Here is a 264,100-nt window from a genome sequence, read left to right on the forward strand (position 1 = left end):
AGCAGAGCGGGGATGACTCCAGCGGCAACGTCTTCCTGCTCAAGTCACATCTGGGCCGCTACATCGCCACCGACAAGGACGGCAACGTGACCGGCGACACCGAGACTCCCGGGCCCGAGTGCCGCTTCGTCATCACGGCGCACGACGATGGCCGCTGGTCCCTGCAGTCCGAACCCTTCGGACGCTACCTGGGCGGAACCGAGGACCGCATCATTTGCTTCGCTCAAACGGCGTCCGTGGCCGAGAAATGGAGCGTGCACATCGCCATGCACCCGCAGGTTAACATCTTCAGCCTGACTCGCAAACGCTACGCGCACCTGAGCTCCAAAGTGGACGAGATCGCCATCGACAGGGACGTCCCTTGGGGCGTGGACTCCACCATCACGCTGGTGTTCCGAGACCAGCGCTACCACCTGCAGACCTCCGACAACCGCTTCCTGAGGAACGACGGTGCCCTGGCGGCCGAGGCGGACAAGAACACCGGCTACACGTTGGAGTTCCGCTCCGGAAAGGTGGCGTTTAGGGACTGCGGCGGCAAGTACCTGGCGCCGTCCGGGCCATCCGGCACCATGAAGTCCGGCAAGAGCGCGCGCGTGGGCAAGGACGAGCTCTTCCAACTGGAGCAGAGCCACCCTCAGGTGGTCCTCACCGCAGCCAACGAGAGGAACGTCTCCACCCGTCAAGGTGGGTTTTTGCTGGCTTTTGCTTGAGCGTGTATGAAGAAGATGTGGTGGCATTTTAAAGAACAGTGCACGCACTTCGACCATCTTTGTCACCCAGTCCCGTGCACAATGAATGCTCTATTTAGAAAGGCTTTGTCAAACCTCAGCCCACAGGCGCCAACAGTTTGTTATCGAATTTGGTCCGGCCCGCCCTAAACCTCCTGAGTGTGTCCAAAAAGAAGCTAGTCTCCAGGAGATGTCTATCAAAATTAGGATTTTTAAATAAATGTGAACAAAATGCTCTCTCCATCCACTAGATGTCAGTGTTGAGTTTGAATAGCATGGTAAGTTGGTTCAGCTGTAAAACTGGTTTGTGAAAAAATGTGTTATAAAAGATCCCTTGGCATCCGTGATTATAATATGTACCGTAGGTTACTAATGTAGCATAATAATGAACAAAGCCGTACATTTGGAGTTTGCTTTCTTTTACTCATCCGGCCCACCATCGAACAGAAATTCTGGATCCAGCCCCAGAGACGAACTGAGTTTGACATCCCTGATTTAGAACAGTAAAAGCGAGGAATAAGGTCATTAACAAAAGTCAAATATTTTCTATCCATAAAGATGATAGGGGAGGTTTTTTTTTTTTCAATTCAACAGTGGTCGCTACGAGCGAGTTTTGCATTGAAAACCACATATTCCAGATGAGGCACACAAAGCCCCAGGGAAGGTTCCTACAGCCACGGTAGGAAGGCGTGCCATGTCTCAATATCGTGCAGCACATCTACAAGATGATCATTCTGCCAAAATAAGGTGGAATGTTTCCACTGTTTGGCACAATTTGATTTTATATGAGGTCTCAGTCAGATCAGGAAATTCTCCTGCTTCTGTAACCTTAGAACCCAGTACTTGTTTCGTGTGGAGGCGCGAACTCCTACCCAATATAAAATGAGCTGCAAGGGATGGGCTCCGCTAGGCTGTACTAGCACAAGGTGCACCACAGGAAGTGGTGTCCTTACGACCGAGGCGATTAAGGGATCCGTAAATTGAGTTACAAAAGGAGGCCATCCGTTCTGCTTTTTCAATATGATCATGTGTCATCATTTGTAAACTTTAAGGACAGAATGTTTCATTTTTACATATTTAAGCAACTAGGATGTCATTTTTCAAGATGAGCTTGTCGGTGCATTGAAGATGTCCTTGGTTTCATTAGTGATTGTTTGATCATCTGCTAGCCAAACCCAAATTGTCTCAAGCTAAATATGTTACTGAAGACCCATTCGTGTTCCTTCTTCCACACTTCTTCAATGTTAGCCTCCCCAGTTGTAGTTTCCAGCTAGACAAAAGCTCTCCCACCTCCTTCCTTCTCCATCCTCTTGCATAATTTTCCCTCACGGTGCACGCAGCACCCCCCCATCATCTGACAGTTAGACTGCTGTAAATCGAGCTTGATTATTGGAGCCAAGACATCAAGAGTTATCTTGTTGATGAGTAATGGTTTATAGTTTAATAATGTTAGAAGGGTGTACTAGTATGCCATACAGGAAAAACATCAGTGGAGGCTTAATCGCACTATGAAAGCAGTTGTCACTGAAATCTATTTTTAATCATTTATGACTGAAGCGCAGCATGTCTCCAAAGCCTAAGAGTGGTTTTTCTTTGAAATCATTATTGTCAACGCTTAATACTTATTTCTTTGCCTGAAATGCACAGAAACGTTATTCTAAAAACATTTACATCAGTGTTTTTTACCCAAAACAAGCTTAATATTATAAACCAACTATGTAAATGTTTTTTATTTAAAAACCTAGAACAATGAAATTTAACAAAATATAAAAAAAATATTTATCCAAACAGAGGTTCCATTATTTTTAAATTACTTCTGGTTAAAGGAGCTGTACGGAGTTTGGAACTTTTTACACGCGGCTTCTATCAAGCTCCTGATGTTGCCCGCACAAGTATGTGCATTTCTTAGACGCACTTCAATAAATTATTTCTTGGTAAGGGTTGGCGTTTTGACTGTACTTGCAAAAGGCTTTTTCTTACGTTTACCATTTTCATGCTACACTGATAGAAACAAACAAAAATGAAAAAAAAAACCCTGGTATGAGCATAAAGTTTTCTTCCTACCCCTCATTTCCTTCCTCTTACCTAATAATATGTTCATCCCCTAACAGCTTTACTAATATTAAGATAAAAGCAGATAAGCACGGTGGAAAAGAATATAAGGGCTCTTTTAAATTAGTTGGCCATTGTTAACACATACATAACTCAATCTTGGCCAATTTTATTGTGTTAACATCTTGACAACAAATCATTGTCACCTTCTTCTACTCTTCAAAAGGACTATGTTTAATATTTAGTGCCTCCTGGTGGTACAATTAAATCTTAATTCAATAAACATTGATTTTAATAATATGCAAAATACCTAGACTATTATACCGATTTTAATTTTTATAAATATTCATAAGTCAAGAAATTTGTATTTCTTTTAGATAGCGGGATACATACCAAGTAGTAGTCGCTATGTTTGTCTGGCATCTTGCTGCTAGGCTGTTCTCAATTAGCACCGATTTTCGTTTGCATTAGACAATACAGTGCCCTCTAGCTGTCAAATATCACACATTGTACTTTAAGAGTACATTTCCATAACTTGCGCTTAACAAAAACTTGAATTCCTGCAAAGACTACAAAACCATCACAGGTTTATTGTGATGCATTCAATTGGGTAAGAGAGCAGTTGAAAATGAAAAAAATATAAAATTATAAGAAAAAAACAACAACACATGGACATGTTTCGGTCCTTAAGAGTACAAATGTGCCATAACGCTCCCTGTGCTAGTAGTAGAAAAGCGCCACAGTGCTCCCCCTCCTAAATGGGTTAAACGTGTGGTCTGATGAGCGCACTAAGGGGATTTTGCTCCCTTGTGGTCTGGCGCTCTTACTTCCCAAATAGATCTCTTTTCTACAGCTCCAATTATTTCATAACACTCTGAGCCCTTTAGTTCCATCGGCCGGCAGTGTTTACTTGTCAATGGATCATTTATCCACTTTTTGCGTCGTCAGCACTTTGTGTGCACTCTCTCAAAATGGATGCCAGTTGATGCTGTGTCGAAAGTGCACGGCGAAAAACGGACACAGGACTGTTTGTCAGAAATGTGCCAATGGCTGATAATATTTTGCTTTTATGCTGTTGAATGGCAATCCCAGAGGCATGCCAGATGTTCACAATGGGGAATTACAGGATCATCAGGATGCGTATTATAAACCAGATCGGAATGAAACTGTCTCCAGATGTTTTTTGGACTCAGCAGTTGAAGCAGCCTGGCTTGCACTCAAGGTATCCCAGGTTACGAGGTTGCTCAAAAGTTTTGTAGTTTCTAAATATTGTTTTTTTTTTTTTTTTGTCTTACTTCTTTGGAGGGATGAATTTCAGTCTCTCTACTTTCTTTTAACTTTTATGGTCAGTCCAGAACAGAACCAGGGAACGTGTTCTAGTTTCTCAAAATATCCCTCAGTACCGGATTTAACTGTGTTGCACATTTCTCCAAGTTGCTTTCAAGGCGAGCATGTTGAAAGATGCTCGCCACTCTCAGTTAAGAAGTTCAATGACACAAAATGAGTGCGTTATTTGAAAAGGTAAACATCAAATATTATGCTGCAAAGCGTAAGTTTCTGTTCATTCATTCATTTTCCAACTTTTTGTCCTCATTTTAACTTCCATTATTTACCATGTAACTGAAAAATCTTTTAAACACCTAATAAAATACCAGCAAAATATGCGTCAAAATAAGTAAGCTAATTACGTTGGAGTTGGTAAAAAACCCTAAATATTGTTCAACTATTGACAAATCACAATCAAATATATGCCCAATTGGTCAACTTTAGATGTAATATACAATCTATATGAAATAGATTGCAATATAATTATAATAAATAAGCCAAAGTCACATATCACTTTATTTTCAGTATAGTGTGTTGGCATGCTCTGCTTTTTAGTGAAATAGTTATTCTCTTCTCCCATTTTTTTTGCTTTTAATTGGATTCACTGCGACTTTTCTGGTAGAATTCAGCCTTGCAGCTATATAATCAGGAATCTTTTGATTAGCTCCAAAGCAAAAGTATTTTTACAATTTAACTCTAAGTCTTTTTTCCCCCCGATCTACAATGGCTTATAAAAAGACATTCCTTCTACAGGAGAGAAACAAATTTCTATATGGATGGACAGATAGATAATTTATTCATCCCCGTAGGGAAATTCACATTTACAGCAGTATCCTTGTGTTAACAAAAAAGAGATATAGAATACAAGAATACCCAATATGACGTGTAGAATAAAGAGCATTTAAATCATGTTCCAAAAAATAGACACTGTAATAAAAATAGAGTAAAATATGCAAATGTGGGGTTGGGGTTAAATGTGGGCTTTTAATCCCCCGGGTGGAGGTACAGAGCCTCATGACATGAGGGAGAAATTATCTGTCTGTCCATGGAACAAGACTGTGACAGCAGTCTGTTGGTGAAGTTGCTCTTGCTCTCTGTCTGGAGATGATGCTGTGTAGTGCACATGTATTGAAACCAAGTTTACCCAATGCACTTTTTTCAGTAGCATGGTTGCAGCTAATTTATTTTTATGGCTGATGGCCCGCAGAGAAGATAACGTTCAAATACCAGCTTTAAAATGTATAGCGTTCTTAATACACTGGTGTTGCACTAATTGAGATTTATATATATATATATATATATATATATATATATATATATATATATATATATATTTATTTATTTATTTATTTATTTATTACAATCTTATACTGTATTTTAATCCCTCATGCACTGTAGTAATTTGCTGGTTAAGTACTCGCAGTATCAAGTTCAGTTACTGTGCTATTGGGTGCTAAGGGTTATAACATCATGTTTGAAAAAAGAAGTGGGATGCCGTCACAACATCTTACAAAATCCCCCAAATGTCAATCCCCGAATAAATAAAATACTTAAATACTGAGGGTTTCCATTAAAGAGGACTGCAGTTTCAAGACACTCGTACACCATATAGCAGGCATGCTGTTTTGTGTAATTCGTGCCTATTGCCATTAATATCAACCCCTCGAGATGTTTGTCGCATCCACTTGTCTCCATCTCTGCTAATATGATCTGGAATTCCCAGAGGAACTAGTTCAGCCTATTTAAGTGCAATGATTGAAGGCAGACACGGCTCGTAGAGGGCCATCAGTTCCTGTTTGCTGCTTTTGTATGATTGCTGGCTCTCCTTTGCTTCTGGTTCCACACCAACAGTAGCAGCTTTAGATGGGGAGGGCATGAGGTCAGCTTTCACTATCAACATGACATTTTGTACGTTTTAAAGTAAACCAGTTTGGAAAGTGGGAATGTGACACGAGGGCAGTAAGATCAAGGAGTAGTGTGACCTTACCAAAGGTACTTTCTTTGTATAACATTGAGGGGTTTGGGGGTAGTGCTGGTTTCCTTTAATTAGGATGAATGACGGGTTCGATGGTGGCCTGTTTCTTGGCAAGGAACACTTTTTCATGTTATCTAAAAGCTTGGTGCCTATGGCCTTCGGTCGCATGCGTTTAACCTAAAACAGGAACCTGTTTGTGTGTAATTTATCATTGATAACATTTGTGGCTTTAATTTAGCTTTGTAATGCAAGTTAATTTAAATAGACGAGATCTGGAATCATGGGCAAACCTACGCTAAGACCAATGTTCCCTCTAATTTTCCACGGGTCTGAGCGTTCACACAAAGTCGGTGAGCAGCGCTTGAAACAACAGTGAGCAACCATTATCCCAAGTGTGGCAAGATAATTAATTATCAAACATGTCCAAAACTTGACATCAAGTTACATTTTGCTGAGTTTCCGGCAATGCAAAATTATTTTTCTCTTTTGAATGAATTGACTCATGTACTATTGCAAAGGTTGTACGGCCTACAAACGTCGTTTGTTCTTACAATTCTTTCACAAGATATCCATTTCTTTTTATTTCCTTACTTATTTTGTTGCATAATATTAACATTTTTGGGGGGCTTATTGAGTCGGTTGTATGATACAGAACTGTACTTGATCACATTTTTTAGTGGAAGTACAATGTTGGCAACAAGATTCACTTGATATAATTGGAAATTATTTGAATGCAACACAAACTTTTTCTTCTTTTTTCCGTGTTTTTTTCTCCTTTTTAAAAAAAATTCCTTTAAAAAAATTCTCATTGTGTTTATTTTTTCCGAGCTGTTACTTTTTTCTTTGTTCTCTATTTACTTTTTTCATACATTTCTTTCTTTTCTTTTTTTCTGGCTTTTTTCTGAATTTTTCCTTTTTTTTCTCTTCCTTTTGTTTCTTTTTTTTTACTCAGCTTTTCACTACTTTTTCATTTTGGTATTTTTTTATTTTTTGTTCTATTCCCCCCTTCCTTTAAGTCATTTTGTGCATAATTTTACAAAATATTTGGTCATGTTGGGATTAAAGAAGCAAAAACAACCGAAAGAGCCGTTTAGGACCCGAAAGAGCCGGTTCCTTTTAGTGAGCCAAGCCGGTTCCCTGACAAACTCTACTAACTTTACTCAACTTCGTTCTCCTTCGGCTCGACTTCAAAATACAGCATTTAGGACACAACGTCAGGGGAACCCGTGTATTTTTACCTTCATGCACTGTAACTTTGACTTGAGTCACTTCTTAATTAGTAATTTTGAGCCCTCATTTTTGTGCGCTGGCTAGATTTTCTTGTGCGCTGAGAATGTGCGAGCAGTGCGCAATTGCGCACGCGCGCAGCTTAGAGGGAACACTGACTAAGACCCAACTATAAGAGCATTACTTTTGCTTAGCAATGTTGGTTGTTGTGCTCATTCTTGAACAGGGTTTTACTGTGGCTACGTTTTAAAATTGCAATTGTGTGGTACTTCTCAATTATACTGAGAATCTAGCATCACATCAGAGGCTCAGTGGTTTGCCAAATAAGCCTTGACACCCGTTGTGTGTCCTTCACATCCTCTGGCGGGCAGGAAACAAAACCCAATGCAAAAGCACACACCAAGGGCGAAAGAGAGCGAGTGATTGGTGTTATCATTTGGTCTTGTTTGCTGGCCTTTGCAGAATGCGTAACCTGATATGTTTAAGACCATTGTGTTAAAGTGTTGTGGGAGGTTCAGCAATGAATCTCTCCACGATGTCTACTTCATTTTTGGTTTGGCTTCCTGTGTAGGTGAATCTCTGCACAGCAAACGCCCTTCACACCCAGCATGAGTTTAAATCCATTTCCCACCATGACCTTAAAGGAAGGGTTAGTGTGCGTGTGTGTGTTTTCAGCAGCACGATTAGGTTTGAAGGCAAGAATCGCATCTGAATTTGAACAAAGGCCGCCCGTTTTGCACCCCAGCTGTCCGCCTCCTCACTCGGGCACGAAGAACGATGGCAGACGGGCACGCCGGCAGTTGAACTGGTGACTATCGCGTGCGTTCCTAGCAGATCTACCGTGCTGGCTTTCATTTAACTGAGGCCAGGGGTCCGCAACAACATTCGGGCAGATTAATCTGGAAGACTGGCGGGGATGTGTGGTCACATTTGTTGCCTTGTGATAGTCAAGCATCCCTTACAAACATTTATTAAAATAATCTGTATCCTTATCTGGATTTGGCACACATGCAAGTGCGTTCGCACCACCCACACATAGCCATGGACTCCCTGGGTCACAGGTTTATTTATCCAGATGTCACTGTCCTGTTATGTCTCAAAATTTTATATTTTGGTGTTTTTTTGTGACACAACCACTTCTCAAGGCTTTCTGTGTATATTTTGAGACAATTTTCTCGAACCTAAACGAATGTCTGCTTCACAGTGAGTCCTGATAAGATTACGTTTTATTTTCAAACAACGGGAAATGAAAGTTGATGAATTAGTTTTAGAAAAGTTAAGCGTTAAGTATTTTCACTGACCCAAACTACAGGATTTTTGGGGGGAATAATTTAATAGTGACAAACTTTTTTTGGGTCGTTTTGAACAAACCATTTAAACCGTTTTCAAACTAAAGCTCTTGAACGACTTATTTGTTGTGCTTTTGTATTGGAGGAATATAATAACATTTTTGGATGTGGAGAAAGTTGTGTGAAATCTTTTTTTGTAGACCATATATGTTAAAGTAAAGGCCTGCGGATGGATGTGGCCCACAGGAAGGTTTTCTACGGCCCCCATTTAAAAAAACTTTCAACATTCTATCCGTCCAGCCCTTGGCTTGCTGGCAATTTTTCTATTTGGTCCTCCGTCCATTTGACTTTGATTGTCTTCAACAGGGGTGTCAGTCTGCTATTGAACAAAAGTGAGTCTTTTTCAACACCACTGCTTTTAGATTAAGTGTATCATTGAGAGGCATGCCAGGCTTGAGTGTGGCATCAACCAGCTTAGTTGGACATGCGCATCATCGACTAACGGCCTTTGCTCACCTAGGAAATTAATTCTTTAATCTTCATAATTCACGAAGCTCGTGTTTTACAGTACTTTGAGAGTGAATAAGGCTTAATCATTATACACTTCTGACTTTGAAGGCATCTCACTCGGCTACTGTGCTGATGTTGAATGGTTAAGGTCAAAGATTTGGGAGCTGCGTAAAAAGATGCCTGGACTCAAAGTTGTCATCAATCTTCACTTTTTTTGTTCTTTAAGCATGTGGTTTCCATTAAGGTCTGTTATGCTTACCCTCTCAATCACCTATGAATGTGTGTGTATCGCCAAATATCTGCAGAAATGTAATCTGTCCGCAGAGATCTCAGGTTTTGGAGTCACTTTTAGTGAGGGCTTTACTAGTGAGGAATAAGATGACTTGCACTTTATTATTATTTCATTATTTTTTTTTCCTCTCTAAAAACAAAACATGAGCTAAAGTTATTCGCCTTTGCATGTTATGCAAGTCTTACCCAGAGGAGGCCAAGGCCTGCCTGGATTATTTTTTTAAACATTTTTCTTAATGGAGCCTCACTTTTGGTCCCAGAAGATTCAAGTTTTGTCAAAGTTTTAGCTCTCCTAATTTTTTCTCTTCTGTGTCTGTGAGACAGTAGCCCTTTGAGTTCTGCTCATCAATAAGTGGCTACACTTCCCTCCATTTGGTATGGTAAAATACTATACGTAGCCATAATACAATACAACTTTTACTTATATCTGTACATTCGAGGAAACTGTGCGGGTCAGATGTATCGACATTTCGTTCTGTATACACGTGTACTAGAATGACAATAAAGTAGATCTGAATCTGCACTAGCTGGATGACGATGACAAATAAGACACAGCTTTTGTGATCTACATTGCGGTTTTATGATAAACTCTTGCTAAGTATTTGGTGTTTTTATAGTATTTTGCTGTTGGAACTCTGGAAGGTGTTAAAATCATGTACAAGACATCTAGTGGTCTCCCTTGAGAACAACTGAGTAGATGAGTGTCAATATAAAACTGTAGTCGTTCTGCCTAACTGTTCCATTTTAGTCTCACATGATGGAAAAATGAGTTCTGAGTGCCCTAGAGGATGTCATGCATTAAAATGAAGCACATGATAACATTGGCTTGCTCAAACATATTTCTTTCGGCACACATTTACAAAACGGGAAAACACAGTCCACGTTTCTTCTCAATCAGGGCCTCTGGCTAACGTTCAACTATGACCTCACCATGCACAATGACACGCATTGTACTCCACAAACTGCGAGTTTATGTATTCCAGTACAGTTGTGTATGAGATACTGCAGACTGATTGTTTACTTATCTGTAGCTTATTGTGAGACTGATGTGATAATGAGGTCAGGAGTTGTTCTTTCATGGCGGAGTGTGTGTGGGTGCACAGTGAAATCTTTAGCTTATGCAAAATGTCTACTGCTCGTTTAAGATGTCTGATCCTAATCGGGTGATTGACATGGCATGGGCACATCTAGACCATCAATTTGCAGTTGACCCTTCCTTATGTGTGTCCCCAGGTATGGACCTGTCGGCCAATCAGGATGAGGAAGGTGACCAGGAAGTCTTCCAAGTGGAGATCTGCCGCGAGAACAGGAAGTGCGCCTTCCGCACTGCCGCTGGGAAATACTGGACCCTCACTGCTAACGGAGGTCTGCAGTGCACCGCCTCGACCAAGTATGTGTGTGTCTGACGGCACAATCACCTGTTTGAATGCATCACAGCTCATTGGGCTTGGGGGAGGGGATGCCATGACTGCTGCTATTAGTTTGTAGTTTCAGTTGGATATTTGAGATGTGCGAGTGTGCAGGGCAGTGGTCAGGCATAACTTTTGTTCAAAACTGTATTTCCCGCTGTATAAGGCGCACCCCTTAATTAGTCTATATATATATATATATATATATATATATATATATATGGGTGCACCGGACTATCTCTCATCTCATCAGCTGCACCGCTTATCCTCAGTAGGGTCGCGGGGGTGCTGGAGCCCATCCCAGCAAGCAGTGGGCAGGGGACACCCTGAACTGTTTGCCAGCCAATCGCAGGGCACACAGGGACAGACAACTCACTCGCTCATTCACACCTGTGAATGTGGGAGGAAACCGGAGTGCCTGGAGGAAACCCACGCTAGCACGGGGAGAACATACAAACTCCACACAGGTAGCTGGATTTGAACCCACACAGGAGGTTCCCAAGACCTTAGAACTGTGCCGCACACGCGCTAACCACTGCGCCGCCGTGCTGCCCTGCACCGGACTATAAGGCGCTTAAATAAAAAGTTCATAAAACCTCTTTTGCAATATTTTAATTCACATAAATTGAGGAATTTAAAAAATGTGCATCTTGTACAATAATTAAACAAGGTTAAAATATTGAACATAAGTAATCTGATTTGAACTTATTCTTATTTTACAATCAAAACGACTTGAAAATGGTTTGTTCCACTAGCAGACAATTGTTACTCATTTTAAGTATTTTCTTATTTTTCTGGGAAAAAAAAGTGAAAATCTAGTGAAACCTGATAAACAGGTTAATAATGTTGTAAAATCCCCAAATTACAGTAAACTGAATTACCTGTATTACTTTTTAAGCAACGTAGCGCAAAAATTGTACTGTGAATTTTGACAGTATTATCCCTTAAGCTTTAAAATCATGAAACATTTTCAAAAGTGGTGAGATGTTTTGATGAAAAAAATTGTGCCTTGGATCAAAAAAAAGCTACACGGTACGTTTGCTTGTCAAACTGGAATGCCTTCAGTCTTAGTTTTGGGCTGCAAAGGGCTGTTTTCAACATCATGAGCTGACTATTTTTAAATGTTAGCCCCTATAAGTATTTGGGGCGGATCTTTGTTTTGATTGCTCCCTTAGTCATGACTTGCACACTCGCAGACACTCACACACACTCACAGATAATAGTGAGTTTCCAACCCCCCTCACCAGATGTCATAGTAGCAAGGCAGACTGACCTGTAGGAGCCGGCTGGAAAATAAAGATAGTATTGTTTTTCTCTTTAATTGGTTCCAATCGGTTTCTTTCAAACAGAATCGCATGCAAGCAAAAGAACAAATTTAAAATTGCATCCACTTTTAGTGAGGACTCCTGAGAAGAAAGAAAAAAAAATGGGTCAAAACGGGATCTGCATTCAATCTTGAGTTTTTATTTATGTCCACTATGTGTTAACAAGTTCTCGTGTAGCTTAAATCCAGCTACCTGAATATGAGATTGAAAGCAATGCTTACTAAAAGACAAGTGGAATTGTGCACATCAGATTCGTTGCATTGAAGGAAGCCGCGTTTGGTACAAACTCTACAATAATGGCTAATCATTTATCAAGTAATTGGGTATTAGAGAATTGTCATTGGTGGAATAGAGACTCGTGTGTTTGGGTAGCATTTGTTTAGTGGTCATATTTTGTAATACATATGTATGCAAACATGTCTTTACCACTAAGATTGCAAAGTACTAATCAACACGAATAGTCTTCAGAAAGCAGAATCCCTTCAGTTAATTTTGAATTTCACTTGAGGACTTGAAAGGATTGCATTGAAGTGACTTCAGTGTTTCTCCATCATTGCCATGATCAGAAAAAGAAAAAATCTGATGTAAAATAACCTCCCCCAATTTGTTTGGAATGGTCTGTAAACATCATTTACAAAGGCACCATATGAACTTTATGACTTACTGTATGCGTCCGCACTGTCTATAAATGTGTCGTACTGTCTACTTGTGTGTCTTAATGTAACGTGTCCTAGCAACGTGGTTTTAAAAAAAAAAAAAAAAAAAAAATTAATTTTTTTTTTTTTTTTAATCCAGACACTCAGGGTTACTATTAACGTAATTTGAATTCTCTGTGTATGCTGCGGAATTGACAATAAAGCTGACTTTGATTGGTTGCATACAAGCAAAGTAATGTCCCCTGGGTGGCCTTTTTTGTCATTTGGCTTTTGACTGAAAATGATTTTTTTTTTTTTTTGGTCAGGCGACGACCAATCAGTGGTTAGCAACGTCACATCAATCAAACATACTGTACTTTCAATAACCAGGGAACTGGGAAATTGTCAATTAATCTTTTTAGAAAATCTATTCTGACAATGTTAAAACGGTCTTCCATTTTCTGCACCGCTTGTCCTCACTTGGGTCCCTGAAACAGCGGCTGAGTGGTTAGCACGTCCGCCCCAAAATTCAGGGGTCCCGGGTGCAATTCCATCTACTGGCCTCCCTGTGCTGGGGTTGCATGTTCTCCCTGTGCCTGTGTGGGTTTCCTCCAGGCACTCCAGTGTCCTCCCACATTCCAAAATCATGCTAGGTCGGTTGATTAGCTGGTCCAAATTGTCCCTCTGTCTGAGGGACTGTGTGATTGGTTGTCTGTGCCTGTGTTCCCTGCGATTGGCTGGCAAATAGTTCAGGGTGTCCCCTGCTCACTGCCCGAAGATACCTGGGATGGCCTAGTGCAAAAAGACTTCATCGTGTACCTTTTTGTCATTTGTCTTTAATTTCTTAATATTTATTTTCTACACGAGAGGCAGTTAAAAATGTTTTTATGATGAGCAATCATGAGTCCAGTTTGATTCTGGGAAGGAGTACTCCAACAAAAATATTTCCTTTTGTGTCCTAGGCTTTGAAGTCCACGATTGAAAGTCAGTCAGCATTCCGGAACATTTTGACTCCTGAGGTCTCTCTAACCTAAAACACTTAATTCAAAGGTCTAAACTTGAGATAATAAAAAAAACATCATAAATTGGAATCATTTTATTGCCTCTTTCTCACTTTTTTTTTTTTTTTTTTACTGACATCTTCCATATTAAATTTGGTTAGGAATTAGCTGAAGGATCGATTCTGTTGTGACATTTGGAATCCTCGCAGGCAATAAAATACCAAACTGACTCAAGTGGATGAATTAACAAAGGAGGCAGCAGCTGAGTATGTTTACACTTGCCGCTGTGCAGGTCACGTGAATGGACGTAGGACCATTTTCCCCATCCTCATCGAACGCCTCTATTTTGTGTGTCTACAGGTCAACTAATTGCTACTTTGACATTGAATGGCGTGGGAAGAAGCTGACTCTGCGGGCCGCTAACGGAAAATACGTCGCCGCCAAGAAAAATGGACAGCTAGCAGCAACCATTGACTCTGCTGGTTAGTTTTGCTTTCTTGATGATCTTGTGGGTCGATATTAAGTGCCAACCATTGTCGATAGTTTGCTGAATGCTTTAAAAAGTGCAAGCATTTAAAAAAAAAAATAGTACAGTTGTACCTCTTTACACAACCAACTCTACTTCATACGCAATAAAAATCTTGCTTTGTATAAGAAGGAAAATCCAGTTCACAAGCAGTCACAGAGGCTACTACTAGAGACCACTCGACGGCTCACCACAGGGGACTACTGCCAGCAAAAGCATGCACAATAGTACAGTACAGGAAAAATAAATACAAACTGTGCTGTTAAAATCTTTTGCGCGTATGTTCATTTAAAATTACAGTAACTTATCTCTCGATTTTATACCGGTCAACCTCGGCCCAGCGTCTCCTTATTAATGATCGCAAATCGACCTTTTTAAGCAATCGTAAACCTTACCTTTGGAGTAAAGGCCCGCATTAAACCACACCCCCTACATTGCATATTACCGTATTTTTATTGCAGTGTGTATTTTATGTAGCACTATTTAAATACTCTATACAACACGCTACAGTGGGTATTAGCACGTCACATTGGGTATTTGTATATTGTATTCCTTTTGCTTTATTATTGTATTGTTCTCAGCGAAGGGATGCTGCTGGAAATGTGAATTTCCCTGCGGGGATGAATAAAGTATCTATCTATCTATCTATCTATCCTTCTACAAACGCAACAAGGCACCTATTTACTTACAGCAAGATGGACTATGTAGAATACCACGACAAAATTGGCAATCTACGATGACGTTGTCGTCTACTGCTAGTGACCAAAACGATGCGGAATGGAGCCGAAATGGGAAAGACGAGATCGGTCTTTTTAAAAAAAATCCGAAACTCCCCCATAGAAATTGTAGTAAACGGCTTTGAGAAAAGCAAATGGGTGCAGTGGAAAATAAAGCATAAGGGCTCTTTGAACATGGTTAGGCATTGTGAACTTAATCAATGTTTAACTTTAAACTTTCTTAAGGACACCCAAATGACAGAGGCCACCTTTTAAAAAACACCCCTCTCTAAGAAATTAGAATCTCGAATACAAATGTCTGAAACCTTTCCAGGTGAGTCTGAGGAGTTCCTGATGAAGCTGATCAACCGCCCCATCATTGTGCTGCGCGGCGAGCACGGCTTCATCGGCTGCAGGAAAGTGACCGGGACGCTGGACTCGAACCGTTCCTCCTACGACTACTTCACGCTAGCGTTCCGCGACGGCGCCTACAGCCTGCAAGGTTAGCCGCCTTCGCTTTACCCTCCTTGTGAGATCCACGTGCTCTTCTCTGTCTATCGCTTTGAGGCAGGCAGATAGATTACATCGTTTGTCTTTTTTGCACTCATAATGGATTTGCTCTAAAAAAAAAAAATAGGGATTTCATTTTATTTCATTATCCCTGCTGCAGGTAGATGTTTTCTTTGTCTCTCAGCAGGACTCCGCTAAAATTCTGTAGGGAGGGTTTTGTTGCGTTCCCTGAGATAGCGTTTAAATGATAATGTTTTTGATGTTTCAAAATGAGTTTTTTTAAGTTAAGAAATACAAAAACACTAACATTTTGACTTTTCTCAAATGTAGTTTGAGTATGCCACTTGTTTGATCCCTGTAATATGTGTCATCCTGGAAGGGGGATTACCTCATGTGCGGTCCCTTCTCAAGGTTTTCATTTTCATGTTGTGAGGTTTTTGAGTTTTTCCTTGCCCTCATGTAGGTTTTAAATCAGGGGACGGGTTAATAATAGTTTGTAATTTGGAATAGATAAAGGGCCATACAAATAAACATCGCTTGAATTGACTTCTTGTACTACCTGATTCTTTGAAAATAACATAAAATATGGGAGGAAACTGAAATAAGTTTATTGAAGCTCTAATCAATCAGATTTGAATGTAAATGATAATTATGAATTTTCTTAATTTTGACAGAATTGCTCATTTTTATGGATCCCATAACGTAAGGGCCCCACTTCCTGTGGCGTGTCTTTGGCAAGTAGAGCCCATCCCTCTCCAGGCTGTTTTGGGGGTAGGAGTTTGCTCCAGCATATGAAACTGATAGTACTGGTTTCCCTGTTTACCAGTAGCAAGAGAAACCTCCTGATCTGACTCCGATAGAGAAGCTTCATCATCTGGTTACTGTTCTTTTTCCAGTTTGATCCCGCTCTTGAGAGATGAGTCAAACCTTGGTATTAACGAGCAGCGGCGTGTGACAATACTAATCCTAAATCAGTGGGGAATAACTATTTTGTTCTGAAATTTTGAGTATCTCATCAAGCAATACGAATTGAATCACTTGTAGCTTTTATAGTTTTGTTGAAACAAACGAACTCTACGGTGATGACGTTACATCCTTTGCTTTTGTGACTATCTTCTTACCAGGTTAATTATTGGAAGTATGGTAAAATAGATTCAGTTAACCACTAAGACAATCATTTTTACTAGAAAGTCACAAGGACCCAGCACAGGTGCAGCACAGCAGCTGTTTTCAAAACTGATCCACAGCCACCTAAGCTGTCCTTGGGGTCACCCTGGTGCCCGCAGACACCACTTCGGAGACCCCTGCTCTAAACGGCAGCCCTACTAGTATTAAAGAGGACCTTTTGACAAAAAGTGCATTGATGATATGTGATTGAAGTCGTAAAATTCGTACACTCTAATCCGTTTGGCGTGGTGACCATTTTGTCTCTAGCCATCATCTGAAATTACGCTCCAGCCACTCCGTGATGACAACCAAGCCTGTGATTGTCACATGGTTGGTTGGTTGGATCCCTTAACCACTCTGGTCGTATGGGCACCTATCCTGTGGTGTGCCTTGGGCAAGTACAGCATGGTGGCACCTATCCCTCTACAGGGCATCGTGTGTTTCCACCCGGACTTTCGCGCGTTAACCACTGCACTATGGAAACACGATTGTCACAGGACCAGACTAAAAACAACAACAAAAAAAACTATTGTTGCATGATTGGTCATTAGCTGAACCTGACACACTTGACATCATTCTGATTCCACTTAAAGTGCCAAAACTTTTTCCATTTAGCTGAAAATGTGATCTTGTGCTATGTGACCAAAAAGTCTTAACCTAACCCGGTTCTGCTAAATTTAGGTATCTTTTCTTAAGACTTTTTGAACTTGTTTCTATTGTAAGCTAAGAAAAAACATCCATAAAATGAGCAATATTATCTGATAAACTAGATCATGAGTGACCAAACTATGGCCTACAGGCCTCATTGTGGCCCTTCAGGCCTATCAATCCAACTCACCAAATGAAAACGGCGTATATAATGACAATACTTAAAATAGTAGATCAAGTACTATTAAACGTACAGCGGCAGTAGCTCAGGAGGTAGAGCGCTCGTCTTGGGACCAAGGGTCCCAGTTCGAATCCCGGCTCGTCCGTGTTACATATCAAAGTGTCCTTGGGTAAGACACTGAACCCGTAATACCCCCAATAAGCAGGTTAGCGCCTCACATGGCTGCAAGGCCGCTATTGGGAAATGTGGAGCACATTGTAAAGCGCTTTGAGAAGTCATTGACTTGAAAAGGGCTATATAAAATGCAGATCATTTCATTTCATTATTAATGAAATTTTTTTTTTTTTCTTGACATTTTTGTCCCCCGTCTCCCTTCGTTTTTCCTCATTTGTTGCTGAGCAATCTGATTTAAACTCCGTATCAGCAGATCAAAACAAATCCAATCATTTTTTTCCCCTCCTGACCAAGCGCATCCGCCAGTTTTTATATTTTATTTAAGACCGATCTTGTCTTGCTCAATTTGGCTCTAATCTGAATCGTTTCTGTAGCAGGCCACAACGTCATCATAGATTGCTAACATTGTCGGAGTAATCTACATAGTCCATCTTTTTCTGAGTGAATAGGTGCTTCGTTGTTTGGAAGGTTTATCGCTAAGTGAGGAGGATTTGCAATCATTAATAAGGGGAGCAGTTAAGAGATTAACAGGAATGAGATTGAGGGACTGCACGGAAGCACTTATTGTACACCTAAAATTTAAGTAACTACGTTTAAATGAACATACACACAAAAATATTTTACAGCACAATGTTTTGGCCTGTAGTAGTTTGCATGCCTAAACTGGACAAGCTGATGATGGCTTTAAGTAGTCACAAGCGGTGCGCAGTCTCTAGTGGTAGCCTCTGGGACTGCCCGTGACCTTTGTATAGTGAGCAAGATTTTTGTTCCAAATAAAACTCGTATACCGAAATTCCTGTCTTCAGAGGTGCCCTTATAAAGAGTCACCACTATAATTCAAATCCTTGTTTTCTCCATAATCAGACTCCACCGGCAAGTATTGGATGATTGGCAATGAGCAGGCGGTGGTGAGCAGCAGCGACACGCCCGTCGACTTCCTCTTTGAGTTCTGCGACTACAACAAGCTGGCCATCCGCCATGCAAGCGATGGCAAATATCTCCGCGGCGACCACGCCGGCGTCCTGAAGGCAAACGCCGACGACCTGGAGACGGCCACCATGTGGGAGTATTGAGTAATGAGCTGACGGGCGCAGGCGTCGCCACAAAACGCTCATTCAACCGTCCATCCCATCATCCCCTTCCACCCCAAACACGACCCGCTCCCTTCCTTGTATACATCTCATATGACTTTATGCTGAACTGCACAGAAAAAAAGAGGAAGGTTGTTCTCTCCCTCCCTTTCCCATCCAGCTGCTGACTGCTATATGTTGTCAAAGTTACCACGGGGCTGTGCACTTTTTCCCTCATTCCGAACCTGGCTCCCCCATCTTCACCACCCATATCATTGCTCACCCTTTCCACGCCTTAGCACCGACTGCTCTTCTTTCTACTTGTCTCTATTGTATATCGATGTTCTTCAACTATATCCCCTTAAGATATGATTTTTCAATCTGCTTCGGAGCCGTGGGCTCCATTTTACTGTCTCGAGAAGAAACAAATTGATTTGTTTGTCTGGAAAATTCTATGGAACCCTGACCAAATGGTGTTTGTCTTTCCCTGGGCTGTCTCTTAGGTGTTAGACCTTAAAAATATATACTAGCATCCTGTGTTGTCCTCTAGCTGTGTTCCTATTGGTCTGCGAGAAAACTTGATTGTTTGGGACCAAACGGGATGTAGGAAGTCAATGCCCCATTGTCCCCAGAAGGGTTTAAAGAGAATTGAAAAAAAACCTAGTTGCGATCGCCTCACCAGAAAAAAAAATATATATTTTGGGCTTGGAGTGTTGTACATGTTAAAGTCCAAGACACCGACATCATCATGGTTAAGTGACAAAGGAAAGACCACAAGTAAATATCTTAAAGCTGCTTTTTGGGTCAGAAGAGCACAACGTGAGCCTGATAGTGTGCGTGTAGATCGAGCTTTGTCAATTCAACTGGATTCGGGTATCGTTTCATCTCGCACAAAGCCCCTGCAACTGGATTGTGGTGCTACTACAATTGTATGTGTGTATGTGTGTGTGAGTGCTATTTGCACCAACTGGTAATGTTGAAAAAAGTTCCTTCCAGCCAAGCCCAGTGAAGCATCTCATCCTTTACAACGTCCTCGAGAGCCTTGCCCATGAACCAGATTTGCTGGTTCTAGCATTCTTTTGTTTTCACTTTGACCAGTGTTGAATCTGCCTTTTGAATGAGGTGTAATCGTTTTTTGTTTTGTTTTGTTTTTTTGGGGGGGAGGGGGCTTGTTAGTGATTAAGTAAGGTAAGAGAGGAAGGAAACATCATGCGACATTCTCGTGCAATGTTATACAGAGGTAAAGCAGACGGTCTCGACTTGTTACCCTGCTGTCTGTTACCCACCTCTTTATTTTATCTTGATGATTATGAAATGAATCATGATTGTAGATGGCACCTCTTGATTTTTTTCCCCCTTTGAACAAAGGGTTACTCTCCAGTAACTAATTGGAGATACTGTCTCCATCGTAACCAAGGCTAAGACAAACCTGTAGAATGGCAGATATGAGGTAATGACTGTGCCTTACGCTTACGTTTTGGACAGTAGGAAATTAAATGGTTCAAAAATAAATCTACGTCTTTGTTTTGTATGACTGGAACTTCCTTTTGTATCAAGTTTTTTTATAATTTGATATTGTGGCTTCATCTCTCGTGCCATTGGTTCATCTGAAATCCAACAGCCAATAAAACTGGGATTTGGAACAATGTGTTTGTACATTATTGTTGTTATAAAAGCAACGGTCAAACCAATATGTATACTGTTTCAATGCATGTGATGTATAACTGATTCTCATTTTATTAATAGAAATCAGATTAAAACAGGTTAGTGTTAAAATTAATATATTTTTTTAATATGCTTTAAAGTATTTGATGATCACTCCCAGTGGTAGCTTGCAACTTAAATATATTAGAAAAAAACATTTTTGTTTGAAAAAAGACACGTAGCATCGTTAAATGCTATGTTATGATGCAATGTCTTCAACCTGAAGCTTACTGAAAAAATCGGGCAAATACAGGTACACACATTTGAACTGCACTGTTATTGTTCTCTGGAGAACTCGAATTACCTTTACTGTACTTGCCATAACTTTTTCTTATGTAGCCACATACAAGTAGTTTAGTCAAAAGTAAAATAATTTTTCATTACAGCAATTTATTGTGGGAAGGCAAGGCGGATTGATTGCCTTACTGTCAATTCCAGTAGGAAAACGTGATTGCGGTATTTTAATAAAGTCAAAGTGTGTTTTTTTTACCCTCCAGGCCTTCCTACTCATTCGTAACCACGGCAGGTTTTTAAAATTCCCCACAATAATTACAGCTGCATTAGCCCTAATGTCGGATAAACAATTCATACCACAATCCTTTTAGATTCTTTGTTGAGGATTCTGACCACATGGAGCAGTGCCAAATGTTATGAAGCTATTATACACATGTGGGGAACATACTACTTTCTTGTGAATGGAAGCTTTGTGTTGAAACATGAGTCCCGCACACACAGACACGCACACACATCCACGCTAGCCACGCTGGGAATGGAATGATAGAGTCTCTAGCGCCGGTCTCTAATCCGTTTTTCTCCCATCATCCTGCAGTCCTCCTGAGGCAGGCCCTATGTGGCAAAACAAACATACACTCCACCCTCCCACCTGTCTCGCCCTTTGGTTTCTTTTATTTTTTTCATTTTTTTTAAACCATCAGTCAACACACTTTGGTCCCTTATGAGTCCTACTAGGTCAGTGGTTCTTAACCTGGGTCAGGGGTTTGGTGGAGCCTCTGGAAAAAGTGGTGGGACAAATAAGTACGTAATAACTTTAAAAAAATTCCCCTTCTTGATAACTGTGTAAGGTCAAAGATGCGTCTGTACCCATGGAACTGAAACAAACAACTGCAAAGCACTTACATAAGCTTGCAAAGTGTTTTGAAGGATACTTTCCTGCACGAGCCTCCTTTACAGCATGGGTGAGACGGCCGTTCAAGTCTTATGTTGAGCCAGAAGATGTCAATGATGAATATCTTGTTGAAATCATTGAAATTCAGCAGAACCAGGTTCAAAAGCAACAATGCTCCCAACGATTTGGAAAAGTATCCGGTTATTACCAAAAAAGCCCTGGCACTTTTTTTTTATTATTATATTTTTTTTACAGTTTATTACAAAATATCGGCAAGCAGTCCTTTTTGAGGATTCTGATCATAAAAAGAACAAACTTTTCTGTGAAAATGACATTAGAGTAGCACACTTGACAAAAGGAGGCCACACAAATTTGAAATGGTCTTTAAAGGCAAAAGCAGAGGTTACACTGATTTTCAGTTCTGTTACTTGTGAGTTCATGTATTATGGTGGTTTTGTTCTGAATGGTTCATTTTGTGCACCAGTAGAAAACTATGTTTTGAATGTATATATAACTTCACATGAAAGTAAGGTTTGGTAAAAAGAACATATAAAACTGGGTTTGGTAGCTTCAACAAGGCTCTACTTGGCCTGAAAAAATATGAGCCAGATCTCATAAAATGAGCGGTTTGCGGTTAAACTTTCATGTTGGAGCCATGGTCAGTGGGTGGCTGTCTGTCCCCCCAGCAAAGGAAAATGGCTGGGGGATGGGATAGCAGAGAGGCTGCACGCACAGTCGCCATCTCCACCCCCTGGCCGGTGAAACTCATCCCCATGTTTCCATGGCGACCAAAAGAGAGCAGCAACGAGAAGAGCTGTGTGTCCTAATGCTCATCATCCACATTGCAGACAAAAACTGGATGAGTTGGAAATGTGTGTATGCGCACAACTAGCATTAGAATACGATTTAAGGAAATGAAGCTGAAGAAGAATGAAGCCTTTGATAAGATATTGAGATGGAAGGAATAAGGGCCACACCTCAAGTCCTCTATATACTGTATGTTCCTATTAAAGAATTTGAACTCATTTCCCTCGCTCACTCTCAAATAGCAAGGGGGGTGGGTCACTGGGTCATTATTTAATCTCTTTAGGAGGGCGAAACCATCCCAGATTTGCCATTTACAAATTAAATTCCACTTTTAACAGACACACCAAAGTCCAGACCATGTAGAAGGGGGGACACATTGGACTTATGTTTTCCTTATTTGAATTCAAACTACGTCTGCAAATATGGTCCTTTACTCCCTTAACCTCAAATGAGGCTACAGTTCTATTCTTCACGTTGCCATGGTGACTAGTAGAAGAATTTTAGTGCAGCCCCTCTATCACCATCATAGAAGATGAGAGTTGACATATTTTCGTTCTGAGAAAAAAAGCAGTTGAGGGAAGCAGGACTCAGCCCAGCACACTTCAAGGATTTTTATTGGAATAAGAACACATTGGAATGAATTTAAGATGAAACGTGACAACACAATGTTAACTAAAACAGTAACAAGCAGATTTACTTTTTGTTTAAAATGCAAACATAAAACATTTACCCAGCAAAAAATGGTTGAAGATGTCAAAAAGGCCCTAAAGCTTTTATCTAAAAGATGTGTTCACCTAGTGGAAAAATGAACATGAAACAAAATGTATTTTAAAGATGTTAAACATCTTTGGAAAGAAGATTTTGCCCTTAAGCCTTATTGGAAGGGTAGAAACACTTAGAATGAACATATTACCAAGACTATTATTTCTGTTTCAGTCTCTTTTTTTCTCATCCTGGGCTCCACATTTAGAGTATTAAATAAATTGATATCAAAATTACTTTGGCAAAATAAGAAACCTAGAATTAAATACAAAACCCTATCAGCTTCCAAAGAAAAAGGGGGCTTCGATCTACCCAATATTAGAAATTATTATTGGGCAGCTGAAATTAGAGCTCTTATTCTGTGGATTACTTAAGACAAAGATACAACATGTGTGGACATGGAGCAGTGGTCTTGCCCAAATGTCCCGGTGGAATCCATACCATTCATATCAGTAGCGATGTGGAAGAAGTTAAAACTCCAGAATGAATGGTTTAAGGGAACTATTGAAACATGGTCCACAATACAAAATAAGTCAAAAATATCAAGGTCCGTGAATAAGGCTGGAAAAATAGCATAAAACACAGATTTTAAACCTGGGGTTACGAATGTTGGATTTAAAAAATGGGCCCAAAAAGGATTGATGTTGATTACCCAAGTGTTTGAAGGACAGGTATTGCAATCTTTTGCAAAACTTCTAGAAGAAATTGACCTGCCTAAAAATGATTTTTATAAATATTTGCATCTAGGACATTACCTCCAGAAACATGATGAATGGGGGAAAATATGTAAGGAGAAATGTTCCCTCTAAGATGCGCGCGTGCGCAATCAGGCACTGCCCGCACATTCTCAGCGCACAAGAAAATCTATCCAGTGCAATGTTGCCTCTAAACTGCATGTGTGCGCAATTGCGCACTACCCAGAGCTTTTCCGTGCACAAGAAAATCTAGCCAGCCCGCAAAACTCAGGGCTCGAAATTGCTAATTAAGAAGCGAATTAAGTCAAAGTTACAGTGCATGAAGGTATAAATACACGGATTACCCTGACGCTGTGTTCTAAATGCGGTATTTTGAAGTCAAGGTCAAAATAGAACGAAGTTGAGTAAAGTCAGTAGAGTTTTTCAAGAGCCGGCTTCTTCGGCGCGGCTCACTAAAAAGAACCGGCTCTTTCGGGTCCCAAACAACTTTTCAGGTTGTTTTTGCTTCTTTAATCCCTACACGACCAAATATTATGTAAAATTGTGCACAAAATGACTTAAAGGAAGGGGGGATAGAAAAGTAGAGAAAAGCTGAGAAAAAAGAAACAAAAGGAAGAGAAAAAAGAAGCACAATTCAGAAAAAAAAGCCAGAAAAGAAAGAAACAAAGGAAATAAGTAAATGGAGAACAAAGAGAAAAAAGTAAACAGTAAAAACAGGGAAAAGAAGAAAAAGTTTGTGTTGCATTCGAATAATTTCCAATTATACCAAGTCAATCTTGTTGCCAACATTGTACTTCCACTAAAAAATGTAATTAAATACTGTTCTGTATCGTGCAACCAACTAAATAAGCCCCCAAAAATGTTAGTATTATGCGACAAAAGATACCAGGAAAAAAAAGAAATGGAAACGTTGTGAAAGAATTGTTGTCAAAACATATGACGTTTGTAGGCCCTGCAACCTTTGCAATCGTACATGAGTCAATTCATTCAAAAGTGAAAAATAATTTTGCATTGCCGGAAACTCAGCAAAATGTAAGTTGATGTCAAGTTTTGGACATGTTTGATAATGATTTAGTTGCCACACTTGGGGTTGCTGTTGCTCACTGTTGTATCAAGCGTTGCTCACCGACTTTGTGTGAACCCTCAGACCCATGGAAAATTCGAGGGAACATTGGTAAGGAGCCAATTAAAGTTGAGGAATTATTGACAACCAATAAAGGGAGTTATCTCAAAATCGTATAAATCTCTGCAAATCCCAGTCATGATGGGATGGAGGTTATGGAAAAATGGGAACTAGAAGCTAATGTAGAGATAAAAGACGAAGATTGGGAGAACATTTTGAAAGGGGGACACAAAATAACCAGCAGTCCGACATGGAGGGAGTTTAGATGGAAAGTAGAATTGCGTTACTTCTATACACCCTCTATCACTTTAAAATACAAGAATACATCCAATTTGTGTTGGCGAAACTGTGGGAGGGTCGAAGATTTTACGCGTATTTTCTGGAAATACCCTGTAATATTAAATTTCTGGAGAAGTATTCAGACAGAAATAAAATTAATTATTGGTTGGGAGTTGCGGTTCGACCCAGTCACCTATGTATTAGGAATTTTGCCAGAAAAAATATTGACTGGTCAACATAAATATGTACTAAGGGTAATGCTTCTGGTAGCAAAGAAAATGACCACAGCTTCCTGGCTGAAACCGCAACCTCATGACATAAAACAATGGAGAGACAAATTAAAGCAATTGTATATTATGGAAAAAAAATCACTGAAACGAGATACATTTGAAAAAAGATGGAAACCTATTACACAATTTTTACTTGCTTTCTAAACACCTCACCTTTTAGGTTTATTTCTTTTATAATCATTTTTTTGGTGTTGTTTCTTTTGTTATTTGTGGGAACGTCAATTGTATATACTTTTTGGTCTTGTTGCTGTATGGAGGGTGACTCGACCCTCTGTTGAATTGTGTGTGAGAAATAAAAAGTTGTGAAAAAAAAAACAATGTTTAACGTGTCTTTGAACTTCTCAGATTTTTTTCAAATGAAATTTTTAAGAGTAAAAAAAAAATCTATTTTACAGCCCCTGACTTTTTTTTAATTGATTGCTATGTATGGACCACATTGGATGGGTTAAACACAACCCAAATTGGGTTTGGTGTGTTTTGGGACTAAACCAGTCTGTAATGGACTAGATGAGGTTTAGATGTCAGCTGCTGGCCTGATGCTGCTTCGCAGCTGCAAAAACACATCCACAACGGAAACAAAAAGACTCACACACTGAAACACAATGACACGTGCGCACACTCTCAGTCAAAGTCTGGGGAACAAACGGTGCCAGACGCAAGATGTCCCTGTTGACATTCAATCAAAGACTCATTCATAAATGAGTCTGAAGGCATTTCAAGGAGACTTTTACATTTGAAGGTTCAATCTGAGAAACAGGAAGTGTCACTCCGTGGAAAAGGAACTTTTCAAGCTTTAATATTCATCAAAAACGGTTGCAGGCTAATTCTCCTCATAAGGGTCATACGTGACCTATACCCTTTGTCATTATTTTGGGGATTGTAAATGTTTGAAGGACATCACCAAATATTAGCTATATTTGGTTTCTTTCTAGAATGGTGGCTGGGTGGTTAGCGCGCAGGCCCACGGTGCGGAGGTTCAGGGTTAAATTCCAGTTAGCACGGCCTCCCCGCATGGAGTTTGCAATGCCAGAAGTGACTAATCAGGAAGAACTGATGGGCTTGTAGACTCTTTGGAGAGAGGAAACTTGTTGCACATTTTTTACTTTATCAATGTCAATTTTTGGCTGGCTGGATGAGCAAAATAATTTGAACATGTATCTGTCAATTGCACTATCTAACCTGAGGTATTTTTTACCGTCTGGGGTAATTTTCCCCTCCGAAATTTTAAGTTGTTTTGGCCCACCACAACTTTTCCTTTTGGTAGCAGTAAAATTAACTCGGAACAGCTTGTCTCACTAAAAAGAGCCGACTGTTTTGTCTTTTAAAAGCCTATTCAGGTTGTTTTTATCCACATATTATAAATGATCATGTATCGTTATGCACACAATTACTTAAGGGAGAAAACTAAAGCTAAAACAAAAAAGGACAACATAAAAAAAAAGAAACAACAAAATAAAATAAAGGCAAAGAGAGAAAAAGGAAAACACAATAATAAAGGTAGAAAAAAAAGAAGAAAGTGAAACAAGAAAAGGAAGGAAAAAGAGGAAAATGAATAAAACTGAATCAAACAGCATAACGCTTGGGAAAAAGTAAACAAAAGACGAAAACAGAAAATAATAAAAATAAATGAAAAAGGAGCATAAAAACAGGCGCTTTCACAATACAACCTCCTCACAGATGCCCACCATGTCATTGGGACAGCGTATAAGTTCCTGTTAAGCCTTTCCTGCACTCAGGTTTCATGATAAGCAGAGCTTCACTGGTATAAAATCTGTGAAAACTAGGCTATCAAGTTCACTGTCTTCACGCTGATGTACACTGAAAAGGAAATGATCATGTCTATGGACAATGACATTGTCATTAACAGAGTTGAAGAGACCTGTGCTTTGCTCAGGAGGATTTTGATGTTTTAGGTAGCCGACTTAAAATACGTGTAGTGAAGCTACTTCATATGAGTTTTTAGAGTTTAGTGTAAAGCCTAAAAATCTGCCGGGAAGGCAAATGCAATTGAGATTTCAAATGACTGATTACTGATTGTACGTAGGTAAATATGTTTTTATGTATATGAGCATCCTAATATAATTTTCTTTTGAATTAAAATTGTATTTTCTGTTAACTTATCAACATATACCTGAATTTCTTTCAAAAAAAAAAATACGTCATAAGAGATTGCCGCTGTTCCTCCTCCATAGCTAAGTGGGCTCAGGGTAGGAAACTCCCGGGCTGAAAAAGGGGCCCTGGGAGTTTTGCATGTTCTTCCCGTGCTTGCATGGGTCTACTCCGGACACTCAGGTTTCCTCCCACATTCCATTGTTAAGTTAATTGGCCGGTCCAAATTGTCCCTAGGTGTGAATGAGCGCGCGAACTGTCTGTCCCTGTGTGCCCTGCGACTGGCTGGCAACCAGTTCAGGGTGTCCCCTGCCCACTGCCCGAAGATAGCTGGGATGGGCTCCAGCACCCCCGTGACCCTACTGAGGATAAGAGGTGCAGAAAATGGATGGATACGTCCCACCAAACAAAAAATTTAAAAAAGTACCACGGATGATTTGACATTGTTTTGGTGCTACTCTTGTCCCCAGTTTCCCTCTGTGGGCAGAGCTCCATAAAATATATATTTATGTTAGAGCAATAGTGTTTACTGAGCCAAAATGAAAACAACATAAAATTCACGGCTACTTTTTTCTTTGTTTGCAAAGTTTTTGGTTCATGTGCTTTTTCTATTAATTGATATATTAATAAAGTCTCATGTACTATAGATATCCATCTATCCATTATCTGCACCGCTTATCCTCAGTAGGGTCGCGGGGGTCCTGGAGCCCATCCCAACTGTCTTCGGACAGTGGGCAGGGGACACCCTGAACCGGTTGCCAGCCAGTCGCAGGGCACACAGAGACAGACAACTCACTCGCTCATTCATACCTAGGGAGAATTTGGACCGGCCAATTAACTTAACAATGGAATGTGGGAGGAAATCTGAGTGTCCGGAGGAGACCCATGCAAGCACGGAGAGAACTTAATATCAAAATATAAGCCCAGCTTTGTCATTGACTAAGTAATTACTGTGTAGTTAACATTTTGCATTTATGCCATTGCTTTTGCTTTTTTTAAATGATAAAATACGAATGTACTAGCACTAGAATTTTAGTAGTCAAAACATGTTGTAATTTATTATAAATGTAGAACTCAAGCAAAACTAAACGAAATATATTCTCATGCAATGACATAGAAAAAAAACGGGGATCATAGAACAATTAAATACACACAAACGAGCAGTGATAGGCCATGTGGGCCTGCAAAGCCTTCTCTCCTGGCCTAAAATATATCTGAATCACGTAATGTTAATATTTTCTCCATCAATACTTCTCAAATAATTCCAAATTGTCAGCTACATTTCATTGCTTCTCCCTGGTTGTGCTTCTTCCAGATGGGTGCTTTCACATTTAAGTATTTCAGCCATTAGTCTTTGCTAGGCTCAGAAATCTACCCGGAGGCATTCATAAAAAAATCCTGAAAGCGGTGTACCTAACATTCGTGAAAGAAGACAACTTGGGGTCTAGGTTAGTTAGGGTCTTAGCAAGTGTATGCACGACTGCTAGTTGACCTTAAAACATCACTGGTTTATCAAACTATGATTGATTCGAGGGCAGTAATCCAACAAAACGATGGCACTAACAGCCGTTAAACTTGAAAAGAGCGAGCTGCACAAGCAAATGTATTGTGTATACTTAGTAACAAAAGGTCGAACAACTCCGAGGCAAACGAGCCTTTCGCAAGCGGGAAAAGGATTCGTTCACCATTTTCAGCTTAGAGGTAATATTTTAAGCCCGACCTAATGTTTCAACATACTGAGCTTCTTGCTTTTTTATTTAAACCATCCAAACGTCATTGCATTTTTGTCCGTTAATACAGTCTTGTTTAACTTTTATTTGGTAATAAAAGAGAGGCTTTAGGTGTCGCACGTCTACATGGTCCTTTGTGTCCAGTGGACCCCCTAAATTTGAAACAAAATCTGCAATGACGTGGATTACCAGAACAACAATTGGAATGAGGTCAACATTCTTTTCAAATACTTTCAGCTCAGATGATGGACGAGCATTGGGGATGAGGCTGACTTACCACATTCTCTGTAAGTACAACGCAATTTTTCGGATAATTTTTATCCAAGAGAATGACCTAAGCAGCAAAAAAAGACAAAAAACTCATGGTTCGGAGAACTCTTTTTGTTCATAATTAATCTGCAGATTAATTGAGAGCCACAACTACAGAATCAGAAACTCATGCAGCAAGTAGGAAAACGCAAACCCAAATCTTTATTAGAAAATCAAATGCCTTCCAAAATGTTTTAACATATTTATAGCCAGGAATGCTCAACTGTTTTGTCATACAAATTTTGTATAAATCGGAAATTCAACTATTTCCATTGCTTTCTATATTTGAGACATAATGTGGAAAACACAAGACGGCATCCATGGTTTCGTGTGAGAAGGCCCAGCGCGTGCGTGTGTACATCTCTGAGGATGAATCAGATGACGCTTGGTTGAAAGTGGGTGACACCAAGACTAAAGACTTCGTCTGAAAATTGTGTTATAAAGGTCTGAAGAAGCGGTGGGCGGGTCCATAGTGCATGGGCATGTCGATCAGGTTCAAGTTGAGAGGGTGATGATGGTTGCCATGACGATGGTTGTGGTGGTGGTGATGGTGGTGGTGGTTGTTGTTGTTCAAAGGAATTAGGTTCGGAAGAGGGGGCACGTAAGGCGCCGGGGGGAGAGGGTTCAACATGAGCATTCGGCCTGGGGGTAGGCCGGGCGGGTAATGGGCACGAGGAGGCACGAAAAGGGGAGCCTGCACGGCGTGGGGATGCCGGGCAACATGCGGAGGTGGATTTTCGGGAGGGGGACCGACACGGGGTCGCTTGACATCTTGGACAGGTTCCGGGACAGCCTCTGGGGGCGGTCCCACCCGCTTTCCTGATTGATCTGAAGCAAAAAAGTAAGGATGGCTTGCCTCAAAAGATCTTGTTCTGCTCTGCACAAAACCGACAAACTCACCGGCAAACTTCTTATTTAGCACCACTTCTCCCTCCTTCTGGATGGCCTGGATGTGAAGCTCGTCTTCTAACTGCAGTAATAAAAACAATTGTCTTGAAATATTTTGAAAGTTTGCTACTTGTTTGTTCACTGAAGTAAAAAAAAAAAAAAATTTCTTTAAAAATTCCTGAATAATAGAAATATAAGTCTTCTAATTTGCTATCACCGATTAGAGGGGTGCTGTAAATTCCCACAGTTCATGTATAAACTGCAATGTTGTTTGTCCAAGCAGGTGACTTGAGTGTTTTCAAAAGAAAAACAAATGTCCCTACAAATTTATCAACCAGATGTTGGTGATAGTATTAACGTCCTTTCTCTGCCATCACAAAAAGCATCAGTACTAATAAGTGCAATTGGTTGCCTACAATACTGCAGCCAGGTCACCATGGGCTCCCACGGGGGCCAGATGGTCAAGTATGTGGGACTACGTAAGGCCACGGAAGAGGCCAAAGACACGTCTCCTAATATTGGTAAAAAACACAGTACAGTGATACCTCTACATACAAGATACATTTGTTGCCAGATCACGCTCGTATCAGGAACTTCTAACTTGAGTGAATTACCCCACAAGCAAAACACTGAAAATATCATTCCCTAGCCTCCTAAAATATTTTAAGTTAGGCCTAAATAGCAATAAAATCAATTTTACTGATCACCAAGAACCCAGTCAAATAGTAATCTGAAGTGTGCGTGTTTGGATGTCACTTATAGGCTTCCATGAGAGCAGAACCATCCATTATCTGCACCGCTTATCCTCAGTAGGGTCGCCGGGTGCTGGAGCCTATTCCAGCTATCTTCAGGCAGTGGGCAGGGGACAACCTCAACCGGTTGCCAGCCAGTCGCAGGGCACACAGGGACAGACAACTCGCTCGCTCATTCTCACCTAGGGACAATTTGGACCGGCCAATTAACTTAACATGCATGTTTTTGGAATGTGGGAGGAAACCGGAGTGCCCGGAGGAAACCCACGCAAGCACGAGGAGAACATGCAAACTACACACAGGAAAGTTCGATCTCATGATCTCAGAACTGTGCCGCACACGCGCTAACCACTGTGCCGCCGTATGTACACAGTTGTAATTTAGGCCTTAGCGAGTGTCTTTAGCTAGGTTTCGTGTCAAGGCACCCCTTATAATTACCAACAAAATCGATAAACATGTCTTTTTGTGTTGTCTGCTTTTATAGGGTCTCTAACACTCTCTATCAGCAAAATTCAGTACAGCAGTTTGTTCCTAAAAACTGACCATTCCAAGCAGCTGAATCCATTCCACTGCAATTAAAACCTGGATGGATGCAATTGTTTCTTATGCATACGTTTCAACAAACCATGGCCCCGAGATCCTCACTCAAGTAGAAGGTCCAGCAACAAGGGTTCTTATGCTAGTTGAACATAAATATAAATGTTAAGAAAAAAAGATGATAAAAAAAATTAATTTTAAAGCCCAATGCCAAAGGTGTGGGTAGGGTCTTGGGTACCCAGCGGCTAGGTTTAGGCTTAGAGAGCAGTGGGGGGGGTGTTATAGCATGGCGTAGGCCTACGTCGCGGGGTCGCCTCGATGTCGTTGGGCTTGCCCTCCTGCTCCGCCACCCAGTTTCTTATCCACGCCGAGCCTCCGCCCACCCGTCTATTACCCGGCATGTAAGAGGAGGGGGTGCATGTGCGGACAACCGGTCGCGATATAAAAAAAGTAAATCACAACACAAGTGCAGAACAAGTCCGTATGGCAGGAATTGCATGTGCTAACTGGGACGAGTTATTGCTGGCGGTGAACGATCAATAGTTGTTAGCGTCTGGAACTCCTCGTAACTGATTTTTTTCCTCATAGGTTTCATTTTTTTGCTCGAATTTGATATTTCTGGAGCAGCTTGTATGTGGAGAATACTTCATTCAGATTCAACCATGTGTGAGTACCGTGGGATCTGTCCAGAGCGAACACTTGCGGCAGTGGCGACAGGGAGCGCCTGGCGAGCGAGCGTGCTGGCAGAAGTGGTTGTAGCCAGTGATGGCTTCCCGGCATAGGTAGCACATGAAGCCGCCGCAGCGGCACGACATGCGATTGCAGCCCTCCGACTTGACCAGGCCCATCCCGCACTTCACGCATTTCCTCACCCGGGCGGCCGTCATGCGCTCCTCACTGAAGAGTGCAAAAGGAACACGTGAGACACTCACAGAAAGCAAAATACGATTCCGATCCGAGCAGTTTTCTTGCTGTGTTTGACTGGCTGCCTGCGTTGCTTTCTTACTGCTGGTATAACTGTCAGCGGGCAGCTTTTGATAAAACACTTGGCTATGCTGGCCAAAATACGAAGAGTTAAAGGTTTTCCTCTCATATTCTGCAGCTTTTAAAACCGTAATATTTTTTCTTGTGCCATAAAAAACTGTGGACCTGTAGCACAGATTGTAGTACAAATGACACAGGTGCTTATCGAGACCCTTGGGTATTTTACGTTTGTTTCGTGGCTTTTCATCAAAAGGTTTCTCGACAATGAATATAAATTGTTGAATGAGATTACATTTTGAGGATTATTTAGTGATTTACAGCAAAAACAAAGTCTGTTGGAGTGACACGTTGACTAAGCCAGGGGTGTCAAACAGGCGGCCCACTGGCCAGATCAGGTATAGAATCCAGCCCGCGAGACAATGCTCGAAGAAGCGCAAGAGAAAAACGAGCATCAGGTTGGTATATATCCACTTGATGTTGCCAAAGCCAGGTGCCTCTCACAAATGCTGTAGTTGTATTTCTTTCTCTGTTTCTCTCTCTCGCTTTCCTCCCTTTTTCTTTCACTTTATCTCTCTCTTTCACTCTCTCCGTCTCTCTTTTTTTCTTTCTCTCTGTGTCTTACCTTCTTTTGCGATATTTTTTTCCTTTTCTCTCTCACTCTAGTTTTCCCCTTCTCTCCATTTCTCTTTGGATTTGTTCTTTCTCCATTTCTTTGTTTTCCTTTCACTATTTCTCTTTTCATCTCTCTTCCTTTCTTTATCCCACCATTTCGCTCCCTCTCTTTCTCTTACTTCTTTCTCTCTTTTTTCTTTCTCATTAATCTAATAGTCCAGCCCCCGAGAGAATGTTCTATCATGCAGACCCCCAGTTAAAATGATTTTGACACCCCTGCCCTAAACTGTAGTTATGACTGTGCCCTATAATGTGGGGGACCGAACACTTTGAGCAGTCAGCATGGTCTTTCCTTCGCATGTGCAACAGTCGTCTCCGCATTTAACAATACGTTAAGTAACTGCTCAAATACTATTTTATCTCCCAGCCATATGAACTTGTGAAAAGAGCCATTAATGTCTCGCGAGCCAAATAATAACAAGATATTCTGGTTTGGTTTTTTTTGAGAGCCATACAATAATTTTAAAACAAAACTCAGCAAAACTGGCTATCACGCTCTCCAATTTTTTAGCATATTTTATTTCTGTGTGAAGTTAGAAATTTTGATCAAATTTAGAAAATAATTATGTCAGAGCCTGTGTCCCAAAGCAACAAATATACAACTTTAAACTTCTCCATCCCACAGTAACTTAAAATATTTGTGGTTCATTTTGACCTTCATTTTTTTCATGAATAATGATGTCAAAACCAGGTGTAAGCAGAGTTCTTTTGTAAATATGTCACAAAAAACTGCAAACATCGGGTTGAGGCATGAACTCAAAACAATATATAAATCCGAATAAAATGTTCCATTTTTCCATAGTGACAGATAATAGAAAACAACTGTCAGAGAAATCAACCAATTCATGCCAGGATTGTTGCTTGTACACACGTACATTGCGGCAACAAGGAAGAAGATAAATGTAGCAAAATAAAAAAATCCAGCATGCACATCAAAATAATCTAATGGATTTACGTGAAATAGAAATATACTTAAGAGAGGAGTTATACAACCATCCTAATCAGACTATTAGCAGTCAGAATAAAAGCATTAAAATGTATTTAAGCGTTTACTCGCCATTATAAAACCTAGAGATTATTCTGATATGAATCCACCTATTCCCTGCCTGCAAATACACTGAAACAAAAATTAACCAACTTTCAACTATTTATATTATGCTTTAATATGCAAATAGTCAGGTTGTCTGTGTGAAATTGTTGCACATAAAAAAATAAAAAAAAATCAAGTGGATGCTCTGATCTTTCTACCAGGCTACTTCCTGTCTGTCATGACAAAGAAGGAGGAAGATTTTCTCAATGGCTCAAAACAGGATGTCCATCCTAGTGAGTCCACGGGAAGCAGCCAGCCCCTTTGCTTCCTGGAGTGTTAGCCGGGAAAGATATTTACTCTTTGCTGTACATATTCGGAAATGTGTGTGAATACTTGTAACCCTTTTAGACCTAACGGTTTGGTTGATTTGGGTTCAGTCATTGCGGTTGTGCGCTAAATAATCGATATAAAGCACTTGGTATTCCAAGGCGGTCTCTCACCCAAGAACCAACCAGGCCGGACCCTGCTTAGCTTCCTGAGATCAGGCGTTCTTGGTAAAACAGGTCATGTGAATTAAATGTTTCAACTATGACTGAAAATCAAAACCCTTCGTGTGAACGCTGTTGGTGTGTTGCCACTTACAAAAGCACCCTCATACGGATCTCATCTTTCTCAAGGACTTGCTCGCACGTCTTTCCAGCATGCTGCTTCCATTGCACATGGCATTTGCGACAGCTTTCCTGCATGTCAAACAAAAACAATTGATTAATTTAGATTTAAAAAGCAGAGACTAATTTGAATCTGCAGTGCAGACCCGGCAAGGTGTGGCTGCACACAATAAGGTGGAATTGCCCTTTTACCAAGAGCCTGGTTGCCTAGAAACAGCCATCCATCCCCAAAGCTTTAGCTACATCTACAGCATTGTTGCAGACACATGCTAATGATAGCCATAATCCATTGCTACGTGTAGGCAGGCATCATCAATTTTTGACTGATCTAAAACTGAAGAGGAGGAGCAGGTGGCGCAAATGTGCTCGTTCTGCTGAGTTCAGAAGGAGGACAAAGATAAATGGAGCTTTTGCGGGAGAAGCCAATGAAGAAACAATTTGCTGTTCGGGAGACGGTTTGTGCCGAACACTTTTAGGTTGACCAAAAAAAAGACACATTTAAATGTTTACCTTTGGCAAAATGAAAAAGGCTGTGACTATTTGCAAATTCTCTACTGACAAAAAAGGGCGGAAAAAATTAGTTTCTTGAAATGAGTAGCATATCACAAAAAGGAAAAAGTCGCTCCCTACTGTTCACTAGGAAGCATGTCTGCTAAATGCTAGGCATGGCCACACATAAGCCCCTCTCAACACACACACACACTCACACACACACACACACAGTCACACACACGCGCACATGCCCTCTTCAAGCCGCAGCTTGTGCTGCTGACTTGTCATTACCTGCCATCCCCTGAGGTTCTCCAATCCTTCATTCAGAGCATGCCTCCCTACGATTATTTCTGTCACTCTTTGTCTGAACAATACCTTGTATGGTGGTGCATGCCCCATACCAGAGGTTCTTATGGGGCGGGGTCTACATTGATACAAGATGTTTTAGGCCAGGGAGGTCGCAGCGATGTATGATAGCAAGACATAATGCCATATTTAAATGCACAATGACATTGGTGCAAGAAACTGCCAAGTGGGCAGCAGTTGTCAATGTCCATTTTCCCCTGTCCTAAATTTGCCATGGAGAAATCCTAGGCAGGCCAGGAACAAGCTTGTACAGAGGATCGGAACATGTGGGATACATTAGACGAGAGCGGTAAAGAGAGAAAGAGAATGTGGGTCAAACTTGATGTGAACCACATTCGAATCGCAGGAGGAAGTGCTCTCGGCCAATTGGAAACTAGTCTAAGGGTGCGGATGGAGGGGCCTGCCAATAGTCAAGCGTAAGGAGGGCGGGCTTGTGGTTTTGTGTCAATTATATAATAAGGCCCGCCCTGGTCACAGCCTAAGCAGACCATGTGGCTGTATAAAATTAATTGCTGAAATACAGCCAACATAAGAAGTCGACTACCAGATTTAATACTCGAGGAGGATTTCACCACTAGTTTTTTCTGCACAAGTGTTCTTTTCCAGACACTGTGAACCTAAAGAGAACATTTTAAACTAAAGTGCAATGCCTGGATGCCATTTGCAGCTGTTGCACATTAAGCTCTTACTGGTTTATTACGGATTTACTTGGATTTTGGGCGTATGTCCATTATTTCTTTCGACATCATGTGCAGCTGCGCCTCTAAAATCCCCGTTGCTGTCAAAAGTAAAGGGCGCCACCTATGGATTTGAAGGTGGAATAACACAGACATTTCAGTGATACATTTGCCAACTTATTAAAGACACCTCAAACTAGAGGTAAAATTGGGCCTGATCTAATCCAGCCCGACCCGATTCAGGCTCGCATGCATTAAAGCCCAAACCAGCCTGAGCTCAACCAATTAACTTGATTTGAAAGACTGAACCTTAAGCAAACGTGTGAAGAATAATAGGGAGAGGGGTGATTTTAGCCAAATCAAACACTCCGCAGTTCATACTGATAAATGTGATATAGAGGTGACTTGAAACACACCTCTCCAGCATTCCTCACATTGTGGGTGGAAGGAAGTGATAAACAGCAGCGATCTCTCCAGAGAACCATTTGGCTCACATTAATTGTCATTCTTTGCCCCATTATTGTTGTTAGACAGCTGGGAGTCCATAGATCTGTTTATCAATTCTTGACCAAGACATTCATCTTGTCACATGCATAATAATTTTAATTATATTGTCTTGCTTTTTGGATAAAACACAATGTGAACATGTGAAAGTTCAAATCACACTTAAAATGAAGTAAACATAAGACTGACCTTGCGGCAGCGAGGATTAGGACAGCTAAAAAGGGACATGTCTTTGTCCAATAATGCTGGGAAGTTGCAAAAAGGACACCTGGGGACGGGCAAAAACGGGAAAACGTTACTACTCACATTAAAGCTAAATTCATTAAAATGAAAAGCTTAAATATTTTTGTCCAGACATATATGAAGTTTTAAGTTTGTTAATACACTTCCTTAAAACAGTCGATAGACAGTGTTAGTAATGAAGCTTTTTTAACACAGGATGTAAACAATAGCATATATTCAAGTAGTACTGTATACAATTTTTTTTCATTTTTCTAAATTTTGGGAAAAATGATCCAAAATACGAATGTTTTTTTCTTGCACAAACAAAAAAAAACCACTATCTTTTTCTAAACCACAAGAAATGGTGCAATTCATTTTCTCACGAATGAGAGGGCAATTTAAACTGTCCCATTACTCAAACCTGGTTCAATGAAAACTGTCCGTTATCCGCTTGAAATAATATCTAAAGTTATCACTCGATTAATAAAACAAAATGAAAGTAATCAATTTTCTTGAAAAGTTCATATCTTGTGTGAGGGCCTGTGGTCAAAAGAGGACAAAGAGGGTAACTGTCCAAAATAAAAGAGAAATATTTTTAAAAAGTACACTGTAATGCATCTAATTGTATAATAATTCAGATTCTTGCTCTCCACACAATAGTACAGTTGCAAACCTAGTTTAGAGCACTAGCCATTGATCATTGGCCTACCAAACAGATACATACTTAGTTTACCCTTACCTGACGAGTTCATCAGCGCACGTGGCAGCAATGGCCTCCTCTGCCTGTCTCTCGTAGTATTTGCAAAGGATGTTTTCTGGTAGGACCTTTTCCAGTTCGCAGACTGGGTACGAGCATGGGCAGCCTGCCTCCATGCAACTCAGCTGAGACTACAAGTTAAAGTCATTGAAACTACATAAGTTGCTATGCACAACACGCTCACACATCAAAATCAACAATAAGTGTACTAATATTGAAGTACTTGGAAAATAATAATCTGCAAATCAAACAAATCTTATTAATGTCACATTTTAGGATAATTTGGGACATCAATAGTACTACTTAATACAATGCCGTTTTTTGTTTTAAAATACTGCAGCCCCACTTCCTGAATGTTGAAGGTGACAAAATATCAATCACTTTAAGCACCAGTTGTCAAAGAACATAATGAGTTCAGCTAATGTGACTTTTGTAGCATCTTGCGGTACTTTGGTCCCTTATCCCGTTGCTGATCAACATCAAAGGCATACCTTTCCTGAGCCAAAGACCGCCTCTTGCGCATATTTGACGAGGCACTCTTTACAAAACAAGTGGCCGTCTGAACACTGGGTCATTTTCTCAAAGGCAAACTCTCCATAGCAGCAGCCACACTCAATCAGCTGGCCATCCTGGACAAACAATCATCAATCACTGAGGAATGCAAGTAAGGTGATTCTTATCAAACTTCAAAGTCAAAAGGATTCAAATAAAGTAAACGAATCACACATTGTGTCTTAATGAGAGATAAAAAACAAACTTACTTTTTTGTATTCGTCTTCATTGACCTGCAAGGCAAGGAGAAAGTCTTCATGCTGGAATAAAAGGGGGAAAAAAGGATGATTACAATTAAATTGTGGCCACATGGAAAAACAAATGGGTCTAAAAGTACCTCTGCCCATTCCTTGGCTTTCTGTTGAAAGAATGTAAGCTCCTTTTGTAAAGAAGGGTCCAGTAAAGGAGGCTCATTTCTGTTGTAAGTCCTGCAGTAGCGTCTGCTTTTCTCCAAGAGGTACATCTTCTTTTCAAACTTTATCTGACCTGCAGCACACAGAGGAAAAGTTGCAAAAATGAACACTGAAGCTCAATTCAAACAGCAGGTTTGGATGCTACATTTAGTTTTTTCTTTTGAGGGGAGAACGGGGGAACAACGACAGTCTGTCTTCATTATTAGACAAATAGATCTACATGCACAAAAGAAGGGAGATAAAGTGTATCAGAGACTCTGATTTTTAACCAGCCCACTAAAAAGCGGAGGATGGACATATTTATTTTAAGTAAAGCTTTTAATCTCTTATTTGTATTTACCTCACACTTACATTAATATCAACTGTCAAAAATAAACTGAACTACAGAATTTTCTGGACTATAAGGCGCACTGAACTATCAGCTGCAGCTCCAAAAATACCCTTTTTGCAAAAAAAATTAAAAATTTAAACATAAGGCGCACCTGACCATATGGCGTATGGATTTGATGGTCTGGCCATCAAAATTAATTCATAAATTGTTACCATAACTAGTACCATTTCGTTGTAATCATGCATTTCCAATTTGATTTGGGGATGCCAGTTTATTTTTTATTTAATATTATTTCTTTTTTTACAACAAACCTTAACTAATTATTTTTAACTCTGGTATTTTGTATTGCACATTTCCTTGCACCATCAGGAATGCTTATTTCATTTCTTTGTGCAATCTGACATGTTAAAATGACAATCAATGCTATTCTATTTACCATACTTCCCGGTATATTAAGGCGCACATCGATTATAAGGTGCAGCATTTAATTTTTGCCATGTGTTGTTGTTTGTTTTTTTTAGTACGCCTTATAGTTTGAAAAACACGGTAACTCAAAATGTATGCCTCAGGCTGCAAGGTAGGTTACATTAAAATCATATCAAAACATTATTAAAGTCACTGAAAATAATGGCAAAGAATCATCAATAATTGCAATATCATCATCCATTATCTGCACCGCTTATCCTCAGTAGGGTTGCGGGGGTGCTGGAGCCCATCCCAGCTGTCCTCGGGCAAAGGGCAGGGGAGACACTGAACTAGTTGCCAGACAGTCGCAGGGTACACAGGGACAGACAACTCACTCATTCACACATAGGTACAATTTGGACCGGCCAATTAACCTGACATGCATGTTTATGGAATGAGGGAGGAAACTGGTGCCCGGAGGAAACCCACGCTAGGATGGGGAGAACATGCAAATTCCACACGGGGGAGACTGCGGTAGCTGGATTTGAACCCATGACCTCAGAGCTGTGCCATGGACGTGCCAAAGCTGCCGTGCCGCCCTCAGAAGATATAATTGAAACCTCAAATGTTGCAAAGCACAGAAATTCTGATATGCATGCGGCTTTAAAAACATATGAAGAAAACTCAGGTCTTATTTGAAGAAGAAAAATCTGAATTCAGTACTTCCAAGATCCATTTAATGAACAAAATGGAAATAAATTTGATAGAAATTTGATACAGATGGAATGATTTGTCTGTCAAGTGAAATCAATGACAGAAAAAGTATTTTTCTCCCACCTTGTTCAAATTGGAAATCGATAAAAGAGCGTTCATTGGACATTCGGTTTCGTCGTCGCTTTCCTGAGAGGTTGCATGATTCTTGAAACTTCTTTAAAGCTTCATATAAGGCCTAAAAGAGCAAAATAGAGATGACAATGACTAAACAAGCATTGAAATGGGTGATGATATGAATTCAGAAAAACAGAACTTTGCTTTTATTGCAACGTGGACTTTAAAGTGTTTTTTATTCTATAATCTAGACGCCACCATTCCTTGGATGAGAATAAGGTGGTTGGTCTTTTAAACTGTGACGACACACAACATCTTGCATTGCTCCTCAAGGTGTGCACGTTTTTTTGCACACTTGCCACTGTGTCTAAAATTAAGCTTTAGGCCACAGGCAGTGATTGAAAGTAAAAATAGAAAATTGCAACACTTTACAACACAACTCTGTTAAAGGACATAAACATTATTACCTTGCGTGTGATTGCATAGTGTCCTTTCATGGAATTGAGAGCCCATCTGATGTCCTGGCAGCTGATCATCCGAAAATCTGACATGAGCAGGTCTGCAGCCTGAGTCATAGTCACAGGACCTAGCTGACTGAGCTTGGAGTAATCAAACAGATCCTCAGTTACCTGAAAACAAATGGATGAAATGCACAAGACTAGTTTTCAAGTGCAATGCGACTCATTTCCTGAGTGTTTGATACAGATTAGTGTATAGCCTATTTTACACATATTTGTACTTCCATAGAAATTAATAAAACATTTGGGAGGGGAAACATCTCATTGATTAAATTCCAGGTAATTTCACACTGGGTGGATGAGTACTGGAGTCTGACATCCTTTTAAGGTGTTCCGCAAGATTTTTGCAACATGACCCAACATTACGTTTAGTAACAAGATTGGGACTAAACAGGTCGAGAATAACACACCAGATGTTTCTTTTCCCCTCTTCTTTTAATTAAACATATACAATCACATGAAAAGTAATGCACTGTAGGTGATCAATCAAAAAAAAGAGAGGATGCTAGTTTTTATGGCAAAAACACAACAGGCAGTTTTTCAATAATGTCCCAAACGGGAGTGAAATAAAAACGAGACAGAAAAACCACTCCGTGTCACCCTCCAATGATGCACACAAGATCTTTCGGATGCATACTAAAGTATACTTTTTATAATGTGTCACCTTGTTGTTTAAGATTGGTTCTAATGCTTCCGTGTTGTTACCTCGGTGTTACTGTTGCCAGACTCCAGTAAGATGCTGGTGGGCGCTACTGTGGCTGCAGCCGCCTCAGTCTTTGGATATTCAGGGTTTTCCAGCAGCAAGTTACAGATACTTGTAAACGAAAGAAGGAAAGCGAATGTAAACACAAATGTGTGCACTATGCAACTTGTTAAATAAATACAAGAAAAACCATTAGTGCTAGTAGCATCTCTAGAAAAGATATATCAGCAGTCCCAGGATGTGTAAGATAAAATGACAAGAAAACAAAGCAGTGGTATTATATTTGTGCTTGAAAGTTTACATTTTTGCTACCAAATGGTATGTCAAGTAATGAATACACAAAAAAATGAATAAAGCCCATACGTACATAGAAGATATATATATATATATACAGTATTGCAATTAATTAGGTATTTTCAGAGGTTGAAGTTGACCAACATGCAGCTGAATTTTGACTTTTATTCAGACTTTTTAACCAGCGTTTGCATTTACAGTTGTGCTCATGAGTTTAAATCAACTCACAGTTCATTTAGTGACATTCAAATGAGTCCAAAATCGCTAATAAATGTTTCTTCCTTAATAGTAAGTTCACATTTATCAGAACAGCATTTTATTCCAAACTCGGCCTTAAAAGGTTTCTTACACATTTAGGTCTTTCACATTCTTTGTTTGGATGAGTTGTGCTACAAAGGCTTCTTGAATATTTGGGAAGAGATCCAACTTGAGTGGGAGAGACAAAAATAAAACATTAGGCAATACCTTTCATTTGAAAAGGAAAGGTTTTTTTTTTTTACTTACAACGCCATTAATAAGTGCTTTGTCGTTCCCCTGCAGCTCCCCTCTTTTTCGCGGCTCCGAAGGCCCAGGCCTTGCATCCTCTATTCTTGGAATCTCCTCAGGAACTGGCGGGAACGCAACTAGACCGGAGACTGGGTTGACCTGTTCTAGGTTTGGGCCTAGACCCACAATAGGATGCATCTCTGTTATATTGCGACCAATTGAAGCAGCTTGAGCTGGTGCAGTGGGATGGTTTAAATTCATGTTGATGTGGGGTTGTGGAAGGATGCTGGGGGCGCTACCAAGCGGCTGGGGATTGAAAACAGCCATCCCGGCTGACTGGCTCCTAAGCATAATCTGGTGGCCAGCCTCTGGAGGTCCCTGCCTCTGAGGGGCTGCAGCTGTGAGCACTGCAGGGTGTATTCGAGCAGTCACTTGCCTGGCATGGTGCACCTGGCCGGGGGCCTGGGCGCGAAGTTGGGGTTGAATCTGAATATTTCCATGCGTATGCAAGATGGGCTGAGTTGTGATCTGGGGCTCGTTCTGTTCTTGAGGCGTTTTGATGAAAAATGAATTTTGGATAATAGGTAGTGTTGGAAGGACTATGGGTTTAAAATTCTGTTGAAGAGGTTGGGGTTGTGATTTGGATGAATGGCCTGGCTGAAGCTGTTCAGATGTGCTTACTGCGGGTTGAAGCTCTGCAGTTGATGTGCCTGCCCGGGGATTGTCTTGATCGCCAGTAATTTTACTTGAGTCGTCTTGAGTTACTTTACATGCAGGAATTGAATTCGAAGAAACACTCTGAGAAGTGCTTGGCTGTGGTCTGGTCACTAAATGTTCTGTGGAACAAGCCAAACCGGGTGGGCCAGGCTGAAAGTCCCTGGCATCTAGTGTGACAACTTCAGCAGGTGAAGAGGTAGATTGGGTTTGAGTTAAAACATCAACTCTAGGCTCCGCCTTTTTAATTTGTGGCTCTGAGTTTGGCGGTGTTAATACAGATTTTTTGACTGCACATGGGTTTAGAAAAACATCAATGGAGGTAGAAGGAGCACATGGGTCTCTCCAACGCACCGCTGAATTTGATCCGGTATGGTTTTGGGAGACTGCACTCCACTTTGCCGCTGGCCGTATCAAATGTCTGCGTGCAGGAGGTAGTGGCTACATGGTTGCAAAAAGACATATTATTACAATTATAAAATCAAAAGCCAATAATAAACAAAAATATGACATTTTCACTGCACAACAGGACTTTGATAAATGCTGTAGTGACACAACATACACTTATCATAAACTCAGTTTTTTTTCCAGGGTACCAATTAAAGTAAGACAACACAGACATTTTTTTTGTCAAAAGCAAATGTGAAATGCTGCTGTACACTTCTTACTCAAAAGCTAATGAACTAGTTAACACCCAGAAAATTGAAGGTTTTCAATGAAGTAAATTATTTTTATTATACCTATGAATGAATAAATGGTAGAGAGACAGAGGGATTGAAAAAAAAACTGGCATTATTTAGGTATATAAAAAATGGTAAACTACAGTATTCTATTGAAACAGCAGCATTTCAAACTATACCATCGGTAGTAACTAAGGGTACAATTGAAAGTAACCGTTATACCACAATTAGCTTGAAATACATCTTTTTACTATAGAGGCCTCCATTCTAATACAAAATGCACAAATATTTGATAACAATACTAATGATTTCATAGAAGGCCTAGGATCGTCCTATATTTAGTACTCACAAAATAGTAAACATGTTTTGGCTTAAGACAAAGTTTCACCTGTACAGTTGACCTTTCTAAACTTCACATATTTCAGGGTTCCTGCAGCTTAAGGCAAGTTAAATTCAAAACCCTTTAAGTCTTTTTAATGCCTTTTGAAATCAAATTGAAGACAGACTCAACAAAAAACAAAATTGGAATAAAGCAAAAAACAAAGGCAAAAAAACACTACCACATGCTTTAAAGGCAATTTTTAACAAATATTTTTTTTTTTTTTTTTAATCACATTTTGGTCCAGTTGAAGATTTTTTCCTCTGAAAAACTTATCACAAAACATTAACAATGCATAAAACTGATGTTTACCGTGCAGCATGGATCCTCAGTCAAAGTGGCAGATAACTAATAATTCCAAAGAAGTTTTTTGCTACATTTATGGAGCATTTTTATTGTGATGCATGAAAAATGACTTTACAAAACATTTTCAGTTCAAACGAATATAAATTGTATGTGTACACATTTTTAAGACTTTTAAAGTATTAGATTCAAGACTTCAAGATTTTAACGCCAATTAAGGCCATTTTTAGAATAATGAATTCAATGCCTTTTTTAAGACTTTTCAAGCGTCCGCGGGGACTCTGCATTCGACCAAAGTATTTTGAAGGACATTTATTTCTGGGTTGCCTTACAAACATAAAAGTATTAGAAATTAGCCAATGAATAAGAGGCACTGTTTTTATGCAACACGTACTGTTGTTTTCTTTACCTTGACAAATAAGTGTTTGGTCATTTACCTCTAGTATGCTGACATCATCATCTTCAGCAGCATCATCTACAACTAAAACCGGGCTGCGGGATACGAGTGTCACAGTCTCGTCATCAGAATCATCAGAAATGGTTATCAGCTCCCTCTTACGGGCACTTGAACCTTGGAAAACAAAACGAAACCTCAAATAACTGACATTCAAGATGGGGAAGCGATCCAAAATTTGTAAAGAGACTTCGTTTTTTTTTTTTTTACCATTAAAAGGTAGGGGTGTCGTTAGGGTTTTCCTTAGAGGGTTAAAAGTTAAATATTTTTTCTATTAAGTGTTAAGAATGCCCAACTGAGTTCAAAGAGCCCATGAGCTTTGTTTTCCACAGCACCTATTTGCTTATATCTTACTTTTAACAGAGCTTTTCGGGGCAGAACACATTAGGTTAGACTCTAACCTAATGTGTTCTGCCGTTAACCGTTAGAGGAATAAGGGATGAGGGGAGAGCTGGAAAGTGATGTGATGTATGCTCCACAGTTTAATTTCTTTTTTGAGTGTAGCATGAAAATAGTGAAAGAAAAGTAGAGTCCAAATGCCAACCTAAGCCTCAAGAAAGATAGAAAAGGAAGAGTTAAACCGAGTGCATCCAGGTAATGCATGTACTTGCACGCACATCTTGAATGAGCGGATTGAGATTGCAACAATGACACAAGCCAGGAGATGGTGGCATAGAGTAACATAGTTCCATATCCCGTAACGCTCCATCAATGCAGTCATACAATTTATTTTTTCATTTAATTTGTTTTTTTTTAGCCAAGTTACAAAATAAATTGTAAAACTTTGGTTTTTAATTTCCACCTTCATGCCAAAGTATTGACTTTATCACACATGCGTGAAAATACCATCATAAATAAATGTTGAAAATCTTATGTTGGTGCATAGGTTGCTCTTTTAAAGTTAGTAGAATAAAGCTTCACAGACACGGATTGACTACTGAGAAACCTTAGATCACTAAAGGGAGTTAGCAAGTCACTTGTCATGCATGAGAGGTAAAAATCTGTGCTGCTGTTTTTATCGTTACTGTATTGTGAAACAAAGGACAGAATCGCTGCTGGTGGTGCAAGGCAAGGAAGCCAATCAACAAAACGAAACATTAAACACCACAAAGTCATTTAAAAGAATCAGCATATTCATCTTAAAAGCAACAATGTGAAGTTAGCTTTGTTTCCCTGAAATGTCTAAATCAAAGCCACAGAAAACATTGAAAGCATGCTTGCTCCATTCTATTTTGGAAGAGCTGTAGCCTTCTTATCTTTATCCTCGTTCACTGGTAAAGAATAAATGCAATCAATAGTTGATTTTTTTTTTTTTTTTTGGTATTTTATATTTTCTCATTTACTTTTTATTTTCAAAGATCACATCACAGAATGAACTAATCACCTGAAAAGAAAAAATGGATGACAGGTTGAAGGCTAATAAGAGACCCATCCCTAAAATAACTAGTTACCATTTGAAATGTTTTTCTTTTCTCATCCTTCTACTCCTTATTCGCTAACAACACTCACGCACATGGTATCACATTCCGATCCCACCACAAAAACAACAAACAAGCTCCTTCACACAGCTTCTGTTCATGTTTATGAAGAAGCAAGCGTGTTAGACAAAACAGGTATTAGTCCTTAGAACAGTTTGACACACGCAAGCAAGGTTTATTACGACCTGCATAGTAAATGTTAAGAATATTAATTTCACTTATTTGTTAATCAAACATATCCATACACATTTTGTAAGATTTTTTTAAAATTTACTTTTTGACCATTTAAGTCTGGTCCTCGCATCAAAATAGCACGCTTCTCCAAATGGTTGTAAATCTGTAGTTTAACAGTTGGTGGTCCATTACCTCCCAATAGGAATTGGTACCAAAACTCAACAAGGTCTTTATTATTATTCATTTACCGTTATGTTCAAGTTTCTGAGTTGAAAAATCCCCCTTTTGAGGATCAATCACAATGCTTTGGTGGGTATTTCTCGTGTGAAGCTGAATTTTTACTCCTGTAATGAATTAAAAATCAAGACGAGCACATTGCTCAAAATCATCTCCCCTATGTTGTAGAATTTTAATATCCTCTTCCATCCCTTTGTGTTGCTGTTGAATTATTTTGATGAACTGTTGATACTGCTCAATTTCCTTTGATGTTCTAAAATTCTTTCTCTTTTATCAGCGTGTTGTTCTTAAGTTCCATGAAGTCTTTCTTGTTTTCTGTCAATTCTTACCACGTATCTTCCAGCTGCTTTTTCCTTCGTTTCCTTCAACATTTTTTTATTTTGTAGCCCATCTTTTGAAATCCTACTTTTATTATTTCACCCCTTGTTTCTCTGGGGTCATCCATGTATTCTTTCTATCTTCCCATAGCTTATTTGATCAAGTTCATGTCGTCGGCTTTCCTTGTTTTGGACATATCCCGTTTTCAGTTGAAATGCTGGTTTGTCGGAAAGATGAAAGAACAAAGATAAAAGAGCAAAAAAAAAAAAAAGAAAAAATCCAAACCGATAGCACAAGGGAGTAAAGAAGGAAAGATTCTGAAGGAAGTGTAGGAAGCGTCGTTTCTTGTGAGACTCCAGAAAAAGACCGATGGCGTTTTCACTAATTTGTATGTTCCATTTGTTTTTAACCATGAACTGAAACCCAAAAATTAATTCCCACTACATTTACAGGGTAGAATGGTTTAATTAAATTTCAATGGAAATATTGTTGACTTAAATACAACTGTTATGCTGGAAGAAAGTATTGATTTTGAACCCAGTTGGTTTTGGCTTATTTACCTTGGCTTCGATGAATGTTAAAGCTTGCCAGGTGAATGACATCGTCATCGCTGCATCCCTCTGCCATGGTGGTACACAAGAGACCAGGCCACTTGGTACCTTTTACACCATCTAGAACAACACACAAACGAATTCAAGTAGACGTGAAATAATTGAAATTAGGCCAAAACCACGAATTTGTTCCAATATCATTTCGGCGTCACATAACATTCTCTGATCTCGACATGCAAAATCATCAGAACAAACAACGAGGCCTGAAACTTTGATTGAAAAGACATACTTTAACAGATCAAAGTTTTAAAAACTGGCATCGTTGTATGATAAGACTGAAAGGACTAAAGCTGTTTACGACGTCTGGCTGACACAACGCTAAGATCACTACCTCTTTTAAGCTGACATTTAGGGTATCCTTATAATAGTATTCATAAACATAGGCAGCTGCAGCAAACTAAATAGCATTAAGAACAGCAATATAGTTTTTCTGTGCACATTTACAAAGGATGAAACAATCATGCAACCAGCTAGGCTAAGGGCTTGCTAACAAGCTAGCCAGTAGGTGAACTAGTTTGTGGACTTCTCAATTAGTGACCAGATATTGTTTCAACACGCACAGATTTAATAAAAATCATGATGTTATGGATAAAGATAACAGAACATGACTTTACCGCTTTTTCCTTCTGTAAATCCAGTACAAGTCGTCTTCTTTGTGGACCGATTGAAGGCGGAAAAGCCAAACAAGCAGTCAAAACAAGAGCGTCAGTGTGCTGAGTGACGTCATACATTCAAAACCTTTCGATATTGTGAGATGGGAAACGTAGTCCTGGACGACCTTCAAGCATTTCTGAAACGCTCCCGTAAATGCGTAACGACGTACACAAACGCTCCCATGATGCTCAAAGACTCGAATTTCTTTAACGAGTGTTCTATTTTATGTGTTTCTTTTGATTGTATATATTGCTGCCAATTCCCATTTATAAACATGTGTAAAAGTGAGGATTATTTCCACGCAATTATTTATTTTTTGAAATGTCATTATAGTTATTGCTTTTCATATACAACAAATTCAGTCGTTATCATTTTGAACAGCGTGAATCATTATACATAAGTGCGCTCGTGATCGATCACAACCTTCCTTTCATAGACTGTATTGTTATAGTCAATATTTTCAAAAACTGTCAACATTTTAGCAGAAGTAAATGGGAGGAGACCAAGAGGAAGGCCGTGATTGACGTGGATGGATGGTGTTATCAGTGCACTGCAGGAAAGAGGTCTCAATATAATGCAAGCTAGAGCTCTTGTTGGTAATAGGAATGAGTGGCTAGATGTTGTGAAAGGATAGTGGGATGTTTGGACGCGGTCTACGGGAGGGGCAGGGCACCCGTATGATGCGGCAGTGGTAAACCAGTAAAAGCTGTCAGGCCCTTCTGTTGAACAGAAGAGTGTGTTGTGTCACCCTGACCCGAGTGACATGGCCGCTTTCTTGTGTCCTGTTTCATCCGGAAAGACGAAAGCATGACCAACTTGGGTGCCGAGGTGCTTAACTTGTTAGGCATTTGGGTTGGCCATGGTCGAAAACATTTTGTGTTTTTTTGCTACTTTATCCGTTTTTAAATTTTCTTTATTTTTGTATGTGTTTGTCTTGCCGTCAGTCACTCGTCTCGAGGGATATGACCAGGGTAGATAGTCAACATTTTACAACACTTAAAAAAGTAAAACAAAAAATAATCTGCCATAAACACACTACTATAAGCCTTTTGCACATCATTCAGTGATACACTTCACATGACGTTGCAATATTTTGAATAGTGGTTTTGACGATTTCACCAAAGTGAGAATGCTATAAGGTTCAGTTTTGCGTAAGATTGTGGCAGTGTTCATTTCAATAGGGCAATTATGATTTTGTTCTCCCTAGCCTGGAGTATACTCACACGCATCTAGTGGTCATTTTACAATGTGATTAAAAATAGCATTTTTGGCTTTTGCCAAGAAAATCACAATACTGTCAGGGTTGGTTAGGGTTACTTTAACTTGATTACTTTGAATTACTTTTGGATTACTCCAAAACCAAATATGCTAATAAAAGACAAAAGAAACTAAATATGAATAAAATTACTAAATTTTGTGCAGGCTTGGGGAGTAACGGAATACATGGAATGGCAAAAACGATGTTAAGCTGTTTGGATTTATTTTAATTTCGTTTCTGTGACATTTTATGTTAGTTTTGCCAGAGATCAAAGCCAGGAGAGAAAGCTTACCATGTGTTGTGAGTCATAATTTTATTCATATTTAGTTTATTTTGTCTTTTATTAGCATATTTGGTATTGGAGTAATCCAAAAGTAATTGGAAGTAATCCAGTTAAAGTAACCCTACCCGACCCTGAAAACTGTAGTCTTACATGTTATAAAACGACTGCGATTTCATTGGTAACATCTGACTTTGGTAGCTAAGATGAAAAAAAGCCTTAACAGAATAAAGTCTGTAATCACGAACAACATTGTCATGGACTCATGGTTATGTAACAAAACATAAAACGGGATATTTGGTTATGGAAGCTCTCCATGCAACTTCTGAGATGTTTAAGTACTCGGAATTTTGTGCCTGCTGAGTGACCAGAGAGAATTCATCTTGTAGCTAATTGTGACAAGTGACAAATTTGTCAGCTTTGCAAATTCAAAATAAACCTAGAAAAATCACAACATAGTCTTTTCTGTGCTTTACCCTCGGTGGGATGAAGAAAAACTCTTAGGTCACAATAATTTAAAAAAAGGTTATTGACCTGTAATCAATCCTCTTTATTCAAATAAAAAACACAAATAGATGTTCCATTTAATTTCTTTTAATATAATCTTATTTACACTGCTTAGTTCCTAAATTTCAATACTCTTGCATCCATTACACAGTGAACTCAGAAGCTAAAAAATGCAGATTGAAATGATTCTGCTGAACAGTCATCAATCTACAGTAAAGCCCAATATCTTCCACATTTCTCATGTAAGAGTAAGCTTTGTTCATGTGTTTGAAAATCATTCACACCTATAGACGACTGGTAATGGTAACGAGTGCTTGTTCATTCATGGCTGCCTTGAGCTTGATGGCGTGTGAAAAATAGATCCTAAGCAAAACATTTGGGCTGCCATAGGGACACCAATGTCAAGTTGACTCTAAAGAATGACTGGAGAGCTTGAAATTTTATGAAAAAGATAGTAAAAAAAAAAAAGGTTCCTGACACACCTTATTAGCATTTCCTCGACTCATAAAAAAAAAAAACACTCTCTCAGGGTAAAATATGGGCGTGGAAGTGTAAAGTCTTTCACCTTAATAAACATGCCAGATTCATTTATACACGCGCACACGCACACACACACACGAACATATGCATTGTTAAGCATGTTACAAAGTTTCAAGATATTAAAATCAAAACCACTTGGTGGATTACTTAATTTGGTAGTGAATTGACCCATCAACTCAATGCAAGGGGATGAAGGGATTAGTGTGAGCTCTTTACAGAGCATATAGCAGCTTGGTCAGTAATCACTTAGTAATAAATAATAAACATTAGAGTTGATCAGAGTGGTCACAGGTACAAACAAATGGAATTGACAGACATAAAGAAACCAAACAGAGGCGCAGGCTAATTTGATCGTTTTGCAGTTCCATAGCCAAGTGCTATGACACACCCACCCGCCCACACTGTCTCACATGCGCACTTTCACGACAGTGGTTAAAGGTGAACGCATAAGAACATCAATCAGGATGTCACCAATAAGTCAACTTTGTTCGTAATGCAAATGTTGCTGGATGGAGACAGGCTCGTGATTGCTGCTGACGAGTGGGCTGTGGCTGTAGACATTCCGAGCAGTTGACATCATAGTTTGTTAAAACCAAAAGATAAAAATGTTTCTTCAAAACAGTTGAAAAGATTTTAAAATACTTTCTCTCTCTCTCCCCTCCATTGGACCTCCTTGCTGTGCTTCCGCCTTTAACTGTCAACAGTTCAAGCAGCATCAGGCCAGGTCTGTGTTCTGGTTGCGCTTGGTGAACAGCCATATTTTTGACATACTCGATGTCCTGTGCATGTTGGGTACGCTAAACAAAAGGTCAATTGTTCCAATACAAGTGCAAGCACAGGTGTGGCTTATGTTGGTTTGGTCGAAGGAACTTTCACTCCACGGCAAAGCCGCAAGTCTCCTCAACGGCAGTCAGCAGTTTTTCATAGAGTTTCTCATAAGACTCGTAGGGAGGGATGTCTATCCTGTTGAAACTAGGCACAGAGAGGGGCGATGTATCAAAGCAAGCAGTAGCACTTTCGTTGATAAAATAGTAACAACAACAAAAGTCAGTTAGGCCAATTGTGCTCTTTACCATGTGTGTGCCTTGGGCAGGTTGTCTGTGTTGGCGTCTATCAAATGGATGGTAAAGAGTCTTGGTCCTGCAGAACCTGTAGAGCCTTACACACATACATTCTAGTTATCACTGCTCTATTCTGCTACACTGAAAAATATATACAATAAATTACTTACAGTATTTTATTCAGTAGTTACGCTATATTGACATTTGAAATTGAACATAATCCATCTAGATACTGTCTATTAATTGTCGAATATAATTAATGAACATGACCATGTTATTATTATTATGACCAGTGACACATACACTACAGAAATTTCAATTAAATGATCATCTCTTCAAATAAATATTCTGTGTTAAACTGGGAGATAAATGTTTAATTTCATAATGTTTTTTTTTTAAATATTTTATATTTTGTCATACATTTTAAACAATTAGATTTTTTTTTTAAATACTTATATTATTAGATCTGAATACATCATATATTATTAAGTTCACATTTCATTTGACAAGAAAAACAAAATTATCTTATATCTTATAACCTTGTTTATTTAAACTTCTTTTTCTAGTAACATTTTAAAAGTTAACAGTACGGCAAAACAAGAAATACTTAACAAAAGAAAAAAAATCCCAAATAGCAAGACTAGCGTGAATTATTATTTTACTTTTTTGTGACGTGTAAACAATATTTAGATGTTTTTTTTCTACATACAATTTTTTAAAAAAATTGATAAGAAAAAATAAAATTATGCATTTCGAATGAGAAAAATTATATACTAGTGGACAGACCATTTTAATAGAAAGAAATATTTCACTGAGGAAAAAAAAGGTTAAAATAAAGTTTAATAAGCAACTACATTATGTTGCATTGTATTGAAAATGGTTAATTCCAGGCTTCCAGGATGAGGAACGCACATTTGATCAGTTTATCGACTTATTGCCAAGCATCAATCATTATAATAAATTTGTGTTTCCCATTGGCATAAGTTGAGCTGGGATAATTTCTAGAATATAGCATTAAGGGATACAGCAAATCAACTATTACAATTGTTCAACAACGGGGCGGCACTGCAGATAAGTGGTCAACATGTCCGCGGCACAGTTCTCATGTCATGGGTTCAAATCCATTTAATTTTTGTGAAAATGACAGAAAGAGTGTGATGCGGTAATGCGTGTGCGTGCACTTTGAGCGTATCAAATGGAGCTTTTTTGTCGAAGCTATATTCAACAAAATCTGTGTCATACAAAGCTGCTGTGTTAAAGCCATATTCCGTTCAAAGAATGAAATGAAAAGCTACATTGAATGCTAGTAAAAGGAAATACATTTATCCATCACTGCTGTTCCGATGCACTATTCTTTCATTGCAATATAATTACAAAGCCAGTCACTAAGCAATACTTTGTAAATATTTTTGCTTATTGCAAATAATTTTGCCTATTCATCCTGAGTCTTTTTACTTATTTGTCTCTCTAAATTCTTTATTACATGTTGATCTAAATGATAATACAGACAATTTAATTCAGACTTAACAGAATCGAAAAGGCTTCAAAAAATCTGAATATAAAAGTACAATCTTGCAATTTTCGCTCTATCGTTAGTTGTCTGAACGATTTTTTTCTTCAAATCACCCGCTCACTTAATTACACTTTTTATGACTATGTTGCAATTATTATTAAAGAGAGGACAATATTAATAAAACGTGTTGGAGGCAACGCGTAATCCTTATTTTAAATAGGGGATTGTTATCTGGCTGCTACTGCATTATAATGACCGCAACAGCTTTTTGAGACCAAATTCAAATAATGATTCTCAAGAAAACAAAAAAACTGAAAACAAGACATTATCCTAATTTAGTATTTGTCAAATAGTGCGGGGAATGCCAGGCTCTGTCAAGGGGGTTTGCAAGCGCTTTTGACTAATGGGAACTTTTTTTAAACTTTCCCAGAATAAATTGCGATTGAACCTCCACTACACTAAGGCGCTGTGGCATTGTTATTGGCAGTGTTGTGTTTACATTTAGCCTCCACACAGCGCATTAAGATCAGAATATGAGAATCAACCCCATGAAAAAAATATTTTGTATGGATGCAGAACCAGCCGAAGAGAAATGGGGTAAAAAGAAAAACAAATGTCTTCTCTAGAAAGCTAAGATGAGGAAATTTGCCCAAACAACAGAAACTAATTGAGAAGCACAGTCCTAACTGAACCAGTGCATGACCCACCCTGCAGTGCTTTGAATCCTTGTAACGGGACCCGGGTAGACCCCGTGACAAACTGCAGAAGGCGCCCTCTCCTTTCCTCACTGAAGGCCTCCACTGCCTGCCAGAACCACCGCACCACATTGCTCTCACTGGTACAGTGCTTCAAGCGCGTATTACTTTTCCAGTCAGCCAGGTCAATTTTTCCAAGTCCGCCGATGATCAGCTGAATTATGGGCAGCAGATAAGAGGAGATGAGATTTGTCACAAAACGTAGAGGGACTGCCAGTTATTTGGTCTTTTTTTAAAGTATGTACCTCTAGTTCTTTATGGTCAAATGCTTTTAGGAGATGTTGGGGAATAAGTTCACTAAATCCCTTCTGGAGTGCCAAAAACTGGGCTTCAATTCCTCGCATAAACCTCCAGTTAACGTAAAGCCTATGGAGAGAAACAAAGAGATAGCAACATTATTTAGTGGTCAGTTACTCTATCCAATTCTTTACAGTCAGGAATGATTTCAGTCATTTTTACAGCATCATTACCTCACATATTCCTTCTTGTTCTCCTCAGTAACAGGAATGTTTCGGCCGTTAGGTTTGAGTTCATGTTGTAAAAACTTCCCAAAAGCATTATGCTCTACGCAGAAAGTGTGATCGAGGACAGACGTGATATCGTTCTCTCTGCACATAAAAAAATATGCAGATAATGAGTATCGACGGCTTTAAAATGCATGATCATTTACTTTTTCTGCTCTTTTAGCATTTTACCGCATCAAACGGTATTGATTTTGTTGCCATTGCAATGTCCTATTACAGATCCCCATTTTTAGGCAGTGTAGTTTGCAAATGTATCAAAAATACCAAATTAAAAGCTCCAAGACAACTCTTTTGTAGGTGCTCAAACTTACAATATCCAGACTAAGCTCTTGTGCAACTCCGGGTCAGTGGTCTCCAGGTCACTGAGTTGAATGGGTTTGCCTAACAACTGTTTGTAAAAGGGCAGTGTGAAGCTCCCGTTGATGTAGTGACCATGAAAAACCGCCAGCCCCATTACACGGCCAACAAAGTGGAAATATGACAGGTGATCCTGAAATATGGGCAGGTGCAGACATCTTTAAGTTGTGAGATCAATTGTGGACCGATGTCTCAGAGTACCTACCGGGTTTATGGAGGAGTCAGGGTTGATCTGTAATGTGTAGATATTGTCTGTCGAATATTGGAACAGTCCATAATAAGGGTTTAACATTTCATGGCACAGCAGGTAGAGCCACTCCCTACAAAGAACAACAAGAACATTTTATTGGTCAAACGCAATTTATGAACATACATGTAACTAGTTTATGATCTTTTGGGTGAACATTGTTTTACGATTTATCCTTTTGCACCACACAAAACGTGTCAGTTTTATTGGAGCATGAAATAAATCTAACCATCAAGTACTAATTTCCAAAACTGGTATAAAATAGAGAATCACCTGGCTACACCACCATAGTCCAATCCCTCCTCTCCTCGAAATTTAACCATAAGACGTTTCTTCAGGTCTTTTGGCCTCATCTTCATTATCTGCCGATACGACTCCTGAATAAACACACACACACACAAACTTAATTTTGATCTTCAATAAAACTTAACTAATACAATACAGATTTGTAATTAAAAATGATTTAGAAATCAGAAGTCAGTTTTCTTAAAAGGATCACAAAAATTTCAGTAAACTTCTGGTACCACTCTACAAGCGCATTGTCTGAAGTTCAGAGGGGCCCACCTCAAATATTTCTTCACGAGAGACCTCGATGCGACAGTGGCCTGCTTGGGGTTGCTGCAGGGAGAGCTCATGGCGCAGCAGTTTTAGTTTATGGACCAAATCTCTCTCGTAGCGTGCCGCCACATCACCATCGCCCCCGACACCTCCACTCATTCCTCCGACTCCGCCCTCGTCGACCCCTACGTCCATTTGGGGGGCTTGTGAGGATTCTTTGACTTGGGATTGCTGGCTGAAGGTAGGAAGATGTGTCCAGTTTAAGAAATGTATAAACAATCAACATTCCAAAGTCAAAAGATTATTTTTAAAAATAGCAAGGCTTTTATTGGGCCACATCTTAAGAGAAAAAAAAAATTAAGCATTTAGTAAATCATGTTCAAATCCGAGTTTCACTTTGAGCTACAGGATTAGCAACAGATTAGTATTAAAACATGAGGGGCAGGAATCCTGACGGTACCTGATGATAGTGTGCAGACGTGGGTCAGTGAACTGTGTGGTTCTGTTGTTGTGGTCCACAAAGTAAATGCGTCCAGACACTGTGCTACGGACCTCCCAGCCCACTGGCAAAGGACCAAGCTCCTCACAGCTTACACTGGCCAGGTCCCTAACGCAGTAACATGCAATTACATAAGTCCAGTTTGCAGAAAAAAAAACTCCACTATAGGTGAGAATTATACCTTGGTATTCGAGGGTCATGCCAGGTGCTAACACCGGTCTGTGTGTGAAGGAAGTACACTTGGCCCTGCACGGTTGTTCGCTGCTCTGTTTAAAAAAATAAAACAAAACAAGAATAAATTGGTTACAGAGCAACAGGAGGAAAAAATGACACCCATCCTAGTCAGACTGACCATATCCTTCAGGCAGATCAGGCGGCTGGTGGCCGTGAGGTCTGTTCTGAGGAGTGTGGCCATGGCCTCGGGAGTCCTGCCCTCGGATTCTCTGGGACTGAAGACGATTTTCCTGACTAGGTGAGTCGAGACGGCAGTTGCCACCCCCCGCGGCACCAGTGGGGTCGGAATAAGGCAGCGGTTCTTCACTGAAACATCCCTCTAAAACAGGCCTATGCCAAAAGTCAGACACAGAAACAGATGGGTAAACCAACCTTCCCGAAGGCGCTGGAATTTACTAAGGAAAACTAAGATTTACTGAAACCAATTTGCATTTTATAAACATTTTCAAAGTTTGATAATTCATCATGTGAACTGCAGCTGCCTGCAACCATTTCAAGGTGTATCCCACCTTCGGCCCAAAGACAGTCTTTCCATACTGCTAATAGATCCATAGATCATCATTAAATGATACATTTTGTAGCTCTCTTATGAGTATTCCTCATGAACAAATTTGGCAAATAAAAATGTTTCGGTGTATGGTATGAGTTTTTTTTTAAATGCTTAATTGTCGAATTAAATCATATATTTTTTCAGATCGAATTTAAACTTTGTAAAAAAAGAAAAAGAAAAAATGTTCAACTATTTTAATACTATCCGGATGCTGGTCTAGTAATCCTGCATGTATTTAAGCACATGGATAAATGCCAACGTTTTGTTATTCAATAAAAAAGTAAAAATGAAAAACAGCAGTAAAGTGATAACAAAATTGTAATCCACTGGATACAATTTATCCATACATTTTCTGCACAGCAGCATTCTCATATTCTAATGGTAAATGGTCTGCATTGATATAGCGCTTTTAAAGTCAATGAAGACCTCCCAAAGCGCTTTACAATGTGCTTCACACTTACCCATTCACACACACACAGGCATGCAAGGCGCTTACCTGCTTATTGGGAGCATTAAGGATTGGATATTTATTTACTCATCATTCAATAGAACAAAGCACATCAATCAATGTAGTAAACAGGGATTATCTCCAAAATCGATAGATGCCAGTGAAGTATATTTGAGAACCATAATTGGATGCTGTGTCAATAAATAATATAATTAAAACTCCACATACTATGCAGGATATTTTCATCCTGTATTGTAAACATTTGGTGGCACACTCACCCATCATTTTCCAAAAGACCACGACAATCCACCACAGGCCCTCCACTGCCTATGCGGTCTCTTGTTTGTAGGCTTACTGAAAAAAAAGAAAGAATCCCAATGTAAATGTCACACTATTCATATTTTGTGCTGGCTGTTTACAGAAGGACACCAAGAGTAGGATTTTCTCTTTGTGCAGCCTCACCTACAATCTGTCCCCGCACTGCGTCACTGTCTGAAGGGTTAAGTTTGCAAAGATCTAGCCGTTGGTCTGAAAGAAGACATAAAAAGATAATAGGCTTGGATTTGTTTCCAACCAATTTTCAAGATGCCCCATTTATAAAAAACGTTTGTGTGTACAATAAACATCACGAAAGGACAACAGAGCTTACATCCCGTGTCTTTTAGTCTGCTGATGGCATTTGAAAGAAGTCTAATGCAACCCAAGAAACCTGCCCCCTGTCGTTTATGGATTTTCTTGTGGTTCCATATACTGATGGTGATGGAGTCTGCTTTGCCAATGTAGCTGAAAAATAAATTCAAATCATGACATTGCTTGGACAGTTGCAAAGTTTTGTAAATATTATCAACAACCTTAACCTTAATAAAAACACATCAGCATTTCAAATTTAAACAGTATAAATCATGGCACAAACAGAAACAAATTATAACTGAATTAGCTCAACCCACAGGAGATTAGATGGAGATGATTATGTGGTTTTGGGAGTGAAACTAGTTAAATACAGCAAACGCATGAAGTACTTTGACAGATTTGTTGCAAAATGTTCCAAGGTCACTTACAGGTCATAATGCTGATTCCATTTTGGGTCTAATGTGCCTTTAACTGTGTCTGTTGAGTGGCATTGTCCGGATCCATCCACCACAACTTTAGCAAAAGGATCAGGTAGACCTGCAACACGACCATTAGCAACGTTCAGGATTGCATTAAATGTTTTCAACTGCAAATATACTTGGCTCACAGAGCACAACGGAGAATCAAGTTCATCTAGAACAAAATGTTTTTGGGGTTAAGATAACCGCATACAAAGATTTTACTCAATAGTAAATTAGGCAGTTTACCAAAAAAAATATGTTATATGCAGTCTCAAAGTGCAAAATAAACCCGTTTTTTTTTCCCATCACGGGAAGAAAACATTTTGTTACTTGCCGTTTACAGAAAGTTACATATTAGTTGTGTAACATTCACATTTAGAGCCTAACTGTCTAGCCTTGTCACTTCTGCCTTGCGTCACATTAATGTCAGTTTTCAATTTAAAAAGTGCAAAAAGGCAATTTCCCTTTAGATGGATAAATTCTGCTCTTATAATGGATATGCAAAATATATATATAAGTTAAGGGGGTTTACTCATATGGTGAGAAGTGTAAATATACTGGTCCTATTAGGCCATTAGTGCTGTTTAAGCATCTAATTGGTGATTTAGAAAATCCCCAACAGCTGCTGGGGAGAAAGAGAGTAGACATCTTCAAAGAGGTGGGGGCACTCTACAATGTCGGTCTATTATTCCATTTTGACGTCAGCTTAATGCCAAATGCAAAACAAAAGAGCAACTTACGAAAGAAGTCTTTCTTTGCGAGGTTCTTGGCACATAATACTGTAAAAGAGGACAGAACATATTGAATATGGAACAATCACAGTCGCACAAAAAGTACGATTTATAATGATGTTGGTTGCTTCAAAACATGGTGTTATTTAGAAAAATTATACATAAATAGAAAAACAAATATGAAATACATACCGCAGCCACCCACAGTTAGAGTGGGATGATACATGCATTTAATTTACTATACAGTATGTAATGGCACTTTATTTGACCAAATGCTGCACTAAAAACACACCCGTGCCACGGGAAAGAGAAAAATGGTGATTATGGCACAAAGCAATCGCATAATATATTTATTGACAGGCTGGTAACAATTGATTTGTCCTGCCACCCGCAATGCTCTCTTGGTTCTGACTTCCAATTAAAAATCTCCTGTCATATGGTTTAGTTTGGCCCAGACGGCCCCTAAAAAAGCCCGTCCGCCACAGTTTAGGATGTGGTGACTGTGGTGGCCGAGATATGTCTGCTGTGTCCTCGTCTGCTTCCTGTGAATAACTTGTATAGAATGGCTGCGAGATCTCTTCCCCTTTCCCTTGACTCACACATTCCACAGTGAGAAATCAGAGGAGAAACGCAAGGACGAGAGAAAAAAGATCACATTTCTTTATCTATTTTAAATCCGCTTACATACTTTTGTCACTGCTCAAAAACAAGAGAGGCAAACAACCCCTGACCCCCTTTCCTTCTGTCTGCTTCATGCCAGAAAATGACAATAAAATATTTTCACCCCTTCTCTCTTTTTGGACTTTTGTCCTGCTATTCTGTGGTGGTAAATGAATGACGGGCTCTTTTTCTGCATTTCAGGAAATTCCAATTTCTGCCAAGGTCATACCTCGTAAAGACACACACACACATGCACATAGCAGCTCAGCTGGTTCTCTACTTCCCCAACGGTGCGTTTCCTTTTTGGCATTCAAGCCTGATCTTTTAAAGAGGACCTGAGAGGCAGTGGGAGCTAGCAGGGGAAGAATCCTTTTCATCCGGCCTTGGGGGGAAAACTAGTAAAAACATTGCAAGGGTGATGCTGACAAGAGTAAGCGACTGCTCTCTCTAGGATTTGCAAAGCCATATTATGATTTTTTTTTTCGACCACACATTCTGGAGATAGGAGTTTTCCAGATAAAATTTCAATGGGATTAAACAGAAAACTCTTTTGGACAGAAATCAGTGTGCAAATTCCTGATCAAAACCCAAAGAATGGAGCCATCATTTGCAGAACATTGCTTTGACCCTCAACGTTGTGCAAAAGCTTAAGAAAAAAAAACAAACAAAAAAAAAACCTCAACTTCAAACATCAGCACACAGTAACCCAAATACAAGTAAGTGGCGTCCTCTATGTGCTTGTCCTCTTTTGAACTAGATGTATGTGTATGTTGGTGCACATGCTGCAGGCTCAGGCAGGGCCGTGAGAGGATTACTGCTGCTTAGGTTGCCGACCGAATGCTCTCCTCACTTTCCTCAGTCGCAAGCTACTCGATATAATGAAGATTCACTCACTGTAGTCTCGATTATATTTGTTGCTATTTTTCTTCAGATTCCTACTTCATTTCTATCGTCCTGTGAGTGTCCCATGTCGACAGGGCCAATTGGCGCAAAATTCAATCACATGGCAACAAAACCCAGGCAGCATCTGTTGCCTGAATGATCAATATTTGGCACAGTAGATAAACTAACCTTCTAGTTTGCTAGAAAACACAACCGTTATACTAATTTTCCCAAATTAAACTTTAAATAGTAATCTCACATATTTACAATTATTAATAACAACATCAACAATAATTTATAACAACAAGGGGTTTTTGGTTGAAATTGAAGCGGAGGTAGCACCTTCCAGACTAGGGATAAGCAAGTAACAATACCAGAAGCTCTTCAATTTTAAAAAATAACTAGGAATTAGAAATTACAGAAACAACTTTCTATTAATTCAAAGACATGGAAAAGAAAATAAAGCTTCATAGGACTTTAAAATCATTGATGGTGTTGGGAAGGGAATTTGATGCACTAGTCACTAGTGACTAGGGGTATCAACAATTGATATACATTTTTGTCACTACACAATGGCTTTGCATTTTACATAGAACCAGGTTTAGCTAAACATGTTGGGGACATACTTTAAAAAAAGTAAATGCGTTTGACATATACTGGGACAGCATTATTTATTAGGTATGTAATAAGCAAACAACTATGCTCGAACAATTACTTTGAGTTTAATAAGTGTTGCACCTCTTCCCATAATTTGATCCTAAAAATGGTACAACAGGGGCATCTTGAATACATAGTGTGTGTCCTGGATTTTGCACTGCTGTCTTTGGGGGTTAAATATGGAGAATCCCTAAGATGTTTAGTCAGAGGACGACTGATTATTTAAAGATGCCAAGTTGCTTACTATTCAAACAAGGATAAACACCAAGATGAAAGCAACATATGGACCAGCATTAAAGACAATCAAGAGGGCAAGAGTGCTTTTGATCAAATTCGAAATGTCAATTTCATTACCTTACGTTGATAAGAGTATGTAGTATTTCTCTTACTATAAGTGAAATGTATCCACAAGAAGATGTCAAACATGACCCTTGTGCGCCACCATCACCACAGCCGTACAAGCGTTGTGCTAATGTAGGCCAAAAATCCTCTCTGCCTGGCAGACTCAACAAAAACACATTTCCCAGCCCAAGAGCATTACAGAGCCATTGGCCTACTGCACATTCCTTGGACAATTAGAATTCCCCCTCATACCTGTAGGGGTGGGATAAATTCAGGAGTAATAAACTTTGTTGGCATTCAAGCAGAACTAATGAACATCTGGGTCTCTCTCTCTCTCTCTCTCTCTCTCTCTCTCTCACACACACATACACACACCAACACAAACACAAAAAAAAACATTACTCCTCTTTCTAGCATCGGGGTTCATCTGTAGGAGAATGCCAAACAACATAACAGGTTGTGGGTCTTTCTCAACCAAATTCTTTTTTTGACAATACCAACAGATTAAAACAAATCCTGCATTTATTCTAGTTCTTATATTGCATACAAATGTCATTAATCACAACCAACAAAGGCTTCCCAGAGGTTTTACACTAACATTACAATAACTTTAATCGATAATAACTTTGAAGCAGGCCAGCACGGCGGCGCAGTGGTTAGCGCTTGTGCGGCACAGTTCATGTCATGGGAACCTGTTGTGGGTTCAAATCCAGCTCCAGACTTCCTGTGCGGAGTTTGTATGTTCTCCCCGTGCTTGCGTGGGTTTCCTTTGGGCACTCCGGTTTCCTCCCACGTTCCGAAAACATGCATTTCAGGTGAATTGGCCGGTCCAAATTGTCCCTAGGTGTGAATGAGCGAATGAGTTGTCTGTCCCTGTGTGCCCTGCGATTGGCTGGCAACCAGTTCAGGGTGTCCCCTGCCCACTGCCCGGAGATGGCTGAGATGGGCTCCAGCCCCCCCGCGACCCTGATGAGGATAAGCGGTACGGCTGATGAGATGAAGCATTTCTTTTGACTCCTATAACTTGAAGGTTATGGTGCAATTATATGGATGTCAATATTTCGAAACAATCACAAATTATCATGGTTTGCATAGCAAATATGTACACAATGGCAAGACTTCATAATATTTTAACCAAAAGGGAGCAAAAAAAACTGGCACCTTAAAACGTCCACAGCATTTTTGGCATTTGAAATCAGACAGCAATATCTCACGTTGGGGCTTGTTTTTCACATTGTAGCAATACTACATTGGATAAACATTATTATTGATGCATATTAACTCTTAAACTAAGAGAAAATATAACTAAATATTTTCGAACAAAAAGCATCACATCAGTTTGTTATGATCATAGTTATCAATGAACATTTGGGGTGGCGGAATTTTCTGATTCTAATGTGAACAAATGTGAATTGATTAATGTCCAAACTTTGATTATTAATATATTACAAATAACATATGTTACATATAAAACATATGTTATGATTTAAGTGAAGCAGAACTAAGAGATGAGATTCAGTTTCCAGCCGGGCCGATTAAACAGGCAAAGAAAGTTGCGCAGGATGATGTAAACAAACAGCTTCTTATTCACACTCAAATGTGTCAAAAGACATTCACCTTCAGCAATGTTGACTTTGAAACCCAAGATAAAAACTATATTATGTTCTGGCTGTGTCACGCTAATACGGGGTGTATCAAAAAAAATGTACTCACTCTTAGAATGACGAGAAAACCTTTATTTATGAACATAAAGTGAAGTGAAATAGCATCGAATACATGAGACAAATGTAATTGAAGAATCGTGTTCGCAAATGTTCAAAGTGATGACCATTGTTGTCCAGACAACGCTGATAACGCACAAACGTCGCGAAACACATAAAAAGAATGAGTACATTTTTTTGAGGCACCCTGTATGTAAACCTCATGGGTGTGTTAAAGTGATGGCCTGAAAAAGAAAATGCCCTGAATCACAATTAAAAAATGAGGTACCCAAAGATTACCACCCTTAATCAACACAATCTTTTATGGTTAATTTTTTATAGTAACGTTCTGCAAATAAATACTAGCAGTTAACAAAAAAGATTTTGCTTGCAATTTAAGGATTAAATTATGCATTTCAAGTGGATTGGCCGGTCCAAATTGTCTCTAGGTGTGAATGAGCAAGCGTGTTGTCTGTCCCTGTGTGCCCTGCGATTGGCTGGCAACCAGTTCAGGGTGTCCCCTGCCCAATGATTGCTGGGATGGGCTCCAGCACCCCCGCGACCCTACTGAGGATAAGCGGTGCAGCTAATGAGATGAGAATGAGAGATAAGGATTAAATTAGAGTTGTTCTTATTGTCATTGAAAGCAACATAGGTACCATATATGCAACTACACATGGCACTGCAGAATAAAAATTGAATAAGTACTCAAAGGAGAAAAAAAAAGATTTAAAAAAACAATCTTAGGATAAATAGGTAATGTGTGTGTATATAATATTAATAGTAACAACAACTACACATTTGATTTTGAAGCGCCTTTCAGGGCACCCAAGGTGTGTCATGGGCAAGGACAGCCAGGCAGCCCGTTCTTCTGGGCAGGGGTTTGCTGCCTAATGTGAAACCAATAGTACTGGTTTCCATGGTTACCAGGTGCAGGAGAAGCCTCATGATGCAACTCAGATACAGCACCTTTATCATCTGGTCACAGTTGTTTTTTGGTGAAAAGAGTCATCCCGCTCTTTATATTCTATAATAGTATTCTTTTGAAAACGCTTAATTTTGTTTTGTAAAAATTGACAAATGGAAGCCTTATTTTCCTCATGCAATATTCTTGTTTTTCCCTGCCCTTATTTAGGTCTGGGATCAGGGGAGGTTGTATATACCATAATTGTGGACGGTGCAGTCCTTTGTGACTCAGTGATTTAGGTAGGGCTGTCACAATTAGGAATTTCTGGAGACGATTAATTGTCACACAAATGATCATGATTGACGAATATATTGTCAAAAATAAATACCCTCTGCATTATATGCTACTATGAGAATGTCAACTTAATATTAAATATACTGTACACTTTAATGAAGAGGAGCAATGTAATGGTCAATACAAGTCGAGAAATAATCAAGAAATCATTATTAACTTGACATTCAGTTCATTGTATTAAAGCAAATGCAACAGTACAGGATTTAAGCCAGTTAGACTAAAAACCTTTGATGAGCAACGCACATAAACTTAAATATAAACTTGTAAACTTAGAATAGTTTTGCCTGGTGGGTCGTGCACAGAGCGATGCACAACGGAGTGTTTTGACGTGTGCCTGCATTATAGGTTCAAGACTTGCTTTTTGGGGTAGAGGTTAGCCCCCCTTCGATGGGCGTAGCTAGCAAGCATTAGCGGTCACCGTTAACTACAGTGTCCAAGTCAGCTAACGCCGACTGTTAATAATTCACTACAGTTACTTCAGAATAATGTTACTCAAGTAGAAGTAAAAGTAGTCATCCAAATACTTGCTTGTGTAAAAGTAAAAAAGGACTTGATCATGAGAATCTAGGATTATCAGCCTCTTGGCTGAGAGCAAGTGTCTCGGCCCCTTGGCTTTGTAGCGTATTATGACTTGACCGATAATGGATAATTGATAATGAATATAGAAGAATAAACCTTACAAAATCCCCCCACCCAAGTACTGAGTAATTGTAGCAACGCCGTATTTATTGATTTTTAAAAAAAAATCATCAAATGATCAAAGTCCATCCAAACAACAACAAAAAGTAACTTAAAAGTAGATTGAGATAATCAACACAAATTATTGTGCTTCAATGAACAATAAAATAAAAATAGTATACATCAAATAAATGAATTAAGCACATGTAGCATCAAGTCCCCGCGACCCTACTGAGGATAAGCGGTGCAGCTAATGGATGGATGGATGGTAGCATCAAGCGGCACTTATCTTAACGGGCTCTGCAAGCAGAACAGCAATCTAGCCCATGAACTCGAACGGATGAGAGATTGCATTTTGTAGCTGGTGTTTCGCGCACTTTTTAAGGGGAACAGACTTTTGATGCGAGGCCAAGGGTGCTCTCCTCCTCTTCTGTGTTTATATAGTCGGTATTGCAAAGCAACATTTTTGATCTGTTTCATCCGTAAACGACTTTTCCCCCCGCTGAAGTTGAATATGGCAGTGTTCATTTTACCTCTGAAAAGTGATGGGTTCCGGGGACTCGCATGCTCAAAAATCTATGGGTCCCAACAGATATTTAGTCTTATCGAGGTTGAAATTGTAAATCGGCGACAAATATATAATATAAATCTGTATATTCATTCAATTTTAATCATCACAATTTATTGGTAATACAAATCATTTATCACTTCAAGATTTTTCAGTTCACAACAATATTGTACATTATACAAAATATTATTGCTGAAATAATTATATTAATCTCAGGGATGTGATTTGACCAAAGTGAAATTATCTGAAAATTAGCGGGGGGGGGGGGGGGGGGGGGGGGGGGGGGATTGCTAGCTGGGGGGGGGGGGGGGGGGGGGAAACCAGGTAGGACCAGGGCAGTGCCCTGGTGGGGGGAAAAGTGGGGCGAAGCCCCCCCCCGGAGCTCATGGTTTTTTTTAAGTACTTTCAATGCACTCAGATGACAAAGAAATAGACAAGACAACAGCATAAATTTTCAATGTATATTGAACTATCCCATATAAAATTACAGTTTAAGTCAACTCAAAATCAGTCACATTAAAAAACATTTCCCCAACGCCACTATCTTAATTGTAAAGAAGATGGTTCCAGTGGCAAGGGAGACCCTAGACGACCGGCATCTTTCTACAACTGCAGGCGGCTAACGGGATCCAGGTCTGTAGGAAACCGCCTCAAAGCGTGCCGCCACCAGCTTTTGGGATCACTCTTAGTCTGGACTCTACCCTTCGACCTGTTCGGCTTGGGTAACCCTACCAGGAGTACGAGACTCCCGCCGACATAGCTCTGGGGGTCATGGAGACGCGCAAAGTGCCCCACCACGATAAGGTGGTGATCCGTTGTTGTTGGGGTGGATCACGTCTCTTTATTACCGCTTCCGATTGTGATGTCAATAAGGGATGGAGGCCGTAAAGTTTTGGAGTTTTCGTTTGGGCACCGAAACTTCCAGCGATGGAATAATTTGTCGTTCTTGACTGGAGTTCTTTCACGTGTTTTTTGCTCTTTGCGTGACTTTCAAGAGCTTTGAAACCTCTCCCACCATAGTCGATGGTATCATGACACCAAATGCAAAGTGCTTTCCCGGCACGATCGATCTTCCGAATAAAGTCATTGAACAAATTCGTCACAGTCTTCTTTCCAACATTCGTAGATAATTCCTTCTCCAACCAGTCCCATCGAAACTTGTTTTTTACAATCTTATCAATTTCTTTAGCTCGCGGAGCATCTTTGCGTTCGATCACGGACATCTTTCTTTAAACACCCGGCAAAAACGTGTGAGAAATGAACAATGGCACACTCCTATAACAAGCGCGTTTATTGGTCAACACGAGACTTCAACCAATCGCAAGTACGTTTCATTTCAGTTACGGAAACACTCAAATGGCATGCTGTCGAGACGAAATCGTTTTTTTTTACCAATTAAAACACCGGAAATTTTAAAATTTTATTTTTGGAGATAAAAAAAGCGGAATTCCGCGAATTAGCGGAAAAATCACATCCCTGTAATCTATATTTTCATTCAGTTTTAATCATCACAGTTAATTGGTAATCCAAAGAAGTTATCACTTCAGATTTTTCAGTTCACAATATTGTACACTAAACAAAATAATATTGCTGAAATATTTATATATTCTTGCAGTTTTAATCATCATAGTTAATTGGTAATACAAAGCAGTTATCACTTGAAATTTTTCAGTTCATATATTCTTCGTGGTTTGCTGTCCCGCCATAGTTGTAATGCCTTCTCAAGGTCCAATCCATTATCATCCTCCTCATAGCATCACTAGGAATATAATTTAGTCCATTTTGGTAGAAAAGTCCTTTACTGGCTCGGAGTATTCTTTTGTTTATTTTCTTTTGTCGAATCGTTCGCTTCAAAACACGTGTTTTCCTTGCCTTCGCGGTCTTCTGAAGAATTTCTCCGCCGTTTTTTCGTGCCGGAATTATTGCCGTTGTTACCACTTTCTGTGTTACATTTCGACTTATTACAGACACTGAAGAAATTACAACTTTTTTTTTATTTGCACCTAATACCAACTGTTTTCTCAAAGGCATACTTCTCTTTCACTCGACAACCGACACAACAATGACGTCGTCTCGAAACAACGAGATCTCGTTTGCAGAGATCGGCGCGAGACCAAAACAACAATGGCGGATCTGCCTGACGAAAAGTTTGGAGAGCGGTAAATCTTTGTTTAAAAAAAAAGTAATCGGGTAATAATGACAATTTGGTGTCAAAAACGTTGCGTGCCAGGGACGCATGTTGATTTGACCCAATGCGCCCCCCAGCAAAAATGATGCGTCTAGGACGCGGGAAAACCAGAACACAGATATGGTCACGTGACGAGGCTGCTAAGTTTGATAAGTTTAACATGGTAGAGCCTGACAGAGTTCTGAGTAAAAATAAATGCGCCTTAGCGTGGAGGGTATCTATTAAGTAACGAAGTAAAGACTTCAATGTTGCCTAATGTAGCAGAGTAAAAGTACATTTTCTTGAAGGCGCTTCACCAAATTACTCAAATAAAACTAAAAGTATAGGCACTTTAGAATTCTCCTAGAAGTACAAAATTTCCCAAAACGTACTCAAGTAAATGTAATGGAGTAAATGTAATCTGTTTCTACCCACCACTGGTTGTACAGTTTATCAAACTGGCACAGTATGACATTGAACGCTGGTTGATCAACAGTATTAAAGGGCTGCATTTCAGTAGCAATGCACAGACGCTGCCTAACTTACAAACTAAATAGGTTTGTTCGTAAGTTCAATTTGAGCGTAAGTTGCTTCAGTGCTATATTTTGTATGTTTATGGTTTATATAAGTATGTTAAAGGCTTGTATAAGTAAGCTGTATTGTTTTGTACTAAAAAAAAACAAAAAATTCACAAAATAATATGCGCTATAAAGATGAATAAAGTTGAGTTAACCTTACTTTTGGAAGATGCGCTTCAAGAGGTCCTCCTCCCTGGTAAAACGTGGCCGAAAAAAAGCCGTTCCGACCATTTTCACAACCGCATCAAGCTTTTTTATTCCACAAAAGACACGGCTCGCCTCTTCTTTACACCAACCATATTAAATGCATGCACAAGATATTAAACAATAAAAACGTCAAAGTTCTTACTGAACGAAAGGTTTTTTGTACTACTAGGAGGCACTAAATATTACACACTGTCCCTTTAATCTTGCACGTGGATTCATCAAGACATGATTTTTGGATCTTGAGTGAAGAATATTGTCTTTTTTTAAATGTAATTCTCCACCCATATAAGTGTTGGTTAAACAAAACAGATATATGTAGCTTACATTTTCAGTTTCATGAATTCCTTCCCGTTACAATTTACCATTGGAAAACGATACCTTAACTTCTTACATGGCCCATAACAAATTTCCATAATTTATATGTTATCCTAGCACTAATACAGATTTTATAATGTTCTGTTTAGGTGTAGCATTCACCAGTCCTCTTGAGCGCAACCGGCAGGGGGTGATGACGCTTCATAGAAAAATGATGTACAAACTAATGCCAACAGCAGTTTATCGCAAAGGATGAAGAAATGCAATGGTAAAGCGAAGCCTCCAGAGAGGAGTGTCTGTCATTTTTAAGTGGACGTTGAGAAACATGGCAAGAATTTCAAGCATTTACAAGCATTCAACCAAAGATTCAAGCACTTTTCAATCCCTGAAAACACTTCGGAATTAAATCATTTTCAAGGATTTCGACACCCGCACGAACCCTGTACAATAAAAGCATATCTCAGATTTTAATACTGGCGTCTTAGTCCAAACATTCATTAGATATCCCTGAAAGATCATCACGTCTATTGCTAAAAATATCACTTCAAATTAACTGGCCCGGAATTGATCAGAGCGAAATTATTAGCAGAATTTTAAGAGCGCTAGTCTTTGATTCTGTACATTCCCTCTGCCGTTCAAAAATTGATTTAAGCTTTTTCAAAAAAGCAAGATTATTAGCTTTATTAGACATTTAGTGCCACAGCATCCATTGACAAGAAATGGGGCTTCTTTTCCTTCTCAGTCGACGAATGTAAATAAATCGCTGTATAATAGATTGTTGTTAGATTATTTGTTTAGTGGTGTTCCTGAAACCCCGTCTTATGCCACATATACGCATTAAGCCTTTAATTACGACAATTGTTTCTTCAGTTTAGCATCAGGTGACCAAGAAGTCTGGCTTCGGGCACAGTGAGGCATTAGCATTTAAATAGAGGCCCTTGAGAGCACCGTGGGGTCACACCAGCTACAGTGAGAATCCATTGTCCCATCTGCGTCCCTGGATCAGACATACTCCTTTATGTCCCACACAAGATCGCTTGAATGCCCCTAACCGTCTGAAATAGTTACATTTACTGGCAAAAGACTGAAATGTATGACGGTAGCATTTCGATGTCAATCAGTTATGGCGAGTAAAACAACTGCCAGATGTAATTGACACACTCAGGCGATGCACAACGGAGTGTTTTGACGTGTGCCTGCATTATAGGTTCAAGACTTGCTTTTTGGGGTAGAGGTTAGCCCCCCTTCGATGGGCGTAGCTAGCAAGCATTAGCGGTCACCGTTAACTACAGTGTCCAAGTCAGCTAACGCCGACTGTTAATAATTCACTACATATTAATGGTGTAAAAGCGCCTATGTTTCCAATCCCCCCCGCGGTGAAGAATGGGTTCTCTACTTAGGCGCATGTTCCACAGGGAAATGAATTATTTCGAAAAAGTGGGCTGTTTTCTTGCATGGCGGCTAACAAGCTAGCACTTGTGCTTCTGTCTACTGCACAAAAACCGGATGTTTGGCCAAATAGCAGACGTTCAAAGCTGCTGTCATATTACGCCTCCGCAACATAAACACGGTAGATAGATTATCCAGATTCTATTTGTAGCGTTTGGGGACTCCATTTATTATGATTCCTTTTTTACCTGTCAGTCGGATTTTGATGCTGGATCCGTTCCTCCGAGTCCCAGGATTCGACATCACTCCGTGAAAAACGACCCCACTAACTTCCCCTTCGGGTCTCCCAAGAGAGCGTTTTCGACTCTTTCGAGTGGCGAATGTCTTCAGAACGGGAACACGCGGTTGTTTTTTCGGTTCTTCATCGATGCGAAGGTTCGATTTGACGGCAAAGTCTTGCGTTTCTTCGAGATCCCACAACACCGGAGAACATTTTCGGGCAGGCTCAAGCACGTCATGACGTCACAGTCTTAACTGTATAGCCCTACGTGCTCGTAGCCGGTAGGCGTGGCCGTGAAGGTAATGTCTGCTTGATCATTTTTTTACGTAGTACATTCCGATTTCCATTTGGAAATAGCTTTTATTGTTCACGAGGAATTATAATACAAAGGTTTTTCAAAATATTTATTGAAAATGAAACCTACCTATCTATCTATCTATCTATCTATCTATCTATCTATCTATCTATCTATCTATCTATCTATCTATCTATCTATCTATCTATCTATCTATCTATCTATCTATCTATCTATCTATCTATCTATCTATCTATCTATCTATATATCTATATATATATTATATATATATAGGGCAGCACGGCGGAGCAGTGGTTTGCGCGTGTGCGGTAGAGTTCTGAGGTCACGAGATCATACCCTCCTGTGTGGAGTTTGCATGTTCTCCCTGTGCTTGCGTGAGTTTCCCCCGGGCACTCCGGTTTCCTCCCGCATTCCAAAAACATGTATGTTAGGTTAATTGGCCGGTCTAAATTGTCCCTAGGTCTGAATGAGCGAGCGAATTGTCTGTCCCTGTGTGCCCTGCGATTGGCTGGCAACCAGTTCAGGGTGTCCCCTGCCCACTGCCCGAAGACAGCCGGGATGGGCTCTAGCACCCCCGCAACCCTACTGAGGATAAGCGGTGCAGATAATGGATGGATATATATATATACATACATATGGAGCACGATTGGCGCCTTGCCTCTTGACTTCCTGTGTACCAAACCCTGCCTGAATGAAGGACATGTTAGCCGCACTAACCAGTACCTTAATTTGTGGGGGTATAATATATATATATATATATATATATATATATATATATATATATATATATATATATATTTAATGCTTAACTGGACAATTTCTATCTACTAAAACGTCTTAAACCCATTTTACAGAAAATTCAATGTTTCCTTTTTTATTCGGTCGTTGTTATGTTGAGTAATACGCATAGCCCAGGAGTGTATTAAAGAGCACATGACAATGATGGTTCATCATATGATGCGCTTCAAATGTTTATCTGGAAGCAAAGTGCTTGATGTGCGTGGCCTTGGCCACTTGGATTTGGCCGCAGCAGTATTAGCAGGCGGAACAAAGGAGCCTCTGATAAGTCTGTTTTCAGGGCACCGGATTCAGTAAATCCACATGAGTCCGGACACGAGTAATGCTTACATTCAAAAAACAAACACACGGCTGCTCTCTCCATCATTGTAGTGTTGAGTTTTTAGAAAGCAGATTCATACTGACTCATTTATTTCTGTTTGAGACAATTTTCACGGACACTTAATCTTCCTTTACAAAATTCTCATTCAGCTCTGTGTTCATCCAGTCATTTTTCCCTCATACAGACCATATGTACGAGAATATTAAAGAATGTTTGTTCAATTGTGTATGTCAGGAAGGAGAAAACTCCTGAGATTAGATGAGTGTTCTCACCTCCACTTAAAAGGATTGTGCAGGCAAGCGTAATTGTTCCCAGGAGATTTTAATGCTCACATCTCATTAAGTGTAATATGAATGAGGTGGACAGCAGCACCAGACGTAATGACGGCTGCACATTGAGAACCTGGACACCTCATGAACCAAATGTCTTTCCTGACTCCCTTTTACGAGCGTTCGGATTTGCCGAATTAGCCGTATAACTTCAAGCGCTCATTCTGGGTCAGAGACTAGGAGGATGTTTTTTTCATTCAGACAATAAAGGACACTTGAAAGTTGCTTTCTGAAACTTTTTTTTTCATTTACCTATTTTCTAATGAAAGAGTATGGTTTACCGACCTCGTGTTTCTTCTTCAGCATTTTGGATGGTGTCAAAATGCATGCAAGTCACAAAGCCGAATGGAACATTGATTGGAACCCACCTTGAATTTGTCTGTTTTTCGTTGAACTGCATCTCTACTTTTGTTGAGCTGGGTCTTTTTTATGTAAATGGACCTCAATGCTCTCACCTCCTTTGAGAACTATTCCTTGATCTTTTGTGTGATTATGAACCTGCACAAACTGTGGCGCATCATCAGTTCAAAAGTAGTTGTTTTATGGTGTGCAATAGCGGTTTTAAGTAGTTTTGAAAGAAACAGTAGATTTGACATAGGCCTACCATTACATGGACTTTCCGAGTGAAGGTTAGGAGTTGGTTTAAGGACAGCAGACTTAAAAGCCGCTGGACAGTAATATGTTGAGAACAGTTTTGGGCTGTCAGGGTCTACAAGGCCTTATCTGCTGGCCTAAAAAATATCTGAATCATGTGATGTTAGTTATATTTTGACCCAGAATACGTATGAAATAATTTTAAATTGTCATCTTATTTTCATTTTCTGTCTTCCTGTTGCGCTGTTTCCAGATGTCTGCTTTCATATTCAAGAATTTAACAATCATATTTAGGCCATTACTTGTTGCCAGGGTCAGATTACTCCCCGGAGGCTTCAAAATCTGCTCTGCAGGCTCTGAGGTTTGAAATAAGTGACTTGGTTTAGCTCATTGGATTCTGAATTGGAGAGCCAGCACCTGCTAGAAGGTGTAAAAAAACGTAAGCGGTTTCACAAATTATTATTGGCCAGGAGGCAGTAACGGAGGTATAACAGAAATGTGGAGTAAAATATCCCTGTGTCAACTGCTTCTGTCGAACGGACTTTTTCAGCCCTGAATTGAAAATAAGCCTTTGCCAAAAATATGACAGGAGAGGCTCGACTTTCATCATTAACTTCGAGAAAAAAAAAAAGATTGATTTTGTGAACAGATAAAAATGATTTTTTTTTTGTGTGAGTAAAATGTGGCTGTACTTTTTAATAATTTTGCAATATTATGTGGCTACTTTTTTAATGTATTTTATATGTCTCACAGATGTACCAATAGTAAATGTGTTATAACCATAAAATAGCAATTGAAGGTTGGATTGATTCAGCCCACTGAAGGCTTAGGTGTGAAATGCATGGGCCGCCACTGATTAAGAACATTTAAAACCCAATGTCATAAGATCTCAAAAAGGTCTTTCAGCATTGACTTTGAAAATGGGTTAAGCAGGCAAGTAGTCATTACTAATCAACTGTGTAAGATTATAAAGGGGCAGGTCACTAAAATGGGAAAAACAAAAAAATGCGACAGGACTGGAAATCCATTACGAATGGAGTGCATTACACTCTTAACAGTGCGGTTGTGATTGGACTGTTGACTGCTATGCAAAATCTGAATCTGTGTCAGTCGGGGGGAAACCCATTAATGCAGATTGGGAGATAAATATATTCATGCACATTATTTTGCAAGTAAATGGTTCCTCTGTTAAAAGTCAAAAACAAAGGACTTATTATGACCCCCACAACATGCCAGAATGTCATTATACGCTGCTTGTTGAAGAAAAGGGAGGTTGCAATTGTTGTCGGTCTATAATGATCATGTAATGAATTGTTAAAGGAGAAGCTAAAATATTTGAGGGCGTTTCGTGGCTTCGGCAGACAGAAGGCAGCTGTATGTGCAGCATACTGAGGACACAAACATCTAATGGCCTTCCTGACACATTAGCACAAATTCTCACATATATCTGCTTGTTGCATCTCATCCAAGAGAACTTCAATTGTCAGAAGATGTAAGAACCTTGCGAAAATCTGTCTCTGTCCAGTTCAGCAGAGTGTCTGGTGTCGGCAAGACGGAAACCACCAAGGACAGTATTTAAACAACATGTTTTGTTGGTTGTGACAGGAAGTGTCCACGGGTCGTCTCCATCGCTCCTTCACACCACACTGGTTCTCTCCTGCCCGTTTGGATTCCAAGTTCTATTACGGGAATAGTTTGACAAGAAGCAGGCCACACCAGTGTCGTTCAAGTAGTGTGCAATATGTTATCCGATTTTCACCATTTATAATTGACAAGTATTTGTCTAAAGAGTGCTTTTGTCAAGCACCTGTGCTGTGTTCTAGTGGTCAGACAACTCACTGTCATATTCTTTCATGACAGTATATTATAGCATATCGCTTTTTTTCATAAGTATTCTGAGGTGTACGGGTGAGGTAAAACAATTAGTAATTGATCCTTTTAAGAGACAACAATCGGGCTTAAAGGGACACTAGGTAATATTTGACCACTAGTTTTCGCTTTGTTGTGTAGTGCAAACAAAAACGAGTGCTACAAAAACAATGCAGACAAAAGTAAGGTGTTCAAGAGGTGGTAAGGTAGGTGGATTAGAGATTTTGTTGAATGGTGTAAAGTTAAAGGAGGGAGATGGTTTTAAGTATTTGGGTTCGTATGGGGAAGGAAGTCCCGGTTTAAAGAAGGATGCAAAGAAGCGGGTGGGTGAAAGGTGCATTGGCAATGGGTGTGCTGAATGGATTGTTCAAATAGAGAGAACTGCAAATAGATGCAAAGCGAGGATTGTATGAAGGTATGGCTGTACCAACAGTGATGTATGGCTCAGAGGCATAGGGATTGAGAGTCAATGAGAATAACAGGTTAAATGTCTTTGAAATTAGATGTCGGCGTAGTATGTGTTGAGTGACATGGCTGGATAGGTCAAGGGATGAGAAAGTAAGGAGAAGGAGTGGTGTGGTAAAAGAGGTTGATGAAAATGTTCTGAAATTGTTAGGATATATGTATGGAAAGAATGGATGAAGGATGTTTGACAAAAAGACTATGTAGTACAGAAGTGGTGGAAAATAGAATGAGAGGACGGCCCAAATATGGTTGGATGGATGGGGTGAAACATGCTCTGGATGTGAGGTCACTTAATTTATTGGATCCAAGTGTGTCGGCATAGGATAAATGTGAATGACGAAGAATAGTTAAGAATAACTGACGCATATTACGCGGAGGGGGTAAACCAGTGTACGTTGTCGGGCCTCTCTGCTGATGAAAGGTTGCATGGCACAGCAACTCACCCCTTGTTGTGCTGTGGGCTTGATGTTTGGTGTAAGGTTGGGAACAGCAAAGGGGAATGAAAAAATGGTATATGTGAGTGTGTTCTTCACTCTATCCGCCTCACACTTGGGGGACATGGCTACAGTATATTGATAGCTAAATAGATAAAGAACAAGGAAGTTAAGAAACTACAAAGATTTAAAGTGGGCAAACCACACAATTTGTCGTCTCATTTTTTGCTAAGCCTTTTACAAGGTTTTAGTTTTAGAAGTACATATCTAATCTCATGAACAATTTTTCACAACGCAGCTATCAATGAATAAAGACAGTTCTATTCAGTTAAATAATATCATATACGCTATCTGCTAAACTAAGTAGAAGAAAGGAAGAGCAGAGTTACAAATCTGATTCCAAGTCTTTAATGTTGAAATCAAGCTTGCAGCCTATTGCTATGTTTGTTTACCATGTGCTTTTATACTGATGGTTCCTGCTGTCTGAAACACAGGCCTTAATTAAGATTGCTACGAAAAGACAGGAGGTTAAAAAATACAAAATATTTGCAAACCAATTTTTTCGCCACTAGGTGTCTTGGAGAATTAATTTGTGGGGGTATAACAATTGCTAATTGAAAAATACATTTGAAAAATGCTGCCACTAATACATTTCTCAATGTTTTAAATAGCTGCAAATAACACTGTTGTCATTATAGATTAGATTCTAAAAATAAAAAATGTTACTCTCCTCTTCTGCTCATCGTCATGATCACATTTATCAACATAGATGATCCTCAACTCGGAGAATGCGTTTGATTGTGGTTTAGCATAGGAGTGGATTTACTGTTGTTTGTTATAATGCAGTGTAGGTTACCCTTTAATGTATACTGTATATCATTTTCAAAGCAGCGCCTGCATCCTTCAATTATCCTGTAACCGGCCCTCAAAGATACTTGTGGACATCCCATTTTCAGCACCTTTAGGAAATCAACCATAAAACTGAACTCTTTGTTAACTTTTTAGCGACCTTAATCGTCAACACCAACAGATATCAGGATACTGGTAAACAGTGTTAGGATTAACACCGTTATGTAACGTCGTCATTCTTTCAGTAACAAGGTAATCTAAAAAATGACTTTTTCCACATTTAAAACGCCGTTATTGTTACTGAAGGCACCCCTGATGCTGTTCTCCTCAGAGTTATCTTTTTGGATCATGTCACAATTCAAAATATTGATTACCATATAGTTAGATACCGAACACGAACACAAATGTAGTATTTACTAAGCGCCGAAAGAAAAGGGAATAAGGGCTGAGTTTTGACAGCGCCTGACTCGTGTTGTTCGCGAACGAAACGTCTCTATGAGCCGGCTTTTAGAAGTGAACGAAAGGAGCCGGCTCCCCACCACTCAACAGCCCTCTTTTCTCTTGTGATTGCTCATTATGCATTTTTAGGGGATTCTATGTTGTTGACTTTAAATTTGTTGAGCATAAAAAAGGTTGACATTTTTTGTATTTCATCTTTTTTGTAGATTAATAAATATTTGGGTTATATTTCCTGTGTATTTTGGGATAATGCGTTTATAAAAAATATGAAGCATTATTTTGTTCTTATTTTAGCTCTCTTTTTCCTTTGGTATAGTCTTTTTCTTTTGTTTTATTTTTCCATGTTTGTCTCTTTTTCTTTATTTTTCCTGCTTTTTAAGTAATTCCGTGCATAACGTAACATGATGGTTGATATAAGGATTAAAGCAACAGAACAACCTGAAAAGAAGGCTCTTTTTTGTGAGTCATGCCAAAAAAAGAACCCGGTTCTCTAAAAATAGCCGGAATTCCCATCTCTTCAAATAAATTCTGGTCAAAGACGTCACCGCGGTGTTTTGTTTTTGCTCAGCAAAATTGAATTTTTTTGACATACAACATATTTTTAAAGTAAATGAAATAGTTACTTACCGGTGACTTGTTACTTTTACTAAATAGCAATTCAGTTACTAACTCATTTACTCTTTGGAAAAAGTAGTAACTATAACTAATTACCGTTTTTTTGAGTAACATGCCCAACACTGCAGGTGAAATACTTCTTTGGAGCGTTGATGAATTTATTTATTTTGTAGTTAGTGGATGTTATTTGACTTTTTCCTGGCCGCAGCACAGCTTGCATTGAGCTGCTGGAGAAAATAGGACTCACTCTTTCATTCCCTCCTTCTCCCTCACTAACGGCCTCTTGTTCCTCAGCTCATTTGTTTGCTTTTCCATCTTCCCATCTCTGTTCTGTCACAAGCCCCGGGGGATTTTCTGCATCCCGGAGGAGAGAGGTGTGTTCCCAAAAGTGACTGATGTGACCTTCAAAAACAGTTCTCCATGACAACCACTTGGTCAAGTCCTCTGATTTCATCAAGCTCAAATGGGGAAAGGAATGAGCGCAGGACCACTCTGAATTGATGACCGTTGCAGGTGAGTCATGCAAGAGTTTATTCCTACACCGCACACTATTTTAGGAGCGAGACCAAGGTAATCATTTGAAGATTAAAAATATACAAATGAGGGCTCGCCATGTTTACATGTGACTAAATACTCTTCTTTAAAGAGACAGTGTGTGTTATTTGACTACTAGATGTTGCTGTATTATGTAGTGCAACTGAAAATGAGTGCTTAAAAGAACAAGGAAGAATAAAAAATCTGGAGACTCAAAGTGACCAAATCGCATCGTTTTAATTAGGTTTTTCTTTTGCAAGATTTTTGGGGTAACTGTACCAACAAAATGGCAGAAAAATTATGTCTGCTCCCTCTAGGTGAGGTTCATGTTATGCAAAATGAATGCAAAATTTTCAACCTATGTGTATGAGTAGCACTTTTACATGATAGCTCATATATTTGTGCTAGGTTTCTAAATACCGGGTAGTTGTATTTAACAAGTGAAGTTATTTTGGAACTAGGAGGTGCTAAAATAGCACTGTCTCTTTAATTACTTGATTTCAGTTTGATTTTGAAAATAGTTTTATTGCTGTATTTGATTAACAATACATACACGACCCTGGTGGGGTAAGCTGGCTCTGGATTAGGAGGGAGACGTTTAGCTGGGGAACAGGAAAAGATGGGCAGTGACTGGCAATCACCGTCGGCTGGCCAACATGAGGGCGTTGTGGTTCAGGGTCGAAACGCCCACCACCTGATGACATCTCCTGGTTGAAAGCTACAGTCACTTTTTGAGTGACTATTAAGAGGATCACTAATTTGTATGTTATAACTTGGACAGTTTCTGAGCCGTTTTTTTCATTTGATTTGTCTTTTGTTCATACCTACATGTGATTCCAGACTTTTACTTTGAAAAACCATTTTTTGGTATGAATCTAGTAATAGTGGGTTGTTATGAGTGACCTTAGGAGAAAATAAAAATGTAGGTCTTGGTGTAAGAGCCGTTGCTAGCTTGTGCTGTGTGTGTTACCCACAGATGAACCCAAACATCCCTGGTTGGTCAGAGAAAAACGAAGAATTTCCCAAGCATATGGCGGTGGAGCTCAATCATTGCCCTACTGGTTGTGGTCTTAAAAAAACACCTATCTACAGCAGTTATTAAAACAGAAGATCCTTTTTTCAAACGGGCTCCAAAATTTCCAGGTATTAATACTAAATATATTTAACAGTATATTCAGTACATTAGTGTCAACAGTTGTTACTGTGTTCACATCTCAATTACCGTTCGATAGTTCAGCCAGCAACTAACCATGGACGGCAAATTTTTGGGTGTATTGAGGCATTATTCACGTTTTAAGACACACAGATCATCACCCAGTTACAGATAAGGTTTGAAATGCTGTATATAACTTTAATTGCTGGCCCAAAAATTGTGCATGAAAGATGTCATTGAACAACATCACACATCAAAATGGACTTTATTGTGGTTTCAAATGAAATTTCACATTTTATACAAAAATTAATAGAAAAATCCTGGCATGCCCAATCTGTCTCTGGTTGTTCTTTCCTGACTGGTTTCAGTCTTCCAAAGAAAAACTGAAACAAACATTCTAAACCTGTTGAAATAATGTAATAAAGAAACAGGTTGTTTATTAGTCAAGTAGAACAATTTACAGTATGAACCTGCCATGGCAAGAAATGTTTAGATGGAATTGCTGTTTTCTAAGTTCTCCATATGAAATGGCCACAATCCATGAAATGTCTTCAGTGTATGGACACGCTACCATGGCAACGTCATGCAGGTTCACACAACACCGAGTCAAAAATAAGTGTAGCTTTGTAAAAAAGCCTGTAATACCAATTTCAGAATTTTTAAAATGAATGGAGGGTAGTGAGGATGGGCGTTTCCAACGAGCCTCCGGGTAGCAAGACTGTTGGCAGACGTGAATAGGAGTGAATGCAAGCTAATCACGCCACATGCACAAACAAAATTCTTCTTGTATAAAGCATCCAAAGTCGCACGTGAGCATACATCTTATAATATGCATTCCTACCCCGACGAGGCGAGTTTTCTCTACAGAAAATGTCAGAAAAGGGAGTACAGTAAACACCTTCAGTTAAGATCAGACAAATGAAAAAATATTTTATTAAGCCAATGCAGATTATCTAAAAGAGAAAACATGATAGGAGGGCAAAGAGGCACTTGCACAATCGTTTTTGTTTTTACACAGCTCTAAATTCTGCGGGTTTCTTCAGCAGATCACAGCTACATTTCAATATTGATCAACAGTCCAACACACGCGCTCGCGCTCTTATTCACATTGGGATTCATTTGAGCGGTTGGCACATGTACATGCAAAGCACTCAGTTTGGTTGCATGGATTAAACTGAGAGGAAAAGCAGCACAAGGAAGGAGGAAAACCAAATTTGGAGGTGAATGTGAAGAGAGAACAACAGATAAACGACAGGCTCCGGAGCACTGAGTGTATTTTAAAAAACAACAGAAAAAAACACCTTCCATCTCCGATCCTGCCCTGCCCCCCCGTGTGACTTGTCGATAGCAGCGCCAGAGGAGCCCTCTGATTGGTGGACGTGGTCGTCAAATTGGTCAGTCAGTTTCCAGGATGAGGGGCGGCTGCTCATTCTCATCTTCCAGCCGCAAGCTGTTGAGGTCTTCTTCAAGTCCCGCCCCTCCTACGGCACCCTGCTCGTCACAGTAACCTGGGATGGCCAAAAGCGAGAGGGAGTGAAAAGGTCATCTAATGGATACGTACTCGTTGAAATATACGAAGTTCCTTTTCTACCGTGAATGTGAAGCCATGTGCTGTTGTACACGCACAGACAAGGAAACAAATTTTACATAAAATTGCTGTTCCAACAGAGCAGTTTCCAATTATTTATATCTGTTTATAGCAGAGGCCGGCAAACACCGGGCCGCAGACCGGTACTGGGACGTGGATAGTTTGCTACCGGGCCGCAAAGAAACCTTTGATGTTTTACTGACACTGTTGCGTTTCAGACTGCACCTTAACTGGGGATTTGAGGTGGTACGTCTCAATTAAAATCACTGGGGTTTGCACGCACGGGCAGGCGCAGTTACCTGCCAGGCAGTGCAACAGTCACGTCAGAAGATTCCTGCCCGTCGAAAGTAAGGTAAATCAAAATAATGACATTGCGCTTAAAGCAGATGCACGCGACAAGTGTTGAGCGCTGGCGACAGAAATATCACAATCAGTGGTCCCGATGTCTCACTGTATCCAGCGACACAGCTAGTGACGTCCCAATGGAAGCAGACACTCGGCAACATGTATCTCGTTACGTTGTTCCGATCCGTGCCTCATTCAGTGGAAAAATAATGTGACCACCGAAGCAAAGCTTTGTGACGTCACACGCATGTCGGCAGATGACCATCGACCTGTCGCTCAAGTGGGGAGGGATCGAGTCAGTCAATTTGTTTTGGTAAAACTCACAGTGCTTCTTAAAAGGCTTGTGAGAAGAGCTTTTGCGCGCTTTACCTCATATTAAGAATAACGGAGCGTGCGGTGAAGTTAGATCAGATTACACATTAGATTGATTTGCAATTGATCAAAGAATATGCATTAATTGACACACTATAAACCAACTTATATAATACGCGTGCGCACGCACGCACACACACACACACACATTTATTAAGGACTGATACAAGTTCAAGTTTTTGTATCTATCAGTTTTTGTGTCTGTCTCTTAATGTGTATGTCAGTGTGTAAGTATTTGTTCATTCGTCTACCCGTTCTTAAATTCTTTAAAGCATGGGTGTCAAACAGGCGGCCCGTGGGCCAAATCAGGCCTGCTAAGGGATTGAATCCGGCCCGCGAGACAACGCTCAGAGAAGCGCAAGAGAAAAACAAGCTGCAGGTTGAAATATGTCCACTTGATGTTGCCAAAGCCAGGTGCCTCTCACAAACGCTGTACTTGTATTTCTTCCCTTCTCACTCTCTCTCTCTTTCGGTCTCCCTTTTTCTCTTTCCTTGTTAGTCTTTGTCTTTTTCTCTCTGTGTCTTTTTACCTTCTTTTGCTCTCTCTTCCTTTCCTCTTCTCTCTTTATACCCTTCTATCTTTCTCTTTTCTACCCTTTTCTCGTTCTCTTTTCTTCCCTTCTCTTTCTCTTTCTATTTATCTTTGAATTTCTTTCTCTCTCTCTCTTTCTTTACCCCTCTCTCACTATTTCTCTTATCGCTTTTGTTTCCCGCGTACTCTTTCTCTCTTACTCTTTTCTCTCTCTCGCTCTTTCTCTATGTGTCCTACGCTCTCTACTTTTATCTCCCTATCTTTCTCTATTTCTTTTTTTTCTTTCTCTCTCATCTACTAGTCCTGCCCCCGAGAAAACGTTTGTTCCATCGTGTGGCCCCCCGAGTTAAAATTAGTTTGACACCCCTGCTTTAAAGGAACTGTTCGGAATTTTTGACCAATAGATGTCACTGTATTGTGTCGTGCTAGCAAAACGAGTACAAAGATTTTAGACTCAAAAGAGATCTAACTGCAGTATTTTTTGTCCAGCTTTTTTCAAAGAAAAAAGCAGATACAAAAGTGTGTTTTTTTTTTATAATTGTGAATTTCCCTTCGTGGATGAATAAAGTATCTATCTATCTATCTAATTAATGAAAGTTTGTTCTTTACTATAAAAAATAAAAATAAAAAATAAAAAGGGCCCTGCACCCCGGCAACCCATAAAATGAATGGGATTTTGGTGTGATGGTACATAAATATGGATTTACCCGTATTAATTTTAATATTGTTTTAGCATAAGTGATATAATTTTTTTATTTTTATTATTGACATTATTGTTTCAGAGAAAGTACAAACATCTTTAATGCCGCCCTCAGTCCGGGCTGTAATAATGTTGTCTGACAATGAACTAACTTGGGTATGGAGAAGGTTGCTGACCATTGGTATATGTAACGGCTACATTGGAAAATGTGGACGTTCCTCAAAGTATAAGTCAGTTTGTGTGCAAGAATCTTTAAAATTGGAACTTCAATGTTTTGGATTACTTGGACATGTTTTCAAGGAAAATCGAAATGTTCTTAACTGATGAACACAACTTAATTCTGTATGTACCTTTTGAGACAGCTGCACTGTAAGTTTGTGCCACAAGTGGGCGATCATGGGATCCCTGCTCCAGGATTTCATTCAGCGACTCTGCACTGCCGTCTAACCTGAGATCAACAACAAATGTTCTTTTTCACAAAAGGTGCATTGAACAATTGCTTTCTAGTTATTCTTTTAATAGTATTTCAAATGGAAATTTCTCTCTGCTTCTATTTCATATCTGTCATGTTAGGGGTTTAAATTGACAAACTTCCACCAATGTTCTGCATTGATCAAAATTGTCAACACCATATAAAAACAAAACAGTAAGACAATATATTTATTATTAAAAACAAATAATTGATTAAAATATTCCACAACTATAAAACCATAACCTCAATAGTCAACATATATTTTAAGAATACACTTGAAAACAAGTTTTGTTTTTTTCTAAATCGGGATAAAATGAAGATCATGATTTCTTTTGAAATTTTTTTTGATGCATTTGCCCAACCCAGGAGCAAAGCCATAACAATTACCACAGTGCCTAAAAACACATAGCTAAGAAATGTGGCAATTTATTTAATCTTATTTTAGTTAACATCTTCTATTGTAACCAGTGAAGCTTTCTTCGACAACAATACACACGTGACAATGAAAATAAATAGTGTTATGTGCACCAAATAAACTTGAGGATTACAAAGGAAAAACACAAAAAAAACAAAGCATGTTCATTACTTCTAAGTTACCTGTGCTGTTTCATTAGTGTGCATTCCCCTCCTTCCTGTGGATCCAAGTTGTAAAGATACAAGTATCCATCGGCTGCAGCCACCAACAACCTGGGAATCTTCTGAATCCTTTACAAAAAAAGACAACAGAAAAAAAAAGAGTTGGTATATGGTGATAAGTTAACTTGTTTTTTTACATCATGTGTCGAGTAGAGGTGCCCGAGTAGCTTGAATTGGGAGATTCAATTGTTAGCCCTAACAGGTTTTGAGTAATTAAAAAAGCCACATTCAGATAATTCAAAGGATGTAATGGAACATCTTGAAAGAGGAAAACTTTGTAGATAATTAAAAAAAGAGGCAACCTTACATGGCTAAAGCGCAGATGTTCTTATGGCCGCAGAAGGGCAGCCGCACTGTGGCAAACGCCCGACCCTGTGTAAACATTTCTGTGACCTGGGAAGGCAGGTAAGTGGTTGACGCCATCAGAACCTTGCCAAGGTATCCTCCCCATGTTGTGGGCTCTTCTGCGGGCCTATGAACACACAATAAAATAAACAGTGCTAAGTTCATAGTTGGACAAACCATCTACTGCAGAGGTGGGCAAACATGCCCCCTGAGGGGAACATGGCTTGCATGATTTCGCAGTTTCTCTGCTTAACACAGTTGATTTCAATCACCAGGACCGTTAACAAGCTCCTGCATGCTTGCAATCAAACTGAAAATGTGTATTACCCAAGTCAAAGGAGAAAAACCTCTAAAAAAACAGGGTTCGTACACCTTTTCATGGCCAAATTCAAGCAATTTTTCAAGCACTTTCAATGCCAATTTTGAAATGTTTCCAGTACCTTCAAAGGAAGGAATCCAGCGCAGATCAAAATAACTCCTTTTTGTTAACATTGACTAAATACTGTTGCTAGCTTGCTACTAGCAAATACTTTTTGCTATGATCTGATATTTTTGTTTCAATGAGATGCTATCTCAGTAGCCTAGATGGTAGTGTGCCTGCTTTGAGACTGGGAGGTCGCTGGTTCGCGCCTCGACCGAGACATACCTAATTGGTATAATGGCGGCGCCCTCTGGCTGCGGCTGCATCGACTCGCTACAACGGGTCAGGTGTATCGACATTTCGTTCTGTGTACATTGTTACAAAGAATGACAATACAAAGGAAATTATTATTATTATTATTAACTGACATGAATTCTGCCATTCTACCGCAATGCACGCACTGGTTGGCTATGTCACATTTGTTTACAGACACGGAAAGGTCTCTAGAAGTGTACTGTATGTATAAAAAGCAGATAAATTAGTCAAATCTGGACTCATTTGAATGATAGTGATGGCTCTGAAGCAAAATGCATTTGATCTTCCAATCTAAGGGGCCGGTCACACAGCCGTTTGCGGCTGAATCACGCCTAAAATTTTGCGTTTTTTTTTTGCCCGTGGTTGCCCGCGATGGAAAATGCACAAAATTGGCCAACCCGCTGTTCATCGGTGGTATGCCCGCAAAACAGACGCTGGCGACTGTTCCGCTTCCTCATCGCGTCATTTCTGCGTCATTTTCTCGTGTGGACCACGGGTATAAAAGCTCCCGAGCCGGTGTTGTGCCCAAATCCGACTCCTATGCAAAATCCCCCCAACCCCTCCCACCCTCGCGTGAACGCGCATTCTGCTGCGATCGCTTTTGTTGTAAGCGTGCATTGACGTTGGTGACTTTTTCATCCGCGTTAACAAACGCATTTTGTAGAATACGATCGCACTTTATTGTTTAAATAAACACGTTATATAGACTAGGATCTCCCAATTGTTATAATTAGCTCGCTTTATAGTTTTAATAAGCGTTTTATATAGAATACGATCGCTTTTGTTGGAAGCGCAGGAGAATGCGCGTTCACGCGAGGGGGGGAGGATTTACCGTTCGATTACGTTCACAACAAAAACAAAGACGGAATGGTTTAAGTTATTACATTCCCAACAAATGCAAGACGAAGTGGTTTTGGTTATATGTTCGCCATTACATTCCCTAAAAGTGAGATAAAACGAGGTAAAAGTGGGGATGCGAATCTCGACAGGGATGCATTTCTCGGATAACACCGGGCTGTAGAAATCATAACCGCTCAAGACACAGTCCAGTGAAGATCAAGATTTCAAGCTATGGCATCATTTTTATTTTATTATCTTGAAAAGAAATGTCAAGAAATAAAAATGGATTAAGACGAGGTCACTATGCTGACGGGGATCCATGTTCACCCCCTTGACGTCTCGAGCACAACTGACGTGTGCTCGGCAAATCGCGCTGTATATCCGCGGAGAAAGGCGTTTGACTGTCACACGCGTAACACGCTAATTTCACGTAATAACACCGCGATACAGGCGCAGAACATGCTATTACCATGCTCCACCCACGATTACCCGCTGAAATTTCCCGTCCTACCCATGTGTAACCACGCCCTGGCCGCGGCCAGAGCACGTCGTTCCGCGTCATTTCCGCGTCATTACCTCGTGTTGACCACGTGTGCGGCACGCGGTTTAACACGTGCTCAAACTTTTGAGCAGCTCAAAAGTTTTGCGCGCGGCCAACCACGTGTGAATTTCTGGCCGTGGTTCAGCCTTGATAGCCTCGTGAAAGGCTGTGTACCCGCGCTCTGAAGAAATGAGCAGCGCAAAACTTTTTCGCGCTGCCACCCGCGCACGAATTTCCGACTGCGTGTTAAGCACTGCTGTATCTCGTCTGCATTGCGATCTCAAAGCGTCCAATAGCGTCAGCCTCACAGGCAGAAATTTCTGGCCGTGATTCAGCCGCAAATGTCTGTGTGACCGGCCCCTTAGAGAGTGGCGATCTTTTTCATTTTGTTTTACTTATTTTAATCAATATTTCTTTGTTTTTCAGAGGAGCTGTAATACAATTGTAAATAGTTGATTTCATTATTTTAACTGAAGAGTTCATATTTTTCATTTATATTTTATTTTTTTGCATTTTCATGGATTCTGTGTTGTTTGCCTTTATATCTTTTCAGAGTTTAAAAAGCTAAAAAGGTTTGTATTATTTATTTTAAGTAGATCTGTAAATATTTTAATTTATATTCCATGTGTTTTTATGGGATCCCATCTTTAGCTCTGAATAAATCAAAATAAAGCATAAATGATTTGACTGTAGCTACAAAAATACACCAAACACAAAATCCTTTACACAGAAAAAGAGCTTTTAAAATGTCACAAAAGTAAAGGACAACATTGTCGCCATGGAGTTTGTTTTTCAACCAAAATTATAAAAGCAAGGGATCCGTTACCAGTTAAAAAAGCTATGAGTACTTTTGTAATTCATGACCTACTTTAATTGTTGTTGCAATGAAAAGTAAATATTTTTACTTTATATTTTGTTATGTTGTGTGTTTCTCAGAGATTCTTTGTTGCTTGACTTTAAAGTTGCTTAGTGGAAACGAATTGAAAGTTTGAACCAAGTAAGCTCAAAGTTCACTGTGGATATTATATAGACAAATAATACATCTTTTTAAATGAATTACTAAAAAAATGGTGCATAATGTTTTAAATATTAGTGATACTATATCACCCAAAAAAAAAAAATATATATATATATATAAAATAATCTGAGGAGCTGTTTGGGAACTGAAAGAGCAGGCTCTTCTCAATGAGCCACTTCACGAAAAAGAGCCAGCACGTATCCTCTTGGGTGCGACCAGTCGGGGCCAGGGACGCTTTACATGACAACTTGATAATGAGGAGACATCATCGACTTCATTTTTACGTTTTTCGTCATTAAATGTTTGGTCTATCAAGTCAGACTGCTAGGAAACATGGCGATGGCAACCATTTCCAGCATTTTCAAGCACTTCACCCAGAATTTAAGCATTTCCCTGACCTTGATAACACAATACAATTAAATCTCTTCCCTATATTTCAAGCTCCTGCACAAACACTAAAAAACATGCAGGAGATGCGGCCTTCAAGGATCGGGTTATCCACCTCTGATCTTCTGTATTAATTTAAAAATCTCGGGCTGATTTCGACAGAGTCAACTAGACACTGTATGGATGGGATTCATTCAATCACATTCTTTGAAGGAAGACCGCAATGGTCCCAAAAATTTAAAGACAAACCGAAAACAACAAGGCCCCATATATTCAAAATTACAAAAAAGATCGGCCTCACTCAATGGTGCTATTTTGTGTTTTGTAAAGGTTTGTTATTATTACTATTACATGGGGCTGGCATGCAGAATACTACGCTATGAAATTTACAATGGGAGCAAAGTTAGTTTTTTTTATACTTAATTATTAAAAATGTATGCATTCTTAAATAAAACATAGTAGTAATTTAACTTAAACATCCACAAATCCATCAAAGTTAACTATTTCTAAGGTCCAATTGACCAGCCGAACAAGTTCTCCATCAAACATGCTATGGTTCTCAGTATTTTTGGATCCTGCTAATATCCAGACACGTAGTCACGTTTGAATTTTTTTTTACACCAATGTTTGGCAGCTAGGATCTATTCTTTAAACCTACTTTTTGATCCTTCTTTGATCATAATGTTAGCACAGCACAGAATCTCATGCACACCGCTATTAACAAACAGAAGATTGTCCACTCAGATAGAATATTTTATGTCGCCGCTAACTTCAATCAGGATTACCTAAAGACTATATTCCCTAAATTCACCTGATACCTGGAATGTGCAATCAGGTGAAATAAAAAAAGGAAAATGTATTCAGAAACAACATCAAAAATGTTGCCTCCCACTATTCGGAGGAAAAAGAAACCAATCACGAAAAAAACCCAAGAAAAATTCAAGCAAGGCCTGAGGGCTGCTGACAACAGCTTTCAACAAACTTGCTGGGGTGCTTGAAAATCATGGCCTAAAGGTTGCACCAACACTGTTCATTCTTACATAAAAGAAATATATGGACACTGTCACAGCAAAAAAAAATAGAACAGAGGCTGTGGGTGCCCTGTAACAGAGCCAGGAGGAAATACTAGCATACAGCATCAAAGTGTTGTATGCGGGGAGCATGGATGTGGACAGAAATCGTGTTGTAAAAATGTTCACTATATTGTTATTTATTCAAAAACCTACATCATTTCTATTCATACTTGTATATTCTTGAAGGCATATTTTTTATTACCTTGTTGCTATTTGTATTGTGCCTTATTTATTGCACGTTTGTGCGTGGAGAAGAGGAATAGCTCTAATATGTCTGTACGTTGTGCAGAGATAAAATAAACACTGGAGGTGCTTTGCTACAAGCAGAGAATGCGGGAGCAACTACTGATGTGAATGGTAAGGTTCTCACTGCTGGAGTGTTGGGGTGTTCCTATGGCCCCATTCTGAATCCTCAGCAGGTGAACTGTACACCTCTCCCGAGTGGGGCAGAAAGAGCTGAGTAAACTTTTGCCTGTGTTGTGCATAAAGCATTTTTAACAATAAAGTTAAAGTTTATGCATAACAATAAAACAATTCTACATTTTATTTACGCAACTTACAGAATGCAGATTTTGATGGTTTACAATGTCTGTTTACATCAGTTAGCTTTTATACCATTTTTGTGTATTACAAAGTACATCTAAATAATTGTTTGGGATTAAAAATAATGAATTGTTGTCCAAACAGTTTGCAGTGTGTGTGTGTGTGTGTTTGTGTGTTTACCATACAGCAAACAAAAGTTCTTTATATACTTGTTGGGATGCTCGGTTAAAAATTGCAACAGTACATACAACTGAAAAGAAAAACCCCAGATAAAGTAAGGGTTTGATTTAATGCCATATAGCCCAGGCTTAGCAAGAAGATGTTGTCACCTTGAGCGATCCCTGCAAGGTTAGGAGGGTTAAGTGAATTTTGCAATCTGAACCAAAGTGTAACCAAACCACAGCAATCTTATTTGAATACTTACACATACTTTTCCTTTTGTGTTTCTAGTTTGAAGATGTGAACCGTCTCTGTATTGCTAGAGGCTGATAGGTACAATCCTTCCATGCTAAATGCCAAGGAGCAGATGCTCACACACCTACAAGAAGGAACACACAAGCGGATAAAAAAATAGCATTTTTGTGTTATGTGAAACTTTTGAAATGGCGAGCACATCTCTAACCTCTTGACTCCTCGTCGAAACTCAAAGAGTTTTTGTCCTTCTGGGATAGAGAAGACACGGATGACTGTGCCCTGGGCCGAGGAAGTGAAAGACAAAAGCATGCAGAGGAAGATAACAGTTAAAGGCGATGCAAGGCGACGTTAATTACTCGAGCGGGCAGGAAGAGAGAGGGCGTTTTTATGCACTCCTACTTTTTCTGAAGCTGTGGCCAGTTTGGATCCGCTGGCATCAAAGGCAAGAGCAGCTAATGGGCTGTCGTGAGCTGGAATCATGTTTGCGGCTCGCTGGAAAACACATGTGTATGCAAACATGTGTAAGGGAGTATAAAGATGTTAACTGAGGTGAGGTCAGCAACGAAACGTATTTGAAATCAATGCCAAATACAATGCTTCTTCCTACATACCTTTAATCAAAGTCTTATGAAGTGTTTCTAAAACCACATTTTCACAAATACATTTTCACAAAAAAATGTTGCACTTTTCGTGATTTTCCATTTAAATGACTATCTTTGGTGGCAAATACTTTTACATGGCAGTAGATCTTGCCACACATTCCCTGGGATAGGTGGACACATGTGTGACTGCTGTTCCGTGCCAAAGGCCCTTCTGACCCCTACGAAGCATTCACACCTTTATTGCAGTAGTGCCACTCACAATGCCACTGGAGGGAAGGTGTGTGTGAATTGTCTTGACCAAAGACATACAGCGCCTGACTGAAGGGAAAGCTGGAATTCAACCAGCGCTCTTCCAGTTATTGGTCAATCTGCTCAATCAACTACATTTGTGATATGATTGTCCTGCTAAAATCCCGAACCACCACTTTAATCTCGTGTATGTTTCTGGAAAAAGCGATAAAACCATGTTGTCTAACAACTTCAGTTTCTTTTCAACCTCTAAAGCAGGGGTCGGCAACCTATGGCACAGGTGCAACAGTGGCACGCGAGGGGTTAACCAGTGGCACGGGAGGGCACGGCCAAATAATAATGTTTTTATTTTTAAAGCGCATTTACCTGAAATTTAGACATCTTCAGTTATGTTATGTAAAGGATTTACGTTAGGCTTTACGTGGGTTTTTCAGTGTGAGTTTGCCCGGCGCCTCGCAGAAAAAGAGAGAGAGAGAGAGAGAAAGAGAGAGAAAGAGAGAGAAAGAAAGAGAAAAAGAGAGAGAAAGAGAGAGAAAGAGAAAGAAAGAGAAAGAGAGAGAAAGAGAGAGGGAAAGAGAGAAAGAGAGAGAGAAAGAGAGAGAGAGAAAGAGAGAGAGAAAGAGAGAAAGAGAGAGAGAAAGAGAGAGAGAAAGAAAGAGAGCGAGAGAAAGAGAGAGAGAAGAGAGAGAAAGAGAGAAAGAAAGAGAGAAAGAGAAAGAGAGAGAGAGACCAGGCCAACGAAACACACGCACGCGAAAAATGAACGAATCATGACGGCTCCTCGAGCGAAAAGATCGCGCTCTCTCCAGCCAGCGTGGACAGATGACTGGGGCTTTGTGCAAAAAATAACCGAGCGTTTTGTGCCTTATACCCCGAGCGCGTTGTACCTCGCGCATCAAGTGTTAAACGTCATAACGAGACGAAACATGAACATCAATTCAAGGTGGAGACATTAAAACGCGCTGTGTCCAGTTACGGCAAACAAACAGACCCTAAAAACCTTTGTCTCTGCTAAAAACACCACCACTGAAGCTATCTAACGAATTGCTCAATGAATAGCAGAGCACAGATAACCATTTACTGATGGCGAATATTTTAAAGAAGCGTGTGTGTGTGTGTTTGTGTGTGTGTGTGTGTGCATGCGTGTGTGCATGCGCGCGTGCCTTCTGCATTGCTGCTGTTATTTCAAGTTTTGATATTTTCTGCAACAACATATCATTGATGAATGGTATAGTAACTGACCATATTACTAGTTTTTTGATTGTAGTTTATAGTTGATGAAGAATGGTTGATTCTGGTTAATTCTTGTGGTAAAAAGTTGAAGTCAGAATGGCTACAGGCCTTTCCACATGTTGTTCACATTCATATTTTAGTTCATTGATGAAGAAGAATAGTGGAAGATAAATGGGTCAGTTATACAAGTGTGCCGCTGGAATTTTATCTTTCCAAAAATGTATTCAGTATTTTTGCACTCTTCAGACGAGAAACTGTAATAGTCATCCATATCAGTAGGTGGCAGTAGATTTTTATATACTTTTTATGTACTAATTATCTGCTATTCAGGTAGCACAATACATTTAATAACGTAATTTGTTTAACAAAGCGGTTTAAGATTGTACTGTAAAAAATAAAAACATAAAGCACATCACAAGTATTATTTTCTTCTTTTTATATACTAATTATCTGCTTATGAGGCAATACAGTGAAATATTTGACATAACTTCATTTTCAAAACATTTTCAACGGACGGTGTGCCACGGAACTTTTTTATAAATAAAAGAGTACCTTGGTTCAAAAAAAGTTGAAAAACACTGAGTTATACGATTAAAATGTCTATCCATGTTGTATATTTGGACTGGTGTAAAATGACAGCTCTCTTCGATGTTAAAAAAATGTTGTGAGAGTCATTAATCTTGGTGTGGCACACTGATTTACAAAGAAATATAAAAGTGGCACGCCGCCCTGCTCTTAAGTAAAGACTAAAGAGACTTGTGTTCACTTACCAGGTTAACAGTGTCAAACACTTGAACTTCTCCTATCATGGCGCTGCCAGGATATGCCAGGTAACAATTGTCGTTGTTAATGGACAAGGCGCACAACCCTGGGGAAAAGTACACAAACACGCAAAATATTATTGCTAATAATCAACAAAAATGTAATGTAAGGGATCTGAAAATAGCATCATTTGAAACTCAAGTTTAAATAACCGTTACAGGAGTAGATTCAACTTCAGTAAATGCTTCGCTGCAGTGTGACAAGTTTTTTTTTTTTGTGTAAGCCAATAATCTGAAACACTTCAGGTAACTAATACTTGAAAATAATGTTTCTGGAGTTAAAAGGAAGTTGATGAAATGGTTAAGGTCCATAACAACACACATGATTCTTAATACAAAATAGAATAGAATAGAATATACCTTTATTATCATTGTTACAAAATGGGCTGAACATATTGTGACAACGAAATTAGACGTGGCACTCCAGTTTCACATTTTACAGTGAGGATAAAACAAAAACAAAAAAGATAAAGGATAATTTACACAATAATTACACAAGAAAGTGTGGGCATGTAGGGTATTTACATAAAGTTTTGGGATCGTATTAGTGCAATATGCGGTAGTGCAAAATAGGCAACATTGTGCAAAGTAAGCATAGGCATGAATACAATTTTACATCTGTATGAGGTAGTGTGTTTGCAAGAGTTTCAGTTTTTTTGTGCAGTGTGTGTTAAGGGTGGTGATGGCTCTGGGGAAGAAACTATCTCTGAGTCTGTTTGTTTTTGTTTTGTGTGACCTGTAGCGTCTGCCGGAAGGCAGCAGGTCAAAGAGGTGGTGGCCGGGGTGAGAAAAGTCCTTGACGATGTTTTCTGCTCTGTTGAGGTAGCAAGAGCAGGCAATGTCCTCCAGACTGGGTAGAGAGCAACCAACGATTCTCTGGGCTGTGTTGATGACCCTATGAAGTGTTTTCCTGTCTGCTGCCATCCACCCAGCATGCCACAACGTAATGCAGTATATGTCAGAATGCTCTCCACTGTGGCTGTGTAGAAGGACACCAGCGGCTGCTGTTTCAGATGATTTTTCCTAAGCACTCTCAGGAAATGGAGTCGCTGCTGGGCCTTCCCTACCACCGCTCTGGTGTTTGCAGACCAGGAGAGGTCATCGGAGATGTGCACACCCAGGAATTTGAAAGAGTGGACTCTCTCTACACAGTCTCTGTTTATAATGAGTGGTACTGGGTTCCTGCCTTTCCTCCTGAAGTCCATTATGAGTTATTTTGTTTTCGTGGTGTTCAGTATGAGCTGTTTTTTTGAACATTATGTTGTCAGTGACTCCACCTCATCCCTGTACGCCGCCTTGTCACCTTCAGAGATGAGACTGACCATGGTAGTATCGTCGGCGTACTTAACAATTGTGTTTGTGAGGTTGGGTCGGTGAGCATTCGGAGGTGTAGAGGGTGAAAAGCAGGGGGCTCAGTACACATCCATGGGGGGAAACCAGTGCTCAGTGTTAAGAGTGGGAGAGAGGAAGTCCATTATCCAGTGGCAGATGGAGGAAGAGAGTCCTAGGTGAGAGAGTTTCTCCACCCGGATCTCCAGGATAATGGTATTGAAGGCTGAGCAGAAGTCCAGAAAGAGCATTCTGGAAACTAGTGTTATTGGAGAATTAAACCTTTCTTTCTGTGTAGATATAATCATAAACTACAGCTACCGATTACTTTACAACTTAACATGTAGCAGACTGATTTCATGCATGCCATGATTCTGATCCCTTTAATAAACTGCTAAAAGGAAAACTTAGATCTTCTTTTTCATAAATAACCTCTTCAAACATCAAAGTAAGATTTGGTGCACTGTCATCAGTCTATTGTTAATAGTTTCTGTTCCTGCAAGGCCAGAATGTCAAGAATATATCTTCATGAAGTGCAAAGAAAGAGGTATTGTGCTATCTGGGGTCTTGTTATTAAACACAATCAATTTTTTCACATGCATTTATCTCATCTCATTCTCATTAGCTACTCCGCTTATCCTCAGTAGGGTCGCGGGGGTGCTGGAGCCCATCCCAGCAATCATCGGGCAGTGGGAAGGGGACACCCTGAACTGGTTGCCAGCCAATCACAGGGCACACAGGGACAGACAACTCGCTCGCTCATTTACACCTAGGGACAATTTGGACTGGCCAATCCACCTGAAATGCATGTCTTTGGAATGTGGGAGGAAACCGGAGTGCCCGGAGGAAACCCACGCAAGCACGGGGAGAACATACAAACGCTGCACAGGAAGTCCGGTAGCTGGATTTGAACCCACACAGGAGGTTCCCAAGACCTTAGAACTGTGCCGCACACACGCTAACCACTGCGCCGCCGTGCTTTAATATTTTTAAATATACAATAATGCTAAGTTAATGAAAATAACGTTGCTACATCACAAACCCATGGTGCTTGCATCCTTTATTTGTCCTCTCACTCACTTTTAATTGTCTTATTGGTTAATACGCAAGTTTTTGTCTCTGTCCGCTGCACTAATATATTCGCTGAGCAGAGATGGGGAGGGGCAGCGGCACAGCACAAGTAAGGGAAAGAACAGGTTAAAGAGAGGAACAAGTCTGAAAGAAAGAAAGGAAGTAAAAAATGAGTCAAAGCAGGAAAATGATCCCGATTTGGACTCATTTTAATTACATTAATGGCTCCAAAGCTGAGTACTTTGTCTATCACTAAAAGAAAATCCTGAATCAGACAGACAAAGCTTAAGTGTTCCTAAATTCCAATATTCAGGAGAAACAAATGATATTTTTTGTTTAATTTATAGCTTTGAGTGTTTTAGAAATTTTCTGTGTTGTTTTGGTCTACGTTGGTTCCATTTTGAATTGTAAATATCGTATTTTCACTGCTGTAAGGTGCAGCTAAAAGCCTTAATTTTTTTCAAAAGCTGACCATGCGCCTTATAATACAATGCGCCTTATATATGGATCAATATTGAGTCGCAAGGTCTCGCAACTAAGGCAAGCAGCTGCAGACTCGATTTTCCCCTGTAGGCGAAGAAGTGTGCGGTGTATGCTGGGATATATATACCGGCGTTTCGTTTCCTAACCAATGTGTCAATCATCATTTGAATCAGTCACTATTGGCTAAAGTTATTCGGGGGTAAAGGAGGCGAGTCCTTTTGGAATTTACAGGCTCGCATAGGCTAAAGCGGGGCAAACCAAAGCCTGCAATTGGCCAAAAAAGATTGATCTGAATCACACGTTAGGTTGCACTACGACAAGGAGAAAACATTTTTTACAAGTCTGTATTTGTAAACAGGAATTATGGGGCTAAACAGACAGCTAGCAACAAGCTATCGATGCAGATACTTCTCTGCGTTTTTCTTTTCTTTTATTTGTTGGCATTATTGGGTGTTTTGCAGTGTGTAAATGTTTTACACGGTTGGGATGTAAGGAGACCATGGTTGCATACAATCAATGTGATGGATGCAAGACGTTTTTGGTGAGCTACCCAGCTTTTGATTTTCCCAGTATCTTGTTTCAGACTGATCTTTATGTTTCTGCGATTAGTCTATGTTTAAATTCAATTCAATTCAAAGTGTTTCTTGACATATGGACGGTAAAGAACCACGTTTCCCTGCACAATGAAATTCTTACTTTGCTGTCCATACAGTTGCCAGCGAAAAAGAAAACAGAAACTAAGAAATGGTTGGCATTTCTTGAATCCCAAGAGTTTAACCTTCCCAATGATATGTGGAGTGACGCATTTGAGTGATTGGTGACATCGCACAAACACTGTGTCCGTACGTGTCTGAGACACGTATTTGCTTCTTTGTGAGCCGTCGGAATGTTAAAGGGGTTAATAAGTTTGACTGAACTACCTGACTGTTTTGTTGACGTTCCCACTGTTGCGCCTTAAAGTCCCGTGCGCCTTATGTATGGAAAATGTATGACAAAAAAACTATTTTGGAGGGTGCGCCTTATAACCCGGTGCGCCTTATAGTCGTGAAAATACATAGTTAAAAGTTATTTTGTTAAACATTTTTGTAGAACAAAAAAGTTATTATTTGTAATTTGTATTTTGCTGTTTTGAGGAATTCTGTGTTGCTCGACTTTAAGGCTGCTGGGTATAAATTTCAAAGATTAAATTGGTTGAACGTTTATTGTGGAGTAAAAAATTAAGACGAATATAATATAATAGAATAATACATTTTCATTAATTAACTTAATGCAGAATATTAATTTATTATTGTCAATATATTGGTTAAAGCAACAAAAAAAATCTGAAGAGCTGTTTGGGAGGATAAATTGGCGGCTCTCTGTAGTTAGCCCAGATCAAAGAGCCATCTGATTCTCTAAAACAAGCCTTAATTCCCAATACTAATAAGTTGCGTGTTATAATACCATACCGGTCAACTTACTAAATATTCCCCATATTTTATACGTTGTTGATAATTTCATCTTGCCCATTTCGGCTGTATTGAGGATCATCTAGGTCACTTGAAGCAGATAACTTCATCTAGATTAATATTGCCACGGTACAATAGCAAATGTTGTCTTTGATCAAGAATGTATTTTTCAAGCGTATAGTGTACACAGACTATTTTTCATTCTACAAAGCCTGTCTTGCTGTGAGTAAATAGGGCACCTATTTTTTGCATTAAACTCCTACCATGCTTTGTGGGTGATACTTTTCGGATGTGTCAATGTTTTTTTCTAAGAGGGTATTTATGATTCAATAGTAATAGTAAGTGCACACATTCATCATTAGGGGAGGGGGGGCTTTCCCACAAACCCCTCTAGACTGTCCATCTGAGTCCCACAAAATTCTATGGAAAACACTGAAGTGTACCTCAATCACAATGAACATGGGAGTCAATGTGGTCAATATGAGTGGAAAGCTATAATGTTATGACTTTAAGGCTAACCTGAAGGATTGGCTGGAGTCTCTCGGATTGTATGCAGCACTTTCATGTCTCGAATATTGTGTATGTAAAGTGACTCTTCCAGACACACAATCAGCCTCTGTAGAAAAAAAACCCATACACAATTAAAACGATCTTACAGTATAGGTTATTGCACTCTATAAGTAACGAAAGACTCTGAAACGAAGTGAACAAGACGGGGTGCTTATCTTAATACCTGTCTGTTGAGTTTCACAGCAAGGATTGTGTTGGAGTAAGAGTAGTTACAGATCTCAGTTCCCTTCTTGAAGTGACAGACTTTGAGCTTCCTGGGGGCCTTCAAGCTGACAATGGCCACCAGGCTGCTAGAGAACAGGCGCTCCACAATACACACATCCTCTGTGTCCACTAAAAGAAAAAAACACACACACACGTTAAGCTTTCATGTGTCATTTAGGCCGTTGGTTAGGGTACATGTGATTTATCTGTATGAGTATGAGGAAGCCACATGATAGGAAGTGATAGTTAATGAGATTAAGATGTACATTTCATCGAAATATAGTAACTGTACCACAGACACACACTTATATATATATATATCAACAGTCTTATATATATTTCAAAAGTCTGATTAAAAAAAACAAAGTTAACACATTGAAATAGACACATAGAGGATACTCACTACATTCATATATCTGTTCCAATTTTTCTACAGAAGACAGAGAAAAGAATTTGTATCCAGATTTTGTGCCAACTGCAAGGGACCTTTGAAATAAGAATACAGATACAAGTCATTAACACACAAAAGATTATACACAATTGGATCGTATTCTAAATAACGTCCTGAGGTCTAAGTCCTGAATTTCATAATAGTACTCAAACTTTGAAAGAAAGGTTGCCCAAATAGTTGACACAAGAAAGAACGACAATAAATCTGAGAATAAAAATTAGCTTCATTGAAGACGAGGTCCATCTGAGGTGAGTAAGCGTCTCAGAGCCTACATGTCGTTAGCTTTCAAGCTAGCGGCTAATCACCGATAATATAAGGCAAATACAGTATTAGAATTGGATAAATATCAATTGTCAAATATCGGGTTTGCTGCTGTGAATAAACACAACCAGGCCGCTTCTTGTCTCAGATTGTCAGGTCGCCATTAAAAAGAAAAGCCTCAAAAATGTAACCTAACTCTGGTTAGCCAGCAAGGCCCAGCATACCACCAAACATTCCCCGTAGCCTGTCTGTGCTCTACGCCGCCCTGCCCTCCATTGGGCCCGGCTTTGGCTTACGTGTTGTCCTGGTTAAAGTTGGCAAAGAGGAGCTGGCTTCCGCCCGCATCCCCGCTTATGCTGGCCAAGTTCATGAGCCCGACACCATCGACGAAAATATCCCCGAGGAAAGTGATGGAGCTGGCTTGATATATGAAGTGTTAGAGGCCAAGCGTCTGGTTGAGTATCAGGGAAACATTTCGATGGTCAGCCTAGCATCGATGCTAACAGGATTGTTGTTGTTTGTCATGGAGGAGAGAGGGGAGGGGTTGTCTGCTGTTGCTTCACTCATCTGCGCATGCACCAAGTCTGAAGCGTGGGGCGGCCTTAAAGGGATCCACACACTTTCTCATCTACATTATTTCATGTCCATACCATACATCCACCTGTCGACCTGTACGGTTTTTCCGTACAAAGTACGTTTATTATGCATTTTAATACGTGTACGAGGAAATCTGTACGGAAAAACCCAAAATTATCAATTATGGGTACCATCCGGTACACACTATCACGAAACGGCAAATCAATCAAGTCAAACGAGTTCGCCGTGGAAGCCTCTATCTCGGTATCGTTTTTTTCGTTGCAAACGAAGCGAGCGGTTTGATGCTACTGTGTGCATGCGTCTGCCGCCTGGTGATTTCCCATCACGCATCATTCCGTAGTAGTTGTGTAGTAAAAGGAAGTCCGTCTCTTTTTAGAGAACCGGCTTTTTCGGCTCAACTCAATAAAGAGAGCCGGCTCTCAAACAGCTCACTTGCTTTGATGCATTATATTACGAATTATTATGTTGTATAAAGAAGTTAAGAAAAAAGGAGAAAATGAAAGAAGACAGGTTTGTGATTATTCCTTTAATCAGTATATTACCAACAATAATTTAATGCAGAAAATGAATTAATAATTTGAAAAAGAAAATTCTACTTAATTATATTTGCATGTATTTTTTCTTTCTACAGTGAACGTCCAAGCTACTTAATTTTTGAACTTTTTTATAATAAACCTCATTCATGTCAAGGAACTCAGTATCTCACAACAAAATGTTAATTAACAATATACCGGTATATGATATAACAACTCCGCAACCCTAATGAGGATAAGCGGTACGGTTAATGAGATGAGATGAGATGATATAACAAAACACGTGTACAATATGACATATTATACAACATAAATAAACACATTTGAAAAAAATATGGTGTAAGATTATTTTGTATTTTGTAAGGGAAAATATGACAGTTTGTAAGGGCATGGAGCCATGGAGGTTGACAGGTATGCGTTTCCCCTGTATATTATATGTATTATTTAAAAAAAAAGGAATTGGATACGCAAGATAACATATTTTGTACAAAATGGTGGCCAAACTCTGAATGGGAAAATGCTGGTCTACTTGTGACTTTAAGAGCCTAGAAGAAATATACAGGCTTGAAAGCGTTCTCCATCCAAGCCCCGGCGCTGTAGAATGCTGTTTTCCCTGAGATAAGATTTGCAACCTTAGTGTAGGTGTTTAATCTCAAGACACACTCCTATCCTATATATTATGATTGATGCCAACTCATACTTTTCTTTACCTGTTCTTTCCAGCTGCCTATTCGGTGGTGAAATGAGGGAGAAGGACAAACCAGTACAAGTCTTTGGACCAGCACCTGTACCTGAAGCATGAATGTTCATCGACCAGCCGGCTCAGAAAGAAAGCTGCGTGGCTGTTGTCTGGAACTCTTTTTTATAACAATTTTACATCCAAGCCAAAGAGCAAACCCTTTTTACAGGTTGAATATTTTCAAACAAATAAAAGTATTGTATAAATGTTTTTTTTTTTAACTTTTTACAAATACTCATCTCATCTCATTAGCCGTACCGCTTATCCTCATTAGGGTCGCAGGGGGGCTGGAGCCCATCCCAGCCATCTCCGGGCAGTGGGCAGGGGACACCCTGAACTGGTTGCCAGCCAATCGCAGGGCACACAGGGACAGACAACTCATTCGCTCATTCACACCTAGGGACAATTTGGACCGGCCAATTCACCTGAAATGCATGTTTTTGGAACGTGGGAGGAAACCGGAGTGCCCGGAGGAAACCCACACAAGCACGGGGAGAACATACAAACTCCGCACAGGAAGTCTGGAGCTGGATTTGAACCCACGACAGGTTCCCATGACATGAACTGTGCTGTGAAGCGCTAACCACTGCGCCGCCGTGCTGCCCTTTTACAAATACTATATTGTCAAAATATTTCAATCATCTAAGTGAACTGAAAGTGAAGAGACTGTTTGGCCAATCACAATGTAGAACACAATGCACGATGCAAATAAGTGAAATAGCGACACCATAAAAAGTGAACTGTGTCATAGAGAAGGTTCTCTGTCCTCAATGTAAGTACAGGAGTAAATTTTTCAAATTCGTGATTATGACTTAGAAATGTATACCGATCCAAATCAAAAGTCAATTGGTGATGCTTTCAACTAACCTGCACAAACCATAATTCATTAAGCAAGAATGCAAACACCCTCAAAATGTACATTATTTAAAAAAAACCTGGACATTCACACATTTATACGGTTACTGTACCTTGTTTGAATACTAAGTCGAGATAAATGTGTAACCTGGTTTGTGTGAAGCATACGCGTAGTTCTTTGCATAATGTGGTTGCTGGATAATAATTAATTTTCTGTTGCAGTTTGCATATTTCAAAAAAGTACACATTTTTGCATTGAACATATTACATGTTGGGCAGCACGGTGGCGCAGTGGTTAGCGCGTGTGCGGCACAGTTCTAAGGTCTTGGGAACCTCCTGTGTGGATTCAAATCTAGCTACCGGACTTCCTGTGCGGAGTTTGTATGTTCTCCCCGTGCTTGCGTGGGCTTCCTCCGGGCACTCCGGTTTCCTCCCACATTCCAAAGACATGCATTTTAGGTGGATTGGCCGGTCCAAATTGTCTCTAGGTATGAATGAGCGAATGAGTTGTCTGTCCCTGTGTGCCCTGCGATTGGCTGGCAACCAGTTCAGGGTGTTCCCTGCCCACTGCCCGATGATTGCTGGGATGGGCTCCAGCACCCCCGCGACTCTACTGAGGATAAGCGGTGCAGCTAATGAGATGAGACGGGATATTACATGTTATCCTGAAATTTACATTTGGAGAATTGGAAAATTCTTTTGCTGACTTTTTAACTTCATTAGAAATTTGCCACTTTTTCACAGACGGATACTGTTACCAATATTCACATGTTCAATATTAGCTGGATAGTAAAACATACAGTATTTGGTCCACAATTGTTTTCTTCTTAGTTGAAGTGAAAAACTCTTTAAAGCGGAACTAAAAAAAAATTTGGGAGATGACATATGAATACCAAGTTTGCTTTCTGGGTAGTTACCAATACTGAGAAGACTCTCATACCACTGATACTTAAAGTTGCTTTGAAAAAAAATGTATTATTATTATTATTTTGATGATGATGATGAAGATGATGATGATTATTATTATTATTCATTCATTCATTCATTATCTGTACCGCTTATCCTCAGTAGGGTCACGGGGATTATTATAATTATTAAAAGTAATTTTTATTATTATAGTATATACAGTTTCCTCTCATTCCAAATTAGTCTAATATTTTTCAAGAAACACGTAGGAATCCAAAAGTAACAAAAGTACATTACTTAAACCTTCAGTTCTAAATATTTTAAACATATCACTCTCCTCAGGTGTAGTTCCAGCTGCTTTTAAGTCCGCCATCATTAAACCCACACTGAAACGACCCAACCTTGATCCAGAAAACTTATGTAATTATAGACCTGTGTCAAACCTACCGTTTCTTTCTAAAATACTTGAAAAAGTAGTGGCACAGCAGCTGAATGATTTCATGTCCGAGAACAATCTCTTTGAATCAATGCAATCAGGATTCAGGGCTAACCACTCTACTGAGACAGCTCTGATTAAGGTAACCAATGATCTCCTACGGGCAATGGACTCGGGCGCATCATCACTTTTGCTGCTGCTGGACCTTAGTGCTGCATTTGACACAGTGGACCATAATATCTTGCTAGAACGGTTGGAAAAATGGATTGGTCTCTCAGGAAACGTCCTATTATGGTTCAGATCCTACCTCTCAGATAGGACACACTGCGTTAAATATGGCAAATTGACATCTGAGCCATTTAGTGTTACTTGTGGTGTTCCGCAGGGTTCAGTGCTTGGCCCCCTTCTCTTCAGCATCTATATGCTTCCACTAGGTGATATTATTTGCAAGTATAATATCAGTTTCCATTTCTACGTAGATGACACTCAACTCTATCTCCCGATGGAGGAATCTGCCACACTAAACTGTGGAAATTTGGAGGCCTGCCTCACTGAGATAAAAGAGTGGATGTCACTCAATTTCCTGCGTCTTAACTCTGAAAAGACTGAAATGTTAGTTATTGGTCCATCTAAGTCCCGTGACTTATTCTCTAAAACCGCTGTGAACATAGACAATTGCCACATCACACAGAGCGACTCACTTAAAAATGTAGGTGTCATTTTTGACCCCGATCTGTCCTTTCAAACACATGTGAAGAAAATTACTAGAACCGCTTTCTTCCATCTCCGTAACATTGCTAAAATGCGTCCTATACTTTCTCAGTCGGATGCGGAAATCATAATTCACGCGTTTGTTACCTCCCGTCTCGACTACTGTAATGCACTACTTTCCGGTCTTCCGATGACCAGACTCAAGAGTCTCCAGCTGGTACAAAATGCTGCAGCGAGGCTTTTAACAAGGACAAAAAAGTACGATCACATCACTCCAATTTTGGCTAACCTGCATTGGCTCCCTGTTAGCCTAAGATGCGATTTTAAGGTTCTCCTATTACTATACAAAATCATAAATGGACTTTCCCCCTCATATCTTTCAGATCTGATCTCCCCCTATGTCCCGGCCCGAAGCCTTCGTTCCGAGAGCGCCGGTCTCCTGGTGATCCCAAGAGCCAAGAAGTGTTCCGCTGGTTCGAGAGCGTTCTCCATCCGGGCACCAGTGTTGTGGAATGCTCTTCCCCCTGAGATCCGATCTGCAACCTCAGTGGAAATGTTTAAATCTAAGCTTAAAACTCACTTCTACTCTATAGCATACGAATAACCCAAACTTCTTATATGTAATATGTAATAACTTGTGAAGCCCTTAGAGACTAATTGTGATTAAGGGCTATACAAATAAAAATGACTTGACTTGACTTAAAATAAGTGTCAATATTTAATCTCACATTTTAGTTACTGGTTTCACAACCAGCACTAGAGGGCAGCTCAACTCAAAAATGTTGCCCATACCTGCCTTAGATTAGGATGATACCTGGTGTCAGTACTTGTTCATCCCAAGTAACTGTCATGGTCACCGTGGCGACCGGTCTGCCCCGCCCCCTGGGCACCAGCTGAAGCAGATCAGCTAATTGCGTGGCTGCTACTTAAGGTTGGGTTGTGGGTATTGCGGGCGTTGGCTCATTACACCTTTTCTGTTCTGTTATGCCCTGTCCTGTTTAGTTTGAGTCGGAGGAAACCTGTACTTGACCATTCTGAGAGTAAGAATGTTTTTTTCTGTTTTGTCCCGGAGTTTTTGGACGACTTTTATTTTGTTAAAAAAAAGTTGTGATCGACACCGCAATTGAGTTCTCCCTTCCTGCCTCCGTTCTGGTCCGGTCACCCACTCCGTGACAGTAACGACATCACTGATATATTTGAATCTATAATATAGATCCAAATATATACTTAATTAATATATTTCAGATAAATACAAAATGGCATCCCATGTCAATAAAATGGTAATGTGAATAAGATATGACGAAAATAAGGCATTGGTTTAGGGCAGATATGTCAAACTTAGTTTGGCTCTGTGGCCAGACTCAGACTTCCTGATCTGTGGCGGAAAGTTAAAGAATGTCATCTCCCAAATTTTTTTAGCTCCGCTTTTCAGTATTATGCCTTATCGTTCAGCCTACATTAATAATCTATCCTACATATAAAAATCACGGTTGGGAAGGGATCTTTTATTAACACAACACATGATTTCACAAAGTTTTACAATTATACCAAAACACCGCGCTAAAATAACTCAACACTGCCCTCTAGTCGTTGCAAAGCATTTGGTTTGCATTTATTTAAAAAAAACTTGATACTGTGTTGAGTCTCAGTTGACAGTTTACAGGCAAAATCGATGAAGAAATATTGGTGGAATTGGGCACAATTCCATCATTCATCGTATCCTTCTCTGCCGTTTCGCGGATGTAGCTCCCTTAGCTTAGCACCATGGCCCGAGCGACAGCCCCGCTTTTGTTTGCGATCCCTACACCGTCTCCGCTGCTTTGTAAGTAGGATGGCCTCCCACGGAGATCCTGCAACCTTTTATATTTCTTACGGGATATCAAAGGTGGCATAAAAAGTGCCCAAAAAGTCAAAATTTAGACACAAACCCAAATTCACAAGTTCCTCCCGACTATAGGTATTATTGGCCACGGATATGTCCAGAAAAGAAAGCAAAAATGACAAGAGAACAGTAATAAATACAAAATTAGCTGAAGAACTGTGAGCCGCTGCGTCCATGCGCGCCGCCATTATACAAAATCATGAATGGACTTGCTCCCTCATATGTGAGCCGCTGCGTCCATGCACACCGCCATTATACAAAATCATGTATGGACTTGCTCCCTGAGATTTAATTTCCCCCTATGTTCAGATCCTTCACTCTAAAAATGCTGGTCTACTAGTGATCCCAAGAGCCAAGAAGAGGTCCGCAGGTTCGAGAGCGTTCTCCATTCGGGCCCCAGTGCTGTGGAATGCTCTTCCCCCTGAGATTTGATCTGCAACCTCAGTGGAACTGTTTAAATCTAGTCTTAAAACACACTTCTATTCTATTGCATATGAATAACTTATTTTTTATGTTGACAATTGCTGTGTATTATTTATTATTGCAACATCCATTGCAGCCTGGTCATCCTGGAATGGCGATTACCTCATGTGCGGTCCCTTCTCAAGGTTTTTTTTTTTCATATACCTCTAGCTGAGGTTTTTGAGTTTTTCCTTGCCCTCATGTAGGTTTTAGATCAGGGGATGGTGTAATAATAGTCTGTAATTTGGAATAAACTGTGGTCTGTACAGCCCTTTGAGACTCTTTGTGATCAAGGGCCATACAAATAAACATGAATTAATTTGACTTGACCTAAGGTCTTGCTTATTTTTTTTTGACATACTGTACTCATAAATGTTTGCAAGGCCAGAGTAAAACATGCAATGATGTATGTGTGTCATATCTGGTCTAGGGAATATTTATTTTCTCTCTATATATATATTTTTTTAATAAATCTCTCTCTCTCTCTATGTATGTATGTATGTATGTATGTATGTATGTATGTATGTATGTATGTATGTATGTATGTATGTATGTATGTATGTATGTATGTATGTATGTATGTATGTATGTATGTATGTATGTATGTATGTATGTATGTATGTACGTAAGTATATATATATGTACGTATATATATATATATATATATCCATCCATTATCTGCACCGCTTATCCTCAGTAGGGTCGCGGGGGTGCTGGAGCCCATCCCAGCCATCTTCGGGCAGTGGGCAGGGGACACCCTGAACTGGTTGCCAGCCAGTCGCAGGGCACACAGAGATGGACAACTCGCTCGCTCATTCACACCTAGAGACAATTTGGACCGGCCAATTAACCTGACATGCATGTTTTTGGAATGTGGGAGGAAACCGGAGTGCCCGGAGGAAACCCGCGCAAACAGGGAAAACATATAAACTCCGCACAGGAAGGTTGGTAGCTGGATGAGAACCCATGACCTCAGAACCATATATATAAACTTTGACGCTCCACGCCACCATCTCTTGGATAAAAGACCTCATTCAGCTCATTCATGATACGCGGGCAAGTACATGCATTTATCAGATGTGCTCAAATGAACTCTTCCTTTTTTATCTTGTTTCGGGTTTAAGTTGGCGTTTGGACTCCATTAGAAGCAGGCTTTTTCTTCCTTTCACTTTTTTCATACCACACTGCCAAATATAAATAAAAATAACCCGTGGGGATGAACATGGCATTACTCTCGAGCAGTCCCTCTATCCCCCATTTTTTGAACCCAATGCGTTCCACCCTGAACAGTTCTGATAAACGTAAGATAAAAGCCGGTAGGCGCAGTGGAAAATAATGCATATAGGCTCTTTGAACGTAGTCAGGCATTGTTAATACATACTTAATAGAGAAAATATGAAACTTTCAGCCTGACCTTTAATAAACACTAAGTCTAGCAAATGTTTTTTTTCATGTATGGAAGACTGTCCGGTCTACATGTGATTCCTAACAGTTTGCATCTCAAATACTCTAGGTTCGACGAATGGGGGTTCCCCAGCACTGTTGTATTTGCAGTCCAATGGCCACTGTTTCCTCTACAAATATTTACAGCCAAAATACATTACAGATTTGAGGGAGGGGAGAATTCGTGCGGGGAGGAGTGAAATGGTGTTTTGCTGCTGTAGTATCATCGGCCAGGAGAGGGGAGGAGGGATTACATGCTCAGTTCGGCGGAACATCCTGCAAACACATCCGAGCGCCTACAGAACTCCGCGCCGACCAGCAAGACCACCACCCCAGCTCGCAAAAAGGAAGGCAAACGTGCTTGTCTATTCTCACGCTGGTGAAAAGTTGCGTTCAAGTGCTGCGGGCGCAGTCTCGACCCTTGGTGTGCATTGTACTGTGGTGCTGACTGGACCGAACCTACAGGTTGTTGTTGCGTGGGTCGGCTGGACTTATGTGTTTATGTTTGAGTGCACGGCGGTGGGGCATTCGGAATGGGGAATCCGTAGACGGACACTCGCCTACGGGTGCAAAATGGACCTGAAGGGAACGACATTTGCAAGGTATGAGGAAAACAAGGGTATTTTAAGGTGTTTTTTTAAACATTACAGTTGCCATGCATTTAAACTGACCAAAACAGAAGGATTTGTGTGTTTTGCGTGGGTAGCTCATACTAAATGTCCTTGAAAAAGTCAGCATCCTAGCAAAGCATTCGGATACATAACTTTTTTCCCCTTTAGCTACTGTACCTCAGGTTAAATTGTGTATCAACCATTCCACACTTACAGTTCAATAGCCTAGTTGGTATTCCATTTATCCCACACAAAACTGTTCTATTTAGCTTTCTTTAGTCTACTGTAGGTTTAGTTCAAACAAAAGAAAGAAATAGAACGTGTTTTGGTAGGTAAACAGTTAACATACGTTAAACAAATTCTCACCACTGCAGTTTGGCTGCATGCTTAGTCAAACCATCTATTTTCAGTGAATACAATTTTAACATACAGAATGTGCGATAAAACATCAAGTTTTTTTAGTGTCGAAACAAATAATATATAGACAATTTTAAAACGTTTTCCTCTATTATTGTGTCCTTCTCATTGGAGGCTTGTGTGGATGTGTGTGTTTATATGATCGTGAGTGATTATGAGGACTGATATTATTCTTATTTTTTGTTTTGTCTTGACCAAAACAATGACAACAGTTTTGGAAAGTGAATATTTGAGGTGGTCATAAGTCCAGACATCTATTTTTGGATTAAAAAAAAAGATAATGATAACAGTAACAGAATATTAAGCATATGATCATCTTTATAAAAAAAACAGACACATTTTTGTTGGCAGATATTTCTTAATCATTTTTAGTATGCTTTATTCTTCTTTATTTGAAAATCCCTTTCACATATTTTTTTTATTATTTTCATTATACAAAACTGGCTACCAGTCTATATTTGTCAAATCTTTTTTTTTAATAAAAACCCCCCAACAATAATTATAATGAGATAAAAGCATGTTTAAATCTCCCAAATGCAGATAGGAAAATAAGTTCATACATTTCGAGTCAAACTAATGGTGTCATTATTCCTAAAAATATATTTAAAACATTTCATTGCCCAAAAACACCATCCCCTCCACCAACCTGAGAAGATTGAATGTCACAATTACGGGATTTGACTTAAAGGGGACAGGAAAATTTGAACATAAAGAAACTATAAAACAAAGTCATGCCTGATCTTTTGGGCTGCGTGGGAGACGGTAGAACTGTAATCGTGAGAATCAAAGTTTGGGTCCCTGTGGAAACGAACTTTAGTATTACTGGAAAAAGAAATCTCTCTGAGCACACACACAGGCAGAAATCAGCTTAAACGTAACCGATCCTATTAATGAATGGAATGTGCTTAAATGGACTATTTGCAGCTTATTTTTGTCAGGAGTCGAAACAACCTCGCACACCTTTTAGGCAAGAACTGTGTTTGTGTGTGAGCACACAAGGGACAGTGTGTGCTCAAGCCAAAGAGAAGAATTGTTGTGATGCTGATGACAACAATGTCTCCTCTGATCCGTCTCTCCCTGCCTTCAGTCCAACTAGACAAATACAACAGCACACACAATTCCGTCAGAAGCAATTAAAGGACATGGCAGCGCAACATTCAGGTCCATTGATAGCCTCACAACAGAGGCCACAAAAACGCATCGGAGCAGATCTCTACTAAGCTCTTCCAGAAATCAAAAGGTCATTCTTCAGTTTTTAGGCGGCTGGTTTTGATGACACAGGTGGCTACACTTGATAGTAGGTTTAGTAGATTCTTTGAAAAACAAATTTCCTGACCTTTGAATTTTTGAAGTGTTGGCCAAGAGCAGTGGTCCCCAAACTACGGTCTGCTTCTACATGTTGGCCTGCTCCCTGAACAATACCAAAAAGCATTTTGGCTGACAATGCTTTTTACCTAAAAAACTCAAAGTCTGGGTGCGCATTGTAGATTGTAACCCGATTTCCAATCGGGTCGCAGCGGTGAAAGCGCCAAACTCTTACCACTGGTCTAGCAGTGATATTAACAGCACATGAAAATACATCAGGTTTTATCTTATATCACACTATCTTTAATCGATAAAAGAGACTCATGTTAATTTTGTTGCCCATTTCACATGACAATAAATTTGTCACTTACAATGCTTGGAATAGAACAATAGCGTGATAATGAGATAAAATCTACTGCTGTTTTGCAAGTCATCCATACCAGTGTCGAGACCCAAAAGTGGGTTCACAGACCTTTGTTCTTCTACCTTGGCAAAATAATGGTAAGGCAAAAGAAAAAAATAACTGACACCTGCCATTTCACACCACATCAAAACTATGGTCACAGTTTGTTTACACATGTTGAGCATGGACACACGCAGGTACATCGAGAATATATGTGGATTTGGATTTTATTATATTGAAGACCACGACACTGAAGTAAAACACCTTGGATTTCATTCAAATGCAGCTAATTGAGCATTAAAGGGAATATTATTACTTAAAGTCATTTTGGTTTTGTTTGTCATTTTTTTTAATGTGAATCTGTTTTAAGCCAAGTCAAGTCAAGTTGTGATTATTTGTATAGCCCTTAAACACAAGAAGTCTCAAAGGGCTGCACACACCAAAGGTCACCATTACACTCAGCAATTAAACAGTAAACACAAGAGGGTTACTTGGTTGTTATTTATTTCATTTGGATTGTTATTTACTTTCTGACTGTTGTTCTGTGAAAAATCTATATGGTTTTCTGATTGATTTCTGCAAAACAATATTTCAATCGTCAAACTTTTTCAGTTACAAACGTATGCTGGCCCCTCATCAGAGAAGGGAAAAGTTATTTGGCCCTCACAGCAAAAAGTTGAGTAATAGAGGGTAATAAACGAGACGGTTTGTGGCTCATACTAAAATGGAGCTGCCCCCATATTCACTAGAATACAGAATGACATCAAACAGATGTACCGTAGGTGAGCTGGGGGCAAGATGCAGGATTGCCGGCATGTACGCATGGAAGTACTCTCTGTGTGTAATTAAATAACACAGCTGACCCACACAGACACACCTGTGGCCATTGGAAAAGCCTGATGTGCGTATGTGTGTGTCTGCTCATTTTGCTGCATTTAGTGTAGCTTTGTATGGTCTCCAGATGTTTTTTTCTTCCTTGGTTTTGTTTATCAGATTAGATATCACACACACATGTGAGCTTAGATTTTTAGAAATGTTAAAGGTGGGGTGCATTATATAAAGTGTTCTTAAAAATAGTAAAGTTGTTTAGGTAAGAACACATAAGCTTCCAGGAATGGTGGTTTGGGGATTTGCTGGAGAGTAAAATCATGCTCCCCCTCAGGTTTCTCTTTTGTTTTTATTTTTAAGTGTTGCATTCTGAATGACTAGACAGACTCCCCACTTATTAACATTTGACGGTCCAGTAGTTATTTGGAAAAGGATATCAATGAAAAACGTTTATACCTGAAGCTGTAAAGGGGTTTGTTTTTTGGTTTCAGTGTATAATAGAGTATTTACTTGTATATTGTAAAATAAAATAAATACATGTTTTTAATTAACTGATTTTGCCTTTTTGGGAGGTAACCCCTGTAAATAACTACTCACTAGGGCAGACCTGGGCACTCCGGTCCTGGAGGGCCGCACGTCCTGCCAGATTTTGAAGTTTGCTCTTCTTTAACTCAGGTGATACAAATTATAACCTCGTTAGCAAGCTAGCAAGTGCTCGTTAACAATACTGGTGATTGGAATCACCTGTATTGGATCAGAGAAACCTCAAAAATCATGCAGAACATGCGGCCCTCCAGGACCGGAGCGCCCAGGTCTGCACTAGGGGAAAAAAACTGACCTAAAATGTGATCAAACTACACAATTATTTTGATAATTGTTATATATTTTAATGGGTGTGTGTACATAGGTTGTGACATGTCCTAAACAGAGTAATTCACAATATTTATTTAGATAGTCAGAAATGTAGCGCAATCTGGTTTTGTATTTTCACATCACTGATGGTGACCTTGGGAACACAGTCTCCCAAGTAACGATGGGGATACGTTAAAATCCAGCAATGTGGTGTGGATTAGAAGGATTTGAGTCCTGCAATAATGATCCCAACACTTGCAGATTTGCACCGTCACATGGGTTATGAAATCACAAAAAAAGTCACTCATAATGACTTCAACAACAGAACATGGTCCCTTTTCTTTTGTCAGGTTCATGAATTGCAGAGCGCCAGCCAGTAAGCGATACCAGCCGACTGATTACGAACATGCTGCTAACTGTGCTACACACGCAGTAAGTCACACCAAAACACCGTCACACAAGAAAATCTAAAACTACGCATTACACAGTATGTTTGCAAATCAGTCTGTATGATCCCTTCTGTGTTCAGGAAAACTTTATTTGCACTGAGTGATGTCAATGGAGTGAAAGCCCTGAAAAAGATGTTGAGGATTGAGGCGGAACAGTGAGGATTTGGGGCTCTGCTAGGGACAGTAGGCTGTAATCCGCAATTCAGCCTGTAGCGTCCCCTAATCTGCTGTAATCCCGGACGCTTTTTGGCCCCGGAGGGGGAATGAGTGAACGGAATATGGAAGAGAGCTAGAAAAAAACAGGCCATAAATGACGTATAAGACAGCACGACAAGTATCACAAGCAAGGACATGCACGTGCACCTGGTGGAAAGTACAGAATCACTCGGTGGGGGCTGTGCAAGGCGAGGGACAGGAATGTTAACAATCTCAGCAAAGCGTTTAAAGAACAGCAAGAGGTAATAACAGCAACAACAAAAATGTTTTCAAGGTTTTTCTATTGCTGCAGGCTTTACTTATCAGTCAGTTAAAGACAGCCCATAGTTTTGAAACCTATTATGCGATTCCTTGGTACTATTTATGATGCTATTTTGAGAATCCAAATTTTTATTGCCGTCAGCATTCTGTTGATGGGCACTCGGCCATCAAGCCTTAGTTGGAAAGAAAAACAGCCTCTTGAGTCAGTTTGGGATGTTCACATTTGCTCTTTCATTATTTCATTCGTCTCTTATATTTGCTAATTTTGGAAGGGTGATGGCACTGGTTAGAAACAAAATGCAAACACACAAAAAAAAACATTACTGGAGAAATGGCCTGTCATTTAAGAGTCTTTCACACTAAACGTTGCGCATTAATACGATTCTATCTTCCCTTTGATACATTGACAATGCCTTTTCAGATACAATTATTTTTGTTTGGGATGTAAATCGGGTTTTTTCTCTTCCATGGGTTAGTTTGATTCCTGGTTAGGTTATCATGCAGATCAGTTCCTTCGAAGGTTTAATTGATCAAATTTTCTGGGCATAAATGAGCTATAGTTAATGGCTGTAGAAATTCACAAATCTAAAGACTAAAAAGGGCTAGCTATCATTCTGATACGAAAAAGACAGTCCGTAAAATGATTGTAAATGTATTACCAAGTTTAACATTAAACGTTCAGGGGTTTCCCATAAATAAATAGAGCATCGTCTTACTAATGATATACTTGTATTCTTGGGATGCGTCTAGCTTAACCTCTGCCTGACGGAATCGATTATATTTTGTAAATAAGGATAAGAGTTGGAGTTTGCTTCATGTGATCTTCTATTCAAATGATTAAGGTGATAGACCTAACAATGGAGCTCAAGGCCACTTCTGGCTACAAAATAAAACACAACTGAAGTCACATAATAATGACAAATAAATAATTGAAATTATGAATGAAAAAAAATAACAGCCATAACTAAATATAGGCTGTGACATATTTCAATATGACAACAGTTGATACCATTTTCACCAAGAAGTAGGATGCCTTGTGACCATAAAACACCCTTTTTAGGCAAACCAACCAATCACATTCTGCACCAGACTCAAAGCCACTGATTGGAGCGCAAGATTGTACACACAAAAAAAGACTTCAAATTTAAATAATTTAAAGCCTAGATGAAGTAGAAATGACTTGGCACCTGTTTAGGTCAGAGGTCGGCAACCCAAAATGTTGAAAGAGCCATATTGGACCAAAAAAAACAAAAACAAGTTTGTCTTAAGCTGTAAAAAATTAAAAAAAACTTTTAGAAGACTTATAAAGAATGTAACACATGCTGTATGAATGAACCTAGATGATGTACCCCGTATCTTGGCAACAACAAGAGTGCAACAAAATCCAACATGCATTTATAAAAGTAAAATAGCAGTCTTTTGAAAAGGTAAAGTAAATAAGATGCCATTAATAAAGTTTACATTTGATTTCCGTGGATTTATTTTTCTCTTTTTTTACCTTTGGGGTCCATGGTCGACCAGTCGGTTTGTGTAAAACAGCCACCTGCGAGGGTTGTCACGCTTCCCCTTTAGAAGGGGCGGAACTTTGGCCCTGCGAAGCTCGACTATAACACAAGTGACACGGAAGAGAGGAAAACAATTGGAGGAGAGATGTGCCATAGTTTTGCATTGCAGCCAAGTTCTCCAAACAAGCGTTCAAGCCCGAAAGCCACGACTTCACGTCACAATATATGACTTTGCTGCGTTCGAGGCGACAACCTGTTTCCCGTGTTTTTACAATGCAATAACAATTAGAGAGCGGCAGTCAAACTCGTTATTTCCCACCCGTGAACTTGTACCAGCTGATCTTTACTCTTGTCTTATAGTTACATAGTTACACGCCTAGTTTAAAGATAATATTTATTCTAAACATTTTTACAAATGTTAAAACTGTTTGTGTCATGTTTGTCCTCCTACATAAACCATTAACCATCTTTTTCAATTTGTAAACATTGTTGAAAAAGCGCCAGGAAGCCATTTCGTAGCGGTAAAGAGCCGACCGGCCAATTTAGGTCAACCCTGCTTTTCAAAAGAGTTGATTGCTGTATGTGCAAGTGGGTGTGTGGTGTAGGGAAAGAGCCCCGCGCATTCTGAAACAAATCAGGCAGTGCAAAGAAACTTTACCGTCCCAAATCAAAGGTTGCTATATTTCTCCTAAATATGCCACGACTGTCTTTACAGTTCTGGATCTTACCGAGCCTGCTGGGTGGTTCCGTGCTGTACTTCCTGTCGTGGGACCAATGGCATCGTGTCGCTGCCTGGCTCTATGGCAGCGGGCTCACTGGCCTTTTTGTCACCTCAACTCTTTTCCACGCTGCTGCATGGAAAATCGGCCATCTCAGGTGTTTTTGCGTGTGTGTCACTTCTGTAATCCTATGCCAGATGTGAATCTTTGTGCTTGCAGTCACACACAGTTTTTTATTTATATTGTTAATTATGACGTAGCCAGAGGCATCAAGACACACAGCAGATGTGTCCTGGTTATGAAGTTATTGCCAAGCACATTCACAAAAAAACATTGTCCTGGAAAATTATGAGGGATTGCTTCCAATGCAAATATTATTCCTTAACAGTTATAAGTTTTAAGAATCCTTTGTTTTCTAACGATATAAATGTGATTAATGTTGCATAACTTTACATGAACTATGCATTAAATTGCACCTGTTTATCTTGTGGTGTGGCCATTTTGACTGAATATCACATCACAGTTGTTTATGGCTCTGGTAATTGCCAAAATGGCTTTACTTCAGAAACCATTTGAGCAGGTTTTGACATCATTATCACTTGCGGCATGCGGCAAAATGGCTGCCTCTTGAGTTTAAACTGTGGTAGACGCTCAAAATAAGGCGAGAAGACATCAATAGATTTCAAACTTTCAAGGAAGACCAGGATTGGAGCTTTCAGATAAGAAAATTCTATCCCTTCCTATAGCCCTCCTCCAAACCCCTTCTTTTTATTTAATTTTCAAGGTTACGAAAACAGATCCGCCCCAACGGGTTTGGAGGTCAAAGAACAGCGACATGTTTGGCTAGTAACGACAATTTTAATCGTCAAAACAACTAACAACAAAGAGACAAAATAAGGAACTGGCATCCTATGAGATCTCCTCTGCATTTGTCCAATATTAAAAACGGAAAAAAATATCACTGCTCACTGAACTGACGAAAAATTAATCATACAATTATCGGAATCCCATGTTTAGGCAACAATGGAACATAAAAATACAGGAAGACGAAGGTATAGATACCCGGTATTGGTAATGAAACCACCCTTTTTTAGGTCTTTGCATTGGCTGCCTTTTGGCAAGCACCTGAAATTAAAGGAACAGTAAATTAGCATCAAATAAATGCTATTTTAAGTTGACACTTTATTTATTACAAACTTATAAATATATAACTCGTTCCCCCCGGGCACTCCGGTTTCCTCTCACATTCCAAAAACATGCAAGTCAGGGTAATTGGCCAATCCAAATTGTCCTTAGGTGTGAATGAGCGATTGAGTTGTCTGTCTCTGTGTGCCCTGCGACTGGCTGGCAACCGGTTCAGGGTGTCCCATGCCCGCTGCCCGTAGATAGCTGTGGCGGGCTGCAGCACCCCCGTGACCCTAGTGGGGATAAACCCGTGCAGAATATAGATGGATGGAAATATACAACTTAAAATATATTTTTTCAGAGGGGAAAATTTTATGCACTATTGGTATTAGGGTTTTGGTATTAGGATGACCTTGGGTGTTGGTCTAAAAATGTGGTATTGTATTGTAATGAATTCTTTTAATTGGAGGTTTTACTTTTCAGAACAGTAATATTGAATGTTAAAATGATTACATTTTGAAAAAGATGCCACTGTGGCAATCTAGTGTCCTGCAAAATTTATTGAGGTCTATTTTTCCTTTTTGTCAAAACAAGATTGAATGGATTATTTCCGTAAATGCTGCGAGACAAGGGGTCAACTCAGCGAATATCGCGCGTCAAGCGTATTAGTGTTCTTACATTTCCGCTTGCTTTAACCTTACGTAACCACATCACGGCTTCTCGAGGGATTTGAACTTGGACAAAGAACAAACCGTGCTTGCTTATTTTCGATACACATGCAGACATTTTTTTAATGGAATTTTTGAATAAGATTCTTCAAACTATACAGGTCATCTCAAAACAATGTATACACATTTTAGCAACTGATAACTCAATTATGTATCCGTTCTTTATAGACTGAATACATTCACCCAAGTGATGGCAACCAGACTTGACTTTTAAGAAGAAAGGAAAATAATTCTAAAATGCTACTAAAAAGCATGAAAATACAGTAGGAGTGCAAAGACAATTTAGAAGGTAGTTTTAAAAAGGACCGCCAACGCAATTTACCATCACTCGAATTGTAGATAAGTTTAAATTGATGGAACGGTTCTGGACGTCCATAAGAAGCATTCCGGAATACTATGTACATTGACTGTCAGGACCAGAACAAAGACAGGACCCACTCGCGTGCGTTTCTCTTAGTTTATTTGGAAGAAGGGAAATTATAGTACACACAATCTGTAGATCGCTGGTCGCGGGGAGCAGGTTGCTCAGACGCGGAAGTGGTATTTCCGTGGCGAGCGAAGGCAGTGTCAAGAGCGGGAAAAAACACATTTGTGGCCGGGACGGGGGAGCAAAAATTGTAGTCAAGTTCAGAAAATGGTTCGGAGCCGGGAAACAGACGGGAATCAGAACAGGAGAGAGTCAGGGTCGAAAGGCTTGCGTTGCGTGAGCTGAGGTTCGCAGACGGAAGACGGGGGGTTTAAAAAGTGACAGGCAGCCAATCAGCGTCTGAGGCAGTTGGCGCCAAAGGAGCAGACTCAGGTGCCCCGCATCAGTAATCATGACATTGACAAGCCCCACAAAAGAAGCAAGATAACTGGAAATGTTTTAACAAAGTATTTGTGGTAAGGTAGGCATTTCAAAATCGTCTGTGTTATCTTGCATGTGGGAAACAAAGGAACAGGCCAGTCAGAGGGGTGGGAGGTCCCCACCCCCAGAAGGCTGTAGCCATGAGCCAGGACGTCTGACACCTCGCAATTCAGTTTGAAAGAAGCCTTGGAGCGGACAAGGGAGTGCGCCGATCAGCTGGCTTGTGTACTAACAGACATTTTCAACACCTCGCTAGACCAAGCCAAAGTACCATCATGCTTCAAATTTGCCAACATCATCCCAGTGCCAAAGAAACCCCAGATCTTATCATTCAACGATTACCGGCCCGTTGCACTGACTCCTATCATAATGAAGTGCTTTGAGAGACTGGTTAAAGAGCACATCACCTCCAGTCTCCCCTCCTCATTCGACCCCTTTCAGTTTGCCTACAGGACAAACCGCTCCACCAGGGATGCCATCTCCTCTGCGCTTCACCTGAGCCTGACACATCTAGAGGAGAAGAACACCCATGTGCGGATGCTGTTCCTGGACTTCAGTTCAGCATTCAACACCATCATCCCACAACATCTGGTAGACAAAATGAGACTCCTGGGTTTCAACACCCCCCTGCGGAACTGGCTGCTGGACTTCCTCTGTGACAGACCCCAATCAGTGCGGATAGGTCAGAACAGTTCAGATGTCATCTACCTCAGCACGGGCTCCTCCCAAGGCTGCGTCCTAAGCCCCTTGCTGTTCACCTTGATGACACACGACTGCGTCCCTAGGTCCGCCACAAACCACATCGTGAAGTATGCTGACGACACAACTGTGGTGGGCCTCATCAGGGATGACAACGACCTAGCCTACAGAGAGGAGGTGGAGCAGTTGGTGGGCTGGTGCAGGGACAACAGCCTGGTCCTGAATGTTGACAAAACTAAAGAGATCATTGTCGACTTTAGGAAAAACCAGCCCAACCATGCCCCACTTTGCATCAACAACAAGGCTGTGGAGGTTGTCAGCAGTATCAAGTTCCTAGGGGTGCACATTACAAACAAACTCACCTGGTCCGTGAACACTGCATCACTGGTTAAGAGGGCACAGCAGCGCCTGTACTTCCTGCGGAGGATGAGGAGAGCCCACCTGCCCCCACCCTCCCTCATCACATTCTACAGGGGCACCATAGAGAGTATCCTGACCAGCTGTATCTCTGTGTGGTGTGGAGGCTGCAGCGCTACCGACTGGGGTAGTGTGAGGAGGGTAACGAGGACAGCAGAGAAAATAATCGGGACTACACTTCCCTCCATTCAGGACATTGGCCAGAAGCGCTGCCTATCCCATGCTAAGAACATTACCAGGGACCCCTCTCACCCCCATCATGGACTGTTCACTCTGCTAGCCTCTGGGAAGAGGTTCTGCAGTGTGCGGTGCAGGACCACCAGGCTCCGCAATAGTCTAGTCCCCCTGGCCATTAGACTGTTAAATGGTCAATCTAACATATAGTTAACTTAAATCTAAACGGCTGCTAATCTGACTTTTTGCACTACTGGCAGTTTTTTATAGCTTGCCACTCATTGCACATTGCTCTCTGCACTATGGTAATTACAGCGTTATTGTTACAGTGTTAATGTTACTGTGTACCTGACTTGTTAACCTGACTGCCCATTTTGCACATCTGGTTAGCTACTCTTCTTGCACTATCGGCACTATGGTAAAATACTATACGTAGCCAATTACAATACAACTTTATTTATATCTGTACATTCAAGGAAACTGTGGGGGTCAGATGCATCGACATTTCGTTCTGTATACACGTGTACTAGAATGACAATAAAGTAGATCTGAATCTGAATCTGAATCTCTAAAGCCTGCAGGCCGGGTTCCAGGCACACAAGCAGCACAGGACCAAATCCTGGCGCGTAAGCACCAAAACGTTTCTGACCGAGTTCCAGCTTAATAAACAACCAGAGAACCTTTCTGAGCCAGCGCCCAAGCCTGATCCCACCAGGGGCTAAACCGGTGGCCCGGCGACCTCAAAGAAATCCTCCAGTCACCCACAGCCAACAATGACTTCAACACCCTGCATCTCATGATCCTCTTCCAGGCCGGGTCTCCAGCCTTGAAGGTTTCTCACCGCTTGAACGCCGAGTACATCAAGACTATTCCTTCATTTTCATCAAACCATTACCGCACTCCATCTCATGGTGCTAGGTTCTGGTATTGGTGTGACGTTAAGGGGGATTTTATCAAACTACAATACGTAATAATTAAGCTAACGCTGTTTTCCCTTTTAAATGGTGCCAGTTAAGATCCCAACTTCCTTCTTGCTTTGTTTTATTTTCCTATTCTTGTTTTGTTTTGTGTCATATTCAAGTTTTTGCCTGTAGATGATTAGCAAAAGAAACCTCTATAAATCCAAGAGTGTGTGTATCTTGATTAAAGTATATGGAACTATCAAAAACAGTAAAGAGAATTCACTTAAAGTTGTTTGTTACTAAAAAAGGATTTTATCCGTTTTCCATATATAGTGATCTAAAAACGTATGCCATGTTTCAAATGGGTGTGTGAAGTTTGAAAACAATAAACTCGGCTCTCTATCATAAGTGGGCAATCGATTATTTGATATTGACCCACAAATTTTGCTACAATATATATCTCTCCCCATATAGGTGTTGGGTAAAAATGACTGTAATATGAAGCTTACATTTTCAGTTGCAGGAAGTTCTTCACATTACAATTTACCACTGGGAAACACTACTTTAACTTTTTGCATGGTTGATGATATATATCCATAATTGATACACAATCCTTGCACTAATACACATTTCACAATGCTTTTTTTAGGCGCAGCATGCACCTGTTCTCTTGGGCGCAACTCGTAGAGAGCGATGACACCTTATAGGACAATGCCGTCAAAAGCAATGTCAGTTGCAGTTAATCACAAGGGAAGTAGAAATGCATTGGCAAAGCGAAGGTACCAGAGAGTAATGTTAACGTCCTTTTTAGGAAGACTTGTTGAGAAACGCGGCAACAATTTTAAGCATTTACAAGCACTTCAGCCGAAATTCAAGCCTTTTCCAAAACACAGCATAAAAATTCTAGCATTTTCCAGTAGTTTTTTAGAATAAAATTCCCTTCTTCAAAATCAATTCCGGTTGCCTTATAACATTTCAATGGGTCAAATGTGTAACAAAATAATTGAGTTAATAATTTATAGGAATAAATAATTGAGTTATCCGCTGCTAAAATGTGTACATTTTTTTGGGGACACCGTGTACTTAACTTTTCTCATGTCTTGCAGGAAGGTGGAGCAACTCTTCCACATGTGTGACCGAATGGCCATCTACTTTTTCATTGCGGCCTCTTACTCCCCATGGTAGGTCTGTTGATGAGACAAATAACAGCTCGATGTGATGTGACGGGCGATTGAGGTCACGGCGAAGGCGCTGACGTGTGACGTTTGCGTGACGTGTGTTAAAACAGGTTGATGCTGAGGGAGTTGGGCCCGTGGGCGTGTCACATGCGCTGGCTGATCTGGGTCATGGCTTCTTTAGGCTCCATCTATGTCTTCTTCTTCCACGAGAGGTAGTCTCTCTCATTGGGGAACATAGTTTTGTACACTAAAGGCTAATTTCTTTGACGGTTTCTAATGGCAGATACAAGCTGGTGGAGTTGCTGGGATATGTCGCCATGGGTGCTGTTCCTGCTCTGGTCATTCTGTCAATGGTAAATAATGTGTTTCTGAAAAAATAGAAAGAAAATTCTCAAATTGGTGTTGTGATCTTATTGCTGCAGAAGGTTTACTTTCAATATTTGGAAAACAGAAACGGTCAGTAGTTATAGCAATTGAAAAGTCTCCTAACGTTAAACGGCAAAAATCAAGATGTCAAATTTTGATTTTCTCATGCCAATCTGATGATAAAATGGACAAAAATGGAAGCCCACAGTGCACGAGTGACTTAATTCGGTCCTTAATTATGGTCTGGATATTTTACATCCGTTAACGCATAATACAATGATCAAGATTTGTTATGATGCTTCTACTTAGTGTGCTCGGATCATAGGAAGTAGGTGTTTGGGGAGAAGGGGTAGCAAATCTAAAACATGAAGAAGGGGGACATGTCAATTTTGTATGCTAATCAGAGATTGTTTCAACAAACTCATTATTTGGTAGGAAAATAAATTAATTGGTGATTTAAAAAATAAGACTAATAAAGTGAAACTATTGTTTTTAAAACGTAAGTTTTTAGCCGTTTTTTCAAAAGCCATTTATTTTCAGTAATATGATTTCTGCATGAGGTTATCGATATTTCACACACAAAATTGAAAGATACAATATTAAGACACAGTTTGTATTTTATGACATTATCTTGTAGGTACAGTGTACATGTTACACTTGGGGTCGCCAATCCTTTTTGAACCTGAGAGCTACTTTTTTGTTCTGATTTGTGCAAATGGCTACCATTGTGAAAAGCAATTCTATAATCGCAACTTGCATATTATGTTGTTCCAATATTACTATTATATTATTATCATCAGGTTGTAATTAGAAGGAGGGTTAAAATAAGTACAGTCAACCACTAAAGCGTTGTTTTAAAGCCACTGATCATTTCAGTGAGTTCTCATGCCAGTTAGAAATCAAATTTCTTAGAAAATCACAATGACCCATCACTCGTGAGCTTTTTTCAGAGCCAGCAGGCTACTCTGGTGTGGTTTCCCGCAAGCACCATGTTGGAGACCCTTGTATTATTCAATCTTGGTCAATGAGTCCAAAATTATTTATCTGGAAAAAATAAAGGGTGGCATTTTCGCTGTTGTTTCTCAAAGTGATCCTGCAAATGTTGCAGGTTGACCACGCAGGCATGTGTGAACTTGCCCTGGGAGGGTTCTTCTACGTAGTGGGCGTGGTCTTCTTCAAGAGTGACGGTTTTGTTCCATTCGCCCACGCTATTTGGCATCTTTTTGTGGCAGCTGGAGCCGGAATTCACTACTATGCCATCTGGAGGTATCTCTACCTGCCTCAGCCCATGCTGGAGACCTCCAGGTGATGCTGAGTTCTTCTCACTGACAAAACACGAGCTAATTGGTGAATATAAAGTGGTCCTAAAGATTTATTTTCTTTATTGGGGGTCAGAAATGATCAAATGCAATGACTTCAACATTAATCACCATTTCTTTTTGAAAATCATTCTTGGAATGACCAACTGCAGTTAGCATCTATGTACTTTTGCTTCATGATTTCATGCTGCAGGTCTGTTGCAAAATATGTTAAGATGACCAATATTTGGTCGATAGACACTTAGAAATTATTTGCAGGAATTCCTAATGTGCAGAACATCTCCTGTTTAAGTTAGACGGGTAGTTTATAATGCAGAAAATAAGGCATATTTTACCCTCATGGCATGCATTTTTGGTGACATGTCAGTGTACATTATTTGAACGTGAACTTAAAGTGTGATAACAGCCATTTATGAATATATTTCAACCTTGGTTTAGTGGCACCCGACCTTTCATTACTCATGGTTTTTCATTTAGTCAACTTTTTTTTAATACATGCGATTTATTTTTGTCAAAATTAGTTTCTTTTTAAAAACCTCACCAGTCAGTGGTTTGCAGATAAAATTGGGATTTTGGGCTTTGGCGCTACCACCTGGTGAAGTGATGTGAACACTCATCAAAAATATTTTCTTCACATACAATTGACTCCATGGCACTGAAGAGAAAACTTCCAAAATCCTTGGAAAAGGCATTAAAATACATCAGGTTTATAATAAATCAAAGATTATAAATTATAATGGATGTCTACATGTCCAAATGATGTATATAGCACGCTTTGTGTATGTGGTTAGCTAAATGCAATGACATGTAAATTACACAACAATGCCATTCTGAATTTCTACATGTTTTGGGAAAATTTGAGATCCCAAGTGTTTACTTTTCAGTGCTCTCTCATTAATTGAAAATACAAAAAAAATATAATAATGTTCAAATGGTCATATGCATGCCACGAGGGTCAAAATGCCATCATTTGCTTTCGTGTACTTAAGTTTCCTTGTCACGAACTATGTGCCACAATGCAACTACTTTTGTTCTTCCTGAATAGCTGCAACACAAACTTTGAACGGAGAGTCCAACCAACAAGCTACACACTTTGAACCCAGTTACTCATTTCAGTTCAAAATGTATGAAAGCATATCAATCAATGCTTGATTGAAGTTGTGTTTCTTAAAGGAGACATTCAGGTGAAAGAACATTTTGAAACGTTTGACCATTTTAAAACTGTCAAAAGAATGCTTTTCTCCAATCACCAGTCTGAGAACTCCCATCTCACTCATTTTTAGACTGTGTCTGCAGACAAGTGCCCTGTAAATCAGGGATATCAAGCTCAGTTTGGCTCTAGGGCCGGATCCAGACTTCCTGTTCGCAGGCGGGCCAGATCAGTAAAAAAATATCAACTTACATTTTTGTTGTTTGGTTTTCAGTTTTATGCTTTATCATTTCGCCTACATTAGTTACTTACCCTACATTATGAATAAAGTATCCATATATCTATCTATTATAATCATGGATGACAGGGAATATTTTCTATAAAACACATTTATTCTCAAACAAGATTTTAATGTTTGGCATTGAATGTGTTACCTGAACCAACTCAACATGCTATATAAATGCAACTTTAGCCGCCTGAAAATGAATTGTGTATGCATTTTTTAAATAAAATCATAATTTTTGATAGAAATGACCCAAAGACTCGCTTTATTTTTGGATCTACTCGTAAATTTATGGCGGGCCAGATTAAATCCTCCAACGGGCTGGATCCGGCCAGCAGGCCATATCTTTGCGAACCTGCTGTAAATGTAACAAACCAAACACTGCACTGTGAGTTTGTTCTCTCATTCATGCTCACAATACAATTGAAATGTATAAAGTGAAGTTTGTTTTGCAAATTTTATTTTTAAAGAGGTACACGTATCTAGAAAAAAAATTACACGCACAATTTGAGACGGCAGACAGTTTTCCCTGTAAACTTGACTAAACCCGCCGTGGTAACGACTTAAAATCCCCTGCCCAATAATATAGAAATTTGGTTAGTCAACATTTAGATCAATAATATTGATGCCTATAGTTTATTGTAAAAGGGCTTAGAATTACTGAATGTCTCCTTTAAAAAATATTCAATGAGAATTATATTATTGATAACATTAAAACAACTAGAAAATGACTGTAATTTGGTGTTCTTGACATTAATTTTTGTTTTACTTTAGGTCCAAACTTTTTACTTGTCATTATCAACATTTCCACTACAGTACATCTTAAAATGAACACTTCATATTTTCCAAATGGCTAACAGGCTTTGGTGAATTCAGAGATTTTTCTTTTTTGTACACAATTCAGATCATATATTCTGTATTTTTTAAAATTTGTAATGATGCGATAAAAAAATAAAGAGATAATATATGACACAGTTTAAGTGTGTGTATTGTGATCCTGTTATCATTAAATTTTTTGATTTATTAAAATTAAATCAGTTTCTCTACCCAATTTTTCAGTAGTATGTCTCAATAGTCCATAATAGCATTTGTTTTTCCCACTTGGGAGCTAAAACGTGCCTACTCTGTGATCCTTCATCATATCATCACTTAAAAAATCATATTGAGATTAGGGAATATGGTCTGAGTAACGAAATTAATTCATTTTTAATTTAAGTTGGTAGTCAAGTCATGTTTATATGTATAGCCCTTAATCACAAGGATTCTCAAAGGGCTGTGCATACTACGGACTACAATTACAACGTCCCCTGATCTAAAAGCTACATGAGGGCCAGGAAAAACTCAGCAGGAGGAAAATGAAGAAACCTTGAGACTTCAACATACCCACGTTGAGAATTAAAACAGTTGATGCATCTGATTTTAATGGTGGGTTATTTGTTTTACTGAGTTTAACAAATTTAAATATTCTATTTTATTTAATTAACAAGAGTATACATCTTCCCCACAGGACAAAATACAGTATCTGAATCTTTTGCATCATATTTACAAAATGCACCAATCATACAAGATTTACAGTGTTGTCAGTAGTATCTAAATTATTTGCTAATATATTTGTTTATATATAGGTTAGAAAGCAGCCATCTTCCCATTTTCTATCAAATCAATCGCTCATCTCTTTACTGAAGCACATCAGTGATTGGCTGTTCCCTGAAAACTTCTGATGTCAATTCATATAACTTATTTTAAAAAGTGCATAATTCAGTAACATCAGCAATTAGTTTGAATTTAAATGTTTCATTTAGCATATTTAAGTTTTTAAATTTGAATCTCTGCTGTATACTTTTTGTAAGGAGTTGACATGTTCTGTCCTTACTCCCAAAGCCTCAGTGTAAAGTTCTTTAAAATGTCCAGAAGAATAAATGAATTGATAAAAATGTAAACTGCAGGCCATGCATTTCAGCAGAGATAAGCTTTTAAACCCAAGCCCATCAGGCCTAAAATGTCAATCATTACATTCAGGCCAGGCTTCTCGTTCGCTATTTCTTTTTAAAAAATTATCCACCCGTCATTATTCTTCTTTGTCTCTCTGTCTCTCTCGCTTTTAAGATGCCACGCGTCTTACGAAGGTTCTGTTGCTTTGGTTTATGGTCAATTTTCAACCCGGCAAAATGACGGACACCACTAAAATTTTCCCGTCAACTCTTAAAAAGAATCAGTCAATGATGAAAAATTGTCAATAATGTAACAAAAGGTAGAAAAGATGTTTATACATTCTTGTTTGAATTAAATTTTGTTAAAAAAGACAGGCTTTACAGGCAGCTTGTCTGCGCAGCGCCCCCTGCGGTTGGGGTCCTTCTCACAAATAAAATATGAAATTTCGGCTTTGATTTGGGCTCGAACCTGAAACCTGAACATCCAACTAAATAAGTGTGGAAATGTGACTTCATCAAACCGCGTCTGGTGGACCCATCCAAAAGAGCCAAGTCACTATCAATAAGGAATGGTTGCCACCGCTCAGTCAATTGTCGAGATGGACACTGATGTTTGAGGCGTTGATGTGCCGGTGTATGGTGAGGGCGAAGCGGGCGTGTGTTGCGCATGTGATGCCTGCGCCTTTGTGAGTCTGGTGAGCGCTCGCAGTTGGTTTGGCATGGCCACGTTGGTGTCCTGATGCCACTGGGGTGTGGTGACGTGTGCTGGTGGGTTGAGGACATTCTGAGCAACGCCAGGCATCTTTAGTAGAGCGCACAAATCCTCCCCAAGAGTTACTATAGAAACAAGGTCCTCGTCATCATTGCACCAGGAAACTGACCCTGCCCTGGATGCGTTTTTCAGCTTGGAAAGGAACAGCGACACCCTATAGGGGCATCACAAATATTAAAAGCGGATGTCGAAATTACGACCGAAGAAAACTGTAGAAAACTCCGGAACCGTACCTGGGTATCAGATCATGTGACCGTGACGCCAGCTTAGCGAGGGCGCTCATTAGAGAGGTGATGACGCGAGGGGCTGGGCAGCCGGCTCCACGGGGCGGGGCAGATGAAGTGATTTCAAACAGTACTGCTTCCAAAGTCTCAAAACAGGAAGTGATGTGCCTCACCGAGCAGCGAGAGTCGTATGAAACAGAAAGGTACTCCCCGAGCAAGAAAACCTGAGGACAGACGTATTTGAAAATGTGACATTAATATTTATTAATGTTAAGAAGCTAAAATTAAGAAGATTTGGTGACTTTTTAATTGAAAATTTAACTATTAATTAATCAAAAAAATATTTAGCAAATAACAAGAAGAACGTCTGCCATTGCGGGCCGTGGTTTGTTGAAACGTGTGCATGAGAAACAATTGCATCAATCAAAGTGTTGATTCCGATAAAAGATTGTATTCGGTTGCTTGGAGTGGTCGGTAGTCCGGAGCTGCAGTACCCAATTTGGCCAGCAGGAGGTAGTAGAGACCACACGAAAGTGATGTTCATTGATTTTGTTAGCATTTATTGGGGATGCCGTGACACAAAACCTAGCTAAAGACACTCATGGAGACCTAAAGTACAAGTGTTTACAAAAATCAGTTTAGCGGTTTCAGTGCCTATAAGTCACATGCTTGCACACACCCACAACCAAAACTCCGGATTTATGCAGTATTTTAGATATAGATTAAACAATTATCGGTAACTATCTGCTAATTGCGTTGCATCAAATAATAAATTAGCAGACAGGTACAGTTAATAGATTATTTGTTGCACCTCATGGTAAATTCAAATAAAAGACAACAATAAAACTTTTTGGGGGGAATGAATTAATTTCATTGGTGACAAATTTAAATATATGTGTGTTTGGTAATGATTTGCTAAAAGGATGCAAACAAATTCACATGATCCTGACTGAAACCATGAATAATTAATTGAAATAAATAAACTTCACTACAGTTAAAGGGACGTTGTGAATGATCTAGCAACGTCTAGTTGTGAAAAACAAATAACTTCCTAAAAATAAAAACAAAAACATATTTATTTTATCCATCCATTATGTTCCCTGCTTATCCTCAGTAGGTTTATGGCGGTGCTGGTACATGTCGAAGTGTCCTTGGGTAAGACACTGAACCCATAACACCCCCAATAAGCAGGTTAGCGCCTTACATGGCTTCAAGGCCTCTGTTGGGAAATGTGGAGCACATTGTAAAGCGCTTTGGGAAGCCATTGACTTGAAAAGCGCTATATAAATGCAGATCATTTCATTTCATTTGCTGGAGCCCATCCCAGCTATCTCTGGGCAGTGGGCAGGGGATACCCTGAACTGGTTGCCACCCGGTCACGGGCACATGGAGACGGACAACTCACTCGCTCATTCACACATAGGGACAATTTGGACTGGCCAATTAACCTGACATGCATGTTTTTGGAATGTGGGAGGAAATCGGAGTACGTGGAGGAAACCCACACAAGCAGAGGGAGAACATGCAAACTCCACATGGGAAGGTTTGATCCCATGACCTCAGAACTGTGCCGCACACACGCTAACCACTGCCCTGCCGTGCTGCTTACTATTGATTTTAATAATAAGCAAAATTACATTAGCAATCATATTAACATGCATTATTTAAATAATTGTAGGTTGATAAATGTGCATTTATTTTACCTAACATGAGTATCACTTAAAGGAGCTGACAATATTGTCAGTCATCTTGCTGCTACGGGTCCCCAAAAAACCCTAAACGGTCCGGCCAAAGAATGAGAAGTAAAATGGCATGTTTCGCTCATTTTGATTTTCCGGAGTTGGTGTTCTTCCTTGTCCTTTTTCGTTTTTGGTTGCACTACACCACAAAGACACTTCTAGAGGTCCAATAATATACACTGTCCTTTTAAAGCTATGCAGTGAACGTGGGGATTTAGAATTCCAAACTCTTTTTATTCATGTCATTCTTACCACATGTGTGAATATTTCTTGTTTGTTGAAAACATTAGACGTTTCTCCAGCGAACTCCAGTAGCTCGTGGGATTGGTCAATGACCAAAGAAGGGTGGAGTTTGCACAGTTTAATCAGTTGATCGCTGAAGACTCTGCAGAGACAAGTGAGTTTGAGTAAAAGTAATGATTCTCAGTGACAAACAGACGCTGATCACTGTTTTTGAGGTGTGCCCGACCTGTGAATCTCTGTGATGTATATCGGAATGTTGATGAGGAGGCTGCTTCTGTCCAGCAGCACCAAAAGCACCTGGCCTAAAAGCGTCCTGTCGGCCAACTGAATGAAGAAACATTTAGGCTAAGCTTCTTACTCCATAAGGTGACATGATACTAAAATATTATTGAGTGAGGATAACATTTTAAAAGAAGACATATAACATTACTATACCCTAGAACAGGAGTGTCCATATTACCGGCCAGAGTCCTTTTGCATCCTACCAACCACTTTTGTAGCCCACAGCAGGTAATAAAAGTAGGATTTGTTCTTAAAAATGTCCAATACATTGTAGAGCATTTTAAACTCATTGACTACCAGCACAGTAAAATTAGGTTCATTGAAGTCGATAGCTGTCAATTGGAGCCACTTATATCAATAATATTTGCTAGACTATACCCAAGTGGTCCACTTTAGTTGCCCAATAAAGGACTAAACTTCCTTTCAACTGATCCTTGGACTCATAAATTAACACAAAGTAGCAGGTTACATTTGCCACCTAGTGCGAATGACCATGCATTACTGAGGTAAGGAAATACCAGCTCAGTAGCCTAGATGGTAAGGCGCCCGCTTTGAGACTGGGAGGTCGGTGGTTCGCGCCCCGGCCGAGTCATTCCTAAGACTTAAAAAGTGGTCGGCGGCGCCCTCTGTTGGCTGCGGCTGCATCGGCTCGCTACAACGGGTCAGGTGCAATCGACATTTCGTTCTGTGTACATTGTTACACAGAATACAAGGAAATTATTATTATTATTATTATTACTTCACAAACATAGGATTGCAGTAGCTAGAACACCTTTGATGGTAGTAAGCATAATATCAAAGATGCAAATGAACGATTTACAAATTTTAAAGCAATGTCTACAGTATGTGTAAAACTGATTGTTTTGGAGAATTCTGATTTTGTTTTATTTAAAAGGTATATTATAAGGGGTTTGACGCAGCTCATCAGTAAGTATCAAGCCTCTTTCTTTGAAGTTTTCTTGGAAATAAGTACTTTCAAGAAACTTGGCTATCTTCAACTGTTGTTTACTAAACAGTGGTAAAAGATAGCAACAAATCATTTCCTAATTAAGGTTAATGCTTTCTTTTGATATGTTCTATGACAATATAGGTACAGAACTATGTTTTCTGCAGGCATTCAAAAATGGGTCAGAACAGCAAAAAAGGGCTTGCACCCATTCCCATTAGAGAGAAAAATTTGGCAATTAATGAGCAATTTTAAGGTAAAATGAATAAAACTCAGAGTGACCCGTATATCCTATATATTTTCTATGCGGTTCTTAGAGGGGAATGGTTGGAAACCTATGCCATTGAGCGTTGGACCCAAACCTGCATTCTAAGAGTACAGTGAGTCAACCTCGATATATTGTTTGATCCAATTACCTGTTCTACAAACTATTCCTGTGGTGACCAATGATTTATTAATCACATGATCTCCCACTTTACGACAGAATGTGAACAGAGGCCGTCCATTCAACTGTCTAATGGCTGTACTAAAAATAGCAAATTTTCAAAGTCTGTGATTAGAGTATATCTATCAACTTCTGATTTCACATTGTTGTCAATATGTGTGAAAATTTGGTCAATATCATCATTCAGGTTTAATCAGATGGTGGGAAATAATGAAATGATCTGCATTTAAATAGCGCTTTTCAAGTCAAGACTTCCCAAAGCGCTTTACAGAGTGCTTCACATTTCCCAATAGCGGCCGTGCAGCCATGTAAGGCGGTAACCTGCTTATTGGGAGCATTAAAGGTTCAGTGTCTTACCCAAGGACACTTCGACATGTAACACAGAGGAGCCGGGATTCGAACTGCGATCTCTTGATCCCAAGACGAGCGCTCTACCTCCTGAGCCACTGCTGCCCCCAATATTTTTATAATTTTAAAATGTGGCTTTGGCCAAGAAAAAAAAATAATGTACATAGTAATACTTACAGTCATGACTGTGTTGAAAAAAATGTGAAGCAAAATCGGAATGGTCTGGGCACACTGAACTACTCTGGGCCAATCACTAGTCTCAGATAACAGCTCTAAGAGCGTGCTTAGGCGATCAATTGTGTCACCTGTGGAAAAGAAAAACACCATCGCAAGTGTGTTAGCAAACAGACGGTGTAGCCTCAAGTGTATATCCCAAAGTCATCTCCATTCATATTATTTAGAGCAGGGGTCGGCAACCTATGACACACGTGCCAGCAGTGGCACACGAGGGTTTAACCAGTGGCACACGAGCGTACGGCAAAATAATACAAATAATCATGTTTTTTTTTTTTAAAGCGCATTTTTACCTTAAATTTAAACATTTTCAGTTGCGCACCGTGTTTGCGGTAGCACCCCTTCTTCTCTGCTTTGTGAGAGCGTGTCTGCGCCGCGCCTCGTTGAGGAGGAAAGATCCGTGTTTTAGCGCGGCCACAGAAACACCGGTGCGCAATAAATGAATGAATCATGACGGCTCCTCCAGCAAAAAAAATCTCGTTCTTTTCTGGTTAATTCTTTTGGTAAAAAGTTGAAGTCATGGATGGCTACAGGCCTTTCCACATGTTGCTCACATCCATTTTTTAGTTTATTGATGAACAAAAATAGTGGAAGATAAATTGGTCAGTTATACGATTTCAGTGTGTATCCATGTTGTATATTGGGACTGGTGTTAAATTACAGCAATGTTGGATATAGCAAAATTTTGTGCGAGTCATTGATCTTGGTATGGCACACTGATTTCCAAGAAAATTTAAAAGAGGCACTCCACACCGAAAAGGTTGCTGACCCCTGACTTAGAGTCTAAACATTGTGTGACCTGTGCCTGCCTTGCTTCTCAGCAAAAAGAGGAACAGTCCTCGGTAAGACGGATTTCGAAAGGCATCCATTGAGGCAAGGCGAGGTGAATCAGAAATGGGAAGACACATTGATCTGCAACATAAGTGGACAAATACAATGTTAAACACTACATTTATTCGAATTAATTTTTAAAATTTTATTAAAAAGTACACCTTAATTGCAAGACCAAAGTAGCAGAAAGGCAGGGGAGATCCAACAAAGTGTGCAGCAGCTCCAGTGCAGTGCCAGCTGTAACCATGGAGGGTAGCAAATCCACAAAGTCATCAATCACTGCTGGGCTATCCCACGCTAAGAACTGAAATGTGCAAAGACACAGCAAATGCTTGAAATTGAGTTAGTACAGCATGCTTTCTTCTCATTTATTTTTTTTACCTTGAGGAGGTTTGGGAAGGAGCATGTGTACTGTGGAACTCGAAGTTGGACAGTTTCAAGATTGAGTCGCAAAAAGCGCAGGAGCTCGTGTGCCAGGAACGGGTCATTGAAAAGCTCAGCAGGATACCGATCAAGGACTACGTTCCATACGCAGTCACATTCTACAGCAGCTATCTCGCCTATATTTAAAAAAAGAATGAAACGTTCTTCAGGCTTTCACGTGCATTGCACTTCATCGACATTAAAAATTTGAAATTCAGTATCTTGCCCAAAGACCCTTCAACACACATCTATTATGTTAGGAAAGCATCACCCAGAGAAGGGAAGAAAGTGGTGGTCTTTAAAAGTTAATTTTACTGAAAAACTTTTGAATGCAGATAGACATTACACAATAGGTCTTTAAAGCATAAATGGAGAATTGGTGAGTGTCGTCAATTTATAATGTCAACAACATAAGAGAACGCTTCAATGCTGGTTCTAAATGTAGTGGTCCATGGGATAAGTACACGTTGCCATTCAGTTTAGTTTGAAAAACTGAAAAAACATTTTTTTTTTAAAAAAGATTGGCGCTAGAAATTTGCATTCAAACTTTTGAAAAAAGGACAAATTGATAAATTATTGTATTTGTAGCTAATTAAGACCATAGATTGTTATTGAATATAGATGTAATTGACTGTTAATGAGCCAATGTTACAAAAGTGTGACATGTAGACAAAGAAATAACAATTTGTCAGAATTTTTGACTTCCTTCTTTTAATCACTTCACTGATGGCAATTTTTTCTTTACGACATGCCACATTGAGTTTTAATCATCAGCTAATCGACATATTGCAATATAGGTTATTTTGGTACTCTTGACTTTTGCTATGGAAATGTAAAAGGATATAAATAATCTATAAAAAATCTGAAGGTACTGAATCAATCAGGTAAACTAACAGATGAAAAACTCATTGGAATAAGTACACTTTAAAGCTCACAACTGCCTATTTGAGAATAACATTGTATTTATACGTGCCATGGTTGAGATAGAACTGTGCAACGGGCAGGAGGACTCTGGCAAATGACAAGTCTGAGCTGAGACGACCAAAAAGCGCTTTGATGCAAGGGAACACCCGGTAGACAAAGGACACGTCCTCAACACACACAGAGTCCAAGATAAGCACAGCCTCCGCCAGACACTGCGGAGTAAAAAAAAAATCATCTTACAACATAGACACTAATCTACTGTTATTTTTCTCGTCATAGTTTTAGAATAAGACTATATTCTCCCTTTGCTGCTGAAGTCCTTTTAAATTATGATAGACTTTTAAGAGCTAAGCACACTAGAAATTCAAAATTGTTATAATACAGCTGTACCTCTTTATATGAGCACCTCTTAAAACAAGAAATTTGGTATACGAGTTTTTATTTAACTAAAAAAAAAAAACTCGCTTTATGAGAGAAAATCCATTTCATGAGCAGTCCAAGAGGATACTACTGGAGACAGTTCAACGCTTGTGACAGCCAAGCATCAGCACATTAAGTTTATGAATGTAAACTGCTACAGACAAAAAAATAAAAAAATGTTTTGTAAAAATGTTTGTGTGTAGCTTCAATCTAAGATACAGTAACTTTAATTTTAAGTGTATGTCTCTTGCTCTTATACCCGTCTACCACTGCCAATTGCTTAATAATTGAAAATCCTCATTATTAAGTGATAATAAACTCCATAAACACAACGCGACACCTACTTACTTAAATCAAGACGGACTAAGTAGAATCCTGCAACAATATTAGCAACATACGATGACAATGCCATCTAATACCTGTGACAGAGATGATCTGGATTAGAATTGAATGGTCAAGACAAAATCAGTCTTTTTCTTTTCTTTACTTTTTTTATCCGGGTGTAAAAATTGTAGTACGGCATACACAATGTGAAACGTAAAAAAAGGTATCAAATACAAGGAAAACGTACAAGTTGACAGGTATCCAATCTCCGTCACTAATCCTTGCAAACGCCACAGCACTACACTACCCCCGCCCTTCCTCCAGACCAAATGTCGACCTTTGTGTGGTGTGACTGCCTCCACAGTAAGTGCACATATTAAAGTCCCATTTTATATCGTTAATATAATGTAATTTGTTATTACTGTATTTTTATGTTTAATTAACATGTTTATCATTTTTATTAAAAATGTGTTTTTGATCAGAAGGAGGTGTTTTATAGCTATTTATCATTCACTTTGATGCTTTCAGGAGGTTGGTAACGGGCTAATTTGTTTTTAATTATTTCATATAAGGAACATTTGGTCGTTACACGAGCAATTCGAGCTATGAGCACAATCCTGGAAGGAATTAAGCTTGTTCAAATAGGTACTACTGTACTCAGCTGGTTGGGAAAAGGAAAGTGTCCTTACAGCCTTCTGCAGGTCTATGTCTGCCCTCTTCTGTGCCTCTGAAAAGAAGACAAAATAAAACCGATTGCGTCCCACCGCAGGGCAAGAGGGACAACCACTATACCCTTTGGGTTTATAGTAGAGTAAGTGCTGAGGGTGAAGCACACATACTGCGATCACTCTGCTCAATCAGGCGTTGGCAGTACTGGAAGGCCTTCTCTCTAAGGCGATCCTTGGGAGGGTGCAGGCGGCTAGAGGACGACGTGACGGAAACCATGGAAACCACCGACCCGTCAATCTCCGACTTTTCATCTATAACATGGGCAAGTTGAGGTGATTAATTATGTCCGCACACTATTGCTGTGCTGCTGAACAAAGAGTCATCTCCAGACATTAAAATGTAGACGCTGCCCGACCTACAAACGAGTTGGGTTCCAGACAATCGTAAGTTTCTTCAGTGTTATATTTCTTATCTTTTTATAAGTATGTTTAAGGCTTATAAAAGTAACCTGTATTGTTTTGTACTAAAAAAAATAAACATTTAATAAAATAATATGCTCTATAAAGAGAAATAAAGTTGAGTTCAACTTAATTTTGGAAGATGCGCTTCAAGAGGTCCTACTCCATGGTAAAAAGTGGCCGAAAAAAAGCGTTCCGACCATATTTTATATTTTTATTACACTTTTGTTTCAAAAGAAATGGCTCGCCTCTTCGTTACACTTTACACCAACCATATTGAATGGATGCACGAGATCTTAAACAATAAAAACGTCAAAGTTCTTAGAGGGCTAGCTATACAGTACACGTTATTTACACGAACCAGGAAGTAGAACCCGGATTTCATCTTCGGTGTGGATGCTGGGTTTCCTCTACTAGGAAAAAGGTGCACACAATATAAATGTCCTGATATTTTTCGTCATCCCGTAAAAATTGATCGTATCTGCCGGAATCCGTTAGTTGAATGTACGCAAGTCGGGAGGCGCCTGTACATCAACAAATTAGATCATTTAAATTTTGATTGTTTGTTGACAGACAATATTATAAATGATGAACATGACTACACACGTAGTAAATTATTTAACATGTATTTATGATTGATTCCTTAAAGTTCATTTTTCATTAACCCCTTACATTCCGATAGGGGGCCATCAGACTGTTGAGAAGCAAAGTGGTGTCTGTACAACGTCACTAGTCACTAAAACATGTCATGCCGCATTGGAAAGTTGAAACTCTTGGGATTGAAGATATGAGGCCCATTTCAAAATATAATCATCACGGTCAGTTTGAAAACTATAAAGCCGGTATAGCTCACAAATAAACATGCTCTTTTAGTCAGCTGATTCTCCGCATGATCTGGTTACATTCACAGCAGTCTGGTGAATCTAGCCGTGTAAAATATTTACTCCAAAACACACGATAATGCCGAAGGATTAAAAAAAAAAATCCCGCATAAAAGCCTTCCTACATCGCTTGACGATCCTTGTTGTAGTCTGTTTATTTAGCCTCATAATTACCTTTACAAAGTAAACAGACTGGTAATATGATTTCCAATGTGGCCGTTAGCCTCTGACCTTTTGATTGGCACCACTCTTGACCAATTACAAGCTTTTTTTCACGGTCCCTAGCCTGCAATAGCCTGTAAGGGCCTGTATTGAAAAAAAAAATGGACATGACCTACTTTGGTTTTAAAAAGCTTTGGTCAGTATTGACCGAATTAGATGTTGATTGACCTATTGGTTAGCCAATAAAATTCCCAACATAAATATATGCATATTTACGATGTTTATTCAAATCAGAGCCGAAAATAAACGTGCGTAATGCAACTCAGGGTTGATTTTTAATGCGCAATTATCACACACAAGTGTGCACAATCAGTGATTAACTTCTGGATAGACAAGTCAAACAATTTAAATCTCTTCCACAATGTCTAAAAAATGGCCCAAGTAAAATGCATGGTTGCAGAGGTTTTAAAGCTGTAAACTGGTTGTGTCCAAATGGCCACTTTTGAAAACACCTGGACATACCCTTATAAAAATGTGTAAAATACAATGTTTAGTTTTTTCAGACTTATCTATATTCTCCAAATGGTTCAATAACTGCATTTAATTAACTTTCAGTACGTTTAGAACTGGGATTTTAGGCGAATTTTACAGAATTGTTAAGGGGTTAAAAGCAAAACTGAGACAGTATGAAACACAAGTATTCATAATGAGTTAATACAGAAAATAAGGGAGTTAATTTACAGAAAACAGCCCAAAGCAAAATGGTTTATGAGTATATAATCGATCTTGCTTCTTATAAGCACATGCGTAGAGTATCTGGTGGTCAAATTCAACTCTTACCATTAGAAAACGAGTGAGAAAGGGACAGACTTAGCTGTAACCTGTTAGCTGAAGATGATAAAAACACAGAACAGGTCATTTGAAATGAAATGATTAGAGGGTTTAAATCTTTATACTACTATCATCTGGTAGTTTTATTGGGATTATACGGGAGAACCTTGACTTGAAGTGTCATTAGGGGCTAATTTAAAATACATCATTGATACAGTTCACAGTTTTGTGTATATCAGAAACCAAGCAAAAAGTAACAAAAACCATTCATGTATTCAAAAGCATCTCCTTTTTTTTTATCTTAAGGTAAACTATGATCTGAGAGAAGAAAGCACATTTTCTTCTTCTCCAACCATTCTACCCAGTAGAGAATTTAGGTACTGTGGGCAATATATATCAAAACAGCCCGAAATAAAAAGTTGAATGGATTTCATACCAGTGTCTGTCATTGTGCCAACAGGCACAGAGTGGAAAGTGAGGAGCCAATGTCGTAGCAATGAAAATGAATAAACGTTCATCCACTGGTCTTCAGTAAATACTTGTCCTACACATAGCACGGTGAAGAAATCTCCTGATACTGTCCCATCCAGCTCTGCAATTGGCAGCGGCTAACGGAAAAGATAACAAAAGATATATTGGCAGAGTACAAAAGGGTGACACCAGTCATTGCTAAATTAAGTGCATACCTGACGCGACCTAGACCCGGTGAAGAATCCTCCTGAGGAAGAACCGCCTCCTTGTGTGGTGCTCGCATAGCACAGCCAATCAACTAACTTTTTACTCAGTAGGTTGACATTATCTAAAATTGACGAATGCATACAGAAAGCACGACTCACACAGCTAGAAAAAAATGAATTCCGATGCATCAAGACCATGCCTGCGCTAAAAACAAATAGTTTTCTTATTACCTCCGCTGAGGCTTTTAGGGCTGTATGTGAGGATGGTGTTGATTATTGGCAATGTGTGTGCAAGCAATTGTGTCGGCGCTTCTGAAGGCCGGTTCTCCAAACTCCGGAGGAGCTGAGTGCAGAGAGCTGAGAGATCATCTTGGGATCCAGCCTATTTGGTGCAAAGGTTATCAGAAAGTGTATCTGGGATATTTTCTATCTTGTAGCAGAAAAACACAGCATTGAAAGTAAATTTCCACTAGAATGAATAAGAATGGTTTATTTGTTAAGTAATATAATTTTACTCTTCTAGTTGATACAACTACTGGGTGATGCAGTACATAACTGAATCATTGAGTCACATCCAGGAAATTAAGACACTACACCTGAGACAACAGCAAGGCAGCTGTGTGACTGTTCAGCTGAGTGTTGCTTAGTTGGCCGTCGTTTTCCGTCCGATAGGCGAGGGGCAGTGTCTCTCCGAGCACAGCTAAACTCAGTATTTGCATCTGTTCCACAGGGGAAGATAGAAGAGCAAGGAGCCGATTTTGAAGCTCGGGAGGCAATCTTGGGATTAGAAAAAAATGTTATAATTAGATAATGCATAAACTAGGGCTGGTTTGTGAACTTGGGTGGTAGCATATCCAGCGTTTTGAGTAGAAAGAAACAAATAGAATGGGTGCTGGACTGCTGGTATCTATGTACAAGTTAATTTTTGTTTTTTGAAACATTCACTTGTGTACATATTCAAAATCGCTTCTTAAAAAGTGGTTTTCTGAGGTTCATCTGATAATGCAAGGCTCAGTAATAGTTTCATAAATGAAGGACTCGGGCTTCGATCTCTAAGTGCCATTCTGACCATGTCAAAGTATCCTTGAGCAATAAAGTTAGTCTTGAGTTGTCCTCTGCTGTGCTATCAGAAGGTTAATGAGTGGTCAAATGCCAAGCGCTCTAAGCCCTTTGGTGGAAAAGTGCTCTATAAAATGCCACTAACCATCCCATCTTGTAGTGCATTCAAATGTAAATCAGCAAAAAAATGTAACCATCTAATCAGATGAACACACAGTAGAGTTTGAAGTACTTCTATAGGTTCTAAAAACCTATATTAGTAATTTGGTAAATTTGTAAGCAGTTGGATGTTTTATTTATTGAATGAAAAGCAATTTCATCAAAACCGTGAACAGGTGAAGCGCTTGTTTGATGCTGGTTTCCTAATTCTTGCGAAGTAAAAAAAAATGCAAACAAAAATAAGTGTACAAACGAGAGTGGTTAGGAGTCGATGCACTTACGTTCTTGGGTATTTAGTGGCAGAGAGAATGAGACGTAGTCTTTCCAAGGAGTCAATCGTCTCGTGACCATGTTCTTTTGCGTGGAGCAACTTGATTAACCTACTGTAAAACTGCTGCAACTCAGACTCCTTGATTTCCCTGTGGAATTAAATCCCTTACCATTAACATAATTTGCGACATTTCGTGATTTTTAATATAGGAAATACATTAAACAAAGGATGATAGCGAACAAACACTGCGGAATTTAAAAAAAAAATCTCCCAAAATATATCAATAAAACACGTTCAGAATAATTATTGCTGAGGCTTACCTTGCTTGTTTGATTAAACTTTCGGAACCGTGAGAGTACATGTTGATTAGGAAGACGTTTGTCAGCTTCTGGTTTACGCTATCGCATGATGCGGAACATAAACAGTACAGCTCAACCCACGTCTCGACTGAAACGTTGGCCAAAGGAGTCCTTGGTTCCGGCCTCTAAAGTCTTTCTTTACCACAACAATATCTCTTTCTGCATACATTAATAGTAATTATAACGATAATAAAAATTATTTATATCATCGACATGATTGTCCTTTCCTCTTCCGTTTCTTTATCACCCTAATAGAATCAAAATGTAAAGTAAGTAACATATAAATGGGGAATTATGAATGAATGAATGAATAAATGAATGGATGCATCATGTCTTATCTTAAAGGTTCCATGCATGAACACAGACAACAAAAGTAACATACATTACAATATCAAATTCAATTTTCCAACATCGGGTGTATTTATTTTCAAATGTCTATTATGTACTTATTATTGGCTGAATCAAACATAAAATAAATAGTCCCACGTCTTATCCCATTACAATTTGTAGCGCATACATCTGTTTTCATTGCCGTTCATCATCACTAAGGTCGTGGGGGTGCTGGAGCTCATCTCAAGCATCTTCGGGTAGTCGGCAGGGGACACCCTGAACTGGTTGCCAGCCAGTTGCTGGGCACTCTGAGACAGACAACTCACACCTTGGGACAATTTTGACCGTCCAATTAACCTGACATGCATATTTTTTGGAATGTGGGAGGAAACCCTCACAGGCACAGGAAGAACATGCAAACTCTGCACGGGGAGGCTGCGGTAGCAGGAATTGAAGCCTCCGCACTGAGGGGCTGCGAGCTAGCCAATCGCCCACTGTGCCGCCCCATTTGTAGCTCAATTAGATAGTATTAACCAAGTCTGTTTAACTTTGAATTTGTAACTGTAATGCGACATATTCATTATACTTTGATTCTGATATCTTCTTTGTTAATGAATTAGTTGAATAAAGGAAGTAAACATGAAAGTTACACAAAAATCTAATAGAACAATGTTAGTTTTTTTTGTATTTAGCTACGCTCAGGGCGGCACGGCGGATGGGTGGTTAGCGCTCAGCCACAGATGGTTCAGGATTCAAGTCCAGCTACCCCAGCCTCCCTGTGCAGAGTTTGCATGTTCTCCCAGTGTCTGCGTGGGTTTCTACCGTCCTCTCTGGTTTCTTCCCACATTCCAAAAACATGTATGTCAGGTTAATTGGCCGGTTCAAATTGTCCCTAGGCATGAATGAGCGAGTAAATGGTTGTCTGTCTCTGTGTGCCCTGCGACTGGCTGGCAAACAGTTCAGGGTGACCCCTGCCCACTGCACGAAGATAGCTGTGATCGGCTCCGGCACCCCCGCAACCCTACTGAGGATAAGCGGTGTAGATAATGGATAGATGGATAGCTGCGCTCAACTGGAAATAATTACTTTGTACCAGTGCATGTACAGACAAATTTCTGAATTTAACACTCGTTAGCCGAGTCTCATTAGTTTGTACAATGATAAAGATAAAAATGATGATAATAACGATGATACTACTACTACTACTACTACTACTACCGCTAATAATAATAATAAGAATAGTTATAATAATAATAATAATGATGATAAAATTATCCATCCCATTATCTGCACCGTTGATCCTCAGTATGGTCGCGGGGGTGCCGAAGCCATCCCAGTTCTATTCGGAACAATTCTAACAGGCATCATTTCCAATTTGTTACACGTAAGACACGATATACATGATTTTAGGGGGAAAGGTTTCCTAAAACCACAAAAAGTTGAAAGGAAATCCTTTTCACCACAGGTATTTCAGTGTAACTACGCAAACTCACGCCTCTCTCTCTCTCTCTCTCTCTCTCTCTCTCTCTCTCTCTCTCTCTCTCTCTCTCTCTCTTTTATTTATTTTTTTATTTATATGCAAAGTGAAATACTGCAACAGCAACACCCAGTGGCACGCCTTATTAGGTAGAATTTCGGCCGATTTTGCAAACTGTCGTCCAGCTTTCAGGTAAGTCCGAGTTTTGATTGTTGTACGTGTTGTGAAGTAAGAATGCCCTTTTCTTCTGTACACGTTTTACTCGAAGAATGTGTATCTAAGTATCTGGTTTGAGCATTTTTTGGCTTTATTTCAAACTCGTTTTTTTAATGTTGTCTGCTTGCATTGTTTTTTTCTGCACTGTCACAGCTACTCGCACAAACCCGTATGACACAAATACTAAATGTGACACCCGCAAAAGACAATGTTTTTATAAATATTTTGATTTTTTAAACTTTTCTGAATATAAAAACAGTTTGGTACCAAAATAAGAAGTCCATTTTATTCTTAAAATATTCATTGTAAACTATCAGTGGAAGCTCAAGCTGAGTAGAACGGTTTACAATACGTATGCGAGTTATTAGTTGATTTTACAGGTGTACATGTATCAGCGAGACATATTGAAAGTGATATAATAAAATTTACCTTACATTACTACAGGGGCTTAAATCAGAGGACATTTTTCTTTTCATTCCAAACATACACGCACCCACTCACTCGTCTGCTCTGGTCCCTTTCACTCTCTACACCCGACCAGCATATCACGTTTCTTGAGATTTGAACAATGCCATCTTTGTGATGTCCTACAAACACCTGAGCCAATTACACGGATGTCAATCAAATTCTAAATGCCATTGCACAATGTATTGGATTTACTGTAAATGCAATTCAATTATTGACATCGGAATTATCTAGCAATAGGAATGATTTAGCATGTGATTGATTGTCTGTCTCCGTGTGCTCTGTGACTGGCTTGGAATCAGTCTTGGTGATTCCCTCCTCAATCCCCGAAAATAGCTGGGATGGGCTATAGCACCCAGCGAACATAGTGTGCATGAGAGGTTGGAACATGAATTAAAAACAATTCAGACAGCTATTGAAAACTGACACAATTCTTCATATGTCTGCATGTGTCCAGAGTAGGGAAGGAGTTTTAGAATAACAACATTCATCCATTATCTGCACCACCTATCCTCAGTAGGGTAGCGTGGGTGCTGGAGCCCATCCCAGCTATCTTCGGGCAGTGGGCACGGGATACCCTTAACTGGTTGCCGGCCAGTCGCAGGCCACACAGAGACAGGCAGACAAGTCACTCGCTCATTCAGACCTAGGGACAATTTGGACCGACCAATTAACCTGACATGCATGTTTTTGGAATGTGGGAGGAAACCGGAGTGCCCGGAGGAAACCCACACAAGCACGGGGAGAACATGCAAACTCCACACAGGAAGGTTGGATCTCATGACCTCAGAACTGTGATTTTTTTTTGCAGCTGGCACTCTGACGAATGTAAAGCAGTGTAATCTTGTGTAAATATTATCATTCATTGCCCATTTAAGGGGCCACAATGTAAACACCCTGACAAAGATTATATGAAAGTGAAACACGTTCACGTACACTGAGCTCTCTTGAAATGAGCCTTTTACCCACATCTGTTTTTTTAACAGGAAGCAAAGGAGCTTTTTCTCTCTAAAATAGCAGAAGAGAGAAGTTTAAGTGTGGTTTTTGTAGAGGTGTGTGCACACGTGTACAGGTTTGTGAGTTTCGCTGTGTATTCCTGTTTTTTTTTGTGATTGGCACTGAACCTTGGCTGCACTTGCTCAATTTGTGGTATGTCAGCCTCCAGGCAACATGTTGAATTTGACTTTATCTTCCTTGAGTTACCTGCTATAAATCTTTTCCGTCGATTTTTTACTATCCTGAACACTTCTGTTAGACAATACACTTTATGGTCCAACCAGGACACATTTTCAGTGACTCTCTCAGCGCCATCCGGTGTTTCAGGTTTAGATCAGACACTCTCACCCAGGCTACCTAACTGAGGGTGATCCAACCCTCAAACTTTTGTCCAGGTAGCACACTACATCACGCCTCCCCCTTTCTTAACCAGGGCCAGCATGAAGCCCTTTCAGCTGCTTCTAGGACGTTATTGATGGCTCTCTGCCTGTGCAGTCCACAAATCTCAAGGAGCCCTAGGAGACAGTGTAAAGACCTGCCTGCAAAGCCCCTGCAGCCCACCTCAATAGGCTCACAGCAGGCCCTCCACCTATTCCTCTGACATTCAGCCAAGAGATAGGCGTAATTAGCCCTGTTCCTCTCCTGAGCTTCATCCAGCTGATACTCCAAGAAGCACCATCTCCTTGCTGGCTCCGGACATCAGGCCCATTTCCGGCCGGAGTGTTGTAGCTGCGATGATGTCTAGGAATCGCAATTGCTTCCCTATGTCCACCAGGAGCTGCCAGTCCTTTGCAGTTAATACTGGTTTCCATGCGAACCAGTTGCAGGAGAAGCCTCCTAGTCGAATCAGAAATAGCACCTTCATCATGTGATTGCCATTGTTGTTTGTGTAAAGCATCTTCCCACCCTTTAGCAATGAGCCGGACCTGTTGGAGCGCACTTTGCCCCTATAGCCTTCTGGCACACATGTGACGATACTGATACCAGTATGGCTACCCAAAAACCTCAAAAAGGCTGGGTGAAGTAATGATAAGTGCAATGGTGCATTTAGGCAATTTTGAGTCTTAGTAGTTTGTTTCCGTGTTTTTTGTAGCACTCGTTTTCGGTTTGACAACACCATACATCAATCTAGTGATTCAATAATACACACCGTCCCTTTGATGAGTACTGATACCAGGATCAGTCGTTGTAGTCTACAGAATGTATGGAAATGGTTTTACATGTGTGACAAGATTGATTTGTTTAACAGCACAAGTACATCATTAAATTGCCATGGCGAGTCCTGAAAAGATGTAGTGCTTGTCGGAAAACATGGATGGAAACGTTTGTGTAGATACAGTCAAAAACCGTGTGCTATATATAGATTCTTGACAACATTCAAGTTGTGTCCTAAGTGTTTATATTCTTTCCAGAGTAACTTAGTCGGGCTTTTATTGCACGGTTTGCTTGTTTAGTTGAACTGTTGCCTATCCATTTTCCTATTTGTGTCATACAAAAACCCTGGGAGTGCAGTTACTGTTCATATTGAGGGGTCAGCCAACCCCTGAAAATTCTCATCGACAAATCTAAGTTGCGCTGGTCTCAGGTGAAGGCCAATCACGGCTTAGCTACAAAAGACGCGTGACCAGGGTTGATTTGTCCAGACTCGAGCCTACTTGTCACAAGATATTGACATCTACAAGCCTATGTACTGAGGCATGAAATGCTTACATAATATTAATTTTTTTAAATAGAAACATTTTTAATAGTTTTATCTCCGATACAAAATCCTTAAACAATTGTATACATATTTCATTGAGCTTATTTTCTTGGAGATTTTTTTTCTCAAGAAAAAACTGTTGTAAATAATTACTTTCTTTGTAGATAATTAAAAAAGGTGTGACTAACAGTCAAGTAACACGAACAAGCTTGACATTGAACAGATACAACTACCTTGGGAAAGAAAAGGTATCAATTGAAACAGATCGCAATGGTAATCATTACCATAACCGACCTGTTATGTGTGAGAAGTTAGAGCTTTTCTTTGATATGGATATGTATTTCTTTCCTGGTTTTGATACATATTCAAACTAGCTCATTTTGACATTATCCATTTGAACTTTGGGCTTTATTCACAACCATTTTTTTAAATTTTAAGATTACTTAGGTAAGCATGCCTTGTTTGTAAAAGTTTTGTCTTAATCAATTTGCTCACACGAATATTTTCAAAATTATGACCTTAACTGAACTCTTTAAATGTGCCTTTCAAGTTTGTCTGTCTGATACCTTCTTGGTTTCGGTCGTGTCTTGTCAGGTCGGATGAGATGGAAAATGGCACGCTGGGAATCCTTGACGATGTTGAGATGCGCTGGGAGAACGTGGAGTGCAAACGTTACGAAATTTGCCGCATCGTCTCTCCAGCCAAGCTAACTCCTTACCTCCGCCAGTGCAAAGTGCTAGACGAGCAGGACGAAGATGAGATTCTCAACTCTTTGCTGCTGGTCTCCAAAGCTAACCGTACAAGTACGCCATCAGATAAGTGAGTTTGTTATTTCGTGAAAATGACTTTAAGGACAAATTTTGGCTGAATATCACAAGGTCGACTGCTCGACATCCTTCACTGCAAGGGAGAACGAGGGTATGTGGTGTTTTTGGAGAGCTTGGAATTTTACTATCCAGAACTTTACAAACAGGTGACGGGGAAGGACCCCACACGTCGCTTCTCCACTATTGTAGGTGAGACACATTTCTTTTATAGATCAAGTTCAAATTAAGCCCAAAAAAATCATAGACATTCACCTCAACTGATATATACACTAGTGATACCTCTACATGCGAGATTAATTCGTTCCTGGATCATGATGGTTTTTAGAATTTCCCATACCTCGAGCACATTTTTCAGATAACTTAAATCCAGAAAATCCGTTCCCAGCCTCTCGAAAGCATTCAAGTTAACCCTAAATACCTATATAACACATCCTCCTGATCACTTAAAATATATTCATACATCACTCAAACAGAAGAAGAAAGTAAAAAAGATCAATAACCGAGCATTGCCTAGAAGCACACGTTGCCGTGGAATTAAGTCTGTATGGCGGTAAATGTATGTGCTTTTTGGGATGAGCTAATGCTGGGGGTGAGTGGTCTTGAGCACTCGCCTTCTAGTGGTAGCGTCCGGAAATTTGGATTTAGATTTTATCTTGTATGTTGGTCAAGATTTTTGTTTGAAGGACATCTCGTATCTTGAATTCCTCCTATCACAGGTAGCCAATATGTAGAGGGGCAACTATATACAGTTTTCTTTGGTCGGACCGCTGCAAATATTGGCTAATGGTTGAGTTGGGTAACTCATAAAGTTACTCGAGTATTACAGTTCATAATAAAGTCTGATTCATGTTTTTTCTTGCCCTTGCTGCAGTGGAGGAGGGTCATGAAGGTCTGACCCAGTTTTTGATGAACGAGGTCATAAAGCTCCAGCAGCAGTCTAAAGCCAAGACTCTGCAGCACGTTGAGCTCAGCAGAAAGAACTGCACCCTGGAAGACGAGCAGAAGAAACTACGCCTAGTAAATCAGGAACTCCAGACCTCGCAACAAAGTACAAAAAAAATAAAATAAACCACAATATTGTTATTTCCCTCCTATGTCTCTGAATAAATCTTCATGAGGTGTCAGTATTTATGGTGAGGTTAAATTTGAAGATGTGCAGTTAAAGAAACAATAGTTCCTCCTTTATTATCATGATCAAGACAAATTACCTGATTTGAAACTGCATGTGCACAATTTGGGCTCAAGAGTTTGGCAGGCTTTAAGGTTAAAATTTGGACCACAATGATTATTACGTGTGTGTCAGAGGTAAGATTTTAAGCCTGAGTCTGACCCGACCCAAATTTCAGCTTGGGTTGGGCCTAAAATGTCAATAATCTCGGTCGGGTCGGGCAGGGCTTCGTTTTTACAGACTTTTTTTTAATCCCCCTGTCATTGTTACTCTTTGTCTCTCTGCCTCTTTCTCTCTTGAAGTGCCACACTAGATTCTTGATGACGTACTGCTGCTGTGGTTTACACAATCTTTTTAAACTCAGATTTTGTTACAAAAGTAAGGCTTTATTTTGTTATCATAAATCACCCTCCTCCTCCCGAGTCTTCACATTTAAAATATGAAATTTTGAATTTCGGGTTTGCTTCTGGCTAGGTCTTGCAAATCAGTTAATCGGTTGGGCCGGGGCTGGGTCGGGATTTTATGCCTGCGGGTCTGGGTTGGGTTGGGATGTTTTTCTTTTAGGCGCAATCTTACCTCTACTGTGTGTGGGTCTATAGGGTGCAACAAAATGAAAGAAGAACGAAACACCTACAGCGATGAGCTGCTGAGAGTCAAAGATGAGAATTACAAACTGGCCATGCGATACGCCGCTCTGAGCGAGGAGAAGAACTTGGCAGTAATGAGGAGCAGAGACCTGCAGTTAGAGGTAAGAAGGAAAATAATTCAATATTTCCAATTAGTACTCATATCAGGACAAAATTTTGGACAGTGAAACATCAACAATATAAAATGTAACCTTTACTCGCATTTGTTTTTACTTAATTCTTGCCCGATCATCCTGATATTTGTTTATCTCAGTTTTCTCTTTAAATCTTTATGACGTGTTTATCTTGTTTACTATGGAGTGCTATGTCTAATCCTGTTGCAAACAATGTTCACTACGTAAGTATCAATAACAATAAAGACTGTTTTGTTTTGTTCTGTTCTATTCTATTAGATTTGATTCGATTAAATGGTAAATGGTCTGCATTTATAATGCGCTTTTTAAGTCAATTACCTCCCAAAGCGCTTTACAATGTGCTTCACATTTACCTATTCTATTCTATTCTATTCTTTTCTATTCTATTCTATTCTATCCAAGCATCATTTGCAATATATAAATGGTCGCAATACTTTGAAACAGATTGACCAGTTCAAGCACAGGCTCAACAAGATGGAGGAAGAGTGCAAAATGGAGAGGAAGCATAGCCTCAAACTCAAAAATGACATCGAGAATCGTCCCAAGAGGGAGCAGATCTTTGAGCTCGAGAGGGAGAATGAGACCCTCAAATATAAACTGCAGGAGCTGCAATCCATAATCCAGGTATGAAACAACTTGCATGGAGCTGTCAATCTAGCAATATTAACCATAAATATAAAAGAATGCCCAAAAAGTTACAAATGACAACTGTTGTAAATTAGTAATAATGTTAGTGACTTACAAATAAAACTCTTTCTTTGTGTATGCTAATTGTGCCATATTTTGGTTTAAGAAAAAAATAATTCCTAGCCTTGTGTGTCTACTTCAGGCAAAGACATTTAAATGGAGATTTATTTCTCTCATGATAGAAAAATAAGAAATAGGAAGAAAATAAATACTAAACATGGCAAAAATTGTCTGCACTTTTTCAGTACTACGTTTTTTATTTTACCATATAAAATAAATCTTAAACGAAGAAAATAATATTTGAAATTAGCAAAAATATTTTGCAGGGGAAGAATATTTTTTTCAACTTGTAAGTATGTTTAACACAAAAATAATTTAGTAGTGTACATGTTCATAACATAGAAAATATAAAGTTAACAATGTCAATAACACTGTCAAATAAGTCACCAAGAAAATAATAGAATAGAATAGAATAGAACAGAATAGAATAGAATAGAATAGAATAGAATAGAATAGAATAGTCTTTGTTGTCATTGATAAAATTGTGAACATTGTTGGCAACAGGATTAGACTTGTCACTCCAGGATAAACAAGTAATGAAGACTTAAAAAAGAAAAAATAAGATTAAATGAATGTCAGGGTAAATAGGAAAAAATATTTACAAGGTAATGCTTGGAGACAGGCCCACGTTTAAGTGCATCATGATAATGGTGCAATTATTATGGGTGCAACAACATTTAGCAGAAACAATATTCCCAATAAGTCAATACCAAAATAAGTCGTAGCTGAGGTCAGAGGAATACTTTATAAAGTTCTTGTCTCTGTTGCGGTATCACAAGCCAGCAAAGTTCTCCATACGGGCATAGAGCAGCAAATGATTTTCTGGGCTACAAGTAATCCTTTTTTAGGTTTGTGCTTGTAGTAGATTATAAAACCCTTTAAAATGATTCTTAATCATTTCTGTTATTGTTAATTCCCAGCCGAGTTATGTGTCTACATCAGACAAAGACATTCTTGAAATTTTGGAACATGACAGACAAGAAGCACTTGAAGATAGACAAGACCTGGTCAACCGCCTCTACAACCTTCATGAAGAAGTCAGACAGGCAGAGGAACTACGAGACAAGGTAACTTAACACAACCTTTATGATCAAAGGAGATTTGTAGTAACCCATTGTTTAGTACTGTAATTGTGGTTTATCGTCCTTTTGTCAAAGTTGAGTGTTTATGCCTGAATTCAAAAGAGAAGTATTTAACCTATGATATGATCTAAAACGTTCTGGTTTACTTTATCTCGCAGTACCTGGAAGAGAAGGAGGACCTGGAGCTTAAGTGCTCGACGTTGCAGAAGGACTGTCAGATGTACCGCAACAGAATGGACACAATCACCTTGCAGCTCAAGGAAGTGGAAAAAGAGAGGGACCAGGTGACTCAACGCTCGTCCGTGGTCACTCTCGGGTGAACTCACCAATTTGACCTCTTGTAATCCCGCATGGCTCCACAGGCTTTTCGGGCCAGAGATGAAGCCCAGCACCAGTTCTCGCAGAGTCTTGTTGACAAAGACAAGTATCGCAAACAGATTAGAGAGTTGGAGGAGAAGAGCGACGAGCTCCAGATTGAGATAGTGCGTAAAGAAGCTCGGTTAGTTACGCTCGAGTCTCGCCTGCGACGGATCTCAAAGGATATTGCCTTGAATCAGGTTTGGCATTTTTACATACAGAAGGATTTTTTTGTTTTCGTTTGAATTACGCAAAAATGAACAAATTTTTCATCGTTTGTTTTCCTCAGAGCCAGTCAAAGGACACGCTGCCAGCTATCCTTTTTCAGCGTGAGCTTATGCCTGGCCAGGGTCAGTCAGAATGGTCCAGTGATGAGTCTCCTGACGAAAGGATTTTACCTGAGGAGTCCCGCCTCAGACGCAGGCCCAACCTAAAAGCAGTGGTAGGAAAATGATCAGAATTGGAATTTTCGACATGGTTGTCCAATGTTGCAACAAAAGGCTCTTCTATTCTCACTACATCGCTGCAAGAACAAACAAACAAAAAAAAAAAAAATCAAAAAACATTTTTTGCTCCCCTAGTGGGTAATTTCACTAATTTTCTCATTGTTTTAGTGCTTTAGGAGAGACAAAAAGTTAAAACGTGTCACATAATGGCATTTGTAAGTCTTGATCCACTGGCAGGTAATTTCAATATTATTGCTCTTCTTATATATTACTTTTTTCTAAACACTAGTGGAAAATTTTAAGTTTTTTTATATAAAACATCTGGTTTTACCACTAAAATTAATTTTAGCAACAAACAATTAACCAAGAGAGTGCGCTCGAAGACCACTCTATATGTTTGTCAAAGGCAGAACAGTTAGTGTCATTTAATTATGACTATGCGTTTACAATTCCATCCGCCATATTTTCCTGTAAATAAGTCGCACAGGATTAGAAGGCGCACTTTCCAATGTCTGGCCAATTTGGGTTTTTTAGGGGCGCCCTATAATCTGGAAAATACGGTAACATTTGATTGTGTCCCGTTTCTAGTACTTTGATTAAAAAAGAAAAGAAAAAGAAAATTCTAAATGAAAATAGTCATCTGACTGTTAAACCAGAATGCAGGTAGACAGGCGCCTTGCATGGTTGTCGCTCATATCGGCGTGTGAGTGTGTGTGTGAATGGGTAAGTGTGAAGCACATTGTTAAGCGCTTTAGGAGGTCTTCAGTGACTTGAAAAGCGCTATATAAATGCAGACCATTTACCACTTATAAAGATGATTTTTTACCATGTTTTACTATTTTTTCAAACTACATGTCTCTAAGTAGACTTTTTGCAGTGATCCGATTTATGACGATATTCCGTTCGAGAATATTGCACCATCAATATTTGATAGTAAGTTATTCAATCTTTTCCCTAAATGGATGATTAATGAATTTGCAAGTAATACTACTTTTTTCCTGAACATTCAAATCTTATAATCGATAATTTTCATGATCAATCACTGTTAAATCTCAACATTGACAATATATATTTGTGCGGTCATCAAAATCAAAATCTTGCTAATAAACTAATACTTGTTACTTTAAGGAACTTATTTTTGACCGTTTAGAACAGAGCCAAGTCTCCCATCCGGGTACCTAAAGACCTGAAGTCTTTCCATTCAGAAGGTAAACACACAATACACATCAGTGTTCAAACATTATGAATTGATGTTAAATTTACAATGTTGACAGCCAACAGTGGTGAACTTCTGGAAGTTCACGGGCCAAGCGCACAAACCAACAGCAACTCCCTCCCTCCCTCCTCCTGTGTTACCCCAACATCACCCACGTATCCTCGCAGTTTGAGCCCCGCCCTCACTTTTTCCTCCTCACCGCTCCATTTCTCCTTGACAGAACATCCCAAACGGCTAAATGTAGTAATGAATAAATCGTGTTGTCTTTGTCTTGAGGAATGTTGAACTTAAATTGTTTTGTTAAATTCTCCAGATGCGTTATCGTACTGAGAGCATCCAATCCACGCAGCCCGAACCTCCTGAGAAAGCATCTCTGTACCGGAGGGAAAGGGAGAATGAAGATGATTTCCAGCCTCGCAGGTAGTGAGAAAGCTATGTATTACCCGTGTAATTTGGTCCACCTGTAATATCTGTTGATATCAAAGTTAAATGTGGATTATTGTAGTCTTTAGACAATGTGAGGTCTTAGCAAGGAAAATGCTATGTCCTAAAAGAGGTGGAAGAGAATTTACGAGAAAGAAGACTAAACTGTGTGTTCATGTTTTGATTAATGGACAAAATATTCTTCAAGGAGGTACAATATTTACTATTCTTTTAAGCTTTTTTTTGTGTCTTTCAGCCTCTCAGACTTTGAAAGTGACCCTTTGGAAATTGGTAATGTACCTTGATAAAACCTGCTGTTGTTAAAGATGCCAAATAGTGCAATTTAATCTTTTCCAAAATCCTTCTCCAGAGGAGGAAATGAATTGTGGCCCGCCTTCTCTCCACTCATCTTCCTCATCCCATCAATCAGAAGTGATGGACTCTTATGACTTGGAGCAAGTCAACAATATCTTCCGAAGACTTTCTCTGGAACGGTACACGACACACAAAAGCAATTTTTCTGCAGGGTTTCCTTTACTATTTTGTTCAATTGTGCCCGCAGGCCATTTCGTCCATCTTTGTCTTCCTTTTTTAGTATCAGCTCGGCTCTAAAGCCTGTGCAAGAGTTAACATTAATTGGTGAAAACTTGCTAAAGGACACAACTCTGATTGGCGGTAATGACAGTGGGATTTTCATCTCATCAGTACAGCCGGGCTCTGTTGCCGAGATGAGTGGGTTGCGAGAAGGTCACCGCCTCTTGTTGGTGAGATCCAACTCAAATCTCACGTCATTCTCACTTGTTTTTGTCTGAAGATTTTTTGTCTCCGCTATAACCAGCTTGAGGGTCGTGTTTGTGGGGAGAACCAGAGGATTTCGTTAGAAAACAGCACCCAGGAGGAAGCCCACTGGGTGCTGCAGTACTGCTCTGGGCTAATAAGGCTGCACTATCGAGCCTGCTTTGACTGTAGGCATGCGACCTTACATAATTAAAACGTTTTTACGCTCTGATCTACCGACTGTATGTGCTCTCCAGCTTATCGTCGTCTTCAAAGGGACCTGGAAGAAGGTACGCGATTTTCTGGGGACTCCTTTCACATACGCTTGAACCTCAACATCTCCAGCCAGTTTGACAACTGCTCACTGAGTGTGCAATGTGACGAGGTGGTCCATGTTTTGGACACTATGCACCAGGGCCAATTTGATTGGCTTTGTGCCCACGTTGACCCCTACAGCGGCTGTGACCTTCCGGAACGTGGGACTCTGCCCAGCAACTCACGGTAATAACAACAACATTGTTTTATGCTAGATAGTTAGCCAAAACTTAACAAACCTTTCAAATGGTCAAATAAGTTACTGATCTCTGTAGCTAAGGGTCATAAGTTATATAACAAAATAGTATGTGAAATAAATATTATTATAAGTGCACATATAGCTGAGTCTAAATGTGTACATTGAGTTAAGTTAAGCCTCCACTTGTAGTTTGCCTGTGCATTATTTACCCTAATTAAATGATGGGATGAAGTCGATATCTGGCCAATCGAATAGGCTCCCCCAAATAATCCTTCTGAGTGCAAGCCCAGATTGCTGAATGGCACAGTGATGGAGCTATCATCTCGCGCCCTTTTAGGTTGTGGGTTATATTGCATGCTATTGTGACCGTTTCAAAGTATCTTGGAGCAAGAATACACCTGGTTATGCCTGATGCTGTGTCCTCAGTAGGTGAATATGTTGTAAAAGCACTTTGAGGGCCTTAGAAGTTGTAAAAGTCCTTTATCAGTCAATATATTAAATTCTACTCACATACTCACTTCTTTCCCTTTCTGGTATCCTGTATTCAGTCTCAAAAGGTTTCTTGAATACCATTAGTATGTAGACATTGTTTTTGTTTAATATTTAACCATTTTCATTTTGTCTCTTGGAAACTATTTGCGTGTTTGTGTATGATTGTGAATTTAGGGCTCAGCAGCTACTCCTTCTAAAAATACAGAAGTTGATGTGTCGAGGCGGGAAAGAAGACAACGAATTGCAACGTAACATCAGGGTAAAAGCTTTATTTTGATTTGTAGAGAACATTAAATCAATTTGTAATGATGACAAATAAATCTACACTGTACCAGCACTCAGTGTTGGGCGCTTTACAGAAAAACAGTGATTACCTACAGAAACTAATTAGTTAATTTAAAAAGTAATTCAGCTAGTGCCCAGATTACTGACACCAAAACCTAGCGCATTACCCTGGAAGTAACTTATCTAGTTACGAATTAAGGTATACAGTATATTGGCGTAGAAGCGGACCCCTCAAACTACTTTAAAATTGCCACATAATAAAAAAGGAAAAGAACATATGTGCAACAACCTGTGGAAGCAAGTGAAGGCTTTATTATTTTTGGCTTGCACAATATTGAGAGTTTGCAAACAAACAATAAGCCGAACCACTCCATATTCATTTTGTCTCTGGACTTCTAACCACTCAAATATCTTCTCCATTTCTGAGTCCTGTCCAAAGAGTTCTCCTTTTTTCTCCAGGCATGGTGTATTACAAAAATAATTTTATAAATAAAAAGACCAAAATTACGCACACCTTTTACTGTGAGTTTTGTCCGCACGTCTGCCCCATTGATTTCCCGCTGGTTTGCTGCCTACCCTTAGCTACTGGTGACACTCACCCAAAAATGTGCATATAAGCTGACTCCTTGATTACAATATTTTATTTTATAGTTGTAAATTTGGCTTGGATGTGATGGGGAGAAATTCATGAAATAAGTATAAACATGGCCACCCTTTAGAGCACGTTGTTGGTGGATCAAGGATTGTATTTGCCAATGTAAGTAATAGAGGAGTAAGGTATTTAGCAATCGGAGGACACCAATTCACAATCTGGTTCAATACATAGCATGATAACACAGTAACACACCATGTGGTAAAAACAGTAACGTTACAATGTTTTATTAATAACGCGTTACAGTACTTTTCATCAAGAAAGGAACGTGTTCCTTCATAACGCGTTAGTCCCAACACTGCTGGCACTATAATGTTGTTTGAACCCACACAAGATAAATAAATCAAATATGTTAAGTTCAGGATATGCTTTTGTCTGGAATAATTTGCAGCCAGATGCAGGCAGCAGCTCTTCTGACCCCAAAGCCAGCCCACGTATGTTTAGAGCCAGTGTTTTCCTCAATCAGATCCTGCAGGTAAAACATTTTGTATGTCATCCATATGTACAACAATCAAGTTCTTAACTTAATTTACATTTGTTATGGCACTCCGTAATCAGTACTGCGCTGTTTTGATGTGAAAGGCTTAGTGTTGTAAGAACTTATCTATTTAAGACAGATGATGTTGTTTTTTGTAGCTGGTCAGCAGGGCGGACACCAAGTACAAGCGACTGAACCGCAGCGAGCGAGTGAGAATCATAGCCCCCAATAATGCAACACTACCCAAACAAGGCTTAGACACTCTCAACGTGAATGGTGAGTACAAAGTTATGGAGGGGGAATTAATAGGTTTGTAAACAAAGCAATTGTAAGATTTAACTACCAGATGGGGGTGGGCAGATGGAGGTGGGCGGACCAATCCAAATATCGATACCAAACAAGTACTTCGATCAGTCCATACTATTGTCATGGGATTGATACTTCATCGTTTCACCAATTTCCTCAAAGTGAAACTATATGTAAACTGCCGTCCAAAAGTTGTGGGTCACTTAAAAATGTCCATTCTTTGATTAAAGCAAAGTTTCAAAAATATTTTTCTTTTTATTAAAAAACATTATTTCTAACCTACTCAATGTCTCAAACATACTATTTGTTTGTTTGTTTTTTAATGAAGAAAAAGTGTGACACACTACTGTCTTGGTGATCTCGAACTTTTAATCGATAGTGTGGATAGTGCCGCCCTTCTCTCTCACCATCACCAGCACCATCAGCCACTCTCTAAGTGTATGCATGTTTGTAAAACTGACAAGCACAGTTTTAGCACCTCTCCCTACCTGGTCTGCTGCTGTATCTTCCCTGCCAGACAGAAGAGAGGGACAGATTTACCTGTGGACCCTTATTAGAAGCTAAATATGACAGAGACAAAAGGGAAGCGCAGCGCGATGTGGACGTTATTTTTCAACAACAGAAAAGGACAATGCTAGGTGTCATTTGTGTGGTAAAGTTGTCTGATACTGTTGTAAATTTACATAGACACATTAAACATTTCAGCTTACATAGAGCAACAAGCTGGAGCCGATAAGGTAAACATGGTACTGTTCCTGAACAAAACCCCTGTAAATCCGTTGTCACTATAGCAACAGAGCCAAAAGGGCTTGTTCGATACATTGCAGATTTTTTTTTTGACTCTCTTGACTTTTGCACTGTAAACGTTGTTGTAGTAGAATTAATTTGGTATTTATACTGTTGATGTTTTTTGATTGTATTGTTTAAACAATTTGCACTTTCTGACTTTATTTTTTCAAAAATATTATGTAATGGAAGGCATAGTTGACACTTTAACATTGTTATATTTGTATTAACGTTACATTGCTGCTTTTTTATTTGGCTGTCTTGTTTTTTATCTGAAACAGTTGTTATAGTAATAGGTTTATTTATTTTTAAACTGTTAAAGTTTTAATTGTAGTTATTGAATCAAAAAAAAAAGAAACATTTTAGTCCCTTAAACCTTTTTTCTCTGTTTATCGTAAATATAAAACTAAGTCATGGGGGAGGGTTTGAGTATTCATCCATCCATCCATTATCTGCTTATCCTCAGTAGGGTCACTGAGGTGCTGGAGCCCTTCCCAGATATCTTTGGGCAGTGAGCATGGGACACCCTGAACTGGTTGCCAGCCAGTCACAGGGCACACAGAGACATACAACCATCCACTCACTCATCTACACCTAGGAACAATTTCAAACAACCAATTAACCTGACATGCAGGTTTTTGGGATATGGGAGGAGACCACGCAGGGGAGACCATGCAAACTCTAAGCTGGGAGGTTGAGGTAGCTGGACTTGAACCCTGAAGCTCTGTACCGTGGGGTTGCGCGCTATTTACCCAACCACCATGCCGCCCTTCAAGTATTCAGTGATCATTAAATGTCCGAGCAAAAGTATCAGTATCAGATTGGTATTGATCAATACTACCATCTATTTACTTGGATCAGATTGATACTAAAATTCCCCGTATCGCCCACCCCCAATACCAGCTTTGGCGGTTAGTACAATTCCGTTTACACGATGGAATGCTGCCTTATTTTTTTTCAGTTGATAGTTAACTGTGAGAAGGTACTGAGAAAGTGCTCTGAGGCTTGATAAAAGGGCCGGTCTTGACACGAATTCTAAAGTTGCCAATTATTAATATGATGCAATTCAACTCCCACACGTTTAACGGCTGTTGGGTCATGTTTTAGCAGCAAATGTTCAGTTTCACTGTAGCTATTGCATTCTTATAACTTGACAAAACATAGCCCCTCCTACGCAGATTGTTGGATTATTCTCACATAACTTCCTTGCAATACAAAAATATTGGATTAGTACATACCAGTTGCGGGCCATGCATTTCACACCTAGACATTAGCTCAGGAGGTAGAACGCTTGTCTTAGTATCAAGAGGTTGCAGGTTTGATTCCCGGCTCCACCGTGTTATATGTCGAAGTGTCTTCGGGCAAGACACTGAATCCCTAATGCCCCCAATAGCAGGTAGTTGCCTTGCTATCGGTTAGTGTGTAAAGGGGAAAAGTGTGAAGCACATTGTAAAGTGCTTTGGGAGGCCTTCATTGACTGGAAAAGCGCGATATAAATGCAGACCATTTACATTTACATAGTAAAATGACATAGGTAATTCTTCAAATGATAATGAAATTATAAAATGTGAATTATTTTTTCTTATTTCAGAAAATGTTTTGAATTTGTTATCATAAAATAAAAACAAGTACAGATGTCTAATAAGAAATGTGATATATTAAGATAGAATTGTCCTTATTGACATAGTGAACATTGTTTTAGTAAAATTAGACATAGCACTCCAAGATAAACAAGATAAATTTGTAAGCTAGTATTAGGGGTGGGCGATACGGGGAATTTTAGTATCAATCTGATCCAAGTAAATAGATGGTAGTATTGATCAATACCAATCTGATAACGATACTTTTGCTCGGACATTTAATCATCATTGATCATTGAATACTTGAAGGGCGGCATGGCGGTTGCGTAGGATAAACTTTGCAAGTCTTAAAAGAGAAAAATGAGACAAAAGAGTGTCAGATACTTTCTGTCCAGTGTCAACTGGTATCTCTTATTTGATAATTGTGGGAATATTGAAGAAATGTGGGCAATATTTAAATCTGTTGTTTACACTTTGATATCTGTATACGTACCCTCAGTTGCTGTTACGCCTCACGTCAACCGGGATATAGCTGAATTGCATAGGCGAAAGCAGTTTATTCACAAGCTTTATAAACGTGATCAGTTGGCATACTTGGAAAGTTATCAAGATGCTTCAAGGGAACTGCGGAGGGCCATCAGGCGGGAAAGGCTGGCTGAGGAAAATAAAGTTTTAGAGGCTAATAATACTCGTAAATTATTTTCATACATCAACCGTAAACTAATTTCTAGGGCATCTATTCCCAACCTGAAGGCATCTGACGGTACCGTTGCTACTGATAATGCTGATAATGTCAGTATATTAAATGATCAGTATGCCAGTGTTTTTGGTCTTGACAATGGTGTTTCACCCGAATTTCCCAGCAGAACATCAGCTGTTCTGAATTCTGTGGAATTTTCAAAGGAGTTAATTCATAAATACTTGATAAAACTTCCCAGCAGTTTTCAGCCGGCCCTGACAAAATTCCAAATTTCTTGCTTAAAAAGCTAGCTGACTTTTTATGTGAACCATTATTTGACCTGTTTTCTAGATCTTTTGAGGATTCACAGCTGCCTGAGGACTGGCTCAGTGCTATTGTCATACCCATTTTTAAAGGGGGAAGCACAACAAGTGCAGCCAACTATAGACCAGTTAGCTTGACTAGCTGCGTCTGTAAAGTGTTTGAGAAAATGATCTCAGATGCCATATGGATATTTATACAGGAGCACAATCTTTTTACGTTTAAGCAACATGGGTTTAGGTCCGGACATCCTACCATGACTAACTTGATAGCTCATTTGAATAATATTACCAGTATGTTTTTTGTTCACAATATGGCTGGTCATGTTGTTTACTTATACTTTTGCAAGGCTTTTGATAAAGTGTCTCATGACAAGCTTTTACAAAAACTGAAATGCTATGGTATTAGTGGAAAACTGCTTGAATGGATAACTGCATATTTGTCAAATCGTAAACAATGCGTAAAAATTGATGATGTTCTTTCAGCGTGGTCGGAAGTTTGTAGTGGGGTACCGCAGGGCTCAGTACTAGGACCATTATTATTTCTGTTTTTTGTGAACGACCTACCTGAGGCCATTCAAAGTAGTGACATCTCAATTTTTGCCGATGATGCTAAACTGTCGACTTTCTTACCAAAAACCCAGGTTGCAGAAACAATTGATTCTCTCCAAATTGACATTAAATCAGTTTTTCTTTGATATCCACTGTTGCCACTGTTCGGAAACAGTGGCAACTGCAACTGTCATCTCACAAATGCTTAGCACAGTCGTTTTTTCATGGTTCTGTTCCGCTGTATAACATTAATGATCATGATTTGCATGTTGTTACTGAACATAAGAATCTGGGTGTCACTCTTACTTCAAACCTAAAGTTTATCACGCATATCGCCAAAATTACCAACAAAGCCAATAACATAGCATCAAACATTTACAAACACTTTTACAACAAGAACCCAGCATTCTTAGTTCGAATGTTTTGCGTTTATGTTAGACCCGGGTTAGAATATAATAGCATTGTGTGGAACCCTTTCTTACTCAAGGACATTAACCTACTGGAAGGAGTTCAACGTCAGTATACGGAGCGGATACCTGGGATGCACAACTTGTCATATCCAGAAAGACTACAAAGACTGAACTTGAACATTTTGGAGCTCCGCAGAATTCGATTTGATTTAATTTTTGTGTTCAAAGTACTGCATGGAATGATCGATGTGCCTTTTGATCAATTTTTTGAGTTCTGTCGTGTTGATGGTTTACGTGGTCACAGATATAAATTACGGGTGCCTAGACCTACCAGCAACTTGTATGGAAACTTTATTTCTTTCAGGATACCAAAAATTTGGAATTTTTTGCCTGACCGGGTTATTAGTGCAAATACAGTGCAAACCTTTAAGCAAAGGTTGGCAGAAATAGATTTGTCACATTTTCTTAGGGGAGGGCGCGTAAGGTGACCATATTTGGCCATGCTCACTCTCAACATTAGTTTTTTTTTTTTTGTGTGTGTCATGTTTTGATTAATGTATCCAACAATACCTTCAATAAACATTTCATTTCGGATAACAAAATATCTTCAAGGTAAGTTTTCGATACTGGCTTAAGTTGTAAGTGTAGATTTCATTTGTGATTTTTCTTTTTGCAATGAAAATGATAAATACATTTGATTTTATTGTGAATCAAAAAAGGGTTTCTGCCAATTATAATCCAAAACATATAACACAAAGTATGTCCTTCTGTGGGCAGCACGGCGGCGCAGTGGTTAGCGCGTGTGCGGCACAGTTCTGAGGTCATCAGATTGAACCCACCTGTGTGTAGTCTGCATGTTCTCCCCGTGCTTGCGTGGATTTCTTTAGGGCACTCCAGTTTCTTTCCACATTCCAAAAACATGCAGTTCAGGTTAATTGACTACGGTAGTCTAAATTGTCCCTCGGTGTGTATGAGCAAGTGAGTTGTCCGTCTCTGTGTACCCTCAGACTGTCTGGCAACCAGTTCAAGGTGTCCCCTGCCCACTGCCCGAACATAGCTGTGATGGGCTCCAGCACCCCCGCAACCCTACTAAGGAAAAGCAGTTCAGATAATGGATGGATGGTGTCCTTCTGTAACGTCGGTGTGTTCTATGTGCTTTCTTTTGTGCCAGTAGATGCAGCTGATCTGCAGGAGGAGGTGAGCAGGAGTTTGAACCTGACCCCTTACAGTCATGTTACCTCCCAAAGGCCTGAAAACCGAAGACCGGTCCTCTTCTTGCCCACTGCTTTGGCCAAAACAATCTCACAGAAATTAGTTAATATGGGGGGTGCGGCCGACTTCAGTGTGTGCAAACCAGGTTTGTCTGTGGTGGGATTAAGGGCTTTTGCATGCTTTGGAAAAACATCTAGGTAAAAATTCTAAAATGCACAATGACAATCATCACAGTTGTATGTTTTGGTAATGACAGGTCATCTGACTGATGCTGCATTTTGCACAATGTCTCAAGATGAAAACATTGCAATTTTCTGTTCCTCCTATTTGCATTTATGCCCCTTTTGATTATACACTTCCTCAACCATTCTTGGAATTCCTCTTTGCCAGCATTAACCTTCTGTTTTTTTTGTAGATGTTTTATCCAAAGAAGAGTTTAATCAGAAGGTGAATTTGGAGTCTTTGGTTTATCACAAAGAAAAATGTGCGTCTTTTGAATTAATCACCAGGGAGAGCATGGAGGCCATTGCTGCAAAGGTTGCTCGCACACAACTGGATTAAGATATCTGTGCCTATTTTACCTATTCCTTTCTGAGTTTTGGCTATTTTTCCCTTTCACTGTCACCAGGGCAAACATTGCCTATTGGAAGTCGACCTGAGCTCTGTGAAAAACCTCCTGAAGGCAGAAATTTACCCCATCATCATTTTTATCAAGATCTGTAAAAAAAATGTCAAGAAACTACGGTAGGCCAAGATCACATCACAAGCAGCTATTATACTGTAAAATTCCAAACCCGATTAAAAACAAACTCCTGGGTTCGTACGGGTGCTTTAAATAATTGAAAACGCTTGAATTTCGATTTGTGTTTTCAAGGATTGAAAAGTGCTTCAATTTTGGGTGAAGTGCTTGTAAATGCTTGAAATTTAATCCACATTTCTCAACAAGTCTGATTAAAAATGACCGACTCTGCTCTCTGGTGGCTTCGCTTTGCCATTACGTTACTTTTCCCCTTATGATTACTGACTGCTGGAATTCGATTGTATGGCATTGTCCTACGAAGTATCATCGCCCCCTACAGGTTACGACCAACTGGACAGGTGAAGGCTACGCCTAAACAGCACTATGAGATGTGTATTAGTGCAAGGATTACATATAAATTATGAACATTTATTATGGGCTGTGCAAAAAATGAAGGTAGGGTTTTTTCGTGGTAATTTGTACCCAAAACACATATGGGAGAGATTTGTCTCAAAAATATTTACACATCTATTATCCCAGGGCTACCGCAGATCCTTGAAAAGTCTCAAAAGTCATTGAGTTAATTATTTTTAAAATAACGCCTCCGTTGGCATTAAAATGTCTTAAATCTAATTTTCGAAAATGTTGAAAAATGTGAAAACATTAATACAATTTATATTTGTTTGAACTAAAAGGAGCAGCATGACAGCGCAGTGGTTAGCACATGTGTGGCACAGTTCTGAGGTCATGAGATCAAATATCCTGGGTGGAGTTTGCATGTTCTCCCCATGCTTGTGTGGGTTTCCTCTGAGTACTCCGGTTTCCTCCCACATTCCAAAAACGTGCATTTCAGGTTAATTGGCCGGTCCATATTGTCCCTAGGTGTGAATGAGTGAATGAGTTGTCTGTCTCTGTGTGCCCCGCGACTGGCTGGCAACCAGTTCAGGGTGTCCCCTGCCCACTGCCTGAAGATAAATGGGATAGGCTTCAGCCCCCTTGCGACCCTACTGAGGATAAGCGGTGCAGATAATGGATGGATGGATGAACTAAAAGGATTTAGTAGCATTTATTGTATTTTTTTAATAATTCACCTATTTTCTTTGGTGGCATATGGCATAAATAACCACAGTAACAGGATTTTCAGAACGGTGAAGGGGTATCAGTCGGGCCATTTAGAGCATACAGGTACTCGTGTGTTACTCAGAGCAACTTCGGATAGAGATGTTTACATCGGACCAAGGGAAAGTGAACATTTAATGAAATTTGGCTGTCCGACGAACGTTTTTCGCCATGGCCAAAAGGTGCGCCAGGTAATGTGTGCGAGGCACAACGTATTGTGTGCAAGAAATATTTGAGTGTTTTGTTTTGTTTGTTTAAATTGCGTTTTTTGTCTACTCGGTCTTGAATTCAATTTCAAAAGGCATTGTAAATGTATTTGAAATTCTTGAATTGAACTGTCCATAAGCTGTAGGAACCCGTGTTCAGAAACACAAGTATATTTGCGATTTAATCAAAATCTACAAATTATATGTCTCGATAAATGCACACACATTAAAAATTGCATATGTAAATTGAAGGTATATTTGTGTATATGCAAAATCCAGGATTTACACTGGATTTTTTTCTCTAACGGTGCTGGACAAATCGGAAAATTTGCTTTAAAAGTCCTTGAAAAGTTATGTAATTTGGCTATTAAAAGGTGTGCAAACCCTGAGACACTTAATGTATTAATGTACATTTTGAAAGTAAGGCCAAATGTCTTTATTTCTCTGCAACTTGTATTTCAGTTGGGGCAAGGATAACATTATAAGAATGCTATATATTTTGTTTTGCATTAGTTAATTACAGTAACCTATATTTCAGGGTTAATGTCAGACAAATTAAATAAACAACTACAACAGTTATTTCTTTCCTGTTTTTTTAACAGGAAGTTGCCACTGCGTCTTGAGTCGGAGGAGGACTTTTTGAGGTCCATCAGGGAGATGAAGAAGGAACTAGAAGGAATTCCTTGTCTCTATGTGACCCTGGAACCGGACGCCTGGCTAGGGACAGAAGACCTCATCAGGGTCGTCAAAGAACGAATTTTCGAAGAGCAAAATAAGACTGTGTGGGTGGAGAATAATCTCCTGTAAACACCTTTGACATTTTGCCTCGTCGCCTGGATAAACGTTGCTGAACCATACACAAAAAACTGTTGAAGTTGTTCATTTAAGTAAAATGATCTGAGGAGATATTTTTTTACGTTCATGTTGTGTTTCCTGCATTGTTTGAGGACTACATAACATGTAGGACCAATACTGCATTCTACCGTTTAATATGATAAATACAACATTTAAGAGTGCTATTCAAGGGATATATTTTGTATTTATAGCGCCTCCAAGTGGTAACAAAAAAAACGTAACAAAAACGGTAAAAGACCGGCTCTACTCAAGGGGTCGCCAACCTTTTGAACCTGAGGCGCGAAGGGCTACCTGTTTGAGATGCATTTCTAAAATAGAAATTTGTAATTACTATGTTGTTACAATGTTATTATGTAACTGCTTAGTTGTAATTATTGCCTGTAGGGTTAATTCAAACACAACCACTAAAACATTGATTTAAAGACACTGATCATGTCTATTATCAAGCAATGCTAGTTAGAAATAAAATTTCCTAGAAAATCACTTTGACACAACACTGGTGAGCTATTTTCAAAACCGGTCCATGGGCTACTCAGGTACTCTTAGGGGGGCAATTTGGAGCCTGAGGGCACAACGTTGGTGATCCCTGCTCTACTATTTTGAAAGAGAAATGATGCCATCACAATACACTGCACAGGCATTTGCTAGACGGTAATTTGAAAGAAATAATCCACCATGTTCATCTGTTTAGTTGTTACAAAAAGGTAACTATAACCCTGTTTGAACCGCCCTCACGAATTATGTACATTATCTTCGGAGATTTAATCAAAATACTGAAAAGTATCAATAGCTCACTCGTTCTTTCTAGCAAACATGGGGCAACAAGAGGAGCAGAAAAGTGATCGAACATACAAAGAATGGGGCGGAATCACTACATGTGAGCGGCACTAAAAAAATGCATTTAAAAATGATTGCTTTCTTTTTGTATTTGCAGGTAATTAGTGTGCAAAATCACGACACTATCACTGTATTGTTATAGTGTGAAAAGATTTGACTTAGTGAATCTAAATATGTCAAGAGGTTTAGCATCCCCACTTCAAACGAGTAATACTAAAACGACATCCCAGACTTTGTTGGAAAACTTGGTGTGTTTAAATCAATACATTCTTAATGTCCTCTTAATGTAAACTAAGAATGAGCATGTTTCGCCTGCCAAGTAAGAGAGTTTTATTTTTGCTCAATAAACTATACAACATTGTAAAAATGTCAGCACTTTCTGTAGGACTGCAAGCAACTACCTGACTTTAAGGGCTATACAAATAAACATGACTTGACATAACATGTACTAAAAACTGTTCCGTGCTCGACGATAAAGCTTATTACTGTAGCATACCTGTCAACCTGTACTTTTTTGCTGTACAAAGTACGTTTATTATGCATTTTAAGACATGTACGACGTACAAGAAAATCTGTACGGAAAAACGCAAATTTGAAAATTATGGTATACACCGACTATCACGAAACGGCAAATCAATCAAGTCAAACGAGTTCGCCGCGGTAGCCTTTATCTCGGTATCGTTTTTTTGTTGTTGTTGCAAACGTAGCGAGCGGTTTGATGCTACTGTGCACATGCGTCTGCTGCCTGGGGATTTCCCATCATGCATCATTCCGTGGTAGTTGTGTAGTGAAAGGAAGTCCGTCTCTTTTTAGAGAACCGGCTTTTTCGGCTCAACTCATTAAAGAAAGCCGGCTCTCAAACGGCTCAGTTGCTTTGATGCATTATATTACGAATTATTATGTTGTATAAAGAAGTTAAGAAAAAAAGGAAGTATAAAAGGAGAAAATGATTAAAGACCGGTTTGTGGCTACCCCATTAATCAGTATATTACAAACAATTATTTAATGCAGAAAATGAGTTAACAATTTGAATAAGAAAATGTATTATTCTACTTAATTATATTTGCATGTATTTTTTCCTTCTACAGTGAACGTCCAAGCTACTTCATTTTGGAACTTTTCTTTTATTATAAACCTCATTCATGTCGAGCAACCCAGTATCTCACAACAAAATGTTATATCCTATATAACGAAACACGTGTGCAATATAACATGTTAAACTACATAAATAAACACGTTTGAAAAAAAAATAAGGGGTAAGATTATTTGGGATTTTGTAAGGGAAAATACGACAGTTTGTAAGGCCATGAAGCCGTGGAGCTTGACAGGTATGCTGTAGGCTGAAATGAACCGTCAAATTATCAACAGATAAAACAGGAGATTAACATTCAGAAGAAAGGGCGCCATTCTGCCAAAGTAGGCTAAATGTTTTCCACTTGATCTAAAGTGATTTCTATGCAAGGTGCAAATAAATGCTCAGCACATCGCCGGTTGCGAACAGCACAAGAATGAATGGTCGGGACCGCCGGACAAGATATCGCGATATTTGGTAAAATCTCGCTTGGTCTCGGGAAGAGGGAGGCATCGGATCAGAGACCTGCTGTCATTACAAGCAGTCTCAGCTCACAGTGCATGCGACACCCACTAAAGGGGTAAGATTTTGAATTTCTCTCCTTTTTTAGTGGTCAATAACGCAGGACTCTTTGGTTGAGTGAGACAGTCTACATTGGGGTTAAATTTATTTATGCGGCGTTAAAGCGTGGGTTAAATGCACAACCCCCTGCTTTCTTCGCCTGAATTATTATCCCCATAATTTTAGCCAACAGCTCCAAGACACAAGATGAGCCTCTTTTGTGACAAAGAACACGTCACCCAGGTCTGTTGTCCCACTCGATGGAAGGCGACATGATGTCTTTCTTTTATTTTTATTTTTTGCGTCATTTAAAAGGACGCGCGGTGGATGCGCGCCACGGGGGGCGACCAGGGACTACAAACACATTTCTTCTCACAATGCGCACAGATTCTAAAATACACCAGGTTGTATTTTGCCCACACGAGTTCCAAAAAAGGCTCTTTAAAATGACAGTTTTCTGACGCAGACCATTCAATACAGACATAATAACGATCGTCTGTGTATCGTCTAAGTTAGTGGTTCGCAACTGTTCTGACTTGAGAACCCCCCATCCTACCATAATTTCAAGCTGTGACCTCAGTTAAGAAATACAATCCAGTTTTCAGACCTATGGAAGGAAATTGAGTTTTAAATCAGAAATAGTAGAATACATTATATTTAAAAAGAACACAAAAAATGACCATCCAACAATCCATTATCTGCACCGCTTATCCTCAGTAAGGTTACGGGGGTGCTGAAACCCATCTCAGCGGATTTTGGGCAGTGGGCAGGGGACACCCTGAACTGGTTGCCAGCCGGTCACAGGGCAACACAATGACAAGTCAAACAAAAATTACTTCAAGTAGTAATATTCCCACCAATGCTTAAATAGTTGTATTTAAATAAAAGCCCAAAGTCTTAAAATACAGTGAACAAACATGAAATTAAAAAGAGCAAAACATTTGTTGGGACTGGTGTCTTTTCTGCTGTCCACCTCATGGTGAACTGCATACCTGTCAACCTCCACGGCTCCATGCCATTACAAACTGTCGTATTTTCCCTTACAAAATAATCTTACACCATATTTTTTTTCAAACGTGTTTATTTATGTAGTTTAACATGTTATGTTGTACATGTGTTTCGTTATATCATATATATTGTTAATTAACATTTTGTTGTGAGATACTTAGTTGCTCTACATGAATGAGGTTTATTATAAAAAAAGTTCAAAAATTAAGTAGCTTGGACGTTCACTGTAGAAGGAAAAAATTCATGCAAATATAATTAAGTAGAATAATACATTTTCTTATTCAAATTATTAATTCATATTCTGAATTAGATTATTGTTGGTAATATACTGATTAAAGGGATAACCACAAACCTGTCTTTTTTCATTTTCTCCTTTTATACTTCCTTTTTTTCTTAACTTCTTTATGCAACATAATAATTCATAATGTAATGCAACAAAGCAAGTGAGCCGTTTGAGAGCCGGCTCTCTTTAATGAGTTGAGCCGAAAAAGCCGGTTCTCTAAAAAGAGACAGACTTCCTTTCACTACACAACTCGAACTCGTTTGACTTGATTGATTTGCCATTTCGGGATAGTTGGTGTATACCGGATGGTACCCATAATTGACAAATTTGCGTTTTTCTGTACAGATTTTTTTGTACGTCGTACACGTCTTTAAATGCATAATAAACGTACTTTGTACGGCAAAAACGTACAGGTTGGCAGGTATGGAACTGCATTATCCCCAATTGCCTATTGCTAAGATAAGGGGTTGAGCGAGACAATTTGTGTGAGTTGTTGAAGCTCTTTTTTCCCGTCCTTTCCGACGAAAATTAACAGCACTTGTGCATCCACGATCCATTATCTCTCGCTGACTTTTGCTGCAAGCATGGGCCAGCAGAGCGCCTGTTAAAATGGGGGTGGAATACATTGTATGATGTCATCCTACTAGTCTGTAGCTGCCATTTAGTCATAAGATGGAATCCCCTTTCATATTTAAGAGAACTCCATCAATCTGTGGCAAAAATAAATAACAGTTCAGTATACAGGTCGCATTCAAAAGGTGGAGAGGAGGAGTGGAACAATATTCTTTGGTCAGGATTCGATTGTATCATGATACTAAGGGCGCCAATTCGATTTATATCGCGATTCTCGATACTTGCGAATCTACAGGTATTGCGATTATATATGATTGATGAATGCGGTTTAATTTTCTTTCCTAAAAAACAAGCAACATAAATCATAGACTTATGGAACAATAAATCATGAATAATGTTCAAGCAATTCATATCAGTCTGTGTCAGTCAGTCCTTAAGCTGACATTTATTTCAACTGAGACAATGAGAGCATGAAAGCTCTGCTACAGGTTTACAGCTACAAAATGTCATGAATTGAAATTCCGTTTGCTTTCCTGCATTTTAACACACCGGGTATGATGTCACAAAAATCGATTCTGGGAAGAAACGTCAATTTTAAAAATTGCCCTAAAATAAAATCTTGATATATACATGAATCGATTTTTTTTTGTTCCACCCCTAGTGAAGAGCAATATTGAAATACAATACAGCTCAACTGAATTTGGTTTTTGGACATTTGTCAGTCGAGGTTTTTCCACCTCTTTATGTGTTTTTCGAGTGAGCACAGATTGTTATAGCAGCGTCCTCTCTTGGGTTCCATTTGAGTGACCGGCTACAAAATTATGCTCACAGATGATCTAACATTCACACAAACCCACTCATTCACAGGAGAGTGAAAAACATGCTGTTTTTTCTTCCATTTACATTTCCTGTTGGTATAATGACCAAGTGTTTAAAAACCTTATTCAGTCTATGAAATATTGTGGAGGAAAATGGAAATAGAGGCATGTGATTGGTTTCAGATTATTTTTCCAAAACAAGTTGTAATATCAGTAGTCTCAAACTTTCCAGCGGGATTAGGTGATTGGGAATGGAGCAAAAATCCTCCCTGCTTTACTCATCTTTGGATTGCTTGTATTAAGATTAGAAATCCAGTTGAGGTTGCTTTGAAAGAGGCATTCACTTCAGTAGTGACAATGTGATGAATATTCAGGTTAGAGCAGTCTCCTTTGCTTTAGGGTACAGGAAATAATATACCTGTCAATCTGTATGTTTTTGCCGTACAAAGTACGTTTATTATGCATTTTAAGACGTGTACGACGTACAAGTAAATCTGTATGGAAAAACGCAAATTTGTCAATTACGGATACCATCCGGTATACACCGACTATCACGAAACGGCAAATCAATCAAGTCAAACGCGTTCAAGTTGTGTAGTGAAAGAAAGTGCGTCCCTTTTTAGAGAACCGGCTTTTTCGGCTCAACTCATTAAAGAGAGCCGCTCCCAAACAGCTCACTTGCTTTGATGCATTATCTTACGAATTATTATGTTGTATAAAGAACTTGAGAAAAAAACGGAAGTATAAAAGGAGAAAATAAAAAAAGACAGGTTTGTGGTTATCCCTTTAATCAGTATATTACCAACAATAATTTAATGCAGAAAAAGAATTAATAATTTGAATAAGAAAATGTATTATTCTACTTAAATATATTTGCATGCATTTTTTCCTTCTACAGTGAACGTCCAAGCTACTTAATTTTTGAACTTTTTTATAATAAACCTCATTCATGTCGAGCAACTCAGTATCTCACAACAAAATGTTAATTAACAATATATATGATATAACGAAACACATGTACAATATAACATGTTAAACTACATAAAGACATTTGAAAAAAAAACATGGTGTAAGATTATTTTGTATTTTGTAAGGGAAAATACAACAGTTTGTAAGGGCATGGAGCCGTGGAAGTTGAAAGGTATGAAATAATGTGCCAGCTATTGCATGCGAGCTCCAAATTTACAAGGATGTCTGACTGGCAAACTAACGCTTGTGACTTTTACACTCCCAATTGATGAGGAGGATGATCTGATGTAGGAAACTTGACGCATTAGACCTGTAATACACCTTCATTAAGTTCAATTTTCACATCACCTTTAAATTATAGACGCCTGATGGAAGTTTGGGATATTTTGTTGCTAGGACGTCAAATTGCAGCACTTGTGTTTTTTACCTCCTGTGTGTGGTAGGTAGGTTCAATTTTAGCGTATGTTTTGTTATCTTCTTTCGGTTGGCAATATGATTTGAAATCTGTGAGAATTTCTACTCACTTTGACAGTAAATCTTAGTGTGTGTTGTCTTTTTGCAGGTGGCTCTCAGGGAGCAGTGATGAGAATCCTGCAAAGAAACGGCTCAGTTGTAATTTCCGTCGATCTTTTGCCAAGCTAAAAGAGGAACGTAATCCTGTTTCCATGGAGACCCTTTAGGGAGACCTCCGTAACTTAGATCTGTTGCCTTGGTGACCCTGTTAAAAAAACAGTTAAGTATTTCTAAACCTGTTGCCATGGCTTAGCTCCAACAAGACCCATCAATGTAAAACAAGGTTGTTTAGAGAATCCTTCGCCACATCTGCTTTGTCATGATGGGAACATCCAGGATGTTTCACATTTTTATCATCCTGGGCTCCGCTTTCATGATATTTCTGATAATCATCTACTGGAAAGAAATTGGAGCGTCCCCTAGGTATTCACACAACCCTGTTTCACCTGGACCCAAACTCAAAAATACTGCTCAAGAGAAGCAACAACTCCAGCAACAGCACACTCCTTCCTTCCTCTCCGACATCGATGCCTTTGTCAACCAGTTCTTAGAGCCTGGAACTGGAGAGCCCACAGACCCGGCTAACACTAGCAACCAGTCAGAGAAGGCAGAAGAGCGATATGTACCAAGGCAGGAGTGGAAGATTCATTTGACTCCAGTAGCTTCAGAGCTCCGCCATAGACAGGTAACAAGTAGGGAAAGTTGAAATTTTAGCTATTTAGCTTGTTAAGTAATATTGTTTGGATTATTTTTGATTCTGTTGCATTGTAGCCATATTATATCAAAAGTTGATCGATATTTTTACAAACAGCCATTGTCCGTAGTTAAGTAAATGATTTACATTCCTCTTTTCAGTTGTCTTTTCATTGCATATAAAAGACAATCGTCAAAGAAGTGAAGCCTAGTGTCAACCCAAAGGTTTAGCTGACAGTATTATATTGCATGGGTTTCTACTCGAAACAGTTAAACAGTTTCTGTTTACATAGATTATGAGATCAAGTCAAAATGTATCTGTTTTTATACTCAACTGGGGGTGGCATTTTTTCGGTTTAATATCAAGTAATTGTGACATTGATGTTGTTTAGGCTTCAGGTAATGACAAATCATGGCTAAGCTTTAAAAAGCAGGTGGCTCGTGATTAGTTGGTGGTTAGCTATGGGCAGGTTTCGGGAGTAACGGAATACATAAGTAATAGTATTTCGTTACAGTTACAGAAAAAGACTGTAATAAAATTACAGGTAAATTTTGTCAAAATAGGGATTACCTCTACCTAATCTTGGTTTCCTCTATTTCTTTTTCAAGGTTACATTGATCATTCATCTTATACATTTTATTTGTACTTTATTTGTATTATATATCGTATGTACTGATTATTTGTAGTTTATTTTGTCTTTTATCAGCATTTTTGATATTGGAGTAATCCAAAAGTAATTGTAATGGAGTTACTGCAATATTATAGTATTTGGAATATGTTATTTATTACATTTATTAACTGGCGAACTAGTAACTGTCAGATTAAATTTTTAAAGTAACCCTTCTAACCCATAGGCAACATCAATGTCATCATTACTCAACACTATCTCTTAATACGTCTGAGAGAAAATGATTCTTTACTCGTATTCTCCAAACACAATACTAATCAAAATGCCATGTGCCTCAAATGATATTCTTACAAAATCCTTTGGCTGAGCATACACTTTGAGACATCTCCAATACATATTCACAATTTTTTTTAAATAAATGGGGAAATTTGACTGAATGGTGCTAGAAATTGTAAAATACCAATTACTAATTGTTCCGGAATTATCATATTTTCAGGCGGGATTTCAGGTTTTAATGTCATTGTCTGGGTTTTTTGTACTCCCAGTTATTGACCCAAAAATAATCCTCTTTATTGATGCTACTGTCCAACAGGAGAACCGGCGGAAGTTACTGAGGGATATGTGTGCTAATGACAGTCTGGTATTTCCTGGCAAAAACCGTTCTTTTGATGACATTCCCAATGAGGAGCTGAAACATCTCATCGTTGATGACAGGCATGGCATTATTTACTGCTACGTTCCAAAGGTACATTTACATTTTTACTATTCTGCTAGGTTGTGCAGGGAAACAACATAAGTATAAAGAATTCTCCAGTTTGAGTCAATTGTAAACATAGACTAGAAACAGGTTAAAACTATCCTGAGAAAGCTCCCAGGAGAATTCCTGGTTGCCCAATACAATATGAGCGCAAAAACTTTGTTAATAAAACTATTTGTACCAACGAGAGGCCCTAATGTGTGCACACTGAACAGTAACTACATCCGTTCTTGATTTTGACCCTGTCATTCTCTGCTGGAACAGACAGACATTCTCATTTCCCTGTGTCGCACAGTGTGCATGTTACCGAAAAACAATTATTAGTTACAGTAACTAAGTACTTTATCTAAAAAGTTCATTGCTAGTCAGTAGCTAGTTAATTAAGTTACCTTGCAGATTACCGACACCAAAACATTCTGAAAATAACTATCTAGCTAAAAATAACGGTTTATACTCACATAGAAGCCGACCCCCTAAAACTGCTTTAGAATAGCCGCATAACAAAAGAAATAGAAGAAAACGTGTTCACCAACATATGAAAACTCTGACCCCTTTAAATTTCTTGACTTGTGCAATCTTGGGAGCTTGCAAACAGACAATCAGCCCAGACACTCCATATCAATTGTCCTTCTCCACTTATAGGTACTGTGTAAAACGTTTTATTTTTTTCTCCAGGCAAGGTGTAATGCAAAATACATTTTACAAATAAAAAAAACAAGCACATTTTTAACATGCTCACGTTTGCCCCATTGGTTTCCCGTTGGTTTGTTGTTCCTTTATAAGCCACACCCCCTTCCCACACGCTGCCTACCATAACCTACTGGTGACACACAACCAAATATGTGCATATAAACTGACCTCCTGATTAAGTATTTTTTTATTGTTGTAAAGTTGGCTTAGGTGCAAGTATATACGGTAGGGATACTATCTCCATGAGGAGAAAATTCAGTGTCCTCTACTCTGTGCTTGAGACCACCCCACCATAACTGTTTTCAGTTTTAGTTTGTAGGTAAAAATAAACATGTGCACGCTTCAGAGAATGTTGGTGGCTGAACAAGGATTGTATGTGTGAACGGGAGTGATGCAGAAATCAGAAGTTTGACTTTTGAGGTTTCTTCATTTTCCTCATGTTGAGGTTTTTGAGTTTTTTCTTGCTCTCATGTAGGTTTTAGATCAGGGGATGGTGTACAGTAATAGTAGTCTGTAGTTTGCAATCATCTGTGGTCTGTGCAGCCCTTTGAGACTCTTTGTGATTAAGGGCTATACAAATAAACATGACTTGAATTGACCTGACCAGAAGACACGCTTATTTATCCTCATTTAACAAGTGGCAAAATAACACAACATCAGTTATACACTTACAGTATATTAATGACTCATTACAGTAAATTTTACAGAGAAGAGTAATTGCAATCGCGTTCCTTTTGTAATGCATTAGTCCCAGCCAGTATTATATTTATTATTATTATTATTATATTATTTGACGAATGTAGCTAAATTTCCAACGTTGTTAACCTTTGTTATCACGTGCGCCTCTTCAGGTAGCTTGTACAAACTGGAAGCGAATCATGATGATTCTCAGCGAAAGTGTTCTCCAGAACGGCGTTCCCCAAAGAGACCCTAAGGCACTCCCCGAAAACTCGGTTCATGACCAGAGCTTGCACTTTACCTTCAACAAGTTCAAAAAGCGCTACGGAAAGTTTGCGAGGCACCTCATGAAGGTCTGTTGAAATCATTTTCCACATTCTATTTGTGTGTCCTTTTGGTTTTGACTTGTCTTCATGAATTGCTTTGTGTGTCTGGTAACACGTGACCTGTATTTTTTTCAAGGTCAAACTAAAGAAGTACACAAAGTTCATTTTTGTGCGGGATCCTTTCGAGCGTCTCATATCAGCCTACCGTGATAAATTTAGGCAACCCAACTGTTACTTCCAGGACAATTACGGTAAGGTCATATTGCAGCGTTATGCCAACCAGCCGACGCCTCCCAACTGTGTGGGTGGAACCCTCACCACAGGGGTCTCCTTTTCGCACTTCGTCCAGTATCTGCTGGACCCTCAGACAGAGAAAGATAAGCCCTTCAATGAGCACTGGCAGCAGATATACCGACTCTGTCATCCTTGCCAAATCCAGTATGACTTTGTGGGCCACTTGGAGACGGTCAATGAGGACGCTGAGCATCTGCTGCGCTTGCTCCGAGTAGACAATGTGGTGGAGTTTCCTCCCTCGCCTCGGAACCTGACAGAAACCGTTTCGGAATCAGACTGGTTCAGTACAGTGCCTCTGGAGGTGCGGCGGGAGCTTTATAAGCTCTACGAAACCGACTTCCAGCTTTTTGGTTATGACAAACCTGACTCGATTATTAATGAGTAACTTCTACACACTTGACAATAATGGAGGACCAATCATGCTATATGTAGAAATAAATGTATACATAAATACCTACAAATATCCATCCATTATCTGCACCGCTTATCCTCAGTAGGGTCGCGGGGGTGCTGGAGCCCACCCCAGCTATCTGCGGACAGTGGGCAGGGGATACCCTGAACTGGTTGCCAGCCAGTCACGGTACACAGGGACAGAAAACTCACTCGCTCATTCACACCTAGGCACAATTTGGACCGACCAATTAACGCAAGCACGGGGAGAACATGCAAACTCCACACAGGAGGTTTGATCTCATGACCTCAGAACTGTGCCGCACACTCGCTAACCACTGCCCCGCCGTGCTGCCCCACCTACAAATATATGCCGCATAGATAAATGAATGCATGAATAAATTACTTGATACCTAAATATATGACATACATGAAATCTGTTCATATGTTTATGCGGTTTGCCATTTATTTTGTTGTGTATGTTGTGATCTATTGTTTTTACAACAAAACGAAAAATAAGAGGACAGGTCGAACTGGCTGAGCTTTTTACCTGTAGCCAATTCGACCAAAAAGTGAAAAGCTCTGGCAACTGGGACTCCACATTAGAATAATAATACACAAGAAAATACATAATGAAAAAAAATGACAAAATGAAGAAATAAATGACAAAAAAACGCGACAAAATACACGATAAAAAACAACAACACATGACAAAATAAAGGGGGAAAATGCACGACGAGTACATCATGAAATAAATCCAAAAATACACAACAAAAAATGACTAAAAAGCAGACAAACTATATGACAAAATATATACTGGAATAAATGACAAAATGTGTCTTTATAAGAATGGATGAATTGCATTTGTCATATATTTAAGTATTGCATGATGTGTTTATGTATTTGTTTACTAATATGCATATATTTTTAGGTATTCATTTAAACATTTATTTCGACATATGGCAGGATCGGTCCTCCATAGACCAGATGGAAGATCATAAACGTAAATTAGAGAAAACACAGAGGAAAGCTGTAAAAACAACTCTATACAATTTGAACAGTGCAAATGAAAGCCCTGATTATAATAATCAAATTGGTTTCAAAACTCTCAAGTCCTTCTAACACCCGGCCACCACGTTTGTCACTTACAACGCTTAGTTTGAGCCAAGAGGGGTGCATGTTATACTCGTGTTTACGCCATACTTGAATAAATATGGTAAAAGCTAGTGCTTCACAAAAACCTTTCTTATATTGGTACTTTTCCAAGAACGTGAGCTTATTTGAAGGTATTCCCAAGTTCTGAAACATGCAAAATGTAAGGATATTATACATAGTTTTTGCATCAAATCTATATATATTTCATCTGTATATTGCAATTATTTTCCGATAGAATGTATTTTGAAGACACCCTGTCTCGTCTTTGACTCCTGAGCAATGACGCTATCTCGGGAAGACCCTAGCGAGCCAGTCGCCATATTGGTTTACATGTTATTTCATTGAAGAGGTTACGAGTGTTTTGAGTTTATGTAGTTTTTGTGGAGAAAGCCTAGGTCTTGCGTCACAGGTGGATGAAGTAATAGTGTGGCTCACAGTGTAAGTCTTCCGCTGGGCGAAAGACAAACATTTTTGAGAAAAATTGGAAAGAATTCATGAAGAAAGCACTATTCTGGAAAGTCCTTTCAAAGTGGTCATTCTTGTGTTCGGCACAATTTGAGGAGGATCGCTTCGAGTTTTGTGCTAAAGTGAATTGATACAGCTATATTTGTAATTTCTGGCACTACAACTTTATTTCTTTACACATATCCTCAGGGACATTCTTTAATTGGTCATGAAATTGGGGTCAGTGAAACTTGGTTCACTGCTGTCTGTTTTAGAGCTAGCCTCACATGTTGGCTTAACGCGATTCACATTTTCTAAATTGTTCTTTTAATGATGTCAGAGCTACAGGGCTACATCAAGCCCCCAAGCATATTGTGCAACATATCTGCATAGTTGTGGGAGGAGCACAACACGTTAATGACGTTTCCAAGTTAACAAGCTACCTTCACATCACCATTATGCTAAATAAACGCAAATGTGAATGAATGCAAGGACATATTTATGTACCGAAGAACAGGAACGTTAATACCCATCTGCAACCATGGACAATGAATTAGTCTCATATTATATAAAATAGTCTGGAGAACTTTTATTTTAAAAAGGGTTTTTAAAAAAAATGGGCCAATCCACCACAAAGATCCATTTGACTCAACAATCTGCTTTCATTTGTACAGAAGACCCAAATTGTATGATTTCTCCTAAACATGACTCAGTATTTGTTTTAGTTATTGTTTTACAGTACAGGACGGCTCAATTTTTATGAGTAGTTATCTTGTACAACTAAAAAAACCAATGCAGATACACACAGTTTTTGGCTTTCACATGGAATATTCTTTTTGTTTGAAAATGCAAAAAAATGAACCCAGTTGCTCTATTGATCAAGATAAAGCAAACGAACCAATTTGTTAGGCGGTTAAAACAAATCAACAATGTTTAAAACAATCATTTTTGGGGTGTTAGTTCTTGCATAACAACTAACGGAGTTGGGTCAAATAGGTGGTGAAATTAGTCCATTCTTGAGTCATATATATTTTTTCAAAACCAACAGCCTTATGCATGTATGTTCTACTAAGTTCCTTTAGGAATTCTCTTTAAAATGTATACACGCACATCCCTAAATTCATTGTAACGGGTGTTTGAAAACATTTGATTTATTTTCAATATGACTCTGATGTATATATCTGAGCTCCCTGTTGTGTACGCACACAAATGCCTGCTGTGGCAAATGTGAATGGACTGTTCAATGAAGATATATCACACCAGGCAAGCACACATGTATTCGGAGTAGCAGAGGGTGTCTGTGGGATTTTTTCACCTCAAGTGAGCTTTTCGGTTGCGTGATGTCACATAAGATCGTCATTTGACTTACCCGTGCAGGTTTTGTAGCGTGCAGCCAGATAGCCAAACAGACGCATTTGCAACACTGGAGTGGATTGACTTTTATGTCGTATTGTGCAATGTTTTATTCCATTCTTATTTTACGGTGTTGGAGGAAGGGTGCGGGGGCATAAACGCTGCTTAATGTTGACGGAACATTCCTTATTTAACACTGGCGCCTTCAAATGGAATGAGAAACACGCCTGGTATTTATGTCATGACGTTCTAAGAATGCTGTAGCTCGTTATTAAGCTTTCAATGGGTCTTTTTTTTAAATGCAACAGAAAGGAAAATTTGTATTAATGTGTTTCGAAAGGGAATATTTTCCCTGATTCAAAGATGTGATGCCATTTATTTTGAAACAACTTAGTTTTTCCCCATTATCAGTATCGTCATACGCCGTCTCATCTCTTGAAGAGCGGGATGACGTTTCACGCCAAAAACAACAGCGACCAGATGATGAAGGTGTTGTATCTGTGTCAGATCAGGAGTCTTCTTCTGCTACTGGTAACCATGGAACCCAGTACTGTCTTTTTCATGTAAGGGAGCAAAACCCTACCCCCGAAAAAAATGACCTGGAGAGGGATGGGCACCGCCTGGCTGTAGTTGCCCAAGACATATCACAGGAAGTGATGTCCCTACAATTCTGGCGGTTAAGGGATCTGTGAACTATCAACTCATCTCAAGCGTGTTTTTGTCACATTTGTGTGTGAAGACTTTTACATGTGACCACGTTATTTTTAAGTTTGTTGTTATAAATGCTTGAATATAAATATATAGGTGGTATGAGTGCGATACAAGATAGTGCCTTTGAATGCAAATGTTTACACGGAAGAAATATAGAGGGAATTCTTATACTTTGAACAGCACACAGTTTTCAGGCTCTGTTCTTTTTTGGGTGAGAGAAGACCTGAGATGTTTCATTGTTTTGGACCTTGTGTTATGGTTCTCAATGCTCCTAAATGGTGGGTTGCAATGTGAAACCATTATTTTTATGCAGGAATTATGATGAGTTTTCGTACTGGTGATATTGATTTGAAAACTCTATGTATTTCACTTAATCATGGGTAATGTCTCACGCTCTTATTATGGTTCTTTTTAAATAAAATTGAATTTAAGATATTGTCACTGGACGTTGCCTCTATTCTCTTAAACTGTCCTAAGTGTGGGCGTGTCAATCCAAATCTCGATGTTATCTATACTGACCGAGTACTTGTTTCAAATCAATACTTAAGATTTTAACCAAACCTATAATAATATTAGCGTGTCAAGATTATAATTTTCAAATCCATCCAATTGTGGTTACGCTTTATTTGGTCGACTGTATTTTGCTATAAATGGCACCATATTTTTCAGACTATAAGGTGGACCGGTGTCACGATTTGCCCATTGCCCTCACCTGTGCCCGCTCGTTTGGCTCCAGCTGCTGCTCGTTTCCTGATTGGTTCCCCTCCTTTTTAAACTTAGTCCTCTCATTCACTCCTTGTCAGTCCGTCAGCGAACTTCCGAACTTGCAAGGCAAGCACTTTTTGACTCTGGCTCCTGTCTGTCCTGTCCCGTCCCGTCCCGTCCTGTCCGGTATCCTGCTCGTCTGCCCCTGGCTTCCTGATCGTCTCGGTCTAGCTGACTTGATTCCTCCCTCCGACCACGCTCCGATCTCCTGTCCCTGCTTCTCGACCCGTTTCCGCCCTCTGACCACACTCCGATCTCCCTTCCGTCCTCTGACCACGCTCAGATCTCGTGGGCTTCCTGCTTCCTCTGCCCAGCGATCACCGGATCGCTGGCATTTGTTTTCCCGTGCCTGACTTCTCCACTTCTTCAATAAAGCTTGGTGTGAAACATTACGCGTTTGGGTCTACCGTCTGTTTTGGTTCTGGCAACCGGATTATAAGACGCACCTTAAATACCCTTTGGTGAAATGTTTTCCCACATATAAGGTGCATTGAACTATAAGGTACAAGAGATTAAGACAGAAGATTAAAAAAAAAAGGATTTCATAGAACGTACTGTACATATTTGGGAATCTGATTTGACAACCATAACGAATCAATTCATTCAGAAATGGTTACCGTATGTATGAGCATTTTGTTCAGTTATGCATACCCGAAAGTGTTTACCCTATTCCTGGCTCTATCACGGCACACTAGTTTATAATGAGCACTTTTGATATCTGTTTTTTTGGGGGGCCTTATCGTGCAGAAAATACGGTATTTTAGTTTTGTTGACATTTTTATGCAGTGTTTTTATTAAATTGCTGCTTTTTTGGGGGTTTGACTCTCTTGCAATACGAATATTTACAGTGCATCCGGAAAGTATTCACAGCGCTTCACTTTTCTCACATTTTGTTACGTACAGCCTCATTCCAAATTGTATTAATTTAATCTCTTATCTCAAAATTCTACACAAAATACTCCATTATGACCATTACTTTTTTTGAATTTATTAAAAATAGAAAACTAAGAAATCACATTTACATAAGTATTCACAGCCTTTGCAATGAAGCTCAAAATTGAGCTCAGGTGCATCTTTTTTCCACTGATCATCCTTGAGATCTTTCTACAGCTTAATTGGAGTCCACCTGCAGTAAATTCAGTTGATTGGACATTTGGAAAGGCACACACCTGTCTATATAAGGTCCCACAGTTGAGTGTGCATGTCAGAGCACAATCACCAAGCATGAAGTCAAAAGAACTGTCTGTAGACTTGCGAAACAGGATTGTCTTGAGGCACAAATCTGGGGAAGGATACAGAAAAAATTCTGCTGTTTTGAAGGCCCCAATGAGCACAGTGGCCTCCATTATTCGTAAATGGAAGACATTTGGAACCACCAGGACTCTTCCTAGAGCTGGCCGGCCTTCTAAACCGAGCGATCGGGGAAGAAGGGCCTTAGTCAGGGAGGTGACCAAGAACCCGATGGTCACTCTGTCAGAGCTCCAGCGGTCCTCTGTGGAGAGAGGAGAGCCTTCCAGAAGGACAACCATCCCTGCAGCAATCCACCAATCAGGCCTGTATGGTAGAGTGGCCAGACGAAAGCCACTCCTTAGTAAAAGGAACATGGAAGCCCGTCTGGACTTTGCCAAAAAGCACATGAATGACTCTCAGACCATGAGAAACAAAATTCTCTGGTCTGATAAGACAAAGATTGAACTCTTTGGTGTGAATACCAGGCGCCATGTTTGGAGGAGACCAGGCACCGCTCATCACCAGGCCAATACCATCCCTACAGTGAAGCATGGTGGTGGCAGCATCATGCTGTGGGGATGTTTTTCAGCAGTAGGAACTGGCAGACTAGTCAGGATAGAAGGAAAAATGAATGCAGCAATATATAGATATATCCTGGATGAAAACCTGCTCCAGAGCGCTCTTGACCTCAGGCTGGGGCGAAGGTTCATTTTTCAGCAGGACAACGACCCAAAGCACACAGCCAAGATCTCAAAAGATTGACTTCAGAACCACTCCGTGAATGTCCTGGAGTGGCCCAGCCAGAGTCCAGACTTGAATCCGATCGAACATCTCTGGAGAGATCTGAAAATGGCTGTGCACAAACGTCTCCCATCCAACCTGATTGAGCTTGAGACTTATTGCAAAGAAGAATGGGCAAAACTGCCAAATATAGGTGTGCTAAACTTGTGGGATCATATTCAAAAAGACTTGAGGCTGTATTTGCTGCCAAAGGTGGATCAACAAAGTATTAAGCAAAGGCTGTGACTACTTATGTAAATGTGATTTCTTAGTTTTCTATTTTTAATAAATTCAAAAAAAGTAAAAAAAAAAAACTTTTTCACATTGTCATAACGGAGTATTTTGTGTAGAATTTCGAGATAAGAGATTAAATTAATACAATTTGGAATGAGGCTGTAACATAACAAAATGCGGAAAAAGTGAAGCGCTGTGAATACTTTCCGGAAGCACTGTACCTGTATATACATTTTTTCTACTGTTAAAGTTTGCTTCGTAGTTGATGAATAAAAAACAGACCATTTTTAATCTGCTTTTAATCATAATTCTCAAGTAACGTAAAGGTGGGGTTCAATTGTTCAATGATTGTGACTTAGCAAGCAGAAAGTATCGGTGTCTGATCGGCATCGATCAATACTATCACATATTTAGTTGGATCGGATTGATACTAAAATTGCTAGTATTGTCCGCCCCTACACTGTGCATACAGTACAGTCCAGTTATCACATTTTGTATTGACTACTCAGACGAAAAATGAGTGCTGCATCTTGTCAGTTGCTTGAAAAATGTGAAGTTGCCCTTTTACGTATTCTTACAATCCGTTTTGTAAATGGCCCAGCGCTGTGGTATGGGTTAGGGTAGCGGTGTCAAACATGCGGCCGGTAGGCCGGACAAGACCCCCTGAGGGATTGAATCCGGCTTGCGAGACAACGATGAGAGAAGCGCAAGTAAAAAAATGAGCTGCGCTTTTAAATATGTCCACTTTGCGTCTCTAAAGCCAGTCGCCACTTGCAAAAATTAAAGCTATGTTTTTATCTCTCTATTCTCTATCTCTGTGTTTCTCTTCCCCGCTGTGTTTCACTCTCTCCCCCCTTTTCTGTCCTCTCTTTCTCATTTTGGCTGCCTCTTTTTTACTTTTCTTTCTTTCTTTCTTTCACCTATTGTTCTCTTTCTTTTTCTCTTGTTCTCTTTCACTCTTTATTTTCATCTTGTTGTCTTTCTTTCTCTCATTTCTCTCATTTTCGCTCTATCTTTCTATGTGTCTCTTTCTTTCTTTTTTCTCTCTCGCTCTTTTTCTTTTTTCTCTCTTCATATTTATATTTACTCTGTCTTTTTCTGTCTTTCTCTGTTTTCTCTCACTCTCTCTGTCTTTCTCTTTCTGTCTGTCTTTCTTTCTCTTTCTTTTTTTGTCTTTCTCTTTTTCGTTTTCTCCCTTTATTTTTTCTGTCTCTCTTTCCATTTGTTTCTCTCTCTCTGCATACAGTATCTCTTTCTCACTTTCTTTTTTCCCTCTCTTTTCTCCACCCCCTCTCTTTCTTAACGCCCCTTTTTTTATCCCCATCATCTTCTTTCTCTTTAATCTACTAGTCTGGCCCCTGCGAACGTTTATTTTTTTCCTAACTTGTGGCCCCCGAACCAAAATTGAGTTTGGGAATCCCTGGTTTAATGCTAACACGTGTTATTACATTTGGTGTCTTTAAGGTTGACCCCACTTGTAGATTTATTTTGGGCTTACTGCCACCTAGCGATTGAAGTCACTAACTGCATGATCCCGCATCGGTTGCCTTTTGTTTCCTTCAGTCGGCGCCGATGCAACAAGGAATAATTACAAAAAGAATATATAAATTGAAATGATCACATTTAATCTGTCTTGCTCGTCAGAATTTTCAAACCGAGCTTGTTCCCGGCCATGTGTGTATTTGAGATGCAGAATATATATATATATATTAAAGGAACATTCCGTCATATTTGATCGACTAGATATCGCTGTACTATACTGCAACCTAAAAAGTGCTACAACAACGCAAAAGGAAGAATACAAACTACAGAGACTCTAAGTGATGAAACTGCGGTATTTTTCTTTCTTTCTTTCTTAAAAGCTTTCGCAAGGCACACAACCGTGTCAGCTTCTTCTTGTGGAGTCTCTTGTAAAACAATCACAAAATTCCTGACGTAACAATCATTTTAAGAATGCACGTTTATTAAAATGCGCTTAATCATTTAAAATCCAAAACAGGTCACCACCGACTGGTTCTAGGTTTTAAACCACATCGATTTGTGTATTGCATCAAGGTTTCTTGTCTAAATCAAGTTAAAACAAAAACAACACTTCATTTAAAATTTAAATTGTTACAATTGTATTGTTAGGGTTGTTTTCCACTGGGCTATAAAAACAGGATTATGAAACACTCGCAACAACTAAAACTGGAATCATAAGTGGGATTTGGGATTTTTAAGGGTTATTGTTCCATCTTCGTTATACATTATCCATTATCCGTTATCGGTCAGTTCATAATACGCTACAAAGCCTAGGAGCCGGGACTCTTACTCTCAGCCAAAAGGCCAAGCTAAGGTCCTAGCCCTGAAGCCTTGCTGCGATCACTTGATCTTAGCCAAAAGGCCGAGAAGTGGTGCATCAAGTGCATGTGATATGTTTACAAAGAAGACACTAAAGGTGTCAATTTCTTGCCACGTGTGCATTTTATTCTTAACACGTCATTTGCGTATGCATGCAAGTTTTTGCACAGAGAGACTTTTACTCTAATTTGTAACTCATTTGTCTTGGAACGAGTAATCTGTTGTCTGTTTGGTTTTGAAATAGATACTTCGTGTTTAAACTTCTTCTGCTTTTCGTTTTTTATTTTTATCAAAGTAAGTTGCTGGGGAAAAAATGATTTTTCGTTTTGTTCTTGAAGTCAATATCTATGCTTGAAAACCGACACCAACACCATACTGAAGGCGTTATTATATTAAAAGGTGCTGCCATCCAATTTGGACGTTTTATATTCTCTACCGACATCTTGTGGCTTTAGTGATCATTGCAGCTTCTAACATGGTTCCTGAGTGGTGCATGCAAGTACATGCATTTCTTAGACGCGCTTAAATAAACTTCATCTTTTGGGGGGTTCTGGTTGGTAATTGGATTTAATTTGAAATAGCCTTTTCTTACCTGCACAATTTTCTTGCCACTGTAACAGAGTTGAAATTTCATTATTTTGAGTTTTTTGAATTCTCACAAATTCTGTGTTTTTATTGCATTACTGTTAAAACTGTGGTACCGCATTCATTTGTTAAGCCATGGGCGTGTGCGAATGTCTTTCTCGTTTAGCACTTTTTGGGCTTCTGCGCTTGCCGTACCTTCAGCTATATCACCTCGTGCTGAAGATGTATGCAGTCGTGCACAATCGCCCTGACTTCTTTGTATTGTTTTGTTTATTGAATCAGGCAATAAACCGAGTGACTGTGAACCCTTGTGTCGCACATGATTGAGGGTTGTTACCGCAGTTTTTTGTTAGTGTAGTGTAACGACTCTAACGAGGATAAAGTCACTCTCTACCCCCTTCCTTCTTTCCGCCAGCTTAATGTGTTCCAAGGCCGGAACAGCTTTGATATAGGTAAAATAAAAGCAGATAGGTGCAGTGGAAAAAATGATAATGATAATGGGCATTGTTAACACATGATTCCACTTTTAACTTTTTAGATAACTAATTCGAACAATTTGGTAAACGGTACATTTTGATATTTAATTCCCAACAAAAGACATTTTGCACATGTTTTATGTAATCATATAATTCTCTTGAGTTTCACTTTCACATTTTTCAAAATTACTAACAGAAAAGTCATGGAGATGCACAAAAAGAATAGAAAAAAGCTCGTTTCATGGATGAGGAAGCCTAACAAGGTAACCAAAAGATGAGAAAAAAATGGATGATGCATTTTTGTTTTTAATATATTTCACAATTGACTTAAGACACAGGTCGCAACAGACCTGCTAACTTGGGGGCTTGCTACCTGATAACTAACACAAGGTGAGATTTCACATGTTTTACTTCTTACATTATTGTTGTTTTGTAATGTAAACCCATAACGTATTTGAATTTGTATTTTCTGTTTTTTTCTCATGATTTTGCAATAAACATCACATCAAAAAATGAAAAAAAAAATCACCTGTAAAGAGAAAAAAGGATGACAGGTTGAAGGCAAAGGCTTTTTACAGACCCTTCCCCCCCAAAAAATTTGGACACTTCTTTTACAAAAATATTTAAAGAAATATATCATATGTTGTTATAACAATCATTTATTTGTACGTTTAGAAACAATCGCATTGTTTGAATCACGATATAAATTTGCGAATTTCGGAGGATTTTTTTCTTATCTCCAGTAGAATCTCTGAAAATATAAAGTGTAAAACCTGGTAGGTTGTGTTTTTTTTCTTTGGATTTTCCTTTCTAGTTCTCCTGATCTGGTGTTTTTGCTCCATTCCATCATTTGTGTGAAAAGGAGAAATACCCTAAAGAGTCTGTGTTTGAATTTTGGACAATCAATGTGATAAGTCCCATCTTCGATGATAAAAATAGCGTGATAGAAATTTTAAGAAACACGACGTGTGTACAGTTTTTTTACGAGTGTGTGCAGGTCTTCAAGACTTTTTGTTTTAAGAAGTTTACAAGGGAGTGAAGAAGGGAAAACAGTGAGAAGCGTCCTTTTCTCTTGAGACTCTGAAAGAAGACTAGAAGAATATTACTGTACTTAACGATTTCCCCCCGAATAACGATTGCATTCGGTAGAACTATCGATGCCATGTTTTCTAATTAAAGAAGAGTACATTTATATTTCACATGATTAATATTCAGTTTTACTCTGAGCTTGCTTTGATGAGGTATCCATTAAAAGTGATATAAATATCCACATCGTCGCTGTAAATGGCATTTTCCCTTTCCCGCTTATAGAGTCGGACCCACACCTCGTCTTTGAGGCTCAAGTCCAGCATCAGGCTCTGGCTCTGCATGATGGAGCGATCGCTGGGTTGGGCGTACACGATGGCCTGTTCCGCTTCGTTGCGCATGATGTGGAGATACGTCTCCTTGAAGTTCCAGGTGTGGATGTTAAGGTTGAAGAAATAGATGCCGGGTGTGCGGCAGACAAATTTGCCGCTGAACATGTTGAAGTGGTCGTCGAGGTTCACAAACACCGTGTCGAATATCAACGGCTGGTAAGCCTCGAGGCTGTGGAGGGACTTGCGACGTCCTATGGAAAAGGCGGCATACTGGGCTTTGCAGGGGTCTCCAGGGAGACCGGCTTGGCCTTTAGAGCCTTTGGGGCCCTTGAGCCCCATGGATCCCTGGGGGCCTTCTGGTCCAGTTTTACCCGGTGTGCCTCTTTCACCTCGGTCACCTTTATCACCTGCAGGGCATTAAGAAATGTTTCACTAATGCACAAACATGATCTATTTTTGTACATTCACCAAATCAAATCAAAATGTATTTGTATTGCACTTTTTTGAGGACTTGCAACTCTAAGTGCTGTTACCTTTGTGGGAGGGGGGCTGATTGTGGCATGTGGTGTGAGTAATATGCATACATCTGTGTGCTGCTACAGAAAAAAAAACCTCTGACTGTGTCTCCTGCGTTTCGTAAGAGACGTCTTAAAGGGGCGGAGCGAGGTGGCTGGGATTCCCCTCCTTTATATTAATCTCCCAGAAAGAATCAAGATCGCGCAGAGGCTGAGGGAGGGGTCACATCAACCACACTAAGACTTGTGGTGCTGAATGTGTGCTTTGTAGTGCGATTGAGATTTAGAGAAGTTTTGTTTCTGGGAAGAAGCTTGGATGTCTTTGCGTTGAGTGAAACAAAGTGGAGAGCGAGTGTTGAGGTGTGGTTCGAGAGCGTTCTCCATCCGGGCACCGGTGTTGTGGAATGCTCTTCCCCCTGAGATCCGATCTGCAACCTCAGTGGAAATGTTTAAATCTAAGCTTAAAACTCACTTCTACTCTATAGCATACGAATAACCTAAACTTCTTATATGTAATAACTTGTGAAGCCCTTAGAGACTAATTGTGATTAAGGGCTATACAAATAAAAAAGACTTGACTTGACTTGACTTGACGTGTGTTTTGGTGAGAGTGGCAGTTCTGAGTACAGGAAGAGTTAGGGAAGGTGTGGCCTTTTTGGTGAGTGAGAGAGTGAAAGAGAAAGTAGTGGAATGGAAGGAGGTGTCCTCGAGATTATGTGGGTTAATGTGAAGTGGGTAAGCGATATGTGGGTGTTTCTGAGTGTGTATGTTCTAGGTTCTAAGAGATGTGAGGAAGAGAGGAATTAATTCTGGAGTGATTTGTAAAGGGTGTGTCATGTTACTTTGCCTGGTCAATTTGTATATGGATGGAGTGGTGCGTGAGCTGCATGTAAGTGCAGGGAGAGCAGATGTAATTCAGCTGTTGTTTGCAGATGACACTGCTTTTGTGGCTGACACTTCAGCAGGACTGAGTGCCTTGGTAGTGGAGTTTGATAAAGTTTGTAAAAGAAGCAAGCTTAAGGTGAATGCAGACAAGAATAAGGTAATGAGGTGTTCGAGAGGCGGTAATGTAGGTGTTTTACAGATTCATTTGAATGGTTGAAAGTTGCAGGAGGTAGATTGTTTTAAGTCATTGGGTTCATATGGGGCAGCAGGCGATGGTTTGGAGGAGGATGTCTAGGAGACAGGGGACGAAGGATGCGAGGCAATAGGTGTGAAGAACGGATGGTTGAAATGTAGAGATGTGCAAATGGATGCAAAGCGAGGATTGTATGAAGGTGTGGTCGCACCAACAGTTGTGTATGGCTCAGGAGCCTGGGTTTTGAGAGTAAATGGGCGTAATAGATTCAATGTCTTTGAAATGTGATGGTTGCGTAGTATGTGTGGAATGACATGACTGGATAGGTTAAGGAATGAGGAAGTATGGAGAAGAGCTGGTGTGGTAAGAGAGCTTGCTTGGATGCTTGATGAAAATGGTCTCAGATGGTTTGGACATATGGAAAGAATGGATACATGGCGTTTGACTAAAAGATTATGTAGTGCAGAAGTGGTGGGAAATAGAATAGGAGGAAGGCCCAAATATGGATGAGTAGAAACGTGCACAATATTTCAGGTTGTTTAATTTAATGGATGCAAGGGTGTGTGCAGGGGATAGATGTGAGTGTGGAAGGATAGTTAAGAATGACTGATATCAATGCATATGATGCGGAGGGGGTAAACCAGTGTATGCTGTCGGGGCTCTCTGTTGATGAAGGGATGCATGGCACGGCAACTCTCCCCTTGTTGTGCTGCAGGCTTAATGTTTGGTGTCAGGTTGGGAATAGTGAGGGGGAATGAATGTTTGGTCAATGTGTGTGCATTTTTGACTCTATCCCCCCTCTCTACGTCTCTCTCCTTCTACATCTGTATACCATTCGCTCCCCTTTTATCTATCTCTCTACCACTCTACTTCTCTCTTTCTATCTTTCCCTCTACCTCTATATCTATCTGTTTCTGTCTTTATATCTCTACCTCTATCTCTCTGTTTCTCTCAATACCCCTCTCTCTCTCTCTCTCTCTCTCTCTCTCTCTCTCTCTCTCTCTCTCTCTCTCTCTCTCTCTCTCTCTCTCTTCCTCTCCCTCTAACTCTCTTTCCCCCTCTCTCCCAATGTTTTACTCAACCAGGTCAGGCTCACAAAGATGTCATATTGGTCATGAAATAATATTTTCTGCAGTAAAACAAGATGGATATTTGTCTGACCTTTGAGGATTGTCATGTTGATGTAGGCATGTACTTGGGCTGGCTGATTGTAGACCCCTGTTGTGTCCTCTGCTGGCTGAAGATTATCACAGCAGCGGTTGCAGGTAAGTGAGGGGCCAGTGGATGGGGCTGCCTGTGTTACCAGGTGAACCAAGGACATGATAACTAGAACACCCAACATTGCGCTGATTCCAAGAGCAGCGGAGACGGGTTGATATCACTGAAACTGGATGTCACAGAACTATGTTGAAATGCGTTGAGGGCTTTCACGGTATGCCAGCATAAAAACACCATCAACCAACAATAAAAGCAAACAAAATATTTGTACTCAATCATATATACTATACAATAATACAATGCATATTGTACATAGTCATGAGGCCAAAGGAAGTAGGCCAGACGTCTCAAACTCAATTTATTTGGTTCCTGCGGGAGTCGGGATCCAAGCAAAGTGGGTGCACATCGGGCAGTCATGGTTTTAGGCACAGGTGAAGCGGGCAGCCACCCGTGGCGGCATTTTAACCATGCTACATGGATGGCGGCACAAGATCTTAATAATAAAGAAATAAATAACAATCATAAATGTGCGCCACAAAGCGGTTTTGTATTATCTAACAACATTTGACTTTGCCTCTTGTCAAATGGGCACTCCTTCGTTGCATCTTTGATGCTCCTGCTTGCTGCAAAGGTGTGCAAAGAGACTGAGAGAAGGACAAACATTGGGAAGGGGCGGCGTGGGGGACAGTTCACCTCTGACTGTCTCTCTCAAAATGAACAGCTAGGGTGGGGGGGCTGCAGGGGGAGGATCCAATAAATTACTTTACCATCTTTTGGCTTGTTTCAACAACTTCTTTTTACTTTCATCATTTTCATCTGACACCAACAAAAAACGTTACTTTTTAACCCCCTCGCCCTTCCCACCTTTCCTCCTACCTAATATGTTCCGTGGCCCAAACAGCTCTTGTCAAAGTAAGCAAATAGACGTGGTGGAAAAAATATAAGGGCTATTTGAACTCAGTTGGGCATTGTCAATAGAGAAAACATTCTACTTTCAACTTTTTAAAGACACCTCAAACAACACTTAGGTGTGATTAAAAAGTCGAAAGAAAAATATTTTTTCTATCAAGTATGTGTTAACAATGTCCATCTGAGTTAAAAGAGCTGTTATAAAAAAATTCACCGCACCTGTCTGCTTTTATCTGACTTTTATCAGTTCGGGACTCAGCACATGAGGAATCAGGAAAGGGCGAGTGGAGGGGGGGTCGGAGAGTAATCTCATACCCATGCTTTCAGTTTTCGGTTAATGTAGCATGAATATGGTGAAAGTAAGAAAAGGCCTATTTCAAATTCAATCCAAATTCCAACACAACCCCCCAAAAAGATGAAAAAAAGAAGAAGAGTCTATTAAAGCGCATCAAAAGAAATGCATGGCCTTGCACGTGCCACACAAGCAGCTTGACAGAGGCTGCATTGATTATTTAAGCCAGAAGATGGCATCAGAATGTAGAACATTTTAAAATTCCGGACGGATACTTTAAGAATTGATATCAAACAAATCAGTAATAACTAAATAATAATGTAGGGAACATAAGACTTGAGAAAAAACAATACAGTGTGTGAGTAAAAAAACAAATTGATCAGTAGTGAATCCCTCTCACTCTCTCTTCTTCAGACAGAAGTCTCGTTTTGCAAGCTAATGTTTTTTTTCTTAATGCGCATGCACTGTAATTTTGGGTACAATTGCAAAGTTATTGTTTTACCAATTTTGAGCTCTACGTAATTTATTGGCACAGAGGTAGGATCCATATATAACTTGAGCATCCCATAATAACATCAAACTTTCATACTAAGGTGGGGCCTCAAATGATTGTTAACTGTGAGTTTGTAGACTGAGCAGAAGCTTTTAAGGGCCTTCTCCCTATTACTATTTACCTTGTCTGTGACATGTACCGGTGTTTGGATGTCCATCCATGCATCCATGCATCCATGCATCCATGCATCCATGCATCCCTGCATCCATGCATCCATGCATCCATGCATCCATGCATCCATGCATCCATGCATCCATGCATCCATGCATCCATGCATCCATGCATCCATGCATCCATGCATCCACGCATCCATCCATCCATGCACCATCCATCCATCCATGCACCATCCATCCATCCATCCATCCACCTATCCATCCATGTATCCACCCATCCATCCACCCATCCATCCATCCATCCATCCATCCATCATCCATCCATCCATCCATCCATCCATCCATCCATTCATCCATCCATCCATCCATCCATCCATCCATCCATCCATCCATCCATCCATCCATCCATCCATCTGTCCGTCCTTCAATGTCTCCACCAGTGGAAAAGTGATGAACGGGAACACTCCCAAAACAAGAGTCAACATGATTCCAACTTTGCCCAGAACTAACATGAGATCTCCTTATTTGTCGGTCAGCTGTCCATGTAATCACTGTGGAATTTTTACTGCTTTGTGAAACAAGTGCGCAAGGGAGAAAGTTGTCCTTGCAGCTGTGCACACCAGGATTACTTGGTTCAGTGGCGTGCTATCAAAACCTCGTTTCTTGACAGCTGTATTAGGAATTACGAACTATGAGTGATGATAATTCCAAAATACCTCATGCATCTTTGCTGCCAATCATCAGCCATTAGCTAGTTAACAGTATGAATTTGATCTGGAGAAGACGGCCAAGCAGAGCAAAATTTCAAAGAAAACCTAATATGGGACTGCAAGCTTGCACAGTATTCAAATGATGCAAACCTATTTTCATGCACAGAGGAAATGTAATTAATTGATACAGCTAAAAATAATTTTTTTGAACTATTTTCTGTGTGCAGGAAACATTCCTGCAGTTCAATTTATTAATGAACAAGATTAAAATTTTCATTGGTGATCCTGTGTTAGGAGAGATGGAGAAAAACTCCAAACATGTGAGCCATATTTTACTCTGTATTGTGTTTTCACAAAGCCTTTTGGCACTGTAGAAGTGTCTTCATGTGGTTTCATTCCACTCATGTTTTATGACTACATATGGTTTCTGTTATCTCTACTCATACCCTAGAATGCAAATGTGGCAAACTGGATTTTTTTTGTCTCCTACAGTTAGATAAGAAATAATAATACCCTAACAAGTTAGCGTTTCATGTTTCATGGCAAATAATACACAACTTTAAACTATGAAGGAATGAATCTCACCTTGGTCAAGTCTTTGCAGCAACTTCAGTCCGCTAAAGAAGGGAAATGGTCAAGCCCTCTCTTTTTACTGTGTGTATGTACGTGAAAGATTTTTTCTTCTTCTTCTGGCGTATCCCTGCAGCCTACTTCACCAGCCTCAATCTGTTTATTTTGGGAGGAAAACTAAGGCCTTCCCCCTCGACATCACATCACACTATGCAAAACATAATTCCAGTCAAATTTTGAAAGCAGGATATAAAATGCAAGGAAAGACACTTTGTTTTATACTAGCAAGACACAGTCAAATAAAAGTAATACAAAAGATCCTGTTTTTGATCGTTAACATTCACTTTTGTCTTTGCGCAGGATGCATTTGAAATGCATTTGGATTTGTACATACAGATGTTGATGCCATACTAGGCCACATTTACGACTATTCCTCATGAAATTTTCATTTCAGTTTATCTACACACTCTTACACAAACAAATTTCGGTGTTTATTCCGACATTTATTTTGTTGTGTATAATTTAATTTATTTTGTCCTGTATTCTGTGTTAACAAAATTCTATTCAAATGAGGGGGCGGGTCAAACTGGCTGAGCTTTTCACCTATTGGTTGGGTGACAAGTACACCACTTAACTGCAAGTCAAGTCATGTTTATTTGTGTATGGTAAATGGTAAATGGTCTGTATTTATATAGCGCTTTTCAAGTCAATGGAGACATCCCAAAGCGCTTTACAATGTGCTTCACACTTGCCCATTCACACACACACACACTCACACACCGATGGGTAGTCAGCCATGCAAGGCGCCTACCTGCTTATTGGGGGCATTAGGGATTCAGTGTCTTGCCCAAGGATCCCAAGACGAGCGCTCTACCTTCTTAGCTAATGCCGCCCTAGCCCTTAATCACAAGGAGTCTCGAAGGGCTGCACGGACTCCAGATTATTGCAAACTACAGACGATTATTACATCATCCCCCGATCCAAAACCTACATGACGGCAAAGAAAACTCAAAAACCTCAACATGAGAAAAGTGAAGACACCTTGAGAAGGGACCGCACATGAGGTAATCCCTCTTTCAGGATGACCAGGGTGCAACGGATGTTGCAATAACAAACAATTCACAGATATTGTCAACATGAAATATATGTCAATCATAGAATAGAAATGTGTTTTAAGCCTAAATTTAAACAGTTCCACTAAGTTTGCAGATCGAATCTCAGAGGGCAGAGCATTCTACAGCACCGGGGCCCGAATGGAGAACGCTCTCGAACTTGGCTCTTGGGATCACTAGTAGACCAGCGTTTTAGGAGCGAAGGCTCCGGACTGGAACAAAGAGGGAACTTAAATCTGAAAGACAAAAGGGAGTAAGTCCATGCATGATTTTGTATAATACCAACAGAACCTTAAAACCTTAAGCCAGGGGTCGGCAACCTTTTCGGTGCGGAGTGCCACTTTCAAATTTCCTTGTAAATCAGTGTGCCACACCAAGATTAATGATTCACACAACATTTTTTTAATATCCAACAGAGCTGTCATTTTACACCAGTCCAAGTATACAACATGGATATAGTGTACATTTTAATCGCATAATTCAGTGTTTTTCAACCCTTTTTGGACCCAAGGAACACTTTTATTTACAAAAAAGTTCAGAGGCACACTGTCCGTCGAAAATGTTCGAAAATGAAATGTCAAATATTTTACTGTACTACCTCATAAGCAGATAATTAGTACATAAAAAGGAGAAAATAATAATTATGACAAAAAAATAATTATGTGCTTTATGTTTTTATTTTTAACAGTGCAATCTTAAACCGCTTTGTTAAAGAAATTACGTTGTTAAATGTACTGTGCTACGTAGAGCAGATAATTATTACATAAAAAGTATATAAAAATCTACTGCCACCTAATGATATGGATGACTATTACAGTTCCTCATCTGAAGATTGGAAAAATACTGAATAATGGCCTGATTTTTTTGGAAAGGTAAAATTGGGTAAATACCAGCGGCACACTAGAAAAGGTCTCACGGCACACTAGTGTGCCCCGGCACACTGGTTGAAAAACACAGGTATAACTGATCAATTTATCTTTCACTATTTTTGTTTATGAATCAACTAAAAATGTAATTTGAATAACAAGTGGAAAGGCCTGTAGCCATCCATGACCAATGTTCCCTCTAATTTTCCACGGGTCTGAGCGTTCACACAAAGTCGGTGAGCAACGCTTGAAACAACAGAGAGCAACAGCAATCCTAAGTGTGCCAACTAAGTCATTATCAAACATGTCCAAAACTTGACATCATGTTACATTTTTCTGAGTTTCCGGCAATGTAAAAAACAATTTCACTTTTGAAAATATGACTTGAATGAATTATTATTGCAAAGGTTGTACGGACTACAAACATCATTTGTTTTTACAACAATTCTTTCACAAGTTTTCCATTTCTTTATTTACTGGTATCTTTTGTCGCATAATACTAACATTTTTGGGGGCTTATTTAGTCGGTTGCACGTTACACAACTGTATTTAATCACATTTTTTAGTGGAAGCACAATGTTGGCAACAAGATTCACTTGATATAATTGGAAATTATTTGAATGCAACACAAACTTTTTCTTCTTTTTCCCTGTTTTTTTTTTCAATTTCTTTTAATTCCTTTAAAAAAATCTCATTGTGTTTATTTTTTCCTAGCTGTTACTTTTTTCTTTTTGTTCTCTATTTACCTTTGTTTATTTCTTTTATTTTTTCTGGCTTTTTTAAAAAATGTTCCTACTTTTTTCTCTTCTTTTTGTTTTTTTCAGATTTTCACTACTTTTTCATTTTGGTATTTTGTTCTTTTTGGTTCTATTCCCCCTTCCTTTAAGTCATTTTGTGCATGATTTTACATAATATTTGGTCATATAAGGATGAAAGAAGCAAAAACAACCTGAAGAGCCGTTTAGGACCCGAAAGAGCTGGTTCCTTTTAGTGAGCCGAGCCGAAGAAGCCGGTTCCCGAAAAACTCTACTGACTTTACTCAACTTCGTTCTACTTCGACCTTGACTTCTAAATACCGCATTTGGAACACAACGTCAGGGGAACCTTTGTATTTCAATACGAAAAATACAAAATTACAGGGATGAAAATGCATATGGGTGTCTTTGCAGAAGTTTTAGTCAATTTTTTACTCTAAATATTAAATCTCACAGCGAAGGTCTTATATTCAGGTTATTGTTTTCATAAAAAAAAAAAAACTAAAAGCACGAAATACTTTCAAATCAATATTATCCATCTTTTAAATGATTGTTTGCGATTTTTTTTGAGTTACCCGGAGTTAAATTAATAAATAAATTAATTTGATGTTTGCTTTTTTTATTTATTTATTTTTTACAAATACACAGTTGATAATCCATCCATCCATTATCAGCACAGCTTATCCTCAGTAGGGTCGCAGGGGTGCTGGAGGCCATCCCAGCCATCTTCGGGCAGCAGGCAGCGGACACCCTGAACTGGTTGCCAGTCAGTTGCAGGGCACACAGAGAAGGACAATTCGGACCGGCCAATTAACCTGACATGCATGTTTTTGGGATGTGGGAGGAAACCGTGGTGCCCGCAGGAACCCACGCAGGCATGGGGAGAACATGCAAACTCCAGACGGGGAGGTTGCGGTAGCTGGACTTGAACCCTAAACCTCTAATCCCCCAGCCCCCGTGCCGCCAAGAGAATAAATCATAGTGAAGGAAAGAATATTGAGGAAAAAAGCCTTCAGTAATCAATAATCAAATCTTGCATCCCTGAATCATGAGGTAATTGTGAGTCTCCAAAAAGACCCCCAGGCCACCAGCTAAGGCACACTTTTTGTGCCATTGATTTACTAGTCTGGCCCCCAGGAAATGTGTTTTTTCTTACCGTGTGCCAAATGAGTTTGTCACTCCCTAATTCGTAATCAATGGTGAAGTGGTAAATTAAGAGACACCAACACTTCTGTGTTTTAGTCAACTTAGTTTCAATGAGTTGTTCCCAGAGAAGAAAAATCAAAAATGTAATGCTGGGAAAGGGTCATGACAATCAGGTCGGCTGTCTGAAGAGGTGATCCTTATTTCTTTTTCAGAAATTTAGCAACCCTATATACGTATATACTGTATAACTAATGTTAAGTACTGACATCCATAAATGGGAAATATGTTGCGTAAATCTCTCTAATTCTTCTCAATTGCACAAATTGTGTTTTATTTCTGACACTTGTTCCTGACATTTTGCAGTAATACTTGTGTTTTTTTTCCTTGAGTGACGTGGATTTCTGTCGTATGTTGCGTGTGAGTGCGAAGTGAGTTGTAACAGAAATGTCAAACCACGGAAAAAATACACACGTTACCATACCGCCGGCACCACCAGACAGGACATGAAAATGCTCAAAGTAGAAGCTCATGCGTATGCACACCTTCTTCGAGCAAATTCTCAGGACTACTTTCCACCATGACAGGAAGTCACAAGGCGACCCATTTTCTTTCTTTTGTGTGCGTGTATTGTTAGATCACAGCACACCCAGAACACTGGAAATTTACTCCACGTTTTCAGACACCATAAATGAAAGGCCTCGTCTATTCTCACGCACGTAACAACCAAAACAAAACAAAGACCAAAAATATTTTTTATTGACACAAAGGATGACAGAAAAACTAAGAATGAGTTTGCTTAACAAAAATGCCCTTCTAATGGTTCAGTATGATTGTGCACAGGTTTGTGATAATTGGACACCCCTGTGCCCAGTTCAAAACGCCATTTGAAGCCCTGTGGTGGTGGGAGGTATACCGCACAGTATTTCGTTGCAGTGTTTAAAATGTAGCGAAATTAGCCGCGTGTAGTCCGGAATTTTCATTAATCCAAATGTTAACATTTTACGGGAGGCTCATTTAAAGGGACGGTAAATTACACGAGTTGCTAAGTGGCGCTATGTGGACACGACAAGTCTTTTGTGTGCGAGTTCATAATAAATGTCATAATAAAGGTGCTGTGCGCCATCACCTTGCTTGTCTCATCATTACAGCCTCTGTCAATTTCCTCATGTTGCGTTAGCATGTCTTAGACGTGCTCTAATAAACTCTTTCATCTTTTGGGAGGTTTGGGTTAGCGTTTGGGCTGTACTTGAATCAGGCTTTTCTTACTTTCACCATTTTCATGCTACAAAAAAACCACGGAAAAGAGCATGATATCACTCTCCACACCCTGATCCATCGTCTTCTCATTCATGCCTCCTTATGTGTTGCGCCCTGAACACCTTTCCTTGAAGTAAGATTAAAGCAGATAAGACTATCTATCTATATACTGAAGACATTTCCCCCTAAGGGGAGGTGGCTCGAGTCAAGAACACACATTCACCAAACATTCATTCCACTTTGCTCTTACTGACCTGACACCGAAGCAGATAAGTATGGTGGGAGGGGAAAAAAAGCACAAAGGCTCTTTGAACTCTGTTGGGCTTTGTTAAAACATACTTGACACAGAAAATATTATACTTTCAACCTTTTTAAGGCGCCTCAAACGACACACACCACCTTCAAAGCAGAAACAAAAGTTGAATTCATGGATCCACCTCAAATGGATGCACTGCTAAAAGTGCCTTGTTTGTCTTGCAGAATGAAATAACCACTTTTGTTTGACTGCACGGGCATCGAAGATGGCCTGTATGATGAACAAGCGATGGGCCAGCCTGCGACGCTAACTTGAGCCGCTAGCATAGGAGCATCTGTCTGGGTGGTTTCTGATGCTACTCGAGACAGATCAGGTGGATTGGATGAAGCGCTTCTCTCCACTGGAGGATGGAGAGGGAGGCCAAGGTGTGAGGAGCTACAATAAACTTCCCCGTTTCCCGCCTGTTTATCTTCCTCCATCTCAGGCTCTTCTTTTCCGACACCAAAGCCAGAGTCAGGACTCTCGCAGCTTGGGAATGTCGGGAAAGTGTGGCGAAGATGGAGGGACTTCAAAACGTTAGGAAGTTGGAAACTCTGGGTTAGGACGACGGGATTGGACTCGGTTTGAACAGAGCTGCCCGAGGAGCCGGATACTAAGTAACCCAAATTGGAGAAACAGGACAAAGATGAGGAAGAATCGCCTCCAAGGCTGCTCTCGTTGGAGAGCGCCGATGGTTCGACGTTGCTTGGAGGTTGCGAAGTGTTACTGGAGGTGGATGAGGTCACGGCAGGAACAGCTTCGCGGCGACTCTCGCACACCTCCACTGGAGAAATGTCGTCCGCGGGTTCCACAATGTGGAAGGATTCAGCACAACTAGGATTCAGCCATTTCTGGAGAAAAATATGTGGATTCTTCAGAGCAAACACATTTGAGGAGATTTTGTCTTTGGCACTTTTTGGCTAAGGGTGGGTGAAGCAATCTAAATATTGATATATAGATACTGAGGGAGTACTTGGATCGGATTAATACCATTGTCTCAAGCTCAAGACTGTCTTCCCATTTTAACGAACGCTGTAATAATGTTGTTAGTGTTTTGTGAGGCTATGCATACGTTATAACTTTCAAATTCGATGGAATTGTGGTTACACTTTGTTTGCGCTGCTGATTTTATTTTAGAAATATTGTACAGTGAAAGGTTTTTTTATTTTCTGGACTATAAGGCACACCTGATTATAAGACGCACTTTCAAAATACCCTTTGAGAAAGTTTTTTATATACATCAGGCACATCGAACGATAAAGCGCTTATGATAAAGAGATTAAAACAGACGATAAAAACAGATTTCATATTACATAAACATTAGGGAATCTGCTTTTACACCTAAAATGAATCAATGTATTCGTAAATGCCGATATTGTATTTCCGAATGCATTTTCTGTATTTCTGGCTCCGTATAGTGCACTGAAAATTGGAATATTTTGGGTGTCCCTTATAGTCGGTATTTCTCTTGTCTTGTTGACATAGTTATACAGTATCTGTATTTTTCTTTTTACATTGCTGCTTTCTTTGGTTTGACTCTTTTTATTTTTGTTCGTAAACGGTTGTATTTTACTTTTTATACTGTTAAAGGTTTTTACATCGTACCATTTACACTTTTTGCACTTTAACTTTGTTCATAAAAGATTGTGTAATTGAAGGTATTGTAGTCATGTTAACTTTGTTATATTTACAGATTTTCGTTACATAGCTACTTTTGTGGTTTGACTCTCTTGACTTTTGTTCTAAACTAGTTGAAAAAGAAACATTTATTTTTTTTAACTTTTTAATTTTGCAATATAGTTATTTAATACGAAAACAAATTTCAGGCACATTTTAGTGTCATCATGAATTAACTCAAGGGGTTCGAGTTTTCAATGATCATGATATTTTCAAGCAAAAAGTATTGGGATTGGATCGGTGCTACCCTGATTTTACTTGGACCGGACCAATACCAAAAATTCCAATTCGCCCACCCCTACTTTTGGCTCACAGAATTTACCTTCAGGTTTCCACTGTGGAGAGTGTGAAAATATTTGGAAGGATTTGGAACTTGCTTCACTTTGGTGATTCTGAAATAGGAAGGCCTCTTTATTAGACACACCCGCACATGAAATACTGTACCAAAAAAATTACGTATTGAAAAAAAAATTGCTTGTCACAAAGGAATTCATTTTCATTTGAAAAAAAAGTTATTGTCATTATTAGCTCCGAAGGTAGAGCGCTCGTCTTGGGATCAAGAGGTCGCAAGTTCGATTCCCGGCTCCTCCGTGTTGAAGTGTCCTTGGGCAAGACACTGAATCCTTAATGCCCCCGATAAGCAGGTAGGCAGCCTTGCATGGCTGCCGACCTATTGGTGTGTGAATGAGTAAGTGTGAAGCACATTGTAAAGCGCTTTGGGAGGTCTTCATTGACTTGAAAAGCACTATATAAATGCGGACCATTTATCATTATTTACGCTCGTCAGAGAGTATTGTGATAGTTATTGATTTTCTTTAATGCAATTTAAATATGTCATATATTCTTGCGGGTAGCACGGCAGCGCAGCGGTTTCCTCCCACATTCCAAAGACATGCATTTCAGGTGGATTGGCCGGTCCAAATTGTCCCTAGGTGTGAATGAGCGAGTGAGTTGTCTGTCCCTGTGTGCCCTGCGACTAGCTGGCAACCAGTTCAGGGTGTCCCCTGCCCACTGTCCAGAGATAGCTGGTATGGGCTCCAGCACCCCCGCGACCCTACTGAGGATAAGCGGTGCAGATAATGGATGGATGTATACATTCTTGCTTCATTACAACTCAAGGCTTTCATTATTTTAATATTACAGCAGGGGTGGCAAACACATTTTTCCTCAGGGGCCACATAGTAGTATATACATGTATAAATATATATATATATATATATATATATATATATATATATATATATATATATATATATATATATATATATATCTCATCTCATTAGCTGCACCCCTTATCCTCAGTAGGGTCGCGGGGGTGCTGGAGCCCATCCCAGCAATCATCGGGCAGTGGGCAGGGGACACCCTGAACTGGTTGCCAGCCAATCGCAGGGCACACAGAGACAGACAACTCACTCGCTCATTCACACCTAGGGACAATTTGGACCGGCCAATTCACCTGAAATGCATGTTTTTGGAATGTGGGAGGAAACCGGAGTGCCCGGAGGAAACCCACACCAGCACAGGGAGAATAAAAAACATTCAAAAGTGTAAAAAGTATTACAAAAAGTACTGAGAACAACGAAAAAGTACCGGAAAGTATGGGAAAAGTAGAAACACTGATTAAAGGTAGGGAAGGTACAGTATGAAAAACTACTTAAAAAATTTTAAAAAGTGCTGTAAAGCATGTAAAGTACTGAAAAGCACAACAGAACCTGAAATGAAAACAAGTAAAAAACATAATTAAGTGTATGAAAACGTTTAAAAGTATAAAAACATATTGAAGATGTACTGAAAGGTGGTAGTAAGTATAAAAAATTACTGAAAACTGAAATGTAAAAGGTAAAAATGTAATGATCTAGTTGTCAAGGAATATACACTGTCCTTTTCAGACACACAGTCCAAACAGTTGTACTCACCTTATAGCGTTTTTGTATTTGCAAAAAAACTGCTTCATGATAATCACAACAACCAGGCTGATCACGACAGGCAATACGATAGCGCTTTGTGACAAATTCCAGGCTGTGGAAAAAAAACAGGAAATTGATCACAACTAAAATGACAACTTGAGATAACGACGACTCTTCTTCTTGAAAAAAAAAATACATCCAATTCGAAACATAAAAGAACAAAGGTACAAATTGAAAATGTCTCTCTTGTCAGCATCGGTTTGCTTTCGTCAGTCTTCCTTACCTTGATTTTCTGCATTTGGCCCCGCGAAAAATGTATAGGGACTCCACTCACTCCACTGGCTGCCTTGCAGGCGATGGGGCTTGACCTTGACACGAACTTGGTGCTTTCCTTCCAGCTTCTCATTAGGGATCTTCAAGCGTGGAATGTCAGTGTGAAATGTGTACACCTTCATGCGGAACACATGAATTCAATTTTTCGATGGCATTTGAGCTTAAAGTCTCCGGTTGAATAAAGTAAGTGAGGAAATGTGATTGTTGAATTGCTTCGTCTGAAATCTATGTTTAAATTGCAAACTAGGGCATCTATTCCCAACCTGAAGGCATCTGACGGTACCGTTGCTACAGATAATGCTGACAATGTCCGTATATTAAATGATCAGTATGCCAGTGTTTTTGGTCGTGACAATGGTGTTTCACCCGACTTTCCCAGCAGAACTTCAGCTGTTCTGAATTCTGTGAAACTTTCAAAGGAGTTAATTCATAAATACTTGATAAAACTTCCCAGCAAATTTTCAGCCGGCCCTGACAAAATTCCAAATTTCTTGCTTAAAAAGCTAGCTGACTTTTTATGTGAACCATTATTTGACCTGTTCTCTAGATCTTTTGAGGATTCACAGCTGCCTGAGGACTGGCTCAGTGCTATTGTCATACCCATTTTTAAAGGGGGAAGCACAACAAGTGCAGCCAACTATAGACCAGTTAGCTTGACTAGCTGCGTCTGTAAAGTGTTTGAGAAAATTATCTCAGATGCCATATGGAAATTTATACAGGAGCACAATCTTTTTACGTTTAAACATCATGGGTTTAGGTCCGGACATTCTACCATGACTAACTTGATAGCTCATTTGAATAATATTACCAGTATGTTTTTTGTTCACAATATGGCTGGTCATGTTGTTTACTTAGACTTTTGCAAGGCTTTTGATAAAGTGTCTCATGACAAGCTTTTACAAAAACTGAAATACTATGGTATTAGTGGAAAACTGCTTGAATGGATAACTGCATATTTGTCAAATCGTAAACGATGCGTAAAAATTGATGATGTTCTTTCACCGTGGTCGGAAGTTTGTAGTTGGGTACCGCAGGGCTCAGTTCTAGGACCATTATTATTTCTGTTTTTGTGAACGACCTACTTGAGGCCATTCAAAGTAGTGACATCTCAATTTTTGCCGATGATGCTAAACTGTCGACTTTCTTACCAAAAACCCAGGTTGCAAGAACAATTGATTCTCTCCAAATTGACATTAAATCAGTTTTTCTTTGGTCCGAACAGTGGCAACTGCAACTGTCATCTCACAAATGCTTAGCACAGTCATTTTTTCATGGTTCTGTTCCGCTGTATAACATTAATGATCATGATTTGCATGTTGTTACTGAACATAAGGATCTGGGTGTCACTCTTACTTCAAACCTAAAGTTTATCACGCATATCGCCAAAATTACCAACAAAGCCAATAACATAGCATCAAACATTTACAGACACTTTTACAACAAGAACCCAGCATTCTTAGTTCGAATGTTTTGCGTTTATGTTAGACCCGGGTTAGAATATAATAGCGTCGTGTGGAACCCTTTCATACTCAAAGACATTAACCTACTTGAAGGAGTTCAACGTCAGTATACGGAGCGAATACCTGGGATGCAAAACTTGTCATATCCGGAAAGACTACAAAGACTGAACTTGGACTTTTTGGAGCTCCGCAGAATTCGATTTGATTTAAATTTTGTGTTCAAAGTACTGCATGGAATGATCGATGTGCCTTTTGATCAATTTTTTGAGTTCTGTCGTGTTGATGGTTTACGTGGTCACAGATATAAGTTACAGGTGCCTAGACCTACCAGCAACTTGTATGGAAACTTTATTTCTTTCAGGATACCAAAAATTTGGAATTTTTTGCCTGACCGGGTTATTAGTGCAAATACGGTGCAAACCTTTAAGCAAAGGTTGGCAGAAATAGATTTGTCACATTTTCTTAGGGGAGGGCGCGTAAGGTGACCATATTTGGCCATGCTCACTCTCAGCATTAGTTTTTTTTTGTGTGTGTGTCATGTTTTGATTAATGTATCCAACAATACCTTCAATAAACATTTCATTTCATACTCCTTACTGAATGTGTATGCCATTATTGACAGCCATGCTTATTTTATCCATTTGTCAAAACAAAACAAAATATTTTATTATTGAAACTGAATGAGGAGGAATTTAAAGAAACCAAGTCTCGTTTCCTTCGTAAAAAAACCCAACAAGAAGTAGTTGAAACAAAAAAATATTTCTTTATTTATTCTTTCCAATCTGTGTTTAGCACTTGCAAATATTTTAACTAGGAAATAACAAAGGGTTTATGAAATAATGAAACCAATTTCCAGGTATACAGTAGACCAGTTGTGTTTACTGATTAAGGTATTATACTGTATATTCTTAAAATGGTATTTTTTTATGTGCTATTAGACTTGATTCCTTTATTCTGATTGTTCTATAAATTGATTACTTTGACAGAAACGTTATTTTTTTCCTTAAATTCCTTTTTCTTTTAGGTAATACCTGCTCTCTCTTTCTTTATTTTTTTTCTGGATATTAACTGACAAAATGTCACATCTTGTATAAATCCATGATCTATTAATTCATGAAATCCAATAAGTTTTAATTGAAGAAATAATACATTTGTTGGATCGCCACAGTAAATGGCTTTTGTTGTAACTACTCTAATGGCTCTAAAACAGGGGTCTCCAACATGACACAGCTGAAATGCCTGCAGACCTGTGCTGAAAATAGCTCACCACTGTGTCTATTTAACCCTACTTCCAAGATGGCGGCTCATCTTTCAACCTATATAGTCTTTCATTTTTTGACAAAAAATAAAAGACAAAGGAAAACTTGCTGCTATTCGTTCTTGCTCCTTTTGTTATTTGTATCGTGCTTTATCTATTGCATGTTTTAGGTGGAGAAGAGTAAGTTATTTAATCTGTGCTCTACAGTAAATTGTGCATATGGCATATTTAACCAGAATGTTTAGGTTGAATTAACCTATCTATCTATCTATCTATCTATCTATCTATCTATCTATCTATCTATCTATCTATCTACCTACCTACCTACCTACCTACCTACCTACCTACCTACCTACCTACCTACCTACCTACCTACCTACCTACCCTGGTCATATCCCTCAAGAGGGGTGACCGACAGCAAGACAAACACATACAAAAACAAAGAAAATAATAAGGGAAGAAGTAGCAAAAACCACACACCAAAATTTTTGGACCATGGCCAACACAAATGCCCAAACATCTGAACAAGTTAAGCACCTCGGCACCCAAGTTGGTCATGCTTTCGTCCCTCCAGATGAAACGGGACACAAGAAAGCGGCCATGTCACTCGGGTCAGGGTGACACAACACACTCTTCTGTTCAACAGCAGGGCCCGACAGCTTTCACTGGTTTACCCCTGCCGCATCATACAGGTTCCCTGCCCATTCCTTAGAACACGTCTAAACATCCTACTATCCTTTTACAACACCTCCCCACTCATTCCTACCACCGAGAATCATAAATTGATGACTTTATATTTTGTAAATGCACATCAAACTGGGTGCCCTTTGCGCTTATTATTTATAAAAAGTCATTCTCAGCTGGAATAAAGGTTGGAGACCCCTGCTCTAGCGTCTAGGGTTCTCAAACTAGCAGGAACAATTGCAGGATGAAAATTTGAGGCTATAAACTGAAAGTCGTGCTTATTGCTTATACATTCATTTATTTCTGCTTGATTTATTTATTGAACTTGCTATTTGAGAACCATGGAACCACTGTTTTTAATGTTTTTTCTTGTGGAGAACCCATCTTTGGTCCAACCTCATCCAGTCCCTGGATCCGGCGGTCTTCCAGGTAAACTGAGTTTGAGACCCCAGACAAATATTGAAAGTTATGCAGGTATTTCCCCACACATCGAAACAATGGTTCCGAAAAGGAACATTGATTATGAAAGTATTTCAAACTGTCATTAGGAGTACACGCACATACACACTTGCCTTTGTTATTTGGTCACTCTTCTGAATTTGACCTTCGTATTCAAATGCTTTGAGGTGTGTTGAACAGGGGCTACATGGATGCCAATTGATCGTGGTTCCATTGCCAGTCAGACTCACATTCGGGCGCCCTGGAGGGTTCATTTTGACTACACACACACAAAAACACACATGCACACACAATCTTTAAGAGGGTTATATAATAGACGAAAAATACTTAATTGGCAGAATATAATCCACGCACTGTGATACTTGGGTTGATACATTTTGAGATATTCCATCAGGGCACCTTTACATTCCATGCTGATGTTGGGCATTTCCTCAAAAGGGGCAAATTTCTGTAACAACCCGTTGAGACAAGCAATAAATAATTGAAAAAACAGGGATTTTAAGAATGCAGTACTATTCTTCACAATAGATTCTCATAACCACTTACTCTATTTTTGAAAACAAAACTGCATCCTGAAATCGCGTTACGATGGGATTTTACCTTGCAGCTCTGACTAGTTTGACAAAGGATACAAATTCCCATTATTACATATCATGTATCGTCTTAAAGATGCGCCTTACTTGATTAGGCCTGCTTGTGTGACACCATTCTTCCTGATTCGTATTTTCTTGTAGCCAAAGATCACACAATCTTCCATTGATGTACTGTTTAATGTACATGTGACGTTGTTGATAAAGTCATTCACACAGGTGAGCCCTGTTGTGCAAAAACAATAAGATTCCAGGTTTTTCCTACATCAAAAAAAATAATTTGGCATACTTGATGCAAGCTCAGTTTTTAAATGAACTAAAATGAAAGAAATGAAGAAAACGTGCAATGATTTGGTGTTTAAGATTCCTGGGACAGAGTGTATTTTTAGCAACTCATGGTGGTAAAAAAAACCTTCATTCATTAGAAAAAAAAACACAATGTCAATTTAAGCAATTAACAAAAATACCTGAAGTATCATATGGACATGCATTTTTAAAGAAATATTCGTTGGTCAAGATAATCACCATGCCCCTGCCCCACCTTTTTTCCCCACCTAATTCTTTGACTTAATTGTAGGCAAGGAAAGATTTCACAACCAACCATTTTGGTGCTGGGGATAAATATCATTATGACACATTTTGAAATCCTTCCTGATCACTTAAATTAGTTGATTATCTTTAAACATGGCTTATTGATCGGTACTGTTAACAGGCTACGGATTTTTTCCCCTCCCCCCTCGCTAATACCACGAGGGCTTGTGTCAACAATGTTCTTTATTCTTTCATTTGATTATATATTCCTTATAATGTAAATAAAACGTCGTTTGTTAGAATCAAACCACGTGCAATCATTATTTGTCTGCACTATTTTCCTTATGGACTGATCAATCATTATCCAAATTAATGAACTGCAAAATCAATATTTTAATGCTAAAAATACAATATGTTTAGAGTATTGCTTCCTTCACAATCTGAGGTTATTTTGAACCAAATTATGTGGGGAACCGTGAGCACCACCCACTGGCCAAATCGGTAACCACCGAATTAGATTCTGAACCAAGTAAATATAATTTAAAGATGTTTTCACTACACTGTGGGAGGTTTGGCATAACACCAGACTATGGTTCCCTCCTTACAAGGTAAGATGAGGCTTAAACATTTTTTTTGCCCAGCCTTTCACATACCTTTTATTTTTTGGGGTACCCTTAACATCAAGATGGCAGACCTTCATGTCAGCTCCCTTTGGGTGAAACTCGTTATGTAAAATAAATTCACATTTCTCAATTGTATTCAAAAATTGCACGTTCATGGAATCATTGGTGTAGTTTCACCTTTTATTCTATTCATTATTGGGGTTTTTTCAACCACAAGGAGGTGTGAAAAAATACACAATGTCCCTTTAGTTTAAAAATAATGAGGATTGTCATGATTGTCTTAAGTCAACTCAACTTGTAAACAACCAGACAAAGCTTTGAGGATTTCTTTGGGTATTAATATAGTTCTGTTAAATGCCACTGAATATTTCTATCCTATACAGTGTATGTCTTTTCAACTATTCTCCTGTGTGACTCAACAGTACAGTAAATGGTCCAAAAGTATTTTTTGTATGTGAGTGTGTAGATTAAAGGGAAGTTCATAAAACACACTTTGAAATGTGTCCTACCTTGTGAGTTTGCCCCCGAGTCAAGGGAAAAAAGACCAACCAGAACCACCAGGATAAAATAGGGCCGTTTCACCCCCATCTTAGTATATTCAACCTATGGTCAAATAGCATAATACAGTATTATCTTTACAGTGTAAATGCTAGCTGCAGAAGTGACTTTTTCTATATCAAAGGAACTGAACCAAAACTTTTAATTGAAGATTAATATTGGGAATAATGTGTTACCCTACGCCACTGAAGAATACAAAAGACGTAAAAATACACTTCAGGATCATTAGAAAATAGAGAAAAGGGAAAAAAACGTTATACTCATACACTGCGGTTCAAAAGTTTGGGGTGGCATGGAAATGTCCTTATTTTGAAGGAAAATCCTTTTTTTTTTCTTTCAAAGTAAAACAAAAATGATCAGAAATAAACCCTATAGTGTGTCACAATGGTCGATGACTTTTTAATGCAAGATCTACATAGAGGCCCATTTGTAGCAACTAGCACTCCGGTTCAAATACACTACAATTGAACATGACAACACTAAAACACAGTAGATGTATAACACACTCTATTTTTATGCATATAACAAAATCCATCTCTAGAATATTTAAATACATGATTTAAACTTTATTTAGAACACGAGAAAAACCAAAAAGTCAAAAAACAAATCAATGATAACGTAAAAGGAATAGGAAGACGCATAAGCTTCTTTTTAGCTTGACCCACCTATTGACTGCTTAAGGCTTCTGCCCTCTAACATTATTTGGATACCGATAATAGTAAAAAGAATAACAATAATAATAATAATAATAATAATAATAATTTCCTTGTATTGTCATTCTGTGTAACAATGTACACAGAACGAAATGTCGATTGCATCTGACCCGATGCAGCCGCAGCCAAGAGAGGGCGCCGCCGACCACTTTTTAAGTCTTAGGAATGACTCGGCCGGGGCGCGAACCCGAACCTCCCAGTCTCAAAGCGGGCGCCTTACCATCTAGGCTAGTCACGTAACCATAATAATTATGATGATGATAATAATTATCATCAAAATAATAGTAATAATATTACCAGATGAATTATTAGTTTTACTCATCTATTAACTCTATAATGCTACTAGTCACAAAATATTATTTCAACACCAATAATAATGACAATAATAACAACAAAAGTGATCATAAAAGTTAATGAAAATTATGACACTAATAATTATGATATTATTATTAATAATAAGACTATTTATTGGCTTGAACCATCTACTTGCTACATCATAGTTCTAATCTCTAAATATCATTCGGACCCAATTTTCTTCCTCTCTATACTTTGACGATATTATTTTTTGTATCTGGATTTGTACATATGAATATTCGGACGTAGTTTATAGTTCCTTCTGTTATTTGTTCCAAATTTTCACTCCTCATCCAGACATACACATACTTTTCCTGGTGGTTCTAACCTGTTGGATCTAGAAGTAACGACAACCCCTCAAGTTGTAGCTTCCTTCTTTTTATATCAATAATCATTAGAAGTTCTCTTGCAGTACATCTTTGTTCGCTTTAAATTGTAGTTGTGAAGTGGAAAACTGGCTAGATCAAAAAGTTTTAAGAATTTGGAGTGCTGGGATAAAATATTGAAGTTATTACAGTATCCTGCCTATATTTAGGAAAAACAAAAAACAAAAAGTGCTTAGTTGTAACCGGAAATGGAAATGTAAGGCCATCGTTGGAGCAGTTTCTTTATGCGCAAAGACTTTGTCCTGAATTAAGATTATGCAAAATAAAATACTGGTCTCTAGTCAATATTTTTTGTTGTTGATAAATTAAAAAAAATAAAACATGGATTTTATTTTTATATTTTAATCTGTAGGCGTTTTTAAGTGGAGAAAAGCGGTACGCATAAAACAATAGTTTTAGTGGGTTTGTAAATTGTGTTTGCTAATTACATTAGAAGGAGAGTGATAGATTATTAGAAAACATTTTTGCAATGATGTAAGCACAGCTGAAAATAGCTTGGCTGGTCAGAGGAGCTTTAAACTGATTTCCTTTGAGCTAGTGCCTTTAAGAATGGCCAGAAAATGAACTTGCGTGTGAAACTTGACAGTCTATCGTTGTTCTAAGGATATTCCATGCGAGGAATTGTCAAGACACTAAAGCTCTCCTACAATGGTGTGAACTACTCCTTCACAGAACAGCACCAGTGTACAAAGAAAAGTGGCAAAATGATAAGTACATTAGAGTGTCTGGTTTGAGAACTAGACGCCTTACAGGTCCTGAACTAATAGCTTGGTCAATAGTACCCGCAAAACACCAGTGTCATCATCTACGGTGAAGAGACGACTCCGAGATGCTGGCCTTCAAGGCAGAGTGGCAGAGAAAAATCTGTATCTAAGACTGGCGAACATAAGGAAGAGACTCATATGAACAAAAGAACACATACGTTGGACAACTCATTTGATAAATAAACGCGTGACTTTTTCATGAAAAACACTATGTTGCCCGGGTGACCTCAAAACTTTGAATGGTAGTGTATGTCAAAATTATTTTAGTATAATTTTGTGTCTGATTACCCGTATGTTGAATTAGAGGGTGTGATGAAAAATTAATATATTTAAAAACAATTTATCCGACTTGTTTCTCCGAGAAAAAATTTGTGCGACTCTGTTAAGGAGAATCTGAAATGAAAATATTTACCAAAGATGAGAAGATGTGGTTCATTTTTACTTTGTTATAAGGATTTGATCTCCTGAATTAATTATCATGAATAGTGTTTTGACTGTCTAGGAAATGACACCAAGATGAACTTTTTCCTGTCAGCTCTTTTTTTTCTTTACGTTTTCTCAATTGTTTCATAAAGTGGTTGACTTTGAATCCATTGTTACCTTGTATTTGGATGAAATGAGGGAAAAAATACTGTCAAATAATGAAATCAGTCAAGAACTCTTAATTGCAGTTGGTAATGTAGAGACACCATGAACCTTTCTTGTATGTCATTTTATGATTACTAGAACTTGGAAAATGGAAAAACAAAGATTTAAAAATCCTATATTACAGTGAAGTATGTTTTAGGGAGAGAACTAAGAATTGATTAATCCTGCTTCATCATTAGTAGTAACTATTTAAGTGTTCCGCATTGGTTCAGAGAAAACAAATAGACCAAACATCACAACGAAATAATAACAAAAGCAGTGTGAGAAAAACTAATTCCAGTTTGAAACTTGGATCAAAATAATCCATGTTTACTCCATAAATCACATCGTATAAATATAAAGTGCATCTTAACCCTTTTATGAGATCCTTCATTTTTTTCCATACCCTGCTCAAAATGATTCAATAAAAATAAATAGTGAGTGCCAGAAGTTGCTTTTTAACCAGTGCAAGCCTTAATGCAATTTCAATGAAACATTTAATCGTCAAACCCTTATGTTAAAAAAGTGGCCAATTAAATAAATTCTAAGATGAATAAAACAGTCATTCTTGTAGATAAAATACATATCTGACCTGACACCAGCGTGACCCTGAGAAACGTCACTTCTGCCGGACGGCTGTCGTGCAGAAATCGTCCTCCTTTTTGCTTCCTCCCTTGTTTGTCCGCTCTCATTTTCTTCTCTCTCACTCATTCTAGGGCCTTATTGCTTGGTTTTAGGTGGCCGCTGACATTTTCCAATCGTCACCCGCAGCTTCTGTCGGGGCCTTGACGGGAAGCCCTGCGACGTGCTCAGTAATAGTGAAAGCGTGAGAAGTGAGAGTATGTGGTAAGCAGTATTAGGCGTGTTACAGGAAAAACAGATTTTGGTAACAGTAGCCTGTTATTTCGTATAAAGAGTAATTGTGTTACCCCCATGATTACAGACACCAACAAGTAGCATGTTTTTATGAAAGTAACGAGTTGCAAATGTCAGTATAGGCTATCCTCGTATAGAATCGGTGTGTTTGAAGTGACTCGCACATACTTAACATAAAATTGCTCGGAGAGAAATCCGACGTACTTTGTAAAAGTTACGTTTGTGATCACGAATAATATTATCAACAAGTAGAACTTTAGGAGCAAGCGATCTAATAGTTAAAAGACCAAATTTTAGCTTTGCTGAATCTTTGAACTTAGCTGAAGTCTTTGTAGAAATCGTCACAAGATGTCAGGAGTTTAAACATAGTGCGGTTGTGAAACCGCAAAGCACGACGGTTTTTTTCAAGGTTTTATGATGAGTGATGGAGTTTTGACCAATCACAATTGTTACTGTTCGAGATTTAAAAGCGCTGACCAATCAGAGGCAAGTTTTAATAATAGCGCAACCACACTATGCCACACCCACCGTGTGAGCTCATTGAGTGTCATGGCAGAGTCCGTAAACATAGTCCTAGAGTCATCAAACAAGAAAGAAACGAAGCTTGCAACGAAGAAGGGCGGTACATCACTTGTTTGGACCTATTTTGGTTTTGACGAAGTGGACGTGGAACAGAAGAAAACGCCCGTTGCAGAAATTACTTTCGCATAGGTCTCTAGGTCCAGGGGCAACACAAGTCATTTGTATCAGTACCTTGAAAATTATCACGGCATGTAAAAAGGATTACAAGTAAAAGACGAAGGAGGTGCATCTACAAGTGGTAAACAAACCTCCATCAAAGCAGCAGTTGCGACCTTCACGTCGTACGAAAAAAGGAATACACAGGGGAGCCAAGGGGGCGCCGTCCTGCAAAAGTTGGGACCCATTGGTTTACAGGGTCCCAACATCTTTATCAGAGCCAGCAGTACGAGTTTGAATAGAGTAAGGGAAGATTTGTATGGTTAGGTGCTCTTGTAGAGTAACAAATTTTACAAAAAAACAACATGCCCAGCTTTAGTGTGTACAGGTGCATAATCAAGCATTTTGAAGAACCCATTTTTTGGGGAAATTTGAAAAGGGAACAGGCATTTTTTTTAAAGCACTGTATGCTGCAAGCCATTAAAAGAACTGACTTGCGTACATCATTAGGAATGTCTGCATTTTAGGTGTCCATTTCATTTCTGTCGGTTTATCGTAGCCATCTGATTTAGACATACTCCAATGCCAGCAAAGTGAAGCCACCAGAGAGTAGTGGTGTCATTTTTAGGCTGGCTTGTTTTATTTTTAATTTAAATCATATTTATTTTATTTGTATCTATTATTTCTATGTTATTTTCATTTTATGTTTTACTGAAATTACATTTTTTTGTTTTTTTTTGTCTGTTAATGCAACATCCATTGCAGCCTGGTCATCCTGGAAGGGGGATTACCTCATGTGCGGTCCCTTCTCAGGGTTTCCTTATTTTCCTCATGTTAAGGTTTTTGAGTTTTTCCTTGCCTTTGTGTAAGTTTTAGATCAGGGGATGGTGTAATAATAGTCTGTGGTCTGTGCAGCCCCTTGAGACTCTTTGTGATTAAGGGCGAGACAAATAAAAATGACTTGACTATCGAGTCAGACTGCTGAAAAACAGCAAAAATTTTGAGCATTTACAAGAGCTTAATGCAAAATTCAAGAACTTTTCAAAGTTGGAAAATACAACACTTAAATTCAAGCGTTTTTAAGGATTTCAAGCATCTGTACGAACCCTTGGTTCAGTATTTATCTTTTACAATGAATTCCCGGTTAAATTGAAAATTTCACAGCTGGCATTAGGAAAAATGTTCATGCGGAAGTGCTAGCAATAATCTGCTGGGATTAATGAGTTTCAGTGGTGGCGCAACAGTGGTAGCAGAATAAGGCTTTTTACAGACCTGAATAAAGTTAAAAAATAACCATTAACAACCCACAAAAAAAAACATTTTTTTTCCGACTTACTTTGTTTTCATCAGTTGGTGGCCCAGTGAGATCGTACTAAACCACACGGGAGGTAAAGCGAAGAAAAGGTGTTAAATTTCCTACAAGTATCACACACTTGACACCTGACTGCAGTACATCAAGCTTCCCCTTTGAACCGAAAACAATTATTAAAAAGACATTCTCATCAAGATACGCTTTGTGGAATTAAAAGGTTTCAATGTGTTTGTAATTGCGGATGTGCTTAAACTCATTCCCTTTGCTGCAAGGAGTCAATTGGCAAGGAGCCTCTCTTTACTACTAAAACTTCGTTTTTTATGTCTGTACACTCTACAAGTCACATTCTGTCCTTCAAACAGCAGGGCACAACCTCAAGTCCGAGCCAATATTAGTTCATAAATTATTCACAGTGTTGGGGCACACGTTAGCATACCTGTCAACCTGTACGGTTTTGCCTAACAAAGTACGTTTATTATGCATTTTAAGACGTGTACGACGTACGAGAAAATCTGTACGGAAAAACGCAAATTTTGTCAATTATGGGTACCATCCGGTATACACGACTATCACGAAATCGAGTTCGCCGCGGAAGCCTCTCTCTCTGTATCTTTTTTTTCCCGTTGCAAACGAAGCAAGCGGCTTGATGTAATGAAAGGAAGTCCGTCTCGTTTTAGAGAACCGGCTTTTTTGGCTCAACTCATTAAAGAGAGCCGGCTCTCAAACGGCTCACTTGCTTTGATGCATTATATTACGAATTATTATGATGTATAAAGAAGTTAAGAAAAAAGGAAGCATAAAATGAGAAAATGAAAAAAGACAGGTTTGTGGTTATTCCTTTAATCAGTAAATTACCAACAATAATTTAATGCAGCACGGCGGCGCAGTGGTTAGCGCTTGTGCGGCACAGTTCATGTCATGGGAACCTGTTGTGGGTTCAAATCCAGCTCCAGACTTCCTGTGCGGAGTTTGTATGTTCTCCCCGTGCTTGCGTGGGTTTCCTCCGGGCACTCCGGTTTCCTCCCACGTTCCAAAAACATGCATTTCAGGTGAATTGGCCGGTCCAAATTGTCCCTAGGTGTGAATGACCGAATGAGTTGTCTGTCCCTGTGTGCCCTGCGATTGGCTGGCAACCAGTTCAGGGTGTCCCCTGCCCACTGCCCGGAGATGGCTGGGATGGGCTCCAGCCCCCCCGCGACCCTAATGAGGATAAGCGGTACGGCTAATGAGATGAGATGAGATGAGAATTTAATGCAGAAAATGAATTCATAATTTGAATAAAAAAATGTATTATTCTACTTAATTATATTTGCATGTATGTTTTTCTTCTACAGTGAACGTCCAAGCTACTTCATTTTGGAACTTTTTTTAATAATAAACCTCATTCATGTTGAGCAACTCAGTATCTCACAACAAAATGTTAATTAACAATATATATGGTAAAACGAAACAAATGTACTATATAACATGTTAAACTACATAAATAAACACATTTGAAAAAAAATGGTGTAAGATTATTTCGTATTTTGTAAGGGAAAATACAACAGTTTGTAAGGGCATGGAGCAGTGGAAGTTGACAGTTATGCTACAACTTAGCAAATGTAAATCGTGTGTTACAATCTCCTCTAACAGAAGAACACACCTGCATCACTCCCATTGGCACATACAACCCTCAATCCATCAGAAACATCCACTGATGGCTGGGCGTGTTTATATATACAGTAAACACAAAGTACTATACAACTAAGTAGTTATGGTAACGTCGTGCCAAGCACAGAGTATGAGGACAAAGCATTTCTCGTCATACTTTTCCACCTATCCTACATACTCGCATCCAAGCCGTATTTACAAAGGCCGTGACCCTTCTGAAAACAGTTGAGAAAAACTGATGTAGTGCAACTGAAAACAAGTGCTAAAGTCTGAGGAAGAATCCTGACTACGGACTCAAAATGACCACACCGCACCATATTACTTCTAAAAAATTTTTGCCCAGCCTTCTTGAAGTTTTTGCTCACCTGTAGCAGCAAGTTGGCAGACAATTAGGTCAGCTCTTTAGATGAAGCTCATGTTATTTGAAATCAATGTTTATAAGTTGATGTATGATTATTCAAAAATGTTTGTATTGTAGACCTTGTACTCTATTCTTGCTTATTATATAAACCCAATTTTTTATTGAGTTTTTCATACCTCTCTGAGGCACTAAATAATACACTGTCCCTTTAAAATGCAGCATATTGAGGGAATATAGACTTGATGTGTTTTTTGCTGTTCATGTTGTACTAAAAAGATGTGATTAGACTATAAAAATACTTAAATTTGTGGGTCAACTCAAATGCGAATTTATGTTGTGTGTAAAAATGGTAAGCAGCGCGTGCAGAAAGGGCAGTGGTTTATACAGAAACAAGACACCAACAACAAAAATCGATGGTAAACGTGTGCTGAATTTAGGTGTTTTTGTTTGTAAAATGAGTTTTGCATTGTCTCAGCTAAGTGTTATTTTGCAAGCTCTTTAGTTTGCACTATATGAGAATAAAGAAGGGTTCACTGCTTTCACAGGTTGCTGTCCATGTTTTATTTCATTTATTTTACTAGGTGGCGGTTTTAGGGGGTCAGATACTATAAAAGTATATACATTAATTTTCTGAGTAACACTCTAATTTTAGTGACATTAATTTCGGGGCTAACTGGGTTACTTTTCATAGCAAGTAACCAACTATTTTTTTACCAACGTGCTCAACACTGGTTATTCACACATCAAACAAAAAAATTCCACAGGCACCGTGATTTTTATTTTTTTTAATTGAACTTCAATTCACAATAGACAATTCATTGCTTTTATTATTAATACCGCACACAGATGGTCACTAGCTAAACAATATAAAACACAACTTTATTTATAGTATATACACAGGCTCAATTATCTCTTTGCAAAAAACCTCAGGCCTTTTGCTTGTTCCTAATCATGCATTGAGATAATTTACAAAGCAATTGACACAGGTTGAATAAAGAAAAGTGGTCAACTGTTTTTCTAATTCTTCTTAAGCCGCAGTGGCTGGTCACAGAGGCCTGCTTGCTTCTTTGAAGCAGCTCTTTACATTACAACCAATATACATGTTCTGGAGCAATCTTTAAATCCCACCTATGAAATGGTGTTGATCCTCAATGGAGTGGTCCTTCAGGTAAATGAAATTTGACTAGCTTTTCAGATTTATGTGGGCGCAAACTTCTTGGCCTGGGCTCTGACACGCTTCTCGTAGTCCATCCGGTTCTGACTGCCATCAAAGACAAAAGTGCATTTTGATTTCTCATCATGGTCAGACACGTTATTTTAAAGGATCAACTGTTTGTTGTGTCGTAAGCTTCATTCAGTTTAAACCAGTCGGCAAATATTAATGACTTGAAGTCAATTATATCTTTCGATTTAAAGTAGCAAAAGCTCTGTACAAAACACCCTTATACTGTATGTACAGTGTTACAAATGAACAGCTAACTTATAAGAATAGTTTTAAGTTTACTACAGGTTTTGAAAAACACTTTGCTTTACCAGTAAATCGTGTAAGCCTCAGCCTGTGCTGGGTCTTGAATGTTGGGCTCATTCAGCAGCTCCTGGATTCCTAAAAGGATCTGAAAACACAGAAGGGCATGAAAATGAACAGTCCTAACAAATCAATGTATTTACACCATCAGCACAGGCTTAGAGAATCTACAATTTGCTCACTTGAACATTCAACAAATTCAACAATTGACACAGTAGACGCAGTGGACACATTCAAAGACCAAACTCAAGTCAACTCAAGCCTTGTTTATTTGTAAACTGAATGAGGATATAAAAACCTGTTTGATTGTTATGGCAGGCCTCCAATCTTTGTCTTCTTCAAGAATGGACAAACAAACAGTGCCAGACGGATACACGTTTGGATGGAATATTGGTGGCTCAAACTTGCCTGAGGGTGGAGCAAGAAGATTTTTTTTAATGAATCAATATCGTCAAACTTCTCTGGACCAAATTTTTACAGCGGGGCCTCAGAAGGCAGCTTACGTTTTTAACACGAGTGGCGTGAGTGGGACTTACATTTTGGTGGTGAAGAGGGGTAGTCGTCTTTGAAGAGCATTCGGAGTTTATACAGTCCTCCCTCCCACAAGGTCTAAAAATTAAGGGAGTAATAACAACTTTAGTCAAAAATGCAGCAACAAAGAGCTGAAGCTTTGTCACATAATTTGCTGCACTTAACCAGCCAGGCAGCCCAGCTGGCTGCCAGAGAGGACGAACCAGGACTGATAGGCGGAGAAAAAAAAGGAGGCTGGCTGACCTAAAACATGCAGTTAGCAGCGACAAACACGAACCCAGCCGGAAGTCAAAATAACAAGCACTGGGGTTTGGGTTGGCAATTGGGCTGTATTTGAAACACACCTAAATGTTGAAGCTTTTTCTTACTTTCATAATATTTTTCCAAGGATTAAAGAAGAACATGACCGCGCGCGGGATATAACTCTCCAACATCAACCTGCCCCTGCCTAATATGCTGCGTGGCCGGAACACAGATTTTAAAAGTAAAACAAAAGCAGGTGGAAAAAAAATACTTAAAGGCTCTTTGAACTCAGTGGGGTTCTGTTAACACATACAGAATAGAGAAAATGCTTACTTTGAAACTTCTCAGGGACACCTCAAACTATGCACACCACCTTTAAAATAGAAATTAAAGGCCACTGAGAGTGCCTTTGCATTATTTTACATGTTATGATGATTTTCATACAAAATAAATTAATCTTCTTTGCCGGTTGAAAACTCGGGAATATTGACGGAGACCTAATCTATCAGTTATAATAAACGTGTTTGGTCTTCATTAGGTTCACAAAACCAGTGTTTATCAACCGATGGGTATTGTGTAGTGCAACTAAAAACAAGTGCAACAAAGCACAATGAGGAATACAAACTACGGGAGGTCAAAGTGAGCAAACTGCACCATTTTTGAGTGAAGTTTTTTTTGTTACCCCTGGGAGGGGCTAGACGATACACAAAATCTATTTAAATTGTTCAACATTCAATCAGCCAGGCTCTCAGCTTGTAAAGATTGTTTTTAATTGGACTCTGTCTGTTTGACTTTGACACTCCTTTGTAAATACCGTATTTTCCGCACTATAAGGCGCACCTAAAAGTCTTATTTTTTTTCAAAAGCTGACCATGCGCCTTATAACACAGTGCGCCTTATATATGGCTCAATATTAAATTCGCAAGGTCTCGCAACTACGAGAAACAGCCGCCGACTCCATTTTTCGCGCTGTGCATACTGGGAAATATTAAACGATTGGTAGTTGCCGGGGCTCGTGTTGTATTTGTTTACTAAGTGGCAAAATGGCTACCCCATTAAACTGCTTAATTCATATTCAACAAATACAGTATTTGTCTGAATCCAGGGTTATGACTGGTGAAGATGTAAAGCACAATTTACCTTAAACAAACTCAGAATTATTCAGAATGTCACGTTTGAGAGAGAGAGAGAGCGAGAGAAAGAGAGAGAGAGAGCGAGCGAGATTCTCTTTCATACGTGCATTTGTAAAAAAAATGGCTCCTGTTAAGAGACACGCGTACAACGCCGAGTTTAAACTCAAAGCGATCAGTCACGCAGCACAACACGGCAATAGAGCGGCAGCGAAAGAGTTAAACTTAAATGAATCGATGGTACGGAAGTGGAGAAAGGATGAAGATAAGCTCCGCCAAGTAAGGAAAACTCAACAAAGTTTCCGTGGCATTAAAGCAAGATGGCCAGAGTTAGAGGAGACACTTGATCAGTGGGTTGTTCAACAAAGAGCGGCAAGCAGAAGTGTCAGTACGATAACTATACGTATGAAGGCAACAGCGCTGGCACAGGACAACAACACCGGACGTGGACACGGCAGAAGAAGAATTCGAGGGATTCGTCGATGAGGAGCTTATAGAGTGATCTTTGTTTTTCTTTTGTGTGTTTACGTTTTACATTTTACAGTTATTATGTTATTGCTTTGCACTCGTTGTTTTTGCACATTACGAGTGTCACTTTATTGCGATTGCACTAACGTTTCATTTAAAATAACAGTATCAGACGTTTTTTTCTTTGCGTGTTGACTAAATGGACAAAAAATAAAATGATATGTCGATGTTGTTCAAAGATGTTAAAGATGTGTCACGAAAATGCTTTACCTCAGAGAAAATAATAAAACGGCTGTTTATTTATTTTGGGAGTGAATGGAGTTGTGGAAAGCTTGTTTGTTAATAAAGTTAGACCTTTTTGAATGTTTTGTTGACATTCCCTCGAGCGTGGCAACATCTAGAGGTTGCATAACGTAACTACATTCTCTACTGTTGTCAAGTCGTCACATTTATTTACCGTAAATAGCCCTTAATCCCAAAAATGTCTCGAAGGACTGCACAGGATTACAATTACAAAATTGCACAATTACCTGATCTTAAACCAGCATGCACTTATAGCGCCTTATAATGGGGTGCGTCTTATGTATGGCATAAGTTTTAAAATATATCATTCATTGAAGGTGCGCCTTATAACATGGTGCGCCATATAGTGCGGAAAATACGGTAGTTAGGTTTAATGGTAAACAATGTTAAAATAAATCATGGTAAACATAAAAAACTAAAAGTTTATGTTGGGCGCCACCAGCCTGTACTTGCCCAAGACCCACCACAGGAAATGATGCCCCTTTGACCCGAGTGGTTAAGGGATACAAAAAATACTTTGGAATCCAAGCTTTAAACACACTTCTATTCTATAGCATACAAAAAAACCTATATTTAATGTTGACAATATCAGGGGATGGTGTAATAATAGTCTGTAATAATAGTTTGCAATAGTCTCTGATCTGTTCAGCCCTTTGAGACTCTCTGTGATTACGGGCTATACAAATAAACATGACTTGACTTTGAAACTTACGGCTTTCTTTCCAGGAATGGCACATTCCCAATTCATCAGATTCATGGTCCCATCTGGATTCTTTGTTGGGACAGCAACAAAACCCTGTCAGAAACGACATGATTCGAACGAGTTGCGAGGGAAAGCAGCATTTTAAAAACCATAATAAAGACACTGTTATACTTACAAACGGGTGGTCTTTTCTCCAGGCTTTGCGCTCTTGGGACAGTCTGCTAAGCGCAATGCCTGACATCGATGCTCATTAACTCCTCTCTACAGAGGGATGACATATTATTTCATTATTATAATTCATATAGAAAGGTACACAAAGAACACAGCCTCTAAAGTAGTTTGCCAAAATAACAACAACATACGGAGGAGTTTTATCTGAACCGTTATTTTAGGGTTAGCAATTGTTATTTAAGCTGTACTGTTTGCTGTAAGTACACAATTGAACACACCCACTAACTAATTCCGCATTACCGTTTTAAATGTAATGTTAAGTAGATCTTGAAACGAAACCCACCTGTTATTTTTCGGCAGAATATCAGAAGTGTTATGTCTCAATGGCGCTAGCGCTACCGAAGAAAACACACCCTTTGTCGCTTGGAAAACACAAACAATGGGCTTCTAGGGACGTTAATGAACAAAGGACACTTTGTTCGCCGTCCATAAAACTATTTAAAACGAGAATGGGGATGTTATTTTATCGCCTGTTAATCTAGAGAAAAACAATTGTAACGTCGTCTCGTGAAGTAGCATAATGCTAAAGAGGACCCCAATGTATTTATTTTGGAAGGACCTTCAGGCATTTTTATGGACAGCACGGGAACCGAGTCCAACTCGAACAGCCATGTTTGTAGTGAACCCAGCATGACAGTTGAAGGCTTTTGTCTTTTGTACAATTGACTTCATCAGTCGTACGCATCCTCTCACGTTCATACATACGTCTTCGTCCCATTGTCAAGCCACATATCTATCTATCTATCTATCTATCTATCTATCTATCTATCTATCTATCTATCTATCTATCTATCTATCTATCTATCTATCTATCTATCTATCTATCTATCTATCTTTGTTTGCTGTTATTAGTGTCAATAAATTTGTTCAAACCAAACCAAAAAAATCTATCTATCGATCGATCCGATAGATAGATAGATAGATTTTAATTTTGCTTTCAACTCTTGTCACTGCACGTTGCATCAAACAAACAGTTGAATCGGATCAGGATACAAAATGCCTGAAAAATGCTCTCCAATTTAGGTCGTAGGGACTCATTAAAATGTAGATAAACAAGCTATGTGTGCTGTCAGATAAGATATTGTGTTCTACGGTGGATCGAAATATATTAATGACAAAAAGTGGAAATCAATATGGAGGACCAAGAGTGCCATTATTCAATTGATAAAACGACGATACAATTCATTAAAACAGCCTTAAAACATCCAAGTAATCTAGGAAATGGTCTTTCAAAACAAAAGCCTTTACCAAATTTTTCATTTAAAATGTCATCGTAATTGAATTTTTCATAATAGCCATTGTCAGTTCTGAGGTCGTGGGAACCTCCTGTGTGGGTTCAAATCCAGCTACCGGCCTTACTGTGCGGAGTTTGTATGTTCTCTCGTGCTTGCGTGTGACTGAGCGAGTGAGTTGTCTGTCCACGTGTGCCCTGCGACTGGCTGGCACTCAGTTGAGGGTGTCCCCTGCCCACTGCCCGGAGATGGCTGGGATGGCTCACGACCTCAGAACTGTGCCGCACACACGCTTACCCCATTTAGCAAAATCCAGAGAAATGTTTTTTGGGGGTTAAAGGATAAAAATGACATTCGAGACAGGGGTGAATACTGCAGTGCAGATGCTACCAGTCATCGTTGACCTCAGTACGCTCTCTAATTATAAAAATGTAAATAAAATTAAAAAGTCACTCTTTGAAGAGGGTTGAGTTGCAAGATTTCTGGTACCATCTAAAGCACATATGTCAGAGTCAAGGCCCGCGGGCCACATTAGGCCCGCGAGAGGGTTTTACCTGGCCCGCGTGACGATATCAATATATTATTAGATCCGGCCCGCAGGCCGCTGCAAGCCAGCAGCCCGCAGTACGCATGAATACTACATTTCCCACAATGCAACGGGGACGCGCCGAGCGGGAGCAAAGCGGGAGGCGGTTTGATTTATTCAGCAGTCGATCAGCAGCAGTCATTAGCATAACAGCAAAAATTAGCCCACATATACCCATCAACAATGGCTAAACAGAAGGTGGACACTGAAAACCGGGGCTTTCAAACAAGGTGGGAGTTGGAGTACATGTTCACGGAGGTAGCTGGAAAACCTGTGTGTCTGCTATGTGGAGAAAGTGTGGCGGTGATGAAAGAGTATATTAGACGGCATCATGAAACAAAACACACGGAGAAAACCAAGATTCTGGACATAGAACAAAGGCTACAGAGGTTCGAGGAATTTAAACGAGGTCTCAAATCTCGACAGGGTCTGTTCAGAAAAGCCCAGTCACAAAGCGAGGCTGCTGTCAAGGCCAGTTTTATTTTAGCAGAGGAGATCGCCAAATCAGCCCGGCCATTTACCGAAGGGGATTTCATCAAAAACTGTATGCTTAAAGTCTGTGACGAACTTTGCCCAGTCTTTTGATAAAATTGTCTCCTATTTAGCAGAGAAAATGACTTTTGATTGTTATTATTTGTTAATCAGTAATTCCTTTTTTTCACACTAACCCAGAGAAAGCACAGAAAGGAAAGTCAATGTACATTTGAGCAGGACAGATGAGGTCCAGTGTGTTGATTGCTATTGGTTTTAAGTAACAAGAGATTTTTGCACTTTATTTTATTGTATTTCGAGGCAATATTACTTTTTAATAATTTCAGATGATTGAATGATAGAAAATGGTTATGAGTTGTTGTTATGAGATATGTTATGAGTTTTTTATATAAAGGACATTTGTATTTTGTGCCTGCTGAAATTAAAAATGACTGACAGAGTCATAAGAAAATATTGCTTTATTTATCCAATCATATTGTAATATATTTGTTGTGTTTTCAGTAGGTTAAATCTTGGTTTCAGTAAAGATTGGACAGTCCGGCCCTCGGCTTGTAGCCAAATGTTTTATTTGGCCCTCCGTCCATTTGACTTTGACACCCCTGATCTAAAGGTTAACCGTGCACACCACTGCATATTGCTAAAAGGAACCTGATTCTGCATAATGAAAAGCGCAAACACTTTAAATTTTTATTGAATTACAAAGTAAAATGATATACAGTCGATATTTGGAAATTAGGCTTCAGCAAACTGGTTGGGGAAAACAAGAATTAAAAAAACACGGCTAGTGCTGCTTGTGTTAGAAATTGATTGTGTGTCAAATATATCATAATCTCTTTCCGAAAGCACTTATGCGGTTACGATTTTAAATTCACTGATTTTACACACATTTCTTTCTTTTGTAACATGGACCCCAGCGTTTCCAGACCTCTGCTGCCTCACATCTTTTTCCTTTCTCCCTCCGAGATGATGTTATCAGGGGATGCCCGTTTAAACCACTCGGACCAGGATCCGTCATAGACACATACGTTCGGGTGCCCTAGCAGTCGAGCAACCAGAACCGCAAAGCAGGCTGTCACGCCACATGAGCATGTGGCCCACAAGGGCTTATCTAAATCTAGTTTTGCTTCCTTGAATCTTCTGGCCAGGTCCTCGTTGGCTAGAAACTTTCCAGAGGAATCCAGCAAGGAAGTAAACGGCAGATTGACTGTCCCTGGGAAATGGCCAGGTAGTGTGCCTGTTTAAAAAAAAAATAATATCATTAGGTTTGTGTATTGACAATTAACAACAATTGCTCAGTTATATAGACCCCTGTCCATCCTACATCATCAATGAATTGTCAGGAAACAGGAAGCAGAATCCACTCGCGTAACGTTACTCAAAGTTTATTGGGAATAGAGAAAGGAGCGAACACTCGATCCGGAGATCATTGGTCGCGGGGAGTAGATTGCTCGGAACGCGGAAGTGGTCAAAATCAAACAGATTGTGGCGAGAGCAAAACAGGAGCAAAAACACCGGAAAAAAACGGAGATTCACAGGGCCTGGCAAAACAAGAACAAAGACACAGGAAAAACGGAGATTCTCAGGGCTTAACATGTCAAAACAGAGTTTCGCTTACGCTCCGACAAAAAACGACTCACAGGACAGCGTTTAAGTAGTGACAGGGAGCAATCTGTCAACGAGTTTTAGCTGGTGTCCATGGGTGAGGCCAATTGGGCGCCCTGGCGACCGTGACAGAAGCTGGCGCCACATAGCGGGGGCCAATTGGGCGCCATGGCAACTGTGACACGCATTACCACAGGATGTATGTTGAGTTGTGTTTTTGGAGTCACTATGTACAAAAACAACATGCTCAGCTTTTGTGTGTGGGGGTGCAAAAATCCCAATTTTAAGGAACATGTTATTTTGTTTGCAATTCAAGAAGAAACAGACCTTTGAAAAAGCACTGTAGGAGTCTGGGGCTGCAAGCCATTAAAAAAACGGACTCTACCGAGGACATTATGGGGAATGTCCACTTTTGTTGTGTCCATTTCACATATCTGGTAAATTATTGTGGCGATCTGATTTTGATTAACTTGAGTGCATATTGCCTTTGTAAGTGTAAGTAGGATGAGTGTCAGGGAAATGCTACCTATGCTTTCTATTGACTGTAAGTTTGCTACCACTGGAGCAAGCTCGCAGATGTCTTATAGTAATAATAATAATAATAATAATAGCGATAAATAATAATGATAACATTTACATAATGAATAACATATATTTTATATCATATCCATTTAATGATAATACGTTATTATATTGTTAAAACTAATTATTATGAATTAATCCTTGTTATTATCAGGAATGATTTTACCAACAAGGATGCAAGCCAAGGAAAGTCGATTCGTCTCACGTCACCTGAGCCTCTTTTTTTCCTCCATTTATGACAGGGTTTAAAAGAATGCAGCATGACCCACCCCGGGTCCGCGGGTGTGATAGCCCAAACCAGCCTGAGCCCAACCAATTACCTTGATTTGAGGGACCAAGCCCGACACAAACTCAAATTTTTATATTTTAAATGTGAGGACTCTGAAGAATTTTGGGTCTAAGATCTTACCTATAATTACCGGCAATGGACTGCCATTGTATATGAAGCAAAAAGCTCACACACAAAAGCTCCACAAAGTCACTTGCACAGTCAGTGTATGTGTTAAAGATATATATATATATATATATATATATATATATATATATTACTTTGATCACTAAATAAAGTAAAGTTGCTATATTCCTGCTTGCACATACTTTTGTGCTTATTTCAGACGTTACCATCTACAATCCACAACCCTTTTCTGTCACATTGACATGAATGAGTCAGTTTTGCTGTAATAATGCGCGCACGGTCTGACTATGTCACACTTGTTTACATCACAGAATTAATACCTGTCAACCTGTATGTTTTTGCCATACAAAGTACGTTTATTATGCATTTTAAGACGTGTACGACGTACAAGAAAATCTGTACGTGTGATTTGTCAATTATGTGTTCCATCTGGTATACACCCACTATTATGAAACGGCATATCAATCAAGCCAAACGAGTTTGCCGCGGTAGCCTCTATTTCTGTATTGGTTTTTTTTTCGTTGCAAACGAAGCGAGCAGTTGGATGCTACTGTGCGCATGCGTCTGCCGCCTGGGGATTTCCCATCATGCATCATTTCGATCACACGTAAACAAAGCGAAAGCAGAGTAGTAGGCCTACATCAACAACATAGTTTTGAATTTTCTTTGGATATAATCATTAAGTTGCAATGGCCGAACCTGAATTAAAACGTTGTAAGTCATTCGGATCTGAAAACAACAGACAAGGTTGATGGAGTCAGTTTGAAATACATGTGGTCTTAAAAACATCGGATTTGATGTGGTAGTTGTGTAGTGAAAAGAAGTCCGTCTCTTTTTAGAGAACCGGCTTTTTCGGTTCAACTCATTAAAGAGAGCCGGCTCTCAAACGGCTCACTTGCTTTGATGCATTATATTACGAATTATTATGTTGTATAAAGAAGTTAAGAAAAAAAGGAAATACAAAAGGAGAAAATGAAAAAAGACAGGTTTGTGATTATCCGTTTAATCAGTATATTACCAACAATAATTAAATGCAGAAAATGAATTAATAATTTGAATATGAAAATGTATTATTCTACTTAATTATATTTGCATGTATTTTTCCTTTCTACAGTGAACGTCCAAGCAACTTCATCTTTGAACTTTTTTTATAGTAAACCTTTCATATCGAGCAACTCAGGATCTCACAACAAAATGTTCATTAACAATATATATGATATAACGAAACACATGTACAATATAACATGTTAAACTACATAAATAAACAAGTTTGAAAAAAATATATATGGTGTAAGATTTTTTTGTATTTTGTAAGGGAAAATACAACAATTTGTAAGGGCATGGAGCCCTGGAGCTTGACAGGTATGGGAATTGGGGTCTATATCCCCACATTAATACAAAAAAGTTGTTTTTTTCCCAAAATGCACACAGTATAAATTAGACTAGTGAAAGAAAACTCCTCACCCTCAATAGGCTCCGGTTCGATACCCCTGTACCTGCCCGCAGGCCTGGTGTCCACCACCTGGGTCTTCTTGGTGCTGATGTTCTCCAGCAGGTCCTTATAGGTTTTCACCCACTCATGGTTCATTATCGCCTTGAAGTCTCTGGGCTGAGGCTTCACAGATTCCGAAGTCACAGGACGCCCCTCGGCCAACCAGTTCTTGAAGCCCCCGTCCAGGACGGACACAGAGTCGTGGCCAAACAGTCGAAACATCCACCAGACGCGCGGTGCAGTGTACAAGCCGAACTCGTGCCTGTCGTACACCACAACATGCGTGTCGTTGTCGATTCCCATCTCGCCAACGTAGCGTGAAAAGTGGTCGCTCGTGGGGAGTGTGTGACAGTAGGACGAGCCCGTGTCCTTGCACTCGTCCATGTCAAAGAAGAAAGAGCCCGGGATGTGCCTCTCCGCGAACTCCGCTTTCGGATGCCGATTCGCTGCCGGAGTGTACCATGACGAGTCCAGGACTCGAATTTTGGAGCCTACGAAGCCCTTTCGAATTGCGTCGGCCAGCCATTGGGCTGAGACCACGGAGCGAATTTGTCCCGACATAGTAGTTTGGATTTTCTGGAGAATGACCTTTCCAAAACTAAGGTCCGGGAGGTGTTACCAGAGGGTGGGTCCATTAGTTGCTAAACGTTACTCCGCTAAATTGCGTAATGTCACAACTGAACAGTATCGTCCATGTGATTGTATCAATTTGACCTCATTTTACACTTTTTTTAAAAAGTCACCCATCAAAGTTTTTTTATCCTAAAAATAAATGGGATACAATTCGTCTTCATGTGTGTATGTTCTAGAATATAAAAAAGTGCACAAACCTACTAATGAAATGATTATAAGATACCATAGACACTACACAGTTAAGTCAAAGTATTAATAAATGTACCCATGTTTATGTGTAAATTACCCGGTGGGAACGGCAGTCCTCCCATTCAGCATTTTGAAAAGCTCTGGTATAAAACTTATTGTGTACAAAAACTTTTTTAATTACAATATATACCTTTTATTTGAATGCGTAAAATATTATAACAGAGCACTATGTTATAACATTATTTTAGATTTGTAGTGTGAAGGACCAAAACTAAGAGATCTTGTTCATTGTGCTTTGAATGATTTTATACAGCACTCCAGGTTTCAATTCTTTGCCTGAAGAGTACTACGCAAATACATTTTGATGGGGTTGATTGCCTGGACAAAATATTTTTGAACTTGAAGCCTCTGACGGTAAAGTGCGGTGAAAATTACATTTACGAGTTATTGACAAGTAACTACACGATACTAAGTGCTTGTTTTAGTGTGCGTGTATGAACAAAATGTTCAATTGGCATCATTGAAGCACGTGGCTTCCAGTGGTGAGCTTATACAAGTTTTCTGTTTTAATTATGTTTCAGATATTCCACCCTGAAAATATTGTAATTGTTAATTTCGGTATTTATAAATCACAGCACTATACATTAACAAGTAAACACTTTACTTGGTTCCAGAGAAGCAAAAGTTCTTTCTTCTTGCACTGGCCTTACAGACAAATGGCTTACAGATGACTGTGTTTTGGAAGGAAAAATGCATTGGATTTGCATGGACGCCAGATGAGCAGAAGATCAATCAAAGTGGTTTAAAGCTGACTGGGATAAGTGTTGGCGCCATTAAAATCTGTCATCTGCATTACATGTGGAACTGGGTACATTTTCATACGCCTCGTCGAGGAGAAGAGGAATTCAGCCACCAGAGCCAAAGAAAATCAAGCAACAAACTTAGAGCAGGATTAAAAACAAATTGTGAAACAAATAAGACATTTCTGTTAAGCTGGACAATACAGAGGAACACTATTTACAATTGAAATCGTCTTTATTAGCATATAACCTTGCTAAAATTGGCATTTTTCACATTAACTATATTTCGCAAAGCAGGTTTTTTCAACCCACTCACAATGAAAAGCTAAATATTTACTTTTGTAGTAAATCAATCATTAAAGTTAAGTTAATGAATGATGAGAGTGACCCATGAGTATTTAGGAAAACTACATCATCAAAAAAGTGCACTTTGTTTTTGAAACACAAACGTTCCCCGTGATTGCGTCATTGCGTCACACACTGTTACAAAGCAGTTCAATCAGTGCAAATATTACTAACTAATAACTATCGACTCAATTATTTTTTTCTCTCGCCCTCTGAGAGGACATTTTCAGGAGACGCTCTTTGAAACCACTCAGCCCAGGAGCCGTCGTAAACGCATACCCCGGGGTGCCCAAGAAGGTGTGCTGCCAGAACCACAAGGCACGCCGTCACGCCAGAACCGCAAGTGGCCCACAGCGGCTGGTCCAGTTTTACCCCGGCCTCCTTGAACAGTCTGGACAGGTCCTCGTTGGGCCGATACTTTCCAGAGGCCTCCAGGAAAGAAGTGAATGGCATGTTGATGGCGCCAGGAAAGTGGCCTGGAAGGGTTCCTGGATCAAAATATACAGTTAAAATATACAGTTGTTATACTGTATTTCTCTTCAAATAGTGCAATATGTTTACAAAATATATGAACACACCTGCCCCCAATACCGTTTTTTAATTGTTGTCACCTAATTACAAGCTGTGGTCAATCATGGACAATTCATCACATCCACTACACAGCATTATATCCAGACAGAAGAGCAGCTTCAGCGACAGACTGCTGTCACTGTCTTGTACCACGGACAGACTGAAGAGATTTTTTCTCCCTCATTCCATGAGGCGCTTTAACTCCACCCGGCAGAGTAAAGGCCCACATTAAACCACACCCCCTACATTGCATATTACCGAAATTTATTGCAATATGTATTCTGTGTAGCACGGCGGCGCAGTGGTTAGCGCGTGTGCGGCACAGTTCTGGGGTCGTGGGAACCTCCTGCGTGGGTTCAAATCCAGCTATCGGCCTTACTGTGCAGAGTTTGTATGTTCTCCCTGTGCTTGCGTGGGTTTGATTTTAGTCAATGTTATGAAAATGCTGGTCTGCTTTATGTTTGCGTCACAGCTTCATGAAGATCCCAATATGCTATTGGCAGAACTCCCTCCCATATTGCTCCCTTTCTCTTGCTATTTAATATTGTTTAGCTACGGTTCCCAAGACTTGCATTGATAGTAAAACAAAAAGATTATAAGAATGGAAAAAAAGATTGATATAATAAAACAATACAAAAATGTATGTGGATACAATTTTTACTTCAGGTACTGGGGGTTTATAACACTATCACAATGGGTTTCTATCCCCAACCATACGATAATTTCACCTTGCGATCCACACCGCAGAACAGATTAATGTCGTATCGTAGGGGTCCAATGTAGTTAGTTACATCTGATATCGTAATGCAGATTGAATTGGGCTAAGCGATTAGTATACAATTTTTTTTTTCATTTATCATCTTAAACATCATCAATTTAAACATTTGCTGGGTTGTTCAATTCTGAGTTTATGACTTTTTAAGGTTGGATGAGTAGGACATAAAAATGTGATGGGAAGGGTCTCTTGACGGCAAAACTAAAAAAAAGTCCTGCTTCCTTGACACTAGGTTGTTTCAATATGAAAGACCGACCAAGCCAAATGTAGAAATAGAAACTGGGCTGCAGGGCATTGTTCCACCTTGACAATGACCCACAATACACATCTAAAATGACCAAGGCTTTTCTAAATGGGCTAAGGGTAGAGGGGATAACCTGGCCAAGCATGTCCCCAGATCCAAACCCAACAAAACATCTTTGGGGCATCCTGGAGCGGAAGTTGGAGAAGCAGTATTGTGGTCACAGATATAAGTTACGGGTGCCTAGACCTACCAGCAACTTGCATGGAAACTTCATTTCTTTCAGGATACCAAAAATTTGGAATTTTTTGCCTGACCGGATTATTAGTGCAAATACGGTGCAAACCTTTAAGCAAAGGTTGGCAGAAATAGATTTGTCAAATTTACTTAGGGGAGGGGGCGTAAGGTGACCATATTTGGCCATGCTCACTCTCAGCATTAGTTTTTTTTGTGTGTGTCATGTTTTGATTAATGTATCCAACAATACCTTCAGTAAACATTTCATTTGGCACAAGATCTCAAATATCTCCCAGCTCTGTCATGCTGTCATGGAGGATTGGATGAGAACTCCAATGGCAATTTGTGAAGCTCTGGTGAGATCTATGGTCAGGAGAATTAAGGTGGTTCTGCAAAATAGTATTGCCCACACAAAATATTGAACTTCAGGAACGTTTACTTTAGGGTGTACTCACTCTTGTTACCAGGGGTTTAGCTACTAATGGCAATATTTTGAGTTTTTTGGGGGAAAAATTAATTTAGGCTGCTATATAAGCTTTACACAGTCTACCTTTCATTGTGTTAAAGCAATGTTTCTTCGGTGTTGTTAAACTAAACATTATGATGACATTTCTGCAGAAATGTGAGGGGTGTAGTCACTTTTTATTAAATACTGTATATACAGTATATTTTTATAAGATAACTTGAATGTATTTATATTTTTAAGCATTTTTTAATTTCTTGCGTCTTCTGTATCTATTTTGTCACGTAATTTGACAAAACAAAATGTAATTCATATGAAGAGGTGCCCCGGTTGCCTAAGCTTTTCACCGATTGGTTGATCAGTGATAAACGAATAGCTACCACATAAATCAACAGACAGGTTAAATGTTTAGTCAGTTCACGCACCCTCCCCCAATTGAAAAAAGGTTTATTTGGACAAAATATACAACGAAATTAATGATGAAATGCATAAATATATGCATACATTGTTTTTATATCATATATGTGGGTATGGGGCAGCACGGTGGGGCAGTGGTAAGCGCGTGTGCGGCAAAGTTCTGAGGTCATGCGGTCGAACCCTCCCGTGTGGACTTAGCATGTTCTCCCCGGCACTCTGGTTTCCCCCCACATTCCCAAAAAAATGCATGTCAGGTTAACTGGCCGGTCTGAATTGTCCCTAGGTGTGGATGAGCAAGTGTGTTGTCTGTCTCTGTGTGCCCTGCGACTGGCTGGCAACCAGTTCAGGGTGTCCCCTGCCCACTGCCTGAAGATAGCTGAGATGGTCTGCGGCACCCCCGCGACCCTACTGAGAATAAGCGGTGCAGACAGTGGTTGGATATGTAGGTATGATTTGATATATCTATATTTTCATTTATGTATACGGTGTATATTGGTATGTATCTATACATTTATTCTACATATGGCAGAATTGGTCCTTCATAGTCAAAATAGGTTATAGTTTGCAGGTGGCCCACAGCCCAAAATTGTTACAATCAAAGTTAACACGCAGATTACATATGCTTCTTTAGTAAATACAATATATCTATAAATATAAACATTTTACCCATACAGGTCAACTTATTCGTTTCGCCCATATTTTAGACCTTCCTTTTTATGCGTTTTTTTATCATTTCAAATTGTATAGTGTACATGTTTTCTTCGATATTATTTATTATGAGGCTAATTTAAAAAAAGATTTAGATGGTTAACTTTAATGCAAGTGTTTACAATAATCTGTAACTAGATGGTTATTTTCAGAGTAACGCGCTACTTTTAGGTATCCGTTATCCAGGATGTAATGGAGTTACTTTTTAAATGTAGTGTCTAAAAATGAATAATAGGAATGAGTGGAGAGGTGTTGTAAAAGGATTGTGGGATGTTTGGACACGTTTTAAGGGATGGGCAGGGCACCTGTAGGATGCTGCAGGGGTAAACCAGTGAAAGCTGTCGGGCCCTGCTGTTGAACGGAAGAGTGAATTGTGCCACCCTGACCTGAGTGACATGCGATCTTTCTTGTGTCCCGTTACATCTGGAGGGACGAATGCATGACTAACTTGGTTGCCGAGGTGCTTAACTTATTTGGGTGTTTGGGCATTTGGGTTGGCCATCGTCCAAAAATGTTTGTGTGTTTTTTGCTATTTTCCCCCTTTTTATTTTCTTTGTTATTGTAGGTGTTTGTCTTGCTGGCGGTCACCCCTCTTGAGGGATATGACCAAGGTAGATAGATGGCCAGATAATCTAAAAATGTAACTAATCACTGTGTTTCTGTAAAACGCCCAACACTGTTTATAAAGGGAACATTTAGCTAAGATTGAGAGGTATTAGTTCACCTATGTACGCTATACACTTAAGTAGCCTGCTCACCCTCTCTGGGCTCCGGTTCGACCCCCTTGTACCTGCCCGCAGATCGGGCGTCCACCACCTGGATCTTCTTGGTGCCGATGTTGTCCAGCACATCCTCATATGTTTTCACCCACGCAGGATTTATTGTCGCATTGAAAACTCTGGGCTGAGGCTTCACAGATTCCGAAGTGACAGGGCGCCCTTCGGCCAACCAGTTCTTGAAGCCCCCGTCCAGGACGGACACGGAGTCGTGGCCAAACAGTCGAAACATCCACCAGACGCGAGGAGCGCTGTACGATCCGAAGTTATTAGTGTCGTAGACCACAACGTGCGTGTCGTTTCCGATGCCCATCTCGCCAACGTAGCGTGAAAAGTGGTCGCTCATGGGCAGCATGTGGTCGTACGGTGAACTCCGGTCACTGCACTCGTCTATGTCAAAGTAAGAAGAGCCCGGGATGTGCTTTTCCGCGAACTCTGCCTTCGGGTCCCGTTTGGTGATTGGGAGGTACCATGACGAGTCCAGGACCCGAATTTTGGAGCCCACGAGACCCTTTTTGATTGCGTCCGCTAGCCACTGGGCTGAGACCACAGTGCGAACTTGTGCCGCCATGATGGCAAATGTGTAAATATGCTTCAGCGGTCAACAGCAGAGGGCGCCCGAGAGGGGTTTAGACACCGTGCGTGTGCGCTCGTGTGTTGGGGACTTAAGAATAGTGGTTCTCAACTGGTCTGATTTGAGCACCCACCATCCCACCCTCATGAAAAGATGCGACACAAATCAAGAAAAATAACCAACTTCTCAGATATATCCAATGAAAGGGTTGTGCAGTTTGAGACCGAGATAAAAGAATATGTTCACTTTTGTTTTGTTTTTCAAAAACAAAATGACCAACAAATCCAAAACCAGTATCGTATATTCTGGCAAATAAATCGACATCGCATATACAGGCAATCCCTTAAAACTGCTTTGACATAGCCACACATTAAAAGCAATTGGTACCCTAATTATGAATTAAACTTATGCTTAAACATCACTATTTCTTAAGCAGATAATAAGGAATACTACACTGATAAAAAGCCAAAAATATTTAATTTTAAACAATTTACTGTACCTACAGCAGCGCTTCAATGGCAGACACTATTTCACAATCATTTCCTTCTTCAACTCAGTCGTTGTCACTGTTTTATGCTTTTCCTTCCCCATATCGCTGACCTTCTTGGGACCCGTTATTATTAAAAAAGGAAATAAAATCTACAAAAACCCAATACAATTAGATGTGGTCCCTCTCAACCACTACTAGGATGGCGCCGATTGACTGAACAGGAAAAAGATATCAAGCAGGGCATTATCGCCATCTACATTCAAAATTTGCATCTCCCTAATTTAACCCTTTAAAGTTTAAAGCTTTGAAGGCTGTAGTAGAATAATCATCTGTCACAGGTTGGGAAATTATGCAGTTGCACATCCATAGGGTGTGTACACAGCTACAAAGCAAACTACTTTTGCCAAGCATTGTTGAACATTTACTCACTAAAATGTTCACGAAAGCTTTGGAGTGGGATAACTGACATGACATTTCCAAACTATGGATTTAATCAATTACAGAGCAGCAGACAGGCAAGTTCAAAGAGTATACAGACTTCCAACTTTTGTTGAGTCGATGCTTATTTAACTTTGTTTAAATCCGACACACAGTCGTGCACACATTTATCGGAACGTTATCTATCCAGCATATTTCTCCTTAATTTTGAGCAAATTTCATTTTAAACGGGCAAACAGGAAAACGGATGATGACATTCAAAAGCAGAAAAGAAATAACAGGGGAAAACAGTAGCTTATTTCAATTTTAGGCAAAAACAGTTTGTCCACTAGAATCAGTATTGTGAAAGCCTGTCAATGCCAAGGTCCCACTCATCGCTGTAGACATGGGATGGTGCTTTACACCAAGAAACAACAGCGTCCGGATGACGAAGGCACTGTATCAGAGTCATATCAGGAGGACTCTCGTGCTCCTGGTAACCACCAAAACCAGTACTTCAGTGGTTCACGTGGGTGAGCAAACTCCTACACAAAAAAAAACGGCATGGAGAGGCTTGGGTGCAGTTAGGCTGTACCTTCCCAAGACACACCACAGGAATAGGTGCCCCTAAAACAGTGAACCTTGTAATCTGTATATGCTTCCCTTTAGGGATGTCATCAGGAGACACAGAGTAATCGTCCATAGTGAAACAGACGACATCCAGCTGTACACTGCTGTGTCCCCAAATGACACAAGTCCTATACAACGTTTTTAAAATGCATTTTAGATATTAAGTCATGGATGGCAGAGAATTTATTACAGCTTAACCAGGACGAAACATCTGTCCTGAAAGTCGGAATTGTCTTAAAAATTGGGGGGCTATTTTTGACTCTGAGCTTTATTCTATTCCGTATATTAAAAATATAACTACAATTGGGTTTTGTATTCTGAAGGATATAGTCCACAGTCCACCCATTTCTCTCTCAGGCAAACACGGAGGTGCTGATGCATGTTTTCATATCCTCTCTTCTAGATTATTGTAATGCCCTGATCTCCGGTCTTCCCAAAAATAACATGCCAGCTTGAAGCTACTACATAAATCGTCAGTTTGTGTGCTTACGAGGGCCAGGGGAGGGATCACATTACACCAGTATTAAAATTGCTGCATTGGCTCCCCATACGTTTCAGTTTTTAAGATGCTTTTACTAGTTATTAAACGTTTTAACGCTCTTGGGCCAGCTTATCTGTCTTTTTTTATTTTATTATATCAGTCTTCGCAGTCCCTGAGACCCTCTGGGAGCAGTTTGTTAACTTTTCCAAGGGCGAGGTCCAGAACCTTTGGTACTCAGTCATGGAATGGTCTCCCGAAGAATATCAGGTCTGCTGGGACCCTTGATATTTTTAAGAAGAGGCTCAAAGACTCACTTTTCTAACTTGGGTTTTAATTGATCATTTTTATTTAGTTTGATTTGCTAAACCTCTAACCTTTTGCAGGAAGATGCGACTTTTTATTTAGCATTTTTTAGGTTTTTGTTCTGCAGTTGTATATATTTTTTTTAATCTTTATTATTTCAGCGTTTCCTCAGTTTGGGAGGCACAATAGAAGGGTGTGGTTTGAATGCTAGACAATTGAAATCCTTTCCTGAGGCCATCTGCTGCAATCAGTGTGGATAAGCCTCACTCAGGTCCCTTTCCTCACATGATCAGTCTGTGCCTTGCCATAAGTATGTTCCACCCATCAATTTTCTTATCCTCACGAGGGTCGCGGGGGTCATAAGTGTATTTTGTTTGCAATTTGATTTGCTTTATTATTTATTTTGTTTTTATTTTATAGTACCCTTTGTCTGTGTTGGTGTATTTAGTGTTCCTGGTTGGGTTTTGGAAAAGGAGGGATTTATTTTTATTTTTATTTTACACTGAATTTCTTTATGCAGCACTTTGGTGGCAATTCGTTTGCTGTAAAGTGCTTTTCAGATGATATTTAATTAAAATTAATTTAAATTTGAAATAATTAAAAAAAAACACAATTAAGGCTGCTGTCCTCCTAATCTGACCCTCTATTAGCGAATGTTAATGGGTAGATAGATAAAAATTGATACCAATTAAACACTCACCAAAGTAAGGTAAAATATTCTGGTTCTGTTTACCATTTAAAGACCTATGAAATTATATAACATCTCATCTCATCTCATCAGCCGTACCGCTTATCCTCATTAGGGTCGCGGGGGGGCTGGAGCCCATCCCAGCCATCTCCGGGCAGTGGGCAGGGGACACCCTGAACTGGTTGCCAGCCAATCGCAGGGCACACATGGACAGACAACTCATTCGCTCATTCACACCTAGGGACAATTTGGACCGGCCAATTCACCTGAAATGCATGTTTTTGGAACGTGGGAGGAAACCGGAGTGCCCGGAGGAAACCCACGCAAGCACGGGGAGAACATACAAACTCCGCACAGGAAGTCTGGAGCTGGATTTGAACCCACGACAGGTTCCCATGACATGAACTGTGCCGCACAAGCGCTAACCACTGCGCCGCCGTGCTGCCCATTATATAACATGGCCTCATCTTTTATTTTGTCCGTTTGATATAACCTGGACAGGTGAATTGGCCGGTCCAAATTGTCCCTAGGTGCGAATGAGCGAGTGAGTTGTCTGTCCCCATGTGCCCTGCGATTGGCTGGCAACCAGTTCAGGCTGTCCCCTGCCCACTGCCCGACGATTGCTGGGATGGGCTCCAGCACCCCCGCGACCCTACTGAGGATAAGCGGTTGCAGCTAATGAGATAATGAGATATAACCTGGTATTCTGACAGAGGTGTGTTGACATTTTAATCACACCAATGGGGATTCTATAGACTTTCATATGTTTTTACAAAGGTCACAGAAACTTGAATATCTGGAGAAAATACACATAACTCCATTCTGACCTTGTTAATTCACAAATACATGGCGTGAAAATACAAAAGACTGTATTAACAATAAATGTAATGTATTGCTCTTTAAGGAAACGAACATCCTGGTCATTAGCCAGTTACAATTTCAAATGCATTTGACTTACATGCATCCTCAAAAACAGAAATTTCTTAGGATGAAATTTAACTGGTTAAAAGCGCTCCTATTTTTTTGCGTTTGTGGAGTTATTATATTTCCAGTGTGACTTAAAGTGAGCAGAAACACGAAAGGAAGAAAATAAGAAAAGGAAATATGAAGCATGAGCTGGCGATGGAGGAGGAAGATGGTCACAGGAATGTAAATTGGTTAATAAGAGTCACTGCAATTGCATTAGAGAAAAAGCCATGTTTTCCCTGCTCTCACGGGTTCTACTATCATTCTGACTGACCCAACCTGAGAGAAATTTCAACCTTGAGGTGCGTAGAGTTTTTATTGCGTTTATTATTTTCTACTTTGTGCTATAATTGTAATATAAAATAAATACAAATCATAATTTTAAGAACTGCAGTATATGTGTAACATTTTTTTAAGAATTATATCCATTTTGTCTGTGATACGAAAATAATATTTTCATATTCTCCCTATATAAGATACTCAACTAATTAACTAATACATTTTGAATCATTAGTTTACGTATCTTAATGTCAATTACAGTAAAAATCCTGTATGAGGTGACAAATACTGATGAAAGATGTGTTCGATTATGAACACTAACTAGTCCAATCTTACAAGGAAATTCCTATTTGAAGGTAGATTTTGGTGACTACTACAGGTAAAAAGAAAATAGTAAGTATTTCTCAGATGTTGAGATTGTTTGCTGTTACAGATTTGTAAGGGTGCAGGGGAGAGGTAAAGTAGTCATTCCAAAGTTAAAGCTTTAACCTTGAACGCACCAAAATAAATGTATTACCACAGATTTGTGAAAAACAGTCAGTGAATACAAGGGGAAAGGGACATGTTTCTGAGTAACGGTAAACACCCTAAACAATTCACAATTTGACACAGAAGATTTTCAAAATTCACATTAGGCTCTGACTAAATCAAAGATATCCAGCAAATGATTCTGGACGGTTGGGAGTTCATCACTGCGGTTTTTGCCCATCTAGTTAGTGAACTATTGGAGTCACAAGACAAGTATTGATGCTGTGCACGTGTTTCAAGAAAAACATAGCTCGCATTGTGTGAACTATTTCAACTCATTTGGGCCAAGAAATTGAGACATTCAATTCATAAAGAGCAGCAACCAAATGTTCAATTATCCAAATAAGTTAGCTAACCATAATGAAATTAATTGGATACAATTCAGATTGACCTTTAATAGGTCATCTTGTGAAGCCATATATTGTATTTAACACGTCAACAAATTAGAGAAACATTTTTTTGCAAAACAAAAAAGGTACTGGTGAAAAACTGAAGGCCCTTTTGATGTTTTAATCTGGCCCCCTATAATTTTTTTGGTATGTCAAAGAAATCAACGAGTCCATGTCATTTTTATGAAAAGTTATGATTTTCTGAACGTATGCAAGTGCTTTTTCTGTCCACTACAGGGCAGTAAAGGATGTAGATAGATAGATAGATAGATACTTTATTCATCCCCGTAGGGAAATTCACACTTCCAGCAGTCTACCCTGTTGTTTATTAACAGATGAACATGATGCCCTAGGGGTGCTTGTAGCGAAGTGGATGACGTCACGCCAGTCCAAAAATTCGACATTCCTGCGGCAGATGGAAAACTTTTCTTTGTGAAAATCCAGGGATACACCACCTCGTGTTAGCAAGTCCGCCTCCTCTCCAATTCCCCCCGGCTTTCGTGTCTCTGTTTAGCGGCGTTGAAGCCGGATTGCTCCGGGTAGCTAAAACTTTTATTATTTATTTCTTTTTTTTATTAATTTCAAACCAGTACAATTAAGATAAACATATTGTCTTATTCGTAGCTCCCACTTGAGTTTGTATTGCGTGTTGAGTTGATTCAGGTTTAAAACTGTTCATTCAACTGTTGAAAAAACCCATAAACCAGCTAACACATTCATTCAATGCCAAACATGAAAATCATATTGTCATATTGTTTGTGAATAAATGTGTTCCATCTATCCACCCATCCATTATTTGCACCGCTTATCCTCAGTAGGGTAACGGGGGTGCTGGGGGTGCCCATCCTCGCTATCTTTGGGCAGCGGGCAGGGGACACCCTGAACTGGTTGCCACCCAGTCGTAGGGCACACATGGACAGACAATTCGCTCGCTCATTCACACCTAGGGACAATTTGGACCGTCCAATTAACCTGACATGCATGTTTTTGGAATGTGGGAGGAAACCGGAGTGCCCGAAGAAAAGCCACGCAAGCACGGAGAGAACATGCAAATTCCAATCAGGGAGTTTGATCTCATGACCTCAGAACTGTGCCGCACATGCGCTAACTACTGCGCCACCGTGCTGCCCTAATAAATGTGTTATGCTTGGAAAAAAAATCCCTTGTCATCCATGATTATAATACGAAGGACAGGCTACAGTAAATTGAATGATAAAGCATGATTCTGAAAAACTACAGTAAGCTAAAAAAAATATGTTGACAGTCTTCTATTGAGCCGGCCCGCCTAAGATCAGAAAGTCTAGATCCAGCCCCAGAGCCAAAGTAAGGTTGAGGTCCGTGCCTAAAAAGGGTTCAATAGATAGTTATTCAAAAAATTAAATGGAGATAAATGGTTAAAATTGAAAAAAATGATTTACTCAGTGATCCTCAACCAGCCACTTGTGTATCATGAGGCACTATCAGGAGTTCATTGACTAATTTCCCATAATCTATTAAGGGTATTACATTTTTGTTTCATAATAATTTTTGGCGATCTAATTGTAGAGTGACATGAAAAACAATAACATGTTTTTTCCACTAGGTGGAAGAAAAAAATCAAAACTGGGCTGCATTGGGTTGAAAAAAATGTATCTTTGCTGAAAAAAAAACATGACCGATTGATGCATTTAATTTTTTGTATTTGTAGATAGAGAGGAAAAAAGATAACATGCATTTTTTCTAATTTGCATTTACCTACAGAAGTTAGGTTTCATTGTTTATCTGTTTATAAGGTGAATAATTAATTCAATTGGTTTTGAAACATGCAAATAAATACATTTAACTTAATGCAATAGCATGGTAATATATCAATTTTTAAAGCACTAAATATCAATATTTGCATAAAAAAATTAATGCAGTAGTGCTGTTTCAGAAGTGTTTTATAGCATGACTTCAAAATCTTGATAAAAAACAAATGACTTAAAAAAAGGAAGAACATGATAATTACATCAGCTATTTGAATGTTGGCCATGAGCCCAATGAAAAATATATATATTTTTTTAGCACGTGTCACACAAAGGGGACACATGCTAAGAAATCCAAAAGAATGTAATCCAGAAGAGTGCAATCATATTGCCTTAAACAGCTTGTCTGCGACTTTTATTTTAAGTCAAATAACATCGGGCTGGTTTGTTTACATAAATGTTCTCTGGTTGGTAAATGGTAGTCAGCAAATACAGTGATATTGTGTGGTGTATTTTGCTTGTGGCGCTTAGCTTTAGTGACATTCAGTATAGATAATTAAAACTAGGCTATAATCTGGCATGATGCAGCGCATTTTTTTGTGCTTTTCTCAGCTTTGTCTCGTGGGCCGGATTGAATCTGTTGGCAGGCCTGATCCGGCCTGCGGGAGTTGGTTTGCCCATCCCTGCTCTAAATCCATTCCATCCAATTATACACATGTATTCACTTAGTTAATTAACAAATAATGTATCTAACGAATAAGTCTATTTCCCCCCCCAGCCTGAATTTCAAGATGGCTCTTCTCGACTACCCTGTTCCAAATATGGACGTGACTTTGAAGGAAGTTTGCAGAGTCCTACAGCTTACTTTGAGTCCTGATTGCTATGCTGACTTTAAACGCACCCTGGGGACACAAAGGACGCTTCTTGAAGAAGCCCAGAAAAAAATGGCCTCCAGTGCTGCAGGCCAAGAGAACTGGGTGACAGAGCAGTTCAAGAAAAGTCTGTTGTCCTGTCCAGACCCCTTGTCGACTGCGACGGCCCTTCCAGTAGTTCTTCTACCATCCAAAGAAAAGGGAAGCAACCAGTTGATCAGAGCGGCTGCTCTGCTTTGGGCAGCAGCAAAGTTGTATAGCGAGCCACACGTTCTGGAGGGTGAGGAAGTGCACATGGAACACACCCAACAATCTGAAATTTTTGCTGCAACTCGCATTCCTGGAAAGAGCCACGATGAAATTAAGGTACGGAAAAATGTACGTCAGATTATTCGATATTTTTTCCCCTCGTAATATGATATCTATCCTTCCATAGGTATACCCGGGAAGCACTCATGCCATTATCACCTGTGTTGGGGGAGTGTTCTCACTTGATATACTTCAGCGTTCTTGTACCAGTGGTCAACTTTCTGCTCGACCCTTTACTGATATCTACAACCAGCTGGCAAAGGTTGTGGAAGAACCAAAAATTGGAAATCAGAATGACCCCTTGGCCATTTGTAGACTCTCAGGTCTGCAGCGCAAGTGGTGGGCTGTAATACGAGAAGAGATCATGGAGGGAGGAGGAACTTCTGCAGAATCACTGAAGCTTATGGAGAGTGCTGTGCTGACATTAAGTCTGGAGGACTGGAGCGCTCCTTCTGAATTGGCAGACATCCTTAACGCAGTGAGACTAGGTGGGGAAGGAGACGGGCCCTGTCTACGATACTATGACAAGGTAAGACATTTGAGATGATCCCTTTTCCCAATTTTTAATTCTACTGAGTCTAAGCCTATACCGATTTTGGCAGGTGGTGAATCTGGTGGTGTTCAAGGATGGCACAGCAGGGATGATTTTTGAGCACTGTGCAGTGGATGGCATGGTAGCTGGTCTGGTAACCGAGCGTGTATACCAATTGTCAGAGACAGCTATTTTAAGCCTGGTCCATACAAAAGCGGATCAAATCGACGGGTATGCTACGGTGGATGAAATTAATTCTTTCCACCCAACATGTCTGACATTCGCGTTGCATGGCAAGTATGGTACAAAACCATGCACTAATTTAAAATCCCAAAATCCAGTTCTCACTTTCGATGTGCCATCTTATCCGGATGTGTTTTCAACATTAAGAAGCCAAAGAGGACTCTATGACGCTTGGGTCAACTTCTCCTTACAACTGTCCCTGGTACAGATTCTTGGAGAATCTTCTTCCACTCATATACTGGTCACTCCAACTCATATGCGCCACTACAAACATGGCCGTTGTGATCCCACCTACTCAGTCAGCATGAAGTCCCGTAAGTTAGTAGGTGCCTTGGCATCAAGTGTTTGCGCAGATAACACAATCCAATACACAAACAGACTTTTAAAGTTGTTCCATTGTGCATATTTGGAGCATAAGACTCTGATAAAGAACACCAAAATTGGACAGGGTGTGGGTCCACATTTAGCAGTCTTACGTCGAGCTCTATCAAATGACAATCCATTGAAAAAATTTCTAGAGCCGTTTGGATGTCCGTCAGTGTACCTCACTGGGACAGACATGATGGAAGGAGTGGAGTGTGGAGTCGGAAATGTTTATGCCCAAGATCAGCTCGCTGTAACCTACCTTGGGAAAAAGGATAAGGCTCGTATTGTGCTTAATGGGAAAGGTAGCTTTGCTTTGGTACTAGACAAGCTTAAGGACAACCTGAAGGGAAACTTGAATTTAATGATGTCCTTTGCACTCAAATATGCAATTGCATGTCAAATGGGAGCTCTGGAGTGTGTGCTCAAACAAGGTCAAACAAATAACATGAACGGTGAGAAGGATAATTTCCCAATGAATAATAGCAGCAAGAAAACATCAGTGGATTCAATCGCAGATTTGAGTTTGGACTATACCATGGTGATCCATGGTGGTGCTGGAGAGGGATTGATGCTGAACACACAAGTGATTAATGTCATTGAGTTTGCTCTGCAGGCGGCTTTAGACCTTGGATTGCAAGTTCTTAAACGGGGTGGCCGTAGTTTGGATGCAGTTCAAAGGTCAGTAGAAGCTCTGGAAGACTGCTTTCTCTTCAATGCAGGTAAAGGTTCGGTATTCAACAGAGAAGGCAAAAATGAAATGGAAGCCTCCATTGTGGATGGCAATCTGTTGAGGTCCGGATCCGTTGCCTGTCTACAAAGTGTAAAGAACCCAATAAAAGCAGCTCGATGTGTCATGGAAAAAAGCTCACATTCCCTTATTATGGGTGGCGGTGCTGAGGAATTTTTGCAAGGTTTGGAAAAGGAGGCAAAACCTGTCAGCCCTGACTATTTCTACACTGATCTCCGTTATCAAGAATTAGCTGCAAACCTGACTGGGGTGAATCTTTCAAAGAGCAATCATCCTCAAACAGTCGGAGCTGTGGCAATGGATTGTCAGCATGGATTGGCTGCTGCATCATCAACAGGTGGGTTGGTGGGGAAGCTGAAAGGGAGAGTCGGTGATACAGCAATAGTGGGAGCCGGAATATATGCTGATAGCACATTAGCTATTAGCTGCTCTGGAGATGGAGATGTGTTTCTAAGGCACACTGTTGCACAGAAAATCGCCAGCCTCTACCACCACAAAGGCTACAGTCTGAGACAGGCATGCAGAGAGGTGATAAGAGAGAACTTGAAAGATGTAAGTGCAGGAATTATTGCAGTCGACTTTAAAGGGGATTCTGTGATTGAAACAAATGCTGGTGTCATGTTTGTGGCCTCGATGGTAGGTGGAATATCAAGAGCCGAGGTAGTTCAACCCCAAAAGAACTTTTCTAACGTGATCTGGGAAACAGATGAAGTAGTTGCCTACTTAAATCCCAACCCTTGGACTCCTGGGTCAACACTTTTGACCAAAAAAACGATTCGTGGAACCCAGAGCATCTTCCAGTTGCCTGAAAACGACTTTGTGTCCCTGCTACAAGAAGCAAAATCTGTATCAAGTATTCTATGCAGTAAATTAGAGGTGGAACGTTGTGCTTTGGTTTTCTATCCCAAACCCAATCAACCAACACAAATCAGACTGCTACCACTTCATGGCTTAGGGTCAAAGTGGCAGCCCTATCTTGCTAGCGAAGAGGAATTTCACTGCTACAATCCTGGATACTGTACCTCCAAATGTGGCCCACGTTGGGATGATGAAGCAATGGACACAATTCAAGACCAGATTAGGAGTGGATTACCAACAACAAATGCACCGCCAAGCTTTGAATTTTTGGGGTCTCATTCTGATAATAACCTGTTCAGTCGCATTGTACGTGGTGAGGAGCAACAGTGGAGAGTATGGGAAGATAATCAACATGTTGCTTTTTTAACACCCTACCCAAACACTCCTGGGCTAACTGTTGTGGTGCCCCGTAAACCATTGCAAAGTGACATCTTGAAACTTGAAGAAACTGACTACACATCTCTGATCTTAGCAACTTATAAAGTTGCCCAACTACTGAAAGAGGTCATGAGAACTCAATTTGTTGCCTTGATCTTTGAGGGTTTTGAGATAGACTATGCTCATGCTAAGCTGATCCCCCTGCTACCTTGCCCAGAAAGCCTAAAGACCACCAAACCAAAACCAGAGTTCTTCCACAAATACCCCGGATATGTATCCTCACTTGATGGTCCAGCGGCTGACCCAGATGACTTAAAACAGCTACACTCAAAAATAACTCAGTGCCTGCCTTCAAGATCATGGCGGGACCCTCAGTCCCACTCCATACTTGCTCTCACAAGCCAATGGTATCGCAACCTGTTCCAAATACAGAACACTCTTTTTCACAGCACTGTGGAATATTTTAGTAATTCCTGTCATTACTCATATGCCATGACGCCTCTTACAACAGACACCATTTCCTCCCCAATGGGTTTGGGGTCGGATTCAGAGCCGGTTTCTATTCACCTTTTGGGTCAAGACATTTACTTGGCAGACTCGATGCAATTTGTGCTTGAATATTTCCTTCGTTTCCAGGACAACCTACAGGGTACCTACTACATATCTCCCAGCTTTAGAGGTGAAGATCCAGATACCACACACTTGAACCAATTCTACCATGTTGAATGCGAACTGTTGGGTGACATGGACCGTGCTATCTCAATAGCCGAGGGATATTTATCTCATCTCACCAAGTCTATGCTGAAAAACCACTCAGATATAATCATCAAAACTGCTGGGACCCTCACACATATCACAGGCATGCTGAGTAAATTAGATGAAAATACTCCACTGCCAAGAGTCTCTCTTGACCAAGCCATTCCAATGATGCCTTCTGCAGATTGTCTGGAGTGGGTCCAGGATGGCCAGCCACAGTTTGGTAGAAAGCTCACACGCAAAGGAGAGTGTTTGTTAATAGAAAAGTATAATGGTGCTGTTTGGCTGACTGAGATGGACCATCTAGCAGTTCCCTTCTACCAGGCCTATGTGGAAGGTAGCGGCAGGGCCAAAGCCAAGGCTGCAGACCTCCTGCTGGGCCTGGGTGAGACTGTTGGTCTAGGTGAACGCCATTCCACCGCAACTTTGGTACAGGAGGCCCTCAGACACCATGCGGTCCCACAACAGCCCTACAAGTGGTACAGTGACATGCGCGAAGTAAAGTCACTTCTAACCAGTGGGTGGGGGATGGGCACTGAGCGATACTTGTGTTGGCTGCTCCAGCATGACGATGTACGTGATATACAGATTATTCCGAGACTCAAAGGAAATAAATATATGCCATGATTATCGCTCGGTTGTTTTGGCCATTCATTCTGCATCTGACTCAAGACAATTACTCGACATGAACAGCAAAATTAATCGATGATGCAATTTATTCAAATATTCATCTGTTTCTTCTTTATATTTATGCCCTATCCATGTTTTTTCCGTTCCAAGAACCTGTTCATCTATGATTTATTCTACAGTTGGGCAATTATTTTAATGAAGTAATTTATCTTCTATCAGTCGTTATATTATGTAATTACATTCATCAATTACATATTCTCATATTCCCCATGAGTTATAAGATTTGTGCCAGTGTATGTTGCCTCTTTTTGTGGTACAAACTATAATGCAAAGTTGACATTTAATCACATGTTTTGCTCATTGGGTACATTGTTTTTGTTTCTTTTGTGAATTGAATTTCATCCCATAATTCAAACCCAAAAAATATTGCTGTTTTGCTATTAAATGAATAAATATGTATTTGTCTTTCTTCTATGTACTTTGGTGATTTTTTCTTTACTTTATGCCAGTGTATGGACCAGACTGCACACATTAACTTACAAATCCGACAGTATCCATCTTCGAAAAAGCCAAATGTCATTGTCATGCTAAAGCCTCTATTCAATTTAATTTGAATGAGTTACGTCTTGGGCTGGTCACCAATTTTATTACAGGCATAGCAAGTCAAACACAAAAAGAAATGAAGGTTGTAGACAACAAAACAGGCCATCTCAACTGTGAGGCAGAACTGCTGCTACACACTGATTCAGAATTCTGCCCATCCTCCACCCAAACTAGCAATATTTTTTTCAAATATTAGGAGAGCATGCTGAGTGTCACCAATTCAGTGAATCTATAATTTCCATTGGCTGCAATTACATTAAAGTAATTGTGTATTATTTGACCACCAGATAGATGTTGCTGTATTGTGCAGTGCAACAACAAAAAAGCAGTGCTTAAAAGGCACAAGGAAGAATACAAACTACACAGAATCAAAGAGACCAAACAACACAATTTTTTCTTCACATTTTTTGGCCAGCCATTCACGAGGTTTTTGTTTTTTTTGGGGACCCATAGCAGAAGGATGGTGGACGATTATGTCGGCTCCCTCTAAGTGAGGTTATTATTCTAAAGTAATTATTATAATTAGTCCGTTTAAAATTATAAATATTTTATAACATGCGGATTTTAATCGTAGTTCATGTATTTTTGCTTGTTCTAGTAAATCAACGCTCCATCAATCCTCACTTCATGTCGGCTGATATTAATACGTACTCTCCTATCGGATATTCTGGAGAAGTTGCTTGTTAGACATTTGAAAATCTTAATAAACAAGTATAAATGACTAAATAAGACAGTTAGCATGTTTTTGGAAAAAAATTATCTGGCATTAATTGATCTTGTGGAAGATATAACAAAAAAATAATTATAAATAATCCGTCTGTGTTTTCATAGGTTTAAGGAACACAGTTTCGACACAATAAATCAAATCTCTCAATAAGAGCTCAGTGCATACAGGTTGGTGACAACTATTCAAGTCTTATAATCATTCGCTGTGGAGTCCCTCAAGGGTTTGTGTTAGGACCTTTATTGTTTTATTGAATCCAAATGACTTATGTAATGTATCATTAACGTTTACCTGATGATTGTTTGGTAATTAGTTGATTAGTTGTTGCAACTTAACTGTATTGTAAACAAAACGGCATCTTTTGGTTACCCTACGCTATATTAAACAAACGCAACGAATACGCGCATAAAGTGTAAAATTACACAGTGACTTGGCGAAGAACTCACCCGGAAGTAGAAAATCAGACGCTTATTTGTTTCCGGTTTTAACTTTAGTTACTTGACCCCCGGCATTGGAAAGACTCTTGATCTTTCTGAAAAGCTGAGGTACATTTTTAATAGGTATGAACTTACTCTTTACTTTACCAGTTCTGTATTTTATAATGTGTCATTTGCTGTTTCTCTTGGGCGCTTGGCTAAACCTCAGTGGGTGTGATAGCTATCAAGCAAGTCAGAAGAGTGACTTTCCTCGGTGTCAGCCATTTTCTCTTGTCATATCAACCATTGTAGCAATTATAGTATATTTTGGGCTACAGTTGCTATCGGATCCCAAATAATGTTGGGATTTTAGTTCCGAGTCACGTTGTTGTAGGGTGTTTGGACTTGCTAACGCTAACGTCAGCGTCTGGCTACGGTAAGCCTGACTTGAGGTTTGCAATGTATGTCAGCCACCCCTCTAAATTCAAATTGTGTACATTTATCAATTATTTGATATTAAAATGTGGTCATACGTTAAAAAGTCATGTTATTGGATATCCGGTTTGCTTCTATTTACTGCACTTGCAGTAGTGATGATTTTCTAATTACATTGAAGAAAATATAAGCAGTAGAACACGTAGTTTTGAACAAAAGTAAGAGGCCAAGCTTAAAATCGGAACAATGCACCCGTATTCGTGTAATCACCAAAACCCATAGTTCCTCAATGCAACACTATAACATTGTGCAGTGTGTGTTTTTCAGTTCAAGTAATCGTTTTAAAGTGGCAATCTATAGAACAGAAGTGACTGATGATCTCTTCGGTGAAAAGGGAACAAAACAAAGGTTGAGTGATCGAAATATGTATTTTAGATTTACCTGCACCAGACTTCAGTGAAAAGGAAACCAAACAATAGTTGAGTGACGGAAACATGTTTTAAATATTTAGCCGCACTTGACTAAACATAAGCTTTTCTTTTTACCTGTAAAGAAATTGTTCAGCATTCGTGTCAACAAATTTCAATCCTCTGTTCAGGGTTCATACGGTGCTTGAAATCCCTGAAAATTCCCTTAATTTGATTACTGCAGCTGGCATTAGTTTGTACGGCATGGTCCTATAAAGCTGCATGGCCCCCCTACTGGTCACACCCAAGGGGACGGGTGCTTGCTACTCCTAAACACAGCACTATATATTATTGCATGGGTTACGGATCAATTATGGACATTTATTATGGGCAATGCAAAAATTAAAGTAGCGTTTCCCAGTGGTAAATTGTAGTGGAAAGAAATTCCTGCTACTGAAAATGTCTACATATTGCTGGGGCCAGATTTGTCTAAACAACAAATAATTTTGCTATCTACTCAAGATCTTCAAATCATATATCTTGATAAATGCACTTTCAAACTGAAAATTGCATGTTAATTGCAGATATATTTGTGGCTCTGCAAAATACATGATTCACATTGAATTTTTTGTATTTAAATGGTACTGGGGGGAATTGGAAAATTGGCTTTGAAACTGCTTAAAAAGTGCTTGAATTTTGGCATAGATATTTACTGAAATGTTTTTGGATGGAAATATATCACCATTGTTTTCATACAATGCCTCTTTTTTGCATTTGCCTAGGTTCCATCTAGGGTGTCCCCCCCTTTTCAAGCGTGGTCCCTCATGGGCGGCTGGTCTAGCAGTGCTGTGCTGGAGCTGTACCGGGCACTGCTCCGTGCAGGGCGTCACCTTCAGTACACGGACCGAAACTATTATCGCCGTGCTGTGACTCGTGAGTTTCGGCGCTGCCAAACCCTGACAGCACTCGAAGACAAGGAAGAGGCCCTGAAGAGGGGCCAGTTCTTTCTCAGTAGTCGACTTGGTGGGCTTATGTAGTGGAACTAGGGAACAGGAAGGGGTCATTTGCAAGTATTTTCCCAGGTAAATTGTTTGAAACCTCAAGAACCTTTAGAGAAAAAAAAAGTTTCATGACTTAGTTGCAGCTCGGGCAATGTTGATGGCTACCTGATCCTGCAACTCTGGTGTATATTTTATTCAGCAGCAAGTGGTAAAATGACATAATTATGCGGGTGATAAAAGCTGGTGGGTTTTATACCTCCTATTCTAATTGCTATCTATCATAATTCACAATATACCAGACTGGTGACATAGCACAGTTGTGCCTTCACCAAGTTAATATTACACATTTAAAATTATTTTCTTCTCAATAGTAAAGTAAAAAGAGACATGTTCCCATGTCATAAATTCTATTTTACTGTTAATCAAAATGCACAAAATTTAATACATTATGAAACATGTATTTTGTTACGTTAAATAAATGGAGTTTTTTCTTTTCCCAAGTTAGTCCTGGCAAGTCACAGTGTCATCACTAAATATGTTAATAAAAATCAGCCCCCATTTGCTAGGTTATTCTTTGGGGGACAACTGTACACAAATTTTTAGGAACTTCCCCTTTACCTACAATTTATTTATGAAGCTCTTGTTGTCTTCCTGTGTTTGTCCTCATTGAATAAAAAAATAGTCAACAAATCAGTTATTCTGTTTAGAAAATAAATGGATTATGATTTCAACAGTTTGTTTTCAATTGTGTTTATATTTTTTCTGGATCTGTTTTGTGTATATTCACGTATTGACTTGGTTTTGAAAAATATGGCAATGTATTTATTATTTCAGCAGTAGAATGGCCAGCATGAATGGAGACCGCAAAGGGAGGAAAGATGACAATGGCATTGGCACAGCAATCGACTTCATGCTTTCCAACGCAAAGCTTGTTTTGGGGGTGGGCGGAGCAGCGATGCTTGGCATTGCAACCCTTGCTGTTAAAAGGGTATGCAAGATGACCTCATATTCTGTATTTCTGTTTTCCTAAAGAAAAAAAAAATAAGACTGTTCTTGTGACTCAGATGTACGACCGTGCCATCAGTGCGCCAACCAGCCCCACCAAGATGGACCAGAAAGGAAAACAAAGCTGGGAGGAGCCGGCCTGGGTGGGGTCGTCACCACGCGTCCTTAACCATGACATGAAGGCTGCCATCAGCAGGTCACTTCAGTCCTTGCCAACAGCCTCAAAATCTTTTGAAGCAGGTCTGTGGAACAAACATTAAATTAGGTGTTATTAAAAATGTTGTTTTCAACCATTGTGTTGCTTCTATTTCTGTGTTTGGTACCAGAGGTCCGATTTGGAGGATTCTTGCCATTTTTTCACAGTGGGTGTTCATGCTTCAGTCAGCCACATAGGGGAATCAGATTAGATATTGTATGAGAAGATCTGTTTGTTTCCAATAGGTTACATTGTAGAATACAGCTGCTCTTTCAATCTAGTACAGTCTAGTAACCAACAACCCCCCCCCCCCTTCCCAAAAAAAAAATAATTATATTGTATGATTTACCTGACCCCTGGTTTGTTTTCCAGATTATATACAAGGGGCTGTTGGTCGAGCTGCCACGCAAGGGAGTGGCCCGACTCAGTCCGAGCTGCTCCGTGCTCGAATGCGCCTCTCTTTGCAAGAACGGCTATGGGATTTCTACCAGAACAACGTGGACATTCCCTCAGAAGAGCAGACGGTGGCCCGGAGGGCAGCGTTGGACATATGCGCCGAGCTCCGAGTCTTCCTCCATGCCAAACTTCCCGACATGCCGCTCCGAGAGATGTACCTGAGCGGTAGCCTCTACGATGACCTGCAGGTTAGATTTTTCACAATCTTTTGTCTTTGTGTTTCATTACTTCGACAAACTCTGATTAAAACACAATTTATCTTCTTACCAAGGTGGTCACGGCGGACCATGCCCAGCTAATGGTTCCTCTAATTTTGGAGAAGAACCTGTGGTCCTCCATACCAGGGGAAGACACAATCATGAACGTTCCAGGTTTTAGGTTGGTCCGTAGGGAGAATTTAGAATATTTCCCACGGAACAGTAGCTATTGGGACCGCTGCATGGTGGGAGGTTACCTCTCTCCTAAATTAGTTCTTGAAGTATTTGACAAGCTGGTGAGTACCATCAACTGGCCAGCTATTGGCAGCGTCTTGGACTATGTGATTCGTCCCGTGGTCCCCTCAGAGACGCTGACTTTAGAGGTGCAGTACGAGACGGACCGAAAGCTTTATGTTGACCTTTTGCCCTTACTTGTGATGGAAGACGGGACTTCTCTTATTGCTAAACCTCATCGGCTTGCAGCTGAGCGCCACGAAAACCTGTGGAGGGAGAGCTACCGTGTGGCTGAGACTGCACGCCTCAGGGCCTTGGATCAAGAGGACGGAGGCTACCGATGCGCCTGCCTGAAGGTGGCTAAGGCGGTTTGCAAGATCAATCCTGCCCTCAATCGGCTCAACGCCAGTCAGCTCACTAATGCTATCTTGCTGCTAAGTCAAAAACAGGCTGTCTGGACCCATGAGGTGCTGGCGGACAACTTTTTACAGCTGCTCAAGACCCTTGTGGGTTACCTAGAAGAGGGGAGACTCCCATGCACCCTTAACCCAAAAGTTAATTTATTCTGTGAACTGACGGAGCAGGAAGTGGATGAGTTGGGCTATACTCTCTACTGTGCACTGTCGGAACCTGAATCACTTTTGGTAACTCAAGCCATGCAACCCCAGAATCCCTCTTAAAACATTTAGATAAAATATATGTGTGCTACTCAAACAGTGTGTCACTTTCAGGCATAGCTGACCTGCAGGTATGATTTTTCAGGAGAAATACAACGCTGGGTAATCCTGCAAAAATTGCCCGGTGGCATTCGGTCGACTTTCGTGCCGGTTAATCCAAATACACGTTTTCACGTCAGTCCTTTCGTGATGATGTCTTGCACCCATGCCATTGTATTGAGGATGTTGGTGTATGTTCATGCATCACCTTGAAAAGGTAAAAATGTCATTGTATTTTACTATATATTACTCTGCATCAGATCATAGCACTTTTAAACTGATTGGACAGTTTTAGGTAAACGGACAAGTCTCATGTATTTTATGATAGTCATGGTTTAGGAGATAAAAATTACACATCTGTGACACTGTCAAAGCAAAATGAAATCTTTGTCAAAAAAAAACTAATAAAATGCTGATAAATGTATTTGCCAAAGGACTTGAGGTTTCTGTGATGGTAAAAAATCATGTAATTTTATTGTACAATAAAGAAGTGTAAAACATTAATCATTGCCTATTTATCAGGCAAATTTCTGATTAAATTGGAATAAAAAGGTGTCAGTTGACATCACTCAACAACTGCTTGGTCATGAGCTGTGAAGCTTCCCTCGTGATCGCTTGCATGCACAGAACTCCTCTTTGTTTCACACTCTTCATGAAGAGTACCATTTCTACTTCTACAGAAGCTGATAGGTGAAAATCTTTTTATTAGAATTCAAGGGTCACATGCAATCCTGAGACTTTGATTCCAAATGCGAAGACACTTGCAACCTGCCCAGGACTTAAGAATTTGTCATTGTTGTTTGCCCCCACTGTTGTCCAGACTCATCAGTTTCCCTTCCTACATTTATAGTGCTTTTATTTTTGCTGGAATATCTTGTGCAACTTAAAGGGCCTAGGTAACAGACGCAAGCTGAAAGCTAAGTGGAGTTTCTGATACTTGTAGCCCAAAAAATTGAAGAAACATTAATTTTAAAACTAATAAAATAGTGAAAAGGATACATATATTTGTACTGTACTAAGACGTGTTTATGAAGTAAATTGCATACAAATGTGTCATGAAGTGTGACGCGTTGGTTTAACTGGTGATCTTAATAGGTCGTTTGTGCATGTTACTACAGAGTTTATACTTAAATATATATCCGTGGGAGACGCACTGTGCCATTTTTTATACGAATAAACAAAGAGCCACTAATTTTCTCTGTGTTGTGTAGTGCAACTAAAAGGGGGAATACAAACTTCTGAGACTGAAAGTGACCAAACCCTACAGCTTCTCTTCATTTTTTTGGCCAAAATTCACAAGGTCTTTGTTTTTTGAAGGCAACCGTAGCAGCAAGATGTCGGACAATCATTTCAGTCGATGGAAATCTCGTTATGACACATTAATACAAATTTCTTCACCTACGAGTATTTAAAGAATACATGTTTATACAAAGGTGCATGTATTTTTGCTCATTGGAATAAATATTGTTTTATTATTAATGTATACGTTCTTTGGCCACTGGGAGGCGCTAAATAATACTCCGTGTCCTTTTGGTTCGAAAGCAAAACCCAAAATAAGATTTAACTTTTCCGTGTTAGGACATACCAGGGTGCCCTGCGACTCATAGGGTGTCCCCTGTTCGAAGATAGCCTGGCTGGGCTCCAGCATCCCCGCAACATTAGTAAGGATGAGCAGGGCAGGTAATGGATGGATATACCAGGGGTCAGTAACAGGCGGTTCTGGAACTGTATGTGGCTCCCTGGTGCTTGATGTTTGACAATGGAAAATAATATAATTTCTGCAGGAGGACAAACATGACACAAACTTTTTTAACGTTTTGAATTTATTATATACACCCCCACAATCATAGGTCTTGCCTTCCCTCTAGGCTTCTCTTAAGCGTTTAATGTTTTTGCGGCTTCAAACAAGTGTTTTCTTTGTTTTTCAGGTCCAATATGGCCCTTGCAGTTTACAGAGCCAATCCCTAGCTGCGAGCAGACAATGTTCTCGCCTTTTACCCTTAATACAGCCTTATGTCTGAGAAGTGCTTCACTTTGACATATCAATGAATTAGACAAATATTTTTTAAATGCGCTTTATTAGTTAACATCTCTTAAGAGTTGAAAAAATTCTCGAGCTGTGTTTTTTTTTTCAGTACCTTTATCTTATGGTGAAATATTTTCACTACTTTACATTTACATTTTCTGAAAAGCAGTTATATCATTTGGCTAATGTCCTTTGGCGTGTTTTCCAAAAATGCGTTTTCACACAAGTCAGAATTAACCGTAACTCTTGATTTGCGTGTACACAAATGTACACAGTGCAACAGTAATATACCATAGTGTGGTAATTATATTTAAGTGCAATTATTTTTATTGAGGAAAAAAAGCATCTTTGAGTAGTTCTATCTGGCTGGAGCAAAGCCTACACGATCAGCATTCCTGTCAAAGACAGTGTAGTACTTCCTGATGAAGACGTCTCCCAGGATCCAAAGTGGTCCAGCAGGAGGCGGAATGTCCATGGCCATGAACCCTGAGAGGCAGATGGAGGTCCCCATCTGAGATTCCTGCGTGCGATTGGCAAAGGGTGTTAAGTTTAAGAGAGAAAAAATATTCAGCGAATACACAGAAATAATACCATCATGACATAATCCTCCCCAGTGAGGTTAAACATCTTCCCTCCAATGTTAAGAGAAATGACAGGAAGAGAGTCTATCTTCTTGCAGTCGATAAGGTACTACAGAGGGGGAAATGTGGACTCAGTCAAAAAACACAACTTTGGATGAACTGCTACTTTTGAAGAACCGTACCTCTCCCATCAGCAGGGGCAGCGCTCCGATGGCTTTGTGCAGCGCTCTGATTTCCTCCACCGGACCGACCATCAGCGATGTCCCGGTGTCAACGATTGCCTGGCAGCCTTCTTTGCAAAGGGACAGCTGCTTACCCACGTCAACTCTAGATCAACGAAAGCAAAAGGACAAAAAAAAGCCTCAAAGGGTCCCTTATTGACCAGTGCTGAACCACCCTTGAAATAATGTCAGGATTGTTCTCACTCGTTTATCTTAATCTGCCAGTAAGCCTTGCGTGTGACGTTGACATAGTGCAGGTCCCCAGTGTAATACTGTGGATCAGATCCACCCAGCATCAGCTCTCCTCCCACTGCTGCTGCCGGGTCTCTGAGTGCCAGACAAAAATTTGATACAGGGTTTAATTTTAGCTGTTTCTATACTTTGCGGATTTTCATCATGCATTGTGTTCTGCAGCAGACAACACACAGCAAAAGCCATCAGAGGGGTAGGCGCCGGGGCGATGTGTGCGTATTGGGTGGGCATGACTCTCCGTGTGCGTGACTGTGATAGGTTGGCGTATGCTGTCAATCAAACAGCTGTGCCGGCGCACAAGTCAGTCGGCTACATAACATCTCTCACAAGCCACCCCTGGTGAGCCTGTATCTCACCACAGCCAGATCCATTACCCGTAAAACAGATGACCTGGAGCTACACCTCTTTGGAAACAGCTATATCAATGGCAGTTTTATTTTAATCATCACGATGTCCTGGCTCAATACAAGGATCCCAGATACTTGCGTGAAACTGGCTGAAAGCTCTCTTCATCCTTTCTTGCGCTGAAAGGAAAAGCCCTCCAATTTCATTGTACTATTGTATAATGACAATAAAGACCATTTTTTTCACTGCAATTGTGTGTTCTGTATTTTTATTTGCAGATCGATAGTTGGTTATTTTGTTAGTTGTACATTTCCTATGTTACTAATATCAAATAAATAAATGGTTCTACTTCTCGAGTTTTGACTAGCATAGGACTTTTTTGAAAGGCAACTCCTGCGAAAAACAACGTATTACAGTACACTACTTCAAAAAGAGGTCATTCGACTTCATTGACATTTTTTACCTGCTTATGTAAAACGAGAAAACATTTTCCGCCAGCATTTTGGCCGCCATGGCGGTATCAAACAGTGGGGTGACGTTGGCGACAGATATCGAGGGATAGGCCATCCCGAGGACACCATCAAAGCGGGCAACTGCAAACGTAATGCCTGGCTGCTTGACTGCTTCCCCAAACTGCTGTCCTGGTACAGACAATCCTGCTATCTAAAAAAAAAGCATCGCAAACGGAAAGAGAAGGCCTTTATCCGAAACAATAGAGACAGCACGACTGACAAGATGGTGGAATGTCTGCAAATAAAGGAGTTACGTAGGAGCTTAAAACTCACTGTGACTGTGTCCTCACTGATGAAACCGGACAAGCTGCCTCTGCCATATCTGATGGAAAATTCAGTTCCGTTCCGAATATAGGTACTCGACATTTTTGAGTTGTAGCGACGATGAAACCCTGTGTGCAAAAAAACAAACAGTCGTTGCTAAATAGTAACAAAAACGTTTTAAACGTTTGTCCCTATTACTCGGGTTTCTCCAGAAACCTGAGGTTATGTTAAATTTGGTGAAATCATGTTACGTAATTATGCACACAAACAAGTAAGGCTGGAATTGTAGCTCATTGCTTGAATAGCACCGTTCAGATAAAAACTGGAAAAACACAAATTAAAAATAGACATTAATCCAAAAAAAACAAAACTCAAAATTTGTGGGAAATGTTTGTCCCTTTATTTTACATCGTGTGGTTTCAAATGGGTGTTCAGTTTTCATTCAACTTGGGTTTTCATGCATTTTCGTTTCAATAAATGCGGTCATGTAAAAATGCAAATTCCAGCAATAACTTTAATTGAGCACTCGGCCCTATCGTGTTCATCTAGCTCAGTGGTCCCCAAACTACGGCCCGAGGGCCACCTCCACATTTGAGCAGGCTGCCCGAACAATACCAGAGAACAATTTGCCGAACTTTTTTCAACCTAAAAACGACTGCAAGGTTTGGGTGCATGTTTTTGGTTTTTAGACTACCAGTGATATAGTTGACATATGAAAAGGCATTGGGTTTTATCTCATTGTCACAGTTTTGTTGTGCATTTCACATGTTACAATGACTATAATTGTTACTGGGACAATAATTGTCCTAAGTGTGGATTCCACTGTGTAAAAGAAATTTCAACATTGGTATGGTAGTATGGCACTAAATATTACACACTGTCCATTTAATAGATGTCATCAACATTTCAAAACTACATTGTGTATTTCCTTATTGGTTGAACCCAGTGTCCTTAAATTTAGATTCAGGGAGCAATGACAATAATTTTTACTGTGAAAGTAATTGTCATTGGTACATGTGAAAACACACAATTACATTAACACTCATCACTGGTATCGTGACTAAAAATAGTGTGACACAAAATCTACTGCCTTTTCACAAGTTATCTATACCACTCGTGGTCCAGTGCTCTGACAACGAAGCTGTTAAGACCGTGCACGGTACTAAAGAAAATGTATGTTCCATGAGGTTTTTTTCTGTGAAGAACCCACAGAGTGTTATTTGGGTATTATTTATTTCCGAAAAAGTGTATTTTATTTTCAGACTTTTGTTCTGTGATTCATTTATTTCACCATTTATTATTTATTTCATGACTTTTGTTCGATGAAGAATTATTTAAATGTGGCTTTCTGAAAAACAATATATTTTCTACATTTAGGCACTCCTTCAATCGTCACACTTTTTCGGTTACAATCTTACCCCAGCGCCTCATTAGAAAAGGGAAAATGACGTGGCCCTCACAGGAAAAAGTTTGGGGACCCCTGCTCTAGATTTTCACCGAGTGTGGACACTCACAGCAGGCGACATCGAGGAACGAGCAGTGAATGGAGGGAACCCACAGGTTGGATGAGCCGGTGTCGAACAGCACAGTAAAGTTCTGAGGAGGGGACCCGATACTGATAGCGCCAAAGTACTGTGCCTTCAAAACATAACACATCACAAGAATGAGTTTAATCTTGAGTAGGCAAATATTTTGCTGCTGTTTTTGTACCTGTTTTTTTCACATTGGAAAAAATGCAAAGCTAGATAGGTTAATGTTTGATGTTGGCCCAAGTGGCGACATTGGTATTGTTTTCGAAGATCACATAATATTAGTGGGGACAAAACCTCGATTGCTCAATATTAGTGGGGTCACATCCCTTCCGTCCATGCCAAAACAACGCCCTTGATTGTTGCCATGATCAAAACAGATAATCATGAACGGTGCAGCGCTGTGCAAAACTATTTGTCCCCTTTCTAAATTCCGTGTTGGTTTTTTTTGCATATTTATCACTCTAAAGCACAGGTGTCAAACCGGCGGCCCTCGGGCCAGATCAGGCCCGCTAAGGGATTGAATCCGGCCCGCTGTACAACACTCAGAGAAGCGCAAGAGAAAAACAAGCTGCAGGTTGAAATAGGTCAACTTGATGTTGCCAAAGCCAGGTGCCTCTCACAAAGACACTGTACTTGTATTTCTTTCTCTCTCTCTCTCTTCCACCTCTTTTCTCCCACTCTGTCTCTTTCACTCTCTGTGTTTGTCTTTTTCTCTTCCTTTGTTGCTCTTTGTCTCTTTCTCTCTGTGTCTTTTAACCTCTTTTGCTCTAACTTCCTTTTTTCCTTTTCTCTTTCTCTCTTCATACCCTTCGCGCTTTCTTTTCTCTTTTCTCTCCTTCTGTCTTTCTATTTCTCTTTGGATTTCTTTCTTCCTCTCCCTTTCTTTTCCCCCCTCTCTCTTTTTCTTTCTCTGTCCCGCCCTCTCTCCTTTTCTCTCTCTCTTTCTCTTATTTCTTTATTTCTCTTTTTCTTTCTCTTGAATCTACTAGTCCGGCCCCCGACAGAATGTTGGTTCTATGGTGTGGCCCCCGAGTTAAAATGAGTTTGACACGCCTGCTCTAAAGGGTCTTAAAACATCACACCAATTTTATCACACTCAGACAACCAAAAGAAATACAAAACGCTGTGCCGTTTTTACGCCAGATGTAACGGGCTGCACACCTTCCAAAAGGTTCAACTTTTGACTCATCGGTCACCAAAGGTCTTGAGTATAATCACGATATTTTTTGGTAAATGTGAGACAACTCTTTGTGTTCTTTTTTGACAGCAATGGTTTCCTTAGTTAACCCAATTGAAAAAATAACATGGTGGTGGCACTGTGATGGTCTGGGGCTGCTTTGCTGCTTCATGACCAGGACAAGTTTCTGTGGTTAATGTAATAATGGTTATTGTGGTGTTAACCAGTAGATCCTGACAGAGAACGTCCGCCAATCAGTTCGTGCCCTATAACTCAAACTCTCTTGGATCATGCAGCAGGACAACACACCAGAAAGTCCATCCCTGGATGGCTCAAAAACAAAACACAATGAAGGTTCTGGAGTGATTAAGTTTAAGTCTGGATTTAAATCAAATCAAAACTTTAAACAGGCAGTTTATGCAAGAAAACCCTCCAATATGGCAGATTTGAAACAATTTTGTAAAGAAGAGTGGGCCAAAATTCCTCCATAGGATTGTTCAAGACTCATTGCAAATTACCCAAACGTTTGATTTCTGTTATCGCTGCCAAAGGTGGCCTAACTCGCTATTAAGTTCGGGGCCAATTACTTATTAACATAAGGGCACATAGGTTTTGATTTTTCTTGTGCCTTAAAGCCCCAATGTGAAATAATTGACCACTAGATGGCACTGTGATGTCTTCGTGCAATCACGGACCAGTGCCACATAGCACAGAGTGGCGGCATCCTACCGGACAAACATGGTGGCGACCTAAGTGTGGAAAAACAATTATGTTTTTTTAAAAATTCATATTGATATGAAAGTTTGTGTGTTTTTGCATAGTCTTCAAATATGCGGGTTTTTTTTTACTGAATGAACGTTTTTTTTGTACCACTAGGAGACCCTATATATTACTCACTGTCCCTTTAATAGATGGAATCAACATTTCAAAACTGCATTTCCTGTGTTGTCTCTGTGTGATATTAAAACATGTTTGGTGAGCGGAAATCTTCGTGAGTGATACATATGCAAAAAACACTGAATTCGGGAAGGGGTAATATAAATTAGTCACCGGACTGAATGCTTATGTAATCACAATTTTGGCCTTTTATTTTTGCATACAGATGGCGTGAGGCAGTATGTCATGTTACATTTTTACCTTCGGCAGTCCGGGTAGGACTGCAACGGGTGTGGCAACAATCCTTACTTGCAATGAATTGAGAGTTGAAAAACAAGCGTGCAACAGTGATGTGGAGTAGGCCATTGGCACTCACATCCATGAAGTTTGTCAGTCTCTCAACGGGTACTTTTGGGGAGGGGGCACTGTCCGGAGACCCGCTCGACTTGGCCAAAGCCCGAATTTGATCCAGGCTCATCCCGTTATCGCTAATGATACGGCGGAGGCTTCTGGTCTTCTGAAGAGGGACCCTGAAGACAACAACAGTCAGACTTCCTCGTTTTGGATTCCGGGTTTTAAACATTTCGCAAACATTTGCAGACTTCAGCGAGCAAAACATATTCTGAATCATACCTTATAATTGCAGTGCTGTGCGCCACGAGCAATACCACGACTAAGTAGAAAATTTCCATAATTGTCATTTCTTGCTAAGAACAAAAATGATATTATTAGTGATTCACACAAATCAATCTTTAAACGTTACAAATGCTTAATTATAAACCACCTAACGCCGCGCTCAAAAATGGAGCTTCGGCATTGTCCGTATCAACTTGGTCAATTTTGAACGACGCCCCTATTGGATGAAACCAACAAGATCTGTTCCTATTGGTTGAACCCCGTGTCAATCGATTAGTATAACACAACTACACTAACTGGTCACGAGTGCCTCTAAACTAGAAGTGATAAGGCACGCAACTCAGCAGAAGAAATTGAAAAAAGTGAAACGCTGACAAAAGAGCACTTACAATATTTCAAGCCCACCAGACATTTTCATCTGCCAGGGGTATAAAGATCTCTCCAAAGCCACGTTGGCTACTTTTTATATCGATGATCCATACTTATCTACTTCAGCCAATTTCTCCCCTTATGATCAATTATGAGCAACAAGAGTATTAGTATGGATGTTAAGAGGGGACTGTATGAGAGTGTGCATTGTGCCGACTGTGTTGTATGGTGCAGACTTTGAGCCTGAACGCAGATTTGAGAAGGAAATTAAATGTTTTTGAGATTAAGTGTTTGGGGAGTATTATTTTCTTTGTTTTTGTATGTGTTTGTCGTGCTGTCGGTCACCCCTTTCGAGGGACATGACCAGGGTAGATAGATTAAATTATCAATTATTGCAGTCCTGATTGTTAAGCAATAATAAACCGTACAAACACACTGCGAAGCCTATTTACTCAGAGTAAGACCGACTATTTAATTAAAGTACAAGTAGTTGGTGATCCCTGCATGGCACTGTTTCCTGTCGCACCTCCCGGTTCTCATGGCTCAGCTGCAGGATCGTCAGCTAGGAACCACCAATCATCAATGTTTCGTTCCTTTCACCACTAGAACGTCTCCTGGTGGAGGAGCAGTGACAGGGAAATCTCCCTGCCACCCCTGCAGCTGATAGATGTCTTCTCCCCTCGATTGTTTTGGGGTTTTAGGTGTTCTTTTCCCAGATACTGCCCTTTCTCCTCAGGCAAAGCCAAAAGCTGCATTTTAAGCCTCCTCTGCCAGGTCTTTTATGGCCCTTTTCAATTTCCCACCTGTCACTCCTGTATCCTTCAGGAGGCGTGTGGCTGACTGCCCCATGTAGCCTCGGAAGCCGACCTCCACTAGGTAGATTGACGTTTTCCACCTAGCTTCCCGGCACTTGGCAGCCAGCTCCGAGTACTTGGCTTTCTTATGCTTGGAGGCAGCCTCGATTTCCCCTTCTGATGGCACTGTGAGTTTGATGAGGTGCACCACTATTGCCTTGGAAGAGAAGTATTATAGATCTCTTTTGGGAATTGGAGCTGCTTTTTGAGATTGACTCTTATGTTCCACTCCCGATCAGTAGAGAAGGGCCTTTGTGTCTCTCTCAACCTGGGAGCCCCCTTACAACGTTGGTGTGGCCCCCTTGCAGGTAAATTCTTGCTATCCCATCCGCGCACCTCCAGCACCTCAGCCAGTTTCCCCAGGACTTGATCGTGTTGCCATCTATAGCTGACCTAGGAAAGTGCGATCTTGCAGCCTAACAACATATGCTGGAGGCTTACATTGTTAGTATCGCAGAGTAAGCAGAATTCCTGATTCGCGAACCACTGTGATGGTTGCGTTGACAGGGGATTATGTCGTACATTGCACGAATGAGGAAGCTTATTCTTGCCTGTGGCCTTTTTTCACAGGTCGGATCAGACCAGTTGATTTTCCGGTTGACAACTCCTTCCAAAGTTGGCCAGCTTCCTTGTCGGCTCTGTGACACGGCCTTGATGTAGTAGCACTACTCTTCTATCCTTGACACCATGTAGAATTAAAACAGATCACTTCTGTGAAAAATTTTATTCACCCAATAACACACATTTATTTCAGCATATTTCTTATTTATTTGCCCATTTGTAGTACATTTAGTGTTGCTTATTATACGTAGCAAAATACATGTGTTT

The 264,100-nt window shown here is 39.6% G+C and overlaps 17 protein-coding genes and 2 long non-coding RNA genes across 31 annotated transcripts in view; 9 read left to right on the forward strand and 10 right to left on the reverse strand.

The window, feature by feature from the left end:
* Positions 1 to 20,406, forward strand: part of fscn1a (fascin actin-bundling protein 1a) — a 20,744-nt gene extending 338 nt beyond the window's left edge. The window contains exons 1-5 of the mRNA XM_088333242.1: positions 1 to 684; positions 10,632 to 10,788; positions 14,129 to 14,250; positions 15,345 to 15,512; positions 18,555 to 20,406. The exon at positions 1 to 684 is cut by the window's left edge and continues 338 nt beyond it. Coding sequence (XP_088189368.1) covers positions 1 to 684; positions 10,632 to 10,788; positions 14,129 to 14,250; positions 15,345 to 15,512; positions 18,555 to 18,763 — 1,340 coding nt within the window. The 3' untranslated portion in view covers positions 18,764 to 20,406. The remainder of the gene's footprint in view (positions 685 to 10,631; positions 10,789 to 14,128; positions 14,251 to 15,344; positions 15,513 to 18,554) is intronic.
* Positions 20,407 to 29,833: 9,427 nt separating this feature from the next.
* On the reverse strand, positions 29,834 to 48,904 carry rnf216 (ring finger protein 216). The gene is made up of 17 exons (XM_088333254.1): positions 48,736 to 48,904; positions 48,071 to 48,181; positions 45,287 to 45,420; positions 42,792 to 43,928; positions 42,637 to 42,713; positions 41,996 to 42,104; positions 41,240 to 41,401; positions 40,782 to 40,893; positions 39,133 to 39,281; positions 39,005 to 39,055; positions 38,735 to 38,872; positions 38,226 to 38,374; positions 37,454 to 37,532; positions 35,200 to 35,297; positions 32,546 to 32,768; positions 30,595 to 30,664; positions 29,834 to 30,522 (listed from the first exon to the last, which is right to left on the reverse strand). The coding sequence occupies exons 2-17, from the start codon at positions 48,135 to 48,137 to the stop codon at positions 30,131 to 30,133; spliced, it is 3,147 nt and encodes a 1,048-aa protein (XP_088189380.1). The 5' UTR covers positions 48,138 to 48,181; positions 48,736 to 48,904; the 3' UTR covers positions 29,834 to 30,130.
* A 1,987-nt stretch (positions 48,905 to 50,891) lies between these two features.
* Positions 50,892 to 71,863, reverse strand: smurf1 (SMAD specific E3 ubiquitin protein ligase 1). 2 transcript variants are annotated; one of them, XM_088333270.1, is made up of 18 exons: positions 71,581 to 71,863; positions 59,938 to 59,976; positions 59,165 to 59,273; positions 58,756 to 58,889; positions 58,569 to 58,634; positions 58,385 to 58,460; positions 57,227 to 57,438; positions 57,056 to 57,140; positions 56,836 to 56,982; positions 56,382 to 56,610; positions 56,091 to 56,194; positions 55,776 to 55,890; positions 55,525 to 55,703; positions 55,160 to 55,297; positions 54,935 to 55,055; positions 54,642 to 54,843; positions 52,434 to 52,509; positions 50,892 to 52,332 (listed from the first exon to the last, which is right to left on the reverse strand). In XM_088333270.1, the coding sequence occupies exons 1-18, from the start codon at positions 71,633 to 71,635 to the stop codon at positions 52,233 to 52,235; spliced, it is 2,187 nt and encodes a 728-aa protein (XP_088189396.1). In that variant the 5' UTR covers positions 71,636 to 71,863; the 3' UTR covers positions 50,892 to 52,232. The 2 variants fall into 2 exon arrangements, with proteins under 2 accessions (XP_088189396.1, XP_088189391.1); XM_088333265.1 differs by having other exon boundaries at positions 52,434 to 52,518.
* Positions 71,410 to 80,813, forward strand: LOC148374170 (uncharacterized). The gene is made up of 3 exons (XR_015850214.1): positions 71,410 to 71,911; positions 79,003 to 79,175; positions 80,173 to 80,813. It is a non-coding gene; the product is annotated as an uncharacterized LOC148374170 (long non-coding RNA).
* wipi2 (WD repeat domain, phosphoinositide interacting 2) lies at positions 80,596 to 100,110 on the reverse strand. 2 transcript variants are annotated; one of them, XM_088333286.1, is made up of 12 exons: positions 99,850 to 100,110; positions 99,245 to 99,327; positions 98,801 to 98,970; positions 98,587 to 98,683; positions 93,686 to 93,783; positions 91,231 to 91,323; positions 91,040 to 91,110; positions 90,848 to 90,955; positions 85,302 to 85,466; positions 84,956 to 85,063; positions 84,237 to 84,334; positions 80,596 to 81,857 (listed from the first exon to the last, which is right to left on the reverse strand). In XM_088333286.1, exons 1-12 carry the CDS (start codon positions 99,921 to 99,923, stop codon positions 81,745 to 81,747), a joined length of 1,278 nt encoding a protein of 425 aa, XP_088189412.1. In that variant the 5' UTR covers positions 99,924 to 100,110; the 3' UTR covers positions 80,596 to 81,744. The 2 variants fall into 2 exon arrangements, with proteins under 2 accessions (XP_088189412.1, XP_088189405.1); XM_088333279.1 differs by having other exon boundaries at positions 90,842 to 90,955.
* Positions 100,111 to 108,366: 8,256 nt separating this feature from the next.
* On the forward strand, positions 108,367 to 125,845 carry mmd2a (monocyte to macrophage differentiation-associated 2a). 2 transcript variants are annotated; one of them, XM_088333311.1, is made up of 7 exons: positions 108,367 to 108,582; positions 112,884 to 112,965; positions 115,680 to 115,840; positions 121,682 to 121,756; positions 121,864 to 121,965; positions 122,037 to 122,106; positions 123,228 to 125,845. In XM_088333311.1, exons 2-7 carry the CDS (start codon positions 112,888 to 112,890, stop codon positions 123,426 to 123,428), a joined length of 687 nt encoding a protein of 228 aa, XP_088189437.1. In that variant the 5' UTR covers positions 108,367 to 108,582; positions 112,884 to 112,887; the 3' UTR covers positions 123,429 to 125,845. The 2 variants fall into 2 exon arrangements, with proteins under 2 accessions (XP_088189437.1, XP_088189434.1); XM_088333308.1 differs by lacking the exon at positions 108,367 to 108,582 and adding an exon at positions 108,676 to 108,719.
* A 21-nt stretch (positions 125,846 to 125,866) lies between these two features.
* ap5z1 (adaptor related protein complex 5 subunit zeta 1) lies at positions 125,867 to 140,584 on the reverse strand. 2 transcript variants are annotated; one of them, XM_088333298.1, is made up of 17 exons: positions 140,445 to 140,584; positions 140,135 to 140,272; positions 139,232 to 139,412; positions 138,867 to 139,017; positions 138,645 to 138,757; positions 138,395 to 138,566; positions 135,797 to 135,937; positions 135,647 to 135,684; positions 134,263 to 134,425; positions 133,248 to 133,426; positions 133,028 to 133,170; positions 132,835 to 132,947; positions 131,979 to 132,106; positions 130,007 to 130,104; positions 129,790 to 129,922; positions 127,808 to 128,022; positions 125,867 to 127,728 (listed from the first exon to the last, which is right to left on the reverse strand). In XM_088333298.1, exons 1-17 carry the CDS (start codon positions 140,483 to 140,485, stop codon positions 127,386 to 127,388), a joined length of 2,490 nt encoding a protein of 829 aa, XP_088189424.1. In that variant the 5' UTR covers positions 140,486 to 140,584; the 3' UTR covers positions 125,867 to 127,385. The 2 variants fall into 2 exon arrangements, with proteins under 2 accessions (XP_088189424.1, XP_088189428.1); XM_088333302.1 differs by lacking the exon at positions 140,445 to 140,584 and having other exon boundaries at positions 139,232 to 139,354.
* Positions 140,585 to 142,447: 1,863 nt separating this feature from the next.
* Positions 142,448 to 165,809, forward strand: card11 (caspase recruitment domain family, member 11). Of its 3 annotated transcripts, none has more exons than XM_088354487.1 (25): positions 142,448 to 142,482; positions 146,261 to 146,469; positions 146,545 to 146,682; positions 147,365 to 147,541; positions 148,261 to 148,409; positions 148,887 to 149,066; positions 150,110 to 150,256; positions 150,430 to 150,555; positions 150,634 to 150,828; positions 150,918 to 151,070; positions 152,225 to 152,282; positions 152,349 to 152,530; positions 152,604 to 152,710; positions 152,970 to 153,004; positions 153,084 to 153,207; positions 153,276 to 153,477; positions 153,552 to 153,678; positions 153,748 to 153,991; positions 154,671 to 154,755; positions 155,825 to 155,908; positions 156,070 to 156,187; positions 161,716 to 161,901; positions 162,172 to 162,293; positions 162,385 to 162,500; positions 164,423 to 165,809. In XM_088354487.1, exons 2-25 carry the CDS (start codon positions 146,271 to 146,273, stop codon positions 164,625 to 164,627), a joined length of 3,459 nt encoding a protein of 1,152 aa, XP_088210613.1. In that variant the 5' UTR covers positions 142,448 to 142,482; positions 146,261 to 146,270; the 3' UTR covers positions 164,628 to 165,809. The 3 variants fall into 3 exon arrangements, 2 of the variants coding, with proteins under 2 accessions (XP_088210613.1, XP_088210621.1); XM_088354495.1 differs by having other exon boundaries at positions 161,719 to 161,901; XR_015852877.1 differs by lacking the exon at positions 164,423 to 165,809 and having other exon boundaries at positions 161,716 to 161,741; positions 162,385 to 162,499.
* A 1,272-nt stretch (positions 165,810 to 167,081) lies between these two features.
* On the forward strand, positions 167,082 to 179,870 carry LOC148374175 (carbohydrate sulfotransferase 12-like). 4 transcript variants are annotated; one of them, XM_088333317.1, is made up of 5 exons: positions 167,082 to 167,164; positions 171,359 to 171,994; positions 173,224 to 173,376; positions 174,930 to 175,109; positions 175,219 to 179,870. In XM_088333317.1, exons 2-5 carry the CDS (start codon positions 171,629 to 171,631, stop codon positions 175,759 to 175,761), a joined length of 1,242 nt encoding a protein of 413 aa, XP_088189443.1. In that variant the 5' UTR covers positions 167,082 to 167,164; positions 171,359 to 171,628; the 3' UTR covers positions 175,762 to 179,870. The 4 variants fall into 4 exon arrangements, with proteins under 4 accessions (XP_088189443.1, XP_088189456.1, XP_088189464.1 ...); XM_088333330.1 differs by having other exon boundaries at positions 167,134 to 167,164; positions 171,339 to 171,994; XM_088333338.1 differs by lacking the exon at positions 167,082 to 167,164 and adding an exon at positions 167,334 to 167,388.
* A 6,181-nt stretch (positions 179,871 to 186,051) lies between these two features.
* c1qtnf6a (C1q and TNF related 6a) lies at positions 186,052 to 193,299 on the reverse strand. Its single transcript, XM_088354513.1, has 3 exons — positions 193,171 to 193,299; positions 189,952 to 190,177; positions 186,052 to 187,604 (listed from the first exon to the last, which is right to left on the reverse strand). The coding sequence occupies exons 2-3, from the start codon at positions 190,130 to 190,132 to the stop codon at positions 187,057 to 187,059; spliced, it is 729 nt and encodes a 242-aa protein (XP_088210639.1). The 5' UTR covers positions 190,133 to 190,177; positions 193,171 to 193,299; the 3' UTR covers positions 186,052 to 187,056.
* Positions 193,300 to 197,772: 4,473 nt separating this feature from the next.
* Positions 197,773 to 212,136, reverse strand: il2rb (interleukin 2 receptor, beta). Of its 2 annotated transcripts, none has more exons than XM_088354547.1 (10): positions 212,103 to 212,136; positions 208,618 to 208,711; positions 207,045 to 207,180; positions 206,911 to 206,977; positions 206,719 to 206,812; positions 206,478 to 206,623; positions 202,454 to 202,619; positions 202,180 to 202,282; positions 200,586 to 200,655; positions 197,773 to 199,437 (listed from the first exon to the last, which is right to left on the reverse strand). In XM_088354547.1, exons 2-10 carry the CDS (start codon positions 208,694 to 208,696, stop codon positions 198,730 to 198,732), a joined length of 1,569 nt encoding a protein of 522 aa, XP_088210673.1. In that variant the 5' UTR covers positions 208,697 to 208,711; positions 212,103 to 212,136; the 3' UTR covers positions 197,773 to 198,729. The 2 variants fall into 2 exon arrangements, with proteins under 2 accessions (XP_088210673.1, XP_088210679.1); XM_088354553.1 differs by lacking the exon at positions 212,103 to 212,136 and adding an exon at positions 210,902 to 210,998.
* Positions 212,137 to 217,143: 5,007 nt separating this feature from the next.
* On the reverse strand, positions 217,144 to 222,139 carry LOC148374178 (SUMO-conjugating enzyme UBC9-like). The gene is made up of 7 exons (XM_088333346.1): positions 221,805 to 222,139; positions 221,466 to 221,551; positions 221,300 to 221,383; positions 218,449 to 218,521; positions 218,211 to 218,320; positions 217,921 to 218,000; positions 217,144 to 217,648 (listed from the first exon to the last, which is right to left on the reverse strand). Exons 2-7 carry the CDS (start codon positions 221,529 to 221,531, stop codon positions 217,585 to 217,587), a joined length of 477 nt encoding a protein of 158 aa, XP_088189472.1. The 5' UTR covers positions 221,532 to 221,551; positions 221,805 to 222,139; the 3' UTR covers positions 217,144 to 217,584.
* Positions 222,140 to 224,271: 2,132 nt separating this feature from the next.
* On the reverse strand, positions 224,272 to 228,528 carry LOC148374179 (3-mercaptopyruvate sulfurtransferase-like). The gene is made up of 2 exons (XM_088354523.1): positions 227,895 to 228,528; positions 224,272 to 225,065 (listed from the first exon to the last, which is right to left on the reverse strand). Exons 1-2 carry the CDS (start codon positions 228,481 to 228,483, stop codon positions 224,767 to 224,769), a joined length of 888 nt encoding a protein of 295 aa, XP_088210649.1. The 5' UTR covers positions 228,484 to 228,528; the 3' UTR covers positions 224,272 to 224,766.
* A 1,232-nt stretch (positions 228,529 to 229,760) lies between these two features.
* LOC148374180 (3-mercaptopyruvate sulfurtransferase-like) lies at positions 229,761 to 234,712 on the reverse strand. Its single transcript, XM_088354535.1, has 2 exons — positions 234,059 to 234,712; positions 229,761 to 230,377 (listed from the first exon to the last, which is right to left on the reverse strand). Exons 1-2 carry the CDS (start codon positions 234,645 to 234,647, stop codon positions 230,082 to 230,084), a joined length of 885 nt encoding a protein of 294 aa, XP_088210661.1. The 5' UTR covers positions 234,648 to 234,712; the 3' UTR covers positions 229,761 to 230,081.
* A 7,576-nt stretch (positions 234,713 to 242,288) lies between these two features.
* LOC148374181 (uncharacterized) lies at positions 242,289 to 247,640 on the forward strand. Its single transcript, XM_088333352.1, has 3 exons — positions 242,289 to 242,783; positions 242,854 to 243,255; positions 243,329 to 247,640. The coding sequence occupies exons 1-3, from the start codon at positions 242,289 to 242,291 to the stop codon at positions 247,232 to 247,234; spliced, it is 4,803 nt and encodes a 1,600-aa protein (XP_088189478.1). The 3' UTR covers positions 247,235 to 247,640.
* A 1,348-nt stretch (positions 247,641 to 248,988) lies between these two features.
* Positions 248,989 to 250,859, forward strand: LOC148374182 (mitochondrial ribosome and complex I assembly factor AltMIEF1-like). Of its 2 annotated transcripts, none has more exons than XM_088333389.1 (2): positions 248,989 to 249,124; positions 250,605 to 250,859. In XM_088333389.1, exon 2 carries the CDS (start codon positions 250,647 to 250,649, stop codon positions 250,857 to 250,859), a length of 213 nt encoding a protein of 70 aa, XP_088189515.1. In that variant the 5' UTR covers positions 248,989 to 249,124; positions 250,605 to 250,646. The 2 variants fall into 2 exon arrangements, with proteins under 2 accessions (XP_088189515.1, XP_088189524.1); XM_088333398.1 differs by having other exon boundaries at positions 249,011 to 249,109.
* Positions 250,860 to 251,664: 805 nt separating this feature from the next.
* On the forward strand, positions 251,665 to 254,051 carry mief1 (mitochondrial elongation factor 1). The gene is made up of 4 exons (XM_088333364.1): positions 251,665 to 251,811; positions 251,888 to 252,068; positions 252,397 to 252,668; positions 252,752 to 254,051. Exons 1-4 carry the CDS (start codon positions 251,665 to 251,667, stop codon positions 253,589 to 253,591), a joined length of 1,440 nt encoding a protein of 479 aa, XP_088189490.1. The 3' UTR covers positions 253,592 to 254,051.
* Positions 254,052 to 255,193: 1,142 nt separating this feature from the next.
* LOC148374184 (uncharacterized) lies at positions 255,194 to 256,581 on the forward strand. Its single transcript, XR_015850226.1, has 2 exons — positions 255,194 to 255,307; positions 255,556 to 256,581. It is a non-coding gene; the product is annotated as an uncharacterized LOC148374184 (long non-coding RNA).
* napsa (napsin A aspartic peptidase) lies at positions 255,270 to 262,246 on the reverse strand. Of its 2 annotated transcripts, XM_088333378.1 has the most exons (10): positions 262,198 to 262,246; positions 262,047 to 262,120; positions 261,790 to 261,943; positions 259,343 to 259,466; positions 257,838 to 257,956; positions 257,516 to 257,715; positions 256,660 to 256,782; positions 256,417 to 256,561; positions 256,245 to 256,343; positions 255,270 to 256,173 (listed from the first exon to the last, which is right to left on the reverse strand). In XM_088333378.1, exons 2-10 carry the CDS (start codon positions 262,112 to 262,114, stop codon positions 256,012 to 256,014), a joined length of 1,194 nt encoding a protein of 397 aa, XP_088189504.1. In that variant the 5' UTR covers positions 262,115 to 262,120; positions 262,198 to 262,246; the 3' UTR covers positions 255,270 to 256,011. The 2 variants fall into 2 exon arrangements, with proteins under 2 accessions (XP_088189504.1, XP_088189497.1); XM_088333371.1 differs by having other exon boundaries at positions 255,272 to 256,173; positions 262,047 to 262,230.
* Positions 262,247 to 264,100: the final 1,854 nt, after the last annotated feature.

Source organism: Urocampus carinirostris, chromosome 1, assembly GCF_059441175.1.
Source record: "Urocampus carinirostris isolate Australia breed hairy pipefish chromosome 1, RoL_Ucar_1.0, whole genome shotgun sequence".
Lineage (NCBI taxonomy): Eukaryota > Metazoa > Chordata > Actinopteri > Syngnathiformes > Syngnathidae > Urocampus > Urocampus carinirostris.

What these genes read in the sequence shown, in the direction of transcription:
- rnf216 (XM_088333254.1), bottom strand. Translation starts at nt 48,137, where the DNA reads ATGGCAGAGGGATGCAGCGATGACGATGTCATTCACCTGGCAAGCTTT. An exon ending in TGCGCTGATGAACTCGTCAG is followed by an intron (nt 37,533 to 38,225) that starts GTAAGGGTAAAC and finishes GCCCGTCCCCAG; the next exon opens with GTGTCCTTTTTGCAACTTCC. An exon ending in CGCTCTGGACAGATCCCACG is followed by an intron (nt 30,665 to 32,545) that starts GTACTCACACAT and finishes TTATTACTGCAG; the next exon opens with TTAGAAGACGAGCTTCACAT.
- smurf1 (XM_088333265.1), bottom strand. Translation starts at nt 71,635, where the DNA reads ATGTCGAATCCTGGGACTCGGAGGAACGGATCCAGCATCAAAATCCGA. An exon ending in CGCAAAGAAAGACTTCTTTC is followed by an intron (nt 59,274 to 59,937) that starts GTAAGTTGCTCT and finishes GTCGTGTTGCAG; the next exon opens with GTCTACCTGATCCTTTTGCT. An exon ending in CTGACTCCTCCATAAACCCG is followed by an intron (nt 55,704 to 55,775) that starts GTAGGTACTCTG and finishes CCCATATTTCAG; the next exon opens with GATCACCTGTCATATTTCCA.
- wipi2 (XM_088333279.1), bottom strand. Translation starts at nt 99,923, where the DNA reads ATGAACTTGGCCAGCATAAGCGGGGATGCGGGCGGAAGCCAGCTCCTC. An exon ending in TTTCGACGAGGAGTCAAGAG is followed by an intron (nt 90,956 to 91,039) that starts GTTAGAGATGTG and finishes TCCTTCTTGTAG; the next exon opens with GTGTGTGAGCATCTGCTCCT. An exon ending in ACACTAATGAAACAGCACAG is followed by an intron (nt 84,335 to 84,955) that starts GTAACTTAGAAG and finishes TGTTGATCTCAG; the next exon opens with GTTAGACGGCAGTGCAGAGT.
- mmd2a (XM_088333308.1), top strand. Translation starts at nt 108,691, where the DNA reads ATGGACCTGAAGGGAACGACATTTGCAAG. An exon ending in CTAACTGTGCTACACACGCA is followed by an intron (nt 112,966 to 115,679) that starts GTAAGTCACACC and finishes CTGTCTTTACAG; the next exon opens with TTCTGGATCTTACCGAGCCT. An exon ending in GTCTTCTTCTTCCACGAGAG is followed by an intron (nt 121,966 to 122,036) that starts GTAGTCTCTCTC and finishes TTCTAATGGCAG; the next exon opens with ATACAAGCTGGTGGAGTTGC.
- ap5z1 (XM_088333298.1), bottom strand. Translation starts at nt 140,485, where the DNA reads ATGTACTCTCACGGTTCCGAAAGTTTAATCAAACAAGCAAG. An exon ending in CTGCCTTGCTGTTGTCTCAG is followed by an intron (nt 139,018 to 139,231) that starts GTGTAGTGTCTT and finishes TGCACCAAATAG; the next exon opens with GCTGGATCCCAAGATGATCT. An exon ending in TGGCACAATGACAGACACTG is followed by an intron (nt 135,938 to 138,394) that starts GTATGAAATCCA and finishes CCCATGTTATAG; the next exon opens with ATGAAAAGTCGGAGATTGAC.
- card11 (XM_088354487.1), top strand. Translation starts at nt 146,271, where the DNA reads ATGGAAAATGGCACGCTGGGAATCCTTGACGATGTTGAGATGCGCTGG. An exon ending in AATTGCAACGTAACATCAGG is followed by an intron (nt 154,756 to 155,824) that starts GTAAAAGCTTTA and finishes AATAATTTGCAG; the next exon opens with CCAGATGCAGGCAGCAGCTC. An exon ending in AAAAATGTCAAGAAACTACG is followed by an intron (nt 162,501 to 164,422) that starts GTAGGCCAAGAT and finishes TTTTTTTAACAG; the next exon opens with GAAGTTGCCACTGCGTCTTG.
- LOC148374175 (XM_088333317.1), top strand. Translation starts at nt 171,629, where the DNA reads ATGATGGGAACATCCAGGATGTTTCACATTTTTATCATCCTGGGCTCC. An exon ending in TTTACTGCTACGTTCCAAAG is followed by an intron (nt 173,377 to 174,929) that starts GTACATTTACAT and finishes GCGCCTCTTCAG; the next exon opens with GTAGCTTGTACAAACTGGAA. An exon ending in TTGCGAGGCACCTCATGAAG is followed by an intron (nt 175,110 to 175,218) that starts GTCTGTTGAAAT and finishes ATTTTTTTCAAG; the next exon opens with GTCAAACTAAAGAAGTACAC.
- c1qtnf6a (XM_088354513.1), bottom strand. Translation starts at nt 190,132, where the DNA reads ATGTTGGGTGTTCTAGTTATCATGTCCTTGGTTCACCTGGTAACACAG. An exon ending in CAACATGACAATCCTCAAAG is followed by an intron (nt 187,605 to 189,951) that starts GTCAGACAAATA and finishes AATGCCCTGCAG; the next exon opens with GTGATAAAGGTGACCGAGGT.
- il2rb (XM_088354547.1), bottom strand. Translation starts at nt 208,696, where the DNA reads ATGGGGGTGAAACGGCCCTATTTTATCCTGGTGGTTCTGGTTGGTCTT. An exon ending in ACACAAGCAGGCCTAATCAA is followed by an intron (nt 206,978 to 207,044) that starts GTAAGGCGCATC and finishes TTGTCAAACTAG; the next exon opens with TCAGAGCTGCAAGGTAAAAT. An exon ending in GCCAAATGCAGAAAATCAAG is followed by an intron (nt 202,283 to 202,453) that starts GTAAGGAAGACT and finishes TTTTTTCCACAG; the next exon opens with CCTGGAATTTGTCACAAAGC.
- LOC148374178 (XM_088333346.1), bottom strand. Translation starts at nt 221,531, where the DNA reads ATGTCAGGCATTGCGCTTAGCAGACTGTCCCAAGAGCGCAAAGCCTGG. An exon ending in GGAGAAAAGACCACCCGTTT is followed by an intron (nt 221,384 to 221,465) that starts GTAAGTATAACA and finishes CGTTTCTGACAG; the next exon opens with GGTTTTGTTGCTGTCCCAAC. An exon ending in CCATTCCTGGAAAGAAAGCC is followed by an intron (nt 218,522 to 221,299) that starts GTAAGTTTCAAA and finishes CTTAATTTTTAG; the next exon opens with ACCTTGTGGGAGGGAGGACT.
- LOC148374179 (XM_088354523.1), bottom strand. Translation starts at nt 228,483, where the DNA reads ATGTCGGGACAAATTCGCTCCGTGGTCTCAGCCCAATGGCTGGCCGAC. An exon ending in CGAACCGGAGCCTATTGAGG is followed by an intron (nt 225,066 to 227,894) that starts GTGAGGAGTTTT and finishes TTTTTTAAACAG; the next exon opens with GCACACTACCTGGCCATTTC.
- LOC148374180 (XM_088354535.1), bottom strand. Translation starts at nt 234,647, where the DNA reads ATGGCGGCACAAGTTCGCACTGTGGTCTCAGCCCAGTGGCTAGCGGAC. An exon ending in CGAACCGGAGCCCAGAGAGG is followed by an intron (nt 230,378 to 234,058) that starts GTGAGCAGGCTA and finishes ATTTTGATCCAG; the next exon opens with GAACCCTTCCAGGCCACTTT.
- LOC148374181 (XM_088333352.1), top strand. Translation starts at nt 242,289, where the DNA reads ATGTATCTAACGAATAAGTCTATTTCCCCCCCCAGCCTGAATTTCAAG. An exon ending in AGAGCCACGATGAAATTAAG is followed by an intron (nt 242,784 to 242,853) that starts GTACGGAAAAAT and finishes ATCCTTCCATAG; the next exon opens with GTATACCCGGGAAGCACTCA. An exon ending in GTCTACGATACTATGACAAG is followed by an intron (nt 243,256 to 243,328) that starts GTAAGACATTTG and finishes CGATTTTGGCAG; the next exon opens with GTGGTGAATCTGGTGGTGTT.
- LOC148374182 (XM_088333389.1), top strand. Translation starts at nt 250,647, where the DNA reads ATGGGCGGCTGGTCTAGCAGTGCTGTGCTGGAGCTGTACCGGGCACTG.
- mief1 (XM_088333364.1), top strand. Translation starts at nt 251,665, where the DNA reads ATGGCCAGCATGAATGGAGACCGCAAAGGGAGGAAAGATGACAATGGC. An exon ending in CAACCCTTGCTGTTAAAAGG is followed by an intron (nt 251,812 to 251,887) that starts GTATGCAAGATG and finishes CTTGTGACTCAG; the next exon opens with ATGTACGACCGTGCCATCAG. An exon ending in CTCAAAATCTTTTGAAGCAG is followed by an intron (nt 252,069 to 252,396) that starts GTCTGTGGAACA and finishes TTTGTTTTCCAG; the next exon opens with ATTATATACAAGGGGCTGTT.
- napsa (XM_088333378.1), bottom strand. Translation starts at nt 262,114, where the DNA reads ATGACAATTATGGAAATTTTCTACTTAGTCGTGGTATTGCTCGTGGCG. An exon ending in CACAGCACTGCAATTATAAG is followed by an intron (nt 261,944 to 262,046) that starts GTATGATTCAGA and finishes TGTTGTCTTCAG; the next exon opens with GGTCCCTCTTCAGAAGACCA. An exon ending in TCAGTGAGGACACAGTCACA is followed by an intron (nt 257,716 to 257,837) that starts GTGAGTTTTAAG and finishes CTTTTTTTTTAG; the next exon opens with ATAGCAGGATTGTCTGTACC.